The sequence below is a fragment of the Cupressus sempervirens genome, chromosome 9 (genome assembly GCF_028749045.1).
Source record: "Cupressus sempervirens isolate cs-2001-9-10 chromosome 9, ASM2874904v1, whole genome shotgun sequence".
NCBI lineage: Eukaryota > Viridiplantae > Streptophyta > Pinopsida > Cupressales > Cupressaceae > Cupressus > Cupressus sempervirens.
The window spans coordinates 178,685,216-178,973,573 of record NC_143126.1 but is presented as its reverse complement, the minus strand read 5'-3'; positions in this window follow the sequence as shown (position 1 = coordinate 178,973,573).

The following is a 288,358-nucleotide window of genomic DNA, read 5'->3' as shown; positions in this document are numbered from 1 at the left end:
TTCTATTGTGAAACATATTTTATGATTTTGGTTGATGATTTTTCTAGAATGATGTGGGTTGCATTTCTTAAAGAAAAATTTGAGGTATTTGATAAGTTCAAGATATTCAAGAATAGATTTGAGAATGAATCAAGCATGAAGATTGAGTTTTTATGATCAAATAAAGGAGGAGAATTTACTTCAAATGAGTTTAACATCTTTTGTGAAGCTAATGGAATCAAAATACAATTATCAGCTCCAAGAACCCTTGAATAGAATGGTATAGTAGAAAGAAGAAATAGATTAGTAACAAAAGCAACAAGTGCTATGTTAGCTAAGAGTGATTTATCCAAGACTTTTTTGAGAGAAGTTGTAAATACAATAGTCTACACTATGAATAAAGTGCAAGTCAGAAAAGATACAAATAAGAATCAAGCATGAAGATTAAGTGTTTATGATCAGATAGAGGAGGATAATTTACTTGAAATGAGTTTAACATCTTTTGTGAGGCTAATGGAATCAAAAGACAATTACCAGCTCTAAGAACCCCTGAATAGAATGGTATAGTAGAAAGAAGAAATAGATTAGTAACAAAAGAAACAAGAGCTATGTTAGCTAAGATTGACTTATCCAAGATGTTTTTTAGAGAAGTTATAAATACAATAGTCTACACTATGAATAGAGTGCAAGTTAGAAAAGATACAAATAAGACTCATTATGAATTATGGTTTCATCACTCACCTACAGTTAAGTATTTCATAATTTTTGGCAGTAAATGTTATATCAAAAAGATGATGATATTGGTAAGTTTGATGCTAGAAGTGATAAAAGTATGTTTCTTGGTTATTCATTAAAAATAAAGGATTATAGATGTTATAATCTGATAACTAAGACTATTATGACAAGTGCTAATGTTAGAATTGATGAGAAATTCAGGATACAAGGAAGAATAGTTTATCGTACTTTAGATGATGAGAATGTTGTTACTGAATAGGGGAATGATGAAGTATTCTTTGAGACTAAAAATGATTTGAAGAATGAAGGAGACCCAAGGTAGGAACAAAGTTTAGAACATTCATCAGAGCTAAGAGTTAATATAACAACTCCTACTTTAGGAAAGAATATGACAAAGAATCATCCACTTGAGTATATCATTGGAAGCAGGGATAAAGGTGTGATGATAAGAAGTAGAGTCAATGAAAAACTATGTTTGATATCTCAAGTTGAACCCAAGAACATGGATGAAGCATGTAAAGATGAATATTGGAAACAAGATATGAAAGAGGAATAGGATTAGATAGTAAAGAATGAAAAATGGGAATTAGTTCCCAAACCAATAGACAAGAATGTGATAGGAACTAAAAGGGTATTCAGAAACAAGATGAATGAGCAAGGTGAAGTTGTAAGGAACAAAGAAAGAATGGTATGTATAGGCTACTCATAGCAAGAAAGAATAGACTATGATGAGACACATGCTCCTATGGCTAGAACAAAAGTAGTAAGGTTATTAACATATGCGAAATATAAGAAATCCAAAGTATATTAGATGGATGTCAAGTCAGCATTTCTAAATGGAGAACTTGAAGAAGAGGTGTACATAGAATAGCCTAAAGGTTTTTCTTTGATAGATGACAAGGAAATAGTATTCATATTAAAGAAAGTATTGTATGGTTTGAAGCAAGAACCCAGAACTTGATATGCAAGGTTGAACAAGAATTTGACAAAGATTGTATATAGAAAAGGTATGGTAGATAGTAATCTCTATAGGAAAGAAATTGATGATGGATTGATGATTTTGGTAATATTTTTTGATTATGTAATATTTAGAGGAAATGATGATAAAAGTGATAAGTTTGTAGAAAAAATGAAGAAATAATTTGAAATGAACATGATAGGAGAGCTGAAATATTTTCTAGGATTAAAAATTGAAAGAAGGAATCTTTATTTCTCAAACTAAGTATTTGAAAGATTTACATAAAAGGTTTGGATTTGAAACATGTAAATCTATTGGAACACTAGTGGTAATTGGATACAGGTTATATACAATGGATGAGACACCTAATGTTGAGCAGAAGAAGTACAAATCTATGATTGGAGCATTGCAATATCTAACTCACACAAGGCCAGATATAGCTAATGTAGTTGGGATTGTTGCCAGATTTCAAGATGATCCTAGAGAAGCAAATTATGCAGTAGTCAAAATGATATTTAGATACCTAAAAGGAACATCTGAGTTTAGATTGTGGTATGGAAAATTTAGTGATTTCACTTTATGTGCCTATACTGATGCTAATTGGGCAAGCAGTATGGATGACATGAAAAACACTATTGGTGAAGCCTTCTTTCTTGGAGGAAGATTGGTCTCTTGGATAAGAAATAAGTAGGATTGTACATCAAAAATTATAGTAGAAGTAGAAAATGTTGCAACAACAAATAGTTGCAATCAAGTTTTTTGGATGAAGAAAATGTTGAAGGATATAAGGATAGAATTCAATGAACTTCTTGTCATACACTGTGACAACATAAGCACAATAAATGTGTGTAAGAATCTAGTGTTGCATTCTAAGAATAAGAACATTTCTATCTAGTATCACATGTTGAGAGAGAAAGTCACAAAAATGAAATTAGATTGGAGTATGTGAGTACTAAAGAGAAGATTGTAGATATATTCACTAAGCCTCTTCCTAAGTAGACTTTTTGGTATTTAAGAGGTATGCTAGGGTTATGACCCTTGCTACATCAATGTAGATGATACAATACTGAATCAATCTAGCATGATAGGGCACTATTGTTGTCTGGATTGAATGCTGATGCTTCCTATATGGGGGATTATCTATAATGGATAGAGTTATCTAGAACTCTTGTTGGATGTTGTTTTGAACAATTTCTTTGGACACTTGAGCTTGTAAAAATTAGTTTTTATAGAGTTTGATGGTTGCTGAAACCTTTGACATTGATGTCAATGGGGGAGAAGTACTAGATGGAAAACATCATGAGGTAAAACATGACAAGGAAGAACATCATGAAAATAAGCAAAGACAAGAAATAAAAAGTACAACATCTTGGGAATAACTACAACATGGAATGATAGTTTGATAGAAAGCACATTAAGGTATATCAATGGGGAGAATGATTGATGAAGAGGATTTGAAAAGAAAGATTAGTAGCCTTGTTGGTATTCTTTGAACTAGGTGTTTTTCATCTTTGTTACCATCAATGCAAAAGGGGGAGATTGTTGGAAGCATAAATGTTGATGATATTCCTATGGGGGGGTATTGTAGATATCTTCCTATGATAATATGTTAAATACATGACTAAGTTTGTAATTAATATAAACATAGAAATTTTTAATGGTATTTAACATAAGAACAATAGAAAGATCAAGTTGGTACAGATGGATAATTGAGTATTCTCATTATCCAAAGCTATGGGAGATACATATGAGTATCTAGTATACGTAGTTAAAGTCGAATGAAGAAATGTTAAGTTTGGAAGAAGCTATGTAAGTTTTGGTGATGTCTATTCTGAGATAGAGTTTACATAGGCACATTTTGGTAGACATTTTATATTTGTTAACAGAATTGTTATTCTAAGAATTAAGATTAAGGATATGAAGAAGACATGTTGATTATGACATGGCCAAGTTTGTTCAACATAATATTTCTTTTATGGAAAGTTATTCAAGTTGCAAGACAGAAGATTAATGTTATCGCTAAGTGTAATGTGTTCTTAATGTGGTCCTATAATAATTAATTGAGAAGGTCTAACAACTAACTTAGGGAATTGTTTTATGGACTTAGTATAAAGGAAGGAAATTGTTTTTTATCAAGTACAATATGAAGAATTTATTGTAAGTATTAGAGAGAGTGGAATGTGAAGTTGAGCAGAGCAAAGCAAAAGTGAAGGAAACTTCATCACTAAGGTTTAGTTATGTGATCTAAGGTTTGATGTTTAAATTTGAGGTTTGTGACGTAGTCTATAAGTTCTGATAGTGATTGGTTCAATTGAAAAAATAGAGGAAATAGGAAGATAAAAGTAAATTAATTTTTGGGTAGTGAGGTCTTCTTGTAATTGAATTGCATGTTTAGGGAGTAGGATCTTCATGCATACATTATACGACGACTCCTAACAGGGTTAGAATCTCCTAATAGCGATTCAAAGTCTCCTAACAGGGACTCATATGTACTAAATTTTTTAATAGACTCTTAACAGGGTCTATCCTCTAAAAAGGAATATTAATATTAACACATCATCTTGGGGGCATCATTCCCACTAGGGTTTTCTCTTTGATCAAGGGTTTTCTTAATTAACATATCTAGTGTAATTGTCTATGTGCATCTTTGTATGGTTGTTGTTTACTTTGGTTAAATGATTAAGTTTACTTAAAGAAGATAAATTTTTTATTTGTTAGATAACTGATTTACGCCACCCACTCACTCCCCCCCAGTTATCTTGGTGGACTATTTTTTCTAACTACATTCATCCCCTTAAGCTTTCTTCCTTTGTATGCCAATTTTAGTCTCTTCTATTTGACCACTAGATGAAGTAATACCCTAACTCCTTGTCATCCTTAGGTTCTCACACATGAATTTTTTTTCTTCTAGCCATCTATCTCTATAAATAGATAATTTAGATATTTTGCTTCTTATCCACAATCATCCATTTTAGGGTTAGGTAGGATTCAATCAATCTATCCACTTTTCCATTTGGGTCCCTTTAGAAAATTCCTTTAGTATCTTCCTTGGATTTTCCTCAAAATGGTATATCTTGAATTTTGTACCACCAACTCATCATGCTCATCCTCCACATGCATCACATAATAAAAGAAATCAAATTTTTTAGCTCAGATTCAAAAAATCTTTGATTTAACGCTATTTGTTGTCACTCAACATCTATATTATTTTATCACTTGACCAACACTAGTTCACTTAGAAAAAACTAAAGTTCACTGATGCTTAGAACCAACTAAATTTTACTTAGTATATACTAACATTCACTTGGCTCACACTATTTATCATCTTTTCTTGTCACCTCTTTATTTTCACTCGGCTTGCACTATCTACTTGCAAGGCTTGGCATAAACTTTTACTAATTGATCTTCTTCTAGTCCTTGCTTGAGGAATATTTTATTATAGACTTTAAGTACATAAATAAAACACTATAGTATCAATGTCTCACTTGGTCTTGGTGCTCCTTTTATACACCAAATAACTCAACCTTTCTCTAGGTTCTCTTGTTATCTCCTCATTTCAAATCTTCTTCATCAATCAAGTACATGATAGCTGTCAAACAAAAAAAGAAATTATCTCAGCAGCAAGTAGCAGATTTGACATCATTTAAAAAATATTGATTGTTCCATTATAGATTCTACACTTCAAAATAATCTATTTTCAATAGTTAGTACATTTAGATTCATTTCTTTGCATTTTGGAAAATCTTTTATTTCCTCATTGTTGTTGGTCTAAACTAGGCATATTTTTAAGATGGTGTTATAACTCACCATTCCGCTATAGCATCTATATAGTTCCTTTGAATGTGTGAGATGACTTATTTTAATATAGGTGTGCAAGAGCTTGGGCCTAGGAAAGCATGTTTGACATTTATATAGTGATGCCCTAGGCAAGACAAATGTGCATGGTTAGAGATCACAGTGGTTGAAATAGCATTAGATGGGATTGAGTACATTGGTTGCTTCAATCTAAGTCAATGGAGAGAAGGGTATAACGTTGGAGAAGTCCCATACCCAAGGATAAGTCCTATTGACATGTTTTGATAGGGATTTAAATAAACCCTTGTGAATATTATTAGTTTATTGGGGAAACCCTTAATTTTAGGCCTAAATATAAACACCTACTATGTGAACAAGTTGGGGAAGTGAGACTAGGTTAATCTCAAATATCTCCCAAAAAGGTATGAGGATACAATTTTTTTTTCCACCTTGTTAAGACATTATCTAAGTTGTGTGCCAGAAGGTGAGTTTGGAGGCCTAATTCCTTGTATGTGTATTAGGCCTAGTTTGGATAAATTTCTTGAAATAGATAGAGGTTACTATGGATTTTTGGTTGATGAGCATTGGAATTGTCCCAATACCTAGCTAGAAACAAAAAACTTCCTCACTCTCTTAACTTTTGGGAAGTTTTAATCATGAATGGATTAGTTGGTGTGGGTAAACAAGTAAATCATCTAAGGAGCATTGATTGGGATGAGTTGATTTCTTAATTTGTGTGGATAAGTTGAAGGAGGGATGGATTGAGAAGGTGATCCTTCTAAGATAAGGCTACAAAAGAACCCTAATATGCTAGAGAATTGTCTTAGAGAAGTCCCTAAGAGGTAGCAGGGTTAGGGAGCGTGGCTTTTTATTACATCAAAGTGGTATCAAAGCTCCAAAAGATTTGGGCTTGTAGATAGATTATTTAGACTACAGAAGAATCAATAAGTGAGACAACAATGGTGACTAAAGAAAAGTTAGCAAAATAGATGGGTGTGAAAAATGAGAGAGATAGAATCCTTGAAGAAGGCATAGAAGAAATGAAGACTAAGCTAGAAGAAGTTTTTGAAGAGTCAAAGAATAGAGAAAAAGAAGGTGAAAGTAGTGATAAAGGGAAGAAAAAGATTGATGAGGAAGACATCATTCCTTAAACAAAACCTCCATTGAATGAAGAATTATTCTTGAAGGCCATCAATGCATTAGGAGGAAAAGACCTAGAAGGAAATTTTATTATTTCATGGGAAAATGGAAACATATATAGTGATGGAATGGATTAAGCGGATGGAGAATCATTTTGAGTGTGAAAGTGTCATAGAGGCACATAAGGTAAAGGTTTAAAAATCAAGACTTGGAGGTTCAACATCAACATGGTGAAAATACATGCAGGATGAATGAGTCAATATGGGTAAATATATGATAGCTAATTGGAATACCATGGTGACTAAAGTGAAGGATATTTATCTACCTAAAGACTATGAGGTACAATTAAATATAAAGAGGCAAGGTATAAAGCAAAAATATTTGATGTGGCCTCTTACATAGATGAATTTTAAAAATCATTCCTAAGGTCCAAGATTCAAGAGGAGGAACATGTTAAAGTAGAGAGATATTTGGGTGGACTAAAGTGGAACATCAAAGAAGAGATAACCCTATGGACCCCTACCACTATTTAGAAGTGTTATCAATTGGATCTTAAGGTGAAGCAAAATAAAAGGAAGAAGGGGGACTCAAATTTTAAAGGTAGAGGAAAAGGAAGAGACCAAAGAGGGCATAGGGGTGAATACCAAGGGAAATTTAATGATCAAAGAAACCAAGGTGAGTATAAACTTGCTGAGCAGGGTAGTGAAACTACTTCAAGGGGTGGTTATTCAAGAGGAAGAGGCACTCAAGGAGGCTCTAGTAGAGGGAGAGGTGTAGGTAGGATTAATTCATACTTTACAAGTATGAAATGTTACACTTTTGGTCAGTTGGGTCACCCTTCCTATATATGTCCTGATAAGCCCACTTCTTCAAACAGTGATAAGAGACTTGCATGTGGAAATGAGGACACAATAAATTATAATTTATCTAAGGTAGACCATATTGAGTCAGAGAGAGGAGAGAACTTGATCTTCAAGATAGTGTTGATTAGACAACTAGTTATAGAGGAACCCTAGCATAGAAGGGCCTTGTTGAGAATTAGGAGGAATATTTTGGGCAAGGTGTGTAAATTTATTGTGACTTCAAGCTCCATAGATAACTTAAAACCAAAGGTGTTAGAATATTTATTCCATTGATATAACAAAGAAGGTGGTGAATTATTTATCCAAATATTACCACAATCATCAACCTTAAACAAACTTAACCATATGAGCAATATAAACTAAAACCACAAAAAGATACTCATACACAACAACACTAGATATGTTAACAAGGGAAACCCTTGATCAGAGGGGAAACCCTAGTGGGGATGGTACCCACAAGATGATGTACTAATATAAATATTCTTTGTTAGATGATGGACCTTGTTAGGAGTGTATTTCTATAAATACATTCATTACATATGAGTCACTATTAGGAGACTTTGAATCACTATTAGGAGATTCCATCCCTATTAGGTGTTGTGGAAGATAGTTGTAGCCATTGCCCAAAAAATGTCAAGGGCAAGACCAATGAACCCACTATCCAAATCATGTTTGTATTATTCCTTTTAGAATAATAGAATTGTATTGTATTGTTCCTTTGTCTTTCTTCATCCTATCATCTAGAATTTTTCTCCTTCTTATCTTATAACTAGATAACAAATCTCACATCCAATAATCCCTTGGATTTCTTGCACACATTTAGTAAGCACTCTACTCCTTTTTTCACTTCGCACTTCAATATTTTTTCACACACTTACAAATAAGAAAAACATCTCTCCATTATATCATATCTTTATAATAATTCCTTGAGCTGACCTTGAGGCTTTTTCAATTAATTATATTAAGATAATTAATTAATTACAATTACAATAGCACTTTCATCTCATAGTCTAAACATAATTTCATAGGTGTGATAATAGGGCTTGTGCACTCACTAACATCATCAGATGAGTGTCCTATATTACTACCTCACTATGCATCTTCTCGCTGCATCTAAGATGTAAGCTAGTAGAAAAACATCAAGAACTTCTTTCCCAATGTTATGTCTTGAAACTTCTCTCTATAAATTAGGTACAACTTCCATATATATTTGACCGAAGACTCTACACACTTAACCACATCATCAAAATACTATGTCAAACATGTCTATAACATGGGCTAAAATAGATCCCTACTAAAAAATGTAGGATAGGATAACACACAATGTTAACCCACTGCAAAAATGCAAAGTTGAATAGCATGGAATAAATCTGATTTTTCCCCAATAAGATGAGCCATTGATGTAGATCTTTAACAGAAGAATTAAACACAACCGTAGATCTAGTATCCCTTTATGTCAAATAGATAGCTGAGATGCACTTTAAAGAATGCAAAGATGCTCCAAAATCTAATGACCATCATATCTTTGCAAAAGGCCCAAGTAATGATCCAAAAATATGAGCACTATCCAATTAAAAAAAACCTAGCGCAAGAAGGATTTGCCACATGGCATGAATCTATTTTTTGGTACATTCCCAAATGCATGGTGGACTAGGTAGCATGCGATTTCACAATTTTGTAAAAGCAAGAAAAGTCACCCTCCAAAATAGTGAAAATTGTTAACATGAAATGTTAATCTAGACAGAAAATGCATGTTAACCCAAAACTCAACATATGAAGGAAAATGAGCTCACTCAATGAAAGAACAAAACTGAACCAACTTAGCACATGAAGGAACTAAGCCAACTTAGCTCATGAAGAGACCGAGTTAATATGAGATGTTAATCCCAACCAGAAGCATGTTAACCCATATCAAAGAATACAACCCATTGAAGACCTCTTAGATTGGTTATTAGTAATGGGTTGAATGGGGGGTGAAATGGATAGAAGAGACTCATCATCATGGGATGCAAGCATATGTTGAATGTAAGGAATTAGAAACATTAGAAACCTCATAGGCCTCAAAGTGATAGTTGGGTACACATACATGTGAATCTCTTATAGGCTCACTTTTGACTTGGTTTCATAGAATGGTGCTCAAAATTAGAGCTTCAATTTTGAGTGCCAACAATTGCTCTATCTGGGGGTGTGTCTATGTCTAAAACTATTGAGCAAAAAAATGCTCAATATCACAGTGAAATTAATCACACAATCTAAGGATTAGCCAATTCCTAATAGCAATTATATGAATAAACCACTTTGACCCAAATTCAAAAAAACCAAAAATGGTTTTCTACTCTTTAGGCTCTACTAAACCAAAGTGGGTATACCTAGGGATGATTCAAATACAAACTATGGTATGAAATTATCTTAGTTCATTCTTATTCTCATCTTTTACCCTCAAGCAGATACACAGTTTATCAATTTTCTTTAAAAGCTCTCAGATCTATATGCATCCCCTATAAGAAAATCTAGTTATAAATCTCCTATTAGTTTACAAGTATTTCTAGAATTAGTGGCTATCTAAGACTCAAAAAACTATATGCAAATGACTGGTAACCAGCATTTGTAACTTTAAACAAAATGGAATGAAATGGTTTTGAATTTTTATTATTTTTTAAATGATTTGATATGCAATAGCAGAATTCACCCTTGCTCACTTCTGACTTATGTGACCAGTGCCTTATCCATTGGGAAAAAAGTTAACTATTAGTGAGAGATCTAATTCAAATAACTTGTAAATGAATTAATCAATTGTAATCACCCATTTCCATTCTTATGAAGTATCCTTTCTATAAACACATAAACCCTACCAATTCATTGAAGCATTTCTATAATTCCTTGAATCAAAAGCAACAGTGATATCAACATACAAACCATCCAGATTGCATTCAACCAAGTTAAACCTTATTTAAAATGACTTCAAAGTAGACAAACTCATAAAAAGGAGACATAAATTGATGACACAAATATAGTGTAAATACCCCTTTGTATTATCCTTTCAAATGACTAATACAATGACCAATAGAAATCAATTGAAAGCCCAAAATAGATTGCTATTTTTGTCATTCTAATGTGTCATCGATGAGTACAATTGGAAGCAAACTCAAAAAAACTACATACTATTGGGCCGATTGTTTGTACTTTTCTTGAGAAACAAAAAAATTATACAAGTTTCAGACCCTCACATTGCCTTAAAAAATCATTTATATAGGCATGAGTTGCAACAAGAAAAGGGCAAATGTGATTGACAAGTGTCCTTTTACAAAAATGAGTACATCAACCTTTTTCAAAAATATTTGGACACCTTAATTCAAAAAGAAACAAAAAATAGTTGCAGATGACAACTAGAGCATAAGATCTTTAATTTTGTCTTTTTCTTTAACTGCTCCCTATTGGTATAGCTTTGATTTATGTGATTGCTTCCCAGAAAAATACTTCTATTTTGGTGGGCCATTCATGTTCCTTGATTGTTGTTAGTTCACCAACAGTTTTCTACCACCTGGCATTTGTAATCACCCTTCCTTCTATGGCAAACCTATTCATTTTAGTTTCAACCTTGAATAGGGTATTGATTAGTTCATTAAAAGCATATTCATCAATATCATTCTAAAAAATGGGTGCCACCTATGGAAATTCTACAATATGCTCAAAATAATTAGACCATTCATTGAAATCCTTCATTTTGTCATCAAAATTAGTAATAGAAAGAATTAAAGAATAAAAACCATTTGTTAGCACTTTCATTTTGCTTTGAATTACTACCAATATCCTATGAAAATTTTCAATAAGTCTTTCACTTTATCCATACCTTCCTTCACAGTAATAACTTTATCTAGGAGATCTGGCTTCTTGGCTAACAAGGGTATCAACCTGTTAAAGAATTACATATATGGCCCCCATTGTTCAAAAATAGGCTCAAGCCATCCAATTGCATCCTTTCATACTTTTTGTGTAGATTATAGATTGATGAATGCATTATAAGCATCTTGAGATATTCTTTTAAGAGTGCTTATTCTATGATTTAATACATTTATCAAAGCATTTTTCTTGGTGGCACCGTCAGATTGGGAATCGCCTATCTCCACACTAACCATAGGCACTAGCACTATTACCCCTATAGGTATCTCCTATGTTTGGGCCTCTACTTCTATAGTGTGCCTTCCTTCTATTTCCTGCCTTGGTGCATGTTCTACTTCTAAAGCTAGCTTGAGTTGTTCCTTGAGGGATACTATTTCTTCTTATAAATTTTATATCTTCCCCTCCAACTCATCTATCTTTTATTTTCGCACATGGCTCATCTTGAGCTCTTCTTCATACAACTTGCTTGTATCTAAACATCCATTATACACTGTAGCTAGCTTGTCTTCAATTTCATCCACCTTTACCTCATTCATGAGAGCAAAGTGTTTGACTAAGCTAGAGATTTCTTTCCCAGTAGTGTTCTCCAAGGTCCACACAATCATGTTTCCTTGTGAAATTTCCTCTATATCCATCACTTTGGAATTTTTAGTGTCAGGGGCCACAGTACACACTACTAGGGATTTTGTGTCTACATTAAACCCTAACCCTCTTTTAAAACCTTCACTACTAGAGGCTTCATAACTGATAGCTTTGTCTTGTCTTCTCATTTGATAAAAAATAAAAGCCCTTTTAATATCCCAATGTGGTATAAGAATCATACCATTCCTATGTACCAACTCCCTAGCCTCTGCAAGGGTCATTGTTTCAGTCTCAAGATCATATACAAGTAGTTTGTCCACCAGTTCTTTATTCTTCTTAGGGTCTTCTCTTGGCATAAGGCTCAAAGTGAGCTCATTTTGTTTTATTTTATAAAAGAAACTTTTAAACTCTAATGATTTAATAAAATCATCATCTTCCATGAATTTTTCAGATTGGATGAGGCTATCATCCAGTCTTGAAGCTACAATCTATAAATTAGTGGAAGCCTTTCCTGCTTCAGTAGCTCATTGATATAGACAATTTTGCCTAATTTTAGCAAAATACTCATCATTTCTCAGGATTACCTACAAAGCTCTACTCACTACCTTCTCTGGGATATGCATTATTTTTTGTCTTTTATTTCCCTTAGGGACCCATGTTGAGGTTGATGGGTGTTCTTCTTCTAACTCAACCTCCAGCTGCACATCTAGTTTAGGTGATTCCCTATTTATAGTGGCCTCTTCTCCTTCTAGTTCATGTGGCATTTGGGACATAATGTATTCAAAATTCTCTAGCATTTTCTTTAAATTTTTAGGATAGTGTACTTATATGTAAAAACCCTTAAAATTGAGATTTGTTCTCCTCAAAGCCTCTTCCACCTTCCTAATTTCACCATACTTTTCAAGTAGCTCATCAGCCTCCCCTGTTACTACTATATTTGCAATCAAATCCTCAATAGGAATAGGTTTGGTTGGAGGTAGGACATATCCCCTAATGGCCTTGACCTCATTGGTAATATAATTTTTAGGGTCATACATCCTATATGGCCCAGTAGGAAATTTATATTGGCTCAAATACTCACTCAATTTCTCATATGAATTTTTCCCAATTTTAAAATCCCCTATTTTAAAAGTTCTACAAACAAATGTAGGCTTGTGTAAGGTAGGAGGGATAATTTCCTTGTTCATCAATAGAAATTGCCAAAAGAATTCAATAATGACCAATTTGGGGGGTACATATTTGGGTAAAATATGAGGAGGCTGTGGACATGCATATACCCTAATCAATGTGCATTCTTTAAACAAAAAGACGTCCCCCCAATTATGATCTATCCTATTTTTCTCAGCTAGGAAAGCAAGTCTAAGAAAAGGTCTTAAAATATTTGGTGCTCTGAAAAAGGTATGGTCTACCATTCTCATAATAATAGAACTAAACAAATTAAAGAACACAAGGGCATTTGAAAAATAGAAATCCTTATGCCAAATACGAGTCCAAAGTTGCATAGGTAACTCACCAAATTCATCAAAAGTTTGATCAATGAAGTCTTCACTAATGTATCCAATGTTTTTATATGGGATAAGGTACATTAGCAGTGAATAATAGTGGAAGTTGAAGTCTTTCATCTCTCCCTTCTTTGCATTACAAATCTGCATATGCATACTTTCAATGATGAAGGCTACATAATCATACTCCTTATTGTGGAAAGGGTCTTGTATATCACATGCCATCAGAAAAAGGGAACCATACACACAATCCTCTGCACCATCACTTCCCATCAATTTGTGCAACCTATACACTTTGTTTTTGAAATAATTGTTAAATCTACTAAAAGGTAGAAAATCCCCCACCTTTTTTGGAAGTAACCCTGCCTTTTTTACCCTATAAGGAATATGTGTCAACATAACATTGTTCACAAAGTATGTTTTATTCCTATCAAACTTTCTCTGCAAATTTGCAATGTCAATAGGTACATCCATTTGTCCCATTAATCCAAAGGCCTCAACAAAAGAAGTTCTATCCAATGTGCATAGTATACTCCCATTATGCCTATGGAATGTTCTATTTATTTGATTGCAAGAATTCATCAAGGCTTTTAACAAATCAACATAAATGAACGCTTCTTGAAATATAAATTTTTCCATATTTCTATTCCATGGGTTACACACTGACACATTTTCTATTCTATTTTGATAGAAGTACATAAAAAGATCCTAACCAAACACTCTAGAACATTCAACATCTCGAACAAAAACATATGGGTCTCAAAAAACATGATCATTTGCTGAAATCGCATTTGATCATCCTAGGAGCACTTTCAACCAATCCTCAGCATGCTTATTTGGTTTCCTGACCCTTGACTTCTTCTCAGTCTTAGTAGCAAATTTCTTCCTTTTTCCTTCAGATGTGACCTCTACAACATCATCACCCTCATCTTCAACATTGAATTCTTCTTCATGCATTTCTTCAACTTCCTTGTTCGCCATCTTCTCTACAAGTATGTTCTTGACTCTTTACACATGATACACAAAACTCTGCAACTGGTAGATTTCAAAATGAAACAGAAAATGATTTTTTCAAAGTGGCAAATATTCTATCATTTAATTAAATCTTTGATGTTTTAATCATGCAACTACGAGCTTTTTTCAATAAATTTAGCATGCACAAGCTTTAAAACCATTCATGCAAGTTGTCATCAAGTTCTATCAACCACAAAATTTTATTTTGATGTACTTTTCAAAGCTATATTTTACTTGGTTGTGGAAATTTTTTCTTTCTTGCTTACCTGGCATGAAACATCAACTACTTTCTTTCAAATTGTGGTCTTCCACTCTTACGTTTCGTCAAACCTTCAATTTTCGTAACACCAAAGATACCCTTGATGAATTTCTACTTTCACTTGAAGATGCTTCAACATACCCTAATCATAAGAAGGTAATGATGTCTTGGCACTATATTGAAAATCCCTTTTACATTCTTATGATTCCCTTTACCCCATATGACCTCAAACCTTTTCACTTGATACTTTTGTTCTTATGATTTAGACTTTCGTTGTATAAGCATAAAACCCTTATGATAGCCTTCTTCACCCTTTATGCCTTCATTGGAAACCTTTTTACTAACACATTCGATCTCATGATTCAACTATTCCTCGTATGAGCATAAAACCCTTGCTAAGGCTTTCTTTTTACCTTTTACTCTCATACACACAAGTATTAGTGGAAACCCTGAAAATCTCCTCTACGTTGCTCCACTTACTTCATTACTCAAGATATCATAAGACTTCAAAATTTATCCTTCGATCATATGTTCTTAGATTTACCTGTAGCATCGTAATACCTTTTACCTCTTTTATTTCTCCTTTATCCCCTTACGAGTTGCCTTTACCTTGTAACATCGAAGAGCCTTCTTAGATGATATCCTACTCTTACGTTTACCCTTTCTCATAGAAGTGTAAAGCCTTCTCTTCATCTCCTTTATCTACCATTTTATGCTTATATGCTAAAACTTAACTCATAACCACAGAGAAAGGATAAAAAGGCTCTTTGTTCATACGCTTAGCTTGCAAGCGTAATGGCGTAATGACAAAATTACCCTTTTCAAGTATCAAGGACCTAGATTTTATCTCAAAAAATCAAAAAATAACATCACCGTTGATTTTGCGCACATGCAAAATTTAGACCTTAAGTTGTATGCCATGCGGGCTGGGCCCATCTGACATTAATGTCATCTCTTCATTTGATTCATTTGCACCAGGGCCCATCTAATAACTCAATAGGTCCCACTCGACACTTTTATTGCTAAAACATGGCTTTACGATTGTTAATGAGCTCAAAAAGCCTATGCACGTAATCATATTTGAACTTTACTTTCATTCTTATAGAATCCTTTTACCCATAGAATCGTAAAACCTTTCATGTACCCTTTTAGATCATGCTTTACGCCATGCTAGGGTATTATGCCCTTATGCTATCCATTAAAACATATATGCGTAAATCATAACTCAATACCTCTTCGCCCTTTCGTTCAACTGTTTACTCGTATATGCGTAGAACATGAAATCCTTTAAACTCTTTCATTGCATTATGAAACATGACCACAGAAACATGAGGAAGAAAGTATTCCACTCTTATGTGAAACCCTACACCATAAGGCCATACAGGGAAAATTTTAAGCGCTCTACAAATCTTTTCAAAAATTTAAAAAGAGACCTAGGGTTTTTCACACTTAGGGTATTTTAATGGATGAGCTGAGAGACAAACCTTGAGAATTTAAAAGGAAAAGACAACACATGAAATATGGCATGACTAGGGTAAACTAAAAATTTGAAAAATAAGAGGAATGAAAACCCTAATCTGCTTAATTCAAAGACTTAAATGATTTTTCACCCAAATTTTCAAAAAATTTCTATACTGTGAAAAATTAGATGAATAGGGTGTATGCCCTTTGTGGACATGATAAGGATTTAGATCTCTAGAGGAAGAAGACCAATTTAACTTCTCAAAACTTCTTACCTCTATCAAACACATGATTTTCATTTATGATTTTCAACTAGCTCAATTGGAAAAACAAAATAACTTTCCTAACTTTCATAGTGCATACTAGGAACATCGTTAACATAATGTTTATGATGAAAAAATAGGGGTTAGAAAGATCAAATATACTATGATCAAACTAATAACTATCTTCAATAGATGAATTATGCATGCTATCAAATTTGAATTTGAAAATTTTGTACTCAACTTGGGATTAAAAATGAGAAACACCTTAAAATTGTGTATCTTTATGTATAGTTGGTTGGTATTCAAATAACTATTTAGATTTATACTCACCAATATTATCCTTATTAATGACTGAAACTAATCTAGGGCTCTCCATTGATTCTTTACAATCACCAAATGGATCAGTCATATTAGAGAATTCATCATAAAATTCCTTGCAAGGTGTAGGCAGATTTTCAATAACAATATTATCTAACACCTTGCCATCATCATCAGAAAATGCTATATCATCATTATAATATTTATCACACTTAGAAGAAGAATAATTTGATTTATGGAAGCAACAAGATAACATATCACCATCAAGCTCAAGATCAACAAAATCTAAACATTTCATGTGTTCCTCAAAAAGCGGGTTGATAATTCCATGTTGAGCTCCTTTGTAAACATTACAACAAGTGATGTGTTCATCAACATCAAACTCTTCACTATATAATGGATTAGTGAAAACCTTGAAACCATTTCCAACATCATTGCCATGAAAAAATTTTGCATGTGAAGAGAAAAAAACATAATCATCATCATCATTACTTGAAGACACAACATCCACTTTATCAACTAAGCATGCAAAATATAAATCAATATTACTTACATCATCATCACTATGATGATTCAAGTGACTTGCCCACCAATAGGTGTTTCTACAATAATTTTAGAATTACTTATATACTGATGATTACAACTACATACAACCCCATGGCATTCATCCACAAAACTAGGTAATTGATCTTTGTAAATAATTTCTGTCCTCATATTGTACACACAATTTCTCTCCAAAACTTTCAACTACATGCTAGTTTATACAACTCAAAAATGGAATTTCACATTCATTTTTAGATCTAGAAGAAGAAACAATACTTTTACTTTAATAAAGAAATTCACTTTCCTCATTGCTCTCTTCTTTCCACTCTGCATCAGACTCATATGAAGATGAACATGTAATATCATTTTCCTCACTTTGATTCAAGTAACCACTCTCATTATCTTCTTCATATGATGCCTCTTCATTATATACCAGATTAGGAACATTATTCACATCACTTGAAACACAACTTTCAGCATCTTTACCCACATAAAGCTGAGATGAATCCCTTGCAACTTCATGATTAGTTACATTCTCAACACAAAAAAAATCATCAATAGGAGAAGCAACAACTGAAATTAAATCTATCATATATAACTTAGCTAGTGAATCAACCTTAAACTCTACTGCTGAAGTACTACCAACATGTGCACTTTGTTCAAAAAGAACAAGATCATATCTCCTTTGAAACAAAGAGAATTCAACTTCAACTTCACATGTTTTTCATTCTGAATTGTTTATAAGATTATCTACAATAGCAGGTAAGCATATACACTGATCTATATTTAAATACTCAACATGATACTGCTCTTCATTTTTCACTTCATTATGTAGGAAAACACCCTTAGATAAATGACTCCTAGTTAGTCCATACCTTTCATTGTTTTCAATTTCTATTGCTATCATGAATGCCTGATACAAAGTCTTGGGCTCTTTATCCATCAAACAACAACTCATCTATGCGTCAAGATAAACTATTAGACTCACTTGATCATCTAGTCTACATTTATCAGGAATCTCATTCAAAGTTCTTGTAAATTTGATATTTAAAGTAGGAATAAGTTCACCATTCTCAATATGAGTCCTTAAAAAATTATTATATGAATCAGATATGCTTACCCTTTCTCCAAATTGCTCCATTAAAGTTGAATGCAACTCACCCCAAGATGAAATAGAACATGCTAGTAAAGAGGAAAACCAATATCTAGCATCACCTTCTAAAGTTTGGACAAATAATTTCATGTGCACATCCTCATGAGAAATCTCATAGTCTCCCATTAAGTCACTAAAAATGTGAACATGATGACTAGCTGGAATAGTATGGTTCCCATTAAATTTAAGAAAAAAAATTTAATATCATTAGGAATGACATTTGGGAAACCATAGATACCATCAAAGGATAATGAAATTTATCTCTTGGTAGAAAAAGATCTATAAACATCACTAATTGGCTATATACTTAATGAAAGGAAACTTTTCATTCTTCAAAGCCTTGACACTCATCAACAATAATTCTGATTTGTAAAATTTTGTAGTAGGCTTATAATCTTCTACCAAATGAATCTCTTCAAACACTTCACAAAACTTTATACAAAAAGCTAAAACTTACTACAATGAAGTGTACAAAATTTATCACACTATTCTCCTCCTCTTATTGCTGAAAATCACTTGATGGAGAACACATATGTATACCACTTTCTTTCATGAAAAGAACAACATCATAAAAAATAAATACCTCAATTGTTGATGCTAAAACCACTAATCTATTGGCTTGGCACTAGTGCTAACATGAACTTCCTCACACCATATATGAAACCATTATAGATCCACCACTTCCTTCAATAGGAAAATTAAATCATAGTAGGATTTATTCTTGAAATAATTCTACTTACAATAGATACACACAACACACAAAACCATAAATCCAAAATACACCTTTCTTTTCCAACAAACTAGATCTGCCTACAAATACTGAAAGCCTCTAATATTGAAATAAACCATGCACTAGTACAGAGATTTAGACTAGAGTCACCTCTCACATTTAGTGAGAAAAGATTTGAAAATTTTTACCACTTGTAAATTATGAACCGAACTTTCAATATAGGAGAAACTTGCAAATCATTAACACAGTTCCTTACTACTATAGTATTTTCATTATGTTTTTCCCTAGAAGGGTCACCATTTTGTTGGCTCCTAATTTAAAAGATTTAAAAGTAACTAAGAAAATAGACCAATAAATCTAAGGCTAGAAAATTCCTATAATGGATGCAGTTGACTACTGATCTTGGGCCAACTATAAGGCTAATGCCTTCTTCTTCTTCAGGCTTTCCAAGACCTAGGTGTGTGGACCTTAGACTCATTATATGGTACTAGTGTAAAGGCATACAACTGAATCTAGATAACAAATAAAACCCTTTAATATTCTATGTTTATGCAAGCATTCATGAACATGAAATGGCCAATAATAGAGCACATGAACTTGATAAACCAAGTGAGGGAAAAAAAATACTTCTTAAACATAAAGGGGAAAGATATTTGATTAATAATTAAATCATCAGCATAACCCAGGTATGCAACAACAAAAACATGTAACCTCTAAGATGATTAGTCCTTTATCCATTGGGCATAAACTAAGCCAAAACATACACATGGATACCAGAGACATTCTCATATATTTAGGTATCTAATCTATCCATTCACCTTACAAATAGATATCTATCTTCATAAAACATCTCATACTTATTGTAAAATCCTCTTGGTGAAACCTACAACCCTGTCAAAGTAAATAAGCATCCACTTGGCTCTTTGTTCCAATAGAAAACCTATCTAGACATACAACCTTAAGGGATTGCAAATGAGTTTAAGTTATTTGTTCTTAAACACAAAACATTGTAGACAAAAAAGAAAGGAGATGAGAATTAGAATGAAACTAAGAAAATGAAGCCTTGTATTAATCTCCTTGAAATCAATACAACATGTATGTGCCAAAACTCAGAAGATACATGGAAGGATGTCTATATTAACTAACTATTCAAAGAAACTACATTGTTGTTGTTCATAACATAGAAAATATTGAGAGTATGTGTTATCGCGGTTGTGGAGGAAATTATAATCAGGATGGAACCAATAGAGTGGCAACACATCAATGAAAAATATCCAGAACTAGAACCTTTGTGGTCTCACAATAGTGAGAAAAATCTCAAAATTAGAACCTTTACAATGAACAAAGAAGAAAGATATATAGAATAGAAGATATTTCACAATTTGGAATCTAAAATTGACATGTGTTCCATTGAAAATGTCTTCATTTTGATGTTGTTGAAACTAATCTTCCTTCATCTCCCTACAATTAAAACCATAAATGATGTAACATAATATCTGATATATCCATCAAAACAATTAGAAAAATATCCTCTGAAGAAATATTAGATATACATCATACAATGTGTTGGAGCTTCAAATTTGATCTTAGCTTGTCACTTCTGCTTTTACTATGAAATTCAACTATACTGTTAGCAAAAACATCGTTGCTTCCAACTACCTTTAAAACAATCAAATCATCCCTCAAAGCTACCAATGAAATTATATATGATGCAAATTTGGCTTTATCTAATTCTAGTCCACTCTAAAAACATCAAATCAACATTTGCATTGAGGATGCCCCAAAATCACAAATTTACCTATAGCTCTTACCACTAAAATATTGTGCATTTTTTGACTATAGATCTGGTATTTCCATCTCCTAATGATTCCAATGGTATACTACACTATGCATTTATGATAAAAATTAACCCTCTTGTGTGCACTTCAAAAATTTGGCTCTAGCCCATGAATAGACCATTTAAATGTTGAAAATATTTAACTTTTTAATAAGGGTTAAACTTTACATTATATAACAAATTTATTTAAAAGATTTCAAATATTTAGAATTCACATAGGTTGGAGATATTTTAATATTTGATTTTATCACTTTACCTTGTTTCTCACCAACTCCTAGATGCCACTTCTTAGTTCTCCATGTGGGATAAAGATCCCTATTGAAGAATACATGATGGGATAACATGCAATGTTAACCTGCTACAAAAATGCAGAGTTGAGCCATGTAGAATAAATTTGATTTTCCCCCAATAAGATGAGTCATGGATGTAGATCTCTATTTTGAAATAGACAACCCAAATACTGTAAGAAATATCTTTAACATAAGAATAAAAGACAACTATAGATCCAAGATCCCTTTATGTGAAATAGATGGTTGAGATACGCTTTAACGTATGCAAAGATGCTCCAAAATTTAATGGCCATCATATCTTCAAAAGAGGGCCAAGCAATGATGTGAAAATACAAGCATCATTCAATTAAAATAAATCCAACACAAGAAGGATCTACCATGTGGCATGAATCTATTGGTTGCTACATTCCCAAATGCATGGTGGAGGAGGCAACATGTGATTTCACAATTTTGTAGAAGTAAGAAAAGTCACTCTCCCAAATAGAAAAATGGTTAGCACGAAATGTTAACCCTGACAGAAAATGCATGTTAACTGACAACTTGACACATGAAGGAAAATGAGCTCACTCAGCCAAAGAAAAAAAATGAACCAACTCATCATATGAATGAATTGAGGTAACTTGGCTCATGAAGAGACCAAGTTAACATGAGATTTAATCCCAACTAGAAGTGTGTTAACACATATCAAAGAATAAAACCCATTGAAGATCTATCATATTGGTTATTAGTAATGGGTTGAATGGGGGGGAAAATGGATAGAAGAGACTTATTATCATGGGATGCAAGCATATGTTGAATGAGATCTATTAGAAACATTAAACACCTCATAAGTGTCAAAGTGATAGTCAGGTACATATGCATAAAAAGCTCTTGTAGGATCAATTTTGACTTGTTTTAACAGAATGGTACTCAACATCAAAGCTTCAGTTTTGAGTGCCAACATAATCGAGCAGGGGGGCAGGTGAATTATTTATCCAACTATTATCACAATTATCAACCTTAAAAAAGCTTAACCATATGATTAATATAAATAGAAAACACAACAAGATACTCATACACAATAATGCTAGATATGCTAACTAGGGAAGTACATGATCAAGGGGAAAACTCTGGTGGTGATGGTATCCACAAGATGATGTACTAACATAAATATTCCTTGCTAGAGTAAGGAACTAATTAGGAGTCTACGAATGCATTGATACATGAGTCCCTATTAGAAGAATTTTAATCGCTATTCAAAGATTCTAAGCCTATTAGGAGTTGTGGAAGATAATTGGACCCATTGCCCAAACAACTTCAAGGGAAAGACCAATGAACCCACTGTCCAAATGATCTCTATATTATTCCTTGCAGAATAATAGAATTGTACTATAATATTCCTTCCTCTTTCTATGCCCTATCAACCAAACTTCTTCTCCTTCTAATCTTGTAACCAGATCACAAATATCACATCCAATAATTTGTTGGATCACTTATACACATTCAATATGCACTCTCCTCCTTTTTGCACTTCACACTTCAATAGTTTTTCACACACTTACAAATAAGGAAAAAATATTTCCTTTATATCATATCTTCATGATAATTCCTTGAGTCACCCTTGAGGGTTTATCAATTAATTATAATAAGATAATTAATTAAGTAGTTACAATAACCATAACACCTACAACTCACATTCTATACAAAACTTCACACGTGCAATACTAGGGCTTGTGTACTTGCCATCAACTAACAATCTTCTATCACTACCTGACTTCTCCTTGTAGACACCTAAATTTGATTACATCACTTTGGTAATCCTATTTAGCTATCTTTAGAAGACATAATTAATTAAATTCCTATCTATTTAATCCTTTTCCATCCCCTAGCTAATTAATTTAATTAATCATCTATAGTCCTAATTGATAAATCGAATAACCCATTATTTATCAATTAATCCTATTCTCCTATCTAATTCCAAATCCCAAATTTATTAAAATCACTTTAATAAATAAAACCCTCAAATCTAATAACCCCTAAACTATCCTAAATCCTCCATCTTGCCTAATCCACCCCATTCACCCATATTAACTAAGCTTAGCCACTAACTCACCCACCCTCATCAATACCATCCACTTGCACATCTCTAACATCCCTAAACTAATCCTAACCCAAGCCTAACCCATCCCATAATCATTTGCACAATCCTAAATGAGCTTAAGACTTTCCTAATACAAACCAAAGTCTCCCTTCAAAATATCCCAACCAGCAAGCCATAAGTGCTCTTGCAAAGCCATGAATGACTCTTACAAGCTCATTCATTTATCTTAAAAGCACTTATGAGGGCCATTTAAAGCCTTGAGCCTCCTTTGTTGACTCATCCATGCCCTTTCCTCCATCCACTCTTCCTGTGACATGTGTCACTCTCTAATTAGTGCTAAACAAGCACAATCCATGTGCTCCCCTTTGAGTGCATCCTAGCCCTCCCTCACCATCTTGCCATCCTTGCATCTTACCCCTCCATCCCTCAAGTCCTTTGCCTATAAATTGGATCCCCTCCCAAGCCATTTTATCACAACCCATTTTAGTAAAGTTATCATGCTAGTTTGAGAAACAAAGCCATCAACATACCCTCATAATGCCAAGTTGAGAGCTCACAAGGCTACCAATTTGCCATTGTCCATCTCCTACATTGAAGCAATTGAGCATACAAGACTTATCAAATAGACACATTCATATATCAAGTGACCTTCTTCATTGAGAGAGCTTATCCATGGCTCATATTCTCATTTGAGGACCTCACTTTGTCTCTCTTTATATGTTTTGTTAGTTTGGTTTTGTGAATGCTTTGTTTACTTCATTGTTTTCCTAACATCACTAAATTCACATACACATTTTTGCATGCTCGGTGGGACCCCGCAAGGGTTGTTTTAATATTGTTTAATGCTATTTTCACATGCTTTTTCATGTTTTGGCTAACCATGTAAAACTAACATTAATGGCAATATCTTTTTTTTGTGTTACTTTCTAATTTTTCTTGTAGGGTCACATTGAACCCCTCAAGAACATGCTCCCAACCTTGTCCTCAATTTCACCCAATGAATGGTCAAAAAACAAAACATTTTACATCCTCATGACCCCAAGTTTGCTACCTCGTAGTCTTGAGAACATGCCATCAAACTGGCAGGGATGTGATCCCGCAGCCCCAAGAATGAAGAAATACCAGCGAGAATGCTAGCAAACTAGGTCCAATCAACTCACAAATGCCCATAAACCCAACCAATGAACCTACAGTCCAACCTTTCAGCAGGAATGTGCCTCAGAATGGTGGGATTTTCATTCCTACTAGCTGGAATGCTGACTATTTTTTTGTCTTAACTTCTCATAATTTCTAATAAAATGTTGTCCGCGGGATCGTCTTTCCCACTCGCAGGAACATTGTAAGGGCATAAACCCACGGGATCACTCTGTCAAAAAGAGCTCCTGAGTTTTTGGCTCATATTTTTTTACAGTCTTTCCTATCATTCCCATGAATAGGAACTCCAGTGGGATCGCGAACCATCCTGCGGGAATGCGGGTACCCTTGCAGGAACACTATTTCTTGCCTTTTCACTATGGGAAGGTTGCCTTTATTTGGTTGTTGTGTTTAGTCATTGTCTTGAATGCTTCTAAGTTAGGAAAAATTGACTTGTTTGCATAATCACTAGGTACAAATCAAACACTTCATTTTGGTGCTTTAAAAAAAATAACAAACAAATCTTCCTTTTGCATGCAACTTAGGAAAATTTAATTTTTGAACACTTACGAAATTGGTTAAGTTAAAAACAAAGCAACTAAAATCAAATTAAGTAGTTTTTCATTGGACTCACCCTCTTTAATCACCCATCACTCTAACCATTGGTTGCAATATCAACACCATATATGGGGATGGGTCTACCTAAGAGAGTGTTAAGTGTTCCATAATTGAATTCTACTTAAATAGCTTTTGAGGTTTTGTCTTAACTTATAAGATTTCTTGAATGTCCAAAAATTTAGATTAAATCGATAACACTTCATTTGGGACATAAAAATTGAACAAATCTTGACATGGAGGGCCTTCGAGCGCACGTTTGGAATCAAGTTTTTACACACATCTTTATTTTGGACTTAAAACAAAATCACACTCAATCTTGAAAGCCTTAAGGAAAATCAATCGATACTTGATGCGAAGGGCCTCCGAGCGTGCGAGTTTATTTTTTTTTGACCCTAAATCTTCTTGGTGTATTCATTCTTTGGTCACTTCTCTTTTGTTGGTGCATTTCAAATTGGAATTGAACCTTTGCATCTTAATCACGTGTGTTTTCAAAAGTCTTGATCATAAAACTTAAGCGTCAGTTGGGAAAGAATTCTGTCTTTTAGCCCAAGATCATCCAAGTCTTATCTCCCATTGTCATCTTTCGAGGCCATATTGGGTGCATAAGATTAGGATCCAAAATCTTGTTTAAGTTTTAGGAGGCCTGCTTGGGGATTTCATCACCCCTTGGGATGACCTCAACTCCAGCGTTCTGGTGGAGTATAAAGATCGGGAGATGAATCCAAAGACACCTCTCTTGGGATCAAGATTTTCTCATTCGAGCTAAGCCTTAAGGAACTTTATACCCTTTAGAAGTGAAAGAGGAGAAGTGGGTTACCGCTCCTCTTGGCTGTGTGACATCTTTATGGTTTCATCTAAGGATTTGGGCCTCACGTACCTTGCGTATATCGAGGACTTCCCAGATAAACCAATTGTCAACTTTGTAGCCAACCATATAGGATGTTCATGTGCTTGAAGTGATTGCTCAAAACATTTGTAAAAAAATACACACTCCTTGGCGCAAGTATCACATTCTGTGAATCAAAAATTCTATCTAGTTGTTCTTATCTATTGTTTGATCTTTTACTTGTTTAATGAATGTTTGCCAAACTTGGTTAATCCTAGCATAGGGCATACTTAGCATAGTCACTACCTCCAAAGAACCCCATGATTGTGATTCTTAATCCTTGGAAGTATCTCATCTCAAGACATCCTAAAACTAAGTTTAAGAAGGATAAGCTTCCTCAAATACCAGCCTATAAGGAAATTGAAGCAGAACATAAGAAGCATACCCCCAACCCTAGGATTGCTAAATTGGATCAAATTGAGAAAGACAGAGCTGAAGTAGCATTGCAAACTGAATGGGACTACAAAGTCCAAAACCTAACCCTCAATGTGGTGTTAATATGAGCCTTATTGACAACTCTACTATTACTCATTCTAATTAGGTTCTTCATTTTTTTGCACACACTCACACACTTATAGGTTTAGTCTCTCATCTAGTAATTACACTATCCCATTCAAGTATTTGAAGTTAGACCATCTCCTCTCATCTTAGGTTGTTGAAGAAGAATCCTCCATCTACATACTTAGCATCACATCCTTTTAGCACCCTTAGTATCATCCCTCACTGCATTTAGGAGAAGCATGCTTTCATGCAACCCACCACACATTTTGGTAGGCACACACAGAAAAAAGACATGGATCCTAGTCATAGTGGTAACACATCTCAAGCTCAGCCATACTCTGTGGTATCCATGACACCATCAGACCCACCACCACAAATCCTAGAAGAACTAGGATCATCCATCGATATTGAGGCTTTCATGAACCAACTCGGTCATGCTACTATTGTAAATGCCATCATAGATCTCAATAAGTAAAACATCATGGAAAATTTCTTATGAGACAATGTTGGTGTCTTCGAGTTTGGACGTCCACCACCTATCAACATAACAGATCCTACTCACCCATTGTTTGGATGGCAACCACCTCAGGTAGAACCAGCAAACCCAAATATCCCCTCAACCTAGGTGCCAGTTCCCATTCCATAGAACACTCATCCCATTCTCACTCAACCATTAGTGCATACTACATCTCAACCAACCTCAAGTATACCATTTGCATCTACTTCCACCACCCATTTTTTTGCTCCATCAAATCCTCCATTTGCATCTAGCAACACTACCTTTTCACTTCCACCCCATATTGCATCTAGTCCATTTGCTACGCAAATAGCACCATTAGGGTCCAATACCTCATCCTCCATCCCACCAAACATCACTATCAGCCCCTTTGTAACTAACTAAAGCTCTTCAGCCACTTTTCCTTTGGGACCTTGGAATTTTGCTATGACACAAGCACCTATCATCAGTCTTCCCTGTAGGACTGTAGTCGCATTAGCACCTTCGACACTGTCATCCACTGCTTCACATAGCTATTCACTCCCACCCCTCACCAACTATTTCTCCATGCCACCTCTAGGAAATAGCCCAAATCCACTGCCACTGCAGTTCTCTACAGTAAACACTTTTCTATAAATTAACTACCTTGCACCTTCTCCAAATTAGTCCTACTTTCAAGTAGGCATGCAACCCACATATATTGGGCATGGTATATATTCCTAGAGCATAGCACATGCATCACCTTCATTACCACAGTTCTAGGTACAATCTTCACATCAGCAGTATGCCCAAGCACCCACACAGAACCACCTCATAGGGCAGCAACCTCATAGTTATATACCACACCTACCTCAGCAGATGCAACAATATGCACAACCCACATCCCAACAAACCATAGCATCTACTCCACCAGCTATGCAAACCATTTTTCCACAGATGCCATATGGTCATCAGAGTTCTCCATATCACACTTCAGATTCTGACACATATCCCACACTAGGGGCACCTGGATTGAGGGTACCTGCTCCTCCACATGTAAAGTCTGAATGGGAAGAGATGAATAACACTCTCAAAGCCCTCAAGGATGGGACAAACACCAAAAATTTCAAATTTGAAAATGATTTCCCATACCCTTTTGATAGGACTATCACATTGACTCCATTTCCTAAACATTTCGAGATCCCCAAGTTTGACAAATTTAGGGGGAAGAGTGATCCAATCACACATGTTAAGGAATTCTATATGCATTCTTAGGAGGTGGCTTATAATGATGTGTTCCTCATGCGGCTCTTTTCCAAGAGCCTAGCAGGAGTAGCCTTGGAGTGGTTCTGTCGCATCCCTCGAGGTACTATTAAAACTTTTGTAGAACTTTTTGAGGCCTTTGTTGCTCAATATACCCATCTCATTGAGACTAAATTATCTATAATGGACCTTGTCCACACTAAACAAAAGGGAGGAGAGAGTCTTACAGAGTACTTGCAATGCTGGCAGATCCTCACAACAAGGATCTCTTACACCATCCCTGAGTGCCATCTTGTCAAGATGTTCATAAACAATGCACACCCTAGCCTTGCTCATCATATGGTTATGAACTATTTGCAAACATACAAGGACATCAAAGATAAAGGAATGGGCCTTAAACAAGGCCTCATTAAGGATGGTGTCATCAGATTGTACAAAGAAAACACCCAGGACCATGGGTCAAGCAATGACAAAACTTGATATTGGAACAAAAATAAGAATACAGTGACAGATGGTGCCACTAACACTCGACAGGTCAATATTGTTGGGGCGGCTACCAATGTTCCTGCCACATTTTGCCAACAACAAACTTATCAATAGCAACCTCTTGCATATCACCAGCCACCCATGCAAACTCATTAGCAAATACATGTTCCTCATAATCAAACTAATGCTATCACACTAGTAGCAGGTAGTAAACCCTGTGTTCAGAGGTAACCACGAACATACACCCCATTGGGGAAACCTCTTGATATAATCTTTGAAAAATTGGCCAAAGATAACCTTGTTTGATATCCACAAATGCAACCCTTGGAACCCAATCAGTCTAGAGCATCCTGGTACAAAGATAACGAATATTGCAAATTCCATCGTGTCAAAGGGCATGCTACTCTTAAATGCATGGAACTTAAGGATTATGTACAAGACCTCATTGATCAAAAAGAGATCACAGTGGGGGCACAACCATCACCTAATGCAGGATTAATGATGTATCAAAATGCTTTCCCTCCTCATAACACCAACCTAGGAAAGGCACCTACAAACCCTCGTGTCAAAATACCTAACAATGCTCTGGGTAAACAAGCTGACAACTGAGACATGTCTCAAAATTATACCTCAGCATACTTAGACTATGGTATCTTAATTGGTTGCATATCCCAAGTTGAACCATCTGTCAGTGTCATCAATATCAAAGGCCCAAACATGCAGTGTGCAGTTGCTACTTATCAGACATGACTCAATATAGCTGGTCCACTTGTATCCACACAAATTAGACCACCATCAGCATGACCACCTCCATTGTGATCATCTCCATCAGAATCACCTTCACTAGGGCCACATTATAACATCTTGGAACACCTTGGGAACACGCCGGCCTAGATCTCCATCTCGGATCTCTGACGAACAAGCCCACTTTATCAAGAGATCCTTGACAACACTCTACGTGAGTCACGCATCCCCTCTAACATAAACACCACTAAGTTTCGCAACTTGGTTGGCCATATTTCAGCCTCATGTGCCTTATCTTTCAAAACCACTGATATCCTAGTGGTTGAACTCAATCACATCCTCCCACTTTGCATTGCTGTTATGGTTTCTAACTTTGCAATCAAACATGTCATGATAGATAATGGATCAGCTCTAAACCTATGTACTCTAAAGTTCATCAAGCAGGTAGGATATAGTGAAGTAGATATCATCAATGAGGTGATCACCATAAAGGCATATGAAAACTTGGAGCATACTACTGAAGGAACCATCTTGCTCCCTATCAGAGTCAGCCCAGCCACTCAAGAAACACTTTGTCATGTAGTTGATCTTAATATTCCATATAACATCCTCCTCAGTCATCCACAGATTCATGCCATGAAGGCCATTCCATCCACATATCGTTAGAGCAACAAATTTTTGCGTAATGGCACTGAGAGAACCATCCACGCAGATCCCAAACCCTTTGCTTATTGCAATGCGATTGAAGCTTCATACACCAATCACTATCCTGGAATCGAAATTGGCACCACCATGGCCAGCTCCTCTGGCACTTGCCATGATCTGAACACCATTTTAGCCTCCACTCTCTCCAAAGTTAAGATAAACTACCAAGGTTGTGGTGAGTATAGTCTCACAAATGCTTTTGTTGTTGGTGCTCTACCACTTGATCCACATACTCAAGGATGCCCAATACATCAAGGGCCTATACCACAAACTACCTCTCAGCTCCAGCAGTTGGGCCCTACCACTTTTGTCACCAAAGGTATCCTTGATGGAGAAGAAAATGCACCAGACATTAACACATGGCTATACAAAGAGCCACCTCCTAAAAGTGAAGCACTTCTTGATCACTTTAAACATAAATATCCCTGGTCACATCATTTGGCCACAAAAAAATGGGATTATTAAGGAGGTGGTTTAGGCTACCGAGAATCAGGCATGAGATAGCATATAGAACCACACCAAGGGTAGAAAACCAAAGGCTTGGGCTATGGACTCCTCGCAATTGGGGGCACTACAAGGGAGGACCGCGCCTTTATGAACATCCAAAAAAATCTTGTTGAGGTTGAAGATATCCCTGAGGAAGTTGAAAAGAAAGCTTACGATGATATTCTCCATGAAAAAATAATCCTAGGAGCCTCAGTGCTCTACTAGTTATCCCTTAATCTCATCAACCTCCCCCTCGCTCACCCCAAACTCATAGATTAGGACCAACCAAGTGTCATTCATGTTGACAAGTTTTCTATCGAGCATGTGCTCCTTAAATTCATGGGGGCCAAAATGCCACATAAACAGCCATGTCCACCATCAGCATATGTCTACAAGCTAGATCATGCAGGTTACTTTGGGGAGGAGGAAATCTCTAGTCACAAAAATGAAATGTTAAAAGAAACAAAAAAGAAAAAAAATAAAAGAAAAACATCCCATGGTGAAAAATCCTCTGGAGCTCTATCGGGTGACTCCAAAAATGAAACAAAAATAAAGGACGTATCCCACATTGAAAACCTCTTAGAGGCACCTGAGGATGGAGATTTCATCCTCCCCCCCCCCCAGGAGCATCGACCTCTTATATCTCCAATTTTGATAGAAAAAATTCAGCCTATAGATATCAGTTTGACAGAGATACCACATATCACATACATCATAGCCTCTTTACCACCTGAAAAAGCAAAGCTTCTTCTTGAGGTCCTTCATGAAAATATAGGCCACTTTGCATGGTCATATCAAGATATGTTAGGGTTGGACCCCAAACTAGTTGTACACCACCTGGTAGTAGATCTAGGGGCCAAGCCTGGGAAATAGAAATTCTGAAAAATGCACTCCAAGGTGGCTTTATTAGTCAAAGCAGAGTTAGAGAAGTTATTAGAGGCCAAAATCATTCGACCAATAGATTCTTCTGATTGGATTTCTAATATGGTACCTGTTACCAAGCCCTCTGGTGATATCAAAATTTGCACCAATTTTTGGGATCTTAATAAAGCTTGTCCAAAGGATGACTTTCCATTGCCAAATATTGACATGATTGTGGATCTCATTGCAAGGCATGAACTCTTGTCACTAATGGATGATTTCTCTAGATATAATCAGATTTGTATAGCAGAAGAAGATCAACATAAGACAACATGTACTACACCTTGGGGCACATTCTACTACAATATGATGCTCTTTGGGTTAAAGAATGCCGGGGCAACCTATCAGCGCGTGATGATGGTCATCTTCCATGACCTAATTCATAAGATACTTGAGGATTACATAGATGATATTCTAGTCAAATCTCTCAATGCTCTAAATCACTTGTCTCACCTTGAAGAAGTGTTCAATTGACTAGCAAAATATCATCTCATGCTAAATCCAAAGAAGTGTGTCTTCGATGTTACTTCAGGAAAGCTCCTAGGCTTCATTGTGTCACAGCGCAGTATTGAGATTGACCCTAAGAATGTCAAATAAATCATGGATATGGCTCCTCCTAAGACACTCAGGCACCTTCATTCTTTGCAAGGAAAACTCCAATCAGTCTAGCGATTCATTTCTCAACTTGTTGATAAGTGTCAACCTTTCACTCACTTGCTTAAGAAAGATCAAAATTTCCAATGGGACCCAGCTTGCCAGTGCAATTTTGAGCTCATCAAACAATACTTAGCTAATCCACTTATTTTGGTTCCCCTAGTTGCAAGTCACCCACTCATATTATACATCACAACCACTCCCATAGCATTAGGAGCTCTATTGGCACAACTTGATGATGTAGGAAAGGAATGAGCTATTTATTACATTAGCCGAACATTAGTGGGCTATGAGCTCAACTACATGCCAATGGAAAAGGCATACTTAGCAGTAATATTTGCCACCCAGAAACTATGTCACTACATGTTGAGCCATACTATACAACTGATATGAAAGATTGATCCATTAAAATATATGCTCTCTCGTACAGTACTCATCGGATGCCTGGCAAAATGGGTTATGCTCCTTAGTGAGTTTGACATTCAATATGTTGACAGAAAGGCCGTCAAAGGCCAGGCTATTGCAAATCACTTGGCCAATGCCCCCTTAGGTACAAATCACCCACTCATTATGGAATTTCCAAACGAATACCTCTATTTGATAGAAAAACAATCACTCTGGAAGCTATATGTTGATGGCTCCTATACATCTCATGGTTCTGGCGTAGGCATACTCTTGGTTACACCTCAAGGCAATTATGTCCCTAAATATTTCAAGCTACAATTCTAGTGTACCAATAACATTGCAAAGTATGAGGCCCTTGTTGTAGGACTAAAAATTGCCATTGAATGGAATATCACAAAGCTTCAGGTCTATGGTGATTCTCAACTTATCATCAAACAAGCTTTGGATGAATATCAAACCAAGGATGACAAGTTACTACCTTACAAAGATCTGGTTGATCAACTAAAGGAGTATTTCACTCAGATCTAGTTCATACAAATACCTAGACTCTAGACTAAGGCAGCTGATGCTATGGCTACTATTGGTTCTCTCTTGGAAATAACACACAAAGCTACGTAGCATGAATTCTTGGTTGAGCAGCTGCACGAACCCACATATGAGAATGATGAATCAACATGGGTCTATATCTTGGTCGGTCCCCAATCTCCATGGTACCACTAAATTCATGCTTACCTACTAAATGGTATCATATCTCCTCACCTCACATGAACCCAATGCCAAAACCTTATTCACAAAGCTTCTCATTACACTATCATTGCCCAAACCCTATATCGTCATGGTTATCATAATACTCTTTCTCAATGTTTAGATCAAAATGAGGCTGCAATGGCTCTTAAAGAGGTACACACTAGACTTTGTGGTACTCACACAAGCAGGATGGTGCTAGCAAAGCAGATCCTTCAGGCTAGATATTATTGGCCTACTCTAGAATAGGATGCATGTGAATTTGTGAAATGATGTTTACCTTTTCAACAACATGCTAATTTAATCCAAGCTCCATCATAGGACTTGCAACCCATTGCACCACCATGGCCTTTTTCCTGTTGGGGATTTGATCTTGTTGGTCTTATTGCACCACTTTCTTCAGAAGGGCACAAGTGGATAATCACCACCATTGATTATTTCACTAAGTGGGTAGAAGCAGTTCGCCTTGTTACTGCCATAGGAGTTTAGGTGTCCAATTTTATATTGTATCATATCATATGTCGCTTTGGCATCCCAATGACCATATTCACAAACCACGAAGGTAATTTTGAAAACTTAAATATGGAAGAATTGTTCACTTCCCTCCGCATCCACCACTTCTTCTCAAGCCCATATTTCCCACAAGGTAATGGTCAGGCTGAGGTAACTAATAAAACCCTCCTCAAAATCCTCAAGAAAGTTGTCAATGACTCTGACCATGATTGGGATTTGCAAATTAATCACGCCCTATGGGCATACTACACTTCATTCCATACAGCCATTGGCACAACTCCATACACCTTGGTCTATGGTGCTGAAGTAGTCTTTCCTATTGAGGTTGAACTCCCATCACTCCACATTTCTCTTTGAGGATAGATATCTGATGAGGAATATAGAGTGACTCGACTTACTCAACTGGATCTACTTGATGAGAGAAGACAACAGGCCTATGACCATCTCATGGTCTATCAAAGTTGCCTCAAGCACAATTTCAATAGGAAAGTCCATCCATATAGTTTTTAGGAAGGTGACATGGTCCTTAAAGAGAATATGATGGTTCAAGCTGATCAAGAAAAGAAAGGCAAGTTCAAGCCCACCTAGCTTGGTCCTTATGTCGTCACAACATCTTTTGGCTCAGGAGCCCATTAGCTATCTACCCTTGAAGGTGAAGTCCTAAATGATCCTACTAACATTATCCACCTCAATAAATTCTATGCCTAAAGGATAGAGTTTGCAAAATCAAGGAAAGAAAAAAGGCATAAAGCAAAAATAAAGCGTCCAATGGTGAAAACTTGGCAATTCAAGCACCTTGGATAGGTCCCTGGTGAAAACCTAGCAAATAGGCACCAGGTTTACTATAGCCCTTCCATTATCTATCATTGACACACACCCCTTTATCACCCCTCCATATTTTATCACTCATCCCACACGCTTTTCCAAGGTGTTCCTTATCATTATTTGCCATACTTTGCAACATCATCCTCTAGCACTTTGCACTATGTAACATCCCATCTTATTTATAGCATCCCATGTACCATACTTGATATATCCTACCATTGTACTCTATTAGATCTACCCTATTCTATGCTTTTTATCCTTACCATATGTAGCATATACAACCCATATAACTATGTCACATACACCCTGCACTAACCCTTGTCTCCCATATACTGTACCTATGTGAATGTAGCAATATCTAGACCCCTATACATAAATCATGCTTTACGTAAACCCACCTCAACAAAACCATGTATTATAACAACACTATCCCCTCATCCTGAGCTTTCCCCCATCATGAATATAACTACTACTATGTTTTGATATCTAGTCATGAGTTCCCATGTCCTTAACTAGTCATACTTGTGCATACTATCTAGGTCTTGTTGCAACCTGTTAGTTGATCCCTTTGACAAAAGGTTCCTTTTTCACCTTTGCAGAATCTTTTGGTTGTTTCATTTTTTTTGGGTTGATTGTTTCCATGAATCTTTTGTAGTTTCCTCCTCAAGATTGCCATAATCATTTCATATCATGGTGTGTGTTGACTAGGACAACTAAGGAGGTTGGTTTCGATCACAGTCTTTGCTTTTTGTGAGTCAGTTTGATATTATCCTCGCATATTTCCAACATGTGTTTATCTTTCAATAAAACATGATGCACTAGGGTAATCTCATTTTCTTGTGGATCATCCAGCATCATTCAAACACTGATCTCTTCGAGACTCATGTGTGATGCTAGGGCAATCCTTGCGTGCCTATTTCAGTCAGTCCTATGGAATTTTGGGGAAAAGGCCTTGACATTCTTAGTAACCTTGACAAATCCCTAATAATCCTATATCAAATAAAGTGTTTACACTACATAGTGGTACTTCCTCATGAAGTACCCCATACTCAAGCTTCCCATACACCTCACTTTTATTAACCTCTAATATCTTCCTCCTTGTCATCACCCCTCTCCCTTGAACTATCACCTTTTCCACCCTCAGAATTATTTAAATCAAAAGCTTGAATGCCAATTCTTATTTATTTCTAATCATGATGTGATCCCTATAATAAGTTACTATCCTAGCTCTACAAATCTCTGCTATCCTCCTAACTACAAGTTTGTTGGTCACTCTTTTTCCAATATTATTCTCCTTAGAGTCAGTATCTCCCATGAACACTTTTCATACCACAGAATGCTATCATAAGTCAAAACATTGGTTATCTTATTCCACCATCATTCTTTGTCTCGCATCTCCTACAATCTCATATGTTGTATTATCACAGCTTGTATCCTTTATCATATCATGGAATATCATTAAATTGGTCATTTTATGATATTCACCCACACTTATCATAAATCCTAGGTCTATCTTTTTTTTTTGTGTTCTTTTTAGCATATCATAAATTCACTGTTCTCTCTTATAGTTCATTTTAGCATAGTCATGTATCCTTAGATTATGGTTCATTTTAGCATCATCTTTCATCATTAGATTATCAATCATTTAGCATAGTCACTTATCATTAGATTGTGATTCATGTTAGCATTATAGTCATTTATCATTAGGTTAGGTTTCATTTTAGCATTGAGGTTCATCATTAAAGTTCTACTTCAATTTTTATTTTCGTCTTTTATTTTGTCAATTCATTTGATTAAATCTTTTATCCATCTTTAGTTTGTGTTAAAATGTCATAACATTATATTCATTTTTTTCCATATCATAAATCTGTTGATTATCCTTAGTTGGTGATTCATTTTACATTTGTCACTTATTTTATAGTTTGTACTTATCATCATACAACATCATGTCAAATACCCTCCAAAGCAATCAATTTCTCGGGATCACATCACATCTATCATAAAGCAACATCACATCATCAGGATCATATCTGAACCCTATCATACTACATGATATATATCATACAAAAAATCTCATCATCATCACATCTACAATATCATAAGGAAAATCATGTTATCAAGGATCACATCACATCTGTGATATCATAGATCAACATGACATCACATCATATCTACACTATCATAGCTGAATCACATCAAAATCATATTATATCATTTATACAATGTCATCAAAAATCACATCCTGCATCACAAACTATGAGCACAATCAAAAAAATCATAAAGCACATCTCGCATCCTACATCACCAATCATCAGCAATGCCATCAAAACCTCACTGTCAATCATTGTACATAACATCACTAGTCCATAAACACAAATATCACTGGAGTCATCTAATCTATATATCAATGAAAAAATTAAAGAATAAAAGTCCATCAGTGAATAATGTGCATATAGTACAAACGGGTATGAGCTTGCACAAAATCTCCATGTGTCTCAAAAACAACCTATATATATATATATACGGAGTACTCGGTATCCCAAAAAGACACTTGCTCATTGATGGTCAACCCATTGTCCCTGCATCATCAGTCTCCTTCTGTGCCTCTCTCCCAGCCCCTGGTGCTAGTGGTGGTGGAGGTGGTGGCCCCATCAGTCCTCCCCCTATCCCAAAGATCTCTACCTCCTCTCCCATCCCATGCCGCTAGCTCAGCCCTACCCTCTGACTATGCCCTAAGCATCAGGACCCACTTACACTCTCTCCCCCAATGCTCCATCCACTCTCCCCTCCTCCCTACATCCCTATGTGGGCACCTGCTATGCTTGAATGCGTCAACTGCCTATAATGCTCAATCTATGATGCTGGCACTACAGCATGGTACCTCCCTTGGTAGAACCCAACCCTCTCCCTCAACTCCTCCATCTCTACCCACAATCTCTGTAGCTCATTCAATCCCCCTCCTACTGCCACCTATGCCTGTAAGGTTGCCACCTCCACCACCAACCTATCTCACTCCTATTGGAGGGTGTCTAATCTCACCTGCACCCCCTGCCGCTCCACTGTCATGACATTTAACCTCCCCTCCACCTGACCCACCTCCACACTTGCCCTATCAGCCTACCCCTAGATTGTATCTCTCTCCTATCTGAACTAATCTCGCTCTACTTGGAGCTGATCTCTCTCCTACTAAGTGTCACAGAGTAGCTGGCTCATCACTGCATGTGCTTGCTCTAGCGAGGCATACTGACTTGCCAATCCATCTTCTCCTCCCCCAGCCGATGATCCTCCTGTCTCTCCCCTTGCTGCCCTCTATCACCCCTATGCCTCCTCTCCCCTCTCCTCTACTCCCCTCTCCTTTGCTCCCCTCTCCTCTGCTCCCCTCTCTTGCTCTGCTCTCCTCTCCTCCTCCACCACCCTCCTCTTCTGATGGGCGGGCTCCTCCTCCTATGCAACCACTACTGCATGCTGTCACAACCCCCTCTCCACATATTACCCCTGTCAAGCTTCTCAGGCTAGCTCCCCTACCATAGTCGTTGCCCTCATGCCCTGTGCTCTCCCCACTTGTCTTAGCCTCATAAAAGTATCTGGGTACTCCTGTGTGGAGCCCGCATCTATTGCCCCACCGAACCAATCCCACTACTGTGGCTCTAGCTCTCGCCATGCCCTCAACATCCCATCCCTCTCCAAGGATGGCTCATACATTGACATTAGCTCATGTATAACTCGTTGATACCAGTGCAAATCTCTCACTGCCACCTGCTGCCACCTGAACTATCATAGTGCTCTATTTAGCCTGTACTACTATGCAATGTGCTCCCATCTCCCAAACACAAAGCATGGGGAAATGGTGTAGGGGAGCTACTCTCCCTCCTCTGCTCATGGTCCCAGGCCCATGTATGGCCTCCACACCACTGCCACTATCTCATCAATCTGCACTCTCCAGTAATCCACTAAATCCATGTGGTGATATGTCAAAGGCTCCACCTAGCTACCCATCTTGACATCCCAATGGCTTGAGCACTGCAATATGCTACCATGGCCACACCTATAATAATGTCGAGAACCCAATGCTCCTCCCTTGTCAGAGTATGCCCTGGTATACTATCTGATGTAGGTCCTGGTGTAGCTCGGCCAACATCAGAGAACCCCATGTTGTTGGGCATCCTACATCCACAATCTGCATAACCACTAGAATCAATGCCAATGTCACACTTGTACCACCTATATCTAGGGCAATATACCCCAAAACCAGCCCTAGCACATAAAAGTAGATCTGCCTCTCCGTCGTCACCCAATCCAAATGCTCATCCAAAGAAAATTGTCCCCTCCAGATCTTGTACTCCACTCCAGGCCTCACCAGTCTTTGCATAGCTACCTCTACTGTCATCTCTCTAGTCACCATGACTAGCATCCCCTGCACTAGTAGTCTAAAAATGTGGTATATATCCTCCAGCGTCACCGTCATCTCCCCCATTGATAGGTGAAACATCGCTGTCTCACTGTGCCATCTCTCACACAGCACTATAATCATCATCATGTAGGTATAGGTATGGGCAACCTCACCAGGTGGCCTAGCCCCATCGCCTCAACCCACGCCCAGTCTGCTAGCATCAACATCTCTCCAGCGTGCAACACTGCTGCTCACTGCTTTCGTGACACTAATGCATCCAATGACCATTGCACACCATCAAAATAAATCCAACTATCAGTTTTTAATCTCCTTGTTTATCTTCCCACCTTCCTCTCCCTCAACCCCAACTTTTTCTCCCTTTCTTTTTCCAAACTCGCTTTCATACAGAACTCCCATCCCCACGAGGCTGGTCCACCCATGTTCCTACAAAACTATCTTTCGACGGGATTGTGATATTGACTATGCTCTCACCCTTGACCTTTTCCTCCAATCTCGCTAGCCTGTTCTCACGATCTCTCCACCTAGCAATCTCACTGATCCTTGATCTCATGGGATTGTGTTCCTACACTATCCCTTTAACCCCCTTTTCCGCTATATGACGACCTTAACCTGCAGGGTCGCGTTCCTGCTACATGAATCATGTTCCTCTTCATGGGGATGCAATCCCACTAACTCTATCCTGTTTTGACATGACTTCCCATCCTAGGATCGCTTTCCCACAAAAGACTATTTAATCCCCCCACATCCTCCCACCTGACAATATTTTTCATGGGATTGCGACCTCGCTGATCCCTCACGCATTCCCACTGGACTCGTGCTTGTGGGATCACATTTTCGCTTTCCAAGAATACTATAAAAAATTCCTAAACAAAAATCATGAAGAGGTTTTAGACCCTACCAATCGATCGAGTGTCCCTCGTACTCATACTCATCACACTATGTTTGCTCGGTGCTCTGGTCCCCCAATACCCACCATTATAATCTCCACTATAGAGCTCCTAATCAGAAATATCTCCTCCTCAATCTGACTACAAATGACCCCTTCTAGCCCCCTCTTCACCCCTTATAGCCCACCCCAGTGCCCTGCCTACCCCTCTTGGTCATCCCACCATTCCAAAACACCTTCTCATCTTGCAACCACAATGCCAAACACCTTTGTACACTTTTAACAACTCTTGATTAGCTATTCTACTGCATCCTTTTGCTCGATCCCCTATCCTCAAAGTGTTATCCCTTAGCTTAGGTACTCTCCGATGGATCCTTGTAGGATATAGCTTTCCTCCTATCTAATTTTGGTTTGTTAGTACCCCATCTTACACATCTCATTGGAAAATGGTTCTCTTTTAAAGTTTTCACTTTCTTTTGATTTGGCTTCTCCCCTTTTGGGGTCTTCCTGTATCTTTTCCAAGCAATATCCTTGTTCCCTCCTCATGGTTGCCATGATCTTCCCTATCATGGTATGTTATTAATGGGGCACTCTGAGTGTACAATTTTGATCACGTCTTTCATTTGTTTCTTTTTTGCTTGCAGGTTACCTAGTCTCGGTTCCACACTGCTTCCTCTGCAATTCATGTGTGATGCTGGGGCAATCCTTCCATGTTTGTTTTGCATCAGTTCATTTGTCCTCTAAAAAATTTGTAAAAAGGCCATGTTGTTCTTAGTAACCTTGGCAATTAACTAGCATTCCTATATTAACTCTCGTGCTCAACTAAATGGTTGTACTTACCCTCATCCCCATTATCCCCCCTCCAAACCCCTTTATCTTCCCCTCATCCATCTCCCTATCCTCGATTCCTTTTTATAAGAACTTTGCTCCTTCATCCTCCCCCCCCAATCCTGGATCATCCTAATCTTACTTCCTCTTATGCATCTAACCTCCCTTTATCATTCTCCCATCATGAGAGTTTGAGCTAAATTGTGCCCCTTCTCTTTGCCAATCTCTGTCTCTACTTCTCTCACTTTCTTTTTCTTTTCAAGAAGCTATCGAGCCTCATCTTCTCTCCCTGCCACCTTCTTGAGGGGGTGTCTCTAAGTCTAGTCTCTCCTCTTCTTGTATGCGACTAGGGAAACCTTGTTGCTAAAACATCTTACTCATGTTGTCTCCATTCAAACTTCTTTAAAATAGTGTTGTCTCAACACTATGTCAAAGAGGGACAAAATGTAGACACCTAAATTTGATTACATCGCTTTGGTAATCCTATTTAGCTATCTCTAAAAGGCATCATTAATTAAATTCATATTTATTTAATCCTTTGCCATCCCCTAACTGATTAATTTAATTAATCATCTATAGTCCTAATTGATAAATTGAATAACCCATTATTTATCAATTAATCCTATTCTCCTATCTAATTCCAAATCCCAAATTTATTAAAATCACTTTAATAAATAAATCCCTCAAATCTAATAACTCCTAAACTATCCTAAATTCTGCATCTAGCCTAATCCACCCCATTCACCCATATTAACTAAGCTTAGCCACTAACTCACCCACCCTCATCAATACCATCCACTTGCACATCTCTAACATCCCTAAACTAATCCTAACCCAAGCCTAACCCATCCCCTAATCATTTGCACAATCCTAAATGAGCTTAAGACTTTCCTAATACAAACCAAAGTCTCCCCTCAAAATATCCCAACCACCAAACCATAAGTGCTCTTACAAAGCCATGAATGACTCTTACAAGCTCATTCATTACTCTTGCAAGCACTTATGAGGGCCATTTAAAGCCTTGAGCCTCCTTTGTTGACTCATCCATGCCCTTTCCTCCACCCACTCTCCCTGTGACATGTGTCACTCTCTAATTGGTGCTAAACAAGAACAATCCATGTGCTCCCCTTTTAGTGCATCCTAGCCCTCCCTCACCATCTTGCCATCCTTGCATCTTACCCCTCCATCCCTCAAGTCCTTTGCCTATAAATTGGATCCCTTGCCAAGCCATTTTATCACAACCCATTTTAGTAAAGTTATCATGCTAGTTTGAGAAACAAAGCCATCAAACATACCCTCATAATGCCAAATTGAGAGCTCACAAGGCTACCAATTTGAAATTGTCCATCTTCTACATTGAAGCAATTGAGCATACAAGACCTATCAAATAGACATTTCCCTATATCAAGTGACCCTCCTCATTGAGAGAGCTTATCCATGGCTCATATTCTCATTTTAGGACCTCGCTTTGTCTCTCTTTATATGTTTTGTTAGTTTGGTTTTGTGAATGCTTTGTTTACTTCATTTTTTTCCTAACATCACTAAATTCACATACACACTCCTCACTACATCTTAGATGTAATCTAGAAAACAAACATTATGAACTACTTTCCCAATACTCTATCTCTAAATTGCTCTTTTTAATTTAGGTAAATGTTATGTAAATCTTTGACTCATACTCTATGCACTTAACCACATCATCAACACATTGTGCCAAAAATGTCCGCAACTACGCATTACAAGACAATCAAACCATTTTTCGTACCACTAGGATCTCTATCTGATACTCAAATAGTTTTACAAAAACCATGCTAAGTTGACATCAATGACAAAGACATTCATGAATGCAACATTTCAATACTCTCAATTTCTTAGGATACTCCTCCAATTTATTATCATTAGCATTAATGCTAACAAGAGGAAGCAATGGAAAAGCTCAAGTTTGTATAGGTACCTCATGTTAACTCATACAAGGTGACATGGTTGAAAAAAGGGCAGAGTATGTTGGTGAATGAGAAAACTTGGGTTGCATTTTCAATTGCTAGCTATAAGGAAAAATTACTCTATGATATATTTTGTATGGATGCATTTGATCTACTATTGGATTGACCTTGGAAAAATGATAGAGGTTTTTTCTATGATGGAAAGGAGAACTCTATTTTTTTCAAGAAAGATGGTAGAACTTTCAAGATTCATTTTTTATTGTAGGAAGATGAATCATAGTCCAAGACTCATAGTGTATTGTTGAGTTGTGGGAAGGAGTTCATTATTGTTGTTAAGCATGAAGTTAGTAAAGGGTATACTATTCTTCATAAGCCTAAGGGAGAAGAGAAATATAAGCAACCCTTACCAACTAAAATCCAAGAGATGTTTATGAAGTATAAGGATATTGTTGGTGATGGAACTCCTGCAACTCTACCTCCTATAAGAGGGATAATTAATTAGATTAATTTTTTACCTTGTGATCCATTTCTAAATAAAGCATCCTATAATCTTATGCCAAAGTGGGACATAGAGGTAGCTAGGAAAGTCCAAGAACTTTTGGATACGAGTCTAATAAAGAAGAGCATCAATCCTTGTGTAGTGCTAGTAGTTTTATCATCCAAGAAAGGAGGAAACTAGAGGCTTTGTATAGATTCAATTGCCACAAACAAGATCACAGTTAAGTATAGGCTTCCCATACCTAGAATTAAATGAATAATAGATTGTCTTTCATGAGCTAGATATTTCAAAAATTTGGAACTAAAAATTGGTTACCATAAGATAAGGATAAAGGAAGGTGATGAGTGGAAGAAACCTTTTATGACCATAAGTGGATTGTATGAATGGACTATGATGCCATTTGGGCTCTCAAATTCTCCTAGCACATTCATGAAACTCATGAATGAAGTGTTGATAGATTATGAAAGAAGGTTTGTGGTAGTATATCTTGATGATATACTCATATTCAACAAGTAAAGAGAAGAGTATCTTGAGAATGAGGAGATGGTGCTACGGATGGTGCATGAAGAGAAGTTGGATATCAATTTTCAAAAATGTGAATTTTTGGAGAAAGAACTTGTATACTTTGTATTTGTGGTATCCAAGGGATAATTGAAGATAGACCAAGAGAAAGTTGTAGCTATCTTAAACTAGCCACCACCTACCACAACAATAAAGGTAAGAAGCTTCCATGGGTTAGATCAATTTTATAGAAAATTTATTAGGAACTTCAGTGGTATTTGTAAACCATTTCTAGAAACCATCAAGGGTTAGATAAAGACCAAGTTTACGTGGACTTCTGAAGCAAGAAATGCATTTTAAAATTTGAAAGAACAAGTGGCAACTCAACCTATTCTTAAATTGCCTATTTTTCACAAACTATTCACTCTAGAGTGTGATGCAAGTAGGATGGTAGTAGGGGGTGTATTAAGCCAATAAGGTAGGCCAATATCCTTCTTTAGTGAAAATATAAATGAAGTGAAGAAAAAATACTCTTCTTATGACTTGGAATTGTATGCTTTGGTTCAGTCTCTTAGGAAGTGGAGGAATTATCTTCTTTTAAAAGAGTTTTTAGTGTTTAATGACAACCAAGCCTTTAGCTACATTAATACACAAGAAAAGTTGAGAAATATACTTTTGAAGTGGATGGAATATCTTCAAGAATTCACATTGACCATCAAGCATAAGAAGGGACACTTGAGCAAGGTTGCAAATGCATTAAATAAGAGGATGTTGTGCATTCAAGAAGTTCAACTACATAGCATTGGCATAGAGAGTTTCAAGTGTTAGATTAAATTAGAATAACTGAGAGGTGAGGTGAATCAATTATTCAAGGTCCTTTTGTACCAATAAAACTTTTCTTTTCCTCAACTCAGTGAACCCATAAAGCATGTAATCACTAGAACTTATAGCTTGTTGTTAAATCAACCATGCAAAAATGTAAACATGAAGCATCAACACATTTGACACAATGATTTAATGTGGAAATCCAATTTGGGAAAAAATACTAGTAACATGCTACTCATTTATCATTCTTTTGAAGGGATACCCTGTGAAAGGCCAACCCTATTAAAGGTTACAACACACACTATTAAATGTGACCTAGTTAAGGGATTTTATCACCCTATCAAAAGTGAGCCTTGTTAGAGGACTTCAGACCATTCACTTGGAATGCCACCCTATTAAAGGATTTCACAATGACTATTAAGTCAACCTTAGTCAAAATTATTTTACCCAACTGATACAATTGTCAAAGAGTAATAGTAGAGCTTGATCTGATTTGACTTACACTCCTTTGTAGATTTCAAATCTCAGTTGAGTCCTCAATTTTCTTGGCTTTCATTCTTTTGCAGTTTTGATAGCTTTTTCACCCATCAAGCATATGTCTTCTTTAATCCTTCTTTCTTGGTATGCCAATGCAATCTCCCTCTTGGTCACTAGATGAAGCAAATTCCTCCTCTTTGTTCTTTCTTTCATCTTCTCTAACCTTCTCAATGTCTCCCCCTTGACACCACACTCTCCAACTCCTTGCTTCATGACCAACCATTCCTTAAATAGGAAATTAGAATAATTTTCCCACTCTATTTTTCATCATCCAAATTAGGGTTTGGATGGATTAGGTAGGATAAAATGTATCAACCCCTTATCTTGTCTCTTCTATAAACTTCTCTTAGAATCTATTTGAAAACACCTAAAAATGGTTAACCTCAAATTTTGTACCACCACCTCATCATCCTTATCTTCCACCCGGTTCACAAAATTCAAGATAACAAACTTGTCAGCTTAGATTTGATGAATCTTTAAATTTTATAATAATGTAGCATCTCAACATTATTAACCTTCTAATGCTTGCCACATACTACATTGCTCATAATCTATTGTGCATTCACTCAGCATCAACTAAGATTTACTAATTCTTGCCACCTACTACATTTTTCTCGGCATAGACTATGTTACTTGACACACACTAGAGTTATCTTTTACTTAGCACCAAATGATTTTTTACTTTGATTGAACTAACTTTTCTTGGATCCTACTAACCAACTTGGTCAAGCTTGGTAGAATTTTTTTTGAGTAACTTGTTCTTCTAAAGTTTCTAAGTGTATCCAATCTTTGCAACCTTAGGTAGATTATTAATACATCATATCATCATAGACTTAGTTGATCCTTCTACTTCATTACATAAGCATAACACAACCTTTTCTCTACGTGTTGTTGTTACCTCTCATTGATCAAATCCTCTTCATCAATCAAGTAAGTCATAGTACTTGAATCTTATAAGCAATTGTCTTTCTAGTAGATAGCTAGTTTGACATTAGTGACAAAATAATGATTAAAATATAGTTTCCACTTTAACAATCTCCTTCAGAAATGATCTTTCAATTAGATTTCTATAATCTCCCTCTTTGACATTGATGGCAAACCAAAATGATCAACCAAGTCACCTAAATGATAAAACATTTTGTTTGACCAAACTAACTAGGATAAAATAGTAAGACAACAAAAAAGAGAAATATTGTTTTCAAAATTGTTCCCTCCATCAGAAACTTCCAAATTCTTATGATTGCCTCTAAATTTCTTTTCTTATAATTTTCTTTTACAAGATAGATTAGGGTAATCATCTCCTTTTCTAATAAACTATCTCATTTCGTCCTCTTTGATCTATCATCCTAATTTGGTTTCTTCTATGTTTCTCCCTCTTAGCTACTATTTCTCCTTCTATTTCTTTTGATCCTTTAGATTTGATCAATTTTTGCTATTTCTCCCTCTTTGACAAGAATGCCAAAAACATAACATTTCAACATCTTTAACATGCAGATATAGAATTTGTAGTAGCACTAGTTTCTCCCTCTATCACCTTGCTTGTGACTGATTTGGAATTTTAGTACTTTCAATACTTCAGGTAATACCTAAAGTAAGATCCTCTACATCAATTTATATCATTTTACAATCAACATATTTGATTTAGGGTAGTTCTCTAGTTACTTATATTGCCTTTGTTAAGGGTATCACCCCTAATTTACCTCTTAGGTACTCATATGCTTCCTTAGGTAGTTCCTTTGTGAAGATTTTAGTAATATACACCTTTGTATTGACATATTCCATCTTCACCTCTTTGTCTTCTACAAGCTCTCTTAGATAATGATATGTAATTGCAATGTGCTTTGTTTTGGAATGCATTACATGATTCTTTGATATGTTAATAGCTTTGGTACCTTTGAGTAGTTGCTTGATCCATACAATATTTGTGCAATTTATAGCAACAACATATTTAGCTTCAAAATTTGGCTATGTTGTACAACTTTGTTTCTTACTAGTCCATGTAACTAGTTTCTTTCCTAAGAAAAGTGGTCCTTCATTGGCTATCTTTCTATCATCTATGTTACTAGCCCAGTCCACATCAATGTAGGCTCTCAAATAAAACTTTTCATCCTTCTTATGATATAGGCCAAACTCCTCTATTCCTTTCAAGTATCTCATTATTCTTTTCACAACCATCAAATGATTTTCCTTGGGATTTGTAGAAAATCTTGCAACTCTCCCAATAGCTAAAGTAATATCAGGTTTTCTATGTACAACATATCGTAGCTTACCAATCATAGACCTGTAAATTATTTCATTCACCTCAGTAGATTCATCATTCTTGGACAATTTGAACCTTGTTGTCATAGGTGCACTTGCTAGTTTTGAATCTTCTAGTCAAAATTTTTTTAATATCTATTTGATGTACTTTGATTGAGTAATGTATATCCCATACTTCATCTGATGTACTTGGAGTCCTACAAAGAATTTGATTTCTCCAAACATTGAAATTTCAAAGTCGTGCTTCATTTGTTTGGAAAAATCCTTTCATAAAGCATCTTGTCCTCCAAATATTATGTCAGCAAAAAAAATTTTAGATAATAGAATTCCTTTACCTTCTTCTATCTTCATATACAAATTGTTGTTATCATCTATTCTTTCAAATCTAATTTTCACAAGATACTTGTGAAGTCTCTCATACCATTCTCTTAGTGCATATTTCACACCATATAGATCTTTATGTACTCTGCAAGCCTTGTCTTTTTTGTTGACATCTACAAATCCTTATGGTTGTTCTATGTAAACATCTTCTTCTAGTATGCCATTCAAATATGTAGACTTAAAATTGATTTAACAGACCTTAAATCCTTTGTAAGTAGCATAAGAAAGTAAAATTCTTACTCATTCCAATCTTGCAATGGGTAAAATTTCTCTCCATAGTCAATTCCTTCCTCCTATGGATATCCTTTGCAAACTAATCTTGCATTGTTTCTTGTGATTTCCATATTTTTATCTAACTTATTTCTAAACACCTACTTTGTTCCAATCACATTTTTATCATTTTTCATGAAGACTAGACTCCAAGTTTTGTTCTTCTCTATTTGCTCAATTTATTCTTCCATGGCTTTACACTAGTCATCATCTTCCAATGCATCTTTCATTGTCTTGGGATCTTTCGTGCTTCGTAGACATGATTCACTTCTTAGTTTTTTACTAGTCATTAGGCTTGCATATTTGTTTCCAATGATTTGATTAGCAGGATGATGCCTTCCTATGTACTTGGACAATCTTGGTTCATTCTTGGTCTCCTCTATTTTTCTTTTAGCTTCAGTGTCACTATGTGCATCTCTATCTAGTATCTCAACATCTCTTTCATGTGTACTAACCTTAGAATTAGAATGTGCAATTTCTTCATTTTGTAACTCAGCATTTGAATGCAGCTTGGTTTCTAAGGGTAGCTTGGTATTCATAATGTGAGACTCAATAGTTACTGAAACTTGTTGTTGGTTTCCAACATGATTTCTAGCTTCTTCTTCTATAGGCATTCCTTCATAGAAATATACAAACTTCTAGTTCCTTCATGGATTTCTCCTAGTGAGCTTCTTTCTTGACTTATACTTGGTTCAAGGTATAGATAGTTGTAGTAACAGCTTCTCTCCAATATTTTAGGGAAACATTCTTTCCCATCATCAATGTTCTTGCACAGTTCATTATAGACTAGTTCCTTCTTTTAGCTATTCCATTTTATGGAGGTGTTATAGGTGCAAATGTCTATCTTTTGATTCCTTTTACATTACAGAACATCTAAAATTCATTTGATGTGAATTATCCTCCTCTGTTTGATCTCAAGTATTTAAGACTTTTTCTTGTTTCTTTTTTAACTCTAGCCAAGTACCACTTAAAAATTTGAAAAGCATCATATGTTTTCTTTAAAAAGATAATAGTCATCATCCTAGAATAATCATCCAAAAACAACATTATGTACTTGTCCCCTTTGTAGATTTTCACATCAATAGGTCCACACAAGTGAGTATGAACAATCTCTAGTATCCCCTTAGAGGTGTAGGTTTTTCTTTTGAACCTTGACCTAGTCATCTTGCCTAGCTAACATTGTTTGCATGTTATATTTTCAGGCTTTTTCAACTTAGGCAAACCTCTAATATTTCTCATGTTACTGATACTAATCAGGCTGTCAAAGTTAAAATGACATAAACTTTTGTGCCATAGCCATACATCATCAATTTTTTCAATAAGACAAGTATCATACTCTATGTCAAGGTAAAATAAATTGCTTCTAGTTTGATCTCCTTTTCCTATCATTTTTACATCTGTGTCATAGATCTTGGCTGTTTTGTTTTCAAATTCAACTCTACATTCCAAGTTGTTTAATTGTGATATAATCAATAGATTATAAATTATCCCTTCAACATAATAAGCATTATCACATGATATCTTGTTTGTGATTTTCTTTTATTAGACATCGAGCATTATTACCAAATCTAGCACTATTTTGAATCATAATAGCTTAACGTAACAAACTTACTTTTATCTCCCATTATGTGATGTGAACATCCACTGTCAATGATCCATTTGTCATTTTTTTTCATACATGTAACAAGTGCAGTCACTTCATTATCATCTGATTCATCTTTCATTACAACATAAAAAACTTCATCATATGAGTTCATCTGAATCATCTTCTTCAGTAATGTAGCACTTTTTTCCTTTATTTCTATAATCCTTACTATCTTTGTTTCTTTTTCCTTTGTACTTGTCACCACCTCTATAATTTTTCTTCACTGGACATATGACCTACTTCATTACAATTGAAACAAATAATAGGCAACTTACGTTAGAATTTTCCCTTTCCTCTATGGAATCTCCTTTCTAGAAATGCTTCAAATTGTTCAACATCTTCATCATCTATGTTGCTATCACTAGACACATGTTTTATCTTTCTTTTCTTCTTTTTCTTCTTCTCATCATAATCCTTCAATAGTAGTTTAGCCTTGAAAGCTGATTCAAGACTCTCTAGCTTATAGTTTTCAAAATTAGATAGCTCAAAAGCAATGAGTCTACCTACTAGACCTTCAAGAGTTAGGTTGTTCCTCAGAATGCATCTCAATTCTTGGATTGTTGATACTCTAATGGCATAGATAGGTAGTAATGTTCTTAGGACTTTTCTTAGAATTGTGACATTATCAATTTTACTAGTTGCACCCTTAATTGCACTAACTACTTCCTTTATTCTAGCAACATACTAAGCTAGGTTTTCACCTTCTTTCATGCTCATGTCATCAAACTTTCCTCTTAGACTTTTTGATTTAGCTCTTTGTACATTCTTATCTCCACCATAAATGGTGTGTAGGGCATCTCACATCTTCTTTGCAATGTCAAAGACTTTGATGCCATTAAACTCAACATAGCTTAGGGCAAAGGCAATCTCATGATTATTTTCCTTTTTCTTTTTCTTATCTTTGGTATTAGTAAATCTAGTAGGGTCGACATGCTCTATTGTAATGGTGGATTGTTCATGATCTCCAATCTCTCCAAGATGCAGCTTCATCAAACTTTTCCATGTAGGAAAGTTGTCTTTGTTTAACTTTGGTACATCTCTCATTGAGATCTTGATCTTTGTGCTTCTAGTACCTTTAAACTAGTCTTCCTTAGTAGATGACTCTGATATCCATTGTTGGATTACTTTAGAATAACTAAGAGGGGAGGTGAATCAGTTATTCAAGGTCCTTTTACACCAATAAAACCTTTCTTTTTCTTAGCTCAGTGAACCAATAAAGCATGCAATCACTAGAACTTGTAGCTTGCTGATAAATTGATCATGTAGAAATGTAAACATAAAGCATCAACACATTTGACACAATGATTCAATGTGGAAACCTAATTTGGGAAAAGCCACGAGTAACATGGTACTCATTTCTCACTCTTCTAAAGTGATGGCTTGTGAAAGGCCAACCTCATTAAAGGTTACAACACACACACTGTTAAATGTGACCCGAGTAAGGGATTTTATCACACTATTAAAAGTGAGCCTTATTAGAGGGCTTTAGGCCATTCACTTGGAATGCCACCCTATTAAAGGATTTCACAATGACTATTAAGTCAACCTTAGTCCAAATGATTTTACCCAACCGATACAATTGCTAGAGAGTAATAGTAGAGATTGATTTGATTTGACTTACAACTTCTTTGCAGATTTTAGATCTTAGTTCAGTGCTTAATTCACTTGGATTTCATTCTTTTACAATTCTGATAGCTTGTTCACCCTTCAAGCATATGTCTTCTTTAAGCTTTCTTTCTTGGTACACCAATGCAATCTCCCTCTTGGTCACTAGATGAAGTAGAGTCCTCCTCTCTATTCTTTCTTTGGTCTTCTTTAACCTTCTCAATGTCCCTATTGACACAACACTCTCCAACTCCTTGCTTCATGACCAAGCATTCCTTAAATAGTAAATTAGAATCCTTTTCCCACTTTGTTTTCCACCATCTAGATTAGGGTTTGGATCAATTACATAGAATACAATGTACCTACCTCTTATCTTGTCTCTTCTAGAAACTTCTCCTAGAATCCACTTTAAATTGCCTAAAAATAGTTTATCTCAAATTCTATACAACTAGCTCATCATCCTTATCTTCCAATTGGTTCACAAAATTCAAGATAACAAACTTATTGGCTCAGATTTGGTCAATCTTTGACTTTTCTAACAATACAATAGCTTAGCATTATTAACCTTCTGATGCTCAGCACATATTGCATTGCTCAAAATCTATTGTGATTTCAGTTGGCATCAACTAAGATTTACTAATGCTTGGCATCTATTGCATTTTTCTTGGCACACACTACTTACTCGGCATTCACTAGAGTTAGCTTTTACTTGGCATCAATTCATTTTTTCCTCAGCTTGAACTAACTTTTCTCGGCTCCTACTAACCAACTTGATCAAGCTTGGGAAATTGTTTTTGAGTAACTTTAACTTCTAAATTTTCTAAGTTTATCCAACCTTTGCAAACTTAAGTAGATTATCAATACATCATATCATCATTATCTTAACTGATCCTTATACTTCATTAATTAAGCATAAGTCAACCTTTTCTCTAGGTGCTATTTTTACCTCTCATTGATCAAATCCTCTTCATCAATCAACTAAGTGATAGTACTTGAATCTTATAAGCAATTGTCTTTCTAGAAAATAGTTATTTTCACATCAATAACAAAATAATGATTGAAATATAGTTTCTACTTAAAAAATATCCTTCAGAAATGATCTTTCAATCAGATTTCAACATCAAGGACCTCTACAAGGATGATGAAGACTTTTTTGAAGCCTATATGGTATGCTATGAATTTCAAAATCATTTTCGTAGCTCTTTTGCTGATTATACTTTACAAATTGGACTATTGTTCAAAAGAAATTAGTTATGTGTTCCTAAGGGTTTCGTGAGACAGAACCTTATCCAAGAAAAGCATAATATTAACCTAAGTGGTCATTTTGACATCAACAAGACCCTAGAGTTAGTCCAAAGGTTCTAATATTTTCTAAAATTGTCAAGGGATGTGACAAGATATGTGGAATAGTGTGTAGTGTGCATGAAGGCAAAAGGAGGAGGTAGCAATGTAGGTTTGTACCAACCTTTACTAGTCCCTAATAGAGCATGGGAGTGTATAAGAAAGGACTTCATTATAGGGTTACCTAAAAATAAATAGGGTTGTGATAACATCTATATTGTGGTGAATAGATTTAGTAAAATGGGTCATTTTATACCTTGCAAAACTACCCATGATGCTAGCCATATTGCACATCTATTCTTTAAATATATTGTGAGGGTCTATGGACTACCCCTGAGTATTTTTTTAGAGAGGGATGCCAAATTAATGAGCCATTTTTAGAAAACCTTGTGGAGTAGATTGGGAGCTAACCTATCTTTTGGCTCAACTTACCACCCTTTGTACTGATGACCAAATTGAGGTGGATAATAGGGTTCTAGATAATTTGATAAGATGTCCAACTAAAGAGTATGGTTAGACATGGGATGTGATTATTTCTTAAAAAGAGTTTCATATAATGATAGTGTGAATAGGACAATAAGTAGGAGCCCATTTGGGATTATTTATATGGGATGCATCCAAGGGTTGTGTGTGAACTTTGAAACCTTGGAGATATGAAGTATAGGAGTGGTCAAGTTGAAGACTTTAGTCAAACCAAGAAGGAGATTGAAAAACATTCTAAGAAGACTATACAAGAGTCTACACAAAGATTGAAAGCTAAAGTAGATGATAACATAAAGGATATTCAGTTTGCAGTAGGTGACTATGTCATAGTACACTTGAATAATTCTAGGTTATAGAAATGAGTACCTACTAAACTACATATAAAGAGAGTGGTACCCTATAAGATCCTCACTAAGTATGGAGCTAATGCCAATAAGGTGCATCTGCCTAGTGATTTGAACATTTCACCTATCTTCAATATGGTACATTTGATTAATTTTAAGGGGAATTTAACTACAATGGATGTGAAAAAAAAAAATGTTTGTAGAGATGTGGCATCTGATGTCATACCTCCCAAGCTAAAACAAGAGGCAAAGAAAGTACTAGATTCAAGGGTCAAGAAGACTACTAGACACAAGGTGTACAAGGAACACCTCATCAAATGGAAAGATAAGCTAGAGTTAGTGGAAATATGGGTTACAAAAATAGATTACAAAATGTTAGAAAATATTGATGACATCTTTTCTATAGGAGTAACATGATTTACTTTTTTTGGGAGCATGGTGCAGGAGCACCTAGGTAAGGCTACTTGGTAACCTAGGGTTTCTAGTCAAGTTTTGTCTTGTAGTGTCTTTAGCCAAGACACTAGTGGAATAAAGGGCTAGTGAGTCCTAGAGGGTGATTCATTAGGAGGTCTAATTAGGTCCATGAAAATATACGATGCTAATTTTGTGTCCAATGTTGCTAGGTAGCATGTGCAATTATTGTCATCATTATTAAAGCTATCATTTCTGCATTTAGAGGGTTAGATTGGACAAAGAAAGGGTGGAATAATAGTTTCATGTCCTAAGTGATATATTAAATAATTTGGTAGAGTTTCATGAGGCTTTGACCAATTATGGTCTAACTATAGAAAAAGTTGTCAAGTTGCATGACAGCTTTGCAAAATTTCAAAAGTAGTCATGACAAATTTGATTACAAAGAGTGAATTTTCAAGAAGTAGGTTGAATAAGTACTTCAAAGTGGTTGGGAAATTATTTTTTGACCTATATAAGTCCTCCCTTCACCTGTGATAGGGGTTGGATGGTATTTTAGATGAAAGTTGATTAATGAAAAGGCAGCTTTGCTAGTAAAACATTTTATAGGCAAAGAATTTTTGTTTCATTGAGTCATTGAATGGATTGAGAACTAAAATATGACCTATGTAAGAGTTATTAGATGTAAATACTAGAATTTTTGTGTGATTATTTAGTATATTTAGTCTCATTTGCTTTCATTTTGAAAAATATTTTGTTTCCTCATTGTCACTAGTTTGAACGAGGTAGTTTTTGAAGATGGAGACATAACTCACCTTTCCACTATGGCATTTGTATAGTTCCTTTGAATATGTGAGATGACTCATTTTAATATAGATATCCAAGAGCTTGGGCCCTAGAAAGCATGTTTGGAATTTCTACAATGATGCCCTAGGCAAGCCAAATGAGCATGGTTAGGGATCACAATGGTTGAAATAGCATTGGATGTGATTAAGTGCATTGCTTTCTTCAATCAAAGTGAATGAGAAGAAGGGTATAAGTTTGGATAAGTCCCATGGCCAAGGAGAAGTATTGGTGACATTTTTTGATAGGATTTGAACAAATCCTTGTGAGTAATATTAGTCTATTGGGGAAACCTTTAATTTTAGGCTTAAATATATAAACCCACTATACAAATAGTTTTGGGAAGTAAGACTAGGAAAATCTAAAAGATCTCCCAAAAGAGTATAAGGATATGAAGGTTTTCTTGTAACCTTGTAAGTAATTTTCTAAGTTGTGTGCCAGAAGTTGAGTTTGGAGGCATAATTCCTTATACCCCCTGTTAGGCCTAGGTTGGAGGAATTTCTTGAAATTGATAGAGATTTCTATGTAATTTTTGCTGATGAGAATTATAATAGTCTAATGCCCTATAAATAAACCTCTCTCCATTTTTGGGAAGTTTTGATCATGAATGGATCAGTTAGTGTGAGTGAACTAGTAAATCATGTATGGAGCATTAATGGGATGAGTTGATTTCTTCATTGGTGTGGACAAGTTGAAGGAGGGAAGGATTGGAAAGGTGTTCCTTATAATATGGGGTTAGTGAAAGAACCATAATAGGCTAGAGAAGTGGCCTATAGAATAACCTAAGAGGTATTAGGGACATGGAGAAAGGCTTGTTCTTACATCACTATCTCAACTAGTGCATTACAACCCATTAAAAGGAAAAAAATCAAAATGTTTTCTATCAAGATCATGGTTGCTCCATGTTACCTAGATAATATATCAAACTTTAAAGTCTTCCAATATGATCAAAACATCATCATGTGCAATGTTTTATTTGAAGGATAGATGATTGACAATAAGCCCAAAGGAGATCCATAAAACCAAGAAGAAGGAGAAGATCAAGATGACATCATAAACATGAAAACTAACACTATCCCCAAGAGGATGGTGGAGTTACAACACATATTTTATTATGAGAATTATGCATACCAATAAAAAATCTCTAGAGAGAAGGAAAATGATAAGTGTCACTCTTAAAACCTAGGCACCAAAGATGATCCCAACATCAGGAAAGCATGTACAATACAGGTGAGGGATGGAATTTTATACCTTGTCATTAAGTATAGGGATGCCATTTATTGGAGTTATTAATAAATCAAAGCCTATGATTCCAAAATTATTATACAAAATATCCATCTAAAGTTGTATGCTAGACCTTACTACCAAAGGTAGTAACTAGTGAACCTAATCACTGACCATTGATGATGAAACAAGTTCTAACGTTGTTGGATGCTAATATAATCTTACTTGTTAATAACTCTTCTTGGTTGGCCAACCTCATGCCTATAAGAAATAAAAGTTTGGAAATCATACTTTGTGTTAACTTCAAGAACTATAACCAAGCATCTCAAAAAGACAATCAAGAACTTTCTTTACTCAATGAAGTATTGCTGATAGTGAACAGATCCAAGATGATGTCATTCTGAGATGGATACTTTGGGTATAACCAAGTGATGCTAGATGAAGAAGATAAACTAAAAACAAAATTCACCGTTAAGTGGGGAACATTCATGTAAAGGGAGACTCCCTTTGGCCTTATCATCATGGGAGCCACATTTCAATGGGCCATGGATGAAGAATTCAAAGGTTTGGTAGTCATTATCTACATGGAAGATCTCTTAGTTTTCTCAAAAGAGAGAACCAATAACATTGATAAATTGAAGCAAGTACTTAACTAATGTATAAAATATGTCATATCTCTCAATCCCAAGAAATATTCTTTTGGAATTTAAAAAGGGAAGCTCCTTAGGCACATCATCTCAAAAATGGACATTTTCATTGACCACAAGAGAGTAGAGGCAATACTTAAATTACTGCTACCCAATAGCCATAAAGAGTTCAAGTATATCTTTGGAAATGTCAACTTTGTGTGGAAATTCCTTAGTTGTTTTTTTGAGATAGTGCACCCTCTAAATAATCTCCTCAAAAAAGGGGCAACAATCAAATGAACACCCAAGGTCAAGAAATCTTTTGAAAATGTTGACATGGCTATTTCTAATGCCCCATTACTCATCTGGTTAGACTACAAAATTTTAATCAAAGTCTACTATTTTCCTTCAGAGCATTCATGAGAGGGAATTTTTTCACAAAAAAGGGAAGGTGAAAATGAGAGGCCTATCATGTTTATGAGATACCCTCTAAAGAGCGTCAAACTAGATTATTTTAACCTAGACAAAAAGTTGTTTTCCTTGTTAAAACATATTAAGAAGTTTCATCACTGTATACTTTAAAGAAAAGGTATAAATCTTTATGCCCAAATTGACAATTAAGTCCTTACTGATGCAGAATCAACTAGGAAAAAGTAGAGGAAATTGGATGGATATTTTACAAAAAATTAACTTAGAAATTCAATCAATGTAGCTAGTGAGAGGACAAGGGTTAACAAAGATGATATTTGACAATGAAGAACATGGCATAGTATCCCATGTGTATATAAACAATGAAGTCATAATGGATGTCTGGTATCAAGATATTGTATATTGCCTTCTATAGAATGGATGCCCCCAAGCAATTAAACACTCTCAATGCAGAGGTATAAAGATTAAATGTGAGTCCTATATGCTCTAGGATAGAAAATGCTACAAGAAGAACTACAAAGGAATATACCTAAGGTGTTTGAACCGTGAGGAAGATATAGTGGTGTTGGAGTAATATCATGATAAATATGGTATTGGGCATGGGTTAATAGAAGCTATTTCTCACCATATTTTGAGGTTTAGATATTATAGGCCTACCCTTTTCAAGGGTGTATACAACCATGTGCAATCCTATCATGTTTGTAAAACAAGTGTTGGTAGAGATAGAAATCTAGCCATGTATTTGCAACTAGTATTCAAGATTCACCCTTTCACCAAGTGTACGTTGGACTTCATTGGGCCCATGAACCTGACATATTTGACAATTCATACTTTCATACCAATAGCTACATATTATTGTACAAGATGGACTAAAGATAAAAAAATTCAAAATTTCACCACACAAGTAGTCATCATGTTTCTTAAAGAATATATCATGAGAATATTTGGAATGTCCTTCCTTCTGGTATGTGAAAATGGATCTTCCTTTGAATCAATTTTCTTTACCTAATGGGCCTTGGAGAACTAGTTGATGATCAAGTTTATATCCAATTACTACTACAAGGAAATGGAGTTGTTGATTCTATCAACAAGAATATGATAATAATCATAAGATTCCTACTATCAGAGAATCCAAAATACTGGCACACATAGTTAAAAAAAACTTTGTGGACTAATTAGGTAAAATTTAAGAATTATTTGGGCACATCCTCCTATTTTTGGTTTGTGGCTAGGAGCCTATTTCTCCCTCAACTTTAGGATTCCAATGGTGAAGTTCATGATAGGATACACTAAAAATACTGATCAAGTTCAAGTTAGACAAATAAACCTTTTAGATTTGGATGAGAAAAGCACAATGACATTAGAACATATGTCAAAACATCAAGCTATCATCAACCATTGATTTGAAAAAAGAGATACAATAAAGGCTTTTAGAATCTCCAACCTCGTTCTCATGTAGGATAGAGATAAGAAGAATCTAGGAATTCATACCAAATTCCAATTCCTATGGGTCAACCCCTACTAGATTACATAATTTCTAGGGGACAATACTTTTAAGTTGTGCACACTTAAAGGGGAATGGATTTCATTTCCAATACTATTTTGTGGCCTAAGTTAAGTAAAAATTAATGTAACTAGATTATTTATTATGTTTATCATTTTCTAAGTTTGACTCTTGATTGAGTGCGTATTCATGTATTCTGCAAGTATGTGAACCAACCCAACTGACCTTGACCCTTAGTAGAGGTATCTCTTTATCATTTAGAAGTTAAATGATTTTGTCTCTTGTAAAGACTAAATAATAGCATCACATATAGGCAATAAGGTATTCTCAATTTGTTTCTTAGACACTAGGCTAGTTGCTCTCAACACTAATGATTCACATAAGGTAAACACTGACCAAGTTTCTCATAACTTGAGTATGTAGTAGCTAAGTCCACTTTGGAATTTTTTAGCTTGAGAAGAAGAGATTTTTATCCTAACCATACCAATATCACTTATTGGTGTGTGATTTACCCAAAGTTCACTAAAAGAGGATAGAAAAATACATAAAAAGATAAGGGACCAAGAGAAAATCAAACACTGACTCTCAGCCACTCAATCTAGTTGTTGTGAGGAGCGTAAAAAACAAAGAAAATAAATGAAAAATGCATGTCACAAAGAAACCCCTCAAGTGAAGTGGGTTGAACAAGGTTAGCATCAGCTACTTGATACCTTGATAAAACAAAAGAAACTTCTAAGAAGGATAAAGTGGACACAAGAAAGCCTTGCAAAGTTAACAAGTAGCCTACAAAACCAAAATATGAAATAATGATGTCTCATTAGGAGCCCTCTAAATGGAGTCTTTCATTTGGTCAACAAAGACTAAAATTTCTTGTACAAGAAATTTTTGAAGCTCTTAGCTGTTAGAGAAAGTTTTTTTTGAGACTTCTCAATACTCATAGTGATAAGCACTTTGGAAAGTTAATGAAATTAAGAAAATAAAACACAACTCGAGCATAAAGGTTAAAGGTATGAGCTTTGATTTAATGTTCCCAAGTAACCTCTTATGAAAAAAAGAATCAAGTCTAATATTGATACATTTTTGTAGTTTTCTTGCTGATAAAGTGATTCCTTTATCAAATCTTCCTTTCATTAGGGCTATTTGTTATGGTTCACAAAAAATTTCCCATTTTCAACTACAAAATGGGAACTCACTCTTTTCTTTTTAGGACAAGGTAATCCACTCTAAAAAATAGGGCATCTCTCTAGATGCCTTGGAGATCAAGCCTCCTATAATTCTAGGTCACAAGTCTACTTGATCAACATTGTTCAAGGATAGAGAGGCTAGAAGACTAATTTTTACCACTAAGGGGAAAAAATAGCACACATGCACACTAGGATCATTTGTACACCTCTACAAGGGGCACAATATTAGGCATGCTCCCTTTTGGGGGCTTATAAGAAGACTAGTGTACCTTTTGCACCCTTAAGGGTACATTAAGCACATGTCTCTAGGCCATGTGTACCTAAAAATACATGGATCCCATCTACAAGTCCTCATTCCCACTCCAGGTCTCTAACTTTACACATGTTTGCACCTACTAATATATGATTTCATTGCTCAAACTCTATGATCATGTAACTACCACCCAAAACTAAAGCAATAGTGAACAATACCATGCACATGTTGTGAACCTTACACATATATACAAGTGTACAACTACACAACTCATGCATGATATATGTATAAACCCTTTGCTGGTGCAGTATGTGCACTAGCATTCCTATTCAGGTGTGCTATTTGTGCTACTATGCCAAATTCCATTTCTTGCCAACTTGACCGTCCACTTATTGTTTTCATCAATTTTTTCTAGTATAAATTAGTTATTAAGAATATTTTTGACATCTCAAAAATGCTATACAAATTTCTATCTCTTCTATAAGTTAAAATGGCATATACATCATCATATTTAGCAACAAAGATTACAAGCAAGGAAATGACATTCAAGTTTTAAGGTGTGCTAAAGAAGTCTCAATTCATTAACAAGCACTCATAAATCTATGACATAGAATTGGGAATTCTTAGCCTTATACATAATGTTATGGGATAGATTTAAGATGATATCATCATTAATTTTGAGTGAGTTGGTGAATGCAACCTAATACCATGTATCTATACAATCCTCTAAGATGATTATGGTGTTGGCTCACTACTATGTGCTTGAGGAGAAGGTAGTAAAAAAATCACTAGGGAAATCATCTAGGTCATTCACCAAGATAAAATTGAGCAAGTATTCCTCTTACTAGTTGCAAATCAATATCAAAAGATAACTTATGATATAGAAGACCTATGGTATAGGGTGTTGAGATTACAATCATGTTTGTCTATTAGTGACACACACTCACTTATTTGGATGTTTAGTAGCTATTAAGCTTATAGTATAATTAATTGTGTTATCCAAGTATCTCAAGCTCTACCAAGTTCTAGGAACAATATTTATTTTGCACCTACTAGTATCTACAAAAATGGTGATTATCAGTGTAAAACAAGCTTCATAGTGTTTACCATGTTTCTCACTGCAAACCAAAATTTCCAGTGCTTGCCAAGTTCATAGCTTCAGCAATGTGAATCTAACATTGAATAAGCTATACAATTTCAACCAAGTGCTTTAATTTATACCAAGATCAGAGAGATAGTGTTGACCAAGTTATGTAGTTTCAACCAAGTGATTCAACTTATATGCTATGTTTTACAATATTCACTAAGTCACAAGTGCAAACAAAGTTCAAACTACTTGAAAGTGATTAGTATGAACCGATCTTCTACATCTACCAAGAACATGATGATGCTAAGAATTAATAATGGTTTTTGAGTATCAACACCCTACTGAGTTTTTTCTTAGAACTTGAGTACCAGTAGTTGGGTCAACTTTGTGTATTTTGGTGAAATTTATATTGTAGCTGAATTTGATGAATTGTAAATTGGATTGGTATATATGTAATGTATTTTATCACATTTGGACATGAAGAATGGTATGGAGATAGAAATACATAAGAGTAGAAGTGCAAAGTAAAAAGGCTACAATGGTATAGGGAGTAACAAAAATTTCTCTAGCATAGGAAGGTGATCATTACACTCAAAGGAATCTCATTTAGAAAATCAAGGTTTTAGATCAGAGATCAACCACTAGTTCATCCTAATAGTTGGAATATTTTAATGCTTTCACAAGCTAGACCTAATAGTCTTTTGTATATCTCTTTATTGAGTGCATACTTGACTATATGTTTGTAAATCCTTTTGTAAGGTGGACCTAGCAATCCTTATTTCTCCTAACAAGGCAGATCATCAAAAGTGATCATTGTAAGCCTTAACAAGCTAGCTTTATACTATAGTACTAAAGCTTGTGGGTATCATCCCCACCCTATTTTTACTTTCTATTTGGAAGGTTTTTGGGTTACCATATTTGTGTTAAAGTGTTATGAATGCTTTAATTCATTTAGTTTTTCATGCATGAAATTAGATTACAACACATATGAAGGATTAATTTATGAATTAAGATTAAATTTTATTCTGATTCACCCCTCCCCTCTTAGTAACTTATCCTATATTTTATTTCTGGCAATTGGTATTAGAGCATTGTGGTTCTCAGAGAAGAAGTTTAAAAACTTGAGAAAAAATTAGAGGAAATGGAGGTATTTAGACTTGATAAGGCTATTGACAATGAAAAGGTAGATTTGGAATTAGCTATTGGACAACTCTCTCAATACTTGAAAATAAGAAAAGATCTTGTAGTAAAAATGAATGAAAAACTCCACATTGAAGAAAGAATTGAAGATATCCATTGAGAAAGTAATTCAAATGAATCTAATGAGGCAATCAGAGAACTATTAGGAAAAAATGATACACTTCAAAAAGAAGTAAAAAAGTTGAAAAGAGAACAATAAATTTAGTTAGTAAGATTGTGTGAAGTCATGGAAGAGAAAAAAAAGATAAAAGAAGAGATAAAAAGAAAGAATAATGAAATTCAGCATCTATCTCTTCAATGGGAAGACCTCATTGATTAGCTTACTAATGCAAATGAGAAATCATGAATCTAAGATCAAAGAATGAAAGATTGCAAAATGATCTAAACATTTCAAAATAAAACCAATGAGAGGATGATAAAATTTCAAGTACACATGAATCAATTGAATGAGTAAGGCCAATATAGAGAGAAAGGAAAAGTAGGAATTGGATATATAGAAGAAGTTAAATCATCCAAAAAAGGAGCTTAAAAGAATCAAAGTCCTACTTGCAATCACTATGGTAAGCTAGGTAATATATCAATTTTTTTTTGGAGTAATGGTAAAGCTAAATTAAATGGAAAATGCTACAATTGCAATAAACATGGTCATAGAGCTAATGAATGCAAAGAGAAACCAAAATTTTAAGGCAAATGTCACAAATGCAAGAAGCATGGCCATAAATCTTCTAAATACAAAACCAAGATATTGATTCTAGTAGAATAGATTTTAAAAGCTATATTTGGTTGGGACTACAATACTTGATGTAGATGTCACTACTATGGAGAATTTGGACACATTGGAATAAATTATGTAAAACATCACATGAGTACAAGAGCCGCCACTAAAAGATGATTTATTTGTACATAACTTGGACATCTTGCCAAGAACTATATGAACACTAGAAGAATTGAAGATGAAATGAAAGCCAAGGCTAATAACATTAGAAAAAAATGAAATACAAGTGGATTCCAAAATCTTGTGAGAATGCAAGTCCAAGAAATGAAGCAAATGTCACTAAAGAATTGGGTGAAACACTTCTACTTGATCTCCCACAAGGATAACCATAACTAATATTTTGAAGGAGACATCTTACATCAATTCTAGTCAGCCAGAAGGAAAGATCCATATTAGCATCCAAGATGCAAAGGGATCATTGAGTGTCATTATGATTTTCATCTTCTATCTTCAAACACATACACAATTCATCCAATTCCTAAATATTTTCAGATTTATATGCATCCCTCACAAGTAGATCTGGTCATAAATCTCCTATGGTTCACAAATATATTTGGAAATAACAGCTACCAATAAATCAAAAACTAGATGTAAATGAGTACTGACCAGTATTCATGAACAAAATGATTTTGATTTTATAATTGATTTGATATGTAGTGACATAATTTACCCTTATTCACTTATGACTTATGTGACCAATGCCTTATCCATTGGGCAAAAAATTGACTATTGGTAGGATATCTAATTCAATTAACTTGTAAATGAATCTATCAATTGTAATCATCCATTCCCATTCTTATGAATTATCCATTTCATAAACTCACAAAATCTATCGATTTGCTAAAGCATTTATATAATTCCTTGAATTAAAAGAAACAATAGAACCAATATACAACCCATCCAGACTACATTCAATCAATTTACCCTTATTCAAATGACCTCAAAATAAATAAACTCATGAAATGGAGACAGAAATTGTTTTCACAAATCTGGTGCAAGTACCCCTTTGTATTATCCTTTTAGATAATGAATACAATGACCAATAGAAATTCACTAAGAAGCCTAGAATATCTTGTTATTTCTAACATTTTTGTATATTATTAAAGAGTACACATTTGACAGTAAACTCAACACATCTACATACAACTGGACCAACTGTACCTTTTTTGAACAAAAACAAAATTTATACAACTTTCGGACCATCACAATGCCTTGAAAACTCATTTATATAAGCATGACTTGCAACAAGCAAAGGGTAAATGTGATTGATAGGTATCCTTCCAAAAAAAAGACAAAAATTAGTGTAATAGAATGCTAACACATCAAAACATTCTTTGGTAGGTCCCATTACTGTTACATTATTACAAGCTATTGGCTCTTTTGATTTTCCACCACTATTCTAAATCTTTAGAATATGCACCTACTAAGCTAGCCAATGATGAATCTTTTTGTAATACTTGCAAATCAACTTCTACCCATGGGTTTTCAATATTTTCATCTTGAACAAACAAAACTACTTTTACACTTGATTTTTCTTCTGTCATGTCCACATCTTGGGCTTTTGAACTTGTAGTTGAAACTAATTGGTGACCTTTATCTTCCTCATCTTTTGGATCTGGTGATATTGTGTCAATTATCTGCACCTCATCTTCCTGCACCTCATCATTATCTATTTCAACCTCTTGAAATTGTTCACCAGAAGCAATATCTACCATCCATGTGTTAAAAATTGTATCATCTGGCCAGTTGAATTACAAAATGTCACTTTTTTTTCTGAGTACATACTCTGCCTCCTTATCAATATTAACAAATTCTTGTTTCAAAGAATCAAAAAATAACTAGACTTTCACCAATTCCTCTTTCATGGTGGCCCACCAAGCATGCCCTTTTTTATTGATAACCTTATTCATTCTCAAATAGAATAGGTCATCCAATTCCTTGGCCCAGTCATCCTTATTCTTTAATTTATTCTTTCTATCTAAAGCATGAGGGAATAAATCAAATTTTGTATTCTTGTATTTACTTAGATAAGAAACAACTTTTAGTTGCAATGCTGCCCTTCTGTCATCAAAATCTGATAGATCATTAGCAATATGATATGTTTTTTCTATATGGTCATGGGTAGACCTTATAACAGAATAACACAAGAAGATAATTTCTTTCCTTCTTTTTCCGTACTTGTTGATAATAAGTTTCAAAATCTCTTCATAGGCTTTCAATTCTTCCCATATGCTTATTAATTTTTCTAATTGATCATAAAACAATAACCACTCAATTTTATCTACCAGATACATTAAAGCCTTTCTCAGTTTATCTTCATATTACACTTCCATCTCTACATGTAATACCCAAAGTTTACTTTTTTCTTCCTAAAAATCTTCAGATGTATATTATTGTGGCCTCTATGGGGTGTCTAGCATTTCTATAAGAGGAGTGGATTTAAAAGGTTCCAATGGAGGGTGAGGATATGTGATTCTTGGCTTGGTAGACCTTCCCATTACCTTATTTTCTAACTCAATCCTCTTTTGGACTTCTTTATTGTATGCTTCAAAAGTTGTTTCATATTTACTTTGCAATTCATACATGGTCTTCTCTTCTTTTCCAGCAGTGGCCAAAACAAAATGAGATGTTCCTACACCCATAGGAGCTACTTGTACATGGGAAGTGTCAACTACTCTTCTTACAATAATATTTCCTATCAATCTAGAGTCATCTGGCTATGATGAGGTAGCTCCTGACCCCTTCCTTAATGACCAAATGACTAAAGCAGCTTGGTCTTAAGTAAATATTGTACCCTATAATTCCCTTTTATTTTGATCTTGTAAATCCAATTTAATAGAAAGAGAATTAAAAGCCAAAGGATCAGCTATGTCCCAATTGGGTAGCAATAAAATGTTTGATGCTTTCACCATCTAACTTCCTTCTTTAGGGCTTATATTTTGAAATTATTTCATCATTTCTTCTTTTACCTAATTTTTCAATGTAGGCTCATGCATTTCTAGATGTTCTATTCTCAATTTTTTAGGTTTCTCTCCAAATTTGCCCATATTGGCCAACCATGCAAATTGGTGGAAAGCTCTAGATTTAACAAAGCTATTATCTGATAAAAATTGATGACTAGCTTGCTTTGTGACAGGGTCCAATTCCCTACCTTTGTAGTTTGATACTATCAACTGAAGGCTTGGCATAGGAGGTTCTTGAGGGTTTCCCTCATCCAATTCTACCTGAGTAATAAACACATCTACATGTGACCCCATTTGTTCAATCTATTCCCCAGTGAGTTGTTGTTCTCCAATCTGCAAAGGAGATTGAGTAGGAAAATATTCCTCAACATGAGGATCCTTTTCCTTCATTATTCTCTGCCTCTTAGGAGAAGGCTCGTTGGGTCTCTCTTCTAGGACAACACTATGGATCCCATTATTTGTTTACCCTTATCCACAATGGCCTTTTTATTTTGAATTATGGTATCACCTAGCCTCTTTTAGACAATCAAATGTCTAGATCCTACATTGGGAGTGAATGCCAACCTGCTCATGACCTCCCTGGCCTTATCTATTTAAGAATTAATAAAGAATTATTTCTTCTCATTCATAGTCTCAATTATTTTAGGAAATGTACTCATGAACTTTATAATCTTATCTGCCTCTATTACAACATTATCAAGAGGACTATAATCTTTATTAAAACAATGTATAGATTCCAGAACCCTTCAGTAAACTCTCCATTTTTCTTTTTTAGTTTCCTATTCCTACAAAGAAAACTCTTTTCTTATGATGTCCTCAAGGTAATAAAATTCATGGAAAATTTTGTAAAACTTTATCCTACGTCTAAAAGCCAAGTTATAAAATCCTTCAATATCACAAAAATGGGGATGAGAAACAACCATTTTGTACTGATCCAAAATTTTATGAAAAAAAATCCAACCCCCTTTAGTGATCATGAATTGATGCACTATATTACAAGTGGGGAATATTGACCCTCTTGATCTATTTATCAAAAAACTTTCTTCCAGTTCCCCTAGCTACCAGAAAAATTCAGCCATCCCTATCTTTAGAGGTACTTGGCAGGGTAGTACATGAGGGGTGCCTTTAAAACCATAAACCCTAATGATAGTAGAAATCACGTATGGGATAATATCTCCCCAATTATCTAAAACTTTCAAACCAATAGGGTTATCCGTAGGCCTAATGAGACTTATTAGTGCCTTAAGGACTTTGGGATTGTCACTTAATATGAAGTACCTCAACTTTGATGCAAAATATCTATCAAACCTACTAAAGCTAGCCTTGTCTACATCCCAGGTCATGTCTGTACTCCATAACTAGACTGACAATGTTTCTCCATCCTACTCTCTATTCAATACCATTTCTTTACCAAAATGTGTCACTCCCTTAAACAAGAACATGTGTATCAACAAAGAGTAATGACCAAAAGTTTCTTCCTCTTTGCCCTTTGTGATTCCTACTAGACTAGTATGAATTTCCTCCACTGAATAGGAGGCAAAATCAAAAATAACATTGACACAAAAGGAAGCAATCTAAACCATCATGTACATAAGACTGATGGGCATGACATTCTGCTCATCCTCACCAAAAATGTGACATAAAGTCTTGTATGTTTCTATAGCACTGGAAGTGAAATATACCTTCTTGAAAAGTTCCCTAGAGGCTACTATAATTACTAGAAAATTCTCAATTGTACCAATATGGGCCACCAATGCACGCCTCCTCATTACATCCCTCTTTGACACGTATTCCTTTTCTAATTCTTGTAAGTTGATGGGCACATGATAATCTTTCAAAGGCTCTAGACAACATACTTCTCTAATCTCCTTAGGACTAATTTTAATTAGAGGCACACCATGAGTTCTTCTTACTATTTGGACCACTTGATCATAATTCTTTGCAATAGCTTCAAGAAGGTCATAATCCATAAAGACACTTGGAACTACTAATTTCCCTAAATCAAAGTTCCAAACATTGGCATGCGGGGCAAACATATTCCTCTCTCAAAATCATTTCTTGAATAAATAAAGACCAATTTGAGAAGTATTGGCATCCCTGACCTAGTTACCCTTATCATATAACCCATATGCAATTCTCAGCCTATGGTTTAATGAGGTTATCTTTTTTACTTGCATAGTCTTAGTGGTGGATTTAGGAAGCAATTCAAGTAGGTTATCATGGATATTCCTATCCAAATAGTATTCTTGCCCAAAAAAAACCTTCTTTGGAGGCATATTGGCTATAATTTGTAGAAACTAAAATGTTACAAAGGTTATAGTATATATGTACTTACTTGGTCTTCTACTTGCTCTTTTCTATAATTCTACAACCTCTTGCAAACATTGGAGAAACTGCTTCATGTTCCAATCAATCTTTACACAATGTTCTCAGTAATTTCACATGCTGAAAAAGCTTGAAATCTTGTTTATGTAAGATGAAATTGGTACAATCTTCTGCAATATACTCTATTTTTTCTCACCTGCAAAACCTTCATACCTCATAAATGAACTGTAAGGGAAAACATAGTGTCACCACCTTCCTTTTTCAAATTTGCACCATTGATCTCAAAAAATCCTATGATCCAAGAGTGAAAATAGGAATGACTCATCTTCTTCTTGACATGCTAGTATTCAAACCAATGAAAAGTCTCCACATGTACCTTTCTTTCACTATTGGTATTTCAAACTAGACCCACTAGTCTTTGAGGACATGTGTCACCATGTTGCTATCTCGCTATGCATAAAGAGTGAGCATATCACCTATGCAAGATAGAGACAACCATTGATCTCACTTTGATTGAGTAGAGGAAAATTAATTCATTTTTTAATACAAAATGGTGGGTCAACTATCCTTTAGCTTTTCTCGCTATGTCGCTACCCTTAAACTTTGAGCACTTCTCCATAGCGGCTATGTGACGATCATTGATCTACCCTTGATCGAATGATTATCATTGTTCATCTGAGATTTGACTTGGGAATTGTCCTAAAATTTTGTCATATATATTACTATTTTAATCCATATGATGACATCATGTCTTTTGGACCTCACTGCATTTCACACTTTCAGGTGAGTCACTACATCACTACTTAGAAGGCGTAAAGTTTTTTCGATTATGACATAGAAACCTCTAGTGGATTCATAGTTTCTAGCACATACATATTTAGTAGGATGCCACCATGTCAAGGGAGTGCATGACTCATTCCTAATGAAGCATTCACTAGGACCCACCTTTTGGAACTATCACCGCATTATTATTTTTTGATAAGTCACTATGTTGTTACTGGTGAAATCCATTACCTTTCCAGTCATGACATACCAACCTTCGATGATCCATTAAAAATTTGGTGATGGGATAAAAGTTACTTTATCAATCATAATTACATTAATCAACATATTTGTCAAAGCAATCAATATGCATGATTATGATATTGCATGGGAACTTACACAGTCACTGTCAATTTCAAAAGGTTGCCACTTTCCTTATTTTTTAGCAAGATGCCATATTGATACCTATAGAGCATATAGATTTTCTATTCATGACACAGTGACTCACCAGGAAATTTGAGTTCAGGTGATGCCAGTTGCAACTTGCTCCACGTGTGTCCTTTCTGATACTTACAACTCTGAGACAGAGCACATGACTAAATTTTTTTCAAATCAATGTACATTTTTGGCATTGGTTTTCACTTTAGGATGCCACAACTCAATTTCTAGCATTCTCTATGTCATTATGGTAAAAAAACTTGCATTTTGTTATAATGATGACATGACAACTATAGATCTAACAAAGATTAGACAGTGGGAAAGACTTTGAAAAAGTTACTTAGCATGACAAAATTTTAAGCGAGAAAGGGATATATGCACCTTTTAAAAGATTTGATGCTGGGATAAATTCAAAAGTAACAAGACCTAGGGTTTGACAAAGATTTTCAAAGGGTAACAAAATTGCAAGACCAAAAACTAGAAACCCTAACCTCTAACAATGGACTCAAATCTGATTTTCTACACCTAGATTGGAAAAATTTATCATTCAAAAATTTAGACCAATAATGGCTCTGTCTGGGGATGATAGACTACTTGATTCTATGCAAGAATTTAGAATCTATGGTAGAGCTGACCACATACTTGATACAACTATGAAAACTTCTTTAGAAGGCACAGAAAAAAACAAAAAAAATAGGGAAATAAACTATACAGAGACATTTATAGGGATTTACAAAAATATACACAATGTACATTGACACAAAATACCCTATAATTTATTTTCATGGAAAAATAAATAGTTTATTAAAAGTACCTCTTCAAGAATTGTCCATGAATTGGAAATTCAAGAATATCTCCTGTCAAATCCCTCAAAAAATATGAGTCTTTAGCATTTATATCATGAATGTTGTATGGGCCCAGCCAGATGGGATTGAATTTACCATGCTTTCCTTTATCTTCCATCCTAGCATTCCACATTAACACATATCTCCTATTTCAAATTTCCTCTTAGTGACCCTTTTGTCATATAAGTGCTTCATCTGTGATTATAACTTGGCATTCAAAATAGAAGACTCTCTTCCTATTTCTTCTAATTGCATGATGTCATCCATTCTGAGTTGCATCTCATCAATGATATCATCTTCATCAAGTTGAATGAATTTATATGTCTATCTTAAATTATTCTATGGAAGTGTAGCTTGTATACCATAAACCAAATTAAATAGAGCACACCCAATGGCCTTTTTCATAGTAACCCTATCAGCCCAAAGAGCTAATGGCAGTTTTGAATCCCAAGCCTTCTTGTTCTTTCCTAAAATCCTCTTGATGATTTTCAGTATACTTTTATTACTTGATTCTACCTAACCATTCCCTTGGGGATGATAAGGTGATGAGGAGGATTTTGTAATGTTGTATTTCTCTAAAAAATCTTTATATTCCTCAAATCTAAAACACATAGCATTATTAGTTACAATCTTCTATGAGCATCCAAACCTAGTTATAATGTTTTTTAAAATGAAATTAGTCACTACTTTACTTGTTGAATTCTTAGTAGGAATTGCTTCAACCCATTTAGTAAAGTAATCAGTAGCCACTAGGATCCAAGAATGTCCACCATTGGATTTGTTGGAGATTTCACCTATGAAGTCAATTCCCCATTGTTGGAAGGGTGCTTGTACTTCAACAAGTCTCAATGGTAAATTTCTGGAGAACTTTAGTTTTCCACCAAATCTTTGACAAGCATCACATGTTTTAACAAATTCATGGACATCTTTGAAAAGTGTTGGCCACCAAAAACCAGATCTAAGGACCTTGTAAGTTGTGGTCTTAGCCATGTAATGACCTCCACACACACCCTCATGCATATTTCTTAAAAAAATTTCAGACTCAATTTCATCTACACACTTAGGGAGAACCCCTTCCATATTTCTCCATTGCAATTGCCCTTGCACTATGACATACCTTATAGCTTAAAATTTTAGAGATCTTTTTTGGTTATCAATCAATTCTAATAGAGCTTTCATGTTTGCAAGTAACAGATCACATCTCTATACTAGTCAAAGGTATCCATATCATAGAGATTATCCCTGCAACTATCATCAAGTTGATTGATTTGGTTTGCCTCTAAATTGGCTTCTATTATCAATTTTTCCAAACCTTGACCCCTAACCAGTTTAGTGATCAGAATATCAATGTTAAATTATTGTATTCTATTAATCCATCTACATCTTCTATGAGATATCTCTTGTTGTGAAAAAATATCTTTTACAATAGCTCTAGGAAAAAATGCAATAATAGTATCTCCCATTAAGTAACACCTAAAAGCCTTCACCCCTTTCACCAATACATATGCTTGTTTTTCATTTATGTCATATTTAAGTTCTGCTACATGTAATGATTTGTTGAAGAATGCAATGGGCTGATCATAACCTTGTTCATTTTTTTGTAATAGTACTGCAACAATAGTATGAAATGAAGCAAAAGAAAAGATATGCATTGGCTTGTCATAATTTGGTGCTCTGAGAACAAGAGGATATTTAATAGCTTGTTTAATCTTTTGGAATGCAATACTAGGCTCGCCATCCAATTTTATCTTAGACCCTTTCTTCAACATTCTTGATATAGGCCTACTAATCTTTACAAAATTAGTCACAAATCTTCTAAGAAAATTGGTTTTCCCAAAAAATGATTGAATTCCCTTAACACTCTTAGGCTTTTGAATCTTTTCTATTGCTTCTACCCTTTCAGGGTCAATCCTCACTCCATGCTTACACACCATATGCCCTAACAACTTTCCTTCAGTGACACCAAAATGACACTTTCTAGGATTTAAAGAGACATCATACTTGATAGCTTTTATAAATACCTTCTCTAGATGCATGCAATGATCATTCTCATCTTTAGAATAAGCGGCTAGATCATCTTGATATACAGAAAAAAATTTATCAGTAATATCAGCAAAAGCTGCATCCATTACACATTAAAAAGTAGCCCTAGCATTAGTAAGTCCAAAAGGCATCCTAACATACACATAAGTACCCCATGGAGTAGTGAACGTAGTCTTAAACTATTCTGATTCCTTCACAACCACTTGATTGTAACCTAAAAATCCATCCATCATAGAAATAAATTTTGAGATAGTGACCTTTTGCAACATAGCCTCCATGTTCCACAAACTATAATTATCCTTTAATGAAGATATGCTAATACTGTTGAAATTAACACACAACCTTATATCTCCTAATTTCTTCATGACATGGATTAAATTGGACACCCAAGAGGAATGTCTAATAGGATTTATGATCCTTGCATCTCTTAACTTGGTCAATTCCTCTTACATTTTGGGAGCCATGGTTGGATTTATTGGCCTCTATTTTTCTCTAAAGGGCTTGGCATCTAGCTTCAAAGGGATTTCATGTTGAAAAAGATCCTCTCTATAAGCCTTTACGTCATCATATGACCATGCAAACACATGTCTATATTTCTTTAGAAGATCTATTAAGTTTTGCCTAATTTTGGGAGACAATCTCTTACCAATATACACCTTCTTAGGTTTTTCCTTAGTTCCTAATTTTACTTCCTCTAGATCCTTAGCATCATGTTTACTAACATCAACTTGTGACATGTCTTGGTTGTCAAAAATAGTTTCTAAAAGTGCTTGTATTGCATTAAAATGTAATAAGCAGAATAAAAGCTAAGAAACTAATGCATATTCCTACATGATTATGCAAACCTCAAAATATGCAAGAGAACATGGAAATAAACATAACATGAAATCAAAAGAGTATAAACTATTCAAAATAGTACATATGCAAACCTCATGAAATCATCAAGTGTAGATGATTTTATTGTTGTGGGATGTGGTTCCTCACTATTCCTACAGCATAACAATGAGGTAGATAGTGTGTGCTAAAATGTTGTCACACTTGTATGAATCATTACATGTAAGAAAACTCAAGAATGAGCCCTCACAAATCGATCCATAGCTCTCTACTCATAGAGTGCAAGGGTTTGCAATGGAGGCCCTCAGTTTGACCTATTTTTGTGCCCATGCAAGTACACCATGAGATGAGATATTCAAAGAGGAAAAGCAAGAATGCTAGTCTCCATGATCTTCAAATATGCATGAAAATAAGATCTAATCTATGAAATCAAAATTTAATCTATAAATGCAAGATCTAAGCTAAAAGCCCATGATGGGTGCAAGAGAGAAAAAGACAAGAAAATAGAAGTTCTCCACAAAAAGCTTTTGTATTCAAACTCCTTCAAAAATTGGTCTTCAAACCTGCAGCATAACGATAGCATAATCATGGGTGTCTAACATGAGGAGAGGGCTCTCCCTTATAAAGGAAATTATGGAGGTGAGAGGCTTCTCACAACCAATATGGGATAATAGAGCTTGATCCATGTGAGACAAAATTCCACCAATGAGAAAAGAGGAGTGGTTGAGAACAAAGTGGTGATCCATGTGAGACAAGATTCCACCAATTAGAAAAGAGGAGTGGTTGAGGAGAAAGTGGAAAGATAAATCTCACTTAGATCACTTTTTTTAAGTGTAGAGAAATTAAATAAAAAGAATTTATTTTATTTCCTTTTTTCATCAAAAGAGATATTTAAGTGAGATTTTTATTTAATTAAAAGGGAGCAAGTTCTTTTTAATTAAATAGAAGATATTTAATTAAATTAAAAGAGAGGTTTTCTTTTAATTAGATGGGGGTTTTATTTTATTTAATTAAAAGAGGAGATTTTCTTTTAATTAAATAAGACTTAAAATAAAATGATCAATCTTAGAAATGAAATAAATCGAATTTGATCAAGGAAATTGATTTGAATATATTACAAACCATTGATTCAGAAAATTTGATAAATTGATAAATTGAATAATGGGGGCCCATAGTCTAGGTGATCATTTTTGGGTGCATACATTTGCCCCTCTTTGACTAATGTGTGATCGATTCAGGAACACATGTAGTCAAAGAAAGAAATTGAAGTGTGAGGTCAATTTGGGATCACAAAACAACCCAGATGTGTGGTCAACTCGGAACACATCAGGACAAAGAATACAAATAAATTTTAACTTGAAAAAGTCGAAGATAAAATTGATAAAACTGAATCAAGGATTGAAATTGATAATTACTGGCCCCTCGTGATCAAAATCTTAATGAGATAGAGGAGAAACAAAAAATTGATAAATTTGATCAAATCGAACAAAAGATAAGGTTCTTGATGTAAGATGAAAGATATAAGAATCATAGAACCAAGGTAGATCATCAAGCATGAAATATTATGCCCCAAAGGTGATTTAGAAGAAAAAGAAGTGGGGAAAAAGAAAATGGAAGATAGAAGTTTGAAAGATATGGAAAGAAATAGAAATAAGAAAAGAAAATGCTCCAAAAATCAATCAACTGTTTAAGATAGAAATTTCGATTGAGATCACGAAAGAAAATAAGGAAATGAAGATCAAAATGTGACCACAATTGATTAAATGTCCACAATAAAGATGAAAGGAGAACCATCTCAAACTCATAATGCAGCCTAAAAATGCAAACTAACATGAAGTCTAATAATGCAAGCTACATGAAATGCAATGGTGTACTTGGAAAAGAGCAACTGTAACATAGTATTTTGTGTTCATCATTCATTAGAAAATGTAAAAGAACTTATTCTCATCATTGGGCCATTATTAACGGACATCGAAAAATCACACAATCATCACTAGTTACAAATGTAACTATGAAGATATGAATGTGATTTATATTGGATTGAAATGTGGAAAGATTCTAACATAAGCATCAAAGACATTAAGGTCAAGATGACTTCGATGTTAGCTTACCCAATTTAATATAGAAAAACTATGCTCGCATCAAGGCATAGATGCCAAGATGACTATAAGAATGGTTGTGCAAAAACAATCAAGGATGATGTCTCAAATCTCCTAAGTGTTTCGAGGGGACAACAAAAGACATTCTAGAGTTCAAGACCACACCCACAAGCAAAAAAAACAAAAAAAAAAAAAAAAACATGTCCCATGCCCCAAGTCCTCTAGCGATGCATCCCGAAGAGACTTATCAGACAAGGACACTCAACAAAAATCAATAACAGTCAGTACACAAAGAAAAGATTATGACATAAGTCAAGCATTAAGTGTTGTGTTTAAAAATTTAAGTGTGTTAACTGATATTGAGTTCTGAGGACAAGGATCAAATGCTTGCAGGAAGGTAAGATCACATGATGATACTGGGTAAGACCAAACCAATAAGTGTTGAAAAACACTCGATGTCAATGGGTGTTGAAAAACACCATTTGTGAGGTGTCCTAAAGACTAACACATCTAAGAAACCAAAGCTAACATATTTATGTCCCCTAGACAAAGACCAATTCCAAATGAAGGTAACAAGGACAAGGCATGGTGGAGAAAGGCTAAGTGTCGAGGACATGTGCTAAGAAACAGGGGTGCAAAGACCTCAAGTAGTACCCGTTTCCAGGTTTTCACCACTTGGATTTTTTTTATTTTTTTATTTTTTTATTTGTTTTGTATTTTTGGAATATATAATTTTTTTGAAGATACATCAAAGTTCTTTTTGCTAGGTTGTCACTAAGATGATCATTTTTTCAGGACATTTTTCAATTTTTAGAATTTTTACAATATATCATTTTTTTGGATTTTTTAAAATATATCAATTTTTTTTGGATTTTTTTAAAAATATATCAATTTTTTTGGATTTTTTTTCAAGATCAATAAATATGTACAAAAATGCCCCTAGATAGAATGGGCATCAAACTCTCAAGCAAGATCACATCATGCAGTCCCAATGTTTAGCAAGGTAGAGGACATGATGGAACAACAAGCTAGTGGATATGATGGATAAGTAAGGAGTGTATGAAGCAAGTGAAAGTGATCTTCAAAGGTTGACTCCTCAAGAGTACCCAAGCTAGGGAAAATTTGTCATGTAAAGAACATTTGGACAAGAAATGAAAGGCTAGTATAGGATAATTCAAGAAAGCATAAAGTAAAAGTGGGAAAGATGCAATCCAAAGAAGTAGACATGTCAAGAGACTTTATAGCATCATATTTTACTCTATTTTATTAGATCAAGATCAAAAGGGTAAATGGGAAAAGGATAGCGAAAGACTAGAATGAATGGAGGAAAATAGATGTGAAGGCTAAACATGAAAGAAATGAAAACAAGATCATCATAAGATATCTCACAAGATAGCCAAATGATTTTCTATAGGTTGACATTGTCAAGATCAAAGAGAGAAGATAGAATGAATGAAAGATGTAGAAGAACTATGCATGATGCCTAATTGTTAGGTTTTCATCATGGTACTTATCCAAGGCACCACAAGCGAGTGGTTTTAATCATAGGATGAATTTATTTCTCTTTACTTTTGCTACCAAGGTGCCTGATTATCAGGTTTTCACCAAGGCACATTTTCAATTTTTTTTCAATTTTTTTTTTGTTTTTTTCAATTTTGGAAGAAGTAAAGCTTTTGAGATAATGCTCCTTGAATATTTAAACCATGATATACAAAGGAATTCAAATGATATGCTCAAAGATGCTAATAGGGAAAGGAATATGGGAAGAAAAAAATGGAGGATATAGCTTTATGCGAAGTGAGTGAGATTGAAAAATAGAAATGAAGGCAAGATCAATGTCAACACGTGTCTTGAAGGGTGGTGAGAGGATGAAGAAAATGTGAATGAAAGAATGATGCTAAAATGTTGTCACACTTCTATGAATCATTACATGTAAGAAAACTCAAGAATGAGCCCTCACAAATCGATCCATAGCTCTCTACTCATAGAGTGCAAGGGTTTGCAATGGAGGCCCTCAGTTTGACCTATTTTTGTGCCCATGCAAGTACACCATGAGATGAGAGATTCAAAGAGGAAAAGCAAGAATGCTAGTCTCCATGATCTTCAAATATGCATGAAAATAAGATCTCATCTATGAAATCAAAATCTAATCTATAAATGCAAGATCTAAGCTAAAAGCCCATGACGGGTGCAAGAGAGAAAAAAACAAGAAAATAGAAGTTCTCCACAAAAAGCTTTTGTATTCAAACTCCTTCAAAAATTGGTCTTCAAACCTGCAACATAACGATAGCATAATCATGGGTGTCTAACATGAGGAGAGGGCTCTCCCTTAAAAAGGAAATTATGGAGGTGAGATGCTTCTCACAACCAATATGGAATAATAGAGCTTGATCCATGTGAGACAAAATTCCACCAATGAGAAAAGAGGAGTGGTTGAGAAGAAAGTGGTGATCCATGTGAGACAAGATTCTACCAATTAGAAAAGAGGAGTGGTTGAGGAGAAAGTGGAAAGATAAATCCCACTTAGATCACTTTTTTTAAGTGTAGAGAAATTAAATAAAAAGAATTTATTTTATTTCCTTTTTTCATCAAAAGAGATATTTAAGTGGGATTTTTATTTAATTAAAAGGGAGCAAGTTCTTTTTAATTAAATAGAAGATATTTAATTAAATTAAAAGAGAGGTTTTTCTCTTAATTAATTAAATGTGGATGAACTGTTTAATTAAAAGAGAGGTTTTCTTTTAATTAAATGGGGATTTTATTTTATTTAAATAAAAGAGAAGATTTTCTTTTAATTAAATAAGACTTAAAATAAAATGATCAATCTTAGAAATTCGCCTAGACTATGGGCCCCCATTATTCAATTTATCAATTTATCAAATTTTCTGAATCAATGGTTTGTAATATATTCAAATCAATTTCCTTGATCAAATTCGATTTATTTCATTTCTAAGATTGATCATTTTATTTTAGGTCTTATTTAATTAAAAGAAAATCTTTTCTTTTAATTAAATAAAATAAAATCCCCATTTATTTAAAAGAAAACCTCTCTTTTAATTAAACATTTCATCCACATTTAATTAATTAAGAGAAAAACCTCTCTTTTAATTTAATTAAATATCTTCTATTTAATTAAAAAGAACTTGCTCCCTTTTAATTAAATAAAAATCCCACTTAAATATCTCTTTTGATGAAAAAAGGAAATAAAATAAATTCTTTTTATTTAATTTCTCTACACTTAAAAAAAGTGATCTAAGTGGGATTTATCTTTCCACTTTCTCCTCAACCACTCCTCTTTTCTAATTGGTGGAATCTTGTCTCACATGGATCACCACTTTCTTCTCAACCACTCCTCTTTTCTCATTGGTGGAATTTTGTCTCACATGGATCAAGCTCTATTATCCCATATTGGTTGTGAGAGGATGGAGAAAATGTGAATGAAGGAATATGTGAAGGAATATGCTGAGTGGATAGAAAAGGTTGCAGTTTAGGCACATGGAATGGAAGAATGCTTTTGGAAGAAGATGAAGCAAAATTCTTTGGAAGCTTGAATGTCAAATTTAATTATTGTTCAATATTAGACTCTCTCAAGAGATATTTTGGAATCCATATAGGCTTAGGCCTCTTTTCATTTCTTTTTGATGATTTAGAGATAATATCTTCAATGATGGATTTTGGAACCCATACTTGTCTTGTAATTTTTTTCTTAGATATCTCTTTTGACTTAATGCCCCCATGTCGATTAGAAGAGGCATGGTGGTCTTCTTTTTTATATGGATTCTTGAATTGATTCTTTTTCTTGTATTGAACATTCAAGTTACTTCCAAAAGACTTGGGACTTGTGGAAGAAGAAGGATGATATGACTAGTTTAGGTGAGTGGGTGGATGAAAAGGATTCAAGGATATGCATCTATGTTGATCTTGAGGAAAGATAGGAGAGGGAGGGACATAAGGACCCAAAATGGATGAAGAACTAGGAGAATTGGGAGGGGAAAGTGAAGGGACATAAGGACCCAAGATGGAAGGAAAATGTGAAGGATTTAGTATTGGTGGGGGAGGTCCAAGAATGGATGTGGAAGATGCAAAAGGGTAATCAATAAGTTCATCAACATCTATATCACAATCAAGGACATTAGCATCTTTAGAGTGAGCATTAGGATTTTCAATAGGATCATGAATATCTTGAATAGGAGAAACTTCTTTGATAGGATTACTTAAAGCTTGAGAAGACTTAGGAATAGTAGAAAGTGGAAGGGAACATGGAGTGGTAGAACAAGAAGATGGAAGACTTTGATCTTGACAAGGATCTTTGGATAACATAAGCATAGAATTGTTCTCTTGATTTTCAATAGGCTCAACATTGGAAGTAATAGCATCATTTTTAATAACCTTAATGGAAGTATCATCTTTGGAAGGAGAAAGTGTACTAAGGCCATTTTTATTGTCAATAGGCTCAGTGGTGCAAGCAGTATCTTGATCTTTCTTAGGAGAAGGCTTAAGGCATGGTGAAATGAATGAGAAAGGGTGTAAGGGATCAAAAGAACCATGAAATGTATCAAAAACATTGTGAAAAGGATTGGATGACATGGAAGGTTCTTGATCTTGATCTTTTTTTATATTTTTTTCTTTATCATTTTTAGAGTCCTCTTGACATGAAGCCAGTGCTAAGGAGAAGGAAGCATGTTGGAATTTTATGGAATACTTTGGAATAGATGATGAAGGAATAGCTGAAGTAGGCATAATAGTGCATGAAGGCTTAGGCTCTTTAGGTTTAGCATTGTCAAAGGTATTTGCAGCCAGGTGACGGTTAGCTTGAGTTTCTTTAAGAGGTAGCCCTTGAGGATAACTATAGGGAACTGCATGAAAAGCATTAGGATCTTTGTTGGATGAAGGATTGGTAGGAGATTTGAAAGACTCTGAATCTTTAAGGGATGTATGGATAGTGGAGGAAGTAGAAGATGGAAGGGGAGCATCAGCAGATAAAGGTTCAACATTAACATGATCTTGCTCAAGAGTGTAATCTTTATTTTCAACATGAGGGTTCTTAGAAGAGGAACTCTTATCCCATTGATGTTGTATTTTAGCACAAAAAAATGCTTTCTCTTCATAAAAAAATGCAGATTTATCATTTAGGTATTGTTCACAAAATTTATCAATGTTGTTTTCAAGATTTGATTCATGTGAATTACCATCAATATCTTTTCGTGACTCATCCCCTTTAAGCACAAGCATATGACTAGGAGGACTTTTAGGAACTGTTGGAATGTAATAATCATCCCCATCATAATCATTGTCACTAGAAGAATTATAGATAGGCATATCACAAGACTTTTCATGTTGTTCATTATCATATGTCTTAATAAGAGGAATAAGACTCTTGGTAGAAGTAGAAGAAGAATGATATCGTGAAAAAGAGGTAGGTGAAGACCTAGATGGATGATATGTAGAAGATTCATGGTAAGATTTAGAAGATGAAGTATGTGAATGATATTTAGAAGAATTATCACAAGACTTAGAAGATGAAGAATATGAAGGATATTTAGAAGAATCATGATAAGACTTGAAAGATAAGGAATTTGAATGATATTTAGAAGAATCATGATAAGACTTGGAGGATGAAGAATCTATTTGATATTTAGAAGAATCATGATAAGACTTGGAAGATGGAAAATATTTGGAAGAAGGATATTGTGATTTAATCTTGCACATGATCCTAGCAAAAGTGTCTGATTTGTCCATTTTTTTAATCATTTTTGTTGCAACGTTAGCATCCATGCATCTATTGGAGTGACAACACTTTTCAAATTCAAGAAGGAGGTGGATTTCATCTGAGTTCAAATGAGGATCCCTAAAAAGATATCCAAGATCCATGGTTCTAGAAGAAGAATCAAGTATGGAAGAAGAGAAAGAATGAATAGAAGAAGGTAGACTATATGATAATAGGAGGAAAAGAATCAAGAAAACATGAAGAAGAGGAAGAGTGGAAATGACAGATTAGAAAGACATGGAAGATAAAGAAGAAAGAAGACCAAGATTCATTTTGGAAAATTTGATACCATTTGAGATCATTTGAATGTTGAGCAACATGTAATAGCACTTGTAATCAACATGAAAGAAAAGGTACTAGTTGATAGGATAACCCTAAGAAATGTTGGTACCAAACTAGGATAGTAAAAGCTCTCACTTGTCCAAAATAGATGTGATAATATAGAATTTTGCAATAGGTGTAAACCAACACTGCCACAGAGGTGCTCACAACTTTGGGTAAATACCCTAGCACATATGGACCAGGAGGATGATTGACCCAAATTTTAATTAATTAAAATTAAATTTTTATGAAAGTGAATGGACAAGAGATTACTAAGACTCTCCAAGTGTAATATCAAAGGATCCAAGTGTATATCTTTCTCAATAAGGACGGTTTCTAACTTACCAACTCCAAACAAGGTCTCTTGTGAAATCAATGATTACTAATTCAAGAGGTCAAAGCATAATAACCCATGGTGCAAAAAGGATTTTAACAATGAGAAAAGTAGCCTAATCCAAATAGGTCCAAACTAGGGAGACTAGAAATAATGGGATAACAAAGTTATTCGATCGTAAAGTCTCAACTCAAGAACTCAGATTTTGTTCATTTTAAATATCCAACTAGATGTATCAATAGATTCTTTATCATAAACCAAGCACGCAAAATAGAAAACAGGGATTTCAAGAAAATAGTCTTCAAAAAATGAACAAGGGGCAAAGCAACCTTGCGCATGAGCAATCAAGTGACTTAGTTTATGCTAATCCCTAGGAGAGCTAATTTTGTACGTTCTCAAAGAGTTTCACAATCATTGCATACATCCCTAGAAAATAAAAGTTGGCCTCTCTAAGGTTTTTAGTAATGGTTTGACTCTGCAACTTTTATGATTCACAGGGGTGACCTCCAATCCCGGCGTATCGAGGTTTTGACACAGTCTGAGAACTTAATTTTCAAGAGCTGCTAGGGAGATCTGACAACCCACAATGAACCATACCCTATGGAGATTTCTTCCATGAGGACATTTATATAGCGATTGTTACAACCACGGAAGAAGTGGCTATTACTGCTTGAGGTTTCATCTGCAGTTTTCCCTGTATAGGGATTGTCTGCTATGGTTAACCCTCTCTAAAGGTGACCGACTCACAATAGTGGACCACAAGGGGACTTAGCTTTCAGATCCAAGGTTTTGACACCTTTTCACTTTTAGCCCAATCAAAGCAAGAAGATTAATCTAACACACTAACTAAGATTATCTCAAGATCTATGATATCAACCCCTAGTGATCTATCAACCTCTCCGTAGAAAGGATGCCTCAATCACCAAGTTGAAGATCCATCTATCTAAGAGATTCTCAAAGTATCCTCCCCACCCACAAGGAATCCGTCTTTGAGAGGAGTTTCACTAGAAACTTAATCCCTCAAGATCCACAAATAGTATTCATGGGGCCTAATTACTATGTGTGTACAGATGTTAATTCCCCAAAAGCAAATCTATCCAAGAATAATCAAAAAGCTCCAGGTGGTACACTTAATGCTTTAACTAATGCAAGGTGAGTCCAAAGATGTGGAACACTTAACCCCTCACACAAGCCAAAACGAGTCCACAACTCAAAGATTGGTGAGTTTTAGAAAGCACAAGAGGGTTGCCAAGTGGAGCACTTAATGCTTCTATCCTGTAGACCCCTCCCCTTTAATGTGGCACTGATCTTGCAACCACAGGGTGGAATGAGGGGCCAACGGATTTAGCGAGTCCAATAACCCAATATAGCTATCTAAATCTATCACTAATAATCAAGCTTGCTAAATAAAAATCAATGGAGATTACAACCTAGTATCAATTATGCATGGGTTTGAAAACTAAAAGCATAAGCAAAACACACAAGCTAGACACATGAGAGATTCATTTTAAGGTTCTAAATCAAAGTGTTATCAGCCAAAGAAGAATACCTGAAGTCCTCGCAACGCGCTTAGTAGATCTTACCTATTTTTAACAACTTTAGCACTTTTTTCCAATGAAATCATAACTTGCTGCTATGTTGTTCCAAAAAAATCAGAAAACACAGAAAAACCCAAAACAGTGAGCAGTTAGCAGAAAAAACCAGAAAAACACAAAAATCCCTGCAAAAAAAATACGAATAACCTAGTCAACATGATTAGACCTTTTTTTTGCTATGATTTTGAACCCAAAAATAGAAATGAAAAGAAGAGACCCCTGCTAAAAACTAAATAGATTTCCAAAAATGTAAGAAATTAAAAAAAAAATCTTCATTTGTGCCCTAGGGATCCAATTTTTCAAAATAGGCCAGATTAATCAAATCGAGTATTTGATCTTTAATACGGCCTCAAAATTCAAAACACAAAGAAAGAACCCCCCATAGAATTCAAAAAGATTTCTGAAAATGTAAATTTTTCCAAAAAATACGCTGATTTGTGATTAGAAACAACTTTTTATGAAATATAAAGAGAAATTCATAACTCACGCAAATCATGTCCAAATGATCTGAAAATCGAACTGGGAAATATTGGGAACATACTCAATCCACAAAAAAAAATTCAGAACCGAACCCTAAGTGGTTTAAAAGATATGATTGAATCTTTTAACCAACTAGATTTTTTGCGTGCAAACCAATCTATATATGGGTTGGCCTTAAAACCAAAGTGAAAATTTTACAAAAGAACTTGATTAGATCCAATATGCTGCTGTAAAAAACTAGAGATGAAAAATAAAAGCAAATGGAGCTAGAAACTTGATTCAAACCCCACGGTGGGCGCCAAAAATGTGTGCTAAAATGTTGTCACACTTCTATGAATCATTACATGTAAAAAAACTCAAGAATGAGCCCTCACAAATTGATCCATAGCTCTCTACTCATAGAGTGCAAGGGTTTGCAATGGAGGCCCTCAGTTTGACCTATTTTTGTGACCATGCAAGTACACCATGAGATGAGAGATTCAAAGAGGAAAAGCAAGAATGCTAGTCTCCATGATCTTCAAATATGCATGAAAATAAGATCTAATCTATGAAATCAAAATCTAATCTATAAATGAAAGATCTAAGCTAAAATCCCATGATGGGTGCAAGAGAGAAAAAAATAAGAAAATAGAAGTTCTCCACAAAAAGCTTTTGTATTCAAACTCCTTCAAAAATTGGTCTTCAAACCTGCAACATAACGATAGCATAATCATGGGTGTCTAACATGAGGAGAGGGCTCTCCCTTATAAAGGAAATTATGGAGGTGAGAGGCTTCTCACAACCAATATGGGATAATAGAGCTTGATGCATGTGAGACAAAATTCCACCAATGAGAAAAGAGGAGTGGTTGAGAACAAAGTGGTGATCCATGTGAGACAAGATTCCACCAATTAGAAAAGAGGAGTGGTTGAGGAGAAAGTGGAAAGATAAATCCCACTTAGATCACTTTTTTTAAGTGTAGAGAAATTAAATAAAAAGAATTTATTTTATTTCCTTTTTTCATCAAAAGAGATATTTAAGTGGGATTTTTATTTAATTAAAAGGGAGCAAGTTCTTTTTAATTAAATAGAAGATATTTAATTAAATTAAAAGAGAGGTTTTTCTCTTAATTAATTAAATGTGGATGAACTGTTTAATTAAAAGAGAGGTTTTCTTTTAATTAAATGGGGATTTTATTTTATTTAATTAAAAGAGAAGATTTTCTTTTAATTAAATAAGACTTAAAATAAAATGATCAATCTTAGAAATGAAATAAATCGAATTTGATCAAGAAAATTGATTTGAATATATTACAAACCATTGATTCAGAAAATTTGAGAAATTGATAAATTGAATAATGGGGGCCCATAGTCTAGGCGACCATTTTTGGGTGCATACAGATAGTACTAATGGAAATGATGAGAGAGATCTCCTTTTATAGGATCTCTCAAGATCAATGATGTGTCAATGAGGTGGAGGCCAAGTAGACTCTATGTGGATTAGGGTTTTTGACCATTCAAAGGGGGCAATATGCTCACACATGTGTGAGCAACCTTTGATGGTGACATGATCAATGAGGTGTGAGAAGCATGGCTTCTCACACATGTGTGAGACAACTTGACTCTCATGCAAGGGGACAAGTGTGCAAGCGATGTGAGATGCATGGCCTCTCACACATGTGTGAGCCACCTTGACTCTCACGCTAGAGGACAAGAGTGCAAGAGGTGTGGAAGGCATGAGGGATGAGGAAAGTGTGAACATCTCTCACACATGTGTGAGCATTCCTCACACATGTGTGATCACACACTTAAGATTAAAAGGAGTTTAGCTAGGTGATTAGAAAAAGCAAGCATGATTAAGGAAGTGGTAGGTTTAGAAAGGTGGGTTAGTTAGGATAGTGAGGTTAGGTGAGGGTTTAAGGTAGGAGCCATGTGCACAAATAGGATTAAATGTAATATTTAATTCCAAGTGGGATTAGGAAAGGGATTAATTAAGTAAACAAAGTACTTAATTAAAGTGAAAGGGGTTAAGATGCAAGTGGAATAGGTTAGGATTTAAATAAACCTTAGTTTATTTAAATCAAGGAAAGGATAATATAATTAAATAAATGTAAAATTTATTTAATTAAGGTAGGGGAATTAAATAAATAATCAATATTTATTTAATTGGCTAGTAATTGGGATTTGGACAATTTTAGGTGTCTACACTACTAAACCCTTTGGGATTTTATTAGTCTTCAATTGCACAATGTCCTACCAAAAAATAGTATCCTTTCCATTTATATTTTCCACATAAGCTACAAAATCAATTTCTTGTCCCGACAACATATTTTCACAATTCAATAATCTTAGAATGTCCTTGTCATCTTCAAGTACTTTCCAATTTTGGACATTATCAGGAACAAAGGGCCTAGTTTGAGTCTCAATTTCAGATATACTAGCAAATGTAATATCATCAAGTTTTATTGCTATATTTGCTAGCAAATCTGCCATCTTATTGTTAGTCCTATCTCTTCAAACCATCCTAAATGCATCAAAACATTCAATCATGTCCCATACAACATTTTTGTATTGCTTTAATATTTTATTATTTGACACATAAACATTCCTTACTTGGGATACAACTAACTCAAAATCTCCTATAACATGTAATCATTTTATTCCATGCTTGTGAACCAATCTAAATCCTAACAACAAAGCCTCATATTTTGTTATGTCATTAGTACAAGGGAAACTCAATATAAAAGAAAATTTGTATGTTACCCCAACAGGAGAAATCAATAAGATATCTACACCTGCTCCATCTTTACAATGAGCACCATCAAAGAACATGGTCCATAAATCTCCTTTATCTATTTTTATGTCAGCTTCTACTTCCATTTGAGATTTATGCTTACCTTTCTTCAAAGTCAGAACCTCAGCTCGAAATGCATTAACATATGTATGCACAAAATTTATCATATTATCCTCTATTTCTTCTTCTATCATATATATGCTCTTAGGTTCTCTATTTATTTTTACCCAATTTCCATCAATGTTAAAAGTTAGAAATGATAGATCACATTGTAAACTTCCTCCCATGGTAGTACTCCACTTTCTAAACAATAACATACCAAACTGAGGTGGAATATGAACAACCAACACACTCATAATAAGTTCTTTGTTTGGATAGGCTATCAATCTATAGGGTAAGACATTGATAGTGCCTAGGACTGTCACTTCTCTTTTATCCATGGCACAACATCTTCCCTGAGTAGTATCAACTTTCAAGCCTAATTCCTTCATTATTTCAAAAGGCATAATAGTATTGGAAGCACCATAATCAATCATTCAATTTTTTAACATTTTACCATTCACTAGGATACTCAAGAAAAATAGCTCAACACTTCCTAAACATTCATTGAAAGAGCTATCCAAAAATGTCTATGGAATTTGAGATACAACTACTTCAGCTTCTTTTTCTTTTACCTTTTCTTTGCTTCCTTCCTTGGGATCATGAATTTCATTGCAATCTTGTCTTATCCTTACATCAGTATTTCCCAACATGCTATGGCTTTATTTTGGTGTTCAGGGATCCTTAATAGTTCAAAAAAAGGAACCTTAATAGTGATTTGTGATAGAATAGTAAGCATATCTATAGAATAATCCGAGGGATTATCAATAATCATGTTCCTTTTATCATGATGTTTATCAAAAGTATTCATAGTACTTTGATAATTCTTGTCATTTATAGTGATCACTTTGGATACCTTCTCATCTAATCTCTTGGGAAAATTATTTGAGAAATCAAAATCCTTAGGATTTCCCCCTTTCATTGGTTCCCACTTCTTATTTATAGCTTTGACCTTTAGAGTGTCGATATCCTTAGGCTTTATAAATTATTTTTTGTTAGGATTAGCTTTCTTGATAAATATACTAGCCACCTTACCACCATTAGCACTTTGAGCCATATGTCTGGTCTATACTTGAGCTACCATGCTAGCAATGATCCGATCAACCTCTTATCTTGAAGGCTTCCTTAGTATTTTCTCCTCTCTAGTAGATGCCATGTTACATACATTGTCCTCAACATCACTCTCCTCATCAGAAAATACCTACTGTTGCATATGATTTTGAAACTATCTTTTCTTGACTACATCCCTGTCATGATCATCACTATCATAATGGTCATAATGTGGCTCAAACATATTACATCCTACATCATCACTATTCTCTTCATGTTCCTAATTTTCTTCTACCTCAGTTTGATTTCCACAAAATGGCAAAGCTACTGCACAATACTCAGGAGCATGAGGTAATTGACAAACAAAACACCATGTGGGTTCATTAGTGAACTTAGGGTCATCTACCACATTTATAGAATTTTTTGATAAGGGATTAGGGGTGACCTTTTTACTGTTGTTCTTAGGAGGAGGAATATTGGGTTGACCATCCTTCCAAGTAGTGCTATAAGGGAAATTTTGCAATCTATTCTTTCTGCTAAAGTTGGACTGATAAGGGACCTTATTTTCAGTTGGATTTCTATCATTCTTTCCCTGAGGAAGATTCAAACCTTTTATAGCATTTAGAACTTGAATCACCTCACTAGGCTCATGCTTTTTTCCTCCTATAGATTTGTGTTCTTCTTTTCTATTTCCCTTACTCCCAAACAACTAAGGATCATCTCTTTTCCTCTCTAATCTCCCTAAAATCCTCAAATTATTTTTTATATTGGTAACAATTTTGAAAGCATCTCTTAAGGTCCTAGGCTCCTTATCCCTAAGATGGTATTCCATTTTACCATCAAAAGCATTCAAATAAGTAATCATACATACCTTATCATCAACTCGCATGGCTTGCATTAACTTATACATCCTTTTTTGGAACCTAGTGTTGAAGTTAGTAACATATTCCTTATGCAACTTCTTAATATTATTGAACTCACTTAAAATATAACTTAAGTTTTTTTTATCACCATATTGTTCCTTGAAACAATATTAAATGTCTTTCGAGTCTGCAATGGATGACTCAGGGAGCCTCTTGAACCATTCTCTAGCATCTTTAGTTAGTCACTAAACAAATAGCTTCATGATAACATCTTTATCCTCAACCTCATAATCACTCATCATGTCAAGATAATTCCTCGAGTGATCCTCACAAGTGATAGCATTATTTCTAGCAAACTTAGGGAATATTTTCCTCATTTCTTGTGGTATAGGGTTAGGGAAACTAGGAATACCCTCAAAACGTATCTCCCTATAACCTTCTAACTGAATAGGTCTGCTTTGTAGATCAATCTTAGAGGTATTAAAAACATTTCTTTCATTTTTTTTATAAGCATTACTAGTACTAGCATTTGTAGTAAATATATTTAGATCCACTTTATGTGACGAAGAAGACAAGAAAGAGGCAGACAAATTAGCAACATTTTGATTTACAATAGTTGATCTATCATTATCTTCAGGAATAAATATAGATTGCTTCTTAGCATTCTCTAGAAACTTAATCTTGTTATTCATCTTAGCTATGGTTGCCTCATTCTCTGTAATTTCCAATTTCTTAGCCAAAGCATCCTTCTCCTTCCTCCTTTTCTCCAACTCAATATTAGAAGATGACAAAGAATCATGGATTTGGATGAGCTTTTTTGGCTCATTGATCCTAATACCAACCTCTTTTTGTTTTCCTTTATCTTGAACATCAACAACATGTTATACATCCCTTTTAACTTCTAGGGTCTTATAACTCTTGATCTATTGTACCACAGAACCCTCTTGGTTTGTATCTTACCTTTGTAGTAACTTTTGCTCTTGTATTTTAAGTTGTTGAACTTCACCCACAATTTTAAGCTGCCAAGCACTAGCTGCTATCTTATTCTTCTTCTTTAGGGCAATAATTTGCCTGAGTAATCCTTGTTTTTCTTCATAAGCTTTCATGATATTTTCTTTCGTTTCCTTTTGAAACTTCGTATCAATAGCCTCTTGCTTAGTAAGCTTGATTCTCAAGATTTCATTCTTATTAAGGTCATGAATGGTAAACTCAGAATTAGAAGTCTTCTCATCATTAAAACTCTTAGGTTCTAAATGTCTAGGTCTTACCCTTTTAGGAGAATAATCTAACATGAAAGGGTTTGTACTATTCTACAAAAGAATATTACTATTCCTATCATCGAGACTAAGTGCATGTGGTTGCACAAATTTCTCTTGACATATCATTTCAAGAGTATTGTAGAAATCATCATTTGATAAACCAGGATGAGATCTAGGACCCTTGTAGAAGGGTTCCTTTTCAACAAAAGAAAGGTAAGTATTATTTTCCCTTGCCATTTTCTCTTGGGAATAATTTCCTCTCTACACTTGAGCTCCTTTCAAAACCCTATTTTTCTTTCCTTTACAAGGAAGATCCATCTATAAATTAATAGCTAAGTTTTTCTTCACATTTGCCCATGTATTTTTCACACTTCCCATGATCTAAAAACTTCTTTAAATTTGACACTGGTTAAAACCTTTATGATTCACCACCTACCTAGGGAAAAAGAAATGCAATAATCTTGTTGACCTAATAAAAATATCACAGGATTATCAGGAATGAAACTGACAAATAGAATGCAACTAATCAGAATTTGTTTTGGGACTGCAACTCTTTCTTGATGGATAAGACACCTTTGCAAGGATTGTACATGGTAGTGTACACCTGTGGCATGGGGCTTTGCTCTCTTTCTTTTCAAATTCTCAAGGTTTGTCACTAGAAAATCCCACTAAAATCATGGGTAATTCCCATAAGATCTGACAACTACAATACTAACATGGCCAAGGAAGGTATAGTCATTCAACACCTAAGCATATGTTGTACACTTGTCCCCAGTAGAGTCACCACTTTATTGGTGTTTAAAACTACTGAACAAAAAAATGCTCAATACCAAAGTGATAATACTCGCATAACCTAAGGATTAGCCAATTCCTATCAACAATTACATGTGCAAACAATTTGGACCCAACTTCAAAAAAACCAAGGATGGTTTTCTACTCTTTTGGATTTGCAAAACCAAGGTGAGTGTACCTAGGGATGATTCAAAGAAAATTGTTGTATGACAATTATCTTAGTTTCATTCTGATTCTCATCTTCTATCTTCAAAAAAATACACAATTCATCCATTTCCTAAATATTTTTAGATTTATATACATCCTTCACAAGAAGATCTGGTCATAAATCTCCTATGGTTCACAAATATTTCTAGAAATAGCAGCTACCTATGAATCAAAAACTAGATGTAAATGAGTGTTGACCAACATTCATGAACAAAATGAAATAATTTTTTTTTGATTTTATAATTGATTTGATATGTTGTGAGATAATTTACCCTTACTCACTTCTAACTTATGTGACCAGTGCCTTATCCATTAGGGAAAAAATTGACTATTGGCAAGAGATCTAATTCAAGTAACTTGAAAATGAATCTATCAATTGTAATCACCCATTCCCATTCTTATGAATTATCAATTTCATAAACTCACAAGCTCTATTGATTTACTGAAGCATTTATATAATTCCTTGAATTAAAAGCAATAAATGAAGCAATATACAACCCTTCTAGACCACATTTAATCAATTGAACCTTATTCAAATGACCTCAAAATAAACAAACTCATGAAATGGAGATAGAAATTGGTGTCACAAATTTGGTGCAAGTATGCCTTTGTATTATCCTTTTAGATGACTAATATAATGATGAATAGAAATTCAATGAGAAGCTTAGAATATCTTGTTGATTTTTTCATTTCTATATATTATCAGAGTGTACACATTTGATAGTAAACTCAACACATCTACATACAACTAGACCAGCTATAGCTTTTTTGAACAAAAAGAAAAATTATACAACTTTCAAACCATCACAATGCCTTGAAAACTCATTTATATAAACAAGAGTTGCAACAAGAAAAGGGAAAATGTGATTGATAGGTGTCCTTCCAAAAAAAACACAAAAAATAGTGTAACAGAATGCTAACACATCAAGACATTTTTTGGTAGGTCCCATTACTATTGCATTATTACAAGCGACTGGCTCTTTTGATTTGCCACCATTATTCTGAATCTTCAAAATATGTAGCTACTAAGCTAGCCAATGATGAATCCTATTTTAATACTTGCAAATTGACTTCTACACATGGGTTTTCATTATTTTCATCTTAAATAGACAAAACTACTTTTACTCTTGATTGTTCTTCTGTCATGTCCACATCATGGGCTTCTGAACCCATAGCTGAAACTAATTGCTGACCTTTATCTTCCTCATCTTTCAAATTTGGTGTTATTGTGTCAATACTCTACACCTTGTCCTCCTGCATTTCATCATTATCTATTTCAACCTCTTCAAATTGTTTACTAGAAGTAATATCTCCCATCCATGTGTCAAAAAGTGTATCATCTGGCTAGTTGAATTGCAAAATATCACCTTTTTTTTCTAAGTACATACTCAACCTCCTTATCAATACTAAAAAATTCATGTTTCAAAAAATAAAAAAATACCTGGACTTTCATCAATTCCTTTCTCATGGTGGCCCACAAAGCATGTCATTTTCCATTGATAACCTTATTCATTCTCAAATAGAACAGGTCATCCAATTCCTTGACCTACTCATCCTTATTCTTTAATTTATTCTTTCTATCTAAAGCACGACAAAACAAATCAAATTTCTCATTCTTGTATTTTCTTAGATAAGAAACAACTTTCAGTTGCAATGCTACCCTTTTGTCATCAAAATCTAATAGATCATTACCAATATGATATTTTTTTTCTATATGGTCATGGGTGGACCTTATAACAGAATAACACAAGAAGGTAATTTCTTTCCTTCTCTTTCCCCACTTGTTGACAATAGGTTTCAAAATCTCTTCAATTCCTTTCAATTCTTCCCGTATTCTTATTACTTTTGGTAACTGAGCATAAAAAAATGGCTATTCAATTTTATCTACTAGATACACTAAAGCCTTTCTTAGTTTACTTTCATATTGCACTTCCATCTATACATGTAATGCCTAAAGTTTACTTTTTCCTTCCTCAATATCTTCAGCTATATAGTATTGTGGCCACTATTGGATATTTGGCATTTCTATAAGAGGAGTGGATTTAAAAGGTTCCACTAGAGGGTGAGGATATGTGATTCTTGAACTGGTAGACCTTCCCATTACCTTATTTTCTAACTCAATCCTCTTTTGGACCTCTTTATTGTATGCTTCCAAAATTGTTTCATATTTACTTTTAAATTCAAACATGGCCTTCTCTTCCTTTTCAACAGTGGAAAAAACAAACTAAGATGTTCCTACACCCATATGAGCTACCTATACATGGGAAGTGCTAGCTACTCTTCTTACAATAATATTTCCTATCAATCCAAACCCATCTAGTTGTGATGAGGTGGCTCGTGACCCCTTCCTCAATGACCAAATGACTAAAGTAGCCTACTCTTCACTGAATGTAGTACCCTAGAATTCCTTTTTACTCTAGTCTTGTAAATCCAATTTATTTGAAATAGAACTAAAAACCAAAGCATCAGCTATGTCCCAATTGGGTAGCAATATAATGTTTGATGCTTTCACCATTTCCCTTGATTCTTCAAGGCTTATATTATGAAATTTTTTCATCATTTCTTCTTTTACCTAATTTTCCAATGTAGCCTCACCTATTTATGGATGTTATGTTCTCAATTTGTTACATTTATCTTCAAATTTTCCCATATTAGCCCACCATGCAAATTGGTGGAAAGCTCTAGATTTAACAAAGATATCATCTGATAAAAATTGATGACTATCTTGCTCTATGATAAGGTCCAATTCCCTACCTTTTTAGTCTACTACTATCAATTTAAGACTTGGCACACAAGGCTCTTGAGGGTTTCTATCATCCAATTCTTCTTGAGTAATAAATGCATCTCCTTGCAACCCCATTTGTTCAATCCATTCCCTAGTGCGTTGCTCTTCTCCAATCCACAAAGGGGATTGAGTAGATGAATATTCCACAACATGAGGATCCTATTCCTTCATTATTCTCTACCTCTTAGGAAAAGGTTCATCAAGTCTCTCTTCTAGGACAACACTAGTGGATGCCATTATTTATTTACCCTTATCCATAGTGGCCTTTTTATTTTGAATTATTGTATAACCTAGCCTCTTTTGGACAATCAAATGTCCAGATCCTTTATTAGGAGTGAATGCTAACCTCCTTATGACCTCCCTAGCTTTATCTAGGTAAGAATTAATCAAGAATTGTTTTTTTTTTTTTCATTCATAGTCTCCATTATTTTAGGAAACATTTTCATGAACTTTTTAATCTCATCTACCTCTATTACAACATTATCTAAAGGACTATAATCTTTATCAAAACAATGTATAAATTCTAGAATGCTTTAGTAAAATCTCCATTTTTTTTTTTTAGTTTCCTATTCTTGTAATGAAAACTCATTTCATATGATGTCCTCAGGGTAATAAAATTCATGGTCAATTTTGCCAAACTTGATCCTATGTCTAAAAGCCAAGTTATAAAATCCCTCAGCATCACAAAAATGGGGATGAAAAATAACCATTTTGTACTGATCCAAAATTTTATGCAAAAAAGGCCAACTCCCTTTAGCGATCATGAATTGATGGGCTATAGTACAAGTGGGGAATATTGACCCTCTTGATCTATTTATCAAAAAAATTTCTTCCAATCCCCCTAGTTGCCACAAAAATTCAGCCATCCCTATCTTTAGAGGTACCTGGTAAGGCAGTACATGAGGGGTGCCTTTAAAACCATAAATCCTAATGATAGTAGAAATAGAGTATGGGATAATATCTCCCCAATTATCTAAAACTTTCAAACCAATAGGGTTATCCATAGGCCTTATGAGACTCATTAGTGCCTTAGAGACTCTAGGATTGTCACTTAATATGCAACATCTCAACTTTGATGCAAAATATCTATCAAAACTGCCAAAGCTAGTCTTCTTTGCATCCCAGGTCATGTCTACACTCCATAACTAGATTGGTAGTGCTTCTCCATCCTTTTCTTTGTTCAATTCCATTTCTATACCAAAATATGTCACTCCTTTAAACAAGAACATGTGAATCAACAAAGAGTAATGACCAAAAGTTTTTTCCACTTTGCCGTTCACAATTTCTACCAGACCAGTATGAATTCTCTCTACTGAATAGGAGGCAAAATAAAAAATAACATCCACACGAAAGGAAGCAATTTGAACCATCATGTACATAAGACAAATGGGCATGACTTCTATTCATCCTCACCAAAAACTTGACATAGAGTCCTGTATATTTCTATAGCCCCAGAAGTGAAATATTCCTTCTTGAAAGGTTCCCTAGAAGCTACTGTAATTATTGGAAAATTATTGATTGTACCAATATGGGACCTCAATGCACCCCTCCTAATTAGATCACTATTTTACAAGTATTCCTTTTCTAGTTCTTGTAAGTTGATGGGCACATGGTAATTTGTCAAAGGCTCTAAACCAAATACCTCTCTAATCTCTTCAAGACTAATTAAAATCAAGGGCACACCATCAATTCTTCTAACTATTTAGACTTCTTGATCATAATTCTTTGCAATAGCTTTAAGAAGGTCATAATCCATAAAGACGCTTGGAATTACTAATTTCCCTAAATCAAAGTTCTAAACATTAGCATGTAGGGCAAACAGATTCCTATCTGAAAACCATTTCTTGAATAAATAAAGACTAGTTTGAGTAGTATTGGCATCCCTGACCCAAATATGCTTATCATATAATTCATCTACAATTCTTAGCCTAGGGTTCAATGAGGTTAGCTTTTTCACTTGCACAGTCTCAATGGAGGATTCAGGAAGCAATTCAAGCATGTCATTCTGGATATTCCTATCCAAATAGTTTTCTTGCCTAGAAAATAGCTTCTTTGGAGGCATATTGGCTATAATTTATAGAAACTGAAATTTTTGAAAGGTTATAGTATATATGTACTTACTTGGTCTTCTACTTGCTCTTCTATGTAATTCTACAACCTCTCGCAAACAATGAAGAAATTGCTTCACATTCCAATCAAGCTTAACAAAATATTCTCAGTAATTTTGCCTGCTCAGAAAGCTTGAAATCTTTTTTGCATAAGATGAAACTAGTGCAATCTTCTGCAATATACTCTATTTTTTCTCACACATAAAGCCTTCATACCTTATAAATGAACTGTAAGGTAAAACAAAGTGGCACCACCTTCCTTTTTCAAATTTACGCTATTGATCTCAAAAAATCCTACAATCTATTAGTGAAAATAGGGATGACTCATCATCTTCTTGACATGCTGGTAGTCAAACCAATGAAAAGTCTCCACATGTACATTTCTTTCACAATTGGTGTTTCAAACAGGACCCACTAGTCTTTGAGGACATGTGTCATCGTGTCGCTATCTCGCTATACATAAAGAGTGAGCATATCACCTATGCGAGATAGCAAAAACCATTGATCTCACTTTGATTGAGTGGAGGAAAATTAATTCATTTTTTAATACAAAATGATGGGTTGACTATCCATTGGCTTTTCTCGCTATGTCACTACCATTAAACTTCAAGCACTTCTCTATAATGACTATGTGACAATTGTTGATTTACCCTTGATCCAATGATTATCATTGTTCATTTGAGATCTCACTTGGGTGCGGGTCCACATTCCTAATGATTTGGAACTATCCTAACACATTGGAATATATATTACTATTTTAATCCACATGGTGACATTATGTCTTCTACACCTCACTGCATTTCACACTTTCAAGTGAGTCACTACATTGCTACCAACAAGGCATAAAGTTTTTCTGGTCACGACATAGTGACCTATAGTGGATTCATAGTTTTTTGTGCATAAATCTTTAGTAGGATGCCACTATGTCATGGGAGTGCATGATTCATTTCTAATGAAGCATACACCAGGACCCACCTTTTGGAATCGTCACCACATTATTGTTTTATGACGAGTTGCTATGTCAATATTGACGAAATCCATTACCTTTCTGGTCATGACATAGTGACCTCTAGTGATCTATTAAAACTCTAATGATGGGAAAAAAGCTACTTTGTCAATCATAATTACATTAATCAACATCTTTTTCAGAGCAATCAATATGCATGATTATGATACTATGTGGGAACTTTCACTGTCACCACCAATTTCAAAAGGTTTCCACTTTCCTTATTTTATGGTAAGGCACCATATCACTACCAATAGGGCGTATGGATTTTTTGGTCATGACATAGCAACTCACTAGGAAATCTGAGTTCAGGTGATGCTACTTTCAACTTGCTCCATGTGTGTCCTTTCTAACACTGACAACTCTAAGATAGAGCACATTACTAAAACTTTTCCAAATCAATGCACATTTCTAGCATTAGTTTTCACTTAACAATATCAAGACTCAGTTTCTAGTAGTTGCTATGTCATTATGGTAAAAAACCTTGCATTTTGTTATAAGGACGATGTGACAATTGTGGATCCAACCAAGATCAGATAGTGGGAAAGACTTTGAAAAAGGTACTCAGCATGACAAAATTTTAAGTGGGAAAGGGATATTTGCACCTTTTAAAAGATTTCACACCAGGATAAATTCAAAAGTAACAAGACCTAGGGTTTGGAAAATATTTTGAAAGGGTAAAAAAATTGTAAGATCAAAAACTAGAAACCCTAACCTCTAACAATGGACTCAAATCTGATTTTTTACACTTAGATTGGGAAAGTTTATCACGCAAAAAGTTAGACCAATAGATTCATTCAAAGAAAAGATGAATTCCCAATAAACTTGTAGAAGATTACAAGGATGATATTTATCTTATGGTAGATTTTGACAAAGTTTATATACAAGTAGTCAAACCTAGAGTGGTATCGGTGAAGCCTTTAGGCTATGAGGTTAATATTGATGACACTGAGGATATAATTGAGGTATTGTTGAATGAACCTATGGATACCTAGGCCAGATATTTTGGTACATATGATGAAGAAAAAGATAGAATTGAATTAGAGATAAAGTTTCCTTAGGTTGTCATCAAAGGAAAGAAGAGGATAGAAAATCTAAGACAAACTAGTTTTACTCTCCTATTGATAGAAGGTAAAGGACATGATGTAATAGAGGATAAGGCAGATCAAGAAAAATTAGAAGAAGAAGAGCCAATCAAGAAGAAAGGTGAGGTTATTATAACTAAACCTACCAAGTCATCTACTATAGTATTTTCCAGAAGAACATCAAGAAAGAAATTGGAATTAGGTGAAGAAGTAGAGGATATTATTTTGAAATAGCCTCCACCTATATTTTAGAAGAAATTGAAGAAGATTGATGCTAGAGCTGGGATATTAAATTTTAAATCATTAAGGTATGAGACTAGAAATGTAGAGAAGAATAAACAAGTTAAAGACATGGTTATATCTAATTAGGTAAATAAAAATATTCACTAGACCAACTTTCACATCAAATTCCCAATTAATTGATGGAAAGAAACAAGCCAAGATGGGAACATGCCAAGCAAACTACCAAGAATATATATGAGTAGATTCTAAGGCTACTCATGTAGAGTCTTAATGACAAAGAAGTAAAAGAGTCCATCATGCAAAATGAAGTAAAAATTACTTTGAATTCTAACATCTACTTGATACTGGTTGATGGCATTGAACGTGTGGTGAGGAACACCACTAATGCATGAGAAAATATCTATAATCTTCATAAGTAGAGTGAGTTTTTTGTTCATGTTAGTGATAAAGATGATGATGGTGAAGATGAAAAGGAAGAAAAGGTCAATGATGATGAAGAAGAATTTTTTTTTATAATATAGATGATGAGGAACAAGAATAGGAAGCCACTAAGGAGAATCCCCCTGAGAGTTAAAGCATTGAGGAAAGAAACCCTAAAAAGACTACAACATCAAATATGGCATCACTTCCTCACTCTTTGAGAAACTATTTAACTATCATCAAGCTTAGAGAAAGATATTGTCAATTTGGTTGTGATAAACATTGAAAATCCAAGCACTCAACCAATGTTTGCACCTATTTAGGTCAGCACTTCATTAACTAAAGTTATCAACACTTCATCTACCAAGAAATTAGTGTTTCCTCTATCAATTTTGGCTACTCAAGAACAAGGTATTTATTCAATCAATATGATATCTAATTTTTTTGTTAGTCTTTCCATTTCCACTATTGTTAATATTCCAATTATGAAAATAATTAGTACAAAGATAGTTGAGAGAAAGACTAAACTAAGTACAAAAGTTTCTAGAAAAGGAAAAGATAAAGAAGAAGAAATTTATCTTGATAAGGATTTACTTATTTTGAATTGGGATATCTCTACTCTAAATTCTGATCAAATGGATACAGTACGAGAGTTATTGCAAAAGAAAGCTAAGTAACAGAGGCTTAGAGAGGAGAGAAATAGAGAAAATCAAGTGCTAGAAGATGTAAAGAACATTCTTGTAGATGTACTCCACACCGACGTTGATACTTCTCAACCTATTTTGGCTCACTTAGTAGAAGTCATTCTAAAATTCAAAGAAGATTTGAATGGGCAAGAAAAATTGTTGCAAAGAGTAGAGAAGAAATTTGAAAATAAAGTGTTGGAGCTAGTTGCATAGAAGATTGCAATATACCAAGTAGACTTGTAAACTATTCTTATCTCATTGGAAACCTCTTCAAAAAATGCCACTTCTATATTTGATAAAATATGTGACACATCTATCTTTATACAAGAAACCAAAGGAAACCCTCCAAAATAGATGAAGATCTGAAGGCAAGTGCACACTAATCATCTTTATGGATGCATTGCAAAAACATATTGCATATGCCAAAAATCTCATCCATGATAACAACTTCTCCATAGCTAATCACATGATGGAATTATCAACAAAATTTCAAATAGCATTGCATGAAAGAAAGGTGTTGAAAGAAAATTGAGACAAGATAATGTCACTAATTTTAAAGGTACATTTTGAATTATTGTCACATTTTGGCATTAGCATGTAGCATACACCTTTGGCATTTATGTCAAAAAGAGGGAGAAGATGTGATATATAAAGGGTGAGAATATGTAAAAAGGGAAAATATGTGATGATGTTGTAGAAGTTGATGAAAGCCAACTTTATAGTGCACCAAGATTACCTACATGCAAATAACCTACTAAAGAGAAATTGAAGAAGGAAGGAACAAGAGCTTGAAGTAACTCAATAAAGTGAGAAAATATATTGCAACAATGAGAAAATGAAATTGCTATGTTAAAAAATACAATGAGAGAGCCCAAATATAAAGGCCTCAAGGAAACTTCTAGAACAAGCTAGAAAGTGCTAGGAGATAAGTGTGACAACTAACCATCATTAAAAAAAAAGTGGATTACCCTCCAAGTAGGTGAGAAGATAAGTATGGTTAGGTAGGAACAAACTCCCATGTTCTCAAAAACTCCTAGATGACAACTAATATCTAAATGCATTTATCTAAGTAAAATTAACTAATAATGTAAATAATAAATAAATAATTATTTACTCTAACACCCTACCTTAAGTGCAACTTAGGGGAATGCACTCAAGCTCACAAAAGCTAAGATGAAATGTAGGATGGGTCCCGACAACAAAGCCAAGAAAGGTACCCATATATAAATGCATAAGAAATGCAACCTCAGAAAATGGGGAAAGAGAGAAAACAACATGGGAAAAACCCTCCACCAAAAGAGGTAACTACAAAACATGCTAGAAAACATGAAGGAAGGAAGGCCTTAAAAAGACCCCCCAAGGACAACTTTTGTAACCCCAAGCATGGACCACAACTGAAGATAGCATGGTGACAACTTAGTCATCAACTATCGAAGCCATAAGGTCTCCTGACTAGTAAGAACTGCTACCTTGTACTCAGCCTCTATAGATTAAAGTGCACAAGCATGATGCTTCTTGCATGACTATGTGATAGGACCAAAGCCAAGACAAAACACAAAGCCAAAAGTAGACTTTCAATCATCAACATCACAGGCCCAATCCGAGTCAATGCAGCCAATACTATGAGGAGTCTCTAATGTTTAATAAATGCCATAGAGAAGTGTTCCCTAAATGTATCTCAAAATGTGTCTAGTAGCCCACCAATGACTCTCATGAGGCTCTTGGGAGAACTGAGAGAAAGGACCTACTACAAAGGAGAGATTAGGATGAGTGTGTGTCAGGTAAAACAAGTTTCCAACAAATTGCTAGTACAAAGTAGCATCCACAAAAGGTGAAGAGCAAGAGGTAGAAGAAGTGATACCCAACTGAAAAGTTGTTGGAGTAGGCTAGCAATAAAACATGCCAAAGTGAAAAAGCATGTCAAGAGCATACTTTTTCTGAGAAACATAAATACCAGTAGAGGACTGAACAATTTGTAGCCCAAGAAAATGGTGCAGGAAGCCAAGAGCAGTCATCTCAAATTAGTCCATCAATGCATGCTAAACATCCTGTAGCATAGAGGATGAGCTACCTGTGAGCATACAATCATAAACATAGAGGGAAAACATCAAAATATCATCTCCAAGATGCTAAATGTACAATATAGGATTAGAATGCAAGTGCGTAAAGCTTGTAGAAAGCCAAAAAGAGTCCATCTTCTCATACCAAGCCCAAGGGGCCTATTTGATACCATAAAATGAGCATCAAAGTCTACAAACCAAGGAGGAATCCTACACAAATCCCTATGGCGGCTCTATGTAAATTTCCTCAGTGAGATTGTTGTGTAGGAAGGCACTCTTCACATTCATCTGAAAAATAGTCCATCCCTATGAAGCTACAAGGAATAAGACAAGGTGAATAGAATTCATCTTGGCGATAGGGGGAAATGTGTCAGAGTAATCAATACCCTCAACCTATGAAAACCCTTTGCAAAAAGATGATCCTTGTTCTTATCAATCAAGTCATCAACAACAAAATTTGTAAGATAGATCCATTTGTATCACACTAGTTTTCTTCCCTTGGGAAGAGTACAAAGGTCCCTAGCATGATTCTTCATCAAAGAAGAATACTCTTCCTACATAGCACTGACCCACTCTGAATGTCCTATCACTACTGCAAATTTTTGAGGATCATCACAAATAGCATGACTAATAAGACTAGAACCCACTATATGAGAATGGGTGCAACAAGAAGTGGAAGGGTCACTAGCTAAAGATCTTGCAGACTCAATTGTAGCCCAAGCCCATTTAGGCATCTATGGAGGATCCTATGGTAGAGGTAAATGGCAATCACCAAGATCATCATCCTTATCATCTAAAAATACACTGGAAGAGAGGAGGGAGTAGTGGGAAGTGAAGGAGGTGCTAGAGGTAGGGTGTGAACTGTAGGAAGGCTATCATCAAACTTGACATCCTATCAAAATAGGACCTCTTTGGAACCAGGATCAAATAACCTATAAGCCTTAACATCCTCATAGTAGCCAACAAAAATGAGTGGTTGACTCTTTTGTTCCATTACTTTCCTCTGAGCATCAGGTACCAATGCCCATGCTACACTCCCAAAAACTCAAAATGATGATACATAACGCTTGACATGAGACCAAGCCTCCTCAAAGTCATATGTCAAACTACCTTGTGAGGCATCTAATTATAAATATAATTGGCACAATTAACCACTTCTACCCAAAAACACAAATCCATGGACCTAGATTGAATCATACAATTAGCCATCTCCTAAAGTGTTTTGTTCTTTCTCTTAGCCACACCATTTTGCTAAGGGGTGTAGGGTAGTAAAAACTAATGCTAAAGACCATGTTCTAAGCTAAAATACATGAAATCTTCGTTCACATACTCCCCCCCATTATCTGTGCATATCCACTAAATACAAAGACTAGACTGCTTCTCTACAAATGTCTTAAAGACTCGAAATGAATCAAAAACATCATACTTGTACTTGAGAAAGTACACCCATGTGCATCTAGAGAAGTCATTAATGAATGTAAGAACATATCTAGCACTAGAAAAAGAAGCAGTAGGAAATGACATGAGGCCACTATGTTACTTGCCAAGTGTACAACTGATGTAACAGGCTTGGTGAAAACTCTCTTTTCCACTTTCATGGCTACAAAATGTAACCGGAGATACCCCACATCAATGTGATGGGCTTAAAATCTTCACATACATCCATTGTACTATACCCATAATCGGGTCTTCAAATATCATTATTGCATAACAAAACTCACCACTATATGTTCCTTTGGACATTGCATGTACCTCCACGGTGACACATCTCATCAAATCACCATCCTTATCGGGTCCCCATTTACACACGACCACTCTCACCAATTGCAACTCGGGCTCTTATAAAGGTGGTTATGCAGACAATAAAACATAAATGCCAATTCTTGTGTTTGGCTGCTCACCCATGACTTCCTTCTTATCGGGTTTTCAGCATGCACAGGATTCTACTGACTGAGGCCACTTCCCGTCGGCCATTCATCCCTGTCACAACAAGATTCAAACCCTCCACCTTGTGCTATGACTATGCCCAACTCTCCATCATCAGATCTATTGACCATTAATGGTTGCCATCTTTTCTACACTTAAGCTGCCTCTCTTCATAGACTCGTAAACAGACCTTAATAACTTTTTATAGACATAACATCTGCCAAATTGCTCTAGTGAGAAGCTGCGCAATTAGGTTCTTTCAAACATATCAAAAATGGAGAGAAATCCAACGGTGGGTTTGTGAGAGATGACCCTCGCAAGAAGACCCAAATTTTTGTAACAAAATGTTTCTCCAATTAATGTGTTGATGTCGCTCATGCTCAGCTTTCCTCAACTTTTCCAAGATGGTTCGTGGTTCCAATAACAGTTTTGAAACAAATATTCTTTGCCAATAAACAATGATCACTCTTTTCCATGCTCATTCAATAGAGATCTAAAGCAAAATCGAATGCATAAAGAGAAGACAGTAATAAAATAGAGAAGTCTGAGAAAACACAATCTTATTTAACTTCAAAAGACCTTAATTACAAATGCATAACACATGCATGGCTCTCTGGCTAGAAGGCCAGAGAGCCGATTCTCTTCACTATTCTTTTGTGCTCTCTTTGTGAGTTCTCCTTCGTAATCTCTCTACCTCCTCTTTTCGGTTACATATTTCTTTTTTTTAAAGAGATCCTAGGTAGTTATTGAAACCACCTTATATTTGCCCTGTGCAAATCTATCTTTCTTGATTTTAAATACATTTCAAGTATTTTTAATACATTTTAGTACAATTTCACCATTTCTTCGCATGGTGTCATGAATCCAAAAAGGACTCAAACATTTCAACATTAAAAAATTCATCATAATGTGCTAGGGTCGAGGTGCTCCCGCATCATACTCCCAGACTTAAAAGAATTTCCATGTCTCATGGAAATGTTGATACTTATTTTGAATGAAGTTTTCTCTTCACACGCTTTGGCTGTGCGCTCTGATGTTGTAGCTTACTCCCATCATAGAAGTATAGACGGATTGCTCCCACGATGTTGCTTCTTGTCCACTTCACAACGCTGCCTTTGGACCTCTGGCGCAGGCCCTTGGACCAATCTCTATGGCCCCTGACAAACTACTTGTCTGTCTTCCTACAGCTTGTGGACTTCCACCGTGTGACTACAATCTTCTTAACTCAAACAAACACTAAACTCCACCCAGATCTTTCACTACTCTGATACCACTCTGATGTAATAGGCTTGGTGAAAACTCTCTTTTCCACTTTCATGGCTACAAAATGTAACCGGAGATACCCCACATCAACGTGATGGGCTTAAAATCTTCACATACATCCATTGTACTGTACCCATAATCGGGTCTTCAAAGATCATTATTGCATAACAAAACTCACCACTATATGTTCCTTTGGACATTGCATGTACCTCCACGGTGACACATCTCATCAACTCACCATCCTTATCGGGTCCCCATTTACACACGACCACTCTCACCAATTGCAACTCGGGCTCTTATAAAGGTGGTTATGCAGACAATAAAACATAAATGCCAATTCTTGTGTTTGGCTGCTCACCCATGACTTCCTTCTTATCGGGTTTTCAGCATGCACAGGATTCTACTGATTGAGGCCACTTCCCGTCGGCCATTCATCCCTGTCACAACAAGATTCAAACCCTCCACCTTGTGCTATGACTATGCCCGACTCTCCATCATCAGGTCTATTGACCATTAATGGTTGCCATCTTTTCTACACTTAAGTTGCCTCTCTTCATAGACTCGTAAACAGACCTTAATAACTTTTTATAGACATAACATCTGCCAAATTGCTCCAGTGAGAAGCTGCACAATTAGGTTCTTTCAAACATATCAAAAATGGAGAGAAATCCAACGGTGGGTTTGTGAGAGATGACCCTTGCAAGAAGACCCAAATTTTTGTAACAAAATGTTTCTCCAATTAATGTGTTGATGTCACTCATGCTCAGCTTTCCTCAACTTTTCCAAGCTGGTTCGTGGTTCCAATAACAGTTTTGAAACCAATATTCTTTGCCAATAAACAATGATCACTCTTTTCCATGCTCATTCAATAGAGATCTAAAGCAAAATCGAATGCATAAAGAGAAGACAGTAATAAAATAGAGAAGTCTGAGAAAACACAATCTTATTTAACTTCAAAAGACCTTAATTACAAATGCATAACACATGCATGGCTCTCTGGCTAAAAGGCCAGAGAGCCGATTCTCTTCACTATTCTTTTGTGCTCTCTTTGTGAGTTCTCCTTTGTAATCTCTCTACCTCCTCTTTTCGGTTACATATTTCTTTTTTTTAAAGAGATCCTAGGTAGTTATTGAAACCACCTTATATTTGCCCTGTGCAAATCTATCTTTCTTGATTTTAAATACGTTTCAAGTATTTTTAATACATTTTAGTACAATTTCACCATTTCTTCGCATGGTGTCATGAATCCAAAAAGGACTCAAACATTTCAACATTACAAAATTCATCATAATGTGCTAGGGTCGAGGTGCTCCCGCATCAACAACCCTGACAAATACCATCTATACAAGAAATCTAGGGAAGCCCAAGAACAAGTGCATGTGTATTCATTTGTTGAAGATATTTGCAATTGACATGGCCCAAATGCTCATGCCAAAGTCTACTTAATAAATTTACATGTGCAAGAAGACATGAACCTGTGTCATTAGAAGACTGAAATCCATCAAATCTGTAGAGGTGAGATTTAGAGTCAAGACTTCCAGTAGCCACAACCATCTTAGAATCATGTAAGTCTAGGATAACTACAGCATGTAGTGAGAACTCAACTATCTTACTAGAACCAGAGTGGAAAATCTAATAGATGGACAATAGGTTCATCAAAATTTAGGGACACAAAGAACATCTTGAAGAGAGCCCTAAGCTAGTGCAATAGACCTAGAACTCATAACTAAAAGTTGTGATGAGTTCCCAATAGTAATCTATGAGGTAGCAGAAGGAGCAAGTGAGGTGACCAACTACAAAGTGTTTGTCATATGGTGAGAGGCACCCAAATCAACAATCTAGGTGGGCCTTGAAGTTGTAGCTTGAGTAGAAAGAACATGACCTTTCCCTATAGAGGAGATGAAGACTTAGGAGCTGAAATATGATGCTCTTTCATGGCTTCCTCTAAGCCTCCAAATGCTTCCAACACTAAGAAATGTGATGTCCATCATTGCCACAAAAACTATAGGTCTCACTTGATTTATTCCTAGTCATGGAGGTAGACTCAATAGAATTCAAAGAACCTTTACATTAGGAGGGTTATCTGGAGGTTTAGTATCATTTTTGGGTGTGTCTTTCTTCAATTTTTCTTTCTACATTGATTTCCCCTTAGAATTTTGAGAAACCAATGCTTGGCTAGAAGAGCAAGAGGCATCCACCTATTGAATATTTGCCTATTCCCATGTCAATTGATCATGATATATCTCAAATGAAGGCATCTTGTGTCTATCACCCAAGGCATCCATAATGGAGTAGAAAGTGGAAGAGAAAATTTGATACTGTCCTCACAACTTTGAGAGTATAATAAAGATACACTCATCATCTGTCTTGATTCTACCACATCCCAACAAAACTGTATGTAGAGATTTGACCCTCATCAAGAAGTCTTCAATAGTGGGAAAGATGGCTGGTGTCAAAGAGGTCAACTCTACATCAAGATAAAGTGCTTGAAACTCATTCACTGTGGCAAACAAGGTTTGGAATTTTGTCCAAATAGCCTACAGAGTGGTCAAACCATCCAAGTGAAACAAAATACTATCTATGATATACAATGCAATCAATCCCATGGCTTCGTCCATTTTATTTTTGTGCTAAATAACCTCCAAAGGGTGTTGTAGAATAGGTTGGTTCATGTCTAGACATGACCATAAGCCTCGTGATGTGAGAAGCCTAGTCATTTGTGCCTTCTAGGTGTGATAGTTATGTGGTGTGAGCCGGGTCACAGATGGATCCAACATTGAGAGAAGAAGATAGAAGTAGAAGAGTCTTATTCTGAAGTAAATTATAGAAAATAAAATGCCCCCCTACAATGTATAATGATATCCCTTAAGTACCAAAAAAACTACTATAGAAATCAAGAAAATTGAGAAAAGAACTTGGATTATAGATGCAAAGAAGAAAGAAATAGAAGCCTCTAATTCAATACCAAAAATGGAACCTCAAATGAAATTGCAATAAGGTGAAACTAGCATCGAATTATCTTTTTGGCACTTCTTTTAGATCATAAAAAGACCTCTGTATGCTCATGTTATGGCCAAAACACCAACTACTACTCCAAAAGATAAGCTCACTAGAAAATTACAAACACTGCAAAAAATTTGACAACCGAAAAGCCATCAAGAAGATGTCACAAAAAAAAAATTGGCCACTAAAATGTTGATGTCAGTAGCTAGAAAATGACATCACCCTATCAAAAGATGATGTTAGTAGAGAGTCTCGGGGTGATGATGTCATCCAATTGAAAGATGATGTCACATCAAAAAATGGTGACATGTTAGCTGGAAAAGGTAACGTCACTAGTAAAAAAGGTGACATAAGCCTATCAGTGAATGACATCATATGGGAGGTGGGGTTGGGTAGTGGTGCTGCTAGTTGAGGTAGTGACACAGTGAAGAATCTTGGTGGCTACCGAGGAGCTGATGGTGTGGTGATGGTGGTAGAGTGGTGACTATGGGCAGGTGGTGCCATAGTGTCACTATGGTGGTGCAGTCGGTAAGGCTGCAGTGGCATGATGGCTGCATTTTTAATTTAATTTTCTTGCAAAAAACATTTGTACAGTCCGTATGCCCTGCCTAGGTGGGGAAATTTTTTTCCAGAAGCTATAGTCACCAAAAAACTTTTTTTTTTATATGAATGCTAATTGTAATGAGCCTTCTAAACTCAATGGTAGTGTCCATTTAGGCCCACAGTGCCCCAAAAAATTGATCTTCCTCTCGATTGAAGAAAAAAATAACAAACAAACTAGGATTTGTTTGTCTGAATCATAGCTTCAAAAATATTTGAACCAAGAAGTAGCATAAAGGCTTTGATACCATTTAGAAGTTGATGAAATCCAACTTCACAATGCACCAAGATCACTTGTATGTAAATAACCTACTAAAGAGAAACCGAATAAGGAAGGAACAAGAGCTTGAAGCAGCTCAACAAAGTGAGAAAATATATTGCAGCAATGAGAAACTAAAAATACAATGAGACAACCTGAATATAAAGTTCTAAAGGAATCTTCCAGAACAAGATAGAAAGCACTAGGAGATAAGTGTGACAACTAAGCATAAGTCCACAAAAGGTGGATTACCCTCCAAGTAGATGAGAAGATAAGTATGGTTAGGTAGGAACAAAATCCTATGTTATCAACAAATCCTAGATGACAACTAACATCTAAATGCATCTATCTAAGTAAACTTAAGTAATAGTGTAAATAATAAAAAAAAATATATTTACTCTAATAGATGTAATAAAAGGGGAGGAGATGAGAAGCTGTAGATACTATGGTTTAAAGTATATTGAATATATATGTATGGGGAAGCATCATAATATTATATATATATATACATGTATAGATATTTAGATAAACATATCTTACAAAAGAAATTTTAAAAAATCTCAAAAATAGAGTATGTTACAAAGTTGAAAACATAGGATGGAGACTAAAGATTTTTTTGAACTTTTTTTGAGAATTTAGTTTTGATTGATAAGTGTTTTTGTCACTAGTGCCAAGAGGGGAGATTGTTGACATTATAGATCTTACTAACAATTTTTGGCAACTCTACTGGGTAAGACTAGAAATGGTTTTACCTCATCATGAAATTTTTCTAGTGCTTCAACTAGGCTTAGGGTTTGATAATACTCAAGAAGACATTATTTTATATCTAAGTGCACAAGCCTAGAAACCCAAAACAAGCCTAAAATAATTAACACATGTTAACCAAGTGCTAGAAAGAGAAGAAGAAAGGGTCAAACTCATCAAGGCTATACTAGTTGCTAATGAAGAAGTAGTGGTTGATAGATTAATCCCAAGGCCATTCTGAGTGTTAAAACATTAGTTTGATTGTGAAAAATAGGCTAGTAAGAAGTATACTCGAAGTGAAGAAAGGAAGGGGTTTATAGATCAATCTTATGAATTTGTAAAGAGTCTTAATTCTACTCCTGATCTCTCTAAGATATGCAAAAAGTCTATGAAAAGAAAAAGTAGACCAACATCTCCTCAAAAATCAACCCCTGTAAATGTAAGCCTTCAAGCCTTAATCTTACCAAGGACATTAGTACCTTCTCATTTTAATGCCCGACCTTTGAATTTCATTCCACCAAGAATGGTTGCTAACCCATGGGGTGCACAAGTAGGTCCCCTAGCCCTTGCAGGTAACCCTAATCCTTTTCCCAAGGGTGCTAAATAAGTTCTACCTAGATTTAATGGAGATGGGAAGAAATATACTAATGAGCATCTCAATGCCTTTAACATTGTGTGTGTAGTTTGGACTGTTGCTCATGAAGATGTAGCTGTAAGGCTATTTGTGTAAACTTTAATTGATGATGCTACCAATTGGTTTCATTATCTCCCTCAAGGATCCATCACCACTTGGGCTAAAATGTGAAATACTTTTGAAATAGGTTTAAATCTTCTGATGATGAACATACTCTACTCCTCCAATTGACCCAACTAAAGAAAGAAGTACATGAGCCCATGACAGATTTTGTAGCAAAGTTCAATAAAATACTACATAAAATCCCTTCTACTAAAAGACCTAATGTAGAGAACCACAAAGGTTTCTTTGTTAATGCAATGCCTCCAGATATCAATTTTCATCTAAGGAGAGATAGAGTAGTAGATGTTAATGCTGCTCAAAGATTAGCTATTGAATTAGAAGATGACATTTTAGCCACAGGAAAGTGGGAATAGGAAATGCAAACTTCCAAGTCACAACTATCTACTTTAGAAAAATCATACCCCTTAGTGTAGAAACTTATTAATGATGTGATGACTATCAAGAAGCAAATTCCTAAAATGAATACTCAATACCAAGATATTCCAAGCAAATATTCAAGTCAAAGTAGTTTTCAAGGAAAAAAAATTAATTTGCCCCCAAATTAGAAAAGATTGTAGATTGAAGCTCCACCCAATAAAAATAGAATATGTATTTTTCATCTTACAAATGATCGTGAGGGAAGTTCTTGCACTAAAAATATTAGATATTAGTAACTTGAAGAAAAAAAAGTGACCTCCACTAATGTAAAAATGGAGGAAGAACCTTCTAAAGAATTGGCAACTCCATAAACTGTTATCTTGAATATGAATTTGATTCTAAAAGAAGTGGTGATATCCGTTTAACTCTGGAAGAAGTAGCATGCTCAATCTTATCCTGTGGGTAGAGAACCACTAAAGCTAATGATTCTAAAAATAATGCAATCCCTACTTAGGCAAAAGAATTAAAAGAAAAAGGGGAAAATGAAAATAAGTCATCTCCGATGTAGTCAAAGACTCCCCAAATCCTAAAAAGGTCTGATCCTGATTCCTCATTTGACATTGTTGAGCTTTTTAAAGCATCTAAATATAGATTTCCCCTACTAAGTACCTAAGGATGACCCCTAGTGAGCTCAATAAACTAATTGAATATGTTCATCAATCTTCCCTTGATCTAGCAACTAAACAAATAAATGCAACCAAGGCATTAGAGAACAATCAAATATTTGCTAATCAAACAAGTGAAACTCCCCAAGAAAAGAAAAGGGAAACCCAAGCATCTAATAACCAAGAAGGGATAATTCAACTAGACAAAGTAATCCTTGAGGCTCCTTTTCCTCAAAAACCTAACCCATTTTATCTATCCCTATTCCTTCATGGTTTTAAGATAAATAATTGCATCATAGATTTAGGTGCTTCTGACAACATAATGCTAACTATAGTAGCCAAGGCCCTTGGTCTCTCTTTAACCAAAACCATTGGTAAATGTTATTCTATGGATTCCAAGCAAGTTCCCTTAATAGATCAAATCAAAGATGCCCAGGTTTCCTTGGAAGCTTATCCTTAGAAAAGAATTAAGGTTACTATTTTAGTGGCAGATATTCCTACCAGTTATGGTATGCTTCTTATCCAAAATTTCTACTAAGACCTACGAGGGGAAGTCAAAATAGATTGGTCTCAAGCTATCATACTTGTGGGGAAAGAAAAAAGTAACCTTGCTACCTAAAGCCAAATCCAAATATATAGTCTTTCCATCTAATGATCCCAAATCTCAGATCCTTTATCAAGAGACTAATTTTTCTAACAATTTTATTTTGTCTAAAAATGAAAAAACAAGTGAGAAATCAAAAGTAGAAGGCTCACTATGGACCTTAGAGTTTGATGGAAGTTTCTGCTCTAATTGCTCTGGGGTTGGCATAGTTCCTATTTCTCCTAATGGTCAGAATTTTTCTTACTCTTACAAACTTTCTTTTGAAAACACCAACAATATAGCATAATATGAAGCCTTGCTTCTAGGAATAGAAGAAGCCAAGAGAAGAAACATTAAGCTGCTAAAGGAAAGAGGAGATGTTGAACTAATAGTAAAGCAAGTTAAAAACATGTTTTCAATAAAGAAGCAAAGATTGAAACATTAAAGGAATCAAGTTTGGGATGATATTGAGGGTCTTGAAGCCTTTGCAATTGAAGTGGTTCCTAGAGAAATTAATGATAAAGCAAACTCTCTAGCAGTATCAGCATCTTTACTGATCTCTCATCTAGACTTCATAAATAAAAAATATTTAGTTGAGGTCATTCATAGGCCAAGTTTCCCTGACAACAAAAATTCATGGAAAGTATTTAAAGATGATGCTCATATTAATGCTTTTTTGCAAAGTATTGAAAAATTATCTATTAACTATTTTGAAGGCTCAGATGCTGAATGTAGAGATTTTTGTCCTGATCTCACTGACGAGTTACAATTAAAAGGAAATGTAGTGCCAAAAGGCTTGGTTGAGTTGAGTTTGAAAAACTCTTTGACAAGTGAGATACTTTCTTAGCCCAAGATTTATCACCTAAAGAAGATCCAAATGCTGATTATGAAAAGGTGAATTTGGGAGATAAACATAATCCCAAAATTATCAATTTGGGAACCTATTGTGAAAAAGGATAGAAAGAAAAATTCATCAAGCTTCTTATAGAATATATAGATGTCTTTTCCTGGTCTTATGAAGACTTAAAGACTTTTAGAAATGGCCAATTCAAGCATCACATCACTCTAAAACTAGGTACTACTCCTTTTAGGTAAAAGTTAAGAACATATAATCCAAAGGTTTTTGATGCAATTTTCAAAGAAATAAATAAAATGCTTAAAGCTCACATCATCTTTCCAATTCACCATTCTACCTAGGTGGCCAACATAGTACCATTAAGAAAAAAGAATGGAGAAATAAGGATTTGTGTTGACTTTCAAAACATTAATCAAGCAAGCCTGAAAGATAATTTTTCTTTACCTATAATGGATCAAATTCTACAAATAGTTGTTGGTTCAAAACTGATGTTCTTTTTAGATGGTTTCTCTGGCTATAAGTAGATAGAATTTGCTAGAGAAGATTAACACAAAACTACATTCACAACACCCTAGGGTACTTTTTCCTATAAAAGGATGCCTTCTAGCTTAATAAATGTAGGTGCCACCTTTTAGCGACCCATGAATTCAACCTTTGGTCAATTTTTGGATAGATGTATCATAGTGTATCTTGATGACATGACATTTTTTTCCAAAAGAAGAAAGAAACATCTGAAAGATCTAAGGAAGGTGCTTGAAAAATGTAAAGAACATGGAATTTCATTGGACCCTAAGAAATCAATTTTTGCTGTGACTGAGGGAAAGTTACTTGGGCACATGGTTTCAAAAGAAGGAATTAAAATTGGTCTGGAGAGAGTAAAAGCTATTCAACAATTATGTCTTCCTATAAATCATAATGGTGTTAAATCATTCTTTGGGAAGATCAATTTCCTAAGGAAATTTGTATCTAATTTTATAGAGACCGTCAAACCAATGGCAAACTTGCTCAGTGAGAAGAAAAATTTCAAATGGGATGAACTAGCATCTAAAGCATTAAAAGAGGTAAAAAAAGCTATTGCTAAAGCTCCAATACTTTTTCATCCTGATTTCAAAAAAGATTTTATAATGTATTTCTATGCATCAGAACATACCATGTCAGGAATATTCCTTCAAAAGAATGACAAAGGAGAAGAGATGCCTATCTATTTTATGAGTGTCCCATTGAAGAAACATGAACTAAATTACTCCTTATCTAAGAAAGAAGCCTTTGTTATTGTGAAATCAGTAAAATAATTTTGATACTATATTTTGCATTCACATTCTTTATTTTATGTACCATCCACTGTAGTCAAGAGTATCCTCACATAGCAACATGTAGTAGTCAATAATTGAGCAACTTGGGTAGCAAAAGTGCAAGAATTTGACCTAGATATCTAGCCAACTAAATTGGTTTGAGGGAAAGGGTTGTGTAAACTTATTGTAGAAGGAGAAAAAGAAGAACCATATCCCAATTGTTTTTTTATTGGCTTGAAAGATGAATGGTTTTCTAATATAGCTTATTTCTCAACATATGGGAGATGCCCTGATCATTTAAAGGGAAAGGACCAAAGGAGTCTTCAACTCAGAGAAACCAAGTTTGTGATTATTGATGATATCTTGTACAAAAGGGGCTTGGATGGAATGTTTCTAAAATGTGTTGCTGCTGACCAGGAGGAGAAACTACTGAACACTTTCCATGATGGGGCCTATGGAGGACATTTTTCATCAATAGTGATAGCCTTCAAAATCCTAAGAAGTGGATGATATTGTGAAAAATGTACATTTTTTACTGAGAAACCATAATTAGTTGCTCTTCCTCTAAAACATATGATTATAGAAGAGCCCTTTCAATAGTGGGGATTGGATTTTATAGGGCCTATTAATCCAAATTCAACTGTAGGACATACACACATCGTCACTACTACCGATTACTTTACTAAATGGGTTGAAGTAATTCCTGCTAAAGCAACAACATCATAGGTAGTATGTAAATTTTTGACAGAGAACATTTTTACCTATTTTGCTACACCTAACAAAATAGTGATTGATAATGCAAAAAAAATTTCATCTCAAGAAATTCAGTTGTATTGTTATGTTCATGGTATCCAACTATCTCATTCTTCATATAATTTTCCTCAAGGCAATGGACAGGTAGAGTCCACTAAAAGAAATTTGATAAATATTATGAAGAAGCTAGTAGATGAAAAGGGAAAAGATTGGCATAAGAAGTTATATGAAGCAGTTTGGGCTAATAGAACTTCTCCCAAAAGAGCCATTGGAATGACACCTTTTGAACTAGTGTATGGAGTTGAAGCACAATTGTCCCTACCTTTGGAACTAGCTACCTTGAATTTACAAAAAGTGATTGAAGATGAAATGTTTCATTCTTCCATTGAGAAGAGAATATTATACCTCTAGAAAATAGAAGAAGAAAGAAGAGATTTGGTGGATCATATCAACAACCATCAAGAAAGGGTCAAAATAATTTTTGATCAAAGAGCAAGGCCATGAAGATTCATGAAAGTAGATTAGGTACTACTATGGGATAAGAGGAAGGAACCTAAAGGAGCCCACACCAAATTTGAGAGCTTATGGAAAAGACCATTTGTAATATCTGAGGAGTTGGGTTTCAATGCCTTCAAGCTACAATATCTTAATTTAGATGATCTTCCCCTATCTTATAATGGGCAGGACCTCAAGTTGTACCAATTTTAAGTTTGTTTCCTATCTCATTGTAAATACTGTCTTTTTGGGTTTTGTTTTTTTTCATTGTCTTGTTCTTTTGTTTTTGTCTTTTTTAGTCAGTCTACAAAGGCAAGGATCTTGAGTTCATCTATGATCCTTCTAGTCCCATTCCCTAGTTAGAGCCATTTGCTACCAAATATATTTTTCTCTTATTCTAGGAAGGTTCAGTTATGAGTCCTTTCTTAATCATGAAGTCAAACTTGAAGTTTCAATTAACTTCAAGCTTAAGTTTGAGCTCCCATCTGTTTTCCATGTGTTGAGGTCCTTCCACTCCCTGAGTTAGTCTTGGTGAAGTCGAAGTTGAAGTTTAAACTTGATCAACCCAAACTTCGACTTCAACTTCAATACGAATTTTATATATTGATGCTTTGTTTTCATGCAGGCTTTTATTCTTTGAGATAAAAGGTGAGGTGGGTCCCAATGAAGACACTTCCCAAGGCATGTGAGATAAAAAATAAGAACTTTAAGGTGGCACATGTTTAGATATGACATGATTTGACAAAAAGGAAAATTTTTCATTTCATGATGACATAGAGTGTTAACAGACATCTGGATTTGACGGGCATTTAAAACAAATCACTCAAAGGGTCTTTTTCGATGTGTGGCACACAAATAGTAATTATTGCATTTACTTGCCATATCTATACTGCAATTTCCTTTGTAAGTCATTCCTTAAATGCATTCATTTTTCCTTTTTACCACTCATTTTTCCATTTACAAAAGAAATCCCAATGTCATTGAGTAGGAATAATGAATTGCAAACAATAGCTCTGTCAAACTATAAGTGTGTTGCCATAACCCTCTATAATTTCATTTGTGCTCGCTTTGTTTTGAAATATTTCAATTTGTATCTTTTCTATCATATCTTTCCATAGCAAGTCATGACATTATTTCATCCCAAAATGCCCAAGTTTGAAAAGTCATGTCTTCTTAGTTCTTTGCCTAAAATTTGAGACACATTTCTAGTTAATAAAAATTTAACTGATGTCATTGAGAGAGCTAGAAACAACCAGTCAGATCACATTTAACAAAGGCTAGCTAATAGTGGGTTGCTTGAAGCTGCTACCTTTCCGACAACAATCGCATGCCCAAAGCTTGTTATTGAGTGTGCAAACCGTTATGACCCTAACACAATGTGTATCAAGAAAGTTTCAAGAGAACTGATGGTTAAGATTAATAGAAGCAGTGTATATTTGGCCTTTAGAATTCCTCACAGAGAACCCTATGAACCATGGATGTTCAAGGAAGCAAAGTGCCTATATGCCGAAAGAAAAAGAAATTATAATAATAAGGTAGCCTAGTCTTGGCTCCTAAAACTGACAGAGGGTGGTTCATAGTTACCAAAACCATTAACCATAGAGCATTTCATAAAGGATATTGCATACATTGTACTTCTATTAAATAGAATTAAAGGAAATGAACATGGATTTCATTGGGAGTCTTGGATGTATTTATACATCCAAAATATTGTTGAGGAAAATAAGTTCATTGATTGCATTGACCTAATTGCTAAGAATTTGCACAAGGGTTTAGTAGCTGTCAACAAATTTGGTCTATTTTTCTTGTCCTCCTATTTGATTTATATCCTAGTAGCTTCTAAAGAATGGTAAAATCTCCCACATTCACCTTGGACTAATCAAATGCCTATTTACCAATATTATAGTGATATTCAGGAAGCTACTCTATGTAAGGAGTTCAAAAGAGTGAATGATGTCTTTTTGGGAAGATTGGTCTTTGAACTTCAAGGTCATGAAAGCAATAGACTATTTGAAGAAGACATGCAAGCTATAGAAGTCTATGGTTGCTTTTACGTCCAATTTCCTAGGTTCATATATATTAGAATGGATGGTTTTTTTGGTGAACCATTGAAGTTACCTTGCTACTATTTAGACTCTATAGGTCTATTTGAAATGTGTAGACAATTTGTCTATGTGGTAGAGTCTTTCAAGGTTTCTAAGAGGTCCTCTTCTATGTTCTTTCCTATTGAAATTGGACACTATAGGTGTCCAAGCCTAAAGCAAGCTATGTTAACAAAGGCATCATTGACTCATTTGTGCTTTAAACCCTTTTCCCCTCGGGAAGATTTTGATTATACAAGTTTTGTCAAAAATAATGTTAAGAATGTAGTCTCTTTGGTTCATACTTTGTAGTTAGAAAACTATTGGGTGAATTGTCCTAATGAATTTGAAGTAAGGAAAAGACTGTGGTCATGGCTAACTATGAAACAAACTAATATGTTTAATGTGGATCTTGATACACGTGGGATGGAAAAGGAGGATTATGAAGAAGTGCTTAACCCATTCTACATTGACCAGATTGAATGTATACCTATTCCTGAAATTGATTGGGGAAGGAGATAAGAAGATGATGTTTTCTCTTGCACTAAGCATGTACTAGCTAGGACTTCAAATTGGATAAAAAAAAAAATTGTTGCCACCCCAAACCCAACTGGGAGATTTTAGAAAAGAAAAAGTAAAAAGGCTCACAAAAAGTAAAAGGTGATCACTAATCAAGATATTCATGATCCTATTGTAGGTCTAGTTGAAGTTGAAGCTAAAGTAGTTCCAGGACCACTTCAACTTCAAGTTCAAGAAAGTACTCCTAAGACAAAAAGGCTGACCCATTTGAGAAAAAGGAACGCATCAACAACCAAAAGAAAGGGTTCCATAATAGTGGATCTCTAGGTTGCAGAAGAGCTACCTATGGTAGATAGTGTACTTGAACCTCAAAACTCGCTAGTAGATACTGAAGGCCAAGAGAGTAATCTTACTTTGGCCAAATTCTCCCCTACCACTAATAAAGAACCAGTCACACCTAAATGGTTGGAGACTTCTATTGAGAAGAGGAGGAGCATGGTTCCTCTTTCCATGCTGAATGATGATTTAGTCAGTAAATGTCTAGTAAAAACACCTAAGGTGAACAAGGCAAGGAATGAATCAAGGATCAAGTTTGATAAGAATTTAGGGCATTGGTTAGCTAAGATAGCTATGCCACTAGATGGAAGTTCTCACTAATCTTTGGCTCCTCAGGACTACCAGATAACAAAAGTTGATTTGGGGAAAAGGTAACCATTAGGTGGACATGGAATTCTTTGAAGCCTCTAATAAGAAGATTGCACATAGGGTATGGAAGGATGGACAAGACAAATAGGATATGAAAGAAACAATAAAGTGTATGGCTAAATATATAAATTCCATCCTTCATCTTGAGGTAAAACTAATCAATGAAATGTCAGCAATTGTTGATGTGTCCTTTGCAGCTAACCAACAATCTCTTGAGAACTTGCACAAATGAAAAGTAGTTGCAAAAATAGTAAGGGAATGGGTGCAAGGCATCATGGATGAAACTGTGAAACATATAGGTCTCTTGGATAAGGCTTCGAAAGAAATATCAACCATTACTAAAAAGATGGAATTGAATAATGAAGGATATGAAAAGGAGAAAAATAATTGGGTGAAGGTAGTGATATGGCTAGAAGAGATCCAAGAATTTGGACTACAAAAATTCCAGGCCAAATTTCCTATGGTAGGCTTAGATGAGAAGGCATTTTATGTGATCAAAGAGTGTATTGAATAGAGAAATGAAGCATTAATATAGGGCATGACTAAAATCAAGGAAAAATTGCAAGAACTTAAGATCATACACCAGATAATTCAAGGAGATCTTAAGTGGTTTGTCAAGCAGTTCATAGGTAAAGAAGAGGACTCTATTGCCCAATCTAAGGATGTGATCAAGGAAGTTCAAAATAATTTTAGAGAACTTTAAGAAAAGAAAGCACCAACTAAGAAATATTTTTTAAATGTAGCACACACTGAAGCCATGCTAATAATTAATCTCAAGCACTTGGAAATGCATGAAGAAAAGATAGCAAAATTGAAAAGAGAAAATGAAATTTGGAAGTAGCAGCTTACCTATACTAGTCTACCACATCAGTCATTTATTTCAGCATTTTTGACTATCTATGAAATGTGGAAAGTGGCAAGAAACATGGCTAGTGGAGATGGTGCTACCTGATTAAAAGAAGCAATTACACATAGTCACTTGGTTGTTCTTTTGTTTTTGTCATTTTTCTTTTCTTGCATTCTAGTTAGTAGTTATGTTAACCAAAAGACTATTTTACTCCTAGAGGGGTAATTTTCGCAATTTTCCACCACCATACCTTATAAATAGGTAATAACTAGTATGGCATAGGGTTAATCTCCAATAGATCAATAGAAAAAATTATTTTTTTGTGTGGTTTAATCTCAAGTTTTAGAAGTAGCATTTCAGAATTTTGTAAATATAAAGAAAACTCTGCAATTTGATTTTTTTAAGAGTTTTGTAAGTAGATACTATTATCTACTTGTTTGAATTAGTATTTCTAAAGATACTATCTATATAAAAGCTCTTAGTTGTGTTTGTTATCAATTTTGAAATTGTCAATTCAAAATTTGGGGTGCTGCAAGAAGTAAGTTTTATTAAATCTACCTACTCGATTACTTAATTTTCAGTTATCTGGATAATATTGATAATTAAAATTGAGTGGTTCTTCAGCATAAAAAATTATTTTGTATTGATGAGATAGAATAAGTTGTTTCAACATTGTTAGCAGATTGCATTCTGAAAATATTATTTTGTTGAGTTTAAAGATCAAAAAATCTTTATTTACAATAAAGGTAGTTGCACCTATTTTTATTAAAGAAACTTTAAGCAGAGAATTCCTAAGCCCTGTATAGGAATTCATTTGTTGGTATACATTTTTCTCTATTTTTCATATAAAATCATATGAGAAAAATTATTTATGAACAATAGTTAAGTTTTTTTATTAGTGACATGCACAGTTACTCAAATGGTTAGTAGATACCAAGCTTATAGTATAGTTAACATTGTTATACAAGTATTTCACATTCTACCAAGTCCTACATCTACTACTAAGTTCTAGGAACAATATTTAGTTTGCACTAAGTAGTATCTACCAAGTTGTGGATTATTAGTATAAACCAAGCTTCATAGTGTTTACCGAGTTTCTTAGTCTAAACTAAGTTCTCTAATGCTTACTAAGTTTTCAGCTTCAACAATGTGAATCTAGTGTTGATTAACCTATATAGTGTCAACCAAGTGATTCAATTTATACCGAGCTCATAGAGATAGTGTTGACCAAGCTATGCAATGTCGACCAAATGATTTAGTTTATATTTTGAGTTTTGTAGTATTCACTAAGTGACCAGTGCAGACTGAGTTTAGACTACTTGGAAGTGATTAGTATGAATTGAGATTCTATGTCTATTGAGTGCATGACAATTTTGAGCATTGCAATGGTTTCCAAGTATCATAACCTCATCGAGTTTGTCTTTAGAACCTAAGTACTAGAAGTTGGGTCAACCTTGTGTATTTTGGTGAAACTTGTATTGTAGTTGACTTTGATGAATTATAAATTAGATTGGTGTATATGTAATTTATTGTATCACATCCAAACATGAAGAATGGTATCATGATAGAAGGACATAATAGTAGAAGTGGGAAGTAAAAAGGCTACATCAATATAGAGGGAAACAAAGATTTATCTATCATAGCAAGGTAATCATTACACTCAAAGGAATATTATTCAGCAAATCAAGGTTCCAGATCAAATATTAGCTACTCATTCATCCTAACAAGTGGAATAGTTAAATCCTTTCACAAGGTAGACTTAACATTATTTTGTAAATCTCTTTACCAAGTGCATACTTCACTGTATATTTGTAAATCTTTTTGCAAGGTGGACCTAGCAATCCTTGTTGCTCCTAATAGGGTAGATCATCAAAAGTGATCATTGTAAGGCTTAATAGACCAACTTTATATTACAATACTAAATCTTGTGCGTATCATCCCCACCATAGTTTTACTTTCTATTTGGAATTTTTTTGGGTTACCATATTGTGTGTCAAAGTGTTATGAATGTTTTAATGCTTTTATTTTTTCATGAATGCAATTAGATCAGAATACATATGTAGGATTAATTGGTGAATTAAGATTAAATTTATTGGTTATTGATTCACTCCTCCCCTCTTTGTTACTTATCCTATCTTATATTTCTAGTACAAGGAGTATGAGAGAGAAGCCAAATAATTGGTGAAGGAGAAATACCATCTCACTAGGCTCCCTCATAATAGAATATTTAAGTGGACATGAATCATGGGTATATGATAGATGATATTTCTTACTACATAGTCCTTCTAAGAAGAGTCATGGGGCTCCCCAAGGTAGTAAACTTGGATACATGGATGGCCCACTCTATATAGATTGAGAAGAAGAGGCCTCCAAATTTATGGGGACACCATTATTAGGAACTATCTTGATGATCAACTCATATCATTGAATTCATATCCTTGATTTTACATGACCTCCACTACACTCTACTTATTTGAAGCCCATCCAACTAGCTATCCTATTGGTGAAGAGGGGAAGCATGTAAGGCCCTAATGCATGGCCTTATGTAATGTGGCCCTAAAAGAAGCTTCAAGATGAGATTCTACAATATATAATAGTAAATAATGCTTTTATTTTCATAATAATCCAATTCCTAGAAGGAGATTATGCAAAGAGGATATCTATGGAAGAAACATCCATGATAGTACAGGTGGGAGAATACTTCATCCAATTCAATATGTTCATGTACATTCAAGTAGTTGGGATATTATCTACTAGTTTGGAGGAAATACAAGAAGACATGGGTTTGTCCAATCATCATTGTGGATTTCAAGGTGAAGCAAAAGAAGGAAATTTCCACCTATGAAATTGAATGGGACCAATAACCCTTAGATGATTATCTAGTGTGTTGCCCCTACTTTAACAACATTTGGATGGCCCAACATGTTGTGGGAAGGGAGTTCATACCCAATCCATCAATTGAAGATCATTAGATGAACTTTGTAGATGACTATGATGTTGAAATAAAGAAATATTATGGGATCAATATATAACTTATAGAAAAGACACTCAATTTGAGTATATTGTTGGGCTAACCAATAGCCTTCCCCTTTGAGATTTGTGACATGACTTAAACAACTCTTCTATTCTATAAGTGAAGTGGTTATATCAAGAATTAATAGGTTGATCTTTTGGCACAATGACAACTCTAGCTTGTAATAATTGGTATTAGAGCTTGGTCATAGGTTCAAATCTCCTCAAGTAACACTTAGGGGTGAATTGTTGAACTAACAACTATTCTTCCCCTTCAATATTTGTGACATGGCTTAACCACTTCCTATGTTCTATAAGTTAGTAGTTGTGTTAGGCATTTACAAGTTGATCTTTTAGTGAAACAACAACTCTAGCTTGTAACATATATCTTTAAAGGTGTGAAACAAGGAAAAAACTAATGTATTGGACCCCCTTTACATTAGGGATAAAATCTTATAGAATCCCATAATGAATGAAGAGAATTTTGAGAGGAGAATGATGACATCTAGCATCTAGAAAGGTATGTCATCCAACTTGTGAAGGACTAGGTTAATAGACCTATATACTTAGAGCCAATCCATAATGTTCAAACCTTACAAGCACTTGCAAGGCCTAAGAAGGGTAAAGGGACTAAGGTCACAACTCCTATATCTGAGGAGAAATCCTTGGTTAGGCTAGAGACTATGTAGAAGCTTGAGTAAGAGGTGCCATACATCTACACCATCAAAGTAAATGGTAAGAGGAAGAGGAAGGCTACTAAGGAAGAAGAGCCTTAGCCTCAAGAGACTTAGCTTGAAGAGGACCAAAAAAATACATAGGAATCCTCATTAGTGTCAAAGAACACTAGGACTCAAGTAGTGTTGGTCAGGATGAAGAAGAGGAATTGAAGAAGAAGAAAAATACTCCATCATGAATTTCAAAAACCATACCTAAGGTAGAGGGTTAAGAACAAGAGGAAGAAAGACAATACCTCTCTCTAAAAAAGATGACTTGGTTATCAAGGGGCATCAAAGAGGAAGAAAGAAGGAGAGATTCCATGTCCATATAAGAACAATGAATTTATATTGAAGATTCCACCAATCAGGAGCAGGAAGTGTGGACTAAGTCTATAGATGGATATGGTCAGATGTAATTGATCTTTTGGAGTCTAATTTTGTGCCCACATAGACTCATTTGGAGGGAGGCATAATAAAATGACACAACAAATAGGAAATTACTGGGTGAGGATTGGAACCAAGTACCTTCACTCCTATAAGGGCCATTAAGGATACCTCCTCCACCTCTAGGGAATCCACCAAAACTACCTCATCCTCCACCAAAATAGGAATCCACTCTGTTGCCTCCTCTAGTCTCAAATTCTAAGAGTCAAACACTAGGAGTTGATGACTATATACAAATGCATATAGATGAAATATCAGAGGAAGGGAAAATTTTCAAAGAAATATATTTAAAAATGCCACCCATGGTAGATCTGGGACCTTGACCTAGAAGAACCATAATGGCTACCCCAGTAGTGGATTCACTGAGAGTAGAGAAGACCCTAGGGGGGAGTGATATAGAAAAAGATACATCTTTAGAGATGACCTCATCATCAGGATAGCATATGGATCTAATAGGTACTACTCCAACATGGTTAAAATGAGAATTTCAACTCATAAAATAAGTTTTGTGGACTATATTAAGGAAGAATGATTGGAGACCTCGAGGGAGGTAGTATGGGGACTGATACCCATCTAATCAGGTCCTAACAAACTAACCTTCATGATTAAGAACTATGATGATGATTTAATGGCACATATTTCTATTCCTTCTTTCCATGAAAATATAGAAGAGATTACCCCTAAGAATTATTGTTAGTGATTTCTACTTCCCTCCAAAAAAATTGAATTCAAACTCCTAAGCCCACCCTGATGGCTTCCTTTTTCTTTGGACATTGTTTCTTATGATGTTACAATGGAGGGTTAGTGGAATATCTTAATTAAGGGTTGTAGCCTTTTTTGATCTCACGATTAAGGTTGTGTCATGTTATTGTAGACAAAATTTTGAGTTTCCCCGATCATACAATACCCTGTGTATCATATGATTGTATAACATTTTAATTGGCTTGAATTCTTATCTTCTTTGATATTATGATGAAAGGATCATCGTGGTGTTGTGAGCAGTAAAATAGGGAATTACGATCTTGTGAAAAAGTGTTCATCGTGGGATCATAAAAGAAATATGAATGCAATTTACTTGCCTTTAGATAGAGATTGGATCTATGGCTACCACTTTGTCATTATGAAGAGTTTCTTGAGATATAAGGTAGCGACACAATGACACGTGTCATGTGGGCCCAGTTTGTGTTGTCTATCATGAGATCATAAGGTGAAATGTGGAAACTTGTGATATTACAATGTTTTCTTTTGTCATGTGATCGGGAGATATAGTAGTTCTCCAATACTACGATGAGATCCTTTGTTGTGTGATCAGATAAAGACCAAAAGTGATGTTCTGATCTTACAATGGCCCTTTTGGTCATATCATCAAAGAAGGAAAAATTTTTATATTTGATGCCATGACGATCATGTGTCATGAGATCAAAGGGCAATTTCCAAGGGCTTGCAATTTTATGACTAGCATAAGAGTGTAAAGAAAAAAGAAAGGCACTCAATTAGTTGCAAGGTGGTCAACTACATGGAGACTTTGTGGGTGGAAAAATGAAATAAAATCATTGGCCTAGGTGGGTCATTTTGGTTATAGGATTTGTTTAACTTACTGACTCTACTGACTCAAAGGCTAGAAATGAAGGGAATCAGATCTTCTTGCACAATTTGATCGTCATTATCAATTTCAACCACCCTTGAATGAATGTTTCACTCATTAAACAAAGGAGACAATCTACCACTTCCAATCCTTTCCATCTACTTGGTTAGAATGGTTTAATGGCATCATTTTTGTCTTCTCAAGGCCCTATTTTAGTAGGATTTTGGATTTCATTGTATTTAAGTATGTGCCAAGGTTAGATTTTCCCTAGATCTGCATGATTATTCTCTATAAGACTTAATGGCAGTAGTTGTGGAGTAACTTTAGTAAGAAAATATCTCAATTATGCCTGAGCTATAAAGGCAATATTTGTAGATTTTGAAAAGGTGGGACTCTTCTCTGTTTTCTCTAATATTACTCTATAACTTCAGTGTAAATTCCTTTTGCCTCTGAACTATATGACACTTTGTCTTATCTCTTCTAGCCATGGATGTAAAGTGCAAAAAATTACTTGCCTCCCATTGATGTATTGTGGATATCTACAATCTTGTATGACCATATCTCTTTTGGCCTATGAATGATATATAAGTGAATCTTTCTTTTCCTTGTCTCATTTCTTTAGGTTTTCTAATCTTCATGTGATTTCTAGATTAAAAAAAGTCTAGATGTGTATATCTTTGGTGTCATAATGGTTCAATAGCGCATGTATGGTAAGAGATTGGTTCACACACTCTATTTTGGTGCATCGCCCCCTTAGGTTAGAATAGGTAGATTTTCTTCTACACATTCCTTCTCCCTTTTCCTCTCTGAGAGTAGTTAGGTGTGTCCTAATAGTAAAGGAAGCCAGCCTTCTCTGGAGACTCAACCTCACAGTTCAAGTCCCAAGCTTGGAGGTTGTCTCCATGTTTCACAAGGTTGTCCTTAGGTAAAAATTTTGGACAAGGGTGCAAGCTTTCGTGACAATAATTACCAAATAAATAAAGTGGTATTAGGAAAAGCCACTAGAGATACAACCAAAATTGTTACTACCATGGGCCCAAAGGAAGTATTTTGACACTTAAACTAGGATAAGGCATAAATTTTGACATTCAGGAAATATAATGATCTATTATGGGAGTATGCAAAGGTGATAGCTAGTCCCATTAACCCTAATCATCCTAATGTTACTTTAGTAAGTGAGCTAAAAAAATGAACTTTGGTCCCGATATAGAGTGATTCAATTTTGGATGCATGGAAGAGATGGCATTAAAGTTTTGAGGATAAGGGTGTACATATAATTGAGAAAAACATGAACCTATTGTAAAATATCTAGAAGAATGCTAATAGTTTGGTTATATTGGTTGACCAAGATTTTAGGTTAATGGACCAAGTAGCCACTTGGACCAATGACTTGGAAGCAATGAAGACCATCAAGGGTCAAAGGTACTTGATGCTATTATGTTTGGTGGAGGAATCAAATAAAATAGATAAATGGATAGAAATGATAGTGGCTAGTATAAGGGTTATGATCAAGGTATATGAATATATTTGAATAGGATGTATAAAGAGAAGTACCCTAGATCAAGTTTTGAAGAGGGACAATATAACAACATTGCTAGATTGGATATTTTTGGAGACAACTCCAGGTCACAATTGTACTCAGTTAAAGTAATTTTATAATATATTTTAGCATTGTTTGAAGTAGTTTCCTTCAAGGATGATGTCAAAAGCATCTCAAGACTAAAAAGGCACTAAAAGGGTTGAATTCCAAGATGGAATATTTTGCAAAAAATAAGAAAGAGGTCAATGAATACTACCACAAAATAAAGACTAAATATGAGTCTCTAGACTTGGAAGATATTCAGGAGATTATTGTTGTTATCCAAAATTTTAATGTAGCACATCCATTAATCATTATGGTAGAATGGCCAAAAAACTAAGATGTTGGAAACTTAAATTTTGATACTGAGACAAATTTCTATAGTTTTGGTATTATCACCTTTGAAGGTGTCCTAGTGCAAAGGTTCCTTAATTTACAAGGCGCACAAGTGTGTTGAAACTTTTGGATCAATTGTAGTGGCACTAGTAGTTAATTGCTAGTTCCATTTTTTGAGTGTATCATACACCAAAAATACATTTTGGTGGTAGTTTATTGTGTAGAAACTCATAGTGAAGGTTAGGCTCCCATCTAAAGAAGTGCTAGAGACTCCTAGATCATCCCAAGTCTTCTCTCTTCTTATGTTCTTGTTTTAGATTTTTTGAGTCATGTAAATCTATGAGCTATGTAATTAATAAAATAAAAAGTGCATGCCAACTTAACACCTAGTTAGGAGTATGTTTGTACATAATTTTATTAAAATTACCATTTTATAACATCGATTTTGGAAAGAAAAATCCCTAGATCCAAAAATTAAAATAAGGATGGGTTTTTTTTTTATAAATATAGAGATGTAATATGTATTCAAGTATGATATTTTTATGCAATAAAGTATGCTATTGGTTTTCTCCTTCTGTCCATAGTGTTTCTTCCCTAAATATACATTTTCTTTTTGAACTTATCTTCATGAATAGTAGTGGAGCCAATGTTTTTAATGTTTTAATGATTGTTCAACCTATTAGTTATCGTGTTTCCTCTTTTGTGAGAAATTGGAGAAAGGATCAACTTTGAGTTCTTGCATAACAATTTTTCTCATGTGCACACACTTTCTCTAGCTACATGATTTCATGAGTTTTATAACATCTCTCATTTTCTACTAATTCTCATTGGTGATTACATCAATTGACCTAAGGACACATTTCTCCTAATTTCATTGGTTTATTCTTGATCTCTTTAAAAAAATTAAATTTGCAAATGCATTTTTACTATGACTTATGTTAGTTAGGAATTTTATCTTCAATAATATCCTTTAATTTCTTGTCACTCTAACTCTATAATTTTATTTTTGAAGACATGGTTAGAATAGGAATTCATATAGTTGCATTTTGAGAGCTTTCATTCATAATTAAAATAATAAAATACGAAAAATATATTGGTTTTTGTTTTTATTTCATTATAGTTTTACAAGATTTAAGGATGCCAAAAGAGGCCTCCTTGTGAAGATTCTTTTGATATCTCAAAGTTTTTCTATCTATTAGTTTCAAAAACTTAGTCATATGCAAGTCAGAGTTGGTCAGTCATTGATATGACCAAGTTACTTTATATAGGTTGAGTCATGTATTTATAAAGACTTGTAAATAATCGTGTAAATGTTGATCTCTATAGGAGTTGAGAAATTATTTTCTCGTCGAGCATTCCTATATAAAATGAGTCTATTAAATGTCAAGTAAATAGAGTATATAGATGTCAAGTCATACACAAGGAGCCAAGTTAGTTGAGGTTGAGTAACAACATGAAGAACAATTACAACCGAGCATTAGAGATAGTATGTGCCAAGTAACACAGTGTGAACAAAAATGTTTGAAATGGTATAAATTTTGAGGTAAACCATTTCCAATCTAATATGTAAATAACATTTCATAATCATAGATTTTGTTACAATGGTTGTTACACATTTTAACATAGATCCCTAGGAAGATTGGACAACCAATATAATTAAGAGGCTAAAATGGAAACATCCAAATCATTGATCTTATTCTAGAAGACTCTACATATGTCATTATAAGGCTAGATCCAAACCTTATTTTCATATATGGAGAGTATGTATCAATAATATGAGCAAGGACGTGAAGTATTGTGTGAAGGAGTTAGGTTTTAGATGTTGCAAGGAAAATTTGTTAAGTACTAGAGTTTAACGACCTAGTAAAGTAGTGAAGGAAAAAGTAAAGATATATTAGATAGGATATAAAATAAAATATTGGAAAGAGGAGATCCATATTAGCATTGTAAGTGCAAACTAAAGGATCAACTACTAAATCATTTTTCATAAAGATGAAGATGATAAATTTTCATCTAAAGAAGAGAAAAGATAAATGTCTACTAGACTTGAAGAAAGGTCATTTGATGTACAAAAGATTACAAATACTCATCTTGACATGATGAATCAATTGATACTTATAGTCAAGAACTCAATAGGAGAGACATGGAGATAGAAAATCTAAGATATCAAATTGATCAACTAAGGAGTGAACTAAGAATTGAGAAAGAATTTGTGGAAATAATGAACAATCCTAGTGAAGCAATAAGATATTTTGAAGAGCTAATGAGATCACCAAGGTCATCTAGTAATACCTCTGGATTAGTATATATCAAACACCATTCATCAAATGAAGAAGGATAATCATCCAAGAGTGGAGAGAAAAGAAATGAAAATTCAAAAGGAAAACATATATGCTATCATTGTGGAAAAATAAGACATACAAAAAACATTTGTAGAAGAAAGAATGGTGAGAAAAATACTAAACCTAATATTATTGGTAACTATTTTAATTGCAAGAAGCAAGGTCATCAAATAGATGAATGTAGATCAAAGGTGAGAAATACATCTACTAAATCTAGATTTGAAGGATATTGCTACAATTGTCAAAAGTATGGACATAGAGAACATAAATGTGTATCATAGGAAAATTCTAACCAGATACCCAAAAGCTATGAAAGTGCATCTAAGAAAGGTAACTCTTATCATTGGGATTATCTTACATGCTATAATTGTCATTATTGTGGAGAATATAGTCATATTCTAAAAGATTGTATAAGAAAAATTTTAAGAGGTATTGACTCACAAGTTAATAGATTTTGAATAACCTAATGATAGATACAAATACATCGAGGGGTAGCTAATTCTAATCTACAACATACCTATTCAGACACCAGGGCCAACTATAAGGCTATACTCCTTATTCTTCTTCACACTCTGCAAAACTTAGGTAGGTGAACCTATAGATTCTTCATATGGTACTAGTGTTAAAAGTATACAACTAAATCTAGACAAAGTTGATAAAACCCTCATATCTCCTATGCTTATCCAATAAAAAAGATATGTAGTAGAAAATTGAAAATCCTATGAAATCCACAAGCTAAGTGAGGGAATCCTTTTAGCTCCTAAATGAAAATGGAAATGGATGATTATAAATTTGATTTCAACATATCCCAAATATGCAAAAATAAGAAATATGTTGATCTTGTAGCTGATCAATGCTTTATATATTAGGTGGTTCCGTAAATCACATATGTACATCCATGATACTAGTTACATATTCCCTACATCAACATATCAGATCTGTCTTATCACTTTGTGAATCAAACATTAATTTTTATAAAGGCCTCATACTCATGAAATATCCTTCTCATGTAACCAACAATCTTGCCAAATATATCAAGCATGTACTTGGATGTTTGTTCCAAAAATGAAACACATAAGACATACAAACTTGATGGGATGTAAAATGATCTAAGTTCTTTGTACCTAAACCACAAAACATTACAAATTACAAAGATACGAGGTGAGAATTAGAATGAAACTAAGAAGTTTTTTTTCATTGTATTCATCTCTTTGAAATTATACATTCAAGATGTATGCAAATAACTCATAAAATCACTAAATAGAAAATAACTATCTATATTATCTTCATTACTGATCTTCATAAAAGAGAGAATTTTGAAAAATAACAGAAACTAAGATGATCTTACTTAGAGAACTTGGGAACCAACCAAGTCATATCACAGCCTAACTAGAACTTATCCAAGAAACTAGAACGAACCCTTACAATGAGAGAGAAAGAGAAAGATACAGGAAAAGAAGAAGAAACTAGATTTGATCTATTAGTTAAATGTGTTCACTTGAATCTCCATTCCCTACTGCGGCAAAGCATCTCTCTTCTAATTGCAACCAAAATATAAAAGGAATATGATCATTGTGCTCCAAAAAATACAAAATAACTCTTCAAACTAATGAGAATCCTTATCCTAACAAAAAAATCATGTATGCATTTGAAATGCTAATAAAATCCTCTATTAAATTCATTTAGAGATGAAAAAACCATCACTAACTACATCCCTAACAACCTTGGCACACACCTAGTTCATCATTTTTCCAAAAACCAATTATGAACCCTGAATACATCAAACATATGGCTTCCTCTACAAAAAAAAAATTCAAATTGGGAAATCTCATTATGAGAGATTCTTAATGGTATATGATAGTCCTATGTTGGCATGTTAGAGATGCCCAAAATGTCCATTTGAATATTAGGCTCCTATCTAAACTCTTAGGTCTGTCTTATTTGAAAAATTTAATTCTACACCTAAGGTTAAAACTTTATCATATAAAACAAAGTATATTTAAAATTGCTTGCACATCTTTTCAGAGGAAAATAATTAAAATTTACTTTTTTCTACACTTCAAATTTTCCCTTGATTTTCCAATTTGGGTCAACCTACTTTCATCAGGCTTGACAATTGTCATCTTGTGATTTCTTAGAACTTTGCTCCATCACCACCATTTGTGTACCATGTTGCACCCTCTAATTAGACCTTTTTATACAATCACTATCATGTCATCAGTAGCTAGGTGCCCTACCATGTTATCGCCACATACCATTGTCTGATTCATCTGTACTAATCTTTCATCATCACATAGCCTACTATCAAGTGGTGCCTCCATGCTTCTCTGAATTCCTTATCTTCCATGCATGTTCATCATTTGGGAAAGCATGAACTATCTGATCTAACATGTGTCAGCATTTGGAGAATCATTCTTGGAAATACCATGTGTCCCAATGACTCTTCCCCACATTCAAAGGAAGATGCCATGCAAATGCAAGGATGTGACAAGTTTCCACATGTCCTAAATGCTAACATTGACACCTCATTTTGCATGCCAAGGTTGGAAACCATTGCCATGTTTCACACTACAATTGGTCCTTGGGCTATTACTTTTCACTTTCTAGTTCATCCAGATATCCATATCATCTATGCACATTTGCATCCTTGATCTGTGTGTCCTATCAAAATATCTTTATTTCTACCCTTTAGCTATATGAGTAAGCCCCACAGGGGAGAGTCTTCTTTTCATAAAGCACAAATGCTTTAGACATCTAATATATGAGGGTTTGGGTTTAAAAAGACATTATAATAACACTTTCCCACCCATGTGGGATTAAGGACTTCACAATTTTTTTATATATAATTCATTTCCCTCTTTTGCAAATAGCTCTTCTAATATATGATTTATTTTCTTGTCTTTAACTATTTAGGCCAAAACCATTCTTAAATTCTTTGTAAGGAAGAATTCTTTGACTAGATATCACAAACTGGTAGGAGGATAGCACATGGACGAGAGTTATAGTCTTCTCTAATGACCTTGTCAAATTCTATGCTCCATTCTATTGCTTGAAAGGATTTCCTGCATTCCCTATGCATCAAATGAGGATTGAGTCCTACTTTTTAGATGCTCTACCAAGTGTTTCATTTCCTCCATTGTTTATATCATTCTATCACAAAAGCTTAGAAAGAGTTACATAGAAGTGATTGCATAATGGGTTTTTTTTCCATGCTTGAACTTGTTCATATGTTGGATTTCAAGGAAACTATTTCACACATTTGTTTAGTCGCATAACCATGAAAAACACAACCATAAGAGGCTTGGGAAATCATAATATTGGATGTAGCATTAGGTGCATGCAAATTCATTGCTCATGCCTACTTTTATCTTTGACTGGTAACATATATTGTTCCCATCCATACTACAAACTATCCACATAGTAGACACTAATGCATGAGACTGATTTTTTTATTTCTGAAACAAAAATGGCATTATTAAAAGTGCTCCGAGTAGTTTTTTTGTTAATATCAACTTCCTTGTCAAAATAGGCTCCTCAAAACCAAATGTAAGATGCACTCTTTGCATATGGAACTCTATATAAAATGTCTAGATCAATATCTCAGTAATATGAAGGTAGGTTTTATGCTAGTGTCACCAGGTCATGCCTCCTCCCTGAAGAATTATCTCCTTTTCATTTTCAAGTTATGATTTTTGGTCTTATGAAAACTTATTATCCTAACCCTTTTTTTGAAGAGCACAATGACAATCACTAACATTTGCAAAAAATATCTTACCATCATGTATAGGTGCAACACATGTTGTGCTTCCTAAACTTGGATTGAAAAAGCTTGCATGTGGTCCCTGTTCAAAATGCCCAATTGTCTTCTTGGTGGGAGTTATGATATTTGTCACTATTGAAATGGTAACCCTTATTTAGTAAAATAACTAATAAAGTTTTCAATGATTTGAATATTATATCAGATTAAATTGAAAACCTCAAATATGATGAAAACATTTGACTCTTAATGTTCATTTTTGAACCTGAGTAATATGATCATCAAATAATTCCCTCCTTCTTAAAAAATTTCTTCATAACCATATCATTCAATCATAAATGCTTAGTGAATTTGATGAACTCCTTTTCAGGTCACTTACTTAATCATAAGATCTAAGTAAATGGTATTATCTCCTCTATTTGAAAAATCATTATATAATGCAACAAGTTGGGCCCCAAAGTGGGTCTAGCTAAAAAAAAAATTCAAATTGATATACCTAATATCGTATACTGATCCAATTAACATTTGGCACTGACTGAAATCAATTTTCATCACTAATTCAATGTTTAAAAGTCATTTTTAAGCTTTCCTGCAAACTGTCAATTGCATGCCAAGGGGTCCTCTAACTAGCCTTAAAAACTAACTAAAACACTTGACTTGTAATCTTACATGTTGATTCTTTAATCCATATTGTATTACATTATAATATTTTGAATCGTGATGACTTCAGGGTCAAAAGATACTGACCATCAAGTTGCCTTTGTGAAACTACTTGCAATTAAACATGTCAAAAAATAGGAAAGTGCATTCAATTTTGGCTTCAAAAATAGGTTAAATGGATACTTGGAAGCATGGAAAATGGGGCATGGATTCAAAGTCATGAGGGGAGTATGAATATATGATTAGAGCTCATGATAAATAACTGGGACCATTTGGCAAATGGTCAAAGTGGAGTACTTGGAATTGTAGGATTGGAACATAGGCAAAAAGGTGATTTTCACAAATGTAATGGACTTGGAAAAATGCGTAGATAGATTTGTCAAGACTTGAACACTAGAAAAATTAAAGTATTTTAAGAGTATAATATAGTGGTACAATATATTTGGTTCAAATAGTCATAGAATTAGAGTTATGACATCTCAAACAAGGGTACTAATCAATCTACATTTATTGACACCAGTAAAACATCACAAATGGCATTTGGAATTGCATTTAAAAACAACTCAAATGGATTCGTCATAGGCTCAAATCTAGAATTTAGGATGTATTTGACCTATAGAATGCAATGCAAAAGGAATTTTCTCAGTTTAGTCAACTAGGTCAAAGTTATAACTAATCAAACAGGGTGTCCTAGAATTCTAAACAATGTACATCAACATGAGAACAATAAACAACCGATTATGAGGGATTCAAAACCTAGTCCAAATACATCAAAATAACTTAAAATATGAAAAATAGGTTCTTCAATATGCATACTAAACACTCCCAAATAAGAAATTCATGAAACATTACTAGATGTGAGATATTCAAATCCAAACTAGGCTTCCTATCATTGTTTGACACTTAAGCAAAAATGTGGATTTGAACATTGCTCAAAATGAAACTTCACGGAATGACTTAGAATATAAATTTATTTTCATGGGACACATGGATATATTGAATGAAAAGTGTTAGAAGCATTAAACACTTCATAGGCCTCACAATGACAGTCGAGTACACATACATTAAATGTGCTTATATGGCTCAATTTTTTAGAATGGTATTTAAAATTAGGGATGCAATTTTGAGTCCCAACAAAAGAAAACTACAAGAAATGGTTGAATGGAAATATAGTTTGTTTTAGTTGGCACAAGGTTAGAAATGTGCACAAGAATTCAAAGACACAAGCACCAGCACCAAACAATGAATACATCATGGAAAAAGGTAAAGTGGATGTAGAACAAACAAAGAAGGAGATGAGTCAAGATTGGAAGAAAAAGATAGAAGCTGGAAGCAATGGATCAAATTAAGTTGAGATCACCCAATAAAATGGAGAAGGTGATCACATTATCTAAAAATAATTAGGAAAGATATGTAAGGAGCTTCATATTTAATGACTAATCTTACATCAGTTTGTAACATAAATTGTGCCAAAGTTCATATTTGCACAGGACAAGATGCATTAGAATAGATTTTTGGAAAGAATAGTGTAATGGAATATCTTACACTATTGAGTACTAATCATTATTAATATCATCTTTGTTTATTGAGCATTGTAATATGGACCGAGTACCCTCAATGACCAAACTAATGTATAGGTTGAGTTAGATGATATTGGTCGAGTTATATAATGAAGGCTAAGTTAAAAGTGTAATGATGATCAAAACAATTGGATTCTACCGAATAGAGAACAAAACATTTATGAGAGACCTATTTTGAATGTATGAAGGTATATATAAAAAATTTGTAATCATTTTTCACATCTTGCATTCACATTTGAAAGTCCTAGTGATTTGAACAATTCGTGAAGAAATTGTTAAGGCAATTGAAAGAAGATTTAAAGATTGAAGTGTAGTCAAGTGTTGATTATGAGTTGTGCGGAGTTATTTAGAAAGAAACTTTTGAAACCTTAATGAAAAATTATGTCATCATAAATGATGAAGAATCAATGAGAAGAGGTAAGCAATATTTAATTAGTGAAGGGTGGCACTTGTCTTCCACCTAAATGCCATGTTATTCCTTAAATTGCTATGAAAGGATATTCAATGGGTGCATTATCATAGATACCACCTAAGTTTATTATGATCCACGATGTATGGAGCTTCTATATGTTAAAAATTGGTGAAGTAGGAGATTAAGAAATTGGATTGGAATACTAGAAATTCTATGGTGGAGTATTGGAGGATGAATTCAAAATTGTAGAAAGGAAAGGGTTAATGTGTGCCCTAGATTTTTCAAAAAATTTTAAAATTGAATGGATCAAGGTTGTACTAAGATGAATTCATGATATGGATTTATGGCTAGAGAATAGGTCATCCAAGATCAAAAAGAATATTATTCATGGTGTCACAAGATACCCAACATTTGATAAAAGGAAGATTATGTGATGCCAAACTAAAGAAATAGTTGAGGAAAACACCAAAGATGAGTGGAATGGATGTGGCATGTCTATTTCAAACATCACTCTTCCATTGACCAATTTTGTAGTGAGAGTGATTGCACACAAATTCTACTAGTTGAGCTGACTGAATAGTGTGTCGTGTATGGATTTAGATCAGGCTTGGGAGATTGTGATGAAAGATCATGAATATGATATTTCCAAGATTGAATGCTCACAACTAGTAGAGAATCTATTATCAATTAGAAAAGTGAGCAATTCAATGTGTAAGTTTGGATCACTGATAATGTGTATTTTCTTTGATAGTAAGAGTCATTTTCCCACTATTGGAAATGTTGTTTAGGAAAAAGGAAAATCTTCTATCAAGCAGATAAGTGAATATATTGTAAAATTGGGAGAAAATTTTGAGAATGTGTTATATGGATACTTTAATGAGTTCAAAAAGAGAACGAGGAAAAAATTAAGGATTCTTGAATCCCTACTTGAAAAGTATTATAATTTTATATGTTTTCTTGTTGACACTAACTGTGCATATGTACATGAAGTTATACCAGGGATAGCCTAGCTTAAACATTTTTGATATGAAATAGATAATGATGATGTGAGTGTAAAAATTATAGCACTACTTAATGAATCAATTGATGTGAAGGATAGGCCCTTTTGCAAAAATGAAGAAGAAAAAGAAAGAATAACAATGGAAATCAAGATTGATTCTATTGATAAGAAGAGGAATACAATGATTGAAGATGTAGAAGGAAAACTAGGCACACAAAGTAAAGGAAAAGGGCCATTTAATGATTACACAAGGTATGGGAGAGGATAAAGTTAGTGAAGGTGATGCATATGAAGAGGAAGAATGTGCCGAGAAAAAGGGAAAAAATCTAGCACTTGTCACCCCACCAAAAATGAAAGCTAAAATAGTTAAAATCTTAGTTCCTAAGGTGAAGAAGAATATAAAGAACGTAATGCCTAAGCCCCTTTCTCCTCTTCAACCACTACAATAGAGAACCAAGTTAGTAGTAGTAACAAGTGTTGAACCACCATTAAAAAATGGTGTTGTAAATATTACTAAACCAAGTGAAGGTCTAAGTGGTACAAGTGTAGTAAAAAGAAAATTGTCAACCACCAAAGGTCAAAAAAGAGTAGAAAATTGAAAGCACAAGTAGATGTTGAATATGAAGATGTATATACAACTGAGTCTAATGAACTAGGTCACTTATGAATCACTATAGATATAAACCCTAATATTGTTAATGAGGTATGCACTAACATCATGAACTCTATAGGCTTATGAGGTTTTCAATTTATCAAGTACAAAACATTAAGTGATGTTGATAAGGAAGAAGAAGCCATATTAGATATGATGGCTACATTCAAATTAAAACCTATAGAGATAGGAAGTAAGATTCCTACTAAATTTTATAGTAGGGTTGACACTAAGGGCCCATTTCATTAGTGAAATTGGTAAAACTAGGTTTTGATTCAAAACCTAGTTTTGTCAAAATTAGGTTTTGAATTTCAAAATATGATTTTGAAAAATTTATTTTTCCTATTTGACTAGCTTGGAAGATGAGGAATTTGATTCATAAAAATGAATTTGGAAGAAAAGATCTCAACCTTTCGAAGAAAGAGTGCTCATCCATGCCCTTGTACATTGGTGAGAAAGAGCACTCATCATCTAACATGGTACTCCTAGTTACAACATTATCTCTACTCATTAATTAGGGATAGTTATCATGTATGGAAAGTTTACTGATATAATTTGTCTAGCTGAAATATATGTGGAAAGCTAATGTTCATGGCAAGACATTTGAAAGTGAGGTGATGAAATATTAACTGACCACACCTACCCCTTCATCTCAATGATCTCAATATGCTCATATTTGACTTCAAATTTAATGGAGTCATCTAAAGCCCTTGATCTCTACCATATGGTGTTTTTAGTTTCCAAATACCTTAAGATAATGGGATTTGTACAGACACATAGCTTCTTTGACCTTTCAAAGAATAAACCATATGAAAAAACATATGAAATTCGATTTTGGATACTACTATAAACTGAAAAGACATCAAGAAATCATTCATTTCAATTTGGTTGTAATCCCCAAAAATGAAAAAACTTGGATTCAATTCCCAATTCTTGCTATTTTTATGGGAGATTGATATCCTGGTTTTGGGTCAAAATTAGAAGACTTGTATTCTAATTCCATTTTAACAATTTCAACCCAAATGTTGATTTCAACAAAACTAAGTTTTGTTAAAGCCAATTCTAGTCCAATTCTGTGAAAAATAATGGGCCCTAAGTGGCAACAAGAAACAATATTTGAAAAGTGAATAAGAGAAGGGACATTAGCCAAAATTATGCCTAAAATAATAACTAAGAAAAGTAAACATTTTTGGAGAAGTATATGAATATATTTATTCCTAAATATAAAGCATTTATGATATTACAAAATAAACTTAAGGTTTTCGTACAAAAAAATGAATTATTATGGAAAATTATTTTTGGACTAACTACAAATCACAAAGGTAAAGGAAGTATATAGGAAAGTGAAAAAGATACCATAACTATTGAGGATGATCATAATGATGAAGATGATACAAGTGGTCCAAGAACATGACAAAGCATATCCCCTATTCATGCAACCTCACCTAACACTCCTATGATTTAGAAAATAAAGGACTATCCTAAGACAAGAGAAATAAAAGTTCAAGTTGTTGATTTCACTGAACAAGTAAAATAGATTAAGCAATAAATCCAACAAGAATTACAAAAAAAAACATTGATAATTGATGTCAAGGAGCCAAAAAAAGTATAAAGAACAAAAAGATGATGACAAGGGATAAAATCTAAATTGGTCTACTACATGCCAAGAAGGACCACAAGTCTTAGGACCTTTAGATGAGGTAAATAAAGAGATAGTACAAAAGGAAAAGAAGAAGGTAAAAGAAGATGATAAGAAGACAAAGTTGAGTGTGCAAGCTCACACTACACCCTCAATAATGTCAGATTCCACATCTTCACAACAGGTGCAATTCCCTACAGATAGACTAAGTACTACCATTTCTATCTCTGGCACTAATACTCAAGTTAGACTAAGTGGTGAAACCACTTCACCTACTCTAGACCTAATTGTGTTGAGAGGTAACACTCCTAAGAAGGAAAAAGGTAAGAAGAAATTTGATTCTCTAGGTAAAGTTGATACTATGGATGAAACTATTGAGTTACCTAAGTAAGATTGAAAGAATATCACATTTGAGAAAATGGTAATATTACAAGACATATTGGAAAGAATGAACATACAACAAGAGATGCAAAGAGAGAAAAAAAGTGACAAGTGTTTCATGATATCAAAGATATATTTGTTGATGCTTTTGATATACAAAAAATTGATGAACATGCCCCTATTATCTCCCAGCTAGTGGAAATTGTGGAGAAAGTCAACACTGAGGATAGAGAAGGGAATAAAAAAATCATGGCTTTGTCAAAGAATTTTTTTGAGAAGAATGTAGTGGATTTTTTTTTTTTTTGTGATTTCTTTAAGGAAGGTTGAATTGTTGGCACTTGAAAAGAATCTACAATAACTTGTGAAGAAAATAAATGACATGTACAATATTCTTTGTGACATGCCCAAAAATCACCAAATGGGTATCAAGTTAGCATTCACAAGATTCAAGCTGATATAAAAACATCACAAAGATATATCTCACAATAAAGTAGATCAAGTTCAATGCACTATAATAGATTATTATTTGTAGAAAGGAGGTTGGAAGAGTCACATACAATAGATAGTAGAATGAAGGTTAGGCTTCTCTCCATCCAATCAATGTTGATACCTGACTTGGAGGTTATGCAATGATATTTTTCTTTAGCAAAGGATCTAGTTCAAAAATATCATAACATTTCTACTAATGATAACTTAATTGACTTAGTTTCCAAATTTTAGATAAATATTCAAGTCTTCAAATCATTAAGAACCACATGGGATCATGGTCTTGACATGATTATTCAAACTCATAAGCTATTTATTGAAAAATATGGTTGGATTCCATCCTCCTAGCCCCAAAAACAAACATACATGATAGAATCAAGGGTAATAATATGAATGAAATGACAAGGAACATCAGACTATTTGAGTCATGTAACATATGTATTGTATATATGAGTGTGTTGTAATTCCTATAAGGATCACGTCTTGGATATAGGGGGAGTACTATTAGTTTTCAATTATATTATAATGATGTAATAATGAAAAAGTGTTTTTGCAACTAATGTTAAAGGGGGAGAATTTTGATCTATCTAAATTTTGTTGTCTATTAGTGTCAAACACTTAGTCATATACAATGCAGAGTTGGTTGGTTATCACTGCAATCACATCACTCCACATAGGCCGAGTCATGTATTTGTAAACACTTCTAAATAATCATGTATATGTCAAGCTATATAGGATCTAGCAAAGTCTTTTTTTTCCAAGTATTATGAGATAAGATAGGTTTAGTAAATGTTGAGTAAACATAGCATATAAGTGACAAGTCATATAGAATGAATCGAGTTAGTTGAGACCGAGTAACAACATGAAGAATAATTTTTTGGAAATATAAGAGGAGTAACTAAGAGGGGAGGGGTGAATAAATAACTACAAAAATAAATCCTAGATCCTTTATATGTCAATATAAATAAATAAAAGAACTTTTTTGTAACTCAGTAAACACACAAGAAAAATGTTGTAACTTGGTAAACACTAAAATAGCTTGGCAAATGCTTAACATGAAAATCTTACGATATTATCTATGATTAATATTATATTAACTTAGTTGAAAATACATAAGATAAATAGCATGAACACAAGATTTTAATTTGGAAACCCAATTTGGGAAAAACCACCAATTGCAACTAGTTACTGATTTTCACTCTTCTAAAGTGAGCCCTATTAGGAGCCAACCTTGTTAAAGGTTACAAAACAAACTATTAGGTTTGAACTTATTAGAGGATTTAATCACCCTATTAGGAGTGAACTTGTTAGAGGTATTTAAATAGTTAAATAGAAATTCCACCTTTGTTGGATTATCTTATTAGAAAGAATGCTTCTGAGAGGGGGGGGTGAATAAGAAGAACTAGCCTTTTTTCACTATTTCAAATCCTTAATAACATATTTTTGAAATGAGCATGCATGCATATAAACTTTAAGAAATCATAAGAAACAAATATCCATCGCCACATAAAAATTAAGATTTGGTAACCCGAAAACCCTTCAGAAATAAGAAGGTAAAACTGGGGTGGGGATGATACCCACAAAATCACTGTAGTAATAATGTTTAACCACTTCTAATGGTCTACCCTATTAAAGGCCTGACTTATCAAAGGCTTTACACTATATCAATAGTGACCTGGTTAAAGGATTTAAAAACACTTTACATGAAGTGTCACCCTGTCAAAGGATTTAGTCACCTAGTTAAAGGATCTATAAAATAGCTGCTAAGCTAACCTATCATCATAGGATTTTCTCTCTAATACAATGGTTAAAGAGTATTAGGTATGATAAACATAATGGCTTACAATCCTTCGATTTCTGAATATAGGAACTTGATCTGCTCTTCTATGATCTTGATCCTCTATGATCTGATTCTCTTCTCTCTGATATTAGACTTCCTTATACACTTTTTTCATGCTCTCTATAATCTCAATCTGATTTCATCTTCCTTATAAATACACTCAAAGACTTAGGGTTAAGTATGGATCTATGATTCATATTTAATCTCTAATTTTTGCTTATTCCTTGCACATCTCTTATTGGTTGCATGCCTTCTCCATTTTTCTTATTGGCTGCATGTAGATTGCATAGAAAATATAAATGATTTGATCTTATCACTTAAGTCTTTCAAGATTTGTCTTATGTCAGCTATGAAAATGGTTTATATCTAAATTTGTGAAGTTTCAAACTCATATGCTGATTCTGAGTTACTCGGCACTTATTGCTTCCTGATGCTCAACACCTTTTGTAACTCAACTTTTGTACATACTCCTATCTTGTTCGGCATCCTTTAAGATTTGGCACCTAAATGATGCTTGGTACTTGGATCATGTTCGAAACCTATAATCACTTAGCACTTGATCTTCACTTGGCACTTGAAAGCTACTCGGCATACATATGTACTTGGATCCAATGTAGAATGTAATAAAGTGTGTTGGCACTCAATTGTCAAAAACCATTATGAGGTTAACAATCTCCCCCTTTAACATGAGTGACAAAAACACTTAACTGACCTTATGAGTACAGGTACTAAACTTACTCGGTATATACAGAAGTTGAAAAACCTTACTCAAAATTGCAAAATGTATATATACCTCAAAATTTGTGTAACTCCCCCTGAGTTGATTGTGCCAGTATCTCTGCTATTTTGTGTTGTGTATTATACTCCTTCATTAACTCAATATTTACCCCTATGTATAATATCTATATCCCCTTCATTATATCTTTTCTCCCCCTTTTTTGACACTTATGTCAAAGGGTCCTAAATAGTAATGCAATGTTTGGCCAAAAATGTGTTGTTTACCTCAAGGACTATGTGCAGAGCTGCATCCTAGTTATTTAAGGCAATATCCAATGACTTTTGTTGGATTACAAGCTCTACTGTGAGATCAACAAGTCTTTCATGTGTGGAAACATTGTGATCCTTCTTCAAGACTATTTCTGCATACAATTGCTCCTTGTGCAATACTTTTATGTGAGGAGTTATGGAGGCTTGAATTTGCATCAGCTTTTCTTTGATAGTGGATTCTTCTGCTGATAATGTAGCTAATTCCTCTGAGTGTGTAAGATATGAGCAAATTGTGTTACACTCTATTTAGGATCTGAGGGTAGTTGCATGCTGGAGAGTTTTAATTTACTCTAAAGGTTCAAAATTTTCTGATTTATTTTATGTGTGAACCTGGAAAAATCACATAATTTACTGTAAAGGGAGAATATGTTCCCTAATACACTTTTTACATTTTCTAATTTCTTGGATGGGTCAACCTATCCCAAAATTATGTTATTAGCTATTTTTTGGTTGACTTTGCCCAAAACCTTCTTTTCTAACCATTCCAATAGTTTTGCATTAGTATCATGGTCTTCATTATTTACTTGATCAACTATATCAGATAATTGCTCAAGTATTGGCCTGTTTGCATTTGGAGGTTGAAGACTAAAAGAATCCATGAATATATCTTTTATTTCATTCATTGCCTACTTGTATTTGTATTCTCTTCTCATTGCCTCTTGTCTCCTCCTCTTATCTAATGCACTATGTATTTCATACATCTTTTCCTCATTGAGAGTTCTTGAATCATAATAGGGTATTTTGATTTCTTCATCAAGCTTAGGAATACTATAATGTATGGTCCTAGCTACCCTTGTAGAACTTGAACTTGGTGTACTGGCATATAAAATTATCTTTTCAATACTCTGCTCATGATTGGGTTTTGTGGGAGTTGTTGTTTTTGGTAATTCAACCAAAGTTTGTATTGTAGACTCCTCTTTATTCTAGGTTTCTTCCGTCTCCTCTTCTTCTCACTTGTCTTCTTCTTATTGTGTTACTACTACTAGAGGTGTATTCACTATTTGAGTTGTTGTCCTTGTGATAACCTATGTTGTTGCACTCGGCTCCTGATGAGTTTGAGTGCCTAATCTTGGTGGTGACAGAGGTGGCAGAAATGTAAGTCCAGTAGTTTGAGTTATTTGAGGTGGTTGTTGTGATGGCACCTTGACCTCTTAAAGTTTATCTACTAAATTTTGAAGACTATCCACACTGACCAATATGGGATTTGTACATAATTGTGCTTGTAGATTCGTTTGGTCAAGGATCTTGGTAAGATTTTCTACAGTTAGTGGATTGATGTTTTGACAAGTGGTGTCAACAACATCCTTAATCTTTATGGATTTTGCAAGTGTGGTAGGTGAGTGAGGTGAGCTAGGAGGTGAAGGATGTGTGTTTTGCACACTTTTTTGTTCATCAATTCCTTTTTCTTCATCTTTCCTTTCCTCCTCTCTTTCTTTCTTATTTTTACCTCTTCTTCATTTTTATCTTCTCTCCTCTTCCTTCTTTCTTTCGATTTGGCAACAACTTCTTCTTTGTATATTTCTTCAATAACATCTTCAAATGTTTTGTACAAGTTTTTCCATACTCTTGTTGTTCTCTGCCCAACTTCTTCAAATTTGTTTTGCAGGATGGAGAATGCCCTATATTTGGGTGTAAACCTTTTATTATGCCTTTTGACTACTTGAGTTGCCTATTCTTTTGTCAAATTAGGCAGTAAGTTTGCTAGGTTTGATCCCCTCATTTCTTTCTCCATCATTAGGCAGAAATGCCATATGTCTTCTACAATTTTAGACAATTCCTTTGGCAATTGTCCATCTAGTTCAAGAGGTGTATACTTGAATTGTGCCATAAATGCATATACTGATTCTTCTATGCTATTTTGTTCCTCTTTACTGAACTTATTGAAATCAAGCTTTTTAATTTCATTTAGGTCTCCATTCCTAATCTTCTTACATAATATATCAATTGAAGATTTACGAGAACTTACCTCTTCAATCTGATCTTCTTCATCAGTATCAGGTTGGGCCGCATATCTTTTCCTTTTCTTTGGCTCTTCCTGTGCCTTCGTGTTTTTATTCTTTGTGGCTTCCTCTTTAGCCTTCTAGGTAGAGGCCCTTGTTGTAGCTCTGGTTGTTGGCTTCTTTGATGTTTGCACAATAACTTTCTTTGGTGGGGGCTGAGAAGCAGGAGAGGTCTTTATTTTCCTTTTAATGACTTTGCCTCTAATAGGTGCTTCCTTGGTTTTTGTTTCTTCGGCACTCTCATCTTTCTCTTCACCTTTTTTTTGAGTCAATTTAGGTGGCTCTTTTTTTGGCTCACCTTCTTCTTCTCTGTCATGTCCCCTTTTCAAATAATTAAAAATAATAATCCTTGCTAAGGTAGGCAGGCCCAAAAAGGTGAAGTTTCAGCAAAAGGGGATAATATTTGGAAGAAAATGGACTAATAAATGAAAATTATTATTAAAATATATTTTATTAACCCCTCTTGGACTTGAGTTAGGGTTATGCCCTCTTTTAAGGGGTTTCGAGGCATTTTGGGCTGATTCCATAACTTGATTTTTGCTCATTTCTTTGTTATTCTTCAGAGGCTGCCAAACCTGTGGAGAAGGAGACCCAAGAATGGGAGTTTGTAGGTTTATAGGAAGGCTAAGAATGAGATTTTGAAGCCATTCCATGTGCATGCTCATGCAGAGTTTGCCTTTGTGCTGAACAGTGCAGATTTGTGGTTTTTCGGGTGTGTTTTTGTAAGAGTTTGGTGTTTCCGATTGAGTAGTTCATATCAATTTGGGTTGCTGCTGTATTTCAGACTTTTAGATGTTAAAATAGAGCCTAATATATGTATTTGGTCATGATTATACTTCTGTGATAGATTATTAGTGTTTTTGTGGTGTTTTTGGGCTATTCTATGTTGTTTTCGAGAGCTCGATGAGCATTATTTTTATCCTCCATTTGGGAGCTGTTGTATAAATGTTGTACAGATCTGAAAATTTCATTTTGTAAGCTGTTATGATGCTGAAATTTCTATAAAAATTTCCACTTTCAGATTTATTAATAATATGTGAAGCTGTGAAGTTTTTGGCACTATTTTCGACATACCCGATTTGGGGTTTATTGAGAAATTGGTGGATCTTTGAAAGATTGGTTGTTTGATCTTAAAGATCTGATTAGAGGAATAAAATATCATATAAAATCAGAAAGGGGACATTTTAGTGGTATCAGAGCTATGATCTTGCTAGCCTGAGGGTTTGTAGAAGTTTGCATGTCAGTTTTGACAACTACCCAAATCTTGCATGTCATAATTTATGGTTACATGTTTCTTCTAATCAGTTGCATGTCAAAATTTATTGTTGCATGCTACTTCTAATCATTTGCATGTTAGTTCTTGGTGAATTTGGTGGTTGCATGTTGCTTCTAATCAGCTGCCTGTCAAAATTTATGATTGCATGCAACTAAGTGAAAGAGAAAAGGGATATTTGCAGCGAGAAAAGAATAAAGAAATTTTGATCAAACCTCTAGTTGAAATTAAAAGTACAAAATCCAAGGAAGGAAAAAGTATGGCTTATCTAGATGAGATGGAAAATAAATTCTTCCAAGACATCCAAGGTATTTTTCATAATTACTAGTTGCTATAGCTGCATATTGCAATTAGTTTAAGTCTCATATTTGTATTGAATATTGCCAAATTAGTTGCACATTCATGTTAAGTTATCATTTAAAAAATCTAGAGTCTTTTTGTAAGCATTCTCTTTGATGAAAATAGAAACAAGAGTCCTTGCAAAAATCTAAAAAATTATATCAGTCATACGACCCCTTGCTTGCAAAGTGTTTGACGAAATGTCAAACAATTGAAGTATAAAGATTCTTCGTGTTTGAAGAAGTTATAACATATTGGGGTTACACTCTACTTTATCTAGAATGGACAGGTATAGTATAGAGTCTCAGAGGACACGATCTTGGACAATTGATATCTAGAGTCAGAATAGTAGAAATGATGGTTATTTAGACATTCAAGATAAACTTAGGAAAATAAGCCATGACATGTCTAAACAGTTGGTTAAGCACCACCATATGATGAATGACATGCTATCTGACCTAGCTAAGGTGGATAAGTTGATTGGATTTCTATTTGGAATTTTTTCTCATAGGGCAGATGATAGAATTACCAAGAACTTGCATGAGGAGTTTGAGAAACTATCTTATAGCCAGGTAGAGGTCTCAGATTCTACTCTGCCACAAGAGGTAGTGAGAAAGGATATTACACAGATTGAAAGTAATGGTCAACTTGATACTCAAATTGAGACAATTGTATATAGGTCATCAAAGGGTGATGTCACAAGTATTTAGGATGGTATAGTTACAACAGGCAGTGACTACAGCGTAGTGGGTTCAGATGATGATTATGAGGATATTATTGTCCATGATGGTGAGATACCTGGTAGAGATGAGCAGACATTGAGCATTCATGACTTTGCTGAGAAAGAGTACCAACCACAGTTAGATGCTTCATCACATGAGGTTGAGGCTGGTAGTACTTCACATGATTTGTCTAGCCAGCTAAAAGTGAACAAAGATAGTATCGTGACTTCATTATCTCATCATGACAGGTATGTGGAGTTAGTTGGTATTGGTCATATTACTCAGGTGAGGAGTTTGCTTGAGTTACCAGCTGATTCTAGTTTATGAATATGGACTCGAGATTGTTATATTGGCATTTGGGATTCAATTGACTAGAGATCTTTAACACTTTTTGGTAGCAGTGTTTGTTTGGGTGTTATCATGGAGTTTATTAGCAGATTGCATGATGTTGTCTTTTCTTGTGCCAGTAGCTTGTCTGATGTTGGTATTAGTTTTTATACACCGATGTTAGGCTTTGTTCATATATCTAGTCGACCATACTTGCTGGAATGTGTTGATGATCTTTCATATTTGGTAGTGTGTATAGATGAGTCCTAGGATCATATTGGCATTGATGACATCCAGGAGGATGCAGTGGGCAGTTTTGAAGACTTAGTTTCCTTGGCAGTTTCTTTTGGTACAGAGGAGTTGGACAGCAGTGCTACAATTTTTGATACTCAATATGTTGATATGAGCTTTAGAGTTGATTCACAGGATATGGATGGTAATACTCTAGAGACTAGTAACTTTGAGGATACTCCTTTAGATAGTGCATCAAAGGAGGTTTGTAGGAGATAATCTAGCCAGTGCCATCATGTGTCTAATCAATTGAGAGTTAGTGAGCAAGAAATTGCTATCAGTTGCCAACATTTCGATGTTGCTCATGAGTTGTTATCAGTTTATGGATGGTATTCTCCTACTAGTGATGAGCAAGAAGGCAGTTATCTTTCCTTGACAGAGATCCACTCTTTATGGGAGGCTATTCAGATTTTGAGACAGAATTATATGTAGTTGGTAGCTGACAGAGATTATCTTATGGAGTGGGGGAGTACAACATATGATGCATTATTGGCCAAGGAAGATGAGGTGAGTGAGCTTACTCAGCAACTCAAGGTGACTTCTAAGATTCTTGAGAGTACACAGCTGGCTTTTGAGGAGTCGCAGTTTGATTTGACTAAGGTGACCATGGAGTTGGAGTGACTGCAATCTTTACCAGATTATGTACAATCACAAGCTGTGGTGACTAGTGATCTTAGGATGTCCATGGTCGAGATTATCAGAGATAGTGGATATGGGGATGCATCCATCCTTGATACTGACATTGGAATATCGGGTATGTTCCCACTAGAATCAGGTTTAGTTGAGTTGGGTGCTGCAAAAAATTGTTGTGGTATGCCTGACATGGTGGTGGCCTCTAGTATTAATGGCAGAAAGAATAGATATGTTGTATCAAAGATCATGTGTGATGTTGGTGAGACGACAGTTGGCATGGTTCCTACTAGTAATATTACTCCCTTGGCAATGTCTTTAGAGGTATTAGTCAATTCCAACTTGGTTCGTGATCGATTGTAGTTAGTTTCATCTGGATTACAGTCTGAGCCATCGACTAAGATTGGCGCATTCTATTAGCACTACACTGTGAGGTATGCTCATCAATTTACCTTTGATGACCATGTTGATGAGATTATGATACAGAGATGTACTTTGGTTCCTAAAGCTTGTCATCAGTTATGGGACGGTTTGACTCCTCAGGATGAGAGTTGTGATGGGCATGACATGGCAATAGGTTCTGCAGTTGATAGCTTGATAATACATGACTTAGAGAAAGAGTTTCAGAGTGATGCTTCAGCAGTTGTTGTTACTGATTCTACTCCTTTGACTATGACATCTTCTGACTTAGCTGGTGCTTAGTCACAATGGGCTATATCACTTGTTCATGGAAAATTTGGTTTGGGTTCCATTTCTTACTCTTTATCTTATAATGTCTTTTCACCATCAGCAGTGCATGGGAGTTATGGTTATGAGATAGTGGCTAGTGATTTGCAAAATTGTGTTGACTGCAGGAGTTGTATAGTGTGAGGATTCTCCATACTTGGTACAGTTTCATTCGAGAGCATTCACCATTGTTGCAGAGTTGGATTGTACATTCTGTATAGGCCAGTGGGATATGTTGATGGTATTTACTGTGTTGGTAGTTTGATTTGTCCACTTTACTTGGGTTCTGAGGTTCTAAGAGTTTATGTTTCATGGGTTTATGACTTTGGCAGTGGTGATTTTGGAGTTTGGTTGAGCTGTAATTGTCAGTTTGATTATGGATTCCTCTTGGTCATATTGCAGAGGATATTGCAGGAGCCTATGTTATTTGGCAGTAGTATAGTTCATGACTACATTTGGGATCCAGGTGGATTGATTGGTTTACTGTTCAGCCATTTCTTGAGGACAAGCAATATTTGCGAGGGGAGGACTTATCATGTCCCCTTTTCAAATAATTAAAAATAATAATCTTTGCTAAGGTAGGCAAGCCCAAAAAAGTGAAGTTTTAGCAAAAGGGGATAAGCTTTGGAAGCGAATGGACTAATAAATGAAAATTATTATTAAAATATGTTTTATTAACCCCTCTTGGATGTGAGTTAGGGTTATGCCCTCTTTTAAGGGGTTTGGAGGCATTTTGGGTTGATTCCATAACTTGATTTTTCCTCATTTCTTTGTTATTCTTCAAAGGCTGCCAAACTTGTGGAGAAGGAGACCCAAGAATGGGAGTTTTTAGGTTTCTAGGAAGACTAAGAATGGGAGTTTGAAGCCATTCCATGTGCATCCTCATGCAGAGTTTGCCTTTGTGCTGAAGAGTGCAGATTTGTGATTTTTCGGGTGTGTTTTTGTAAGAGTTTGGTGTTTCCAGTTGAGTATTTCATATCAGTTTGGTTTTTTGTTGTATTTCAGACTTTTAGATGTTAAAATAGAGTTGAATATATGTATTTGGTCATGATTATACTTCTGTGATATATTATTAATGTTTTTGTGGTGTTTCTGGGCTATTATATGTTGTTTTTGGGAGCCCGATGAGCATTGTTTTTATCCTCCGTTTGGGAGCTGTTGTGTAAATGTTATAAAGATATGAAAATTTCATTTTGTAGGCTGTTATGATGCTGAAATTTCTATAAAAATTTCCACTTTCAGATTTACTAATAATATGTGAAGCTGTGAAGTTTTTGGCACTATTTCTGGCATACCCGATTTGGGGTTTATTGAGAAATTGGTGGATCTTTGAAAGATTGGTTGTTTGATCTTAAAGATCTAATTAGAGGCATGAAATATCATATAAAATAAGAAAAGGTACATTTCATTCTCCTTCACTGATATCTTCTTCTTCACCTGCTACACTTGATTCTTCAACACCAAATTTCTTCTTTATCTGTTTTACCAACTTGTCCTTTTTCTTTACTGCTGACACTGTCTTGAGTTCTGTCACAACTCTTGATTTTATAGTGTCATATGTCCCAAATACCTTGATATATTTATCCATTTCTTCTCCAAGTAAAGTTGTGATGGCTGTAGAAGCTTGGTCAACATCAAGCTCATATCCTAATGGTCTTAGCCATCTTGTTCTAGGAAGGACTGCTTGTATGTAGGTGTAATCAATATCAACAAGAAAGCATATGTCATTTATATGCTTTTCTACCAGTGAAACTGGTATTCTCATTCTGTTCTTCATTGCATTTTTTAAATCCTCAAAATAGATAGATATTTGATCATCAAAGCTATCTCCCATTTCTGCAATGAAATCATTAATTTGATTAACAATTGTTTTATTTTGACTCCAGTTGACTTTGCCAAATGAAGGGAATTCCTTCATTACATAGAAGAACATGCAAACCAACACTGAACCAAATTTGCACTATGCTCCCTTGGATTTTCTAATAGCTCCAAGATTTTCATTAATCTATTGCAATAGGAGTTCTACAAGATCATAAGTGTGGTCTTTCTTTACAATTTTGTATGCCACATCAACTGCTATGCAGGGTACACTATTTAACCTACTGGATTGGAAGAAATTATGTGATATGATCCTTACAACAAAATCTAAAAGAGGATCAGTAATAGTATCTATGGTCATTCCTTTGTTGTTCCACTTTGCACCTATATTTTTCTCAATTGTTTCCTTCTTTTCACTCTTTAATGTTTTTGGCCGATCTAGGGTTGGAAAACCAATAACCCTATGAACCATTTTCTTACTAATCTTAACTTGCCCTTGTTCTAACTAGAATGATCCATCATGGATTCTGCTGAGTATAATGCATATCCACTCATTTTTTAATAGGATTGGGAAAACAAGGGCTTTGGTTAAACCCTTCTTTTCTATGATAGAAAACTCATCTTTTAGAATACCATTTTCGCAGAGTTTGTCATAGGCATTGAAGATTTCCAAATCTCCTATTGCTCCTATTTTATAGTTGTAGCATTTTTTCACATTCTGAACCATAATGACCTTTTCAAGAATGGTGGATAGGGCACCAGTGGGATCATTTTTGTATGCAACCTCTAGTATTAGTCTAAACTCAAGTTTCTTAACTTCATTGCTGACAAGTTGAATTTCATGACTCATTTTCTCTTGGGTCATTTTTGAGCTTTTTGTCATTTCTATCCGAACTAGGGTTTTAACAATTTTAAAGCAAAACTTTTCAAACTGTAAAACTCAGTACTTGTGGGAAATACCTGAATAGATACTTTGATCACTTGGGTGGATGTTGATTTGCTACAAATTACTGGTTGAAAGCTTGAAAATCGCTCAGACATGCTCGAAATAATCACTCTTCATTTGAATGACTCAGGAATGAATTGAATTTTACTTTTAAACAACATAAGAAACTTTTTCATTTAATGCATTTTAGTACCTACACCTGTCACTCACCTTCCAAATGTTCTTCAAGTTGGCATCCACTCGGTAGTTATGCTTACTTAGCTAACTTTGTTGATAACTTGGCATCCAAAGTAGTTTCACTCAGCATCCAAAGATGACTCAGCATCATTGTTTGAGTTTAGTCTTAGCATCTTATCTTATGCTTAATTCTTCTTTTCAGTGCTTCTTTTTCTTGGGATTGATGCATGATATAACTTTGTATATCAGTCCCATACATCTCCCTTATGTTTAGGTTAATGAAGTGTGATCACTTGACCCATTAGGTAAAGTGATCCATTTGCTTAATGTAATGCACTCATCTTTCTTCTTCCAAGTCTTGTTCATTTGTCCTCTTATGACATCAATCTTTTCTTTTCCTTTGTTGGCATCAATATTTGGTGCTTTGGACCTTATTGGACAGTTTTTATTGGTATGACCAGTTTTCAAGCAACTAAAATATGTAGTTTGACTCAACCATCTTTTATAGTTTCCCTTGAAATGTGTTCTTATGCAATTTTGCGGTGTATGTCCATATTTTTGGCAATAGTGACAACTGTACCTGGTATTGTAATCCCAATTGTAGTGACTTTCATTCCCTTTTGTTGGTTGATATGATGTCCACATGGGCTTTGATCTGCATTCAAATGCCCTATATCCATATTTCTTGCAGCTATGACAATTTCCATCAAATCTTTGTGTTCTTGGTATTTTGAATCTATAGTCTTGTGTCATATGTCCTTGCATTTTGCACTTGTAATAGTAACTCTTGCTTTTATGTGTGTTATACTGATTGATTCTTTTACTCATGTAAATATTAGCAGTATGTCCCTTTTTATTACAGAAATGACAAGTGGGTTTAGACTCCTTAGCTTTGTTACTTCTTTTCTCAATACTCTTTGATGATTCTCCAAATTCAGTGTTGTTGTATCAAAGTCCTAATGTATCATGGGTTGATCTTGGGAATTTTAGTAACTGTTCAAAGTACTTTATGGCTTCACTTGACTTGTTGAGATTTTTTTCTATCTCCTTTTCTCTGTTTAGTTCATTCTATAATTGTTCATTCTGCATCCTCAAAGTAGAGATCTCAATATCTTTCATATTAAGTTCATGATGAAGGTTCATCATTTGAGCAAGTGTATCCATCTACATGTTTGAGATAATTGTTAATTCAATACTCTTTTCTTCTAATCTGTTTGCAAGATTTCTTTTGTCATCTTCCATCATGACTTTGTCCTCAACTACTCTTTTCTTTTTTTCAGTGATTTCACATAACATTATGGCCTGTGATTCATGTTCCATATTGAGAGATCTTATCTCATTTGCTTGATCTTTGTTTTTCTCCATCAGTTTTGCTATTGCTACATAAATTCTTTAGTGTCTCCATTGGAAAACACTTGTGTGGTATCAATCTCCTTGTATTGTATGTCATTTTCAGCTATGGCTATCTCCTTTCTTCTTTTTAAATATTTTCTTAATTCCACTCTAGCTTCCTCTACCTTTTGTAGAGCGAGATGCACATCTATTAGCTAGTTTTCAATGATCTTTCCAAGTTTGAATACTTCCATCCTTAGATCTTTTCCTCCAAGTTGTTAGGCTTCTCTTTGAGAGAAACTAAGCTTTGATACCAATTGTTGGATTATCTTATTGGAAAGAATTCTTTTGAGAGAGGGGAGGGGGGGGTGAATCAGAAGAACTAGCCTTTTTTCACTATTTCAAATCCTTAATAAAATATTTTTGAAATGATCATGCATGCATATAAACTTTAAGCAATCATAAGAAACAAATATGCATCACCACATAAAACTTAAGATTTGGTAACCCAAAAATCCTCCAAAAAAGAGAAGGTAAAACTAGGTTGGGGATGATACCCACAAAATCACTGCAGTGATAATGTTTAACCACTTCTAATGGTCTATCCTATCAAAGGCTTTACACTGTATCAATAGTGACCTGGTTAAAGGATTTACAAACACTTTACATGAAGTGTCACCCTGTCAAAGGATTTAGTCAGCTAGTTAAAGGATCTATAAAATAGCTACTAAGCTAACCTATCATCATAAGATTTTCTCTATAATATAATGGTTAAAGAGTATTAGGTATGATAAAACTGATGGCTTGCAATCCTTCAATTGCTAAATACAGGCACTTGATCTGCTCTTCTATGATCTTGGTCCTCCATGATCTGATTCTCTTCTCTCTGATATTAGACTTCCTTATACACTTTTTTCATGCTCTCTCTAATCTCAATCTGATTTCACCTTCCTTATAAAGACACTTGAAGACTTAGGTTTAGGTATGGATCTATGATTCATATTTAATCTCTGATTTTTTCTTATTCCTTGCACATCTTCTATTGGTTGCATTCCTTCTCCATTTTTCTTATTGGCTGCATGTAGATTGCATAGAAAATATAAATGATTTGATCTTATCACTTAAGTCTTTTGAGATTTGTCTTATATCAGCTATGAAAATGGTTTGCATTTGAGTTTGTGAAGTTTCAAACTCATATGTTGATTCTGACTTACTCGGCACTTACTGCTTCTTGATGCTCGACACCTTCTGTAACTCGGCTTCTATACATGCTCCTATCTTGCTTGACATCCTTTAAGATTTGGCACCTGAATGATGCTCAGTACTTGGATCATGCTCGGCCCCTGTACTCACTTGGCACCTGAAAGCTGCTCGGCATACATGATGTACTCAGCTCCAATGTAGAATGTAATTAAGTGTGTTGGAACTTAATTGTCAAAAACCATTATGAGGTTGTCAACCTTGTTAGAGGATTTACAAATAGTTTTTTAAGACAAATCTATTAAGAGATTTTAGATCACTGCTACAATTGTTAGAGAGTAACAATGAGATGACCTAATTCTAGATGTAACTAAACTACTAATTATAAATCTCAATTATGGCTTGTATACTTGATCCTTCTTGATTGAATGTACCTTTTCATCTCAACAAGTATATTTTGTTTATCCTTCTAATTTGCTTCCTCTCAACATCATGAAATGTTCAATTATGTTTCACACATTCAATCCTCAACTTGACCTTATATTTATACATTACACATTATTAAGCAGACTTGAATAAGACTTAGCATAATTAATATTCATCTTCTTAGTTGACTAAAACCAACATACAATTCAATTGAACTCAATATGCTAGAACAAGAAAATCCTTCATTAGCCAACCGAACTCAGTAGATACTAACTCAAAGTAATTTTCATGTGTTAATCAAGTGAACATGGTTAACACTACATATTCAAAAATTTCCTTTGGTAATCAAGTGAGCTTAGTTAATAGTGGTTCCATCTAAAATTCCCTGCATTAACCAAGTGAGCTCGATTAACACTCAACTTCTGCAAACTTTTCTTTGTCACCTGAGTGAACTAAGTAGACATTATCTTCTAAACTAGGCAAACTTTGGAATGCTTGGTAGATGGAGGAAACTATCTTCAATGCCTGAGTCATCTTGGAATAAACTGATTAGAAATCATATGACATTTTGTGTAACATAATAGACAATACATAATTAATGAATAATTTCCAACAAAATTATGATAAGAGGGTCAAAGATAGTATGTGCCGAGTAACATAGTGTGAATAAAAGTGTATGAAATGATACAAAATTTGAGGTAAACCTATTAGCAATATGGCTATATAGATGAGGAAGTTTGGTCATTTATGGAAACATATATATTTCAATATTTGACTGTGAAATAAGAGACAAAATAATGTCTAAGTATTGGATAATTTGGAGCAACACCGAGAGAGATTTGATATGTGTGGATGACAAAGTTTGAGTTATCTCATGTGTAGTTAAGGACTAATAGATGATAGTGTCATGATGATTTATGTTAGTGTTCATATTTGTATAGACAATATGGTGAAAATTATAGAGGAATTACTAGTACATGTAATTAACATAACAAAACTAATTGTACAACTTAAGGAATTACTTTGGTAACAAAATAATTACTAATCCATGGTGGGCCAACATCCTAGATGTTAACCTCAAGTCACTTTTATAATTATCCATGCCTATGGAAGTTTTAAGGCTGATTGATCAAGATTTTTAATAATCTGCAAGGTATAAGTAAAGAGCATATCTTTTGCAGCTAAGTAGAAGTGAATATGTGATGTGAACTATTGTGAAGGATGTTTATATAATATGAGAGATTTGTATGATGTGAGATCTGGTTTATGACAAGAAGATTCACAAAGTGCAGCAATGGCATAGTATTGTATATATATCTATACTTGCAAAAAAACTTATTTGTATATTGCATATTAGGGTAGTGGGCTCCTCTTGCATAAATTGTAACTCTTCTAGCAACTCCTAATAGTGTTGAGGCTTATAATAGTGCTTGGTCCTCTAACAAGGGCTCAAAACACTATACGTATTTGATCGACTCCTAACAAGGTCAATATAATTAACATGATTCTTTTGTTTAGTGGATCATCTTGTGGATATCATCCCCACTAGGGTTTTCCCTTAGCCTGGGCTTTGTTAGTTAAAAAATAATGGTATTATGATTTCTCTATGTGTATGTTTTTATTTACAATTCAACATTGTTAGTTTACTTTCATATGCAATTTATAAAGTAGTTAACAATATTCATTTGTGGGGAAAAGTTTGTAGAATATTGATTCACCATCCCCCCTAGTATTATCTATATCTAATGATTGGTATTAAAGAAAAGTTACTATGGATATGGAATAATTAAAGAGAAATCTTGAAGAAGCTCTTGAGAAAATTGATCTTCTTAGTGGAGAAAGAGATAACCTAAAAGATAACTATGAAGATGCAAAAGTTTAGATTGGCAAACCGAATCTAAATCTAGGAAGGAATCTAAAGATAAGACTAGTGACAATGATGAAGTAGGAGCTATAAAGAGGGAAAATGATATCTTGAAGTACGAGTTGAAATTTTTTGAAGTTAAGTTGATCCTGAAAAAGGATTTTTGTAAGATTGAACCAAATCTAAAACTTGAGGATGCAGACCTAAGGTCCCAACTGTTCAAGTAACATATGAATTAGATTCTCTTAGGATAGAGCATGCACAATTAGAAAAGTACAATACTATTGTGAAAGGATAATTAACACAAGCTAAACAATAGTTAGAGAATATTTATTCTAGTAATGAGAAATTTTATGAACAACTATGTTACCAAAGATCTTCTTATGATAAGATAGGACTTGGATATATTATTGGATAAAAATCAACCAAGGAAACTAAAGTTAGCAAAGAGCTAGATCTATATGTTGAGATCTCGATGCCAAAAAAAAATGATCAGAATAGGATAAAAGAAAACATATCCAATGAAGTATCTAAAGAAACTAAGAAAGTTGACTTGTCTAAGAAATGTAACAAACCTAAGGAAATAGAGAAAATCATTCTATTTGAGAAACATGATGAACCTAAGAAAACAAAACAATTACCTAAGGAAGTTAGACATGAATTTAGAGGTAGATTTTTATGTGCAAATAAATTGATCATATGTAGAAAGATTTTACAAGAAATTCATTTAAACCTATCACTAATTTCTATTGTTATAGTTATCATGGTTATGGTCATAAAGAAGTAGATTATATGAAACTTAAGTTTCATAGTAGTAATATAAATAATAGAATGTTTAGGAACACTAACCCTATAGATAATGAAAGTGGGAGATCACAAAGAAGATACAATGATGGTGAATGGTGTAATAAAGGAAGGAACCAGATTATATGTTACAAATGCAACAAAATTGGAGATGTTGCAAGGAATTGCAGAGTACCTGATAGTCAAAATGGAACCAATTAGACAAGCAATGCACATATATGTGGTTATGCAATAAATTTGGACACACAAAAAGATTTTGGAAAATGGATAAAAGAAATTTCAATAGGAATCCTAATTATAGAAGGAATAATAACATAAATGATAGAAGAAATGATAATGGAAGTGATAATAGTCAGAAGGAATGACTTAAAGAGCATGTTGATGAATTCAAGGAAGCATTTTTGAAAGATAATAATCCAAAATATTCTTATATAGTTTTAGAAGATAAGTATTTTGATGTACCTAATGGAAGATTGAAGTCAGTGGTTGTTTGTGACTCATCCTATTTGAATTAAGCATTGATAGTAGAAGTAGAGTGTCAATTAATCAAAATTGATGTTTAAAAGTGAATTAGAAGTTGTACATTCCACATAAGTAGAAGACATAGTGAGGAAGGTATGGTTAAGTGTGAAAGCATTTTTATGATCATAGTAAGTCGTATGAAAGAAATCAAGTGTACTGGTAATCATAAATAGTTTGTGAAGATAAAGTAGATATTCGTTTAATGAAAAGTTAAATTTTGATATGATTTAAGAAACATGAACAAGATTTTTAGTACCATTTGTTCATGCAAGGAGTTTGGAGAATTTTTGATCGATCTGACAATAATTTTAGAGAGAGTTGAAGCATCTAAAGGTCAAAGTTAAAGAAGCCCTTATATGTGATAATCAAGGTATTTTACAAAGCTTAAAATTGAAATTTTTAGTATAATAAGTTAGCATAATGGCAAGACAATCTATATGTGATATTAATGAGAGGTTATAATATAAATTTAAGAAGCACCCATTCATTTCTTTAATTGATGATCCCTTGGAAGCATTCTCAAAAATCCCACCTAATGTACTTCATGTAGAAGATGTTAGAAGATAAATTCACTATATATTTGAGAGTATTGGAGTTGAAGATATTCATAAGGCTTTAGGTATCATGTGTAATAGAAACCTAACCTTGAAACTTCACTATGCATACTTGAAGAATGAGCTGAATCTAATCAAGAATATGTTTTATAAAAAAATTGATAACCATGAATGAAGTAGGATTATTCTAATCTGAGTACATGAAGAGATGTTTTGGGTAGGTGATATACCTTTTTAGATTGACAATGACCTAATTCATAAGGTCATTAGATTGAGTAATAAATCCTATAATCTAGTAAATGACATAAATATTAAGAATATTGTTGAAACAAATTTGATGACAAAATTTGATGGAAGAAACATGAGAGTTGAACTAATTGAGGACACTAGAATTAGAGCGTTAAGCAAGATTATTGGATATAATCTCAATCATAGTTCAAGGGTAAATTATGTGCTAGCGAGATTTTTACATGTAACATATGTGTTGGTTGGTGAAAAGAAAAAGGTAAATGTGTGTGAGATTGTTAGAGTGAAATTGATGGACAACACTGCAAAGTTGAAGAAATCTAAGAATGCATTTTTTAGATTTTAGTCTTTATGAACCCTTTTTTTTTTTCCATATAACCAAGAAATTTCCTAGTATGACATGTTGGAATAGTGATGAGTGTACCATGAAGATTATCACCTACTATTACAGGACCAGACATGAAGAAGCCAGGGATAAAGACATTGAAAAAATGATGAAAGAATTTCAATTGAAAATGTAGTAGAGATACATAATCCCTCCTGCTATGGTATAGAAATACAAGAATGTAATACTTTTTAATGGTAGAGATTGGGACAAATTGTATGGAGGTAGTGGAACTAAGAGTTAATATGGGCTATAAGATTAGTTAAGTACTCATTGAAGGTTATGAAAAGATAATATCACAACTAGAAAGAGATGATGAATTTTCTAGATGTGAAACATATGAAGAAAAGATGAAGGAAGTTAATGCTAAACTTCACAAGAAGGACATAAAGAAGAATATTGAGAAAAGGATAGAATCTATTCTCAAGGAATCAAGTATGACAAGACAATAATTTAATGATATCAAAGGTATAGCTTTGGAAATGAAGTCCATTGGGAAAACAGAGGTGTTAACAACTATTCCTACTACCATATTAACTCCTTCAGAGGATGTGTTAGTAACAAGTTCTACTAGGGTAAGTGCACCAAGTTGTGGTGTCAAAAAGATGAAACCTTTTTTATCTCTAGTTTTACAAAGTGTGTACGCACTATAGCAAGAATGTGCTATGGCTTGGGCTACACAAACCATACTTCATATGCTCTATAGTATGTATGGGCTTTGTAAAACAAAATAATTTTATAAATGGGCTGCAAACCTATAGTCCATTTCATTTTAATTTCATTTTGCAATTTTTCCTCCTCACAGTGTGTACACAAGTTGAAGCAATTGAAGATTTTTTCCATCTACCTCCTCAAACTACTTCCTAATCACCAAAATTTGAGATCGAGATTACATCATATGTTTTCTACCCTTGCTTTTGCATTGTTTTATATGTTTTAACATTGTTTTGTAGGTGTTTTTAAATTTTTCTTTAAATTTGTTTATTTATTTAGATTGCAATTGGTTTCTTATTAGGAAATGTGAATAATGAATTGAAAAATCCCCAACAAGATCAAAACCAAAACCCTCCACAAGATCCAAATGAAAACCCTCCACAAGATGAGAATCAAAACCCTCCACAGCAAGAACAATAAAATTTACAATCTACACTGATTGGAAGACCTCCTCCTAGCACATAAGACAACATAATAAAAAAAATAGAAAGAGGGAAAAATGAATTAGAAGCACTCATTGGTAGGTTGAAAGCTTGTGGACAAACCAATCCAATGAGAGCACAATTGGCATCCTCCCTCAAGTCCATTATGACCCATGTAGCTTCTATTAGTGGTCAGTTGGATATTTAGTGTGTTAAGAGGGAGGAACAAAAAAGATATTATGCGAACAAATTATCATATCAAGATGTAAAAAATAAATGATATACCAAAAGGTAGTGTTTGTACATTGTTTAGAAATCCTAGTGAACAAAATACTATTAGATAGACAACTAAATGGTTCCCCATCCATTGGTGCATACACGATAGTATTAGAAATAATTTTTGGGATAGATGGTGGATGGTCTTTAATGCCCCTCCTTGCAATAATCATGAGGTCCCAATGTATTTGTTAAGGAAATTGTATTGTGAATTTTTCCTTGGGGAGATCCCCGATTATTTTGATATATTAGAATCTTAGGGTAGAGGTGGGGGGTCATCATTTGAGAGGTCGGGGGCACATCGTGACCCTAATGTAGTTAGGGCACCTATTCTTAAGCCGCATGGTGAGCATGTGATCATTCTTTCAGTTGTGAAGGAACATGTAGAGACCAACACTATAGGGACTATTAATTCTTTGATGCAGACCCTTATTCATTGCATGAGTCCATTAGTTTAGAGGAGCCCTCTGTGTGTCATGGTCACATGTGCACATCATGCAGATCCTTATGCACATTTGGCAATCATGCTAGAGATAGTATGGATGATGGGCTAGTCACTGATCAATTCCTAAATGAGACATTTAGCATTGACACATAGGTAAATTACAATTATAATAATGTAATTTGATCACATTTCATATGTATAGTGAGTGACTAATTAATTAGCATGTATTGACATTGTTCAAAATTTAGGGTTAGAGTGTTGGCAACCCTAGTAGAGATCCCCTAGCCCCATTTTTCATCTTATTTACAAGTCTAGAGGTATGTATCAATTTAATCATTTAAATAAATACATTTATTTATTAAGTAATCATATGAAGGATCGACAAAAATTTTTATGCATGTGCATCAGTTCTCTACTAGACCATCGACATTCACTAGGGACTCTAAGCCCAGGCGTGATATGAGCTTTGTAGAGGTACATTTGTTTCATGTTAATTTGATGCATTTGAATATTTTTTTCATGTTTCATGTTACATGTAACATGTATTGTATGACATGCAGATCTTGACATCTAAGACTCCTCATCATCTTCAGTAGTCCATCGATTGTGGAGTTAGTGTTGTGATGGCTAGTTCATAGCCATTAATTGAGGTATGAAATAATTTTCTTGGTTTTAGTTGTTTTTTATAATAGTTAGTATCAAAATTTCTAATGTTATTTATAAGTTATTATATTGATTGAATTGTTATAGGACCTTGTTACACTCGAACATTCATGAACCTTTGATGTGGACTTGTAGAGTGACTATTTGATGGTAGTAAGAAAGTAATTAATTTTGTGTGTACATTTATTTGATTTCAATGTATAATAATTATTAATTTATATCTACTTTGTTTGTAGTAGCTTGAGTTAGAGAAGAGCCTAAACAAGAGGATGAGTGAGCATGTGAGGAAGACCCCATCATCCCCATCATTTCCCTCCACATGATGACCAAAGACCTCTAGGGATTTGTTTCCTTACCCTCATGGGAAGGAGAAGATATAGTTGATAGACACACATGTATAGGCATCAATGGACATATATGTTGGATTTTATGTCAGTGGACATATTTGATATACATTTGATGTATATATGACATTTTATATTTGATGTATGACATATATTTGATGCATGACATTTTAGACTTATGACATTATTGGTTAATATATGATATGTCTATTCATGTATGCCATAATTGGTTATCATAATATATTATGTGTTTCTTAATGTATGACATTATTGGTTATTATTTTATATTATATGTTTTTTCATGTATGACATTATTGGCTATCATAATATATTATGTTCGTTCATGTATGAAATTATTAGTTATCATAGTATATTATATGTTCATTCATGTATGACATTATTGATTATAATAATATATTATATGTTCATTCATGTATGACATTATTGGTTATCATAATATATTATGAGGTTGCTTGGGTACTTGTACCTGCACCCCCCACGTACCCATGTACTAGGTACACATATCCCAAGTACCAAGTACTCAATGGAGAGCATCATAGCTAACGACCTTGATTGAGATTTTTTTTTTCGGTTTTTTGTTTGTGTATTAGCTCATTGTTTATCAAGCTTGATTAAATACCTAATCAGTTCAAAACTTTGATAGAATATTGATTAATAATAAACTTTATCACTATTCAAGCATAAGTTTATCATTTCCAATATGTCATTGTCTCATGATTTATGATCTTGTTCATGTTTAAAGTTTTCCTTCTCTATTATTTGTTCATCAAGCTTAATTCAATACCTAATCAATTTGAAACTTTGATACAATATTGATCAACAATAAACTTTATCAGTGTTAAAGCTAGAAATTTATCATTTGCAATGTCATTGTCACATGATTTATGATCTTTTTTTTCATGTTTAAATTTTTCCTTCTATGTTATGCATCTAAACATTTATCATAAATTATTATTACAAACATATAAAAAATCTGAAACTGAAAACAATACATTACATTTAAAATTTTTATCATTGTTCTTGATTTGAAAAATCATTGTCATGACACATAAATTCAGATTTTTTATAAATATAAAAGTATCATTAGAAATAAAGTTTGACATACCCAAGTACCCCCATCCCCTATTATAAAAAATAGTTGTACCTATACCCATACCCATACCCTAAGTACCCCATGTACCCCTATCCCCATGCAACCTTGTATATTATATGTTTTTTCATGTGTGACATTATTGGTTATCATATGTTAGTGAATAGATTATCCTCCAAAGAAATATATATATAGATTAACTCTAAATGCCTAGATAGGAAGATTGAATCAACACTAATAGTTAGATAGGTTATGATTGAATTGATAACCTTCCTCTAAATTTTATCGGGTATAGCTCCCTATACTTGATTTATAATGAATTAAGTATGGATGCTTTTAACTAGGAAACACAAAAGGTTTACAAATATCTACCTGTAAACATGAAATAGATGCAGAAACTAAGTGATTGAAAACAAAGAATAGGAAATAACAAAAAGTCTATTTGCCTAGATGTTGCATTACAAAATGAATGAAAATCCTAAGAAAACAAATAATCAAAACTTTAAAGGTATATTGAAATCAAATATATTCAAGAAATAGTGATAGTAAATACATTTAGAGAAAACTGAAAGTTACACCAAGATAACAGTAAATGGAAAGAAATCTACGCAAACTCAAAGTTTTGGTATACAATTTTCTCCCAGATCTCCCTTCCCTAACATGTATAAGATTACATAGACCTCAACATATATTGCATTAGAATCACTATCTGAAATAAAATAAAATCTCCCTTCATTACATCTAAAATAAAAATTTTGTATTCTTACTAACACAATGTTTAGAAGAGACAATAAGGATCAACTCTCCTACAATCCCAGAATCTGTTGTCTCTCTTTCCTACTGTAGCAGCCTAGTCTACCTCTAGGAAAGAAAAGTGGAACCCTCTACCTCTAGCTCTCTCCCTTTATATAAGTTTTCATCTTTTAGATAGGTCTTATTAGTTATAATAATTGATTCTTGAAAGAAAACCACCTCCCTCTGTTCTCTTAGACTTCTATATGTGCATAATGCTTAATTCATAATTATTTTTTTTTATTTGATTCACTTTTAGCATTACATTGGCTTCTTTTGTATGGAATGGATAGCATATTTAGATTTATATTTGGTGAAAGAATAAGTAATACTTAAAGGAATCTCTATACTTTGTATATTAACCTCCACATGCCATTTTTTACCAACACCACATCTTCTTTTCACCACATTCTTTGGGTTCCCACAACTTCTTATTTGTTGCAATCATCTCTTGATGAGGAATACAAGGCTCAACTTTGGTGAGGGTGTTCCATAAATCATGATTCCTTCGAATCTTTAATAACTTGACCTGTCATGAAAAACTCCCACCTTCTATCTAAATGCCATGGCTTTGAGTCTTTGTGTTTTGTCCTGAGATGATGCTAACGATCTTAATAGCTCAATTACTTCCTTATCTATATTCTTCATCTCAGTATTTTGTGTCATTTTCTTGTGACAGTAGGAGTGAGTATTTTGAATAATTTATTTTCTACTTATCCATATTAACAAATTTTGACAATGAATTATGATATTCTTATCCATGTTAAGGTTTTCAATATTGTTTCAAAAGATGGCTTCTGATCATCAACCTTCTCTATAGCCATGTCTATGCCTATTCTCAAACATTCCTCCTCCCAAATCTGTATTAATGACTAAACCATTTTCACCATCGGTCCAACTTGAGACAAAGGAAAATACATTAGTTGATGCTAGTTCAAAATTTCTTGTACACTCATATCTCTCTCAAAATCACAAGTGCGTTGTTGCTTATGTAGTGGTTGTCTTCTATGGCTTGGAGAACCTTCCATGGAATTCAACACATGTTCTTTTTACTTTGCTTGTGCGTTCTCGTAGGGTCAGATCATGTTCAATGCAAGTGCATAGGTGTTTTAACCAACACTTGATGGATGCAGGTTAAACTTTAATTTTTCTATGTAAGGCTCGATGTAATCCCATTAATGAAGAGTGCATTCTTTTGGTATTTGAAAGAAGAGTCATCATAATAAGTTCAATCTAATGATCTTTTTTTGCACTTAGGTCACTGGCTTTATTTTTAAACCAATGGTCAAATTGGTATAGAGCAAGGAAGGACAATTCTATGGTTATATTTCTAAATTCTCCCTAGCAAAGTTTGCCTCTTCATGCTAGAAGATGAGAATTCATCCTCTTTCTTTTATTGAATTTTGAGACTCCTCCTTGCTGAGGCTTCATGTTAAGTCCAACTTCTCAAATCAAGATGTGCCAACCAAATGGTGAATATGAGTTTAAAATTATTCACACTCATATTTCTACTTTTAAGTGTTTTGAACATGGAGATGATGGTGTTGAATCTCACATTTTAATGTTAAATTATAAACTATGATTTTCATTTGGGTGTTAAAAACCACCAAACCAATTTGTGCCTCTTAGAAGGGAATGGGGGTCCCAATTAGTCATCATAAAATGGCTTTTCTTTCTATTATATCTTCCCATACTTGGCGTGGAAACTAACCTTCATCTTTCATGTAAATGGCTTGGTGATGATCAGGATGCTAATCACCCTAGAGTGATTCCATCCATGAGATAATGTACCTGACTCTATCTATTCATTCTATTGAATCTCCACCAATATTCAAACAAACAAGTTATGATGAAGAAAGAGTGTATCTGTGTTGTTGTATTTGGCCATGGGAATAAAAAATGGGGAATAATCAATATATCATAGAATAATGAGTGTCTCTTTTTGCAACCTAACATCATCATTCTTCACATTTTTAGATTCATCTACTTTGTATTTAAAACTGCACTACCTGTTGAGTGAATGTATAAATGTTTTTGGTGCCTCTCATGATATTAATGGTAGCCAATGCACTTTATTCTCTTCTTTCAACCTATGATAGTTTTGCATATTCTTTAAGTCCATTTTCTTAGCATAGCTCATGAATTTGGTCTTCACAATTGCTACCATGAATCTTAAGAAAAGATCTTGAGTTTCTACTTTTAGTCTCTATGAGTTATCAATGTCCAATCATCTCATGATAGATAACTATAATTGTCATTGCTTTGTATATAAAGATTCAATGTCTTTCTACTTCTTAACACTTAGCCCAAATCTCCCTCAATAACATCACACTTGGAATTGAGAAAAATTGTGTATTTGATCTTTTGAACATTAACACTTGAGCCTTTTGAATTTAGATTAAAACTAGAGGCTGAACTTCAATCTTGAAAACCACTAAATTTTGGTGTTAAATCAAATGTGGATTATGAACTTGTCTTGAACTAAACCTGAAAGATGCCTCTTTCAACCACTTTGAACTACTTTGAACCTTTGTTCAAAGTGATTTGAAACTATAAATTAATTTTTTTTAAAACTATGTCTATATTGGGTACCGACATCATAATATATATCTTGTTTTTACTTTTTATGTTTTAAGTAACCAGAGATAATGGAATAGATAGTTTGATCCCATGATGAAAGGTGAGAGAGATTTGAAAGTTGGCAACTTTGTACTAGCCAAGACTACAAGTTTCAACATCACTTGAGATGGCATCGCAAAATCAAAATAGAGTAAGATCACCAAAAAGCAAGAGAGGTTATTGTAGGTCTCTGCAACAAGGTTCTATAGCAGCTAGAATCACATTCATACCTCAAACAAGCTACAAGATATGCCATGTCAAAGATCACTACCCTATGGCATTTAGTGACCCTTAGGGACATTTCAGTTTGGCATGCTTGAGAATGTTTGAGAACTTAATGGGATAGGAAAATCTTGGGGATAAGGTTTATCCAGCCACCTGGAGCTAATAGAATAGATAGTTTGATCCCATGATGAACGATGACTGATATTTGGTAGTTGGTAGCTTTGTATTGGCCAACACTACAAGTTTTAGCATCACAAAATCAAAATAGAGTAAGATCTCTAGAGAGAGAGAGAGAGAGAGAGAGAGAGAGAGAGAGAGAGAGAGAGAGAGAGAGAGAGAGAGAGAGAGAGAGAGTATTTTAGGACTCCACAACACGTTCCTATAGGACCTAAAATAACATCCATACCTCATACGAGCTTTGAGATCTACCCCATCAAAGATCATAGTCCTATGCCATTTAGTGACCATTAGGGATGTTTTGGTTTGGCATTCCCAAGAACATTCAAGCACTCAATGGGACTGGACAAGCTTGGAGCTAGGATTTACTCAGCCACTCAGAGCTAATGAAAGAGATAGTTCAATCGCATGATGAATGGTGAGAGAGATTTGGTAGTTGGCAACTTTGTACTAGCCAACACTACGAGTTTTAGCATCACTTGAGATGGTGTCACAAAATCAAAATGAACTAAGATCTCCAAAAAGTGAGAGAGATTATTGTAGGTCTCTATAACATGGTCCTATAATACCTCATACAAGTTTCAAGATATGCCTTGTCAAAGATCACTTCCCTATGGCATTTAGTGACCCTTAGGGATGTTTCAGTTCAACATGCACAAGAATGTTTGAGTGCTCAACGAGACTAGATGATCTTGGGGTGAGGGTTTACCTAGCCACTTAGAGCTAAAAAATAAATAGTTTGATCCTACGATGAATAGTAAGGGAGATTTGGTAGTTGGAAACTTTGTACTGGCCAAAACTATGAGTTTCAACATCTCCTAAGATGGCATCACAAAATCAAAATGGAGTAAGATCTTCAAAAAGTGAGAGAGGTTAGTGTAGTTCTCCACAACATAGTCCTATAAGACCTAGAATCTCATCCATACCTCACATGAGCTCTGAGATATGCCTCATTAAAGATCTCTACCCTATGACATTTAGTGACCCTTAGGGATATTTCTATTTGGCATGCTCAAGAATGTTTGACCACTCAACATGACTAGATGAACTGGGGGCTAGGGTTTACCCAGTCACTCAGAGCTAATGGAATAGATAGTTTGATCCCATGATGAATGGTGAGGGAGATTTGATAGTTGGAAAATTTGTACTAGCCAACACACTGAGTTTCAGCATCACTCGAGATGGCATTGAAAAATAAAAATGAAGTAAGATCTCCAAAAAGAAAGAGAGGTTATTATAGGTCTCTACAATAGAGTCCTATAGGACCTAGAATTGTATCCATACCTCACACAAGCTCTGAGATATTCCCCATCAAAGATCACTTCCTTATGGAATTTAGTGACCCTTAGGGATGTTTCAATTTAGCATGCCCGAGAATGTTCGAGCACTCAACCGGACTGGATGAGCTTAGGGCTAGATTTTACCTAGCCACTCTGAGCTAATAGAATAGACAAGTTGATCTCACGATGAATGGTGAGGGAGATTTGGTAGTTGGTAACTTTGTATTTGCCAACACTATGAGTTTCAACATCACCCGAGATGGTGTCACAAAATAAAAATAGAGTAAGATCTTCAAAATGTGAGAAAGGTTATTATAGGTCTCCACAACGAGGTTCTATAGGACCTAGAATCACATCCATACCTCACACAAACTTTGAGATATGCCCTATCAAATATCGTTGCCTTATGGCATTTAGTTACCCTTAGGGATGTTTTAGTTCAGTGTGCCTGAGAATTTTCAAGCGCTCAAAAAGATGAGATGATCTTGGGGCTAGAGTTTAACTAGCCACCCAGAGCTAACAAAATAGATAGTTCAATCCCATGACAAATGGTGAGAGAGATATGAGCAAGATATGTATGCCTAGGCCACTTTGTACAAGATATGAACAAAAGTTGCTAATTAGGCCAAATTGAGTCTTTTTTGAGGTTTTGGTCAAGATAGCCTAGGATTAGGTGTTTTTAGTTGTTTTTTAATAGTTTGGAACATTTTCAAAGTCTTAGAAGATAAATATAGTGAACCTTTGCATTAGTTGCACTTTTTGTGTAAAATTACAAAAGTTGTTTAAAAATGCAAATCTGACTGGAAACCTTCTAACCTTCAAAAAAATATTTCCCATGCTCATATACCTGAGCATGGATAGTTACAACTTCCTAAACTTCCATTTGCAATATTTTTGCAAAAATTGCAAAAGTTGCTCAAGCAACTTTTTGAACAACATCGTAACTTTGCATTTATAGGACTTGGGAAGCTAGGATACTCAAGTTGGGCATGATCCCTCAAATTTCCCATCAAAATATATTAATTATCTTAACAGAACAACAAAAAGTGCATCAGCACCTTTAAATGGAGACTTTAGCTTAAATAGGAATTGTTAGTTCCCAAACATGTCCCAGTCAAGTATATGACTGGTTTACAATGTAACCAGTAGGAAACAGGGTCCTATAAATGAACTCAATGCTCAAGAAGATTTGGAAACACTAAAATAAATTATTTCCAAATGCTTATCCCTTCACCAATCCCCAAACTCCTGCCATTCAAAAATCAATGCACTACAAGAGGTCAAATCCTTCATAGTGCTTGACCTAGGGCTTGATTGGAAAAATCATAAAACACATCCTCCAATCTTGAAACCTTGGAATATTAAAAAGGACCCTACAAAATACCATTTCCCAAGTGGCCATGAAATTTCAACCAAGGAGATCGTAGTTACAGGCCAATTTTTGCTATGTGCACCAAAATGTTGTCCTAAAAACCTAGTTTGACTAAAAATACAATAAATTGAGTTAGAAAACATGTAGAACAATGAAATTAGAAGAAAAAGAAATCTGATTCAAAGAACTATCTCAAAAATCCATCACATATGCTTTAATTGTTTTTACATTTTGTGCAGCATGAAAACAACAGTAAAAATAACTCAAAAATTGAATTTCTTTCTTTGCAACTTCTTCCAATCTGTATATTGATGCCCTCTAGACCTCACAAATGAGGTATATATATCTCCTATGTATATTTTAATTTTTAGAACCAATATTTTAATATTTATAACCCTTTTCCCACTAAGTTGCAAATTTGAGCAATTTTTACAACTTTCAACAATGCAACTTTGCACAAAAAGTGCATTTTTTACATTTTTCAGTTGATTCCACTTCTAGGATATGGAAAAGGTTCCAACATACCTAAAACCAACTAAAAACAACTCAGTCCTAAGATTTCTTGACCAAAAATTTTAAAAATCCTAAATTTTCCTAATGAGCAATTTTTGCTTATAAATTGCATAAAGTGCCTTAAGCATACAAAATGGTGTCTTTCTTTGACAACCATGGATTTCTCATCCAAGGGTTGTTTATTCTTTTCTAAGTAGGTAAAAAAATCATGAAAACTAAAATATAAACCAAGTGCCTTGGTGCTTTGCACCAGGAATGTGCCCCCAAACATGAATGTAAAGAGAACAATGACCATGGACACGATGAGATTTGTGAAATGCAACAATAAAACTCTTTGTGTTTGCATGTTTGCAATAAATGGCTTCCAATACCCATACTACCACACCTAGGTCCAATTTGGAGTTTTCATTTATTTAGATGAAGTGTTGTAGATAGTCATTTTCACATTGTTTCTAATACAAAGCTTACATCCTTCTTTCACCAAAAGCTTCCTAATTGCCTAGTAGCATGCAACCCACCACAAGATGCCAATCAAGCTTACTAGTCTTTACCCAATGTTTATTACTATCTCTCCAAGTGGACCTCACTTTTCTAAGGTCTTTCCCCTTCTCTATGGCTCCTAGAAAACTTGGGTCAATTATACATTTTAGGGACACTAACCCTCAACTAGGCCAAATAAGGCAAAATGTGAAGCCTAGTTTCCAAACTCCAAACTTAGGCTAGGATCAACATCATTAGGCTCATACCATAGAGATTCATGCACTTTTATGGTTCTAACACCCCTAGAAGACCAAATTTCTAGAATCAAGTCTAGAAATCCTAGTAGGTTGATTTTCAGTTGTCTATGGCTAACTTCCAAACTTTCCAAATGAGGTATCAAAAAATTTACCTTTTTAATACCCTTTACCAGGTTCTTGAAGACTCCAAAATATCTTGGGCTGACCCTACTCTAGCATGTCCTAACTCCCTCTTGGTTCATAGACCTAATAGGCCTAATTAGGCTGGCTTTCAAAACCAAGTGTTAGGAAATGAGTTCATCGAATCAACAAAACTACATATAGCTCTTCCTCCCCATGATGCATCTCTATTTCACCCTTTTCCTAGGTTAGATTAGTTGGTTTGGAAGTCTAATCACCACTTCTCCTACAAATCTAAGCTAAACACATAGGGATGTTCAACCTAGGGTTAGCTAGTAAAAATATGAAACCTTCTCCTCTAAGCTTGAAACTCTATTATATCAAAGTACACTCCCATAACTTACATCCCTCCGATTGGTATCAAATTCCAATTGTGGGATTACAAGTTAGAGGCACATGTTTGCCAAAACACTAAAATTCAACCCCAAAAAAGAAACTTGAACAAAAAATGCAATAACTTGAAAAAATGGAAAGATAAGTCCTTCAAAAAAAAAAAAATGAAGCCTAGTTCATCAGGCTGTCCAACCATGTCAATTGATCCTTTCTCCCAATCCGTAGAGTTTTGTACAACACAGAAAAAATTGAAAATGGAAGAAAATCAAAGTTTTATTCATGCAAATGTTCACCAATTTGTACCATCATGTTGTCTTCTCCATGTACAACATATTTAAACATGTCATCTATTTCTTCAATACTCATAACCATATTTGAAATGGTTATGCCAATGTACAACCACTTTTGCAACCGTATTGCAAAGTTATCAACATTTTTGCAATTTACATCACAATTTTTGCAAATTTTCACAATTTTTGACAACTAACATCCTATACACCTAGGACTTGACTAAATGACCCTAAGGACCATTAAAACCTTCTAAGGATCAAAAAAATCCTATTTTCTTTTAAAAACCACCAAAATTGCTTATTTTTGACCCATTGGTATAATCTGGCACTCTGGCTTATAATGGTACCTAGAGCCCAATTCACCTTACATTTTGGTCTTATTACAACATTCTTATAAATCCAAAACTAGGACAACTATCCATTTGCCTTGGTGGCCTACACCAATTTCCTTCAAGCAAAATGATGTAGCCATCCCCTTTCTATTCTAATTATCACTTGGGTATGGATTATTAACATGTATCATATGTAATTATGCATACTAATGTAGGGAAAAATTAGAGGATGCAGATGATAATCCAACTAGACAAGTTTGGAGTGCTTGGGGGCATGAAAATGCATTAAATTTGATGTCATAGGTATAGTAGTGGGAGATCTTCCTAAAGGAGGCCATGGTTTTATGTAAAATAGTCAAATTAATCATCATAAATATGGTGTAGGATCAACTAATAGGTCATGGAAGTGATTTCTTGGTTAGATTTGAAGAGGTCCTAGTTTTTGGCCTTGTTTGGTGAGGGTTTCATAAAAAGCACATATAGAGAGTTGATGGGTTCAATCCAATTGAACAATCCTCACTTTATGATCATATTAAGATACTTTACCAAGTTTTATGGTTGGGAGATCATTATTCCATATAGTTCCTTTGTAAATGGAGGGGTTTTTATGCCTAAAAAGTGGCCCATAATGCAATAGAAGAGACTTGGTCCAAAACAACCATACCTCATCTTTTTATATGCTATAGAGAAGCCAAATCGATATCCTAATATTCAATTTATTTTCTTTATTTTATGTAAAAATGTGGAGAAAAATGCAAGAGGATAGCATTTGAGGACTAAATAGGGCTTGTAGGCCTAGTAGGCTAGGATGATTGGTTTACCTTAGAGATAGGCTCTTGGTATTTGGGAAACTTAAGCCTTAAGGTTGAATTCAAAAATCCTTTGGGAAAACACATTGTTCGAAGTATTTTCTCATAGAACTTGGAAGGGCCCATCTTTTTTTGCATCACTTTGCCTAAAAGTGTCTATAAAGAAGATATGTAATCATACCCTAAAGACTTGATTTCAAGTGTAGAAGAGATACAATGTGTAATTGGGTCCTAGAGCTACATTACAACTTGTAAGTTCAATACATGTTGATATTTAGTCAACTCTCAAATACTTAAATATGATTGTTTTAAGAGGGTGATATGCAATTAGGCATTCAAGACTAGATTGTAGGTATTCAAGACTTAACCCAATGACATATGAAGATTCTTAAAGAGTTTTCAATCAATTCCTAGAGACTTGATTACAATATGTGCCTATCAACATAGAAGGATGACTTATTGGTTGGATCTTAAGGCCTACCAACCACTTAGGCATGAGAAAACTTGCAATCAAGTTTGTGAGACCCAATTTCATTTTGTTAATTCATGTGACTTATGATTTGTAATTTATGTCAAGGGCCTTGACTACATATGAGAACTAAGACAAACTATTCACATGTTGAGATTCAAATATTGACCTATACACTAGTAACTATGAGGATAATGCAAGGGAATTCAAAGACATTGAAAAAGGGTCTAAGTGATGGATGTGGAAGGGTACTAACAAGGTAGATTGGGAGAGTACAACCTACAAGAACAACCTAACAAGACTCAAGACCCCACACTTGCACCTTGAGAACAAATATTTCTTAATACAAGAAACCTACACCAAACATGGAACCAAGAACTTAGACTCAAGAAATGATGTTTTTTACATTAGCATAGGAATATGGGCTGAAATTGAAGACACCAAACTAAGAAAAGCTCATATTTCCTTCATTAACCTCTTGGATTCCTAATAGCCCAAGGAATGAGACTTAGGCCTACAAGTTGTACACTTAGCATGAAAATAAAAGACTAAAACCAAGATTAATTCATATTTTTTATGTACTATCATATTCCAAAGTGGAGAGATTCCATCAGCAAGAAAATTGTCAAAACTCGTGGGGACAACATTTAGACACAAGGGCTAATTAGGCCACATTTACAAGGGATGTACCATTTAAACATGTCCTAAAAACATGAAACCAATTGGAGATGGTGAGAAATTATCCAAATATGCTGATTACCAAGTTATAGACCATAATATGGAGTTTTGAGGCCTTAAAATGCCAAGACAATAGGTTTGTGTATTGATGCATACAAGGTATATGCATCTAGGGCATCATGTTTCTTCCTTCTTCCTGCATCGTATTACCTAAAACCAAAAGAATATTAAATTACATCAAAAATACAAGGATTACATGAAAGGCTATAATTTTCTTATTGTGGAATATCACATTATATCTTGATTTCAATCAAAACCCTTGAAACCCTTGAATTTCAGGCTATCAACACTAAAATAGGAATAACTTGATTTCTACAAAATTTCAAGACCTCAAACCAATTGCATTAGAAATCTGATTCAAACATCTATCCAACCACACCAAGCATATATCCCTAGGAATCTATACATGACTTTACATTACAGAAAAACAGCCCAGAATGCATAAAACAAGGTTCTTTTTATTGATTTCAATGCAAAAAACATACATTATACCTTCTACCCACCTAAAAGGTCTATATGAAGGTCTTATCCAACTGATCCAACCATATTTGAAAGGTTTTTACCATTGGAGGAAAGATTAGAAGAATTTTTGCTTAGTTATTCAAAAAGTTGCAAAGTTGCATAGCAACTTTTACACTTTTAATGCATTTTTTACATTTTAGAGCCTAAAAGACATTTTAACCATTCAAATTAGTCTAGATTGACCCAACACAACTACTAGATGCTAGATTATAAGTATATGCATTCAAATTACATAAATTGTTCCCTTGTGACCTCATTGAGCAATTAGTTCATAATATACCCAAACTGCTAATGGGCCACACAATAGGGTTAAAGGTGAACCTAAGAAGCCCAAACACCCTTATTTCATCATTCCATGTGATAGTCCTCCTAAAACACTAAGAGACATGAGCTTCAATGAAAATTGATTTTTATCTAGATTTATACTTAATTCTTACCAAGTAAAAATCAAGAGTAACATATTGAAAGTTTATGTTAAACAAAAATAATGTTGATGATGACCTTCAATCTACCTTTGAACCCTTTTAAAGAAAGTCAGATCTCAATATACTTTGTTATTTAAGATGGAAAAATATGTGCATTGTTCAATTCACTTGCCTCATATGTTTTTTACTCTTTTCTATCCCCACCTATATAATTCAAACTTCTACTACATGCAAAATACTCTCTAACACTTTCAACTTGTTAAATGGGCTATCCCTTAGAAATTAGATGCTAGGGACCCTTCCCTAAGCTATAGACTTATCCATTAAGTTTATAATTTCCCTATGGTAAGGTATGGCTTGAATTTTAGGCCAATTAGTGACTCTTCCTAATACATTGTGACTTCCTACACCCTAGCTATCACACCTAGGTCTAATGACCCTTATTGACACAGATCACATAGCCTTTTTTTGCCACTTGGTTATTACACCACTAAGGGAACTGAAACCCACTTCAAGATGATGTATTGGTTACCAGCCTTTTCCAAATTATGTCCTTTACTTATCCAAGTGGACTCAAATCTCCTAAGGTCCTTCCCTTTTCCTAGGGCTCTTGGCAAACTTTGATCAAAATATGGCTTTAGGGACACTTGCCCTCAACTAGGCCAATTAAGGAAAAACAAGTAAAAAGGTTTCATGACTTCAAGCTTAGAATTGATTCAACATTTATAGGACTAAACCACTAGGATTCATGCACTTTCAAGGCCCCAACACCTTCAAAGGATCAATATCCCTTAGGCCTAGAAATCATACTAGGTCAAAATTTAGTTTTCCTTGGAAAAATTCCAAACATTCCATAGGAAAAGGAAAAATTATCACCTTTTAAAATATATTTTACTTAGTTCTTGAAGACTTCAAAGGATCAAGGGCTAACTCCATTCCAGCATACCCAAACTCCACTTTAGTTTGCATACCCAATAGGCCTAATTAGGCTGGGTTTCCAAAGTAAGTGCTTGAAGATGGGTTCATAGAATCAGCTAAACCCCATGGAAATCTTCATATCCTTCCTAAAACTCCATTTCACCCTTCACATAGGTTCAAATAATTAGTTTGGAAGCCTAAATGTTACTTCTTCTTCAATTCCTAGCTGAACACAAAGGGATGTTCTACCTAGGGTCAGCTAGTAAAAATATCAAACCAATTCCTCTAGGTTTTAAACTTTTCTATATCAAAGTACACTCCCCTAAATTGTATACCCCAAAGAGGAATTGAATTCTAACCATGGGTTTTCAAGTTAGAGGCACATGTTTGGCAAAACCCTTAAATTCAGGCCCAAATAAGAAACCTTCACAAAAACTACAATAACTTAAGAAAATGAAAAGATATAACCTTAAAAATAAATGAAAATGAGACCTAGTTCATAAGTCTATCCAACTATGAAAGTTGATCTCCTTCACCAATCCATGCACATCTGTACAACTCAGAAAAATAGAGAAAATGTAGAAAATCAAAATTTTATTCATGTAAATCTTCACCAGTCCATACAACTATGTTGTCCTCTCCATGTACAACATTTTTAAACATGTATTCCTTGCCTCCAATGGTCATAACCATCATTCTATTATTCCAATTTTCAACTTCCTTTCCAATTATTTAGTAAGAAAAGTTGTCATTTTGCATTGTTTTTGGATGACAACATTGACATTTTTGTTTTAATAACCTCCTAGACACCTAAATCTTTGCCCAAAGACCCCAAGGCATTTAAATCTATCTAAAGACCTAAAAAATCCTTATTGCATACAAAATAACTCAAATTCATCAAATTTGACCTTTGGTTCAATTTGGTATCCTGGCTTATAATGACACCAAGGATCCAATTGATCACTCTTTCTCTCTCTCCCTCTCTCCCTATTCAATATAATGAACCAATTGGATATGCTCTACATTTTAATTTCTCAAGTATTGCTTGGTGTTCTAACTCATGAACTTTCCAAAGATTTTTATTATGTGGTTTTCCACCATATTTTATCAAGTGGACATCTGATGTGACAACAAGGTTCAAATAATGGAGAATCTTCCTCTCTGTTTGCCAATCTTGAAATAACCACAAGCTAGGGTTCTTCATAGAATATCATCTAAGGGATGTGCTGATTACAACCACCACACTGATATGGTACTCTAAACCTTCACCATCTATAAATGAGTGATCCAATTTTTGTTTGGCTTGGACACAATGACACAAATAATAATCTATCCCTTCTTCATTGTCTTCAGGTGCAATAACAACAATAATATGGCCTATAGTGATAAATGTACAAAATGCCATCATTAATTTAGAAAATACTTACGTAAAAGTTATAAAGTTACATATTGAAATTATATATATATATAACTAGGTTGCACTAGATCATACAAGTGGTCAAAGTCAATAGACAAATAAATCTCTACCATTTCTAGTGCTTGTGGGGGATGATAGGTATCAATTGGGTCCAAAACCCATATATCCTATTTGTCCACCCATTTAGTCGAATCACAATCATCCCAATTTTCCTCTACACATGATCAACAATAACATGCCAATTTTTTTTGTGTGGATACTCCATGAACCTGCATTAGAGCTTCTAAAAGAGTGCAACTCACTTGATCCTGTTAGTGTGCAACAATCATCATATGGTGCAATATTAGTATTATCTATCAGCAAAAAAAATCTACGAACCATAGACTCACCTTCTTTACTTGGACCCATTGTAGTGTTACACCACTGGATGATGGATTTTACATCTATTAATATTGCTCCATCTTTGTACTTTAGTTCTTCATGAGCTAAGGCTCTTTTGATGCATGTGCCTGCACCATCGTGCTCTCCCTTTCCATGACTAGTCTCTATGAAATTCCAAATATATTGAATTCTACACAACCTATGCATCATACTCAACCATTAGAACATCAGTGTATTCTTGAATTGAGATGCACAATTGTCTAACCAAATAATGTATTGACAATATGGTATGCCCCTATTAGCCAAATCTTCATAAAATAGTTGAAAAAAACCATGTACAAACTCCATAGAATGTGATCAATCATTACTGATGTAAAAATGGTACTCCCTCAAAATCTTCCTATCATCCTCTGTACTTGTAGGTGAATGAACGAATGTTATGTGAACAAATATGGAAACCTATTGAGAAGTATAATAGTTTTCTTGCACCTCATTTTGTTGTTGTAGTGTGTAGTTCTTTGGGAAGTCTACAACCAAAACAATGGTATTTAGTGGAAACATATCCTTACACAACTTAAATTGAAAATCTAGCCATCGAGCTCTATGTGTATGCCTTGCCTACTTGTAAATAATCTTTTCATGAAAAATCTTTATGAACTCATACACAAGAATCTTTTCAATGACTAAATCATATCTTTTACGCTATTTCCCATATTTTAGAGCATATGTCACTATCTTAAATTTTTTATAATCTACTATTTCATTTCCAATTGCATGTGTACTATCTATATGGTCACAAGTTGATAAAATTTGCAAAGAACCACAAAATAAGCATGTATCATCCAAGCATGATGTCTTGTAAAATTTTTGTCCATCTCCCATTTCACATAAAATGTTGGATATGAATTCCCTTGAAGATTTTGGTGGCTCATTCATGTCACAATCCTACAAAACAAACTTAGAATGCAAAAACACACATATATGCCTTAAAACATCAAAATAGTTAGAAAATTCAATATGTATCCTACAACAAGAATTTGTGCATGTGTGATTTATCTTCACATAAAAATGTTTACTCATCTCAAAAATAATTGGACTTATTCGAATTTGAGGATACATACCAATAAATTTTGCAAAAAATTGTGTCTGAGTTGAGTCCAAAAAATGTTTTGCATGTGGGTCATGATTTTGGCTACCAATCCTCCTTCTTACAACATCTCTTTGATTAGGGGAAACATGTGTTATTTTTTCAAAAAATTTCAATCAATGATTTCAAAGCTTCACTAATTTCTTTATCCTTTTATGGTAGTCTACCGCTAAATGTCCATAACTCATTTTTTGTTGGATCTTTCAATCTCTCACGCTTTAGCTTGGCTCTCCTCAGAGTACCTCTACCAATTTACAATATTTTTCTTGTCTTTCTCATGAGTTGAGTTTTCATCATTTGGGTACTTACTATTGTCAATGTAAGTACTCATCTTGTGATATTACTATCTTTGGTGTGTGATTTAGAACCCACTTTGTCATAAGCACTCATTAGATTCTTTACAATACTTTTTTCATTTGAATTGGCCATCATTCTTAGCCTAAGAATCTTCATGATAGGCCTAAATTTCAAATTATTCATCATTTCAACAAATAATTGGCATTGACCTATAATATTTAATTCTTCAAAGAATAATCTCTACATACGATTAACTTTTCTTTGACAAGTATGCTTGCTAATCTTGTTAGCATTGATTTCAAAATGTTAGTATCAATATCAATCAAATATTTTGGTCTTCTAAAATGAATTCTAGAAGGTGTCATAATATCTTCTATTCCCTCAACATTTTGAACATCAACATAAGGTTGAGTGTTCTGCATACCTTGAAATGAAGATGATGTGCCTTGGCAATAAGATGACAAAGGTGGAATATCACCTACTTGATATGTTGATGTTGTGCCTTCAACATGACATGATGGAGTGTGTACATTGTTAGATCTAAAAATTAGCATCTCTTCAACATGAGAGGATGATATGACTCCAACATTGGAAGATAATGTAGCTTTACAATTGAATTTTCTTCTTGAGCGCAATAGTCTCATTCGTTCTCTTTGTCTTTCTAATTATTCCTCTTTGTTTCTTTGTATCGATGGTTCTTATTCCTCTTTGAAAGTAAATTCTTCATAATTTTTTTGCAATTTTCTTTGTTCACATAGTAGTTTCATTTTATCTCTTTTAATTGCCAAATTTTTCTACCTCTCTTTCTTTGTTTGAATTTTTGGTTTCTTCCTTTGCATGATGATGATTTCTATATGTCAAATTATTCAAACATCTGAATTACTTACAATTTGTAAAATAAAAATTATTCAAATACATATAAAAATTATAATTATTTCAATTAATACATAATATATATTAAAAAACTCGATAAATTTCTAACCATTTCCAAATAACAATTCATTCAAACATACAAATTTTAATGAATTCACTATATATTAAACAACATGTCAAATTATAATGAAATTGTCTCTATATATCAACAAACAATATTTAAAAAGGATTGTAGTAGCCTTTTCTATAGAAATAATATTTAAAAATCCTTCAAATAGCATATCCAATGATTGAATTTGGTGTTTGCTAGCTTCAAAAAATCTTCAAATAGTGTTTGCTAACTTTCAATAACTTGAAACCCATGTTTTCTGTCAAACCAACAGAATGCACAATAGACAAAAGTAAGAATATGGATCAGCAGGGACCCAAACTTTCTTTATGACCATTTTTTGGTCATTTAACATAGTGCGTATGCACTATATTGCAATAGTGCATACACACTATAAAGCATGTATGCACTATGTGAAAATGAATCTCACCCTAGCTCACCATCCCCCATCCCCTACTCTCTCTGTCCCTACTCTATCTCTCCTTTGCCATCCCCTACTTTCTCTGACTCTCTCTCTCTCTCCTCTCCCATCCCCTACTATCTCTCTCTCTCTCCCTCTCCTACTCCCTCTCCCATTTCCTACTCTCTCTCACTCTCTCTCCCATTCCTTATTCTCTCACTCTCTCTCCTCTCCCATCCCCTACTCTCTCTCTCTCTCTCCTCTCCCATTCCCTGCTCTCTCTCTCACTCTCTCACCTCTCCCATCCCCTAATCTCTCTCTCTAATCTCTCTCCTCTCCCATCCCCTACTCTCTCTTTCTCTCTCCCCTCTCCCATCCTCTACTCTCTTTCTCTCTCTCCTCTCCCATCCCCTACTCTCTCTCTCACTCTCCCTCTCCTACTCCCTCTCCCACCACCTACTCTCTTTCACTCACTCTCTCCCATCCACTACTCTCTCTCATCCCCCATCTCCTACTCTCTCTTTATCTCTCTCTCTCCTCTCCCATCACCTACTCTCTCTCACTCTCCCTCTCCTACTCCCTCTCCCATCACCTACTCTCTCTCCCATCCCCTACTCTCTCTATCTCTCTCTCTCGAGCTACTCTCTCTTCCCCCTCTCCCATCCCCTAATCACTCTCTCTCTCTCACACAATCTCATCCTCCTGTCTCTCTCTCTCACTCTCCCTCTCCCACCACCTACTCTCTGTCTCATCCCCCCCTCTCTCTCTCTCTCTCTCTCTCTCTCTCTCTCACTCAGAGGCTATTTTCTCTCCCTTCTCCCTTCTTCCTTTATTTGAATTCCTGGCTTCTTCCTTGGCATGAGGATGATTTCTATATTAAAAATTATTCCAACATCTAAATTACTTACAATTTATAAATTACAACTCATTCAAATACATATAAATGTTATAATTATTTCAATGAATACATAATATATATTAAACAACTTGCCAAATTTCTAACTATTTCCAAATAACAATTCATTCAAACATACAAATTTTAATGAATTCACGATATATATTACACAACATGTCAAATTATAACGAAATTTGTCTCTATATATCAACAAACAATATTTAAAAAGGATTGCACTAGCCTTTTATATATAAATGTTATTTAAAAATCCTTCAAATAGCCTATCCAATGATTGAATTTGGTGTTTGCTAGCTTCAAAAAATCTTCAATTAATGTTTGCTAACTTTCAATAGCTTGAAACCCATGTTTTCTATCGGAACAACAGAATGCACAATAGACAAAAAGAATAATATGGATCAGTAGGGACCCAAACTTGCTTTATGACCATTTTTTTGTCATTTCACATAGTGTGTATGCACTATAGTGCATACACAATATAAAGCATGTATGCACTAGAGTATGTACGCACTATGTGAAAATAAATCTCATGCTAGCTCACCATCCCCCATCCCCTACTCTCTCTATCCCTACTCTATCTCTCCTCTCTCATCCTGTACTTTCTCTCACTCTCTCTCCTCTCCCATCCCCTACTATCTCTCCCTCTCCCTCTCCTACTCCCTCTCCCATTACCTACTCTCTCTCACTCTCTCTCCCATTCCCTACTCTCTCACTCTCTCTCCTCTCCCATCCCCTACTCTCCCTCTCACTCTCTCTCCTCTCCCATCCCTTGCTCTCTCTCTCTCGCTCTCTCTCCTCTCCCATCCCCTACTCTCTCTCTGACTCTCCCTCTCCCACTGCCTACTCTCTCTACCATTTCCTTCTCTCTCCCCCTCTCCCATCTCTTACTCTATCTCCCTAATCTCTCTCCTCTCCCATCCCTACTCTCTCTCCTCTCCCATCCCCTACTCTCTCTCCTCTCCCATCCCCTACTCTCTCCCCTCTCCCATTCCCTACTCTTTTGCTCTCTCTCCTCTCCCATCCCCTAATCTCTCTCTCACTCTCCCTCTCCTACTCCCTCTCCCACCACCTACTCTCTCCCACTCTCTCTCTCTCCCATCCCCTACTCTATCTCACTCTCTCTCATCTCCCATCCCCTACTCTCTCTCCTCTCCCATCCCATACTTTATCTCACTCTCTCTCTCCTCTTCCATCCCCTACTCTCTCACACTCTTCCTCTCCTACTCCCTCTCCCATTGCCTGCTCTCTCTCCCATCCCCTACTCTCTCTCTCTCTCTCCTCCCTCTCCCATCCCCTACTATCTCTCACTCATACAATCCCATCCTCCTCTCTCTCTCTCTCCCTCTCACACCGCCTACTCTCTCTCCCATCCATTACTCTCTCTCTCTCTCTCTCTCTCTCTCTCATCTTGTTCTCTATCTCTACCACCCCCTACTCTCTCACACTATCACACTCTCTCCCATCCCCTACTCTCTCTTACATAGACTCCCATCCCCGTCTCTCCCTCTCCCACTCCCTCTCCCACCACCTACTATCTCTCTCTCCCACCCACTACTCTCTCTCTCTCTCTCTCTCTCTCTCTCTCTCTCTCTCTCTCTCTCTCTCTCTCTCTCTCTCTCTCTCTCTCTCAGGCTACTCTCTCTCCCTTCTCCCATCCCCTAGTCTATTTCACAGACACACACACTCCCATCCTCCTTCTCCCACCTCTTACTATCTCTCTCTCAATCTCTCTCCCTCTCTACTCTCTCTCCCATCCCCTAGTCTCACTCACTCTCTCCCATCCCCTACCTCTCTCTCAATCACTTGTACTCTCTCTCACACTCTCTCCCATCCTCTACTCTCTCTCTTACACACACTCCCATCCCTGCTCTCTCTTCCTCTCCCATTCCCTCTCCCACCACCTACTCTCTCTCTCCCATCCCCTACTCTCTCTCTCTCTCTCTCTCTCTCACACACACACACACACATACCCATCCCCCTCCCTCTCTCCTCTCCCATCCCCTACTCTCTCTCACTCACTCTCCCTCTCCCACTCTCTCCCATCACCTACTCTATCTCTCACTCTCACTCTCTCTCTCACTTTCTACTCTCTCTCTGCCACCCCCTACTCCCTCTCACATTCTCACACTCTCTCCCATCCCCTACTCTCTCTCTTACATACATTCCCATCCCCCCTCTCTCTCTCCCTTTCCCATCCCCTACTCTCTCTCTCTCTTAGGCTACTCTCTCTCTTTCACACACATGCACTCCCATCCCCCCTCTCTCTCCTCTCCCATCCCCTACTCTCTCCCCTCTCCCATCCCATACTCTCTCTCTCACTCACACACTCTCATCCTTCTCTCTCTCTTTCTCTCCCTCTTCCACTGCCTACTCTCTCTCTCCCATCTGCTACTCTCACTTTCTCTTTCCCATCCCCTACTCTCTCTCTTTGCCACTCCCTACTCTCTCTCTCACTCTCACACTCTCGCCCATCCCCTACTCTCTCTCTCTCTCTCTCTTGCTCTCTCTCTCTCTCTCTCTCTCTCCATACTATACTCTCTCTACCACCCCCTACTCTCTCTCCCATCCCCTACTCTCTCTGTTACACACACTCACATCCCCCCCGCCTCTCTCTCTCCCTCTCCCACTACCTACTATCTCTCTCTCACTCTCTCTCTCATCCCCTACTCTCTCTCTCTCCCTTCTTCCATTACCTAATCTCTCTCTTTCATAGACAAAAACTCCCATCCCCCCTCTCTCTCTCTCCCATTCCATACTCTCTAGATCTCTCACACACACTCCCATTTCACCCTCTCTCTCCCTCTCTCACTCCCTCTCCCACCACCTATTCTCTCTCTCTCTCTACTCTCTCTCCCATCCCCTACTCTCTCTCTACCACCCCTATTCTATCTCACACTCTCTCTCATGCCCTACTCTCTCTCTCTTACACACACTCCCATCCCCCCTCTCCTCTTCCACTGCCTACTCTCTCTCAAGCTACTCTCTCTCTGCCCTCTCCAATCCCCTACTCTCTCTCTTTCACACACAAACACACACACTCCCATCCCTCCTCTCTCTATCCCCTCTCCCATACCCTACTCTCTCTCTCTCTCACACACTTCCATCCTCCTCTCTCTCTCTCACTCTCCCTCTCTGACTCCATCTCCCACTGTCTACCCTTTCTCTATCGCCCATCCCCTACTCTCAATCTTCTCTCCCATCTCATACTCTCTCTCTGCCACCCCTACTCTCTATCTCACACTTTATCTCTCTCCCATCCCCTACTCTCTCTCTCCCCTCTCCCATCCCCTATTTGCTCTCTCTTTCACCCTTACTCTCTCTCACACACACTCTCATCCTCCTCTCTCTCTCTCTCTCTCTCTCTCTCTCTCTCTCTCTCTCTCTCCCTCCCTCCCTCTCCCATTGCATACTCTCTCTCTCTCCCATCATGTACTCTCTCTGCCACCCCTACTCTTTCTCTCACACTTCCTCTCTCTACCACCCATACTGTCTCTCTCACTTCCTCTCTCTCCCCACTCCCATCCCTTACTCTCTCTCTCTCTCTCTCTCTCTCTCTCTCTCTCTCTCTCACACACACACACACACACACACACACACACACACCCGTCTACTCTCTTTCAATCTCTCTTTCTCTCTCTCTACCTCTCTCCTTTCCTCTCTATGCACTATTTAGGTCTCAATAGTTTGTGCATACTAAAGAGCACGCATGCTATTAAGACTTATATTTCAAAATCTTTAAATAGCATGTGTGTACTATAGTGTGTGCATGCTATCATGCACTATTCAAAGCTTTACATTCTACCAAGCCTAAGGCTTGGTTTTGCCTTGGGGATCCAACCCAAAGGTTTGGAGTCTATAACTGGTTTGAGATGTATTTTTCTACAAACATACAAAAAATGATTGATTTTTCTTGTGTTCTCTCCTTCAAGTTTCCTCATGGTTGAGCATTGATGAAATTAGGTTAAATGAGATTGTAGGTCTCTATGTTAGCTATATAACCATATAATTTATTTTTATTTGAACTATTTCAATCCTTTCATATATAATTTCTTTTGATTGTATGTCCATTTTTTTGTCAAAAACCAACATGTACTAATTGGGCTGTAGATTTTAGCTTGTTCATCAAATTTTGCAACAACTTAATTTTTTATAAACTAGACTCCATTCTAGACACTTTGAAAAAAAGAATTTTTTATTTTAGATTAGTTTTCAATTATTTCTTGGGGGAGCACATAGATATTTCACATTTTTGGGATGTGTCTAATTATAAAATTCATAAAAAAAATACACATTATGAAATTACCCAAAAAATTTGGGATAAACTACATAATGTAGGTAACTTTTTACCAAAGCAGTTAAATAATTTCAAAAAAATAGTTAAAATTTTAGGGGGGCCACACTTTGTACTATGTTATAGTTTTCTGGAATAAACAATACCACTTTCTATGGCCCCCTTTTTTGAGGACCTACAACTAAACCATTTTGAAAAGAAATTAGTAGTTTAGAAGCTAGATTCAAAGGACTACTACTCTTGTTTTTGTCATATCTTAAGATTTTGAGCATAACTATTTTCAAATTCTTGTTGAAGTTCAGAAATTACTAATTTTAGAAAAAAAGATGTCCACTTATACCCCCCTTTTAGCACCACAACTTGGTGCACTTACCCACTACATAGATACCTATTGCAACTTATGTCATAGTTTCACAAGTGCAACCTATCATGTAGTCTAGAAAAAAGAAGAAACATAATGAAGATATGGTAGTTATAGCATCTGTGCAAGGGAAATCTGAAAGATTGGTGAAGGAAAAGCAAGAACTTATACTATTGTCTAGAAAGAGGACCAAGAAAACCACCAACGGTCTAGGAAAAGGAAGGAAAATATTGTAGATTAGTGAGTTTTATGAGTTTGAGGAAGAAACTAGGGAGAAAGTCTTGGATCAAGTAGTTGGTAAAAGAAGGACACCATGTAATAAAGCCTAGAAACCTAAGGTTGAAAATTTGAATATGTAAATTATTGAGAATGACAATTTTGTTTAGTTAAATAAGTATTACAATTTTTATAGTAACATGGATCGAAGGTAGATTGAAAATGTTATAGTAATGAATATGATTCTAAGGAATAAAATTCTTGAAAACTTGTATAATAGGCTACTTGATAGAAAAAGAAGAGTTATAGAGGAATATATAAAGTTAATAACAATTATGATTAAGAAATTGTGTAATGTTAGTACTGATGAGGACACAAATAGTATTTTTAAAGGCATTGGGCTTCTATTAAGGAATAAATGAAGAGAAATTATTTCACAAGAGGTAATTATGAAGAAGTAAATAAGGAAACTAAGGAACCTATAGTGATTTATATGACTTTATGCCAAAAGACACTAAGGAGAGTGCACAGCCAAAAAGTAGAAGCCCAATGTACATTAACGCTAGTATAACTAGTAATGATGAAGAAGAAGTTGTGGAAGCTTAGAAAATCAACTAAACTCCACACATAGTTATTGGTACTAAATCCATGCAAGTGGATAATACTCATATAACTATAAATAATAAGGAAATCCCATTTATAGAGTATTAGAGTAACATTGTTGGAAATATTACTGCCTATTCCAACTCTAATGAAGAGGATAATGAGGCAAAAGAAGAAAAGATAAGATAAGAACAAGAAAAATAAATAAAGAGATTGGAAGATGAGAAGAGGAAAGCAGAAGAAGAAGGAAGGAAAATGAAAGAATGAAAGAAGAAAAGAAGGAGAAAGAAAGGAAAGAACATGAGAAGAAAAGCATTGTACTACAAGTAGTTACACCTATTATAGTAGATACCCTAGCAACAATAGTTCATTTGCTGCCTATAGCACTAGATGAGGATGATGAGAAAAAGGGTCTAATGACCTCCTTGAGCAAGTTACTAGAGAAGAAGAAGTCTATGAAGACTTTAGAGAGAACATTAGTAGAAGTTCTGGAAAGATTTTAGAAGAGTGTAGAGGGTATGTGCAGGATCATGGTGTGCCAAAAAGTGGCGATCTGAAAAATATGTAGTTCTGAAATGCCTCAAAGAATTTCAAAATATATTCCCACTTTTTTCCCACCCATCCTGATACTAAATGAAAATAATTAATACCTTTATAATTCCTACTATATCTTTCAATACCAACCTTATATGGTCATCTTTAAAACATCTCGAAAATGTGTTTTTGGCATGTTCTGATATGTTTTTTACTTCAAGCATGTAGCTGATGGCTTTTTTTAAACCAAAATTTGATGTAATGAAAAGGGTTTCTTAAGAATGTTCTTAGCTTTTCATAAATGTAAGTTTTGTCAAATTATGAGTTCAGTAAGTAATTATTACTTATTTTCTAATGGAGTTAGCTACAAAGTGTTGATTAACATACTAGTTGAAAAATAGCTATAACTTTCAAACCATATAAGATTTGTGAAATCCAAAAGATGCGTCACATTCTATGCTTTGACTAGTATAAGAAAAAGAAAAAAAAACTTAATTTTGATTTTTTTTGAACTAGTTAAGGTGGTCAGACACGAGAGTTTTTTAATTCTAAAAATAGTATAGTAGAAAATTCATAATTAATTATTTATCTGGAATAAAAATTGCCAAAAATATGCATCACATCCAAGTATGAGTCTACTTTTATAATCTAAAATTATATTTAAAAATATTATCATTTGATTATGATTAAGGTGGTCAGACATACACCTACTTTTTATTTTTGCCCTAAAATTTTTGTAGTACTCCATTAAAATCCAAACTTCTGACCAATCAAATAATTTTTTCTCCAGATAAGGCTTTATAGTTTAGAAACTTTATTCAATTTCCTACAAATTATTTTCTTACATCTTTTTGATATAAAGTCTAGAACCACTTTAAAATTATGTGTCAAGTTGACATAACCCTGATTTGCTGATTTTTCACTGCCACTTAAGGCCATAGTTTGGTACACCATGATCCTGCACATACCCTAGACTAAAATTAAAGAGTCTAATATTCAAAAGAAGGTCAAATAAATAATGACATCTTTTGTCAAAAAATTTACCACTTTGTCTAATATTGCTTCAATGCAAGCTTAGAATAAGAATGATACATCACTATTTCACATTGTATGCACAACTATCAGAAATGACATACATAATTTGAATGTTTGCATTAAAGAGATGAGGAAGAGAATAGATGGAGGAAATAAATTGTATGGACAATGTGCAATTTCATACAATTACCTATCAAAAAATGATAACCAGATCAAAGGAAAAACAAGTGAGCTTCAAACACTCACTATTAGATTACAACAACGAAATGTGAGCATTGAGTACATTGAAGCAAAAATTGAGACAAATCACAATGCTATCACATGTATTAAATATAAAAAAAGAGAAGGTTATACAAAAATTCTCTATTCTTTAAGAATATTTATCTCCTCAAGTTAGTATTTTGAAGAGGTAATTAGAGAACTATCTTCCAGCTAAGGTATCCTATAAAATATTTTCCTATTCATCCTTCAACATAGTTGAAATTGCATCATATGCATTATGTGCACTTAACAATCTATAAAATATAGTAAAATATAATTGGAGGAAGGAACTTGAAAAACTAAGACATAGTTTTGTAGATTGTATATACAAAATTTCAAGTTGTACATGTATATGAGCAATGTTAGTATGCTAATAGAAACCAAATTTACATAAAGCTTCTACAAACTAAACAAAATTCATAAACTTCAAGATAGACTAAGATGAGCTCTCAATTGAAAATATGAGCCATTAATGGGCTCTCTCAATGAGAAGCTCTCTTGTTGAGTAGCTTTGTCTAAATAGATAGGATGTATGCTCAATATTGCTTCCAAAGGCTTCAATGGATGATTGTGGATTTTTGGTGTGGATAGATGGCTTTAGTATGGATTTGGCTCTCAAAATAGCATTATAACTTTACTTCATGGATTGTGTTAAAATGGCTTGGGAGAGGATTCCTTAAATAGGCAAAGGGCTTGAGGGATGGAGGGCTAGGATGCAAGGAGAGATGAAAGCTTAAGGAGGGCTAGGATGCACTCAAAGGGGAGCACATGGATTGTGCTTGTTTAGCACCAATCAGGGAGTGACACATGTCACAAGGTGAGTGGATGGAAGGAAGGGCAAGGATGAGTCAACAAAGGAGGCTCAAGGGATAAAATCTTCATAAAGACCCTCATAATGACTTGTAAGAGCAATAAAAGGGCTTGTAAGAGTCATTTATGACCTAGTGGACTTCATAAAGTTTTATGGTTGAGATATTTTGAGGGTGATGAGAGAAAATTCGACTTGGACTTGATTAGGAAGGTTTTAAGCTTGCTTAGGCTTGTGCAAATGATTAGAGGATGGATTAGGATGGTTTAGGATTAGCTTAGGGATAGGCAAGTGGATGGCATTTAATGAGGGTGGGTGAAGGAGGAGATATTTGTTAACTTTGGCTTGGGTTAGTAAGTCTTAACCCATGTTTAGGGAATGTGACAAGGTTAGGAGGGGATTAGGATTAGGTTTAAAGACATCTTCTAGAAGATTCTAGATTTTGGATGAGGATAAAGACTTTCTAGAATAGTCTAGAATTTCCTAGGATGAGGATGAAGACTTTCTAGAAGAGTCTAGAACTTCTTAGGATGAGGATAAATTAGATTTTTAGGAAATAAATAAAGTTTTATTTATTTCAAGGGTTTGGGTTGAGGAGATATTTATTAAAAATTTTTTAATAAACATGAGGATTAATATTTAATCTTAATTAAATATTTTGAGTTGGGATTAGGGGTAGGAAATGATGGGATTAGCCTTTAATTAAAATTAAAGAAGGATTAGAAGATTTTGGAAGAGGTTATTGGTCATAAGGAAATTGGCCAACTTTTGGGAAAAAAATAAATTTTTTATTTATTTTAGGATTTTTGGTCAATTTATTAATTAAATAATTAATAAATAAGGAAATAATGTTTAAATAAGATTTAAACATTTTTGGAAGGGATTCCTTAATTAAATATTTTTAATTAAGATAAAAGGATTTAATGGCATAAAAATTAATTAATTAATTAATTAAATAATTAATTAATTAATAAATGATGATGTCATCGGGAATTTTTCAGAAAATAAAAATACTTTATTTTCTAAAGGATTTTTAGGTGTCTACATTTTGCCCCTCTTTGATGTGATGCCGCAAGTGGCATGACATCAAAGATAAGAAAATAAGATGCCCAAGGCTAGAGTAGAAGAAGAGAGAATGGACTATGAGATGCCCCCTCAAGAAGGCAGCGGGGAGAGAAAGCGAGGCTTGGTGGCTTCTTGAAAAATACAAGAATCTGGGATGAGCAAGGAGACTCAAATTGGATTAAGAGAAGAGGTTTAGTTAGCTCAAACTCTTACTATAAGAGAATGATAAAGGGAGAATCAGAGGCACAAGAGGAAGCAAGCTTAAGATCTTAGGGATTGTAGAGGATGAAGGAGCGGAGTGCTACAAAAAAGAATCCAGGATAGGGAGATGGATGAGGGGATTATAAAGCTGATGCAACAGGATTTCAAAGAGTTAGATTGGCGGAAGATGGGTTTCGGAGATCCCTAGGACTAGGATTGTGGATCTCGAAAGATGAGGCTTGGTGGGTTGATTTGGATTGGTGGATCCCTAAGACTAGGATTGTGGATCCCTAAAGCTAAGAGTGATGAGTGATTCAAAGAGATACTGATGCATAAGCTGGGGTAGGAGAGACGGTTGCTGGATATGGATGGGGGATAATGGAGATGAAGGAAAACCATTGAAACTTTTTGAGCGGGGGGATACTTCAAAGAGAAGTACCACCATGTAGTTGAGCACTAGATTTGCTATAGGACTATTGGTTAATTGCCAAGGTTACCAAGAACATCAAGGCCTGTTCACCAACTGTCTAGGGGACTGACAAACTGACTCGAAACAAACACGCAAGGGTTGCCCGAGCATCACACATGAATCCTAGAGGAAGCAGTATGGAACCGACACTAGGTAACCCACAAGCAGAAAAGAAAAATAAAAGAAAGACTTGATCAAGACCTTACACTCTAATTGCCCTAGTCGCAGCATACCATGATATGGAAGATCATGGGAACCTTGAGGAGGGAACAAGGAGATTTCTTGGAAAAGATACTTCAAGACACAAAAGGGGGGATCCCAAATCAAAAGAAAGTGAAAATCCAAAAGAGAGTCGTTTGCCAATGAGATGGGTAGGACAAGGTACTAACAGACCAAGATCAGACACGAGGAAAGCTATATCCTGCAAGGACCTATCGGAGAGCACTGAAGCTGGTGGATTTGGATGAGTGATGCGTCTGGCAAGCTAAACTAAGAAAGATAACACTTTGGTGACAGGAAATCTAGCTAAAGGATGCGTTGGAATAGCTAACCAAGATGTGTGATGTGTGCAAGATGTTGATCAAGGAGGAACTAGCACAAAAGCTGGATAGATACAATGGTGTTAAGCTAAAGAGGATGTACAACCTGACAGACCAAGATATTTACAAGCTGAAGCTGACCAAGATAGTTACAAGCAGGCAAAAGCTCAGGATGATAGGATAGCGGGATGGTTCGATGTTGTGTAAGATGCGAAAGCTAAGGGTGGGGTGATAGCAAAAGATATGGATTTGGCAGGATGCATCCAATGATGATGAGAGATTTTGTGACCAAGGATAGCTAGAGGAGCACGATGAGATGGCTGGATAGGATGGTAGATAGCTAGGATTATGATGGATATAAAGAGATGACATTGGGTTTGCATGAGGATAGCCTAGAGCTAGATACCAATGACAAGGGAGGATGGAAAAGACAAGATCTCCAAGGAATATAGTGCCCCCAATCAGAAGATAACATGCGGAAGGAGGTCTTATGATGGATGTGATAGGATTGAAGCTAGGATGGAAAAAGCTGAAGGGGCTAGGGTGATGGATGATAACTGAGATGATTGGTTGAAGCTGCATAAGATTAGTGGATGGTGTGAGATGGAAGCTGGAGGATAGGTGGATAGATTGGAAGATGGAGTTGGATGTCAAGAGATGACCAAAAGCATGAGGGTGATAGGCTAAGCTGGGGATGGCGGGATTACACATGATGCTTGTTTGCCAAGTTTTCATCATGGTACTTGTCCAAGGCGCTTGAATTGCCAAGTTTTCACCAATGGACGCTTTATTTTTCTTTTCTTTTTTGACTTTTTGACTTTGGACTTAGCTGGAATGATTTTGGCTTTCTTCAGCTATTTTGGCTTTTTTTTGGGATTTTTCACTGGCTGTTGGAATGTTCAATTTTGTTTCTAGCTATTGGTACACCGGATGTGTGATTTATGCAATAGATTAGATTAGATGGGATTGATGGTAGGAGATGGAGGGATGAAAATGCTGGAAAGGAGCATGAGATTGGGATGCTTGCAAGAGCAACATTGGCACATGTTGGGACAGGTGTGAAAAGAGCATATGGGGGATATATGGTAGATGCGGGTGTCATGGAGGATTTGTGGAAGCGTGCTTGGGGATATAGGCACCCAAGATGGAGCTAGGAGATGGGGGACATGAGTCACTAGATGGGGGATTAGCAATGGTGGATGCCATTATGCATTGGGTTTCAACTTTTTTCTTTGGGATCCACATGGTTTTGGTTTTTCTTTTCATAGGCGTTTGCATTATTTTGCATTCTTTGATTGGATTTTTCCTTTTTGGAGTATGTCTTTTAGAATAGACATATGATTGCCTAGGATGTGGATTTTTAGCTTTATGCATTTTGAAGTTGGCATTTACATTTTGGTGGTAAGCTTTGGGAAGATGGTTAGGAGAAGCTTTGTGAGATGGAGAGGATATGGGAGAGCGTGTAGGGGGATGATGATGGATGATGTTCCCTGATATGTGCCTTTGTTGATCTTGCATAGGAATGGATGGAATAGGATTTTTATGATGGCTAATAGGAGGATGGAGGATGGTAGATTTTGGGACATAGGGACCCAAAATGGATTTAGCGGATGAAGGGGGGATATGGTAGGTTGTTTTGGGTTGCAAAGATGGTGGAGGGGGGATGACATAAGATTGATTGAAGGAGTGATGGGAGGCTGGCATGGTGGGCTTGGAGATAGGCTTGGTTTGGGGTTGTGGTGTACCAACACCTTTAGATGGTGAGCCTTTGGATACATATCCAAGACCATGAAATCCTAGATTTTTTTGTGCAATAATAGGCTCTCTGATTCCTTTCTCTTGTGGTCCTAAACCTTGACCTTGATAATGCCATCGATTGAGCATTTGGACAAGCCGAGGAAACTTTTTGCTTGCAGAAAATGGTAGAAGTGATTTATTAGGTGTATTGCAATGGGGAGATATTGTTCTTAATTCTTCTGCTGAGAGAGGGCCACCGTTGATGAATGTAAGTAAACCAAGAGGGTAGATTATAGATGGTGGAATAGCTTGGATAGGTGGTAAGATGGAAGCATGGAGCGGGGGAGATGGAAGGATAGGATCTTGATGTAGCTGGTGGGATGACAAGATATCTTGTAGTGGAGGAGATATGGCTTGAGGTTTTGGAGATGGAGGAGATGGTGACTGCACTATGGATGGAAGACATGGTACGATGATATCTTCATTTATGCTTTGGGGGATGTCAACATGCTTTTGGGCAGGATCTTGATAGGATTGGTTTGGAGTGGATGGTGCGATAGGAGGTGAAGGGATGGATTCTTCAAAGGCAACAGATGGATAGATGGGGGATTCAGTAGTGGAGATGGGTGAGTAGAAGATGGATGCATAAGGGTCATTATGAGAGATTTGGGAAATGCTTGGAGGCGATGTGGATAGGATTTGGAGGGATTTGACAGGTGGTGGGATTTTGATGCTTGCGGGAAGTGGAAGGATTTTAAGCAATTTGATGGATGGTTTGGGGATGATAGCTATGGGAGATGGAGGTGATAATATAGATGGGGATGCTTCATCACTAACTACTTCACATGGTTGGATTAGATGACATGGCTTATCAACTGTTGGAGGTGACTTTTCTTGTATTTCCTCTAGGAGATTCCTTGGAGACTTGTGTGTTGAAGGTGGAGGTGGATTGACAGGAATAGCTAGTGTGATGGGGGTGGAAGATTGGAAGCTTGGTTGATGGGGTGATGGAGGGGAAGCTAGGATATCAGATGGCATGACTAGATAGTTTGGAATAACTCTTGGATTTTGGGGGATGCTTGGGGGAATGTTTCTAAGGCTTTCAATATACCCGTCATAGTCAACAAGATTTTCATCATCATTGGAATAGGAGGTGGCGGGAGCAAGGACAATGCGACCAAACACATCATGATAGGATTGGTACTTCATGCTTTGATGATGAGTTTGATGGGGATGGGGTCTTGCGTATGGATGAAGACGGAAGCTCATGGTTGGATTTGGGTTAAGCACAGATTTTGGATTGGCTGATGAAAGATTTCCTAGGGAGAGTCAAAGCTGTATGACAGACCTAAGGAGGATTGGCTGGAGATTTTTGGCTTTCTTGTGGGTGGAAGACTTCAAGGGTATGCTATCAAAAAGTGAGAGTTTTGCTTTCCTATGTGTTGGATTGGTGGAGATTGTGTCAACCTAAGGATAGACTAGTGATCCTATGGCATGACACGAGATTGACCACTTGTGGATCCCAACCTTTAGCTCAAGGTGATGAGGGATACAAGTGACAAAGCTGGATTACCCTAGACAATGCTCTGTCAAAGGGATAACCTTGGTGAGATTGGTTGATTGGTAGGATTGATTGGATAGCAAAATCTAGCAAAGTGAAAACAACTCTTTAAAGGCTTGGGTGATTTTGGATTGGGTTGCTAGCTGGTTGGGGGGATGATTTGGATGGACTTTGGATTTGGGATTGTTTTAAAGCAAGGAACTAGATAGATTCAGTTGCAGCGGGGGAGCTTGGATGATTTTCTGATAAGGCAGTGACTACGCTAAGTATGCCTTGAGTTGGGAGATTTCTTCTTTTCTGGGATTTCGACCAAAATTGGAAAACATTCATTCAAAAGCTATGAACAAACAAGCAGACAAAAGTTTTGAGCAAGCACTTTAAACACACCAACATCTTAGGAAGCTTTCTACAAGGATGAAATTTGGTTTAGCTAGGGAGTCCTCGATATACCCAAGGTACGTGAGGCCCAAATCCGTAGATGAGACCAAAAAGATGTCACACAGCCGAGAGGAGTGGTAACCCACTTCTCCTCTTTCACTTCTCAAGGGTATAAAGTTCCTTGAGGCTTAGCCCGAGTGACAAAATTTTGATCCCAAGAGAGGTGTCTTTGGATTCACCTCCCGATCTTTATACTCCGCCGAAACGCTGGAGTTGAGGTCGTCCCAAGGGGTGATGAAATCCCCAAGCAGGCCTCCTAAAAAGCTAAGACAAGATTTTGGATCCTAATCTTATGCACCCAAGATGGCCTCGAAAGACGACAAGGGGAGAGAAGACTTGGATGATCTTGGGCTAAAAAGCATGCTTGTTCTTTTACCAACTGACGCTTAAGTTTTCTGATCTAGACTTTGCAAGCACTCATGTTTAAGATACAATGTTTATTCCAACTTTGAAGCGTCGACAAAAATAATATTGATCAAAGAATGCGAACAAGAAGAAGATTTAGGGTCAACAAGAAGGTAAACCCATGCACCCGGAGGCCCTCCACGTCAAGTATCGATTGATTTTTCTTTAAGGCATTCAAGATTGAGTGTGAGTTTATTTTAAGCCCAAAACAAAGGTGTGTGAGATTCGATTTCAAGCGCGTGCCCGGAGGCCCTCCACGTCAAGATTTGTCCAATTTTTATGCCCAAATAAAGTGTGAGCGAGATTAAGGTGCATTCAAGGAAAATTTGATTTTAATCCATGGCATTCAAGAGTGATTTTAGCAACATGCATTCAAAGACAAGTGATTAAACATTCAAGTTTTTTCCTTTGAGCATTCAAGATTGAGATTTTGTGTGTTGTTTTAAGAACTTTGAAGTGCTTTGTTTTAACCTTAGATCATTCAAGATTGTTTTGGACTCAAAAGTGAAAATGACTCTTTGGACTTTGCTTTTCATTCAAGATTTTTTGTTCTAGTTTGCATGTTTTAAGCCCAAAAACAATATTCCTAGATTGTTTTGATGCATGAAAAACCTAAGAAACATTCAAGATTTTGCAATAAGACATTTGTTTGGAACAAATAACAAAGCTTTTAGGACAATTTTTGGCAACCATTTAGGACTCTTAGTTTTGATGAGATTTTTTTTAAAAGAACTTTAGTGTGCACTTAGTGTTGATTTTGAACCTTTTGAAATGGAAACTTGAAGTTCTTTTTAAATTCCCAAAAATGAAGTGTTCCTAATTTTGCATGAATGTATCTAAAACCTTGATGTTGCAAGGATGCAAATGATTAGATTGGTTTAGTTTCACTTGTTAAAAGATTTTTTCTTTTTTGCAAATTTTTAATTTTTCAATGGATTTAATTATGATTTGGGGGTTCATTTTAAGCACTAAAAAGAAGTGTGTATGATTTTGCTTTCTTAAAAAAAAATGGCCAAGATCTCCCACAAGAAGAAGAAGAAGAAGTAGATGGAATAAGAAGAATATAGACAAGAAGAAGAAGAAGAATTTCAAGTGCTTTGTCCACCTATAAGCTTGAAAAATCTGCAAATACTATGAGATAGACTATGAGTTCCTTTGTCTTCTTCATGCTCATGTGGACCTACAAAACCAATTTATACAATCCTACCAATCACAAAAACAAGAAAAAATAGCCAAAATCAGCAAATGACATACAAAAATTGACTAAAAAAGCTAATGAAGATGACCCATGCGGGGTCCCACCGGGCGTGCCAAAATGTATATGAGCAATGTTAGTATGCTAATAGAAACCAAATTTACATAAAGCTTCTACAAACTAAACAAAATTCATAAACTTCAAGATAGACTAAGATGAGCTCTCAATTGAAAATATGAGCCATTAATGGGCTCTCTCAATGAGAAGCTCTCTTGTTGAGTAGCTTTGTCTAAATAGATAGGATGTATGCTCAATATTGCTTCCAAAGGCTTCAATGGATGATTGTGGATTTTTGGTGTGGATAGATGGATTTAGTATGGATTTGGCTCTCAAAATAGCATTATAACTTTACTTCATGGATTGTGTTAAAATGGCTTGGGAGAGGATTCCTTAAATAGGCAAAGGGCTTGAGGGATGGAGGGCTAGGATGCAAGGAGAGATGAAAGCTTAAGGAGGGCTAGGATGCACTCAAAGGGGAGCACATGGATTGTGCTTGTTTAGCACCAATCAGGGAGTGACACATGTCACAAGGTGAGTGGATGGAAGGAAGGGCAAGGATGAGTCAACAAAGGAGGCTCAAGGGATAAAATCTTCATAAAGACCCTCATAATGACTTGTAAGAGCAATAAAAGGGCTTGTAAGAGTCATTTATGACCTAGTGGACTTCATAAAGTTTTATGGTTGAGATATTTTGAGGGTGATGAGAGAAAATTCGACTTGGACTTGATTAGGAAGGTTTTAAGCTTGCTTAGGCTTGTGCAAATGATTAGAGGATGGATTAGGATGGTTTAGGATTAGCTTAGGGATAGGCAAGTGGATGGCATTTAATGAGGGTGGGTGAAGGAGGAGATATTTGTTAACTTTGGCTTGGGTTAGTAAGTCTTAACCCATGTTTAGGGAATGTGACAAGGTTAGGAGGGGATTAGGATTAGGTTTAAAGACATCTTCTAGAAGAGTCTAGATTTTGGATGAGGATAAAGACTTTCTAGAATAGTCTAGAATTTCCTAGGATGAGGATGAAGACTTTCTAGAAGAGTCTAGAACTTCTTAGGATGAGGATAAATTAGATTTTTAGGAAATAAATAAAGTTTTATTTATTTCAAGGGTTTGGGTTGAGGAGATATTTATTAAAACTTTTTTAATAAACATGAGGATTAATATTTAATCTTAATTAAATATTTTGAGTTGGGATTAGGGGTAGGAAATGATGGGATTAGCCTTTAATTAAAATTAAAGAAGGATTAGAAGATTTTGGAAGAGGTTATTGGTCATAAGGAAATTGGCCAACTTTTGGGAAAAAAATAAATTTTTTATTTATTTTAGGATTTTTGGTCAATTTATTAATTAAATAATTAATAAATAAGGAAATAATGTTTAAATAAGATTTAAACATTTTTGGAAGGGATTCCTTAATTAAATATTTTTAATTAAGATAAAAGGATTTAATGGCATAAAAATTAATTAATTAATTAATTAAATAATTAATTAATTAATAAATGATGATGTCATCGGGAATTTTTCAGAAAATAAAAATACTTTATTTTCTAAAGGATTTTTAGGTGTCTACAGTACATAGAATGGTAACATAATTCCTTTTTGTATATATTTTGACATCTTTTTCATTGATGTTGAAGGGGGAGAAGATGTAAATATGAAGGATAATTGTGTGTGTGTGTGTGTGTGTGTGTGTGTGTGTGTGTGTGTGTGTGTGTGTGTGTGTGTGTGTGTGTGTGTGTAAGGGGGAGCTTAGCTATGTATACAGGAAATCATTATAAAAGGAGTGAAAAGGTATGTAATGACCCATCAAAGACATGAAAAAAATGTTCAAGTTGTGAAGGCTAGTTTTTAGTAATTTTTTTAGGTATTTATTTTTGTTTTGTATGACATCATTTTGGGACTTAGCCAATTTTTCAAATTGTTGCCATCAATGCCAAAGGGGGAGGTTATTGGCAATATGGCTAGATATATGAGGAAGTGTTGTCATTTATGGAATCATACATGTTTTTGTATTTTATTGTGAAATAAAAGATAAAAAGTTGTTTATGTATTGGATAGTTTGCAATAGCACAGAGAGAGATATGGTATGTACTAATGAAAAAGTTCAAGTTAGCTCATTCATATTTAAGGATTGATAGAGAACAATTTTTGTGGTGATGTATATCAATTCATAGATCTGTATGGATAGTACACTGAAAATTACAAATGAATTACCAGTATAGGTAATTAATAGAAGAAAAAAAAAATAGTAAAACTAATTGTACAACTTAAAGAATTATTTTGGTAATAAAATAATTTCTTAGCCATGGTGGGCAGACATCCTAAATAACCTCAAGTCTGTTTTTGAATTAGCCAAGTATGTGGAATCTTTAAGGCTGATTGATCAAGAGTTTTGATAATTTGCAAGGTATAAGTAAAGATCATATCGAGCACAACCAAGTAGAAGTGATTATGTGATGTGAGATATTGTGAAGAAATTTTATATAATATGTGAGCTTTGCATGATGCAAGATCTAGTGTATGATTAGAGTATTTGAAAAGTATAGTTGTGAGATAATATTGTATGTATATCTATACATGTGAAGAAACTTATTTGTATATTGCATGCTAGGGCAATGGACTCTTTTTGCATACATTGTAATTTCTCTACCAACTTCTAACAAGGTTAAAGAAACTCCTAATAGGGTTTAGGATTTTAATAGGGTCTAGTCCTCTAACAAGGACTCGAGAGACTATATGTATTTGATAGACTCCTAATATGGTCAATATCCTTAACATAATTCTTTTGTTTAGTGGATTATCTTGTGGGTATCACCCCATAGGGGTTTTCCCTTGGTCAGGGTTTTCATGGTTAAAAAATAATGGTGTTATGAGATCTCTATGTGTATGGTTTTATTTACTATTTAGCATTGTTGGTTTACTTTCATATGCAAGTTATAAAGCAATTAACAATATTCAATTGTGGGAAAAATTTTGTAGAATACTGATTACCCCCTCCTCTTAGTAATATCTATTTCTAACTAAACCATTTACAATCTCACATGAAAATAAAATTTAATGATTGTAGAGTTTAATAAAATGGTTATTACATGTGTTTGATGTAGATCATTGATCCCTATGAAGATGGGACAACCAATTAGATGAAGAGGCTAAAATGGAGACATCTAGATCATTGATCTTATTCTACAAGACTCTACATATGTCTCTATAAGGGAAGATCCAAACCTTATTTTTATATATGGAGAGTATGTATGTGTACGAAGAGAAAGGAAGTGAAGTGTTGTGTGAAGGAGTTAGGTTTCTAAGGTTGGAAGCAAAAGTTGTGAAGTAACAACATTTATTGACCTGGTAAAGTAGTGAAGGATAGGGTAAAGATATATTAGATACAAGATCAGATGAGAGATTGGAAGATCCATAATCAACATTATAAGTGTAGACCAAAGGATTAGGTACTAAGTCATTTTTGGTAGAGTGAATCAATATAAATCTCATAACAAAGTGGTCCTAATAGGCCTATGTAAATCCCTTAACTGAGCCCTTACTTCATTGTAGGTGTTAAATTCTTTAATCAAGGTAGATGTACCAATCTTTGTAAATATTCTAATAGGACAGACCCCTCATAGGGTAGATCATCAGAAGTGTTCAAATTTGTAGTCCCAATGGGCTAACTTTGCTACTATAAAAGTGAAGATTTATGGGTGTCATCCCAACCCCAAATTTTTGTTCACCTTGGAGGGTTTCTATTTAACCAAAATCTTTGTGTTATGTGTTTATATTTTCATGTTTATTTTCGTGATACATAGTTAGATCTAATACAATATTTGAGGTTATATATTATGTTATGCATAATCTAGATATGAGATGTATAATGTGGTGAATGTAGTCAAATTATTTTGAAGCTTAAAAGTTTTAGTCATCACGATTCAACACCATGGCCCCCACGCCCCCCCCTCCCCCCCCACCCCCCCCTCGCCCTCTCCCCCACCCTAGGATCTTTCATCTTCAATTGGGCTATCTATGGGGTTGAAAAACAACCATCTAGAACCTTAGATTTGGTTAATTTGATCAAATATTAAAGAGATAGATTTTTAAGAATTTCTAATTTTGTCATCATATAAAATGACCACTCAACACTACTCACGTACTATACACACACTAAAAATAGATAGAACAAAAAATAAGCCCAACAACCATTCTTAAATAGTACAATGCTTACATTTAATATTTAAAATAGATGAGTCTTTGAAGAATCACTATTCTCTTATTATCTAAAAACATAATATGTCTCCTACTTTACCCTCCTCAAGCAACCAAGAGAGTATATACACTACTAAATCAAGTGTCCCAATTTCTAACATTTTTGAGCTACACTAATCCACAATATAAAAGAATCACAAAGTGTAACATCTAGGATTTATAATTGATTCTTAAATAGAGATTACCTCACACTTGCACCTACTCAAATGTACTCCCTTCTAATGCCTAACTTTAAAAAAAAAAAAAAAAAAGGAGGTTCAACATGTTAAAACTTGATAGAGATGATTTATGTATAAGTCATGGAATTATGTTGTGTTGTGTTGTCATTCCTAGAAACATGCATTGCGTGAGCATTTAGATCAGTTATACCAATAATGTTGAAGTGTTGGTTGTGCATTTTAACCATTATTTCTCACTCAAAATTTTTATTTATCTTTGAAGAGTGTGCCAGTAGGAGGTGAAAGAAGAGAAGAGAATCCAAACCCACCAAAGACAAAATATGGAGGTAAATGTTTATTTGGATGTTGTAATTCTATTATTTGTATTATACCTCTTTGAGCTAATTTTTAAAATTTTAACTTATGCTTGTATTTTTATTTTTTTGATAATTGCATGATAATGAAACGAACACTTTAATTAAGATTTTATTCTAAAATCCACATTTATTTGAGGCATTTTGTAAACTTGTAAGAGTTGTTTTTTACATCTTATGTGTTGAGGGATGCACATCCTCCTATAATAGGAGATAAATAGCATGACAATGTCTAGGAAGTGAGCCTATGATTTCATATTTCTCACAATGACCTTAGTATCATAACAGTTTGTTCCCTTGGTATTCTTTCATTCCCAAGGTTGTTCACAGAGCATAATTTTTTATTTATAAACTAATATTTTTTTTAAAAGTTTTTTCCTACAACTATTCTCCCTCTCTTACCAGTCTATTTATGCAATCAGTCATGACACATTTCAAAGTTTTAGTCTAATTTATTATGTTTAGAAACCTTATACAATGGCCCTAACCCAATACACAAATTAATTCATTTTTAAAAAAATAGAAATTAAATTCCATGTATCTTAAACATCTAAAGAGTAATATATATACATTTTTTAATTAAAATTTTTATCTTAATTTTACATTTTAAATAATTTCTAGTTCATTGCACTAAAGGTTTGTTCATTATTTTTCTACCAGAGTTAAAGATCTCACCTTCTTAAATATTATTAAAGAAAAAATTAATTATATTTGTGTACTAAACAAAATTCAAAGTGCATACAAAAATAATAAATATGACTAATCATATATATTTTATTTATCAAGATTTTAAAACCATTTTCATCAATACGACACAATTTATGTTTTCATTGTTGATCACTAAGCCTTGGTTCCTATTAGTGTCCAACACTTAGTCATTTTCTAGGTAGTATTGGTTGAGCATCACTACGACCGAGCTATCCAACAAAAGTCAAGCTAAATGGATTTGTTTATATTTCACTATATGTTGAAAAAGTCAAAGGTTGTAGACCACCCCACTATTGACTGAGTCACAATATATGCTGAGTAAAACATATGAAGACTAAGTAATGTAAAGTTATTTTATATAGAGTGAGTTAGTACTTGCCAAGTATATAGTGTTGATGAAGGGTGCTCCCCTTAAAACCATAAATTCATAACAAAATCAAAGAAATAACATTAAATGTGAGAATAAAATATGGACTTCTTATTTGTGCCACAAATGTAGAACTACAAAATTCACAAGTACAAAATGCTAACCCACATGGGTGCCTTCATTACAATAATCTAAAAGGATAAGCTACAAACTACTGGTCACCCAGGGTTGTCTTAGATAATGTTCCAGCCTTTCTTAAATAGGCAATTTTATGCCACCTGGGAAGGTTCTAGACATTGAAACTTAATACCTAGGGCTGATAGACATTAACAATACATATAGATTCAACCAAATACATCTTTGAAAATTATTTTACGTATTTTGGGTAGCCCAACTTTGGAAGGTCATAACTCTTGATTTGTTGCTTCGATTGGCTATTATAACCACTTTTCAAGAAAAACTAGCTCTTGACTTATAGGCTCATAATGGTGCAAGCACCCTTCTATCAAGTTTTTAGACCTCATCCAAGCGCTCTAAGCCCTCCAATAGTGAACCTGAAGATTTTTCTACAATTTTTTCCATTGAAAATATTCATTAACTTCTCCAATACTTAGGCTAAAGAAATGAGATTTTCATGGTAGGCTTATAGCTTTAAAATGAACCTTTTTGTAGAAAATGAGAACATTCTTAGATCATATGACAAACTTACTAAAAATAGAAAGTTCCCAAAAATAATAACCACCTTGTCTACTAGTCCTTATTAAAATAGAAAATATTGAAAAGAAAATATTTTTGCATGATGCAAGATGCCTCTTACAACCAGGATGCTCCTGCATCAAACACCTAGGATAATTTAAGAAGTGACTCTGTCATTTCTCAGGTGTTGAGAGGAAAACTAAGATGATTAACCTCCTCCCTTGTGAGCCATGATTAATCCTCTACTGGCTTCTCTTTCCATTTGACCAAATATTCCTCATAAGTTTTGTTCCTTGTACTTTTTCCAACACAACTATCCAGTATCTCCTCAATCTCCTTTGTAGCCGAACTAGTTGTTGGAATACTCCACTGCGCTTCTACAACTTCATCTCCATCACCTCCTTCATAATACTCTATCAATTTTGAAATATTAAATACTAGTAAAATATTTAATTCACCAAGCAACTCCACTTCATAAGCATTTCCAAAATTATGTCTTTTCACTATCTTGCATGGTCTAAACTTCTTCATCTTCAACTTATTATATGTACCACTAGAAAATGCTCTTTTCTCAAATGAACCATGACTTCATCTCTAAGCCAAAATTCTTTATACCTCCTTTTCATATCTATCTTAGCTTTATACTATGTATTCATCTTTATGATGTGTGTCCTCATCTCCTCATGGATGTTCTTTAAATGTTGAACAAATTCGACCAGTTATGCACTACTTATCTTTGTTTTACCAAAATACCTCAATTCAAAAAAAGTTTTGGGACTATGCCCATATACAATCTAGAATGGTGATTTACTAGTACTCATATTAATAGAATTATTATATGCAAAATTTTCTCATGGCAACATTATATCCCATCCTTTTAGCTTGTCTCCAACCAAACATCTCAACAAATTTCCCAAACTATGATTCTCAACTTCTGTCTGCCCATTAGTCTGTGGATGATCTAATGAACTAAACTTCAAATCTATCTTCAACTTCTTCCATAATGTATGCCAAAATTACTTAACAAATTTGTTATCTCATCTGAAACTATACTCTTTAGCAAACCATGTAGTCTCACCACTTTTCTAAAAAACAACTCTGGCACATAAACAATATCGCTAGTCTTCTTGCAAGGAATAAAATGTGCCATCTTTGAAAACATGTCAACCACCATAAAAATAGAATATGTGTATACTACGTCCTTGGTAATCCAAGAAAAAAATCCATGCTGACATGCTCCCATAGTTTCTCTATTATAGGTAATAGCTGATACAACCCTATATTCTACTTTACTCATTTCACCAAATGACATACTCTACAACTTTGTACAAACTTCTTCACATCTTATTGCAATTGTGGCCAATAATAATTCTCAACAAAAAAAAAAGCAATGGTTTTATCTCTGCCAAAACATCCAACCAATCCTCCACTATGCTTCTCCTTGATGAGATTCTCTTTCATTGAACTTCTAGGAATGCAAAATTAGCTTCCTTTGAACAACATACTATCCTAGATCATGAAATCCAACCACTTTGTCTTGTCAAGTATAACAGGTTCTATACAAGCCTTCCACCCTTCACCAAAATTAGGATCATCTAGATACAAAGTACCAAGTTCCTTGAGCTCAACCACCTCTATCTACATTTATGTTAGTAAAATTTGTCTTCTACTAAGAGAATCTACAACTTTGTAAGACTTCCCACTCCTATGTTTCAAAATAAATATATAATCTACAAAAACTGAACCCACTTCAAATTCATTTGGTTTAATTTTCCTTGACTATATAAATATTTCAAAGCTTCATGATCAATATTTTAAAAAAAACTTCTTAGGAAGAATATGGTGTCTCTGCTTCTTGAATACTTGACCTATAACATAAAATTTTTGGTCATAAATAGAATATTTTCTTTTGGCATCATTTAATTTCTCACTAAAGAAAGCCACATGACTACCTTCTTGGCTCATAATAGCTCCAATTGTAGTATGACTAGCATCATAGTCTACTTGAAACACCTTTTTAAGATAATGAAGTGCTAAAAGAGGCTACTCAGTTACTTTTTATTTTGATAGATTAATACTCTTATCTTCTCCTATAGCTCACTTAAATTATTTCCTATCCCCTCTCATTATTGTAGTTAGGGTCCACAAATACTACTAAAAACCTCTTATGAACTTTTTGTAAAAACTAGGTAGTCAATGAAAAGATCTTACCTCTGTCACACTCCTTGGAGTAGGCCATTGAAGGATAGCCTTCATTTTCTCTACATCCATTTTTAGACCTTTTTTTGAAACTAGAAATCCTAGGTACACCAACTCCTTCACAAAACTACACTTTTTTAGGTTTATCAACTACTTTTCTTCCCTCAACTTATCAAACACCTTGCAAATATGCATCAAATGCTCCTCCAATTTCTTAATAAAGATCAAAATATCATCCATGTAAACAATTACAAACTTATCCATAAATTCCTTTAGTACCTCATTCATGAGACTCGTAAAAGTGCTTGGTGCATTGGTTAGCCCAAAAAGCATGACTAACCACTCTTATAGTCCTTCTTTTGTCTTGAAAGTAGTCTTCCACTCATCACCTTCTCTAATGAGAATATGATGGCATCCACTATTTAGATCTATCTTTGTAAAATACTCAGCTCCACTCAAACAATCCATAATATCATCCATCCTTGGTAATGGAAATCTATACTTGATTATGATCTTTTTGATAGTGCAAGAATCTATGCACATCCTCCATTCTCCATTCTTCTTTGGTGCCTATATGGTTGGTATAGTAGATGGAATCAAACTCTCTTGAATCAACCCATTTTGCAACAATGCTTGAACTTGTCTATTCAACCCTTCACTTTTTTTTGGTGTCATTCTATGTGTTGCCTTCTTTGGAAAATGACCAAATCTATCTAGTTGCTAATATTCCTCATTAGGGACAATCCATCAGGTACATTATCTGATATAATTTCAAAAAACTCTCCCAACATATCTACAACTTCTATAGGTACCTCCTGTATTTCTTTTTTACTATCTTTTGGAATTATAGAAAAAGAAACATGCTCATGATCCATACCTTTGATAAACACTTTTCCATCAATAAAACATATTCTGGAAGCACTACATGCCTTTTCTTCTTTCTCCTTCAATGACTTTAACTTATGTTTCACTCCATCCTTGGTTAGAGTGTAGGTATTTTCTCATCCATTGTGTACAACATGTCTGTCAAATTGCCACAGCCTACCTAGCAATATATGATATATGTCCATAGGAATGATATCACATAGTACCTCATCCTAGTAGCTTCCAATCTTGAACTTCATTGAGAACTACTCATTGACCATGACCTTGTGGTTATCTTGCACCCAAGCAATATGGTATGGATGTGGGTGTTTCTATCTCTTTAGATTCATCTTGGTCAGCATCATTTCCAACACCACATTATCAATACTTCCACCACGAATGATCAAATCGCAACACTTATCTTCACATCTACACCTTATGCAAAAAAAACTTCTTCTTTAATCAGGTTCATTCTCATTGTTGGTCTAATTTTTACAAAATAATTTTTTCATAAATTTAGATATAAAAATTAGAATAAGTTCTATGTCTTGCCTACTAGGGTTTTTTTTTTTTTTTTTTTGTCTTTTCAATTTTAAAACCCTATGAGAAAGCCTTTTAAAATCAAGATTTGTGTCTTAATTAAGCATGCTAGGCTTTGTCCTTTTTAAATTTTATTGGGTAAGAATCTTTTTGAATTTGGAATATTCCTTATGGATCTATTTAAAATCCCACTTTCCCATTTCTTGTTTGCAAAGGTTTTATACCCTTAGATCTTTGCAAGATCTACTGTGGTTGTTATGTCTCTTAAAGGAAGTGTGAGGATTTTAACCTACATGACATAGTGATAATCAAAAAATGGAAGAATGGTGTTAGAAAGTGGAAAGTGGGTGCAAAAATCTTGATTGATTCAAACTTTTCTATGATGTGATTAATGTTAGAATTGTCAATGTCAAAGAAGGCAATAGCTAGAGTTTTATACAATTTACATCACCAGGTTTTAGTATTTTTTAGCAAGTTTCTATGTTGCAACAAAAAAATGTAAGTGCCCTACCAGTAGCGATATAGTACCTTAATGAAAAATAGAAAGGATGATAGATTTTTGAAAAGGATGTGCACCAAACAGTCTTAGTTAATAATATAGTTTCGTGCTTTCAATACACTATTAGAGGCATTGATTATAGTAATCATGATGGAAACATGGATATCTTCTTGGCATTGGATTTTTAAAAGTATTAAGGAGGTCACTATGTCACGATCAAGAAAACAAGGAATCCCATCGGTAGCAACATAGCACCTTGATGGAAAATGGGAATGCAACAACAATCTAAAAGGTGGGTCCCAAAAATCCCTTCATCAAAAATAAGCCATGAAATTTCCTTGATAGTTTGGCATTCTTCAAAGAAACATGTATGCGCCATAATTTTTTAGGAACATAGGAGGTCACTATGTCATGATTAGAAAGTCCTTGTTTTCTGCTGGTAACAACATAGCACCTAACCTAAAAATATGAAACACGGTGGAGCCTAGTCCTATATTGTCACAAATGGAATTAAAATATTGAACTATTTTCCATCTTGTGATCATTGGATTAAAAGGAAAGGGCATATGAAAGATTGTGATTATTGGATTAAAGTTGAATCAATGATTGTTGCCAAGTCACTATTGAGACATGCACACCTTTTATTCAACACAACATGGATACTAAAGGAAAGAACATGTGGCCCACCATAGTTAATATAATATCAATGCATATTTATCATCATCAGATCAAGTTCAGATCAATGGTAGTCACTTTGTCACTTTTTATGCATAGCGATTTAGTGACTTAATGACACATGTCCACAAGAGCTAGTGGGTCTAGTTTATGTCACTAGCAGTAAAGGAAAAGTATATGTGGAGAAAAATTTTTTGGTTGAATTCTAGCATGGGAAGTAGAAAATGAGTCATTCATATTGTCGCTCTTGGATTGTCAAATTTTTTGAGATCGATGGTGCAAATTTGAAGATAGAAGGTGTTGCCAATCTAGTTTCCATTACACTTCATTTATGCAGAATGAGAGCTCCTCATGTGAGAAGAAAATAGAGTATATTGCAGAAATTTTTTCCATTTCCATCCCATGTGAACCAGATTTGAAGCTTCCAAACAAAAGAGTTATTGAGAGTTCATGCTGGATGTGATCAAACATGAAGGAATTTCCCTTTGTTTCCAAAAATATCACAAAAGTGTATAGCAAGATAAGCAGAGAATCAAGTAAGTTCTTGTGCACCATACTTATTGAAGTAATCTAATTTTCTACAAATTGCATTCACTATGCCTCCAAAGAAGGTTTTCTTAGGTTAGGAAGACTATTTGGCCAGAAGCATCCATGATGATCTCCTCGAATTACTACCCGAGTCCACAAATGAAATTGTTAAAGTGAAAAAGTTAACCTCCTTAAAACCTAGACTCAAAACTGCAGACAGGTTATATGATAAGGGAAATTGGGTTAGGGATGCTAAAACTTCTCAAACTAGGCTTTCTTTTTTTTAAAGATGGTTCTCAGAAAGGAATTTATTTGCCCCTAATGAAAATGTCTTAAGTTTTGATTTCAAAAAGCTAGTGGTTCCTAGTGTCTTCATGGACTATGACCTCTTAGAGGCTATTGCAAAAAATTATGATTCAACAATCAAAGTAGTGAGAAGAATTGATGGCGAGATTGTGATCACAATCAACCCTGAGGAAATTTGAGAAGTATTTGGCCTAGAGCCACTAACAGAATATCATGTACCCATTGACCTAAAAGAGTTAGAAAAATAATATTTATCAAAGAAGGATGCAATTAGGAAGGGTGCATTGAGGGCACATATAGGCACAATTGGAAATTTTCCAATGATCACAACATCCTTTAGGGAACCTTTTAAGAAGGGGTATTTCACTACCCGAGCTGTGGAAGCATACAAGACTCTATGTAGAGTTTTTGGTAAAGATGAACATAATGTTATGCCCATAAGTTTTATGTATATTATCATTCATATTTATTCTTTTGGTGTTGATGTTATTTTATATTTTTCCTCCTATGTAGTAGAAGAAATTCATATAGGCCTAGTGGGGATTGTAAAAGGCAAGGTAGATAAAACTTTTGGTCACTGTTCTTGTTGATGCATATGTTTTTGTTTAAAGGAGTACCATATTTTGGTAAAGAGATGAATCTAAATAGAGAATAGGAGTGAGAAGCACTACCAATTTAGCTATGGAGTGTAGATATGACATGGGATGTAGAAAAAGCTATTTTTGTCAGATTTGATAGGTACTTTGCTTCAAAATTGAGGTGCCTATTATTCAGGGATGATCCCAGAATCCCTAAGGAACTGGTAGATCTTATTAGGCCTGTGGATAATCCTACTAGTTTGAAAGTATCACATAATTGGGGAGACATTATCCCATACTCTATTTCAACCACTTTTAGGATTGATGGTTTCAAAGGAACTCCGCATATATTGCCCTACTAGGTGTCGTTAAAGGTACGGGTAGTTGAGTTTTTGTGGTAGCTAGGAGGATTGAAGTAAAATTATTTGGTGAAAAGGGGAAGAGGGTCAGTTTTCCCAAATTGCACTACAGTTCACCAATTTGTGATTACAAAAGGTGGTTGGCCATTCCTTTATAAAATACTACACCAATATAAGATGGCTATGTCTCATTCCCATTTTTGTGACACTAAGGGATTCTATGACTTGGCTTTTAGGAATAGAGCTAAGCTTCGTAAAATAAAATATGAACCATATTACCCTATGGACATAATAAGAAATGAGTTCTCCTTGTAGGAGCAAGAAACCAAGAAAGAAAAATGAAGGGATTTCTCAAGGGTTTTGGAGTTTATCCATTGTTTTTATGGAGATTATAATCCTCTAGATAATGCCAACGCAGAGGTAGATAGAATCAATAAACTCATGATTACTTTTCCTAAAATAATGGAAACTATGAATGAGAAAAATAAAATTTATTAATGCTTATCTAGATAAGGCCAAAGAGGTTATGAGGAGAATGGAATTCACTCAGAATGTAGGGGCAAGACATTTGATTGTCCAAAAGAGGTCAAGTTATAGCCTAATACAAAATAAGAAGGCCATTGTGGATAAGGGTAAACAAATAATAGGATTTAGTAGTGTTGTCTTGGAAGAGAGACCTGATGAGCCCTCTTCTAAGAGGAAAAACATAATAAAAGATCAAGGTCCTCACATTGAGGAATATTCATCTACAAAATCCCCCTTGTGGATTGAAGAGGAACAACTTACTAGAGAGAAAATTAAATAGTTGGGGTCTCAAGGAGGAGTTTTTATTACCCAGGAATAATTAGATGAGGGAAATCTCTAAGAACCTCCTATGCCAAGCCTTGATTTGAATGTGGAAAATAATAAGGAAAGGAAACTAGAACCTGTGATAGAACAAGCTAGTCATCATTTTTTGTCAGATGATAGTTTTGTTAAGTCCAGAGCCTTCCACTAGTTTGCATGGAGAGAAAACATAGAAAAGTATGAGGAAAGGTGCAATAAATTGAAGATGTAGCTATTCAAAGCCAAATAAAAGAAGAAATGATAAAGGAATTTCAAAATCTAACCCCTGAAGAAGGGAGAGAAATGGTGAGAGCATCAAGTGTTTTAGTGCTACCTAACTGGGATATTATAGATACTCTACCTTTTAATTATGTTTCTAATAAGTTAGACATACTGGATCAAAACAAACAAGAAATGAGAGGTTCCTCTTTCAGTATAGACCAAGCTGCTTTGGTCATTTGGTCAATTAGGAAAGGGTCCAGAACAATGTCTTGGCAATCAGATAGTACTGGGATGATTGGCAATATAATTTTCAAAAGGATAACAGATACCGCCCATGTAGAGGCTACACATATGAATGTTGGAACATCTCACTTAGTTTTGGCTACTACAAAGAAAGAAGAAAATAAAATGTTTGAACTAAAGAGTGAATATGAAAAGGCCTTAGAAGCCTATAATAAAGAATTTCAAAAGAGAATTGAACTTGAGACTAAGGTGTTGGGACAGTCTACTAGGCCTAGGATCACATACCCTTGCCCACCAGTGGAACCTTTTAAATTCACTCCTCTCATAGAAATGCCAGATACTCAAAAAAGGCCACAATATTACACAGTTGAAGATTTTTAAGAAGAAAAGAGAAAACTATGGGCACTACATGTAGAGCTAAATGTGCAATATGAAGACAAACTGAGAAAGGCTCTCATGTATCTGGTTGATAAAATTGAATGGACATTATTTTATGATCAATTAGAAAAGGTAATAAACATATGGGATGAAATAAAAGCAAGTGATGAGGCCTTGAAACATATTGTAAATAAGTGGAGTAAGAGGAGAAAGGAAATCACATTCTTGTGCTACTCTGTCATAAGGTCTTCACATGATCACATTGAAATAACTTATGATCTTGCTCATGATCTTCTAGAATTTGATGATAACAGAGTTGAGCTACAAAGAAGAATTGTAAGCTATTTGGATAAGTACAAGATTAAGAAATTTAGTTTATTCCCACTTTGTTTGGATAAGGAAAATAAATTGAAAAATAAAGATGAATGGGCTAAAGAATTAGATGATCTATTTTGTTTAAGAATCAATGAAGTCATAAATGAAAAATGACATGCATGGTAGGCAACCGCAATAGAAGAAATAGTGAAGTTCTAGTTATTCTTTGATTCTTTAAAGCAAGATTTTGTTAGTATTGATAAAGAGGCAGAATATGTGATAAAAAAGAAAAGTGATATTCTATAGTTTAATTGGCCAGATGACACCCTCTTTGACAAGTGGATGGCTGATGTTGCTTCTAATAAGTAGTGGGAAGAGGTTGAGAATGGTGATGATGAGATGAATCTAGATGAAATACAAATCATTGATACACCTTTGAACGATTAAAGGAGAGAAGAAGAAAAAGAAGGGCAATCATCTCATGTGGAAAGTACCTTAGGCCAGATGGATGATGTGGCAAAAATGAAACCAAATATAAATATCACCTTGGTAGTACATGATAATGCAAACGGAAATGCCATAGTAGAGGTGAATTTGTAGGAATCAGAGCCTAACACATCATTGGTGAACTTAATAGCTAAATATGTTGAGGACTCAAAATAACTAAAATCCAATCATGGGATTTGTAGCACTTGAAAATGTAATAGAGGACAGGCCTATCAAAGGAATAATATGATATATAAGTTTTTAAGTTAAATAGTTTGTTGTCTTTTTGTGATAGCTAAATGTAAATATCTTTTTTCTAGTTGACATCTATCAGTTCCCTATGCCTGAAGCTTTTTGCATCTCACTTTATTTAAGTGAGATTCCAAGGCTAGAGAAGGGTTCAATTTCATTGATAATTTTGGTCTATACTAAATATGGTTTGGTCTAGTTTATTAGTGCAAAACTTATGATGTATTTTCTCTACAAATACTTGGGAATATATTGATCTTACAGGGGTCTAATATTTTTTCTAGAGTTAGTCTGAGTCTTATTACAATTATATACAATTTTCAAAAAAGATTACTACAAAGTTGAATTGTCCCCATAGCTGTTCTTGCTGAATTTTGTCTCCATTGTTATTACCTAGTCATTCTGATGTTGTGTAAGAAAAGCTTGTCCAATTGAATGCAATTCACTTCGATTATATGCCAATTCATTATTACTATTGATTCAATGAATTAAGTAAATTCTCTATTAAATTTGATAGGGTTGCTAAGGTAATAGGAAGGATGTTTATAAGAATGAATTCTAGTAAGAATTGCTAATAGTATTGGTTGTAATGCAATCAATTAGATCTATAAATTGAAGTAGACTTTGAATCCCAAAGGATGAAGTATTGATCTAGTTAATCCAGTCTAGAGATAGAGAGATCATGAATAAGCACCAATTCCAAAATAAAAATCAATTTTATTTTACTATTTGAAGAGTTTCAAAGAGGGTCAACATTCATTTACATCTGATTTCTAAGTCTTAGATAGCTACTATTTTCAGAAATATTTGTAAACCCAAGGAGAATTGTGACCAAATTTGCTTATAAGGGATGTATATCATCTAAAAATGTCAAGGAATGGATAAACTATGTATATGTTAGTGATAGGAGATGAGAATCAGAATGAAACTAAAAGGATTCTCATACAATAACATTCACTTGAATCATCCCCTATGTATACCCACCCTAGTTCTGTAGAGCCTAAAGAGTAGAAAACCAATCTTGGTTTTGTTGAAGTTGGATCCAAATAATATACATACATAATTGTTAATGGGATGGAGATAGTTCCTAGATTTTTGAGTGTTATTATCTTAGTATTGAGATTTTGTTGTTTAGTAGTTGAAAAACACCAACACTCACAGCTTAGTACGACTCTTCTATTAACTTGGACTTCTCCTCTTTTGGTATCTTCAAAATGTGAGGATCTAGCATCCTCATCAACATGTGCAACTGTAGCCTAGCTTTTTGTTCTTTGATTTATCCTTTCTTGGCATTGGGAATGTTCAAATGCTTTATGGCCTTCTCCTTTGTAGTGCAAATATTTCCCATAGAAGTCTTCTTGTCCAGATCCTTGTCCTTTGCCTCTTCCTCTCTAATCTCTATTGTTTTATCATGGAAATAATTGGAATTGTTTCTCCTATGGTTTTGAATGCTACTTCTAGCCTCATCCTTTTTCTTTTGATCATCATTACAGCCACCATAAGATTGTCTGCCAGATCTTCCACTGTGACCTCTTTCACTATTCTAATTGTCAAACTTCTTGCTTAGTTTCTCCTCAAATCTTAGGGAAAAATGGTATGCCTCCTCAATATTGTACATTTTTTAACCAAACTCACCTCATCCTAAATGCTTGGCCTTAACCCATAAAGATAATGAGCTAGTTTTTCCTTATCATCTTTTGCATGGCCAGTTCTAATGAGAACTCGATAGAACTCTTTAGTATACTCTTGAGAATATTTTCCTACTTGATTCAACCCTTGCATTTTCTTCAATAGATCAAGCTCATAATCCATGGGAATGAATTATTGCTTCAATTTAGTTACCATCCATTCCCATTTGGTGATTTTGTCCTTTCCCTTTTTATTTTTCTCCAACTAAACCTCCTGCCACCAAATCTTCTCATGTCCCTTAACTTTAACTTTAAAAAACTCGATCCTATTAGGATCCCAAATATCTTCATAGTCAAAGTACTCCTCTAGGTTAAGATTTCTTGAAAATGTGGGAACCTCAAACTTAGGTCTTTTTCCAATCTTGGAGATGGCCATAAAAATCCTCTCTTCCTTTGGGTTTAGAATTGCCTCTACTTCAAAATTTTCTACTTTGTCCTCATTGTGCTTTCATCTCTTATAGGAAGATTTATTCCTCTATGCATTTTTTCTTCCAATGCTTATATTTGACTTTGGAGGGATAGGAAACCCTCATGTGTAACACCTTTAACTCTTCTTCCATGCTCTCTTCATGGAGGAATTTTTGCACTTCTATTGAAACCCTAGTGCAAACTACCTCACAATTAGTGTTTTGTCTACATACTCAACCTAAAACATGGTCCTAGTGTGAACTACCTCATAATCAGTGATCTATTCACACACTCAAGAGCTCTAGCTTTAATACTACATAATGAAGGGTGCTCCCCTTAGAACCATAAACTCATAACAAAAACAAAGAAACAAAAACTAATGTGAGAAAAAAATATGGACTTCTTATTTATGTCCCAAATGCAGAATTACAAAATTCACAAGTATAAATGCTATCTACATGGGTGCCTTCATTATATTAATCTACAAGACTAAGCTATGAACTACCACCTAGAGCTATTCTAGACAATGTTCAGATATTTCTTAAATAAGAAATTTCATGCTACTTACGAAGGTTTTAGACATTAAAACTTAATACCTAGGGCTGAAAAACCCTAACAATACATATAGAGTTAGCCAAATAAATCTTTGACAATTGTTTTAGATATTTTGAGAAGCCCATATTTTTAAGGTCATTACTCTCAAGTCATTTATCTGATTGGCCATTATAACCACTTTTCATAAATGCTAGATCTTGATCTATAGGCTCAGAATGATGCAAGCATCCTTCCATTGAGTTTTCAGACCACATCTGGGCACTCTAAGGACTCCATTAGTGAGTTCAAAGATTTATCTACAAATGTTTTGATCAAAAATCTATACTAACTTCTCAATTACTAAAGTTAGAGAAATGAGATTTTTATGGTAGGCTTATAACTATAAAATGAACCTTCATGTAGAAAATAAGAACATTCTAAGCTTGTATGAAAAACATACTAAAAATAGCAAGTTCCCAAAAATAGTAACCACCCTATCTACTACTCCTTATTAAAATAGAAAAGACTGAAAAGAAAATGTTATTGGGTGATGCAAGTGTTAGTTTGTGGCAATTGATTAGGGAAGTACTGTACATACTTCATAAATTCTTTGGGCCCCTATTTTATCAAGATTTTGGGTTGACATGTAATTATTAATTATAATCTTAAAGTAGTTTAATACTTGTATAAAAGGGCTTAGGGTTAGGTATTTTTTTATAAGGTGATACAAAAATTGGTTCTTGTGGCCATATTGAGTTGTAAGGGATTACAGATTGTAATTAGGTTGTAATCATAGGATCATAAAATATTGGACTTTGTATTTGGTGGATGTAGCCCAAGATTTGGGTGAAACACATTAAATATTGTTGTTTTTTGTTCTTTTCTATGCGATCTATTATTTTTTGATATTATATATATTTTTAATTAATTGTTATTTCTATCTAACATTTAATCCTAACAAGTGGTATCAGAGAGACGTTGTCTTTTTAGTTATTCTTTGTAGGAAAGTCTCATGGTTGAGTGGGAGAAATGGTAGATGAGGCTAAGATGAGGAATAAGAAGTTTAATGGGCATAACTTTCAGTTATGAAAAATATAAATGGAGGACTATCTTTATCTGAAGGATTTATGGAAGTCATTCGAAGGAAAAATCAAGAACTAGAGATATATGTCAAATGACGAATGGGATCTTTTAGATAGAAAGACACTTTGAAGCATTTGATTATGCTTGGCACCATCAATGATATTTAATATTAAAAAAGTTAAGATGAGGTAAGAATTGATGGAAACCCTAAAGAAATTGTGTGAAAAACCCTCTACTTCCAAGAAGGTATTTCTCATGAAGCATTTATTTACTATGAAAATGATAGAAGGTGGATCTATTGCAGATCATTTAAATGAGTTTAATACTATTACAAGTCATTTATCTTTTGTGGATATTAATTTTGGTGAAGAAATTAGGACTCTCTTGATTTTGTGTTCTCTACTTGAGAGTTGGAATGGCATGGTAATGGTTGTGAGTAATTCTATTTTTAGATCTAATACCCTAAAATATGATGATGTGATCGGTGTTATTTTGAGTGAGGAAACCCATAGCAAAACCTCAGGTGGATCTACATTAGGATGTGCTTTGAATAGAAAAAGTCAAGGTAGAATGACTAAGAGAGGAAGTAATTCCAAAAATCATGGGAAATCAAGAGGAAAGTGAAAGGGGAGGAGGTTTGAATCAAGAGTACCAAACGAGTGCTGGTACTATGGTAAAATAGAGCATGAAAAGAAAGACTACTGGACTTGAAAGAAAAATGAAGGAGATAAACTAGTGGAGACAAGGAGGCAAATGTAGTAAGTAAAAAAATTAAAGAGCATACATCATGGGAAATCAAGAGGAAAGTGAAAGGGGAGGAGGTTTGAATCAAGAGTACCAAACGAGTGCTAGTACTATGGTAAAATAGAGCATGAAAAGAAAGACTACTGGACTTGAAAGAAAAATGAAGGAGATAAACTAGTGGAGACAAGGAGGCAAATGTAGTAAGTAAAAAAATTAAAGAGGATACTTTGCTTTTGTCTTTAGAAAGTGTTGATGATTCATGGGTTTTAGATTTGGGTGCTTCATTTTATGCTACACCTCATAGAGGTTATTTCATTAATTATGTCCAAAGGGATTTTAGACTTGTTTATTTGAGGAATAATGAATGCTATTAGATTGTTCTGAAGGGAAAAGTTAAGATTAAGTTGTAGAATGTGTTGGAAATATGTCCAATCAATTAGATAAGGTAAGTTATGGTTGTCACTTATGTCAACATATTTTTTTGTAGATTAGTCATGTTCAGTTGTGAAGGAAAATTGTTTAAGTATGAGACAACATTATAGAAGCATGACATATTTGATGATAGAAAAATATTCCCTTGGAATATTCTCTTGCACAGTTAACCAGAGCTACAAGACATCATATTTATGATGTATACCAGTGTGCATGTCCGTATGATCAACCAAGTTCAAGTTATGAAGGAATTAGTAAAGCGATAATGATACTATGTAGAACAGAGCATATCAGCGGATTGTGTTAAGAGACTTGTTTTATTTTTTTGAGTTAAATTTATTAATAAGATGACTCTAATAATGTTATGTGAGTCAAATAAGGAAGAATTGACCAATATGTTTATTATAAGTAAAGAACTTCATTTGCAAAGTTAGTGAGGAAGTATATGATGATAATGGGTGATCAATGATTGTAAAGTTGATATGATCTTGTGAAATGTGAGTAAAAAGTGAGTACAATCCTTTGATATATGATCCAAAGAATTTTTATGTGAGATATGTTGTAGAATATGTGCACAGTTGCTCTTGTGTAAATAATTATCAATTACAAGATTTCTGAAGAACAAAAAGTATCTTAGTATTGTATGTATACTTATTTCTTGAAGAACTTATTGTATACTCTCATGTTAGGGTAGTGGGCTCTTCTTACACACATTTGTATATGATCTACCAATTCCTAATAGGGTTGAAGAAACTCCTAATAGGGTTGAGGCTTCTAACAAGGCCTAGTCACCTAATAGGAACTCAAGACACTATACATGCTTCACAAGCTCCTAATAGGGTCAATAGCCTTAACCATATTCTTTATATAGTGAATCATCTTGTGGATTCCATCCCCACTAGGCTTTTTCCTTGGCCATGTTTTCCCTAGTTAACAAAATATGATGGTATGATCTCTCTTTGTGTATGGTTTCTATACTATTCAGCATTATTGTGTTAACCTCATAATGATTTTTGACACTTGAGTGCCAATACACTTAACCAATTTCTATATTGGAGCCGAGTACACCATGTATGCTGAGCGACAACATGAGCCAAGTCACAAAATACTTCAGGTGCCGAGTGATCTTCAGGCGCCAAGTAGCCTTTAGGTGTCGAGTGAAGTTCAAGTGTCGAATGACTTTAGGTGCCAAGCATGATACAAGTGCCGAGTGATATTTAAGTGTCGAGCCACAAATGATGCCAAGCAATACAAAAATGCAATAGGAGTTGAGTAAGCCAATTTGGTATTAGTGTCGAGCATCTAGAATCAGCAAGTGCCGAGTAACACAGAATGTACATATGAGTTTGTAACTTAATTGATTCATATGTAAACTATTTTCATGGCTAAGATATGATGAATCTTAAAGGATTAAATGATAAGATCGAATATTTTGTAGTTTCTATGCAATCTACATGCAGCTAATAAGAAAAATGGAGAACGCATGCAACCAATAAGAAAAGTGCACGGAATGAGCGGGAAGCAAAGATTCAATATGGATCATAGATCCATACCTAACCCTAAGTCTTCAAATGTCTTTATAAGGAAGATGAAATCTCATTAGAAGGAGAAGTGGATGTACAAGGGTGTGGAAGGAACACTATTTCAGAGTAAAGAGTATCAAATCTCAAAGGATCAAGATCAGAGAAAGCAGATCAAGTGCCTGTATTCAACAAATGAGGGATTGTAAGCTATTAGGTTTATTGTACCTAATACTCTCTAGAAATCGTATTAGAATGAAAAACCCTATGGTGATAGGTTAGCTTAATAGTTATTTTGTAGATTCTTTAAATAGGTGATTAAATCCTTTAACAGGGTGACACTTCAAGTAAAGTGTTTGTAAATCCTTTAACCAGGTCACTATTGATATAGTGTAAAGCCTTTAACAGGGTAGGCCTTTAACAGGGCAGACCATCTGAAGTGGTTAAATATTATTACTGCAGTGATTTTGTGGGTATCATCCCCACCCCAGTTTTACCTTCTTATTTCTAGAGGGTTTTTGGGTTACCAAAATTTCAAGTGTTATGTGGTGATGCTTATGTGTTTCTCATAATTGTTTGATATGATCATATGCATTCAATCTAATTTTAGTTAAAAAGTTTTAATGGTCAAAATACAATAGTTCTGATTCACTCCCCCCCTCTCAGAAGCATTCTTCCTATTTGAATATTCCAACTATTGGTATCGGAGCAAGGTTCTCACAAGAAGAAGTCTAACAACTTGGAGAAAAAGATCTAAAGATAGATGTCTTCAAACTTGGGAAGATTATTGATAATCAAGTGATTGATGTGCAACTAGCTCTACACAAAGTAGAGGAAGCAAGGGGGGAATTGAGAAAATCCTTGAAGAGAAGGAAGGATATAGCCATAGCTGAAAATGATATAAACTACAAAGAGATTGATACCACAAAATTGTGTGCCAATGGAGACACCAAAGAGTTTGATACAACAATAGAAAAACTAATGGAGAAAAAAAAAGTTCAAGCAGAAGAGATAAGATCTCTCAAGATGGAACATGAATCACATGCCATAATGTTATGTGAAATCGCTGAATAAAAGAAAAGAGCAGTTGAGGATAAAGTCATGATGGAAAATGACAAAAGAAATCTTGCAAATAGACTTGAAGAAAAATGTACTGAATTAACAAGGATATCAAACATGTAGATGGATACACTTGCCCAAATGATGAACCTTCATCATGAACTCAATATGAAAGATATTGAGATCTCTACTTTGAAGATGCATAATGAACAACTACAAAATGAATTAAACAAAGAAAAAGAGGTAGCAGAGAATCTCAACAAGTCAAGTGAAGCCATCAAGTATTTTGAACAGTTGCTGAAATCCCCAAGATCTATCCATGATACATCAGGATTTGGATACAACCACACTAAAGTTGGAGAATCATCAAAGAGTGTTGAGCAAAAAGATGACATAGGTTAGAATTCAAAACTCACTTGTCATTACTATAATAAGAAGGGGCATACTACTAATATTTGTAGCAATAGGAGATTCAATTAGCCAACTACACCCAAGAGCAAGAGTTACTATCACAAGTGTAACATGCAAGGACATATGACACAAGATTGTAGATCCAATGTCACAAGGACTCAAAGATTTGATGGACATAGAGCATTTGAATGTAGATCAAGGCCTATGTGGACATCAAATCAACCAGCAAAATTAAAAGGAAATGAAAGTTACTATCATTGGGATTACAACACCAAGTATAGCTATCATTATTGTCAGGAATATGGACATATACCATAGAACTGCATAAAAACATTTCAAAGAGAACTATAAAAGATGGTTGAATCAAACCACATGTTTCAATTGTCTAAAAATTGGTCATACCAATAGAAACTGTCCTACAAGGTCAAAGGCACCCAATACTGAAGAAAATAAGCGAAAATAAAAGATTGATGTCAAAAAGATAAGGGGGCAAATGAATAAGACTTGGAAAAAGAAAGATGAGTGCAACACATCAAGTGGAGTGATCACTTCACCCAATGGGTCAAGTGATCACACTTCATCAAACTAAGCATGAGAAGTATATGGGACTGATATAAAAAGTTATATCACACATCAGTCCTAGGACAAAGAAGCAATACAAAGTATAAATATGCATGAGACAAGATGTCAAGAAAAAATCTAAATGATGTTGTTGAGCTTTCTTTGGACGTCGAGTTCAACTCCAACACATGCCGAGTTCCTAACAGTGACCGAGTTGATAACTGATGCCGAGTTGGTTAACTCCAATGCAAGCCAAGTAAAGTGAAAATGTAGTGCAAGCTAAGTAATGTTAAAATCCATCAAAAGCTAAGTTGGCAATTGAGCATTTAATGCAATTAAAATAGGGTATATTTTCATGATTCCAATCAGTTTTCCTCATCATGATCAAGAAGCAAAGAAGAGAAAGAGAGCAGAGTGACTTCATAGCAGAGAATTCAACATTTCAAGTAGATTGCAACATCTCTCAATGCATTTTTTTCAATCTTGAGGTATTTTCATTTGTGCCGAGCTATGTAGTTTCATATTTCATAAAAAAAAGAAACCCTAGTTTGCATAAATGGTGTCAAGTTCCAAAAAAACTGAGGACAAAGAGTCATTTGAAGTTCAGTTAGTGTCCAATAAGGTCAAGCAACCTAAGTTTCATCCCATTCCTAAAGTTGCATACAAAAATGACCTAGCCAGAGCTCTCTCCCAAATTCCCCCAGAGATATGGAGATAAGGCAAGCCTATGAAAAATTGTGCGTAGATGGAGTCTTAAAAGATGAATTCAAAATTGTTGAAAGAAAGGGTTTGACTTGAGTTTTGAGCTTTCCCACCGTATTCAAGAAAGAATGGGTTAAACTTGTGTTAAGCAGAACTCATGGCAAAAGTCTTTGGTTGGAAGATATTCCCATTAAATTAACCAAAGGAATCATACATAGGGTAACTGAGTACCCTACCCTAGATCGGTTCAAAACCTTGAGAAGTGAATCGAAAGAGGTTATTGAAAAGAACATTGATGCTCAATGGAATAAAAGATGAATGAAAATTCGCACCATTCGAGATCCTCTAGTTGAGTTTGTTGTTAGAGTCATTGCCCATAAGTTCTAGCAATCCATTAGACTCAACAATGTGCCATGTATTGCAGTAGATGTAGGTTACAAATTGGTGAAAAAGGATCATACTTATGATCTTGCAGAACTACAACTACAATAGATTACTGAAAACCTAGCTACCATAAGAAGGACAAAGGGTGCTCAATACAAATTTGGAGCAATTCTAGTTTGTATATTCTTTTATGTTTAGAATGACTTTCCCTCTTTCGAAAAAGTTACATGGAGAAATGATAGAACTATCATTGCCCAAATTAATGAATATATAGAATAGATGGGAGAAAATTTTGATACCCTAATGATAAGTTATTTTAAGGATTTCAAGAAATCCATGAAGCAAAGACCAAGAATACCAGTTTCCTTAGTGGAAAAACATACTAATGATTTGTGCTTCTTAGTTGACATTGATTTTACCTATATTCAAGTAGTAATTCCAAGGGTGAGATGGCTAAGGCCATTTGGATATGAAATCAATATTGATGAAACATCTACAACAATAACTGTATTATTGGCAGAAGAAACAGATAAAAGTGCTCCACACTTTGGCACATATGATGTGGTAAGATCAAAGATAAATATGGAGTTAAAGACTGCCTCCACATTAAAGAAGAAAGAAAAATTATTGAAGAAGATCAAAAAGAAATTTGATGAAGGAATTGAGGCTGAAGCAGAAGAAGAAGAAGATGACAATGATGATGATGAAGATGAACAAGAACAAGGCCCAATGGAATTAACTCAAGGCCTAGGTGAAGACAAGGAGGAAGGTATAGAGGAAGAAGAAGCCAAAGAAGCACCAACTAAAGCTGAGTCAAAGAAAAGAAAGGCAACAGAACAGCCTCCAGTTCAACGAAAACCAAAGAAATCTACCATGCCATCACCTCAAAAGCCAACAACCCAAGTTGCAACAAGGGCCTCCACTAAAAAGCCTAAAGAGGAAGCTACAAAGAAGAAACCAATCAAGGAAACACAAGATGAGCCGAGGAAAAGAAGAAGATATGTGGCTTAACCTGATACTAATGAAGAAGATCAATCTAAAAAGGTAAGCCATTTTTCAGTTGACACTTTATGTAAAAATATTGGAAATGGTGATTTAAGAAACTTAAATAAAGTTGATTTCAATATGTTTACTAAAGAAGAATAGAATAGGATAGAGGAAACATTTTATGGAATGATGGCACAGTTCAAGTACACTCCTCTTTAACTAGATGGACAATTTCCAAAAGAAGTGTCTAAAATTGTAGAATATAGATGGCATTTTTGTTTGAAAATGGAAAAGGAGATGAGGGAATCAACCCTAGCAAGCGTATTGCCTGATTTGACTAAGGAACAAATAAAGAAAGCAGTCAAAAGGAATAATACTAGGTTTACACCTAAGTACAAGTCATTCTTCATTCTCCAAAACAAGATGGAAGAAATTTTTCAAAGAACAATAAAATCATGGAAAAACTTGTAGAAAAAGATTGAAGATTTTCTTGAAGAAGAATACAAGGAAGAAGCTACTGCTCCACTAGAAGAGAGAAGAAAAAGCAAAGAAGAGAAGATAGTAGTAGAGAAGAGAAGATAGTAGTAGAGAAGGGAGAAGAAGAAAAGAGAGAAGAAGAAAATAAAGAAGAAGAAGAAAATAAAGAAGAAGAAAAGAAAGAAGAAGAAAAGAGAGATGGAGAAGAGGAAGAGACACAAAAACAAGATGTAACGGAAATAGCTGAGCAAGAGCAACAACCAAACCAGAGTGTGCAAGACACACAACTTCCACCCTCTAGCCCTCCTCATGTACCCATCACACCTGCAGAAACTATAATTATAAAAGATGTTCTTGACACTTCTAGTTAGAACATCAATCCATTCACTACAGAAGACCTCAAAAGAATCCTTGACTAATCTATGCAGCAAGCAAGATTGTGTACAGATCCAATATTAGTTAGTATGGATGAATTACAAAAACTAGTAGAAAGAACAGTTAGAGATAAGGTGAATCCACAAGAACCACCTTCCATCATCTCTACAGCTACTAGTAGTCAACCTCAAATGCCCACAGTTATTTCACCAGGCATAGTTGACACCTCAATACAAAAGCCAAGTGCAGGTGTAGAAAAAGAAATAGAAGAAATAGGACAGACTATTACATCTGATCCTATAGCACAAACACAAGGTGCACTTCCTAAGATTACCATAATTGATCAAGTTAGTAGACACCAGGAGGAGAAAATAGAGGAAACCCCTAAAGAGCAAGAGACAATACAAACATTGATAAATTTGTCTACCTCGGGAACTCCTTTACAACAGCCATTGCAAATATCTACACCAGGATCTAGTACTACAAAACTTGCAAGGGTACTTCACTATGGAGACCCTAAATTAGATGAGGAGATAGTCATACTAGGCTATGACTCAAAAACAATAACCATTGATCAAATCAATGAGGTGCAAGAAGCGCTGAATAGGAGAAAGAGACAAGAGATACTCAGGAAGGAGTATAAACAAAAGTAAATACTACATGAGATTAAGGACATCTTTATGGATGCCTTTAGTTTGTAGTCACCAGATGAGTCAAAGCATATCATGGAGCAATTATTAGATATTGTTGACTAGGTGACAAATGAAGACCAATAGACAAATGCAAGACTTATAGAATGGTCTGAAAGGAAATTTTAGGGAAAAGTAAATGAGCAAGTATCAAGTCAAATTGCACTCTCCCAGGTTGAATTGGCAAAGCTAATAGACAAAGTGAAAAAGGTACTTGAGAACATATTCTTGTTGTACAAAAAGTTGTGTGACTTTTCATACTTCACACAAGAGACAAGCCAAAAGATACTGAGCTTGGAGAGAAATTTAAATATTTCAAGCATGCAACTACCAAAAGATCTAGCTCAAAGTGAGAAACATTTTGCTCAATTGCTTCACACTCAGAAAGAAATAGTGGTATTAATAGCAGATGAGGCCAATATCAAGGCAAAACGGATATAGCTCTAGTCCTCCATTATGCCACATTTGGAAATACTCCATAAGGAACAAGTCTATGCAGAAACTATTCTCAAGAAAGATCCCAATCTTTCTACTTTAGATGGACTTATTCATCTTGCTGTAGAGACTGCCATCCAACACAAGTCACTTGAAATTGCTTTGAACAATTGGGATACAGCTCTCAGGATGTTTATGGAGGTAAACAACACATTTTTGATGAAATATGGTATTAACCCTTAAAATCCTTTGACATAAGTGTCAAAAAGGGGGAGATATATAGCTTATTAACTAAGGGGGAGATATTATAAGATGCATGGGGGAATGAGAGAATGGGGGAAACAAAACCAAGGAAACCAAGGGGAGCATGATATACAGATAATGGCAAAAACAACCAACTTAGGGGGAGTTACAATAATTTTGAGGTATATATATTGTAAGATACACAAATTTTGATTAAAGGTTTTTTAAACCTCTGTATATACCAAGCAGATTTATAAATGTACTGTAATGCCCCGCCAAGGGATCCAAAGAATTTTACTAAGTTTTTCAAACAATTTTTTTTTTTAAAACATGAAAGATAAAACCATTCATAACATTTGCAGAAGCAATAACAACAATTCAAATGAAAATAAACATAACACATATACATAAAAGGCTACATTCTTTAAAGATCCCTTAACGTTGTATCACATCTGAATTAACTAATCATCTAACATTCCATCTTTATGAAATAACAATGATACATCCAATGTGCTTAAACAATATACAAGTTTCCTTTTGTAATTATATTTTAGTTTAGCTCAATCATCCACTATACATATCACAGGGTATGAAAAGCTTAAAAAAATAAGCATCCAAGTAAATAAAGTACATCATCATCATCTAATATTAATCCATGATGCAATAACATAAATGAAATTACATATCATACATGATACATCATCACAAAAGATATAACCATCTATCACAAAAGATAACCATATATCACAAACATAAATAACTAAGTGCAGGGTTCCTTCCAACTATAAATAGCATCATTAGACCATCATGGATCCTAGCCATCCTTCCGTGTGTAACATTCCAAAGCACCAAAGAGATCATCGGCTATTAACATAGTAGGCATGTCACTCCTAAAAACATCCTACTAACATGCAAAGTAAAGCATAATAAATCATCAACTAACATATGCAAATCATCAATATAAGAAACATACCAATAAATACATCTATAATAAGGTATTTCATCAATCATAATGAAGATAAATACCAACCAAGAATGTTCCAGCCACGGTGTCTCAGACGGATCTCAAATGATAAGAGTTAAAAAATACTATCACCCGACCACGTGGAACCTAAGTGGTCCACTCCCACCGTGTTGAGGAGATAATCTCAAGTCCCAAATAGGCTATCAAACCACAAAGCACAAATCTCTAATAGTCCAAAAATCCTAAAAGTATACTAACTGAAAGGTTCCATCACACAAAATTGACATCTAATTCTCAGAGGCACAAAAATGACATGTAGGAAACCTACTCTGCAAGCGAGAAAGTGTCATAATATTTGTCACGTACAAGTTACTCTGGTGGTTAGCTAAACTCCACAGGTCTATACTAATCTCATGCGGCCACTAGTATGCTCCCATACTGACGAGGCATACTATGGAAAGCATGGTCGCAACCATGTGTTCTCACTACTCCCATCCTAGCCTATACAAGCACTCAAGGCATGGGCGAGAACCAAAATAATTATCTTTTTAGGTTCATTTAATCTCCATTTAGTGTGTAAATGTTATCACTTATTAACCAAACTTACAACGAGTTACCCTAGCAGCCAATTAGGGCCTCGGCCCCCATTGCAAGCCACTTCCCGACACTACAAGTAGATTACCTACCCTAAGCTCATGGAATCATAAATCTCAAAGTCATAAAAGATAATCCATAATAAAATCATCAAATATGCATAAAAGCATCAAATATCCATAATAAGAATCATCAAATTTCCAAGATAAAAATCATCAAATCTCCATAAGCATCTGAAAAAACATCCATAGAAAATCATGACCACAACAGTTCTCTATTGGCAACTGAAGGCATCATTGATAATCATAACTATCAATTGGTTCACAATAACCAAAATATATCTCAAGATAAATGGTTCTCAACAAGCAACTAAGAATATCTCAAAATCATACTAATCGAAGACTCCAAAATGGTTGAGTCAAACATGTCACAACATGACATCATCCAAAAATAAATCAACATTTCAGTCCCATCATGTCGACTAGAAAATAATCAAAGGATAACTGATCGATGACTCAAAAATGATTAGCTTAAGTATCTCAAATATATATACATCTCAGCTTCACACATGAAGGCTGAAGAACAAATACAAACATTTCATAGAGCATACGATCACATAATCATGGTTGGGCTTATAAAGATCAAGACCAAATAAGTTCAACATGCCATCACATCTCATAACTCTCGAGTCTCTGGTAACAACCTAGGACTGGTCAACACTAGTCAACCAAAAACTCAAAACAAAAAACATAGAGAATACATGATACAAACACATGTTTTGGATTACTAATGCCACATAGTTGAATTAAGTGTAGAGGTTTTCAGTTTTCTATTTGCAAGTATATTTTCAAGTGTTTTAAGTCTAATCATTTGACTTACAAGTCAACCCAATTGCTCTCCGATAGTATTACCCTAAGAATAACTTAAGGATAATTATTTACTCATTAAACTAATCATCAATGACCTTTAATTAAATTGCTTTTTTTATTTAACTAAGATCCATATTCTAATTGATTAACTCTCCTTCATAATTCAAGGATCATTATTCATTTATAAAAGAACCAATTATCAAACTAAGAAGAATTATAACTTTATTAAAATGATCAATTAAATCAAACAATTAACATAGGTACACCATCCATTACCTATTAACATTTAATAGTTTTCAATTCAATAATACTAAGTCTCACCATTAAAACATCTAAGGTCGTTATTCAAGTCATGAGAGTACAACTTATCAACTTTGATGTAAATACTTCACAACTTTGCTAGAGGAATCGATATTAGCATATCAATTAAAACACTATTACATATCTTGATTATTAATTAAATCTAATTAACTCTAATTAATTTAATTAATAATTACATATCCAAGGCAACATTCTAATTAATATCAGTTGACTAATAACTAACTATAATTTTGTAAGTTAAAAGTCATCTATAATTTAGTACACAAATATTCATATTCATAGTTCAATAATAATAACTTATTAATATTTAATAACAAGCTATATTGAAAATCTTATTAATCAATCTATAATGACCACATTTGTTATTCTTTCAACAATGTTCCCATTTTATTTTAATAATAACAAGTTATAATAAATCTCCAATACCAAGTATTATTATCTCAAATAAGTTTTTCCTATGTACGATAATTCAATTAATTAATACTCCAAATTATTAACCAATTCAATTTGATTAATATCTTTTACAGTACTTCAATCATTAACTAATCTCCTCTAGATTAACTCTGATCGTATTAATTGATAACTATTTAAACTATTTACACTATTATTTATTAATAGTTTGTTAGTCCCGACAAACATTAATAAATAATAAACTCATCAAAACTATTATTAATTGATCTAGAGAACTTTACATAAGCTTCATTAGTTAACTCTTAATACCATTAAGGTATATCAATAATTTAGTTAATAATATATAACGTATTAATAATACCATAGTAATTCAAATTATAACAATTTTATAACAGTGACTCCATGTCAATTAAATCTTAATCCATTATCATTAAAGTCTCTTCATTTAAAAACATAATATAAAATTACCATCTCTAAATTATTTAATATACATTATAAAAAGTCCACTATATAAACTATATTAAAATCTCTTTTCTTTTCATTTTCTCTCATTTAAAAATTCATTTACTTAAATTGATTAATAATTAATTACACTTCTTCTACTATTAACTAATCTTAATTAAATTTAATTTAATTAGATTAGATAATAAACCATATAAAACTAATGCATATTAATAAGATTCTAATAAGGGAAGATTGCAATAATATCTTAATTCATTTCATGCTTTGATATATTATTTTTGTGAAGTTTAAGAATAAAGAACTCTTGATTATGGGAAATGGAGAAATATCTGTCTTTGAATAAAAAAAGTTCCAGTACGACGGTCATATCTCCCTAATGAACCGTTGGATTAGGGTGAAATTAAAATATGTTGGAGGGGGCCAAGTTGCGCCACTTCTGACTGGAGCGATCGAATAAATTTGATCACGATAAAAAGTTATGAATAACTGAGTTCATGTCTATCCAAGGGGCAGCGATAGGACAATTAAAAAATTTCTTCTTAAAAGGTAATTGTTCTCTAAATTTATCCAATAATTTCACTAATGGATTTGGCCATAAATCTTGAAATCATTTTCAAATCTATTTCAATTTGATTCTAATTCGAACCCAAACCCGTTTTCTCTTTTTTTTTAAATCCATGCATATAAAATTCTCAAATAAATTTAATTGCCCAAATTGAAAATGCATACAATAAAAATATGAAATTCCCTAGAGGACATATGGAAGACAGGAACACATGATGTGGAAATAGCATAAGAAAAATCACAAGAATCTACCTAGATTCTGATGCTAATTTGCTCTTCCTCAGAAAACTTGCACAGCAAGCTCCCTTCTTCAGAGTTTTTGAATCCTCTAATGCTCCAATTGCTCTCCACCCCCTTTCTAAGCTTCTATGAAAGCTTGAATATAAAGAGCTTTCAAGAAACCTTTGAATTGCTTCTTGAAACCATTGAAAGGCGTCACCAACTAAGCATGGGTCTTTTTCAATCTTTTTGATGAGTCAAAGAGTTGTAGACACCTTGTGCTTAATTGAAGCACTAACCCCCATGTTGTTGACACATGTTAATTCTCATGCAAGCTTATAACTCCAATTTATTTTTTAAATAATCTGTATTTAAATTTTATAACTTTCATTTTAATTTTTATAACTTTTATTATTATTATTTTATTTATTACTTTATTATTATTTTATAATTATTATTAATTTTAATTTCTAGTTTTCTTTTATTTAATTATTTTTTCCCAATAATTCACATTTAATTAATTACAATCAAAATATCAAAGATCATGATATTTTATTAATTTTCTCAAATAAATAATTTGTTAATTAAATCTATTTATTAAGACTTAATTAATAGAAAATTCACCATAGACCTCCAAGATAAAATATGAAAACCCATCATAGAACAAATCATAAAAAAAAAATCTAAAGGGTTAAAAATCACGAAATATGTCATCCAACACATTCAGTGGGTATTTAACTTAGATACTTGTCCTAATTTTCCAATTAGGACAAATGACTCAAAGGGTTGAGATTTGGACTTGAGAATTTATCTCCCCTCTCTTAACATTGAGATAATGTGATAGGGTACGCTCATCTAGGCAATTCAGGGAAGTCAATACCTAGTACCTGCAACCTGCACAAAAATCATGCATGTACAAACACAATATATACTAAACTAAATAGACAATGGTAGGAAGTGGTGCATCATGTAGATCTCGACTAGCAGGTGACTACGACTCTCTTCCTTAACCACATCAAACACGCCATACAAAAGAAAACACGCAAAGCAAACATGCACACCATACACATGCAAGTATGAGTTAAGTATCCATAAAAAAACACATATGATAATAAATTTTCTTACTAATCATCATTAATAATTGAAAGCAATGTAATAATCATCATCAATAATTGTGAACACTAAAAATAATCATCATACATACATGAAATGTAGAGTCTAAGTAATCTCATCATATAATAAACTGAATCTATAGCACAATATCTGATAATCTCAAAAAAATGTTGCTAACCAACAACATAAAACTAGTTCTAAAAGAGTTCAGCAATGATAAAAAAAATGTGAACCAAGGGCAAGCACTACATCCACCTCTCTCAGGATTAGGCTTACTCTTGAAAACTTACAGGAATGAAAAACTAAGATACTCACTATGTGGGTTCCATTGAACCCTTTCCCTTTGTAGGGAAACATGTTTCCATTGAGGATATTACAACACTCTTAGAGCAATCTGATTCTGGTTTAATGGTAAACTGAAAACCATATCGATCCAATATTCTCTCTTTTAACAACTACTAAAATAGATCCCTTAATTCATTCTAAACAAGAGCAACTTAATGATTGCAAAGATAAACAGAGGTTTACTACCTTACAACATAGATAAAAGATACATGTTTTGCAGCTAGAATGAGTTTCAATTTTCAGTTTGGCCCTTGTTTAAGTTTTCAGTAGAATTTTCAATTTTGAAAGCTAAGTGTTGAAGTATGAAAAATATGCAAGTAAAAGTTTAGGTTCTGTTTCAGTTCACCTAGTTTCAAGTTTTCAGTTTGAAAAAGATACACATGATAGTTTTAAGTTTCTGTTTTATTCAACTAGTTAATAACTAGTATCATTCCAATATACCCAGAGCTCCCAATGTTGAAACTCGGGCTCTAATACCGAATGTAATGCCCCGCCAAGGGATCCAAAATTCAAATGAAAATAAACATAACATATATACATAACAGGCTACATTGTTTAAAGATCCCTTAACGTTGTATCACATCTAAATTAACTATTCATCTAACATCCCATCTTTATGAAATAAAAATGATACATCCAATGTACTTAAACAATATACAAGTGTCATTTTGTAATTATATTTTAATTTATCTCAATCATCCATTGTACATATCATAGGGTATGAAAAGCTTAAAAGAATAAACATTTAAGTAAATAAAATACATCATCATCATCTAATATTAATCCATGATGCAATAACATAAATGAAACCACATATCATACATGATACATCATCATAAAAGATATAAACATTTATCACAAAAGATAACCATATATCACAAACATAAATAACTAAGTGCACGATTTCTCCCAATCGTAAATAGCATCATTGGACCATCGTGGATCCTAGCCATCTCTCCATGCGTAACATTCCAAAGCACCAAAGAGATCATCCGCTATTAACATAGTAGGAATGTCACTCTTAAAAATATCTTACTAACATGCAAAGTAAAGCATAATAAATCATCAACTAACATATGCAAATCATCAATATAAAAAACATACCAATAAATACATTCATTATAAGGTATATCATCAATCATAATGAAGATAAATACCAAACAAGAATGCTCCAGCCACGGTGTCTCCGACAGATTTCAAATGATAAGAGTGGAAAAACACTACCACCCGACCACGTGGAACCTAAGTGGTCCACTCCCACTGTGCTAAGGAGATAATCTCAAGTCCCAAACAGGCTATCAAACAACAAAGCACAAATCTCTAATAGTTCAGAAATCCTAAAAGTATACTAACTCAAAGGTTCAGTCACACAAAATTGACATCTAATTTTCAGAGGCACAATAATGACATGTAAGAAATCTACTTTGCAAGCGGAAAAGTGTCCGCATTTATCACGTACAAGTTACCCTGGCAGTTAGCTAAACTTCACGGGTCATATTAATCTCATGCGGCCACTAGCATCCTATCATACTGACGAGGCATACTACGGAATGCACGGTTGCAACCCTGTGTTCTCACTACTCCCATCCTTGCTTGTACAAGCGCTCAAGACATGGGTGAGAACCAAAAAAATTATCTTCTTAGGTTCATTTAATCCTCATTTAGTGTATAAATTTTATCACTTATTAACCAAACTTACAATGAGTTACCCTGGCAGCCAATTAGGGCCCTGACCCCCATTGCAAGCCACTTCCCGACACTACAAGTAGATTACCTACCCTAAGCTCATGGAATCATAAATCTCAAAATCATAAAAGATAATCCATAATAAAATCATCAAATATGCATAAAAGCATCAAATATCCATAATAAAAATCATCAAATCTCCAAGATAAGAATCATCAAATCTCCATGAGCATCTGAAAAAACATTCATAGAAAATCATGACCACAACAGTTCTCTATTGGCAACTGAAGGCATCGCTGATAATCATAAGTATTAATTAGTTCTCAATAACCAAAATATATCTCAAGATAAATGGTTCTCAACAAGCAACCAAAAATATCTCAAAATCATATTGATCGAAGACTCCAAAATGGTTGAGTCAAACATGTCACAACATGACATTATCAAAAAATAAATGAACATTTCAGTCCCATCATGGTGACTAGAAAATAATCCAAGGATAACTGATCCATGACTCAAAAATGATTAGCTTAAGCATCTCAGATATATATACATCTCAGCTTCACACATGAAGGCTGAAGAACAAATACAAATATTTCATAAAGCATACAATCACATAACCATAGTTGAGCTTCTAAAGATCAAGACCAAATAAGATTGACATGCCATCACATCTCATAACTCCTGAGTCTCTGGTAACAACCTAGGACTGGTTAACACTAGTCAACCCAATACCCAAAATAAAAAACATAGAGAATACATGATGCAAACACATGTCTTGGTTTACTAATATCACTGACTTAAGTGTAGAAGTTTTATGTTTTCTATTTACAAGTATATTTTCAAGTGTTTTAAGTTTCATCATTTGACCTACAAGTCAACCCAATTGTTCCTCGATAGCATTATCCTAAGAATAACTTAAAGATAATTATTTACTCATTAAACTTATCATCATTGACTTTTAATTAAATTTCTTTTTTTATTTAATTAAGATCCATATTCTAATTGATTAACTCTCCTTCATAAATCAAGAATCATTATTCATTTATAAAAGAACCAATTATCAAACTAAGAAGAATTATAACTTTATTAAAATGATCAATTAAATCAAACAATTAACATAGGTACACCATCCATGACCTATTAACATCTAATAGTTTCCAATTCAATAATACTAAGTCTCACCATTAAAACATCTAAGGTCGTTATTCAAGTCATGAGAGTACGACTTATCAACTTCGATGTAAATACTTCATAACTTTGCTAGAAGAATTGATATTAGCATATCAATTAAAACATTATTACATAAATTGATTATTAATTAAATCTAATTAACTCTAATTAATTTAATTAATAATTACATATCCAAAGCAACATTCCAATTAATATCAGTTGACTAATAACTAACTATAATTTTGTAAGTTAAAAGTCATCTATAATTTAGTATACAAATATTCATATTCATAGTTCAATAATAATAACTTGTTAATATTTAATAACAAGTTATATTGAAAATCTTATTAATAAATCTATAATGACCACATTCGTCATTCTTTCAACAATGTTTTCATTTTATTTTAATAATAACAAGTTATAATAAATTTCCAATATCAAGTATTATTATCGCAAATAAGTTTTCCCTATGTACGATAATTCAATTGATTAATACTCAAAATTATTAACCAATTCAATTTGATTAATATCTTTTTACAGTACTTCAATCATTAATTAATCTCCTCTAAATTAACTATGATCGTATTAATTGATAACTATTTAAACTATTTATACTATTATTTATTAATAGTTTGTTAGTCCCAACAAACATTAATAAATAATGAACTCATCAAAACTATTATTAATCGATCTAGAGAACTTTACATAAGCTTCATTAGTTAACTCTTAATACCATTAAAGTATATCAATAATTTAGTTAATAATATATAACGTATTAATAATACCATATTAATTCAAATTATAACAATGTTATAACAATGACTCCATGTCAATTAAATCTTAATCCATTATCATTAAAGTCTCCTCATTTAAAAATATAATATAAAATTACCATCTCTAAATTATTTAATATACATTATAAAAAGTTCACTATATAAACTATATTAAAATCTCTTTTCTTTTAATTTTCTCTCATTTAAAAATTTATTTACTTAGATTGATTAATAATTAATTACACTTCTTTTACTATTAACTAATCTTAATTAAATTTGATTTAATTAGATTAGATAATAAACCATATAAAACTAATGCATATTAATAATATTATAATAAGAGAAGATTGCAATAATATCTTAATTCATTCCATGCTTTGATATATTATTTTTGTGAAATTTAAGTATAAAAAAATTTTTGGTTATGGAAAATAAAGAAATATCTGTCTTTGAATAAAACAGTCCCAATACGACGGTCATATCTCCCTAATGAACCGTTGTATCGCGCTGAAATTAAAATATGTTGGAGAGGGCCAAGTTGCACCATTGCTGACTGTAGCGATCGAATAAATTCGGTCACGATAAAAAGTTATTAATAACTAAGTTCAGGTCTATCCAATGGGCAGCGACAGGACAATTAAAAAATTTCTTCTTAAAAGGTAATTGTTCTCTAAATTTATCCAATAATTTCACTAATGGATTTAGCCATAAATCTTGAAACGATTTTCAAATCTATTTCAATTTGATTTTAATTCGAATCCAAACTCGTTTTCTCTTTTTTTTTAAATTTATGCATATAAAATTCTCAAATAAATTTAATTGTCCAAATTGAAAATGCATACAATAAAAATATGAAATTTCTTAGAGGACATATGGAAGACACAAAGAAGACAGGAATGTATGATGCGGAAATAGCATAAAAAAAATCACAAGAATCTACCTGGATTCTCATGCTAATTCGCTCTTCCTCAGAAAATCCGTAGAGCAAGCTCCCTTCTTCAGAGTTCTTGAGTCTTCCAATGCTCCAATTGCTCTTCACCCCTTTTCTAAGCTTCTATGAATGCCTGAATATAAAGAGCTTTCAAGAAACTTTTGGATTGCTTCTTGAAACCGTTGAAAGGTGTTACCAACTAAGCATGGGTCTTTTCCAACCTTTTTGATGAGTCATAGAGTTGTAAACACCTTGTGCTTAATTGATGCACTAACCCTCGTGTTGTTGACATATGTTAATTCTCATGCAAACTTATAACTCCAATTTACTTTTTAAATAATCTCTATTTAAATTTTATAACTTTCATTTTAGTTTTTATAACTTTTATTATTATTATTTTTTTTAATACTTTATTATTATTTTATAATTATTATTAATTTTAATTTCTAGTTTTCTTTTATTTAATTCTTTTTCTTCAGTAATTCACATTTAATTAATTACAATCAAAATATCAAAGATCATAATATTTTATTAATTTTTTCAAATAAATAATTTATTAATTAAATCTATTTATTAAGACTTAATTAATAGAAAATTGACCATAGACCTCTAAGATAAAATATGAAAATCCATCATAGAACAAATCATAAAAAATAAATATAAAGGGTTAAAAATTACGAAATATGTCATCCGACACATTCGGTGGGTATTCAATTCAGATATTTGTCTTAATTTTTCAATTGAGACAAATGGCACAAAGGGTTGGAATTTGGACTTGAAAATTTATCTCCCCTCTCTTATCATTGAGATAATGTGATAGGGTACGCTCATCCTGGCAATTTAGGGAAGTTGATACCCAGTACCTGCAACCTGCATAAAAACTATGCATGTACAAACACAATATATACTAAACTAAACAAACAATGGTAGGAAGTGGTACATCGTGTAGATCCCGACTAGTAGGTGACTACGACTCCCTTCCTTAACCACATCGGACACGCCATACAAAACCAAACACGCAAGGCAAACATGCACACCATACACATGCAAGTATGGGATAAGTATCCATAAGAAAACACATATGATAATAAATTATCTTACTAATCATCATTAATAATTGAAAGCAATGTAATAATCATCATCAATAATTGTGAACACTAAAAATAATCATCATACATACATGAAATGTAGAGTCTAAGTAATCTCATCACATAATAAACTGAATCCATAGCACAATATCCTATAATTTCAAAAGAATGCTGCTAACCAACAACATAAAATTAGTTTTAAAAGAGTTTAACAACGATAACAAAATGTGAACCAAGGGCAAGCACTACATCCACCCCCCCCATAGGATTAGGCTTACTCATAGAAGCCTACAAGAATGAAAAACTAAGATACTCACTATGTGGGTCCCATTGAACCCTTTCTCTCTATAGGGAAACATGTTTTCATTGAAGATATTACAACACCTTTAGAGCAATATGATTCTGGTTTAATGGTAAACTGAAAACCATATCGATCCAACATTAATTCTTTTAACAACTGCTAAAATAGATTCATTAATTCATTTTAAGCAAGAGCAACTTAATGATTGCAAAGATAAACAGAGGTTTACTACCTTACAACATAGATAAAAGATACATGTTTTACAGCTAGAATGAGTTTCAATTTTCAGTTTGGCCCTCGTTTAAGTTTTCAGTAGAATTTTTAATTTTGAAAGCTAAGTGTTCAAGTATGAAAAATATGCAAGTAACAGTTTAAGTTCTGTTTCAGTTCACCTAGTTTCAAATTTTTAGTTTGAAAAAGATACACATGATAGTTTTAAATTTTTGTTTTATTCAACTAGTTAATAACTAGTAGCATTCCAATATACCCAGAGCTCCCAATTTTGAAACTCGAGCTCCGATACCAAATGTAATGCCCCACCAAGGGATCCAAAGAATTTTACTAAATTTGCCAAACAATTTTTTTTTTTTAAACATGAAAGATAAAACTATTCATAACATTTTTGGAAGTAATAGCAACAATTCAAATAAAAATAAACATAACATATATACATAATAGGCTACATTCTTTAAAGATCCCTTAACGTTGTATCACATCTAAATTAACTATTCATCTAACATCTCATCCTTATGAAATAACAATGATACATCCAATGTAATTAAACAATATACAAGTGTCCTTTTGTAATTATATTTTGGTTTAGCTCAATCATCTACTATATATATCACAGAGTATGAAAAGTTTAAAATAATAAACATCCAAGTAAATAAAATACATCATCATCTAATATTAATCTATGATGCAGTAACATAAATGAAACCACATATCATACATGATACATCATCACAAAAGATATAAACATCCATCACAAAAGATAACCATATATCACAAACATAAATAACTAAGTGCACGGTTCCTCCCAACTGTAAATAGCATCATTAGACCATTGTGGATTCTAGCCATCTCTCTGTGCGTAACATTCCAAAGCACCGAAGAGATCATTGACTATTAACATAGTAGGAATGTCACTCCTAAAAACATCCTTCTAATATGCAAAGTAAAGCATAATAAATCATCAACTAACATATGCAAATCATCAATATAACAAACATACCAATAAATATATCCATCATAAGGTATATCATCAATCATAATGAAGATAAATATCAACCAAGAATGCTCTAGCCACAATGTCTCAGACGGATCTCAAATGATAAGAGTGGAAAAACACTACCACTCGATCGCATGGAACCTAAGTGGTCCACTCCCACCGTGCTGAGGAGATAATCTCAAGTCCCAAACAGGCTATCAAACCACAAAGCACAAATCTCTAATAGTTCAAGAATCCTAAAAGTATACTAACTCAAAGGTTCCATCACACAAAACTGATATCTAATTCTCAGAGGCACAACAATGACATGTAGGAAACCTACTCTGCAAGCGAAAAAGTGTCATCGCATTTATCACGTACAAGTTACCCTGACAGTTAGCTAAACTTCACGGGTCCATACTGATCTCATGCGGCCACTAGTATCCTCTCATATTGATGAGGCATACTATGGAATGCATGGTCGCAACCATGCTTTCTCACTACTCCCATCCTAGCCTGTACAAGCGCTCAAAGCATGAGCGAGAACCAAAATAATTATCTTTTTAAGTTTATTTAATCCCCATTTAGTGTGTAAATGTTATCACTTATTAACCAAACTTACAATGAGTTACCTTAGCAGCCACTTAGGGCCCCGACCCCCATTACAATCCACTTCCCAACACTACAAGTAGATTACCTACCCTAAGCTCATGGAATCATAAATCTGGAAATCATAAGAGATAATCTATAATAAAATCATCAAATATGCATAAAAGAATCAAATATCCGTACTAATAATCATCAAATCTCCAAAATAAGAATCATCAAATCTCCATGAGCATCTGAAAAAATATCCATAGAAAATCATGACCACAACAGTTCTTTATTGGCAACTGAAAGCATCACTGATAATCATAAGTATCAATTGATTCTTAATAGCCAAAATATATCTCAAGATAAATGGTTCTCAACAAGGAACCAAAAATATTTCGAAATCATACTGATCGAAGAGTCCAAAATGGTTGAGTCAAACATGTCACAACATGACATCATCAAAAAATAAATCAACATTTCAGTCCCATCATGGCGACTAGAAAATAATCCAAGAATAACTGATCGATGACTCAAAAATGATTAGCTTAAGCATCTCAGATATATATACATCTCAGCTTCACACATGAAGGTTGAAGAACAAATACAAACATTTCATAGAGCATACGATCACATAACCATGGTTGGGCTTATAAAGATCAAGACCAAATAAGATCAACATGTCATCACATCTCATAACTCCCGAGCCTCTGGTAACAACCTAGGACTAGTCAACACTTGTCAACTCAAAACCCAAAACAAGAAACATAGAGAATACACGATGCAAACACATGTTTTGGTTTACTAATATCACATAGTTGAATTAAGTGTAGAAGTTTTCAGTTTTCTGTTTGCAAGTATCTTTTCAAGTGTTTTAAGTTTCATCATTTGACCTACAAGTCAACCCAATTGTTCCCCGATAGCATTACCCTAAGAATAACTAAAGGATAATTATTTACTCATTAAATTGATTATCACTGACCTTTAATTAAATTGTTTTCTTTATTTAACTAAGATCCATATTCTAATTGATTAACTCTTCTTCATAAATCAAAGATCATTATTCATTTATAAAAGAACCAATTATCAAACTAAGAAGAATTATAACTTTATTAAAATGATCAATTAAATCAAACAATTAACATAGGTACACCATCCATGACCTATTAACATCTAATAGTTTCTAATTCAATAATACTAAGTCTCACCGTTAAAACATCTAAGATCGTTATTCAAATTATAAAAGTACGACTTATCAATTTCGATGTAAATACTTCACAACTTTGCTAGAGGAATCGATATTAGCATATCAATTAAAACACTATTACATAACTTGATTATTAATTAAATCTAATTAACTCTAATTAATTTAATTAATAATTATATATCCAAGGCAACATTCCAATTAATATCAGTTGACTAATAACTAACTATAATTTTGTAAGTTAAAAGTCATCTATAATTTAGTACACAAATATTCATATTCATAGTTCAATAATAATAACTTGTTAATATTTAATAACAAGCTATATTGGAAATCTTATTAATAAATCTATAATGACCATAGTCATCATTCTTTCAACAATGTTTCCATTTTATTTTAATAATAACAAGTTATAATAAATCCCCAATACCAAGTATTATTATCTCAAATAAGTTTCTCCTATGTACGATAATTCAATTAATTAATACTCCAAATTATTAACCAATTCAATTTGATTAATATCTTTTACAGTATTTCAATCATTAACAAACTCCTCTAGATTAACTATGATCGTATTAATTGATAACTATTTAAACTATTTACACTATTATTTATTAATAGTTTGTTAATCCCAACAAATATTAATAAATAATAAACTCATCAAAACTATTATTAATCGATCTAGAGAACTTTACATAAGCTTCATTAGTTAACTCTTAATACCATTAAGGTATATCAATAATTTAGTTAATAATATATAATGTATTAATAATACCATACTAATTCAAATTATAACAATGTTGTAACAGTGACTCCATGTCAACTAAATCTTAATCCATTATCATTAAAGTCTCCTCATTTAAAAATATAATATAAAATTACCATCTCTAAATTATTTAATATACATTGTAAAAAGTCCACTATATAAACTATATTAAAATCTTTTTTTTTTAAATTTTCTCTCATTTAAAAATTCATTTACTTAGATTAATTAATAATTAATTACACTTCTTCTACTATTAACTAATCTTAATTAAATTTGATTTAATAAGATTAGATAATAAACCATATAAAACTAATGCATATTAATAAGATTCTAATAAGGGAAGATTGCAATAATATTTTAATTCATTCCATAGTTTGATATATTATTTTTGTGAAGTTTAAGGATAAAGAACTCTTGGTTATGGGAAATGGAGAAATATATGTTCTTGAATAAAACAGTCTCAGTATGACGGCCATATCTCCCTAATGAACCGTTGGATCAGGCTAAAACTAAAATATCTTTGAGAGGGCCAATTTGTGTCACTTCTGACTAGAGCAATCAAATAAATTCGATCACGATAAAAAGTTATGAATAACTGAGTTCGGGTCTATCCAAGGGGTAGCGACAGGACAATTAAATTTTTTTTTCTTAAAAGGTAATTGTTCTATAAATTTATCCAATAATTTCACTAATGGATTTAGCCATAAATTTTGAAATCATTTTCAAATCTATTTTAATTTGACTCTAATTCGAACCCAAACCTGTTTTCTCTTTTTTTTAGATCCATGCATATGAAATTCTCAAATAAATTTAATTGCCCAAATTGAAAATACATACAATAAAAATATGAAATTCCTTAGAGGACATATGGAAGACACGAAGAAGACAAGAATGCATGATGCGAAAATAGCATAAGAAAAATTACAAGAATCTACGCGAATTCTGATGCTAAATCGCTCTTCCTCAGAAAACCCGCAGAGTAAGCTCCTTTCTTCAGAGTTCTTGAGTCCTCCAATGCTCCAATTGCTCTCCACCCCTTTTCTAAGCTTCTATGAATGCCTGAATATAAAGAGCTCTCCAGAAACTTTTGGATTACTTTTTGAAACCGCTGAAAGGTGTCACCAACTAAGCATGGGTCTTTTCCAACCTTTTTGACGAGTCATAGAGTTGTAAAAATTTTGTGCTTGATTGATGCACTAACCCTCGTGTTGTTGACACATGTTAATTCTCATGCAAGCTTATAACTCTAATTTACTTTTTAAATAATCTCTATTTAAATTTTATAACTTTCATTTTAATTTTTATAACTTTTATTATTATTATTTTATTTATTACTTTATTATTATTTTATAATTATTATTAATTTTAATTTTTAGTTTTCTTTTATTTAATTCATTTTCGCTAATAATTCACATTTAATTAATTACAATCAAAATATCAAAGATCATGATATTTTATTAATTTTCTCAAATAAATAATTTATTAATTTAATTTATTTATTAAGACTTAATTAATAGAAAATTCACCATAGACCTCCAAGATAAAATATAAAAACTCATCATAGAACAAATCATACAAAATAAATCTAAAGGGTTAAAAATTACGAAATATGTCATCTGACACATTCGGTGGGTATTCAACTCAGATACTTGTCCTAATTTTTCAATTAAGATAAATGGCTGAAAGGGTTGGGATTTGGACTTGAAAATTTATCTTCCCTCTCTTATCATTGAGATAATGTGATAGGGTACGCTCATCTTGGCAATTCAGGGAAGTTGATACCCGGTACCTGCAACCTGCATAAAAACCATGCATGTACAAACACAATATATACTAAACTAAACAGACAATGGTAGGAAGTGGTGCATCGTGTAGATCCCAACTAGTAGGTGACTACGACTCCCTTCCTTCACCACATCAGACACGCCATACAAAAGTAAACACACAAAGCAAACACGCATACCATACACATGCAAGTATAGGGTAAGTATCCATAAGAAGGCACATATGATAATAAATCATCTTACTAATCATCATTAATAATTGAAAGCAATGTAATAATCATCATCAATAATTGTGAACACTAAAAATAATCATCATACATACATGAAATGTAGAGTCTAAGTAATCTCATCACATAATAAACTGAATCCATAGCACAATATCTGATAATCTCAAAAGAGTGCTGCTAACTAACAACATAAAACTAGTTGTAAAAAAGTTCAGCAACGATAACAAAATGTGAACTAGGGGCAGGCACTACATGTACTCATAATATTAGTTAAGTGTTTTTGTCACTCATGTCAAAAGGGGAGATTGTTAACCTCATAATAGTTTTTGACACTTGAGTGCCAATACACTTAACCACTTTTTATATTGGAGCCAAGTACACCATGTATGCTGAGCCACAACATAAGTCGAGTCATGAAAGACTTCTAGTGCCGAGTGATCTTCAAGTTTCGAGTAGCCTTTAGGTGCCAAGTGAAGATCAGGTGCCAAGTGAAGTTCAAGTTCTGAATGACTTTAGGTGCTGAGCATGATACAAGTTTTGAGTGATATTTAAGTGACGAGTCATAGATGATGTCGAGCAATACAAAAATGCAGCAAGAGCTGAGTAAGCCAGTTTGATATTAGCGCTGAGCATCTGGAATCAGCAAGTGCCAAGTAACACAAAATGTAAAGATGAGTTTGTAACTTCATTGATTTGTATGTAAACTATTTTCATGGCTAACATATGACGAATCTTGAAGTATTAAATGATAAGATCGAATATTTTTTATTTTCTATGCAATCTACATGTAGCTAATAAGAAAAATAGAGAAGGCGTGCAACTAATAAGAAAAGTGCAAGGAATGAGAAAGAACCAAAGACTCAATATGGATTATAGATCCATACGTAACCCTAAGTATTTGAATGTCTTTATAAGGAAGATGAAATTTCTTTAGAAGGAGAAGTGGATGTACAAGGGTTTGGAAGGAACACTATTTCAAAGTAAAGAGTATTAGATCTCAGAGGATCAAGATCAGAGAAAGTAGATCAAGTGCATGTATTTAGCAAATGAAAGATTGTAAGCTACCAGGTTTATTGTACCTAATACTCTCTAGCAATTGTATTAGAATGAAAAACCCTATGGTGATAGGTTAGCTTAACAACTATTTTGTAGATCCTTTAAATAGGTGATTAATCCTTTAACAGGGTGACACTTCATGTAAAGTGTTTGTAAATCCTTTAACCAGGTCACTATTGATACAGTGTAAAGCCTTTAACAGGGTAGGCCTTTAACAAGGCAGATCATCAGAAGTGGTTAAATATTATTATTGTAGTGATTTTGTGGGTATCATCCCCACCCCAGTTTTACCTTCTTATTTCTGGAGGGTTTTTGGGTTACCAAAATCTCAAGTGTTATGTGGTGATGCTTATGTGTTTCTCATAATTGTTTGATATGATCATATGCATGCAATCTACTTTTAGTTAAAAAGTTTTAATAGTCAAAATACAATACTTCTGATTCACCCCAACCCCCCATCCCCGCTCAGAAGAATTCTTCATATTTGAATATTCCAACATATTGGTTTACTCTCTTATGCATGTGCTAAAGTGATTAATAATATTCAGTTGTGGTTAAAAGGATTGAAAATACTGATTCACCCCCCCCCCCCTCTTAATATTATCTATTTCTAACAATTGGTATTAGAGCTTGGTTATTTAGAAGAGGCTTAATAGCTTGAATAAGATCCCTACGGATATGGAACAATTGAAGAAGAATCATGAAGAAGCACTTGAATAGATTGATCTCCTTATTGATGAAAGAGATGGCCTTAAAGATAGATACAAGGATGCAAAAGCCTACATTGGTGAATTAAAGGACAAAATAGATGACTTGAAGCAAAACGGATCTAGTAAGCAAAGCAATGATGATGATATTAAAAATCTAAAGAAATAAAATGAGATCCTAAAACATGAATTAAAGATGGTTGAACTTAAGTTGAGTCTTAAGAAAAATTGAGGAAAGAATGACTCTAAAATTAAAGCTGAAAATGGTGATCTAAGATCCCAATTAAGAAAGGTAACATCTAAATTGGAATCTATTAAGTTAGAGAATGTAGAATTAAAAAAATACAAAACTATTGTGAAAGGTGAGTTGTTACAAATCAAACAACAAATTGAGAAACTTTATGTTAGTAGTCATAAGATTGAAGAACAAATATTTGCACAAAGACCCAATTATGACAAAACTAGACTTGGATTCTTTCTTGGACAATCTACCAAGAAATCTATTGAGAGAAAAGAACATGATACTCCTAAAGTCAATGAGGATCTAAGCAAGATAGATGATACATCTAAAGACAAAGAGAATGTTACTCACTCTAAGAAAGTTAAAGAATCTGATCAAGATATGGACAACAAAAGAAAGTAATCTTATGTCTAATGTGATGAACTTGAAGACACTAAAGTCAATTGCAAAGGTAAGTCTTTAAAACCTGCTGCAAAGTTTTATTGCTATAATTGTCATGGATATGGTCATTATGTAGTAGATTGTAAGAAACTTAATTTTGATAGCAATAATGCAAATAGTAGGATATATAGGAATAGTAACCATGTAAGAAACAAAAGGAGATCTCATAGTAATGAAAGTGGAGAAAGAAGACAAATTGTTTGCTATAGATGCAACAATCTTAGACACATTGCAAGGAATTAAAAAGCACCTAAAGACTAGTAGAATGAACAGAAAAGAAATATACCTTTATGCTAGCTATGTAATAACTTTGGACAAACAATGAAGTTTTGCAAAATGAACAGAAGAGGACTAAACAAGAATTAGAATTACAGAAGGAACAATAGAAGAAATGAAGAAACAAACAAATGAATTAACATAATCATTTGTAAAGGAAAAGGAAAAACAAAGCTCTCATGTAGTTATAGAAGATGTACCTAAAAAGACAATGAAGTCACTTATTATTTGTGACTTTTCTTACCATAATTAAGTACTCTTAGTGAAATAGAGTATCATTTATTGATAATTGATGTTAGAGAAAGTATCAAAATGCAGTTGATAGTATGTAGTAGACATTGAGAGAAGTCTATAGTGAAGTGCATATTGCCTGATATGATCAGGATAAGGATATGTAAGAAGAATAACCTCTCAATTATATAGAGACAATATACTGAACTAGTGGTAGATATGCATTTAATGTGAAGTACAGATTGCAAAATATTTTTAGGACACAAGCTAATTTGCATACATCATTTGTTTATGCAAGTCTGAATGTGAGATCAAAGTAATATTTGAAGAATTAAAGATGTTTGTAGATATACAAAGTCACCAAAAACCCTAATATGCGAAATTGACATATTTTCTAAATCATTGAGCATAATCTTTCAAAAATGGAAAGGAAAGAATTTTTTTAATGTAAGCAATAGACATAGATACAATTTTGAGAAACATCCTTTTTTTTCTTCTCTTGATGGCCCTACTGGAACATTCTCACAAGTTTTAAAAAATGTTCTTCATGTTGAGGAAATAAGAGGATATATTCATTGCAAGATTGAAAGCATAGATAATCCATAGATTCCTAAGGAATTTGAGAAAATGTGTAGAAATGACTTGTCATTGAAACTTGAACATAGATACCTAGAATGACTTAACCTAGTTAGGCATATGTTCTACATAGATTTTGAAAATCATGAATGGACAAGGATAATTCTGATTAGAGTCCATGATGATTTTTTGTGGTAGGAAGATTCTATCATATGTATTGATAGAGACCTAATTGACAAGGTCATAGGTCTGAGTAATGAAAGAAGCAAACAAGTGAATAACAAGAATGTGTGCAAGATAGTTGATGCAAATCTCAATGCATTTTTTTTGGTAGGAACATGAAAGTCAATGACATTCAAGATGATGGAGTGAGACTCATTTTTAAGATTTTGGGATATAAGTACAATCATGGATCTAGGATAGATTTAATCCCTATATGATTTCTTCATGCAGCTTATTTGGTAGTAAAAGGTGAAGAGGTTAATATGTGTGAAATTATCCGAACACAGTTGTTGGATAACATTTCTAGAATCAAGAAATCAAGGAGTGCAATCTTTAGGTTTGAATCCCTATTGACACATATATTTTTCTATGCTAATAAGAAGTTTCTTGGTATCAAAAATTGGAATGAAAGTGAGTGTACAATGTAGTTAATCACTCACGCATATAGATCAAGACTTGAAGTAGTCAGAGACAATGACATTGATAGGATAATGAAGTCTTTCCAAGTAGACATGAGGCAAAGGTATATAATACCTCCTGTTCTAGTAGAAAAATACAAAAATGAATTATGGTTTATGGTTGAGATAGATCTCACTTGCATGGAAGCTATAGTTCCAAGGGTAAAGTTCATTGAACGTATGGGATATGAGATGACTGAGGAATTGATTGAAGGATATGCATAGATAATCCTTCATTTTGAAGTTGATTCTAATTGTCCTAGATGGGGCACATACACTGAGAAGATGACAGAAGTTAAGACAAATTAGATAATAAAGGATTCCATGAAAAAGGTGGATAAGGTGACTAATTTTATTTTGAAGAAATCAAGAATGTCTAGAAAAGAATTTGATGAGGTGAAGGGGATAGCATGGCAATCAAAACTAGTGGTCAATCTGAGCTATTGACCCCTACACCCATTATAGTGGAAGGACCTACTAAAGAGGTCATAATTTCCTAGACAAGTGCATAGACACCTACTATGCCCTATGTAGTAGTTGTGCAACAACAACCTCCAAGGAAACCAATAAAGACTAAAGAAGCATCACCTACAAGAAATTCTACAAGACCTCAATGGACCAAAACCCCTCCTAAAAGGAGAGTGAAGCAAACTACAATTGGCCCAAGAAAAAAGGGAAAAACCTTGCAAATTAGCTCTTCTAAATCCAAGGAAGAAACTGGTGATAGACTAGTAGAACCAACAGATCAAGGAGCTAAGACATCAGTAGGACAAAAAGAATGAAAGCCAACGGTAGAAAATGTTAACATGCAAATAATTAATGACAATAATTTTGTACAGTTGAATAAATATTATGATTTGTATAATAATATAGATAGGAGATAGCTAGAAAATGCTATAGTTAGGAATATGATCCTAAAAGATAAGAGGTTTGATAGTATAAGGGGTCAAATACTCAAAGACTTGTATAATAGATTGAGAAATAGGAAGAGTAGAGTTGTAGCGGAAGACAAACAAATAAGAATGAATATAGTGAGAAAGTTATGTTCTATAAATAATGAAGAAGAGATAATAGAAATTTTGAAAGGTATAGTACCATTGTGGAGACATAAAATGAGATCCATTCTCCTCATGGGAGGAAATTATGAAGTAGATAATAAGGAAACTCAAGAGGCTATAGTCTCATACATGTCTACTATATGTAAGAAGAGTGCAAAGCTAGAAAAGGAAAGCCTAATAGTAGAAAAGAGTACACAACCAAAGAAGGAAAGCACTATGACAAAGAAAAGTGTGCAAATAGAGAAGGCAAGTCTTGTGCTCAAAGAATCTAAGGAGTGTGCATAGACAAAGGAAGCTAGTCCTACATCATGCAGTCCTCCTCACTATTTTGAACTAGCAGCTACACCAAGTTCAAGTGGTTCACTAGATATCACCATTGGTAGTGAATCTATGCAAGTAGATAAAACTAATGTAATAGTTGATAGAACAAAGGACACATTCAATGAGTTTGGTACCAACATTGTTGGCAATATTGTGGACTATAGTAGCTCTGATGAAGGAGAAAAGGTTTAGGACCCAAAGGAAGAAGATGCACCTTCTATGAAGAAAGTTGAATCTAGTAATGAAGTAGCTACTTTGAGTGTACACTTGACAATATTAGGAGTAACACCTTCCACACCACCTACCTAAGTAGCAGCAGCAACACTTTAATCTGATGAAGAAGATGAAGTGAAGAATCTCATATCTTCTTTGAGTAAATTTCTTGAGAAGAAGAAATCTGTCAAGTCAATTGAGAAGACTCTAACTTTAGTTTTGGATAGAATGAAGAAAGTAGTAGGCCTTATTGACACCATTGTAGATATTCAATAATGCACAAATTTTTTTTGTAAAGCTTTTGATAATTAGTTCACAACACTCACAAATATGGCTTCAATTCAAGCACAAATAGAGCATGATGATAAACTCGTTAATACCATGTGCACTAATATGACAAATGATATAGAAGCTGTTAATATATCTATTAAGGCATTGAGACAGTGTATAGGGGAAGGAAAATAGGCTTATGCTAAGTGCAACTTGGCATATAATTATCTTCAACAATTTGATGATTAGATCAAAGAAAAGGTAATGTAGATTTAGATGCTTACTGATAACTTTTTGAAGAAAAATTAGAAGATAGATACCATTGAGCCCTCAATGTAGACACTTCATGATAGCATAAGGGATATACAAATAGGAAAAGAGAAAGCTATGAAGAGATTTACTTTATTGAGAGAACACTTGTTCCCACAAGTAACATTGCTAGAGAATCAATTGGAGGAATGCTTGTTGGAAAAATCTTCATATGAAAAGTTTGTGGCTATAGACTTGAACACAACAGAGTTAGCCACATATGCCCTATGTGTGCTTATTAGTGTATCTGATGCACTAAAAGAAAGCTGAAAGAAACACTTTGCATATTTAAAAACAAACTTCAGTGATTGCTTTCTCAAGTTTCAAAAAAACTACAAAATTTTGATACTCTCTTTTTTATGCCTTTGTCATTGATGTCAAAGGGGGAGATATATGGAAAATTGTAATTGTAATTGTTAGGGGGAGAGATAAGTTTTAATAGGAGTTATAATGGATGTAACTTTTTCATAACATGAATACAATGTTTTTACTATGTTATGGTTATTTGTTTTGATTGGTATGACATGTTTGGGACTTAGCCAATTTTCCAAAAATGTTGCCATCAATGCCAAAGGGGGAGATTTTTGGAAATATGTCCAATAAATTAGATAAGGTATGTTATGGTTTTCATTTATGGAAATATATTTGTTTTACAAATTAGTCATGTTCAGTTGTGAAGGAAAATTGTCTAAGTATCAGACAACATTAGAGTAGCATGAAAAATTTGATGATAGCTGAATATTCCCTTGGAATATTGTCTTGTGCAATTAACCAAAGATCCAAGACATCATACTAATGAAATAAACTAGTGTGCATGTCTATCTGATCAACCATGTTCAAGTTATGAAGGAATTAGTAATGCAGTAATGATACTGCATCGAGCAAAGCATACTAGTAGAATGTGTTAAATGACTTGTTTTATTGTTTTGAGTTACAATTTCTTAATAAGAAAACTCTAATGATGTTATGTGAGTTGACTAAGGAAGAATTCACCAATATGTTTGGTATAAGTAAACAACTTCATTTGCAAAGTTAGTGAGGAAGTATATGATGACAATGTGTGATCAGTGACTGTGAAGTTGATATGATCTTGTGAAATGAAAGTAATAAGTGAATGCGATACTTTGGTATATGGTGTGAAGCATTGTTATGAAAGATATGTTATAGATTGATATGTGTGCAGTTGATCTTGTGTAAAGAAATATCTATCAGAAGATTTTGTAAAGTACAACAAGTATCTTAGTATTGTATATATACTTATTTCTTGAAGAACTTATTGTATAGCTGCATGCTAGGTTAGTGGTCTCTTCTTGCACACATTTTTATATGATCTACAAAATCCTAATAGGGTCAAAGAAACTCCTAAGAGTGTTGAGGCTTCTAGCAAGGCCTAGTCTCCTAACATGAACTTGAGACTATACATGCTTCATAGACTCCTAACAGGGTCAATATCCTTAACCAGATTCTTTATATAGTGAATCAACTTGTGGGTTCCATCCCCACAAGGCTTTTCCCCATGCTAGGGTTTCCCTAGTTAAAAAAATATGGTGTTATGATCTCTTTTTGTCTGTGGTTGTTTAGACTGTTCAACATTATTGGTTTACTTTCTTATGCATGTGGTAAAGTGATTAATAATATTCAATTGTTGTTAGAAGGATTGAAAATACTCATTCACCCCCCTTCTTAGTATTATCTATTTCTAACAAAATGGTAATCATTGGCTACTAGACGAGGTAAGGCATGTTCCACGGCTAAGTAGGAATTTAATTTTAGTAGGGAAAATCAGTGATGAGGGTTGTGTAGTTACTTTTAATGATAAAAATTGGAAGGTTTCAAATGCCTCCCTTGTAGTAGTAAAAGGTGTGAAAGTGGGCACCTTATATCTTTGTACATGACATTTTGTTCCTTATACTTTAATTATTTCAGAGAAAAATGAATATTCAAGAATAATTATTGCAGTTGAGTAGGGAGAACAAATAGCTACTATAAATCATGATACAATGTTGTGGCACAACAGACTTGGACACATGAGTGAGAAAGGTATGAAATTACTTCATTCAAAGAAAGTTCTACAAAGTCTAAACTGTGTTAATATGGATTTTTTTGAAATTTTTGTGTATAGAAAAAAAAAAGAGTGATTTTTGTGAAGACTAGGAAGGAAGACAAAAGAGAGAAATTAGAGCTTGTGCATACGAAGGTAAGGGAACTGGCTTAGGTATCTTCCCTTGGTGGCTCTCATTATTATGTTACATTTTTTGATGATGCAATTCAAAAAGAATGGGTTTATTTCCTTAAATAGAAATCTAATGTATTTAAAACTTTTAAGAAATAGAAATGGTTGGTTGAAAATAAGACTAGTAAGAAATTAAAATGTCTTAGATCTGATAATAGTGGTTAGTATTGTAGTCATGAATTTAAATATTATTGCTTCACTAATGGTATTCATAAATAGAAAACTATTCCAAGGACTCCACAGGACATCAGAGTGGTTGAATGCATGAATATGACTATAATGGATCATGCAAGGAGCATGAGGTTTCATTTTGGGTTTCCCTTATGCATGTGGGTCAAGGTTGTCAATACTATTGTATATTTGATTAATAGAGGTCCATCTACTCCTTTAGGCTATGGTATTCCAAAGAAAGCATGGACTGGTAAGAAGGTGAGCTATTCTTTTCCTAGAACCTTCAACTGTGAAGCATTTCCTCATATAGATTCTAAAAATAGAACCAAGCTGGAAGTTGAGTCAAAGAAATATTTATTTATTGGATATGGCATTAATGAATTTGTTTATAGGCTTTGGGATTTTTAAAATCATAAAATTTTAAGAAGTACGGATGTCATATTCAATAAGAAAGTGTTGTACAAAGATCTATTGCAACAACATGAGAAGAAAGAAGATGATTATGTAGTTTTGGATATCACTCCAAAAGATGATGTTTCAATCATACCTCATGATGTGCAAGAACCCCAACAAAAAATACCACACACACCAGTGAATGTTAGATGGTTAATGAGGATGAGAAGACCTTCAGAATGATTTTCTTCCTCTTTTTATTCTATTCTACTTATTGATGTTTGTGAACATGAATGTTATGATGAAGCTATGTATGTGAATACTAAGATTTAGTGGGAGTCTACAATGAATGGACACTTTGCTGAAAAATAAGAAATGGGATTTATGAAAGTTGCCTATAGGTAAGAGAGCTTTATAGAATAAGTGGGTTTATAGGTTAAAAGAGGATGGAGGAAAGAAAAGATTTAATGCCAAGTTAGTTGTAAAAGGATTTGCATAGAAAAAAGGCATCAATTTTGATGAGATATTTTCCCCTATTGTTAAAATGACTTCTATCCATACTATTTTAAGTATTGTGGCTATTGAATATTTATAGTTGGAGCAGTTTGGTGTTAAAATAACCTTTCTTCATACTGATTTGGATGAAGAGATATATATGGAATAGCCACAGGGATTTGAGGTCAAGAGTAAGGAGAACTTAGTGTGCAAATTGAAGAAAAGTTTATATGGCTTGAAACAAGCATCTTGGCAATGGTATCTAAAATTTGATAGGTTTATACATGAGCATGGATATAGTAGGTGTCATTTAGATCATTGTATTTACTTTAAGAGATTCAATGCTGATAGCTACATTATTTTATGTTTATATGTTGATAATATGCTTGTAGCTAGGTCTAACATAGATCACATTAAGGGGCTAAAATTTGAATTAGCACATGCATTTTCTATGAATGATTTGGGGGGAAAAAAAAAATCCTTGGTATGAAGATTTATAGAGATAGGAAGAATAGAAAATTGATGCTATCTTAGGTTGATTATGTTGAGAATGTGTTACAATGTTTCTCTATTGAGAATGCTAAAGTTGTCAGCACATCTTTACTTGGTCATTTGAAGTTGACTTAGGAGATGTGTCTGAAAACACAAGAAGAGGAGGATAAGATGTCCAAGGTACCCTATGCTTCAGTTGTAGGAAGTTTTATGTGTGCCATGGTATGTATTAGGCTAGATATTGCACATGCAGTGGGAGTTGTTAGCAAGTATGTGAGTCATCTAGGGATTGAGCATTGGAATGTAGTCAAATGGATTCTCAAACATTTGAGGGAAAACCCCAATAAGTGCTTACACTTTGTGGGATCTACTATTGATTTACAAGGCTATGTTGACTCAAATTTGGTAGGGAATATTGATACAAGGAAGAGTACTATAGGTTATTGTATTTACTATGGGTGGGGCAGCCATGAGCTAGGTTTCTAGGTTATAGATGGTAAAAACTTTATCCACTATAGAGGTAGAGTATGTTGCTGCTACAGAGGAAACCAAGGAGATGATAAAGCTTTAGTTCTTCTTGGAAGAATTAGGACATCCTCAAAGGGATAATCATTCATTTATAGATAGTTAGAGCGTCATTCATCCTATGAAGAATTCAGCTCTGCATTCAAAGACAAACACATATAGATGCGGTACCATTTCATTTGATCCATTTTGGATGATTGACAGTGAAAGCTAGAAAAAAAAATACAGATGAAAATCTAGCATATATGTTTATAAAGGAAATGATGAGGAAGAAGTTGAATTCCTCTTCAACTTTGGTTGGTCTTGTAGACTGAATAGGCATACAAGAACAACACAGTCTATGGTGGTTTGGTCCAATGGGAGCCCCATGTGGTAGTGGTATTTCTATAGGATCAATCTCTAAGTGGGAGATTGTTGCCTAGTGTAGAGTCTAATTAGTCCCCAAGTGGGAGATCGTTAGTTTGTGGTGACTAATTAGGGAATTACTGCACATACTTCATAAATTCTTTGGGGCCCTATTTTATTAGGATTTTGAGATGACATGTAATTATTAATTATAACCCTAAAGTGGTTTAATACTTGTATAAAAGGGCTTAGGGTTAGGGATTGTTTTATAAGGTGATGTAAAAATTAGTTCTTGTGATAGTATTGAGCTCTAAGGGAAAATTGGTTCTTGCGGAGGTATTGAGTTGTAAGAGATTACATATTGTAATCAGGTTGTAATCACTAAATTGCAAAAATATGGGACTTGCTATTTGTTGGACGTAGCCCAGGGTCTGGGTTAACCACGTTAAATTTTGGTGTCTTGTGTTCTTTTCTATGTGATCTGTTATTTTCTAATATTTTTTATATTTCCATGTAATTGTTATCTTTTTCTAAGGTTTAATCTTGATAGCAAGATTCCTCTTACACCCAGGATGCTCCTACATCATTATTGGAAACTTACAATTGGAACAATTATCATTTTGTCATTGATTTAAAATATATAGATAAGATATATTTCTACCTAATATAAATGCCATATATATTTGATTGATGAAGAGGATTTGAGAAATTTATCATAACAATAGCACGCAGAGGAAAGATTGAGTTATGAAAAGAAAGCTATAATTGACATTTGATTAGTTAAACTTTGATGAGACAAAGTCATTGTTTATGTCCAAGAAATCAACCCAAGATGAGAAATAGTGTAAAAAGATAAGGAATTTTTAGTTATTATAGTGTTAAATGAGCCACATTTAGTACCAAGAAAATCAAGTGTTGACCGAGTGTTCATATCGACCAATCAATATTGTTGATGCTATACCAAAAGACTTATAAAGACTAAGTAATTCTGGTGTAGGAGAACATAGGGGTAAGGTAAAACCTTAACTCATGTTTTGGTTTTCAAATGATCTAACCAACCATTTAGATAATAAGGCCTAAATTTAATGTCCAAGGCTAGGTTTAGGAGGTGTGTATAGGAAAGAGTTGAGTGTGAGTTGACTTATGAACAACTAGGTCTTGATAAGAACAAAATTGCAAGAAATTTATCTATAAAGAAAAACTTGCAAAAATTCCTAAAATATGGGCAAGAAGTTTTGAAAGGAGGTCCTTGGTTTTTTTAGTTCAATTTATGAATTTTTAAATCACACTAGTCAAGTTTGGTGGCTTGGATTGCAAAATTGCAAAAATTGTCAAAATTGCTCAATGACAACTTTGCAATTTTTGCAAAATTTTAGAGAAAGGGAAACATAGTTATATGTGGCTCAAAAAAAAGGATAGAATGGGTGGTGGAACCTATTTAAACACCCTTGAACTCATTTCCAAGGGTTGGTTATGCAATTGTATGGAAAACACTTGTATTTGGAGTATTTTGTGTTTAGAAAACATAGTTTTGAAAGACTGAGAAAAGATATTTGATTGAATAGCTTAATTTATTGAATGGAATAGTTTCTTGGATTGATGTATTGATTATGTGTAAGATTTTTTAGATCTTAAGTTTTCATTTCAATAGGTTTTCAAAATTAGTTAAATTTTGCATTTCTGTTGTCCAATTTGGAGAAACTGGCACTAAAATGGTTATAGCTTTGGTTTCCATGGTCAAATTACCATGGCCTCTAGAAATCAAGTGATAACCCCTATATAATATATAAATAATTATTTTTAGGGTTTTTGGAAGTTAAGAAGCTATTTTTATGAACGATCCTAATGTAAGAAAGGAAGGCTTGGCAATGTACAATGAAGGCGTTTAGTTGAATTATGATGAGAACAAAGGATTGGAACATGCCAATCTTGAAAGGGAAATGGTAGAATAGGGTGTTAGGTGTCCATATACCTATGGAGAAGGTTTGATGAAAAGATTAGAGAAATTTGGTAAGAGTTTTTTAAGTAGGAGATAATTGCCACAGCAAGTCAAATTGTGATATTGCTATTAGGATTTAACTGTGTAATTTTTGAGTCAAACTCATTGGCCCATGTTTCATGAGTAGAGATTCAACATGAATCCATCTCTCATGAGAATAAATGGAACACTTTTTACTCATTTAATCTAGGTGATGGTCATAGGGGTGAAGCACCAGGACTTCCCAAGAGGTCACCCATCATAATATTACTCCATCCTAAGCGCATTTAACTACAGAGTTTCCTCCATGGTTAAACCCAAAGCTTGAAAATGGGGTTTCAAGCTTTGGGTTTAACCATGGAGAAAATTCCATAGTTAAGCACACTCAGGCTGGAATAGTACTGGGATGGGTGACCTCCTGGGAAGTCCCAGTGCTTCACCCCTATGAGCATCACCTAGACCCAATGAGTGCTAAGTGTTCCATTTATTCTTATGAGAGTTGGATTTATGTTTAATCACTACTAATGAAACATGGTTCAATGATTTTGACTCAAAAATCACACACATAAAACTTGATAGCAATATCACAAGAGTTTTTTAGTCATTTCCCATAAAACCCTCAAAATAGGGGTAAACTGGAATCATACAATAGAGACCTAAGACCTAGAAAATATTCAAGGCTAGGTCAATTGATTTTTTTTATGAATATAGTAACTAGCCTTGTTAAGATTTTTTATAAGTTAATGAAGGTTCCTTGTCTCTAGGAGGGCTAATAGGGGCTCTTAATGTTGCAAGGGGAAATAGAGAATGATAGACTTGTGGGTGTATGAAACTCAAGAAGATGATTTAGAATGACATGAAATGTGTTAGAAACCTCATAAGGGTCGTTCAAAATTGATTTAGACTGATTGGTGCCACTTGAGGAAGATTTGTCATGTTGAGCCAAAAGATGCACAATTTGTGATTTGAAGTCTGAGGATGTAAAGTTGAGTTTTTTGGGAGAGTTTCTTGGTGAAATGGGTTTGAAAGGAAGTCCTCTAGGTTGTGGTTTTAATAGTAACCCTAGGTAGGCTATAAGTAGCCTTGGTAGAGGAAGAAATCTCTAGAGTGAAGAAGCTCCCCACCAAAGTGATATCAAAGCCATAAGATTTTGGCTTATGGTAGTATGTTATATTCCATTGAAACAAGTGGATCTTAAAAGATGATTACCAATGTAGAGTTGACTAAGGAGTTAGATGAGAAAAAGAAGCTCATTGTGGGAGAAAACTAGGCTTCTTGATGAGGCCATAGAATAGATGAAAGATAAGCTGAAAGATATGGGAAATGCAGTCTAGACAAAAGGAGATGAAGACTTTAGTAAGGGTAAAGAGAAGGTTAGCTTGGAGGATGAAATACCTAAACTTGGTCATTTACTTGGTGAGAAAGAACCATTCCTCAGAGCTCTCAAATAGTTTGGAGGAAAGAATCTTAAAAATATGTCATTATTCCATGGCAATATGGATGCAAAACTGGTCCTAGAGTGGATTGAGAGTATTAAGAATTACTTTGAATGTGAAGGGACAAAAAAAGCTTAGAAAGTGAGATTTCCAAAGTCAATATTGGAGGAACAAGAACTAACTTGGTAGAACTTTATGCAAGAGGAAAGAGAGAGTGAAGGGAAGAAACCAATAGCCAATTGAAAGGCTATGGTAGTAAAGATAAAGGAGACATATTTTCCAAAAGATTATGAGATTAATATTTACAAGAATAGGTAGACTCTCAAGAAAAAGGATTTTGATGTGGCTATCTATATTGATGAATTTCAAAAATTGGCTCTAAGGTCAAGGGTACAAGAGGAAGAGAGCACCAAGGTGGAAAGGTAACTAAATGGCCTTATGTGGTCTATGTAGGATGAGTTGAGCTACTTCAATCTCACCACATTGTAGATTTGTTTTTAGATGGCCAGGATGGTGGAAGAAAAATCAAGGAAGAAAGAAGACTCAAGTTCCAAAGGCAGAGTTAGAGGTAAATATTTTAGATGGGGATCAAGAGGTGGTTCTAACAGGAGGACCAATGAATAGAGGATCTATGGAGATTCCAAATGGAATGAGAAAGCCAATGAGACTATTTAAAGGGGAGGCTCTAGTAGAGGAAGAGGATCCAATAATGGTGGTAGAGGTAGATATGGGAGTAGGAACAGATCCTCACACTTCAACAATATGAAGTGTTAAAACTATGGAAAGTTGGGACATCATGCCCATACATGTCTAGATAAGGAATCAACATATTATGGAGGGAAAAAGATCACCTATATCTAAGAGGAAGATAATAAAAAAATAGGAGAAGTAGACCTTAATGTAGAGAAGGGTGAGAACCTCATGCTGAGGAGAGTCTTGGTTAAGGAGCTAATAAAGGATGAATCCTAGCATAGAATAGCACTATTTAGAAATACATGGAAGATACTAGGTAAGCTATGCAAAATGACCATAAACTTAGGGCCTACTGACAATGTATTATCAGAGGAGGTAGTACAAAATCATGGTTTAGAAAAGATTCCGCATGTGTGTCCTTATAGGGCAACTTGGTTGAACAAGGGGCATAATATATTAGTGGATGAACAATTATGGGAAAAAATTAATATTGGGAAGTATCAATATAAGATCCTATGTGATGTGCTTCCCATGAATGCTTTTCATTTTCTCGTAGGAGGGCCTTGGAAATATGAATGGGAGGTACTGCATCATGGGAAGGAGAAAAAATACTATTTCAAGAAGGATGGGGTCACCTATAGGATAAGGTAGAGAAGGCTACTTCTAAGAAATTGTTGATGAGTGGGAAATAGTTCCTCAAGGACTTGAAGGAAGGAAATGGAGTAGGGTATGCTATCATGGTGAAGCACATGGAGAAGTCAACTTTCCAAGCACCTATGCCTACAAAAGTAGAATAACTATTAGATAAGTTCAATGATATAAATTTTTATGGAGAACCACCAAAATTACCTCCAAATATATCCATAAGTCATAAAATTAACTTCATACTAGGAGCATCACTACCAAACAAACTATATACAAGATGACTTTGGACAAGAACAAAGATATTACAAGACAAGTCCAAAAGCTACTTGATCAAGGATCATTAGGAAGAGCATCAGTCCATGTTCCCTACTAGTTGTCCTAGTACCTGAAGGGAGATAATTAGAGAATTTACACTAATTATAGGAAAATCAATATAATCACAATTAGGTATAGATTTCCTATTCCTAGGATAAAAGACCTAATGGATTCTCTTGATGGAGCTAGATAATTTTCTATAATTGATCTCAAGAGTGGTTATTATCAAAATGGGATGAAGGAGGGTGATAAATCGAAGTCTTCATTTAAGACTATTGATGGTCTCTATGAGTGGTTAGTAATGCCATTTGGCCTTACCAATGCACCAAGTACCTTTGTGAGAATCATGAATGAGGTCTTGAAAGATTACATAGGAGTTTTTGTTTTTTGTGTATTTGGATGGAATTATCATGTTTAATAAGGAAAAGGATGAGCATACGAAGCATGTAGAAATGTTGATGATGAAGCTTCAAGAAGAAAAGTTGATAGTAAACCTTGAGAAGAGTGAGTTCATGAAGGAGGAGCTAGTGTACTTGGGTTTTGTTGTATCTCAAGATATTTAAAAATGGACAAAATCAAGGTAAAGGAAATCTTAAGTTGGCCTACTCCTAGAACTGATATTAAGGTTAGAAATACTCATGGTCTAGAATAGTTCTACATGACTTTTTTGAGGAGCTCTAGTGAGATTTGTGCACAAACAAATGACACGATCAATAGAAAAATGAAGACCAAGTTTACATGGACCAAGGTTGCAAATGAAACTTTTAAGAGATTGAAGAGGGAATTAGATGTTGTAAATAAAAGAGGAGTAACTAAGAGGGGATGGGTGAATCAATTACCACTAAAGTATATCCCAGATCCCTTAGATATCAATAAAAAAAACTCTATCAAAACTTAACTCTGTTGATTCTTGGTAAACACAAAAAAATGTTGTAACTTGATAAATACTGAAATAGATTGGTAAATGCATAAAATGAAAATATTTAAGATATTATCTATGATTAATATTACTTTAACTTAGTTGAAAACACATAAAAGAAAAAGCATGAACATAATTGACGCCAAGATTTAAGATGGAAACCCAATTTTGGAAAACCACCAATTGCAACTAGTTATTAATTTTTACTCTTCTAAAGTGAGCACTATTAGGAGCCAATCCTATTAAATTTTACAAAACACACTATTAGGTGTGACCCTATTAGAGGATTTAATCATTCTATTAGTAATGATCTTTTTAGAGGTCTTTAGACAATTCAATAGAAATGCCACCTTGTTAGAGGATTTACAAATAATTGTTAAGACAACTCTATTAAGAGATTTAGATCACTTCTACAATGGTTAGAGAGTAATAATGAGATGACCTAATTCTTGATTCAATGTTGCATATTCACAAAGTTCCTTTGGTAATCAAGTGATCTTAGCTAACACTAGTTCAATCCAACATTTACTTCATTAACTAAGTGAGCTCAATTAACACTCAACTTTTGAAAACTTTCCTTTGACACCCAAGTAAACTCAGTAGACATTGTCTTTTAAACAAGGAAAGCTCTAGATTTCTTGGGAGACATAGAAAACTATCTTCAATACCCGAATGATCTTGGCATACATTGACTAGAAAAAATATGACATTTATTGTAATATCAAAGAAAATACATAATTAATCAATTGTATTAATAAATCTCCCTCTTTGGCATTGATGGCAACACAACATGTCATAGTGCAATGAAATTTTAGAGAAAAAATAAAGTAAGGAACACATCCTTATTTTCATCCTAATTATCATCCATGAGAACACCCTCTATCAGAAAACTTCTTTCTTCAACATCTTCTTTTGATAGCAGACTTTGTCTTTGATATCAGACCCAGTTCATTCTCCCTTATCGACACCTCTTTATATAATTTCTATGTGATATGATATAAAGTTTATTCTCCCTCTTTGATATCTCATGCCAAATAAAATATTTAGTTAATATAAATGTACCTTATGTACCTATTCATTTGCAATATGCCCTCTTTCAATACTACACCAACTGATTGATCTTTAACATGCTTTGGTTGATGCATCACTAAACTTCATTTAGTGAGATTTAGAGAGGGGAATGAACCATAGCTTACCTCTTACATATATAAATGCATCCTTAGGTAATGGCTTGGTGAATATGTTTGTAATTTTTTCTTTGGTATTTAAATATTCCAATCTAAATTCTTTATCTTGTACTAGTTCTCTCAAAAAATGATATTTTATAGTAATGTGTTTTTTATGGTTATACATCACTAGATTCTTTGATATATTAATTACACTGGTGTTATCACAGTATATAACCACTAGATCCTTGATTTGTATCTTCATACTTGTCAAAATTTGTTTGAACCATACAATATTTGAACAATTAACTGTTGCTACTAATTATTCTGCCTCTGCTGTGGAATGAGAAATACAATTCTATTTGCTGATTTTCCAAAACACTTGTCTTTTATCAAGAAAGAATGCTCCACCGCTAGTGTTCTTTCTCTCATCAAAACTTTTTTTCCAATCATCATTTTTGAATACTTTTAAGTCCAAATTGCCTCCTATTTTGTACCATAAATCATAGTCTTTAGTACGTTTCAGATATCTTATGATTCTTTTAATTTCCACCATGTGATTTTCTTTGGGATTTATTAAAAATCTTACCACCATACCAAATGCTAATGCAATATCAGGCCTTGTATGTACTACATACTATAATTTTCCAATCATTGATCTATATGTGGTCTAATCTACCTCTTTGGAATCATCATCTTTAGAAATCTTATGTCTAGTAGACATAGGGATTCCAACTAGTCTTGAGTCTTCCATTCCAAATTTATTTAGTATCTCCTTGTTATATTTAGATTGAGTAATATAGATACCATCTTTCTTCTCATGGATTTACAATCTAATAGGCCAAAAATGGGGAATATATTATGAAAGAATTAATAATTTATGATAGAATTTGGTTGGTCTATAGATGTCAATCTGAGAGTGTAAGCTTGTGAAAGGAATTCGAGCAATATGTTGTCAAGGGATGATAGTTGTGAGATGAGGCTTTATGAATGTAGCTAAAACACTCAAAACTAAATCTACAGGAAATCAAAATGATTGCAGTGATAGGAACTGTCACTTCTTGATGCTACAAAGATCAGAAACAAAATTTTCTTCCTAAAATAAAAATAATAATGACAATAATATATAGATAAAATAGTAACAAAATAATTTATATATTATATTCTAATTACTGAATTATTGATCTAAAACTCACTAATTGATACAAAAAAAAAAAATGTTGTGATGATAATCTAAGCAAGAAATATGAATTCATACAAAATAGAATAACACACTAATGAAATACATCACCGTGTTTCACCATGGAGCATGCCCTTACTCTTGGCTTGCATGGTGGATAAAAAAAATCTTGTGTTTATACTGTTGCAAGCATGTGCAAACTGATATATTAATTTATTTCACTATAATGATGTCATTTAGACCTGCATATAATAGTTCCTTTTTTATAGAAATCTATGTATTCCAATGTTATATATTGCATTACTATAGCTATGACCTTTTATACAGTCATTTTAATAAACTTCACCACTCAAGTAATGGCCAACGTTAACAATACAATAGAAATTTAGTTTGATTCCAAGAATGGAAAAATCATTTTCAACGTTCCTCCAATATCCAATATGGTTTTGAAATAGTTTTGGAGGAATCAAATTTATTGCCACATAAGACTAGGAAACTTATTTCATTTTCCTATACTAATTAGCTCTGTTATTTACAACACTAGAAAATGATCTTTGACTAGAGTTTACTTGTTGTCCATGTAATATTTAAGAATATCTTATAATATATTTATTTTGTTTCTATACATCCATTATATACTATTCATGGCAAAAAAATAGGTTCATGATTGGCCATGTTTGTTTCCATTTGCTAGCATGTAATTCACCATGGATGTTCTCTCAATGTATGAAATCCATGATGGAGAAGACAATACTCTTTCAAGTTAATAAATATGCATTCCAACACTATTCATTTGGAAGAGGTAAAGCTATCGTGAAAGCCACAATAGTGATTTTAAATAATAACATGAATAATTTGTTAGCCAATATTATCCACAATAATTGATGTCTCAGATGTGACAGGAATATCTTATCAATGAGGGAATAGGAAGATTTGTATGTGTTAGGAATATCTACTCAGGGTATGTGTAGGATCATGGTCAACCAAACTATGCTCTTAAGTGGCAATAAAAAATCAAAAAATTAGGGTCATGTCAACTTGACGTGTAATTTTCTACTTGTTATTAAATTTATATCAGAAAGTTGACAGAAAAGAATCTGTAGCAAATTGAATCTAGTTTCTGAACTACTAGGACTTATCTCAAAAAAAGTAAAAATTTATTGGTCAAAATTTTGAATTTTAATGCAATATCACAAAAATTTCAGAACAAAAATAAGAAGTAGACGCATGTCTAACCACTTTAATCAAAATCAAATGATAATATTTTTTAATAATATTCTAGATATAAGTAGTAGACTCATACCTAGATGTGACACATATTTTTGGGTATTTTTATTCTAAATAAATAATAAATAATTAATTTTTGACTTTAGTATTTTTGGAATAAAAAAATCTCATGTCTAACCACCTTAACTAATTCAAAACTTTGCAAAATTCAATTTTTCATTTTCTTTCCTTATAGTAGAAGAAACATAGAATTTGATGCATCTTTTGGATTAAAAAAATGTTGTACCATTTGAAAGTTATAGTTGTTTTTCAAGTACTATGTTAGTCAACACTTAATACATAACTCCATTAGAAAATAAGTAATAATTACTTACTAAACTCATAATTTTACAAACCCTAAATTTATCAAAAGATAAGAACATTCTAAAGAAACCCTTTTCATTACATCAAATTTTGGTGAAAGAAAAGTCGTCAACTACATGTTTGAAGTAAAAATCACATAAAAATAGGTCAAAAGAACATTTTTAGGATTTTTTAAATTTGACCATATAGGTTTGGTATCAAAAGATATAGTACACCTTATAAAGATATTAATTATTTTTATTTAGTATCAGGGTGGGTGGGAAAAAAGTTGGAATATATTTTGAAATGGTTTGAGATATTTCAGAGCTACAGATTTTTTAGATCGCCACTTTTTGTCACACCATGATCTTGCACATACCCATCACACATGAACACATTATGATAATAAAGATTAGTATAAGCAATCAATAATGAATTCTCCAAAATTTAATCCCATAGAAATAGTAAATACTACTTATAAATATTAATCCATATGCAATGTAAAACAATAGAATGAGATGGAATATAATGGAAATGGAATAAGGAAGTGAATAAGTAAGTGCATAAAATGGATTAAGATATGGCATTAAATAGGTTATAATTGGCTTTGATCACAATCCAACAAAGAATTTTATTTCTCCAAACATATACATCTTAAATTCTTTTCTCATTTCTTCTAAGAATACATTGCAAAAGTCATTATTTCCTATGAATAAAGTGTTATCCACAAATATTTTTCCCAACACAATCTTCTTATTTGGTCATTCTTTGATATATAGATTAGTATTATCATTTGGTCTTCAAAACCCAATCTATATCAAGTAGTTATGAATTATTCCATAAAAAGCATTAGGAGCTTGCTTGAGACCATATAGAGCTTTGTGTAATTTGCAAACCATATTTTTTTTGCTAGGATATATAGAACCATTAGGTTGTTCTATGTAGACTTCCTCATCAAAAATTATATTCAAAAATGTAGATTTTACATCCATTTGATAAAATTTAAATCCTCTATGTACTAAATATGCTAGTAAATTTCTAACACCTTCTAATCTTGCAATAGGAGCAAAACTTTCACCGTAATCAATACCTTCTTTTTGAGGATAACCTTTACATACTAACCTTGCTTATTTTCTAGAAACTTCTCCATCTGCATTTAGCTTATTTTTGAATACCCACTTTGTGTCAATTACATTTTTATCCTTTTGTATATGAACAAGAGTCCAATTTTTGTTCTTCTCTATCTGTTCTATTTCTTCATTCATTTCTTAAATCAAACTTTCACTATCCAAAGCATCTTTAATATTTCTATGTTCAAATTTAGCAAGTAAACATGTACCTTTAAATTTGTTTCTTGTCATTGTTCCATCTTATTTGTCTCCAATGATCTGGTTAGGTGCATGATGCCTTCTAACATATCTTTCTAGCAAAATTAATTTGGATTCAGAGTTTGTTTCATTGTTCTCTTCAAGATCTTCTATGATAATCATAGATCCCACTATTTGTGACTCAAGTCCATCAGACTCAATTTTCTCTACTAACAACTCGATAGCTTCTAACTATGACTTGAGTCCTTTAGATTGTGACTCGAATTGCACTAATGGAAACTTGGTAGTTTTTGGAGATTTTTGGGACTCAAGAGGTGAGGTATCCTTTCTTCCAAATAGATTTTGTAGGGTATCAAGTTCATAGTAAACAAATCTTCTGTAATCCTCAAGCTCTTTGTTGCTTTTTTCTTCACTTTTTTATGAAAACTCATCATTTCTCACATGTGCACTTTCTATGATTTTATGAGTAGACAAATTCAAAAAAATTTACACTTTACTTCCATACGAGTATCCTAGGAATATGCCTCCATCACCTTTGATAGCAAAATTACCTTTCCTAGATTATATCAAGCTATAACATTTTATGCCAAATACTTTCAAGTAACTTACATTAGGTTTGTAGCCATACCATAGTTCATAAGGATTTTAATTTGAGTCTTTCTTCAATTGTACTCTATTCAAGGTATGTACTAGTGTATTGATTGCTTCTGTATAGTATTTGATTGCAACATTATTTTCTATCATCAATGTTCTTACATAACCCATGATGGATTTGTTCCTTCTTTCAGCTATACCATTATGCTAAGGAGTACCAAAGGTTGATACTTATCTCTTAATTCCTTTTCCAATGCAAAATTCATTGAACTCATTGAACTCATTGGAAATAAATTCACCACCTCTATGTGATCTCAAAAGTTTTAGCTTCTTTTCAATTTATTTTTCTACTCTTGCTAGATACCACTTGAATTTTTGAAAAACTTCAGATTTTTCTTTTAGATACACTATAGTCATCAACAAAAATAATGAAAACTTATCTCCACTATAAATTTTCATTCCAATAGGTCCACATAATTCTACATGAACAAGCTCTAAGATTTCTTTAGAGTGATAGTTCTTTCTTTTTAAACTATTATTTTCTATCTTACCAATTTGAGAATTTTTGCATAGATCCATATCAGCTTTCCTCAATTTAGGAATACATCTTACTCTTTTGTGTTTTCTTATCTTAACTAGGTTACACATGACATAATTTTTTGTGCCATAACTAGCTTTCTTCTACGTCAGCAATAAAACATTAACTTTCACTTAGATCCAATAGAATAGATTATCTTTTGTTTGTTTGTTTCTGATAAGATAAATAGGTTTTACAGGGATCCTAAGACCCAAAAGTTAAAACATTTCAAAAGGATGATAATAAGTAATTAAAGCCTAGCCAACCAAAAGGCTAGTACAACAGATAGACAAAAAGCCAACTAACCAAAAACTACAATAGACTAATAGCCCAAAAGACATGAAAAGAAAAACCTAAGTTGTTCCTCTATCTTTCTCTCAAGCTCCTACATCATTTTTGCCACTTCATAGGCTTTGTGTATCTCCTCAGCCATTTACTCCTACTTCTTCTAACCAACCCAATCAAAGCTACTAGAGGTAATGTTTGTCATCACGTCCTCTTCCATTTTGTCTCTAGCTCTATCCTTTTCCTCATTTTCATACAACAAACCTCTGGCTTTCAGCATTCTGGCAAGGGAAGAGATATTATCATTTATAAAAGTTAGGATAGAAATCATCTAGTTTTTCAAATTATGATTGTAATTTTCCAAATTTTGGATTCTCTTTTCAGCCAAACTAAATTACCATAATCTGAATTCTTCCTTTTGTTCTCCAACTGACCCATTCTATCTTAGAACTCCTCCAGTTCATTGTAGAGCCATTTTATTGACTTGAAATTGTCAATAATACTATTTTTAGCATTATTAAGAAAATTCATGCCAGTTTCCCTTGCATTATCCATAATGGCCACCATAGCCAGATCAATAAGATCCTCCGTCTAGAGCTGACCCTTATTTTCTTCTCGAATTTGGGGTTTCATAGCCTCTTTGACAATAAAATAACTAGATTTCCTTTTCCATCCAATAGTTTTTCCTTCCCATTCATAAATTCTAGCTTCAATCCAATTTATTCAAGTGTTACACACTTAGTAGATTCTACTTTAGTCCTTAAACCCAATAAGCATTGTCACATATAAGTTCGTGGTTAATGAGATACATCCTTTTACCTTGATGCAACAATGTTCATTTCTCCCAAATCTCACACTACCACCATTATAATGTTTCATGTGCTCAAAATTTATTTTGTCTCCAGTCATATGATGTGAGCAACCACTATCAATAATCCATGTGTCATTTTTACTAACATGAGAGATAAGTACCATTTTATCTCCTTCATCATCGGATTCATCTTTTACAACAATATATACCATTTCATCTTCACTTTATCAAAATATTTAGCAATAAAACAAGATTTCTCACCTTTTTCCTTATATTCCTTATAGTTTTTTAATTCCTTCTTTCCTTTGTACTTATTTATTTCCTTTTCATCCTTGTCTTGTCTATTTGGGTACCTTGTAGCAACAACTTCTTCACAACACTAACAAATTAGAGGTATCTTACCTTTGTACTTTCCTCTACCTATGTAATATTTCCTTACAAGTAGGGCTTCAACAACTTCGAGATCATTGTCTAAACTTTCTTCTTCTTCATCACTTTTAGGTTGACTGGCCTTTGATTACTTACCCCTTTTCTTGAGTGAAAGATTGGCTTCAAATCCAAACTCAATACCTTTGGATCTAGGGACATAGTTATCATAGTTGTCCAACCCAAAAGATGGCAATCTTCCAACTAGAGCATCCAAAGATTTTTTTTAGATCACATTTCATCTCTTGAATGGTAGACACTCTAATTGCATAGATAGGAAGAAGGGTTCTGAGTACATTGCTTACAACTATTTTGTCATGAATGTCTCCTATGGATGCTTTGATTGTGTTGGAATTAAAAATGGGAAACATATACTTCTGAGAAGGAGGTGGGGGGGTGAATCAAAAGTTCAAACTTTGGCACTTAAAACCATTTTACTATTCATTAGATGCATGCAATAAATGTAAATGAAATGTAAAGCAAATGCATGAGAATATATAAGCATACACACACTTGACACCTGATATGATTACCCATAAACCCTCTAGATGAGAAGGTAAAACCTGGGTGGGGATGACACCCACAATTCTTCACTACTACAACAATAAAGTGTCACCTATTAAGGTTACAAAGTGTTGACCATGAAACATGATTTTCCTTATGAATGGCCTGCCCTGTTAAATGCTTACAAGGACTATTAGGACCTACCTTGTTAGAGGATTTTAACACCCTATTAAGAGTGTTTCTGGTTAGAGGACTTTAGAAAATTTACTTCAAATGTCACCATGTTAAAGGATTTTCCAATGATTGCTAAGTCATCCTTAGTTCAAAGGATTTCACCTTGCTAATATAGTCATTAGAAAGTAACAATAGAATTTTTGATTTGATAACTTACAACTTTATCTTGTTGATTTTAGATCTCAAATTTGTCCTTCTTGATCCTCTTGATCTGATATAAAAATGTTGTTTCTTCGATCCTTTGTTCTACAAACTGATTCTATAAGTCTTTCACTCTACTAAGTCACCTTGAATGGTCTCTGACCTGTTCTCCCCTTTCCCTCTATTTTTTCTTTGCTCACATTCTATATATAACTTTTGGGTCTTTTTCTTCCATATAAAGACTTTGGTGTCTTAGGGTTAGGTATGAATATATGACTGAGATTCATCCATTTTGCTACTTAACTCCTATTTTCTAATTGTTTGCATGTTGAGTACATGGGAAATATATAGATTCGTCCTTAGCTTAAAACTTTGAGATCTACCCATAAGTTAGAATTAAAATGGTTTACATAGTTGTTTATGCGATAAAAAACAACTAGGTCCAATCTATGTTACTCGACACTTGATGTTACTAATGCTCAGTACATACTGTAATTTTTTCTCTAGCTTGGCACATAAATTGCTTGGCATCAACTATTTACTTGGCACTTCAATCACTTGGCATGGTCTATTTACTTGGCACTTGAGTGACTTAGCAAATGTGTGACTCAACACTCATTGCAACTTGACATCTATACATATTATACTTAGCATATATTACTAGTTTGGCATGAACTTAGTAAATGAATTAAGTCTGTTAACACTCAATTGTCAAAAACAATCTAAGATCAACAATCTTTCCCTTTGACATGAGTGTCAAAAACACTTAACTGTACATAAAATTTCTAATTTTCTTGAGTGTAATACATTCATAGCTTGGCATATATAAAAAACTTCAAAAAATTTCAAAATTTTGTAATAGACTATAAGCATAAAAAAAATTGTAACTCCTCTTGAGTTAATATAATTCTCCTATTTTGTATCCAAAATCTATCCACCATTTTGAGTAAATTTATCTCTTGTTGATACTCTTTGGCTTCATAATACATTGATTCTCTTTATCCAATAGGCTCTATTTCTATTATTTTGTTGTTTTCTATTTGCTCCCCTTTTTGTGTACTTCCCCTTTTATTTATCTTTATTCTCCCCCTTTGCTTAATATCATCACCTTTCTTGTTTATCTTTTTTTGCATATTCAATTATCTACCCCTTTTGTGGCACTTATATCAAAGGGTCTATACACTGATTGTGTATTTTTCCAAAAAAAAAAAAAATTGACTTCCATTATAATCTTTAGAGCAGCATCCTAGTTGTCTAATGTGACATCTAATCACTTTATTTGGATGGATATCTTTGCTGCAAGGTGAACTAGTACATCTAATGTTGAAAGATTTGGATCTTTCTTCATCAAACTCTCTACATATCCTAGTTCCTTGTGGATTATCTCCATATGAAGGGTAAGGGGGGGCTTAGATGTCAATCAACTTGGCTCTTATATTAGCTTCTTTTGTTGTCAACACAGCTAGTTGACTTTGTGTTTGAAAAAATGAATGGAAATGCTTCTCACTTTGAACTAGGTTCTTAGGTAATTTCATACCTAAGAGTTTCAAATTGTTCTCTAGACTCAGAATTTTATGGCTTGCTTCTTGTGTGAAGAGTGTGGGATCACACAATTTGGTGTACAATGAGAATATGTTCTCAAGTATCTTCTAAACTTTCTCAATTTTAGTAGCTAACTCGACTTGTGATAGTGCTATATCACCAGCTATCTTTTCATTAACTTTCCCTTGAAATTTCCTTCTAGATCATTCCATAAGTTTGATATTAGTTTCCTAGTCTTCATTATTTGCATGTTCCACAATTTCTAATAATTGTTCTAATATTGGCTTTGATTCATTAGGTGTTTGCAAGCTAAAAGAATCTAAAAAGATGTCTGTAATGTCTTGTACTTCTTGCCTCTATTTATACTCCTTTCTAGTATTCTTCATTTTTCTTCCTTTCTAAGGCTTCTTGCATTATGCCTTTCTAGTATAATGTCATGGTTATATAATCATATTTAGGTGTTGTTCTATTTATTTATCTAGAATTTCATCTCCATAGTGAAATACATTAGCAACCTTGGATGAGTTGGAGCTTGATGCTAAAATCTATAGTGGTATTGCATTAGTGCTCGACCTTTTACCAATGTTTGAATGGATTCTTTTTCCTTCTCCTTTGGTATGTCATTTTCTTCAATCCCACCTTGGTTAGTTACAACTAATTGAGTTATACTTTATGTTTGTGCATTAGGTATAGACACATTTTTTTTTTCCTATTTGTTCTACTATAGTTTTTCATTTCTTGAGTAGTCTATTGTTGTTCAACCATATCAACTTTGACAATTGTATCAATCTTTGTAGATGTATCATCTGATTGTATTAAAGGTTGAGCACTAGTAGCTGAAGGGATGGTAGAAGGTGGTTCTTGTGTATTCACCTTATCCCTTGTTATATTAGTTACTACCTTCTAAAGCTCTTCAACACTAACCAATATAGGATTCTCACACAATCTAGCTTGTAGAGTGGATTGGTCAAGTATATTCTTTAGGTATTCTGTAGTTAATGGTTTGATGTTTTGAGCTGAGTCATTAGGAACATCCTTTATAGTTATGGTGTCTGCAGGCCTATTTGTGTCATCTGGAGGGCTCATGGTCGACATCTATGTGTCTTGTACACTTTGTTCTTGTTGCTCTTCCCTTTGTGTCTCCTCCACAATGGTGTCCTACTTTTCTTATATTGTCTCATCCTCCTTCTCATCATCTTCTTACTCATTTTTTTTCCCTCTAAGGTATCCTCTTCTCCTTCTTTGACTATTCTCAAGCCATATATTAATTTTCACATTTGAGTGGATTTCTTTACAACATCTTCAATGTTGTTCTGAAGTATGTTAAATGCCCTATATTTAGGTGCAAACCTGCTACCATACTTCTTATTAGCTTTGAAAATTTTCCCTTTCATTATTTTGAGAATCACCTAGGCTAGGTTTGATTCCCTTATTTGTTTCTTAATATTAAAACAATAATGCCACTTATTTTCAAAAATTATATACAACTCTTTTGGCATTGTATTGTCTATTTCAAGAGGAGTGTTCTCAAACTTAGACATCATTGCATACACTGACTCTTCAAATTGGTTTTTCTCTTCTCTACCAAGATTTTCAAAGTTAATACCTTTTAATTTTATTAAATATGCATTGTCCCTAACATTATCACAAATATTCTCAACATCAGATTTAGGTGCATGACTTACCACTCTAAATTGACTTGTATCTTCATACTCTATTCTTTCATCATCTGTTTTAGGTTATCCAATATATTTTCTCTTTTATTTCTTCTACACTGGGCCCTTTTGTTTAATAGCCTTTTTTTTTTCTTTTTCTTGCTCTTTGTCCTTTTGTGTAGTGACCCGTGTACTTGCCCTTGTTGTTGGAACTGTTGGCTTTGTTGTGATGGGGTTAGTAGTCCTTTTTTCTTTTGGTTTGGCCACAGGCTGTGCCTTGGCCATTCTCTTCTTAGTTTCTAGTTGTATTGGTGCTTCCTCATCATCTTCCTCCTTAGAACCTTCTTCTTCTTGGTCCTCACCCATGCCTTGGGTTAAAGCTAGAGGTTCTTGAGCTTGTGCCTCTTCTTCCTCTTCATCCTCTTCATCATCTTCTTCTTCATCTCTTGCTCCATCCCCAAAATTTTCCTTTAATTTCCTCACTAATTTCTCTTTCTTTTTTAGTGTCGAGGTTTTCTTTAACTCCATTTCAATTTTTGACTTCATTACATCATAGTTGCCAAATATCTTGGTTGTTTTGTCAATCTCCTCTACTAGGAGTGCAATAATGGAAACTGAGGATTCATTAACATTTATTTCATAGCCTAGGGATCTTAGCCATCTAATCCTATGTACAAAAACCTAGATGAAAGTATAATCAATATCTACACTGAAGCATATGTCATTTTAGTATTTCTCAACTAGTGAAATAGGAATCATCAATCTCTACTTCATAGACTTCTTAAAGTCTTCAAAATAGATTGTCACCACTACTTCAAAGTTTTCTCCCATTTGTTCACTATATTCATTGATTTGGACAACTATTGATCTATTTTTCTTCCATCCAACTATGCCAAAAGATGGAAAGGTGTTTTGAACATAGAAAAACATACATGCAAGTATTGATCCAAACTTGCATTGAGCACTTTTGGACTTTCTAATTGCTCCAAGGTTTTCCATTATCTATTGTAGCTGAATCTCTGCAAGATCATAAGTATGATCTTTCTTAACAATTTTGTAGCCAACATCAATAGCTATGCAAGCAACACTATTTAACCTACTTGACCGATAGAATTTGTGAGAAATAACTCTTATTGGAAAATCAAGAAGTAGATCTGTAATAGTGTCAATAGTTATTTCATGCTTATTCCACTTTTCACCTGTATTTTTCTCAATGACCTCTTTTGAGTTGCTTCTTAGTGTCTTAGGCTGATCTAGGGTTGGATATCTAGTAACCCTATGGATAATTATTTTTGAAATCTTGAGAGGTCCACCTTCTAACCATAGACATCCATCATGTATCCTACTCAAAACTATCTTGATCCACTCAATTTTGAAAACCATAGGGAATTCTAGGGCATGTGTCAAACCCTTTCTTTCTACAATCTTGAATTCCTCCTTTAATACACCATTTTTGCACAATTTATCATATTTATTTCTTATCTCCATGTCTCCAATGCCTCCTACTTTATAGTTATAACACTTTCTTACATCTTGCACCATTATAACCTTACGCAGAATCATGGATAACATGCCTGATAGGTCTTGCTTGTAGGAAATGTTTGGTATAGCCTTGAAAATGGGTTGTTTAACCTCATTGCTAACTAATTGGACTTCAAAAGTCTCTTTCTCCTTCACACTCTTTTAACTAGATGCTATTATGTAGCTTAGGGTTTAACAAATATTAAACTGCATAGCTTGGCAAGTGAAGAATACCTTTAAAAATTGATGAACTAGTGCTTGATCTTTGCTAGGGTTCTTGCATACATTTCAAATTGGTTTGTAAATTGGTTCTCCACTCTACTCATTCTTGCTTTGAATTTTTAATGAAAAAAAAAGGTTCAAATTGAGCTTATACAATTCAAAAATTGCATTTATTCCATGGTGCTTGTACAACTGTAAACTCAGCTTCAACATGATTTTTGTTCCACTCATCATCTATAGAGATTTCCCTCACTTGGTAGCTACTACTGACTTGACTATAACTAACTTTGACTAACAGCTCAACACTTACTAATATTTTACTCAACCTCTTTAGCTCAGGAGTCATGTGAAAATTGGAAGATTTGACCTTGGAATTTTCTTATCATCTTGCATCCTAATTCATGCTAGTTTATTCTTTTTATTGCTATTCTCTTTTGGAAATGATGTAAGGTATAATTCTTTGAGTATCAGTCCCACATACCTCGTTTTACTTAGTTTAATGAGGTGTGACCACTTGACCTATTAGGTGAAGTGATCCCTTCATCTAATGTGCTACATCCATCTTTCTTTTCCATGTCTTGTTCATCTCTCCTCTAGTTTGTTCAACATCTACTTTTCCTTTTCCTTTGTTGAATTCACAATTTGGTCCCTTTCACCTCATTGGATAGTGCTTAATGATATGACCATTCTTTAAATAGCTAAAGTATGTAGTTTGACTCAACCATCTATTGTAGTTAACACTAAAGTGTGTTCTAATGTAATTCTCAAGGATGTGTCCACACACTTACCAATAATTGCAACTTTTCCTTGTATTGTAATACTAGTTATAGAAGTGTCTATGACTTTCTTTTTCTAACTTTTTTGGTGACCACGTGGATTTAGATCTACATTCAAAGGCTCTATGTCAATATTTCTGATAGTTGTAGTAGTAACTTTCAAATTTTGGTGCATGCATTGTTCTAGTTTTGCATTCATGTACCTAATGATCTTGCTTTTGGCATTTATGAAAGTGACCCATATTCTTTGGTTTGATTTGTTGATTTTTATTCTTGCTCCTGCACATATTAGTAGTATGTCCTTTCTTACAACAATAATGACAAGTGGGTTTTGAGTCTTTACATTTGTCATTGCTTTATTTAGTAGTCTTGGATGATTCTCCTTCTTCATTTCTTGTATAGCCTAGTCCTAATGTATCATTGTTTTTGATAATATAAATAGGTTTTAAAGGGACCTTGAAACCCAAAAGTAGCTACAAACCAAGGTTGATAATAAGAAAAAAAGCCTAGCCAAAAACAAATGAGTCTAAAGGCTAATAATAAGCACAAGTCCTAGCCAACAACAAACACCAACAGAAAAGCCAAATCAAACCATATTTAATGAAACTAAGAAAAATCCAAAATAAAAAGCCAATAGTGAAACAACAAAAACACAAAAGATAGAAATAGAGGACTACTCTTCATTCTTCTTCTCGAAATCCTGCATGGTCTGGGCAGCCTCATAAATCTTCTGGTGCTACTCAACATTTTGCTCCTAAACTTTCTCCATTTCCTTGTCCAAACTGGCAAAGGTGATGGTAGTGGCCATATCATCATTAGACCTAGCTCTTTCTCTATCCTTTCCATCCTCACCTACCAATAGGCCTATGTCTTTGATCACAACAGTTAAAGAGAGCATATTTTCATTAATCAAATTGAGGAGAGAGATCACCGGACTAGCCAAATTATGATTGTAGTTTTCAAGATTTCTAATTCTCCTCTCAACCAGACTGGCTCTATCACTTTGATCCTCTTGGTTCTCATTTTTAGTCTTCCTATTATTGCCCTCCAACTGACACATCTTCTCTCTTACCTCTTCTAGCTCATGGTATAGCCACTTGATTGATCTAAAATTATTAATCATGCTATTACAAGTGTTGTTTAGAAGGTTCATTATTGCCTCCCTTTCATTATAAAAGATGGCCACAATAGCTAGATCAATGAGCTCTTCAATCCAGGGCTCTTCCTAATTCTTTGCCAAAATATGAGGATTCATAGCTTCTCTATAAATGCACAATGTCACAATCCTAACATTGAAATTCATCCAAGATTTTCTCCTATTTTTCACAAGCACTTCCCCATCTTTAGCACCAGCATTATCCTTTCCTTCTCCTCGGAATGACATTGAGGGTGGGGATGAATAGGGGAAAGGGGAAGAATCAAAACATCTAGTTCCTAATTTGAAACCCTCTCTTTAACTGCATTATCCCTCTTCCATTTTTTCCTAGCATGGTCCTCTTTAATCTCCTCTTCCATATCCTTGTCTTAATCCTTAGAATCCATGTCCTCCTCATCCTCATTGTAGTCCATATCCTCTTTTCTAGAGATTTGGTCATGGTCCCTAGGGCTCTTTCTTCTAGGGGTTAAATCAGAGGACTACTTCTTAATATGACCCTTAATTTTCTTTCTAGAAGAAACATTCCCCTCCTCTAAGCTTATGCTTTGAATTTCATCAAAGTGATAAGAATAGTTGGAGCTACCATTGTCCTTGTCTATATCTAGCAAAGGATTGTTCCTAATCATTTGAGCTTTGAAATACTCATGAATTAGCATCAACAATCCCTCATTCAGAGCAAGGTTGAGAATGGGTTTCTTCTTAAAGCTAGTGATAGCCTTACTCATGGAATTAAGTAAGTAGTAAGGGAAATAAATTTTGTTATCATGGTAGAAATGATTAAGAAGAACAAAAATATGGGTTCTTACTCGATCAAACCTATGGTCCAGAACTATATATTCAATGATAGCATGTAACACATACCTCCAAAGATTTTTGATGGATTCTATCACATAAAATGTCTCACTCTTAATTAGTTCATTCATTTCTTTGCTGCTCTTCACAAAATCCTTCACAACATTGATAGAGAGTTTTTTATCCTTGTAAAACTTGAAACTCTCCGTAGGAATCTCTGTGACCATAGCCACAACCTCCTCAGTGATAAAAAAAGAGATACCATTCACTTTCACCTTGCTATCTTTCCAAAAATTCACCATACTATTGGTGACCTCATGATCGAAACCATGAAGTTTGGCAATGTAACTAGCAACCCCTCCCTTTTTTAAAATTTTCCAAACTTTTCCCCGTTTCCTCCATTTCTCAAGATCCCCCACCAGCTCCTTTTTGCAACATTCTCCCACCATCTCTTGAGTATTTTCTCCAACAATTGTCATAAATTCTAGGCTTTGCAAATCCTTTGCAAACAAAATTTTGGCATTGTTTCTCTGATACATGCCAAGATAATTCCCCTTACTAAAACACAAGTAGTAAATGGAAATTTTGACCCACAAAACATGTTGAAAAGACAAAGAAAGCCTCAACTACTTGCACAAACCAAAAAGGCCTTTATGGCTCATACTCATATCCCATATACCTTTAATATTCATTATTACCATTAGATCTCCACCATACACCCTTGGAATTTTTTCTTGGTAGATAAGGGTCTTGGCTTCTACCAAAATATCTATTCTTGATTGCCATGTAATCAACTTGTCAAATGCCACACCTTTATTGGCAAACCAATCTGCAACTGGATTTGCTTCTTTGAATGCATGTGTGATGTGGAAAGTCTCAAATTTAGCAAGGGTATCATGTGTCTCTTCAATTAGATTGGCAATCGACAAAAAAGGATGAGATTTTACATTAATACAATTAATTATGTTAATGGAATCCCCTTCTAACCAAAGCTTAGTTATTCCAACTTCAAAAGCTAGATTAACCACTTGGCACACTGCTTTGGCTTCCACAAAATGATTAGTTTGGATTCCCAATGGAAGAGAAAAAGCCACAACTCCCTCACCAAAATTATTTCTTATTATTCTACCACTTCGTGAGGGACCTAGATTTCCTTTTGAGGCACCATCGAAATTGGCTTTGTGCCATCCCTTTGGGGGAAGAAGCCATCTAGCTTCTTGTCTTTTTAGCTTCCTATCTTTTTCCTCATCTATCTTGGTGCCACCAACTTCAAAATCTCCCCCCTTCTTGACTTGATAGTTTTCCTTAATGTTTTTATTAATCTTCCTCCCAAGAACAAGAGTTGGCTCCTCTCTATCCCTAAAAATTCTATTTTTCCTTATCTTCCAGATACTCTAGCAGAAGTGAGGCAATATCCAAGTGCTTAGTTCTTGAAAAATAGAAGATTTAAATAGGCTTTCCATTGACTAAAGAAATCTAGAAGATTATCTGGCATGCACTAGCTAATCTCAAAATCCTAGGTTAGGAACTCCCAAACCTCCCTAGAGTAAACAAAATGAATGAAAAGATGGTTTCTCGATTGCAGCTAGTTTTTACAAAGAGGACATCTATTAGGCATTGCATGTACTCTCTTTTTAATATTATCTTGAGTGAGGATTTTATTCTGAAGGGCTAGCTAATAAAAGATGTTGATCTTGGGAATGAGGCCAGGAAGCTAGGCATTCACCCAAGGGGGTTTCTCCCTCATACACCAAAGAGAGTTATAACCTGAAGCAACATAATAACTTCTATTAGGATTATCCCCTGAAATCATTTCATCTCTCTTATTACTAAGAGCCATAGTGTTTAATATAATCATAATCGGATCTAGATCTTCAAATATGAGGGAAAGATCTCTCCATCCCTAGCCATTCCTATAATTTCTAACTTTATACCCAAATTGTCATGTATATTCTTTCACCCAAACTTCATATGCAAGATTGTTAATAAGGGGACCTTGAAATAGCCAACTATCAGATGAAAACAAAATTTCCTCTCCATTTCCAATTTTCCAAGAAATCTTGGCCCTTGCTAGGTCCCCAGCCTTCAATATACCATTCCAGATAACTGACCATTCTGGAATATCCTCATTGTTTAAAATAAAATGAAGAGAAGGCCTACTGATATATTTATTAATTAGGATGTCCCTCCATTCACCAGTGCTATTGAAGATACACCATATTTTCTTCGCCAACAAAGCCTTATTGAGATGGGTTAACTTTCTTATGCCTTTTTCTCCCTTCAAGACCAATCCATAGAAAGTCTCTCTAAATTTTTTCCATCTTCTCTTCAAATCTCCTAGGAATTCCATACAAGCTCAAAGCATACATAGGCAGGTTCTGTAGAGTTGATTTGACCAACTAACATTTTCCTACCTAGCTAAGTGAAGCACCTTTCCACCCAACCAACTGTCTACTGAATCTACCCAAATTCCCATTCCAAAAGGATTCTGGGGGAGAAGATCCCAAAGGGAGTCCAAGATAGGTAGATGGAAGCTTTCCCACTCCATAGCCAAGGATCCTAGAAATTTTTCTCTATTAGACTTCATGAATGTTAACAAATAAATTTGAGATCTTTTCCCAATTGATCACCTAAGCAGACTCTATAGTGTATATATCAAGGATCTCCTTCATAGTCTTAGCCTCCCTAACAGAGGCCTCCCCCCCCCATTATTGTGTCATCCACAAATTTCTGGTGGGAGAAAGGCTCACATTTTGATGAAGGCTTGATCCCCTTGAGATTTCCATCTTTATTTTTGTGCTGAATAAGCCTACCAATACATTCAGCCAAAATAATGCAAAGAATAGGCAAGAGGGGGTCTCCCTATCTAAGACCTCTAGAAGGTTTAAAGAAATTTGAGGGAGCTCCATGGACCAAAATAGCAAGAGAGGAGGTAGAAACAAGCTAAGAGATAATCTAATAGACTTTTTGATCCAAACCAAAGGCCTAAAGGACTAACCCAAGAAAAGACTAGTCAACCTAATCATGGGCTTTAGAGAGATCCAATTTTAGTAACATACCTTCATGTTTACTAGCTTCCAAAGAATGAATAACTTCATGAACCATCATAGTTGAAGCAAAAAAAATTATTCCAACGACAAAGCTAGTTTGTTGAGGAGAAATAATTAGAGGGAGAATTTTGAGCATTCTAGAAGTAAGCACCTTCAAGGTGATCTTATAAAAAGAGTTGCATAAATTGATAGGTATGAACTTGTCCAAAGAGTTAGCCCCTAGAGATTTAGGAATGAGGACCAAGAAAGTGGAATTAATCTCCTTGAGAATACTTCTCACTCTAAAGAACTCCTAAATAGCCTTCACCACATCTTCCATAACCACCTTCCAATACATTTGGAAAAAGAAGGTAGGGAACCCATCCAGACTTGGAGATTTATCAGTAGGCAAGGAAAAAAGAGCTTCTTTAACTTCCAGCGCATTAGGAATAGCTTGAAGTATTTTTTTGTGGTGGGGTTGGATCATCTGAGGGATACAAGAAACAATGTCCTCCTAATCCACCCTTGATAACAAGGGGTCCCAAGATAGAAGAGAAGAGAAGAGAGACACTGCCTTAGTAGTGATATCATTTTGTTTGGTCAGGAAAACTTACCCCCTCTTGATTCCAGAGATTCTATTATTAACTCTATGCTTAAGAGTGGAGAGATGAAAAAAATTCATGTTCTGATCTCCATCCTTGAGCCAATTTATCCTTGATTTTTGTTTCCAAAATTTTTCCTCCTTATTGACGATATTGTGCAAGTCTAAAAGAATAATCAGCTCAACCTCCCTATTATTCTCATTCTATCCTTCCTACTAGATATTGTCTTGAATTGAAGAAATTTTATCTGATAGATCCTCCTTATCATGAAAGATGTGACCAAAGTCAGTCTTGTTCTAGAATTTAATCATCCTCTTCACATTGCTCAATTTCCTAGTAACTCTAAACATAGCAGTTCCTTCCACCTCAATCCCCCACTAGAATTTCACTTTATCTAGAAGCTCTAGGTGGGAAGTCCACATTTTTTCAAACCTAAAAGGGAAGTTCATTCTTGGTTCAATAGAAACAACTAAAAGGGAAATAGGAGAGTGATCAAAGCCAACTCTAGGAAGTAGAGGTAGCTTACATTAGAAAGATTGCAACCAATTAGGAGATATTAAGGCTCTATCCAACCTAACCTGAATACACTCTTGATCAACTCTTTTGTTGGATGAAGTAAAAATACCTCTTGAGAGATCCAAGTCCAAAAAAGCCAAACCATTGATAAAATTGGAGAGGTCCTACTTACTCTCCCCATCTAGTGCCAAGCTGACCATCTCCTCCTCATCCATAAGTGGAGTATTGAAATCTCCCATTATTATGCCCTTCCTTAATTTACTTGACTACACCAGCTCTCCAACTTTAGACCAATACTTCTTTCTTTCTCTTTTATTGTTAGGAGCATAAAGATTCAGCAAAAACCAGCTTTCATTACAATGGATATGATAGACTCTACAAAAGAGAATGTTACCTTCATCATATTCTAGTTCAAATTTAAAATGCTTGTTATTGTATACAATTAGTAGGCCCCCTACCATACCGTCTGAGTTAGAAATAACACTAGTCATGATGTTGCTAAATTTAATGTTCCCCAAACCTTCCTTTCTCATATTAGTTTCTTGAACTAAGAAGACATCAAGCCTTTGGTCCCTGATCATATTCCTTACAATCTCCTATTTGTGGTTATCATTGAGATCACAGATGTTCCACGATAGGATCTTCATGCTTTGAATGATGAACAAGATTCCTAGATGGTACACTACATTCCATCCATTAAATTTCTTCTCGTTTCCTCTTTTCTTAGTTGGTTCTTACTTTTCTTTCCCAACTAACTATAGATAAGGCCAAGATCAGCTTTTACTCTACTCCTTGTTGTAGTTGGAGAAGCAGGAGAAGGATCATGACTGTTCTTCTTCTTTCTATATCTAACCATAGACTAGGGAGCTTCATCAACATCCTTGCAATCATCAAACAAATCCTCCAGTCTAGCCAAATGTCCTAGTGAGGTGGTTGAGAGTCACTCAATGATTCTATTATAGTCTTAGCAGTTACCCTATTGACCAGGCTTGTGTTGGATTCTTGGGACAAAGGAGGATCAGCAGTTGTAGGTTCCTCTAGCAAGTTTAGAACAAAGGATAACTCAGGTTCAAGATTAATAGAAATCATAACCTCTTGTACCTTTTGAGGTCCTTGGGTCACCCCCTTATTATCCTCTTCTGGTATGACAGTAGTTTCCTTTAAGTGAGGGAGGCAATATGTGCCAACAATTTTTTCCTTTGTATCTTTATCTAGGTCAACACCCATGCCCTAGGGGGATAATACCTTAGCTTGAGGATCTATTACCAAATTAGTATTATTTTTCCCCTCTAACTACGCTTCTTTTTTTTTTCTAAAGTATCTTTCTTCTTCCATTCCTTTTTGGGAGCATTAGCAGTATTCTTGCTGGCTTTGTTTTGGCCCTTCCCCTCCTTACCTTTTTCTTTGAATAATGGGTAGGTGTCTGCTTTGTGGCCTACCCTTTTGTAGTGGAAACATGCAAAAAGGACAGTTTCATAGTTGATCTATTGGAATCTACTTCCCAAATGAGACTAAATTTTTATGACTTGGGGCATGTCTTGGCCTTCCATCATTTCAACAAAAATCCTTGCATAAGTAAGCCTCTTCTTCGCTACTCTAATAGGATCAATGGAAAGGATTTCTCCAAACCATCACACAATACCATCGAAAACATCCTTGTGCCAATATTCAAGAGGAATTTTAGGCAATCTGATCCAAACTGAGGGAAAGGAAGTCATTGTTCAGATCCATATTAGAGGTCCATTTCTGTAGGATCAGAGTAGATCTCCTTAGAGACCAGTTTCTTCCACACATGATTTTAGCATAGTCCTCCAAGCAAGAGAACTCAAATGACATGAACCCTTTGGCCATAGCAGTCACCTCAACATGCTGCTTCAGCTCCCATTTGTTCCTTGTGAAGACCCTTACTAGGTCAATGTGGGGCCATGGACCGATGAATTTGCCCACCAGAGTAGATGCCATACTGAGGATATTATGATCTATGATTTCTCTGGGATCTTCCAGAGTGAAAATGCCCTTCTCCTTATCATATTTATCAATAATTTTAGGAAAGGTTGATTTACTTATCGATTTGACCCCAAAAAGATTCAACCACTAACCCTTGGCCCTAGAAGACCCTCCAGCCAGAGGGGGAGGACGAATCTTATTCCCTGGATGTGGCTACAGTGCCTGTGGGTCCCTGTCCTTGGATGCATCAGCATCTTGCCCCCCCTTTTCCTGCTTTGCACTAGTAGGATGGACCCCAATGCCTATGATCTTTAGGTTCCTGTTTAAAATGCCCATTCAAATTACCACTTCTCCTTTCTTTGCTTCTCCCTGCTTTGCTCTCTATTTCAAAATTGATTTCATAGACTTGTTAGGTTCAATTAGCTCCTGATGTACCATTGTTGATTCCAAGAGATTTTAGTAGTTTCTTAAAGTACTTGATGGCTTCATTGGTGCTTGTTGAAACTTTTAGCAATATCTCTTTCTCTTCTCAGATCATTTTTTAGGTGTTCATTCTGTAACTTTGTATCGATCTCAATGTCTTTGACATTCAACTCATGGTAAGCATTCATCATCTAGCTTAGGGTATTCAATTGCATGTTGGAGATTCTGGTAAGTTCAGTTGACTTTTCTTCCAATCTATTTGCTAGAGTTCTCTTGTCTTCTTCAATCATAACCTTGTCTTCTATGGCTCTCTTATTTTGTTGAGTCACTTCACACAACATCATGGCTTGAGATTCTTGCTCGATCTTGAGATTTCTGATCTCCTTAGCTTGTACTATATTCTTTTCCATCAGATCTTCAATTGCTACATCAAAGTCATTTGAGTCTCCATTAGAAAATAACTTGGTATCAATCTCTTTATATTGTGTATCATTCTCTACTATGGCAATATCTTTCCTTCTCTTTGAGGATTTCCTCAACTCCTCTATAGCTTCATCCAATGAATGCATAATGAGCTAGATCTCAATTCCTTGGTTCTCAATAATCTTTCCCAGTTTGTAGACCTCCATTTCAAGATCTTTTCTCTAGGTTTTAAGGCTTCCCATGATGAGAACTTAGCCTTAATACTAATTGTTTGAATTAAAAGTGGGAAACATATACTTCTTAAAAGGTGGGAGTGAATCAAAATTTCAAACTTCAACACTTAAAACCTTTTTCCTATTCATTAGATGCATGTAATAAATTGAAATGAAATATAAAGAAAATGCATTAGAATATATAAGCATACACACACTTGAAACTTGATATGATTACCCAAAAACCCTCCAAATGAGAAGGTAAAATTGGGGTGGGGATGAGACCTACAATTCTTCACTACTACAACAAAAAAGTGTCACCTCTTAAGGTTGAAAATTGTTGACCATGAAACATGATCTACCCTGTGAAAGGCCTACCCTGTTAAAGGCATACAAGGACTATTAGGTCCTACTTTGTTAGAGGATTTTTAACACCCTGTTAGAAGTCTGCCTGGTTAGAGGACTTTAGAAAATTCACTTAGAATGTCACCCTATTAAAGGATTTTCCAATGACTGTTAATTCAACCTTAGTCCAAAGGATTTCACCCTGATAATATAGTTGTTACAAAGTAATAGTAGAATGTTTGATCTAATAACTTACAACTTTGTCTTGTTGATTTTAGATCTCAATTCTATTCTTCTTGATCCTTTCAATTTGATATAACAATGTTTTTTCTCTGATTATTTTGTTCTGCAAATTGATTCTACAAGTCTTTCACTCTACTAAGTCACCTTGAATGCTCTCTAAACTATTCTCCCCTTTCCTTTTGTTTGTTCTTCACTCACATTCTGTATATAGCTTTTGGGGCTTTTTCTTCTTTATAAATACTTTTTTAGCTTAGGATTAGGTATGAATCTATGGCTTACATTCATCCATTTTTCCACTTTACTCCTATTTTCTAATTGTCTTCATGTTGATTGCATAGGAAATATAAATAGCTTCATCCTTATCTTTAAAGCTTTGAGATCTATCTATAAGTTAGCATAAAAATGGTTTACATAGTTTTTTGTGCCATCACAAAAAACTAGATCCAATCTATGTTACTTGACACTTGATGTTACTAATGCTCAACACATACTGTAATTATGTCTCTAGCTTAGCACCTGAATTGATCATCATCAACTATTTACTCAGCACTTGAACCACTCAGCATGGTCTATCTACTTGGCACGTGAGTGACTCAACTCATGAGTGATTTGACACTCATTGTAACTTGACATCTGTACATATTATACTCACCATATATTACTAGTTCGACATGAACTTAGTAAAAGACTTAAGTGTGTTGGCACTCAATTATCAAAATCAATATGAGATCAACAAATTGTGCTCAGCCTTGCTTTAATTCTCTCAACATATTTTAAAATATTTTCATCTTCACTCAGCTTCATCTAATCAAATTGTCCTTCAAGCTTTCAGCTTTAGCTCTTCTTACATTACTATCTCCTCCATAGATGTCTTTTAGTTTGATCCACATATCATAAGTTGTAGTAAAATTTTTGAATTCATCAAATTCAGCATTATTAAGAGCAAAAGCAATGTCAATCATCATGATGTTGTGATTTTTCTTTTCAACAATATCTTTAACTAATAATGTTCTAGAAGGAGACTTGTATTCATTATCAAGATACTTACAACCATTGATAATTTTGAAATGTAACCTCATAAGTCCTTGCCATTGCTTTAAAGTTGCCTCTGTTCAACTTGGGAATCTCTCTTCTATAAGACATACTGATCTTTATCACTAGCCATTAAAACCTTATCTGCAAGCACCAAAATCCCATATACCAATTGTTTGAAACATAAGAGGAGTAACTAAGAGGGGAAGAGTGAATCAGTTACCACTAAAATAAATCCTAGATCCCTTAGATGCCAACATATAATAACTCTATGAAAACTTGACTTTGCTAATTCTTGATAAACACATAGAAAGATTTTGTAACTTAGTAAATACTGAAATAGCTTAGTAAATTCATAAGATTTAAAATCTTTAAGATATTATCTATGATTAATATTACTTTAACTTAGTTGCAACCAAATAAAATAAATAGCATGAACATTCTTGACACCAAGATTTAACGTGGAAACCTAATTTGGGAAAAACTACCAGTTGCAACTTGTTATTGATTTTCACTCTTTTGAAGTGATCCCTATTAGGAGTCAACCCTATTAAAGGTTAAAAAACAAACTGTTAGGTGTGACCCTATTAAAAGATTTAATTACCCTATTAGGAGTGGCCTTATTAGACATCTTTTGACAATTCAATAGAAATGCCACCTTGTTAGAGGATTTACAAATAGCTATTAAGCAAAGCCTTTTAAGAGATTTAGATCACTGCTACAATGGTTAAAGAGTAACAATGAGATGACCTGATTCCTGATGCAAAAGAATTGTTGATTATAGATCTTGATTCTAGCTTGCATACTTGATCTTGTTTTATTGAATATATCTTTGAATCTCAACAACAATATTCTTCTTATCCTTCTAATTCACTTCCAATAATCTTCTCAATTAACTAGAACTAATATACAGTTCAATTGAACTCAATATCCCAAAATAAGAAAATCCCTTGTTAGCTGACCCTTCATTGTAGACACTAAATTTGTAGCAATTTTCTTGTGTTAACCTAGTAAAATCAGTTAATAATAAATATTCACAAAGTTCCTTTAATAACTAAGTGAGATTTGTTAACACTAGTTCTATCCAACATTTTCTTCATTAACCAAGTGAGCTCAATTAACACTCAACTTTCACAAAATTTTCGTTGACAACCTAGTGAACTTGATAGACACTATCTTCTAACCTAGGAAAGCTAGATTAATTTGAACTACATTAAATGGATGGAGTTCTTGCAGTCCTACACTTTCACTATTAAACAAAATAAAGACATCAATAACAAGGTGGAAAAGGCTTTGAGCAGAAGGTTGTTGACAATACAAGAGGTCAAGTTGTAGAACATAGGACTATATAGATTCAAGGAAATATATGTGGAGGATACTGATTTTAGAGAGCCCTACAACGTATCTGCTAACTTTTAAAATCATTTCCATAGTGACCTTTTCTAATATACTTTGCAAAAATGGTTTATTGTTTAAGGGTCACCGTTTGCGCATCCCAAGGGGATTTATGAGGGAAAATCTCATACAAGAGAAGAACAATAGAAGCACAAGTGGGAATTTTTTCCTTAAGAATACCCTAGACCTAGTAGAAAGGTTCTACTATTGGCCAAAGATGCAAAGGGATGTAAAGGAGTATATGGAACAGTGTGGTATATGTCAAAAGGAAAAGGGAACTGTATCTAATAGATGACTCTACAAACCTCTACCCATTCCTAATAGGTCATGGGAATCCATCAACATTGATTTCATAGTGGGATTTCCAAGGAATAGGACATGGTTAGATAGTGAGTTTGTGGTGGTAGATAGGTTCAACAAGATGAGCCATTTCATCCCATGCAAAACAACACATGATGCAAGCAATATAGCTAATCTTTTCTTTAAGGAAGTTGTTTGAATACATGGTCTACCAAGGAGTATAGTAGCTAAGAGAGATGCCAAATTTATGTGGCACTTTTGGAAGACCCTATGAAAAAGGTTAGGAACAAACCTAGCTCATAGTTCTTCTTTCCATCCCAAAATAGATGGGCAAAAAGAGGCCATCAACAATGTCCTAGGAAACCTCTTAAGGTGTCTTACCAAGAAGTATGGAAAAAGTTGGGAGGAAGTCATACTTCAAGAAAAGTTTTTCAATAATAATAGTAAGAATAGGACACTAGGATTAAAATATTTTTCAAGTAGTCCCTACTAACACAAGACAACATTAGTGAACATGCTGGTGACTTTATTCAATCTATGAAAGCGGTGCATGATAAGGTTAAGAAAACCTTGATGAAGAAAAATTAGAAGTTGAAAGAGATGTAGGATGAGGGGAGAAGAGAACTATAATTTAAATTGGTATATTTGGTTATGGTATACTTGAACAAATCCAAGTTACAGAAGGGCATCCCTAGTAAGTTGTAGATGAAGAGGATTGGGCCATGCAAAGTAATATAGAAGTATGGACCCAACACCAAAAAACTAGAATTACCCAAAGACATGATGATCTCTCCCATATTAATTTTCAAAGAATTGATACCTTAAAAAAGTTCAAAGATGGATGAATTAGAGTATTCTAAAAGAAGGCAACCACAAGTGGAGAGGATATTAGATTCTATAGTGAAAAAGAGTACAAGGAATAAGGTTTATTAAAAAAATCTAGTGAAATGGTTAGATACACCTAAATATGAATACACTATGATTTTTGAGAGTGATTTTAGGAAGCTTGGCATTAGCAAGGAGTTCCTCTCTCAACAAGTACATTAGGCTTCTTTATTACAAGGGGAGAATGGTGCAAGAGAACCTAGGGGTAAGGTAAAACCCTAAATCAATTTTTGGTTTTTAAATGTTCTAACCAACCATTTAGAGAACAAGGAATACATTTAAA